The sequence below is a fragment of the Symphalangus syndactylus genome, chromosome 12 (assembly GCF_028878055.3).
Source record: "Symphalangus syndactylus isolate Jambi chromosome 12, NHGRI_mSymSyn1-v2.1_pri, whole genome shotgun sequence".
In the NCBI taxonomy this organism is placed as follows: Eukaryota; Metazoa; Chordata; class Mammalia; order Primates; family Hylobatidae; genus Symphalangus; species Symphalangus syndactylus.
This window is the reverse complement of record NC_072441.2, coordinates 46,742,200-47,030,557: the sequence shown is the minus strand read 5'-3', so window position 1 is coordinate 47,030,557 and position 288,358 is coordinate 46,742,200. Positions and strand designations below refer to the sequence as shown.

At 38.0% G+C, this 288,358-nt stretch overlaps 4 protein-coding genes, 1 long non-coding RNA gene and 2 pseudogenes across 45 annotated transcripts in view; 3 read left to right on the top strand and 4 right to left on the bottom strand.

Moving 5' to 3' along the window:
- The window catches only part of DR1 (down-regulator of transcription 1), a 16,684-nt gene extending 6,248 nt beyond the window's left edge, over positions 1-10,436 (bottom strand). The window contains exons 1-2 of the mRNA XM_063625534.1: positions 9,423-10,436; positions 2,218-2,381 (exon numbers count right to left, since the gene is read on the bottom strand). Coding sequence (XP_063481604.1) covers positions 2,218-2,381; positions 9,423-9,642 — 384 coding nt within the window. The 5' untranslated portion in view covers positions 9,643-10,436. The remainder of the gene's footprint in view (positions 1-2,217; positions 2,382-9,422) is intronic.
- On the bottom strand, positions 5,073-9,416 carry LOC134734109 (uncharacterized). Its single transcript, XR_010117482.1, has 2 exons — positions 6,902-9,416; positions 5,073-6,380 (listed from the first exon to the last, which is right to left on the bottom strand). It is a non-coding gene; the product is annotated as an uncharacterized lncRNA (long non-coding RNA).
- A 65,412-nt stretch (positions 10,437-75,848) lies between the features above and the next one.
- On the top strand, positions 75,849-76,281 carry LOC134734105 (large ribosomal subunit protein eL39-like; annotated as a pseudogene).
- Positions 76,000-185,024, bottom strand: CCDC18 (coiled-coil domain containing 18). 33 transcript variants are annotated; one of them, XM_063625394.1, is made up of 29 exons: positions 184,860-185,024; positions 182,137-182,272; positions 181,488-181,656; positions 179,161-179,319; positions 173,543-173,649; positions 171,902-172,030; positions 163,483-163,579; positions 159,893-160,014; positions 158,123-158,414; positions 154,566-154,690; positions 153,222-153,382; positions 150,437-150,660; positions 148,656-148,766; positions 147,532-147,663; positions 143,646-143,780; positions 143,120-143,197; positions 137,508-137,624; positions 131,366-131,533; positions 127,581-127,723; positions 124,193-124,356; positions 123,767-123,980; positions 117,132-117,231; positions 116,122-116,238; positions 101,911-102,054; positions 100,020-100,223; positions 97,748-97,885; positions 91,504-91,701; positions 82,937-83,404; positions 76,000-76,567 (listed from the first exon to the last, which is right to left on the bottom strand). In XM_063625394.1, the coding sequence occupies exons 2-29, from the start codon at positions 182,268-182,270 to the stop codon at positions 76,553-76,555; spliced, it is 4,365 nt and encodes a 1,454-aa protein (XP_063481464.1). In that variant the 5' UTR covers positions 182,271-182,272; positions 184,860-185,024; the 3' UTR covers positions 76,000-76,552. The 33 variants fall into 33 exon arrangements, with proteins under 33 accessions (XP_063481464.1, XP_063481471.1, XP_063481476.1 ...); XM_063625401.1 differs by having other exon boundaries at positions 150,437-150,657; XM_063625406.1 differs by having other exon boundaries at positions 154,566-154,642.
- Positions 174,114-174,910, top strand: LOC134734104 (large ribosomal subunit protein eL42-like; annotated as a pseudogene).
- A 129-nt stretch (positions 185,025-185,153) lies between the features above and the next one.
- Positions 185,154-213,259, top strand: TMED5 (transmembrane p24 trafficking protein 5). 4 transcript variants are annotated; one of them, XM_063625529.1, is made up of 5 exons: positions 185,154-185,657; positions 204,947-205,044; positions 208,673-208,856; positions 209,071-209,123; positions 210,231-213,259. In XM_063625529.1, coding segments are annotated over exons 1-5 (840 nt in total). In that variant the 3' UTR covers positions 210,232-213,259. The 4 variants fall into 4 exon arrangements, with proteins under 4 accessions (XP_063481599.1, XP_063481597.1, XP_063481598.1 ...); XM_063625527.1 differs by lacking the exon at positions 209,071-209,123; XM_063625528.1 differs by lacking the exons at positions 208,673-208,856; positions 209,071-209,123 and adding an exon at positions 206,282-206,351.
- A 12,201-nt stretch (positions 213,260-225,460) lies between these two features.
- MTF2 (metal response element binding transcription factor 2) lies at positions 225,461-285,415 on the bottom strand. 6 transcript variants are annotated; one of them, XM_063625500.1, is made up of 16 exons: positions 285,130-285,410; positions 254,406-254,422; positions 254,224-254,325; positions 254,026-254,107; positions 249,887-249,982; positions 249,584-249,684; positions 249,056-249,204; positions 245,888-245,983; positions 244,926-244,994; positions 243,666-243,789; positions 237,076-237,143; positions 234,912-235,082; positions 230,717-230,822; positions 230,545-230,597; positions 230,328-230,432; positions 225,461-227,874 (listed from the first exon to the last, which is right to left on the bottom strand). In XM_063625500.1, exons 5-16 carry the CDS (start codon positions 249,960-249,962, stop codon positions 227,517-227,519), a joined length of 1,476 nt encoding a protein of 491 aa, XP_063481570.1. In that variant the 5' UTR covers positions 249,963-249,982; positions 254,026-254,107; positions 254,224-254,325; positions 254,406-254,422; positions 285,130-285,410; the 3' UTR covers positions 225,461-227,516. The 6 variants fall into 6 exon arrangements, 5 of the variants coding, with proteins under 5 accessions (XP_063481570.1, XP_063481568.1, XP_063481571.1 ...); XM_063625498.1 differs by having other exon boundaries at positions 254,224-254,422; positions 285,130-285,415; XM_063625501.1 differs by lacking the exon at positions 254,406-254,422.
- Positions 285,416-288,358: the final 2,943 nt, after the last annotated feature.

Genomic DNA, 288,358 nt, shown 5'->3' with positions numbered 1-288,358 from the left:
TCCAGCCTGGGCAACAGGGTGAGATCCTGTCTCTTAAAAAAAAAAAAAAAAAAAAAAAAAAAAAGTTGATTGATAAAATTTGATTTGTATTCATTTCCACAAATTGAACATTTTTCAGTGATACTTACTCTAATATATTTTTTTCTCTCTTGCCCCCTACTCAATCCATCCCAAGTATTTTTCTTCTAAAATTGGCGTGTGAAAGACAGGTAAGCAGGCATATATTTCCTAATTCATTTTTCTTTAGGAGGTTTTCATTATGTTTTAAGACTCTCACTCCCACATATTAAAATGACTCATTTATAACTTAAAGTTAACTTTAATCTTGATGTATGAAAGGTTCCCTCCTTCCAAATATTTGCTGCTAGCGTCAAATGAGACTGTCGTGTTAATATTTAAAGTCTAAAAAATGAAGTGATAAAAAAGGTGTATTTACTTATCCATTCTTTCATATTTAGAACTTCAGTGCTCTAGGGAAGAAGTACTAGGCAACTGCTATAATTTTACCTCTCCGCTGGTCATCCTCACAATAGTAAAGAAATACTAGATCTTCATACATAAGCCAGGGTAAGAAACAAGGGAGATAAAAAAGAGGAGTAAAAAACAGATAATAGGGATAGAGAGGTGAAGACAGATACAGCAGGCAGTCAATTATTTCTTTATATTTTGCCCTGGCAAGGATAACACATATTCTATTTAAAAGCCCCATAATAAGTTTAAGCAGATAAAATGGAGGCTAGAGCATCAGCATGGTATTGTAGAAACAGTACAGGCTTTTGGGCCAAAATACCTAAGTTTAAATATAGACTCCAACACTTCCTAACTTTCTGAACTTACTGTTTTATTTAAGTCAATCTTTCCCACTCAATCCTCCCCAGTAGACTAAGCTCTATAATGACAGGAACCCTGTCTCCTTATTCACTCTTGTAAGCCTAGCACCTAGCACGATGCTTGGTAAATAGTAATGACTTCAGTAAGTAACTGTAGAACAAATGACAAATAATTTCAAGCAAGTTTTTCCACCTGAGTCTATTTCTTAATATGTAAATGAATACAATAAAATTTGTATTTCATAAAAACTCTGCCAAGTTTTTATGTATTTAAAGTATCCAGGAGAAAATCTTCTGTCACTAAATGTTTAATTTAGCATTCTCTAGATGGTCTGCAATAGCATAAATCAATAAATAGCCATCAATGTTTTTAAAACATCAACACCTCTTCTTTCGTACCTCATATTCATATGGATTATAACATTGCATGTACTCACGCCTGCTTCAAAGGCTTTTTCTCTTTAGTGCCTATGATAGGTTGTTGTGAGGATTAAATGAGATAAGGCAGGAAAATTACTTGGCAATGTGATTAACACGTGGTTAGAACTCAATAAATGTAAGTTTTTCTTTTTATCTTAAGTTTAAATGGTACTTGGTGTCTAGTGACTAACAATACTTAAAACTAAAATGCAGTTTGATGTAAACCAAACTGATTGTTATGGCTGCAGAGAGATCAGCTACAGGACTAACCTGGAAGAGTTTACCTAAAATGATACTTCGCAGTTCTAATGGTTACTACAGCTTCTCTTCTATTCAATCCAAAGCTGCCTTACAATTTCAAATGAGAGGCCAGAACTTAGAAGGGAAAAAATAGCCTTGCCACCAATTCCCCTCCCTTTTCTTTTTGAAACAGAGAATATTAGTATTTGGTTCTAATCCTTCAGAGTCTAGATATTAGAATTATTACAAGCAAGGAAGAAGAAATTTTCTCCCTTCGCTCTACTAGCTTTAAAATATTTTTTAAGATTAAAATGCTTCAAACGTGTATATTAAAGACCTAATTTAACTACACAGTTGATATTAATCAATTTTGCTTGTATGTCACGAATCATAAAATTTGATATAGTATTTTCTCATCAGCTCATCATTCTAAATCTTAAGAATATTTAGGTATACTTTTCATGCCTTAAAATGGTCATTCTGTCTGAAAAAATATCAAAGTGAAACTTCAATAGGTATTTGGAGTTGTTCTCTTTAGAAAACAGACTGCTGCAAATATTTACTTTCACATAAACCAGAGTCAAATTGGTCAGCTCTGAACACCAGATTCTATAATCAACTACCTAGAAAAAGGGAATCGTCTGGGTATGTCTGTCAATTTAGGAAACAATTTCAGTTAGCAAACAGGGTAAGATGCAGAGGAAAATAATTTAAATAAATTACTTACTTTTGCAAATAATTCTTGTTGCTGTCTCAATAACTCTTCTTCAGGAATGCCAAGGTTTTCCAAACGAGAACTGGCCTTTCTTCTTTTTAATGCTACTGTTTTACACTCTTGCAAGACTTCTTTTACTTCACTGATGTAAGAGCCAAATCCCAAACTTTCTAGTGCTAGAGAAATGAACATATTAAAATATGAAAGGGTGATAAAACAGCTTTCCCCCAACCTGTGGACCATGAAGTTTTTGTGGGCTTTTCTTTGGGGGAGGGGAATGTTTCGCTGTTTTCGAATAATTTCACCTATTTTATAGTTGTACAACAATTGTCTGGGCAGCCAAGACAAATATTTTATCAGATTTATCAATCTGCTAAATATTAGGTGGCAAATCAGTTAAAACTTGAAGAACCAAGGCACATGCCTTCACTTTTCATTCTGACTAATTTTTAAAAGACCAAAGCATTTCCTGTAAGCAGGAAGGAAAAAAAAGCCCATTATAAGAACATATGGTTTTAGTAAGAAAAAACATTTTGTGTCATTTGACTTAGAAAAAGTAGGCTGGTAACACATTCTCTACTAAGTTCCGGTAGGACAGAATAAAAGAACAGAAGTTTTTCTTTTGTCCAATATACCAACAGGAAGCTATTTTTAGCAGATACTCAAACTGCCAAGTTTAAAAAATACTGGTGGAAATAAAAGTCATGAAATTCAGCACTTATAGTCAGCCAACAGGTTTCTCTTGAAAATAAAACTTAACAGGAAAAATAAAAACATATTTAAATGATGTGGCAAAAAAAACTGAGCTGAAAGACTATAAGGATATAAGAAGCACTAATAAAGATTTTTCTCCTCTTTTCATATTTAGAAGGAAATTTTATAAGGAAAAAAAAATGGGCTAGGCATGGTAGCTCACGCCTGTAATTCCAGTACTTTGGGAGGCCAAGGTGGGAGGATCCCTTTAGTCCACGAGTTCAAGACCACCCTGGGCAACATGGCAAGACCTCGTCTCTACAAAAAGTAAAAAAATTAGTCGAGTGTGGTGGCTTGTGCCTATGGTTCCAGCTACTCAGGAGGCTGAGGTGAGACGATTGCTTGAGTCCAGGAGATTGAGGATGTCATGAGCCAGGACTGCGCATTACTGTACTCCAGCCTGGATGAGAGAGCAAGACCCTGTCTCAAAAAACAACAAAAAAATCACACACCCTAAATACCTTCTATAATCCAGAAAAGACAAGGCATAAAATTTCCTTTTGGCTCATGGTATTTAAAATTATATTTTATAGTTTTGGTATATTGACTAATGCCCCAAAGGCATATTTTGTATTGTGAACCATTGATGAAATATAGGTGGTGAAAAACACAGTAAATCAATTTAAGTCATCAGTTCTTAAAGTCTTTCAATCATTATGTTGAACTAGACTCCTTTTAGTATATATGTTCTCACTTCTAACTTCAGGGATTTGCTCTTCTGGGAGAATGCCAAAAACACCTTTACAAATCTACATGCCCATGCAGACTGTGGTTTTTAAGACATTTTGAATGATTTACAATTTTAATTACTTCAAATGTTAAACTGTTTTCATCAACCTTCTTCAGAAATAATCTGATGCCAAAAAGCATAGTACTGTCCTATTATTAAGTTAACTCACCTCCCCTGACCTTCCTAAAAACTTCAGAAAGGCATTATTCTAAGTTCTGTATATCAAATTCACCAACATGGCTGGGCATGGTGGCTCACGCGTATAATCCCAGCACTTTGGAAGGCCAAGGTGGGCAGATCATGAGGTCAGGAAATCGAGACCATCCTGGCTAACAGGGTGAAACCCCATCTCTACTAAAAATACAAAAAAATTAGCCAGCGTGGTGGCAGGCGCCTGTAGTCCCAGCTACTCGGGAGGCTGAGGCAGGAAGATCGCTTGTGCCCAGGAGTTTGAGGCCACACTGAACTATGACTATGGCACTGCACTCCAACCTGGGTGAGAGAGCAAGACCTTGCCTCTTAAAAATTAAAAATAAAGCAATAAATATCATATTGTTATTAGTTTTAGGGTTGTAGGAATCAACAGGTAATTAATATAAGGCATTTAACAGTGTCTAGCACATAAGAATCGCTTAAGCAACTCAGAATGTGTATTTCTCATCTTTATTTTTTATTTTAAATTTAAAAGAGTACCCTCATAAATGTACAGGACCTAAATGAACGGATAGCTATACAATATCATATTTAAATTCAAGCTGGACGAGCATATTTATAAAATATTAAATTTATAAAATTAAAAAATCAACACAATGGAGAGACAACCCTTCAAAATACCATAAATTACTATACTATACATTAAGGAAATCCAAGCCAGCCGGCCATGGTGGCTCATGCCTGTAATCCCAGCACTTTGGGAGGCCAAGGCGCGGGGATTACTTGAAGTCAGGAGTTAGAGACAAGCCTGGCCCACGTGGCAACACACTGTCTCTACAAAAAATACAAAAATTAGCCAGGCATGGTGGCACACGCCTGTAATCCCAGCTACTCAGGAGGCTAAGGCATGAGAATTGCTTGAACCTGGGAGGCAGAGCTTGTAGTGAGCCGAGATCACACCACTGCACTCCAGCCTGACAGCGTGACTCTGTCTCAAAAAAAAAAAAAGAAAATCCAATCTAAGGTATTTTTAACCATGGAAGGCTTGGATTAAAAAAAATTTTTAATATATAACTACCTTTAAAAACATTCAAGGCTGTGAATGAGAACACTGCTTTCAAGAAACTGGCAAGTAGGTCCGAGGTTAATATTTAATATTATTCAAAGAGTTGCCATATGTAAAAACTATACTCTCAATAAAATGGTTGAAAAGGAGCAGCCATAAATTTAATTTCAAAAATTTCATTGACTTTAATTTTAAACACATTTGGCTAACAGATATCAATAACTGGACATAATACCTTCTAAATAGAGAGATATTTTACATCATTTGCTATCATGTATTAGTTATCATTCCCATTTTACACAAAGAGAATATTAAAGGATAAAGGAAATGGCTCCCAAGCAGGGCCACCATTTACATACAGTTAGGTAGGCTGTTCAGTACACAACATACTAGAGGGCCATTCTTAATTGTAAATACCATAAATTCGTATGTTTACTGTGATACTTTTTCTGGCAGACAGTAGTAATACTTTTTAAGGAAGGAGTGCCTTTTTCTAATTTGTACAAAGAGACCTTATGCACTATTCATGGCCCTATTTCTAAGGATCTCATCTTTCTAAAACAGAAAATATTTTTTTAAACATTTGTGAGTAAAACTAACACACATCACTATCTGTCACCCTATGCCGTGTATCTCAAAACTACAACCAGAAAAGTCCATGGTGTACATTAGGAGAAAAAATACTTAGGACATTTTTCAGCTTAAAAGACAGATGCTAACAAGACAGCTATTCAAAAAACAAAAAAAAAGTAAAAATTTCTTCCAAGCAACAATAACCTTCATATAGGCTTATCTTATTTTACAAAGTGATGTATTCCTGAAAGGTTCTGTCATAACATGAATTTATGTGAATCACTTTATACTTCATATGCATAAAACATGTTTTTCATTTTTAAAATTATGTGATATACAGTACCTTTTAAATATATAAATCAGCATTCTCTAATTTCTCCATTTTCTTTTGTTTGTGGGAAGGAAGCAACTAATGTATTTCACATAAAATACATTAAGAGGATGTAGGCCAAAGTGATTTCTTGGCTCATTAGCCTGGCAAAGGTTTCTGAAGACCCTTAAGAACCATGTCCTCCATGGTGTCACTACTGGAAATCTTGGACAACAATGAGAGACTAATGGCAGAGAAGGAATTGAGTATCATTTACCTTAATATCCTTAGTAGTATCTAGCACGATGCCAAATACTTGGTAGTATTCAGTAAGTAATTGTGGGGTAGCAGAAGGAAAACGGAAACAAAAGATATATTAATTTTAAGAAAAGTATTAATAAAATCCTAACTTGAAAAGCATTTGATTATGTGATAAATTTTGCAGTGCAAATTAGATGTGTCCCTTCGGAAAAAATATCTGTATAAACGATTATTTACTACTTACGTCCACTTTCCAACAGAGACTGTGGTTTAGACTTTAGAGCAAAGGTTCTCAAACTGTGGTCCATGGACTTATGCCAGAACTGCTCCTAATGGTTAACATTAGTTAAGTATGGAAATTCAAAGCATTTTAGTACCTTCATTGCAATTTAACAAAATAATTTTATGTCTATTGAATCGAATAGTAAAAAATTGAGTGTTGGTCTTTTCCTCATCTTTTCCAGTGATCTATTTTCGTGTTATCTTACAAAGGTACCAGTGTGAGAAGGACAGGAATTTTTTAAAAACTCCTTCAACATAAGACAGCTTGGAGCAACTCAACGGCTGAAGATGCAAATTCTCAGATACTCTTTCAAACTTTTACTACTTTCAGTTACAATTCTCATAAATGTGAGGGGAGATATTTCATGTAAGGTTCTTAACCCCTGACTAATTCTCAAAAACTACAAGTAATACCTGAAATCAAATATTATTTGTACATAAATAAGAAAACCTTTGTTAAAAGATTTTCCTAAGGTTAAAGAATTCTCAGTGCAGAACTTACAGCTGACTCTCCCTGTCAATTCTTTCTATAAGGCAACAGAACATGTTAGAACTCATTCAAGGATACGTGTTCACAAAAAACTGCAACAAAACAGGAACACCTTTTATAGCTTAGAACTCCCTCTATTCATGTATCTATGGTCTTCAATACCAAGTCTACTTTCTTAAACTCAAAATAAGCAAAACAGAAAAAAAAATTTAGATAAGTTATTTCATAGATTTACTGATGATAACATTAGTTCAACTTTAACATGCATTTTACAGAACTATCTCAGAATGCTGAATTTGCTCAGACAAGATAAAGGTGGGAAATGAACAAGTGAAATGTCCTGAAGCAAAGTCTAATTCATTACACTTATCACTAAAAACCCAAACTTCAACATGTGAGAATCATACCACTTTAAAATGTACATTACTTATTCCATTTGGATATATTCTACATTCCTAATCAATGCTGACAGAAAAGTATAAAAATGTCCTATCTATTATGATTAGTGTATAGAAACACACTTCAAACACCTAAAACACATAAACCTTAAGAATTTCTTTAAAAATGTAATCTCTCAAAACAAAACTTCTTTGGAATAATTAAGCAATATGAGATTATAAATGTATAAAGTCTACGACCCCAATTAGGGAGAATTCTTGGGCGAAAATGTAGATTCTTATCCACTTTTAAGAACAGCATAATACAAGAAAAAAAGGTAAATTTTTAAATTTAAGGTAACACGTCAATATATGATTTTTAAAAACAAATAAATCATCTTCATTACACAATGGAAATGCTTTTTCACTATAGCTTTCTGACTCACACATTAAACTGAATTTAGCACATTCCATAGTTGAATTATTTAGCATACTGCTTGCTACAGCTGCACTTCTATTCCATCATGTCAATCAGAAATCTAAATATACCCTAGAAAAGAATCAACTCTCCCCAAGAAGACAGACTGTAATGTGTTATTAGGTTTTTGGAACGATCCCCACTTCTGTAGTGTAAACAAATGTTTAGGCAGACCCTGTTGAAATCTTTTGCAATTTTCATTAGAAAGGCAATGTTGATAAAAGGTACTTTTTCCTTTTCATGAGTTGTAAAAAGAAATTATAGCTATCTGTGCTGGATAATCTTGTGAAAGACTTATGACAGCAATCACACATACAAAGTAAAAATAAATACACAAGGGAAAAAATAGACAACTTGGCTTTCATTTTACTTGCTAGAGTATTCAGCACATCAAACAAGTAGAAAAAAAAAACTAGTACTAGTTTTAAGAATCAAATATGCTTTTTCCTAGGGATTTTTCTCCTTATGTACTGAAATGGCAGGATATATTTTAGAACTACTTTCAAGACGTCATAAAGAATTAAAAATGAATCATTTAATCCTTTTGTCAATATTGACAGTAAATTGGATATGGTCAATATAAGCAGATGTGTTCTCTACTTCAGTACAACAGGAAAGTCACATTTTAAAAAGTTAAATTATAAAAATTAAGTGACAGACAACCACCTGCCTATCAAAATGATTAAAATTAACCATTTTTTCCCTGATTTCACAAGCAATCAATAATTTTAATTAGATTATTACGAAAGGCAAGTTCTCACCTCAAACTGAGCACAACTTTTTCACAAGAGTACATGTAAAAATATCGCAAAAGGTACATTCCCGAAACATTATGACTAGTAAATATGTTTCTCCTCTCTGAAACCATCAGAATACAGTCCCCCAAATCCCTATTACGGGACCAAATCCTTTCCAGGATAAAAGAAACGGTTGAAGCTTTCAGAAGTGCTGTTCCATAAAAGCCTAAGTGTATACATTCAAATAGGAATGACAGCAGGAAAGGACGGGTAAATTTTCCGTTAAAAAAAAAACTTGCATAAACTTTCAATCAAAGATTTTAAAACTTACCTCCCCAGAATAGAACCAAGCAAACGACATAAAAGCAAACGAAAAGAAAAAAACGAAAATTTAAAGTTCACCCTTTTCTTACAGAATGGAACAGGAGCGCTTTGGTAACTCATTCATGAACGTACCATCAAACCATTTTTACAGCAGAAAACATACTCCTTTTATTCAACAACGATAAACTTGACAACGCTGAACACATTGTATGTTAAGAATTTTTTAACTCATGTGTTCAGAAAATAAATCTTTTCCTCTACATTGGTAAAAGGTCAGGTGGGGAAGGGGTGCTCTGTCTCCACCCATGCTTGAAGTTCCTCCGTCTGAATTTTAAATTTCCAAAGAACTTCTGCGTTCCTTAATTATCTAAGTTCAACTTCAGGCAAGCAATTCTTGTTGCTTCGGCTTACTTGGCTGTAAAGTGAGATCACTCTTCTTCCTTGTTTTGGGGACGTTGACCTAAATGTTTGCACTCCTTACCTGTATTCGCTGGATGAAAAGTACTGCAAAAATGCTACAAAGGGATTGTTTTTAAAGCACCGGCTGCCTACATGCCAGTCTGGCTTTTTCATTAAGTTACTTACCAGGGAAGAGGAATGAAGGCTTTAACACGAAAGGGTCACGCGATTAGCAGACTGCTACCCTAGAACCTCATTCAAACCAATTCCCACACATGACTTACCTTGTATGACATGCTCTGGTGAGATGGTCTTCTTTTCCGATTTGTTACAAATCTCATTGGCTTCAGAAGATATAAGGTGAATGAATTCAGTGCAGCAGTTCACCACCAGCTCTCGAGCATCGTTGGCCACCCGGACATTAGGAAGAGTCTCTTTGATCATTTTATTGATAGCAGCTCTGGGGATAGTGAGATCATCATCGTTGCCAGACGAGGAAGCCATAGTACCTTCCTGTTTCTCGCGCCCCGGCTTTTAAAAACTCCCCAGCTCTGGTCCACTACTTCACGGAGATTTCTCAAAAAGCCGCCCTCGGAGAGTGATCCCGGGGGGTGCTTTGCGAAGAGGGTGCAGAAAATGAACGGAGGAGCAGCTGGCTTGAGGGCTGGGAACACTCGCGTGTGAGAGATTTAGGATGAGTTTGGGAAGAAAGTGGGGGCCTGAGGATTCTAGAGAGAGCACAGCCCAGGCTGAGGAGGGGAAAGCGCGGTGGTCCGGAAATCTGAGCGGCTGGGAACCACCTTCGTGTCTCCTCAGAGGGGCGGGCGCTGTCGCCTAACCGGTCCCCAACGGCGTCGGAGCAGAGGCAAGATCCAGGGGCACTGGCCTCGCCGCGGTACCGGGCGGGTACCCAGCGGGCTCGGCTCTATAGAGCCCGAGGCCCCGCTGCCGCTGCCGCCGCCGCCAGCAGCCGTTGCCGCCGCCTCGGCCAAACCATCCTTCAGACACCCGCGCCGCCGCCTCACAACATGTCCGCCGCTGCCGCTGCCGCTGCCGGAACGGCGTTGGCCGCCTGGGAACTAATATGGACAGAGCCAGGCACAGTGGGAGTCGCAGTGGCTGCCGCCGTGGCCGCGTAGCCCGAACGCAGATCGTGGAAGCCGAAGCGGCGGCAACGGTGGTCCCTCCAGAGGCCAGGGAAGGTTTGCAGGAAGCCGCTCCCGACACCCTTTGCGCCACCGGAAGCCTCGTTCCCTCAGATTTCCCCCTCCCTCCCGGACCGACTTCCGGGTGTGGCTGCCGCCCTTCCCCCACCCACGCCGGCAGGAGCCGCCCGTTCGCGCTGCCAGCAGCTTCCGCCTGCTACGGTCCTGGCAAGCACCTCGGGATCCTATTCCTTCACAGGGGCTCTAGCCAGGCAAGCGCGCGCCTCACTGTACCGGAGAGCTCCAAGCACGCGCTTGGTCTGGGGCCCGGACGCTAGATCTGGGAAGGGGTGGGTGGCTGGGTAGATGGGCGAGGAAGGATCATCTCTACCCTCAAGTAGCTGAGGCCTCCGAACCCTTCCCTAGCTGGATTTGGGGACAGAGGAGCGCTGGTATTGATAAAATAACTCTCTTTGCTATTCCTTTAGGAGCCCAAATGAGGATTGAAAGTGAGAAGAATGGGACCTGGGCTTGGAAGTGAGAGGTGGGGAAAGCAGAACCCCGTGTGCCTGTTTCTACGTCGTCTGGAGAAAAAGCTTTTGAAGAAGTCTGATAGACCTTATTCGGGTCAAAGCGCTCTAAAGTCCTCCACCTTTTTTTTTTTTTTTTTTAAAAACTTCATGGAAAATCAAACATTCAGAGAAGTTACTTGCCTAGAGGCAACTAAGTCGCCTAATGGCTAAGTAGAAAAGTAGAAGTAAGTTCCAACGTAGTGGAAATGCATGGCATACAATGAGCTATATTAGAAGGTTCCCATTTAGACAGTTTTCATGGTGTATTCCATTGTTGGCTTCTACAGGGGAAAAAAGTGTTAGAGCATCTTAACTGTTTTTGCTTCTTTCCATAGTGACTAGTAATATCAACAGGTGTCAAGGTCTAAACAGAAATTGCATTAAAAAAAAAAAAGTGTCTCAGCCGGGCGCTGTGGCTCATCATACCTGTAAAACCAACCCTTTGGGAGGCTGAGGCAGGGGGATCACATGAGCCCAGGAGTTCAAGACCCGCCTGAGCAACATAGTGAGACCTGTCCCTACAAAAAATATATATATATATTATATATATATTCCAACATCCCACTGTTTATAGTATAGCCTCCTCTTCTATATGACAGTATGACACACTTACGGGTTTTTTTTTTTCACCAGGCTTGGTGGCAGGCACCCGTAGTCCCGGCTACTCTGGAGGGTGAGATGGGAGGATCGATTGAGCCCAGGGGGTCAAGGCTGCAGTGAGCTGCGATTGTGCCACTGCACTTCCAGCCTGGGTGACAGAGCAAGATTCTTTGTCTCAAAAAAGATTAAATAAAAAAAAGACAAAAAACTGAGTCTGTCATACTGTCATGTAGAAGAAGAGGCTATACTATAAATAGTGGGATGTTGGAATTTCTAAAAACTAAACAAGACACCGTTGAAATCCATTTTGTCACTTTGGTTCATCAGATTCATTACTCTTGATACATATGATGGCAACTGGCTTGTTGACAATGTTTTCTTAAAACGTTCTGTCTGAGCCCTATATGCTGCTCTCAAGAAGACATTACAGTTTATTACGCTGTTTTTTCATTTAGCATTTTCTCCAGGACAACTTACTGGTTCTTTAATTTCTGAAGTGTAGATACTTCTTTTTCAGTGCTACTAAATTTAGTCAAAACAAAATTTCTTTAATTAAAAACAGTATTTTAATTAAATTTTCTTCGGGCTGGGCATGGTGGCTTCATGCTTGTAATACCAGCACTTTTGAGAGGCCAAGGTGGGTGGATCACTTAAGCTCAGGAGTTCGAGACCAGCCTGGCCAACATGGTGAAACCTCACCTCTTCTAAAAATACAAAAATGAGCTGGGTGTGGTGGTGGGCACCTGTAATCCCAGTTACTTGGGAGGCTGAGGCAGGAGAATCGCTTGAACCCTGGAGGCAAAGGTTGTAGTGAGCCAAGATCACACCACTACACTCCAGCCTGGGAGACAGAGCAAGACTCTATCTCAAAAAAAAAAAAAAAAAAAAATGTTTATGAAGTGGTGGGTTTTTTTTTTTTTGTCAGTTTATTGTTTATTTAAAGATTTATTATGGTGCCTAAATTTATCTTGACCTTAACAAGTTTATCAATCTGAAAAAGCTGGCTGGCAAAAAATGTCCCAAATTGTCACAGTGTCACTGACCCATATCTTGTCTCTCCTGAAAAAACTATAATAACTTTGCTTTTTCATGTAACATTTATGTTCTGTATAGACTTATGCTAAATAGATGAGTAGAGCACACATTATTTCAGTAATAGTTTATTGCTACAGGCTTCTGTGGTAGCATAAGCAGAATTGAATATGTAGTAAAGAGTTGTAGGTTCCAGTCCCAGCTTTTTTTTTACTTAGACAAGTCACTCTCCAAGCCTCATTTTCTTCAGTTCAGATATAGAAATATTATGTAACACACAGGATTCAAAATCAAATGAGAGTTGTGTGAAAGTACTTTTTATAGTGTGAAGTGTTATATAATGTTAGTGTCTATTATCATCTTTATCAGGCTTGGTCAGTCTTCAACTAGTAATGAACCATGTAACTAGTTTATTACATATGTGGCTGAGAGAAATTTAATTGGATATAAATACCAGTGTGATATGTCATAAAATATGCTAATCTGTAGCCCATATTTAAATAGTTATTTATAGTACACTATATGTATCTGTATTATAAATAGGCTTTTAAGGACAAAGAGAACATCTCCTTATTAAGCTTTAAGAGTTTCAGAGAGAATGCATATATATGAAACATTTTTTTTTCATGTTGTCTAGGTGTGGTAGTGCACACCTGTGATCCTAGCTACTTGGGAGGCTGAGGTGGGAGGATCACTTGAGCCCAGGAGGTTGAGGCTGCAGTGAGCCATGATCACGCTGCTACGCTCCAGCCTAGGTGACAGAGTGAGACCCTGTCTCAAGAAAAGCAAAAAAAAAAGTTTAGCCTCAGACTAGGGGTAGGGGAGTGTCACTGTCAAAAACAGTGGAGTTGAAAGGGAGCTGTTTAGAGAAGACATGCTTGCTTTTGCACATGTTTGGGCAGGCATCTATAGAAGTGGTGTCCTGGCCGGGCGCGGTGGCTCACGCTTGTAATCCCAGCACTTTGGGAGGCCGAGGCGGGCGGATCACGAGGTCAGGAGATCGAGACCACGGTGAAACCCCGTCTCTACTAAAAATACAAAAAATTAGCCGGGCGTGGTGGCGGGCGCCTGTAGTCCCAGCTACTCGGAGAGGCTGAGGCAGGAGAATGGCGTGAACCCGGGAGGTGGAGCTTGCAGTGAGCGGAGATAGCGCCACTGCACTCCAGCCTGGGCGACAGAGCGAGACTCCGTCTCAAAAAAAAAAAAAAAAAAAAAAAAAGAAGTGGTGTCCTATAGAAAGTGTAAAGAGAAGACAGCATCTGGTTTCTACATTCATTCAATAACTGTCTAGTGTCCTGACTATGATGTGGGAGAAATAAAGATGAATATAACTCCCACCTTGTTCTTGAAGACCCTATAATCTGGTGGGAGAGGCAGAATATAAACCAGATTGAAATAAATACTGTGATAAAATATACAGTCTAAGAATGCATGGGAAGAAGTAATTAACACACTAGTTGTGAAGTACAAAGGGTTTTATGGAGGACTGAATATTTTAACTGCACCTTGAAGATTGAGTACAATTTTGATAGAGAAGGAAAGAGCATGTAGCTGAAGAAAAAACACAAAAGTACATTGTATGGCTTGGGGAAATAAAGTAGTCTAGAGTGGCTCTATTAATAGGGTTTGTAAAGAGGTGTAGTGGTATATGCTGCAGGAAAAGTAGGTTAGGGCAAAAAGAAAACAGATCGGTGCCTGATATGAATTATACACTGGGCCAAAAGTTTTCATATTTGCTATTTCATTTAATTTCCGTATAGCCATGCAAAATAGGTGTTTTGACATGGGGGGAAAACAGTCTCAGAGAGTTTACTAATTTGTTCAAAGTCTCACAAATAAGTAATGGAGCTGAAATTTCAAACCAGGTTGTTATTTAACTCCAAAGCTGAAGCTATTTGTAATTTGGTAACTATCTCTAAATTTAAAAAAAAAAAAAGGAAAAAAGGTTATATTCATTATAGGACTTTAAAAATATAAAGCACTTTCTCATGTATTTGGTCTTTATAACTAGTCATTAATCCCAACTGATAGATGGGAAAATTGAAGCCCAGTGTGATTATTCAAGGTCACAGAGTGAGTAAGTGGCAAATTGGAAATGCAACCCAAGCTTTCTGACTACAAAGTCTCAAGTCTTTCCACATCCTTTTAAGAAGTCTGGAGATCCTTTTGTAAGCATTGGAAAGAGTTTGTGAACATTTTTGAGAAGGGGGATGACGTAAACAATAATGTTTAAAAGGATTAGTTTGAGTTCGCATATGAGATGGTCTGGAATGGACAGAGACAAGAACATTAATTATTAAGCTATTGTAAAAACAGTAATGATGTAGACCTGAACAAAGAAAGTTTGGTGATAATAAGATAGAAACAAATTAGAGGCATTTGGAAACAGAATTTACAGGATTTCGCTTTCGCCTGCATCTGCCGTGAGATAGGAGGACCATGCCTAAATAATAATGGAGGTGGGGACAATGATAGCTAAGAAGAGGTAGATTTGGATGGAGAGAAAGAAATAGCCATCCAAATGGATGTATCCCGTGACAGTTGGACACCGGAGATGTGGGGTCATATAGTAGGGCTATGTAACAATTCCCTCTATAGCTGGGTTTGTTTAAGCTAGACTGTAAGTACCCAGAGCCCGTGAGGGTCTGGTTTATTTCTGCATCCCCAGGGCCAGGACAGTCCTTGGCACTCAGTAAATATTTGTTAACTTTGAAACTGGATAAAGACCTTTAAGGATGGTAGAATTTTTTGAAAAATGTTTAAAGACAGAAAGCAAAAAGAAGAAAATATTTGAGGAAAGATTTGATAGAAACCAAAAAGCATTATGTAAAGGAAGTCGTGGGGAGAGAGTTGCAAGAGTATGAGATGCCACAGAGAGGCATTGTTGGAAGGGGATCAAAGATAGTGTTACTGAAGTAAAAGTTCAGGAAGATTTGCATTTCTCTGATGGCCAATGATGATGAGCATTTTTTCATGTGTTTTTTGGCTGCATAAATGTCTTCTTTTGAGAAGTGTCTGTTCATGTCCTTCGCCCACTTTTTGATGGGGTTGTTTGTTTTTTTCTTGTAAATTTGTTTGAGTTCATTGTAGATTCTGGATATTAGCCCTTTGTCAGATGAGTAGGTTGCAAAAATTTTCTCCCATTCTGTAGGTTGCCTGTTCACTCTGATGGTAGTTTCTTATGCTGTGCAGAAGCTCTTTAGTTAATTAGATCCCATTTGTCAATTTTGGCTTTTGTTGCCATTGCTTTTGGTGTTTTAGAAATGCAAATCAAAACCACAATGAGATACCATCTCACACCAGTTAGAATGGCCATCATTAAAAAGTCAGGAAACAACAGGTGCTGGAGAGGATGTGGAGAAACAGGAACACTTTTACACTGTTGGTGGGACTGTAAACTAGTTCAAACATTGTGGAAGTCAGTGTGGTGATTCCTCAGGGATCTAGAACTAGAAATACCATTTGACCCAGCCATCCCATTACTGGGTATATACCCAAAGGACTATAAATCATGCTGCTACAAAGACACATGCACACGTATGTTTGTTGTGGCACTATTCACAATAGCAAAGACTTGGAACCAACCCAAATGTCCAACAATGATAGACTGGATTAAGAAAATGTGGCACATATACACCATGGAATACTATGCAGCCATAAAAAATGATGAGTTCATGTCCTTTGTAGGGACATGGGTGAAACTGGAAAACATCATTCTCAGTAAACTATCGCAAGGACAAAAAACCAAACACCGCATGTTCTCACTCATAGGTGGGAATTGAACAATGAGAACTCATGGACACAGGAAGGGGAACATCACACTCCGGGGACTGTTGTGGGGTTGGGGGGAGGGGGGAGGGACAGCATTAGGAGATATACCTAATGCTAAATGACGAGTTAATGGGTGCAGCAAAACAACATGGCACATGGATACATATGTAACAAACCTGCACATTGTGCACATGTACCCTAAAACCTAAAGTATAATTAAAAAAAAAAAAAGTTCAGGAAGAGAGATTGGAAGTCAACATGCAAAGAACTGAAGAGAAATGAGAGGGAGAACTGGAGCCAGGCAGCAGAGAGTACTCTTAAAAAGTTTGGTGGTAAAGGAAAAGGGAGCAATGAGAAAACACCTTAAGGAAGAAGGAGGGTCAAGGAGAAATTGCAAAGGCACATGTAGCTCAAGGGAAAGGAGCCAGAGAAGAGAAGTAGATTGAAAATACAAGCAAAATGAAGCTCAAGGAAGTGGAGGAGGATGATATTGAAAAGACACAGATGGAGTGATCAGGATTAGGTATACAGATCTGAGCATGTTTCACAGAAAGGACAAGTTGAAGCCAAATTATAGGTGAGTGATTATAGACAGTGATTGCAAAGGGAGAAGAGCAGAAGACTAAGGAAATATTTAGAGAATGACCACAGGCAAGACCAAAGGAGGGGTCAAAGAAACAGCATGAGAAGTTGTGTAAATTCACTGTCACAAAAACAGATACACAACCAACCAACTTTGAGAAAAAGAAACAAGTAGCCCAAAGTGTCAAGCGTGGTAAAGGAGGATGAGAACCGGGAATAAATGGTATGTATCCAGTATATTTGTACAAGCAGTTCATGAACAAAAACCTTAGAATTCTTTTTTTTTTTTTTTTGTTCTTTTCAGTTAAAGCTGATGCATTCCTGTGGGTCAACTATGCAACTAACTCAGATTTTGAGGTGAATAACAAATCTCTTTATCTATAGATGATAAGTTAAAATTGTGATGCAAATAAATTTTTCTTTCAAATGGTGTGAATGTTGGATCTAATTCAGTCCTGCTAATTTTGTTTAAAAAGCATTTGAAGCAGATGGAACTACAAAGCCTACTTCTGTAAATTCCATTTGCTCATTCATGCATTGCTTTCATTCAAGAAATGTTTATTAGTGTCTACCATATACTTTGCTAGTTACTGGGGTTATGAGGGGATATGGCAATAAACAAGAAAGACAATGTTTATTGCCTGAAGAAGTAATACCAAAAGAAGAAAAAACTATTTGCTATATTGTTGCTAATAGAAAAATATTAATTTAACTTTTAAAAACAATTGAAACTGATTAATTATAGTAAATCTATTTGAATAACTTATGTAGGCATGAAAATACTTATGAATATTATATATGAATATGGTAATTTTCCTCTAATATTAAAACAAAATACAACATTGTTATTAGAACAACGTGAAAATACATATGTACATGGAGAAAGGCTCGATAAAATGCAAACGTGTGTGCTAGAAAAAAGTTATTGGTGGTTTTACTTTTGATTATCCCTTAAATTTTTTTAAATTTTAAATTATTCTTTTTAAAAATGGCTTCTACTAATCTTAAAACTTTATTAAGTAGTGAGAAATATTATTTCAACTGATTTATAAATATATCCATTCTTCAAATTCACAGTGGGATTTGTAAAAGCAATCCTTGGATTTAAAACCTTTTTTTTTTTTTTTTTTTTTTTTTTTTTTTTAGCAAACAAAGCTCTCAAGTTGGTGATCCTCAAGTAAAATCTAACCCAGAGATATTGCACCAGCTATTTATTGCCACAAAAATGCTGCCTAAGAAGCCACCAAAAGGGCAGTGGGTTACAACAATAACTATACCTTTTTTCTTAGGAGTCTCTGCCTTAGTTGGACAGCTCTTCTGGAATTACCTTCTAAGTCAACTGTGGGTTGGGTAGGTGGCTCTGCTGATTTTTCGCTGGACTTCCACATTTGGGACCAGTTCCTGTCATCAGCTCTAGAAAGGGTGTGGCTGTTTTACATTGGCTGTTTTCCTCACATTCCTCAAGCAGGTAAGCTTAATCATGTTCTCATATTGAAGCAGAAACTGTTTACTCATTTATCTATTTACTTACTGGGTCCCCTGGGCACTAGGTACTGTAATAAAGAACTGGAGAAATAAAGTCAGATGGGAAGTAGCCCCTACTATCAAGGAGCTTGCCATCTAATGGGGGAGACAGGCAAGTAAACCAAAGACTACACAGTGCAGTATGGTAAGTGCCATGATTTTGATATGACAGGGCACAGTAGAAGACCTTCCAAATGAAAGCAAGTAAGTAGGGGTTGACAGTCGTTAAGTATCATAGTTGAAGTATCCTTGAACAAGGTTTCAGGAAGAAGAAGAAGGGAATTTCATGCAGGGAAACAGCCAAAGCTCAGTGAGTCAAAATATCACAGCTTTCTTGGTAAGCCCAATTTTTTTTCTATTTTGCTATTTTGGTGGAGAGAAAGGAACACAAAGGAATGACATGAGAGAAAGCTATTTGGGGAAGTGTAGTAGTTAAGGTTCTGGTTGCAAACAACAACTCCAGCTAGTTAAGTTGACTTTAGTGGAAGGATACTGGGGTATCTCATGGAATCTCGGGAACTGTTGAATAACCAGGGAAACTCTGGGAAACTCACTGGTCGGAATCCATAAACTGTCCTCCTGGTGGGCTGTAAACAACTCACCCTCTATGCATCTCACATCAAAATTCCATTTTCTTGGGAAAACAGACTTGGAAAACAAGTCTGTTTGCCCAATTTGGGTCATAATTCCACCTCCGTGTTACTCAGGCATGATTCATCTGCAAGTTATGTGTATAGATATTTTGCTACTGTTCCACCCTTATGCTGTGCTGGGGAGGGAGGTGTCACTGTGAGCTGTGTGGCTGCCTTAAGAGATATCTGTTGTGTCTTATTACTTGGTTGCCTTTCCCCACATGTACAATGACAAAAATGCCTTCAACCTATTTGATCCAGCCGTTCCAGTACAACTCCTATACTTGCCATCTTTCCAAGCCCAAAGTTACATCCAGCTGATGGAAGGAGCATCTTGGTGTTAATATTCTTTTAGTCATGATCTCTTAAAGTAAAATGTCTATTCTTCTAATTCTGGCACAATCTTATCTAGCTATAGTTCCTCATGGTCCTGCACTCCATGGACTAAATTGTAAGTATAATTACTACCAATGTACTCTATAAATAACTTTTGGGGCCAGGGTGGCAATAGTTGCTACAGAAAAAAAAAAGGAAGGAGAAGAAAACAGTGATAGTTCTTATTTTAAAAGGAAAAGAAGATGCGGGAGGCTCTCTTGAGGCCAGGAGTTTAAGACCAGCCTAGGCAGCATTTCAAGACCCTGTCTCTACTAAAAAGTAAAAAAAAATTTAGTCAGGCATAGTGGCATGCACCTGTAGTCATAGCTACTCAGGAGACTGAGGTGGGAGGATTGATTGAGCCCAGGAGTTCGAGGCTGCAGTGAGCAATCATCATGCCATTGCACTCCAGCCTGGGCATCAGAGCAAGACCTTGTATTTTAGGAAAAAAAGGCAGGGAGGAGGAATAGGTAATTTTTCAGTGTTCAGACATTCCAGCAATATGTGTGGACTACTCATTCTCACTACAGCTTATGAGGCCATAGCTAGTATGTATGATTACCCATTCAAGTTTCCCTGCTTACAGTTAATATTCCAACTGATTGGGGGGCTTTGCCTAATAGAGTGATTTAAGCCTTCATTTTTAGACATCTAAGCCCTTGGTGATCATCAGCATACAATGTGACAAATTAAACAAAAGCAAGACAGCAGATCAGAGAACAACTCTGAGGTGGAATGATTGGGAACCAATGAATAGTTGTTCAGTAAATGGTTTATATTTTACAGATGATGAAACTGAAACACAAAAAATTTAGATTAACTCTTAGGTGACAAAGCCAGGATTGAAGCTCATGCAGTCTGGCTCCAGAACAACTCTTCTTCATAGTTATGTTATACTGCCCCTGCATTGTTGGTATTGAAAGTAAGTGTAGGCCCTGGGCCTTCTATACCTGGGATTAAGTCACATATTCCTATTCCTTTTCAACTTTTCCTAGCCTTGTGAGCGAGAAAAAGCTACTGAATTTTTCTAAGCTCAGTCTTTTTCATTTATAAAATAGAGATATCCTTTGTGGGCCGGTTGCGGTGGCTCACGCCTGTAATCCCAGCACTTTGGGAGGCCGAGGTGGGCGGATCACGAGGTCAGGAGATCGAGATCATCCTGACTAACACAGTGAAACCCTGTCTCTACTAAAAATACAAAAAATTAGCCGGGTGTGGTGGCGGGCGCCTGTAGTCCCAGCTACTCGGGAGGCTGAGGCAGGAGAATGGCGTGAACCCGGGAGGCAGAGCTTGCAGTGAGCCAAGATCACACCACTACACTCCAGCCTGGGCGACAGCGAGACTCCGTCTCCAAAAAAAATTTAAAACAAGAAAAATAGAGATACCCTTTGTGGAGGCATGATGCTTATCATGTGATAAGCAGATTTCTAAAAATGGTGGTGGCTTTAAGCCTAGCACATAAAGTTGGGATTTTACAAGAAAAATGGAGAGAATTGATCAAGAGATTTTTGTGACAGAACAGGAAGTTAGAAGAAGGCGAAATGAGAAATGATCTGTGAGAGACTTGAGGAGATGAAGAGGTAGATATTCTCAATACACTGTAGAAAGCATGATTAAGGGGAAGGAAGTGAGAAACATTTTTTAAAAATCATCCTCAAGAGCTAATTTGGAGAACAGCCACACTTTGTAATATGAGCCAAGAGATAAAATCAAATTTGTCTCTCGGGAGGGGAAAATAAGCCTCTTTTCAAGCTAAATTCCCCTGCCACCTGGTTTGTTTTCTTCACTGTAAATGAGCACTGGGAAAAGAACAGGCTTTAGAGATTCTGCCCAAGCAATTCGCAGACCATTTTCTTGGTAATCACATTGTAGCTCTTTTTTCAGTCAGGCTCACACAGGATTTAATGCTGTTTTTTGACAGCAAGTGTTATTTTTGACATCTATCAAATGCACCAAAATATGCCTGAAATGTCTTATTGGAATGTATATATGGGAAGAAAAGTGAGTTACATATATCTTTGAAATGACCTAATATAAAATTCTGCAGATTCACCTTTATAAGCTTGGTTATGTAACTTGACCTAAGTCATTGTTTTGGTTAAAACCTATTTATTCCTAATGTTCCATTATTGGAACGCTAAGCTTGTGGGAGTTATTTATATCCTATGCTCAAGGTCATCGTCTGATTTTTCACACAAAAAAATTTGCAACCTCTGGCATACATGGGTTAAGGCCAACATTTACCACAATGAGCTAGTACATTGATTAAGTGACTAATTCTAGTATTTTCAGGAGCATATGATGGCAAGTGGCATGTGGTTAAATTACAGGCAAAGTGATTGAGAAAGTCACTGTTCCCAAATAAATACCAGTTTACCATGACGGCATTCACCATCAAACTTATCATCTTTATTAAAACTAAAATTAGGGTTACTGTTTATATTTAGAACAGAAATATGTATCTTTGTGATTTTCACGTATTTGGGAGAAAGGAACAACTTAAGCACAACTTAAACCTACACAGATGTTTTTCTATGTATTGGGAGCTTTAATTTAAAGGATAACAAAATCGATTTCTATTTCTTTGGTATAATTATATTGATTATATTGGAAAAACATGAACCAATACGTTTGGCTTTAAGATCTACCAGCTGGTCACATACAGGTACCCATGTATACAAAATGTGTTTTTTTTTTTTTTTTTTTTTTTTTTGAGTTGTTGTCTCGCTCTGTCACCCAGGCTGAAGTGCAGTGGTGCAATCTTGGCTCACTGCAACCTCCGCCTCCCGGGTTCAGGCAATTCTCCTGCCTCAGTCTCCTGAGTAGCTGGGATTACAGGCGCGCACCACCACGCCCGGCTAATTTTTGTATTTTTAGTAGAGATGGGTTTCACCATGTTAGTAAGGCTGATCTCAAACTCCTGATCTCGTGATCTGCCCGCTTTGGCCTCCCAAAGTGCTGGGATTACAGGTGTGAGCCACTGCACCCGGCCTTGATCATTTTAAATTCACAAATAATACTTAGCCCCTGAGTAATTATAATAAATATATAATTAATGCATATATCACCCATAGTTAATTAGGAATATTTTATTGGCTTAATGAGCAAAATATGACCATAAAATATAAGCCATCATAGCCCAGATGTATAGCAATAAAAAAGCTTAGATTATAATATCTGTTATAAAATATTTATAACACTTTCTGATTTAATTTTAAATAGAGATTCATTCAGTATCTTTTTGGCATTTGAAATGAAACCTTATTTTCCCTCCACGCAATAGCTGATTAAAAACAGCTCTTGAAGAGGTCCCAGGCAACACACACAGAGGGGAAATGGTTAAATACATGGGGCATCTTTATATTTTCACATTAAAAATTCAATGTTATTCAGACCCAAGTAGATAGATAATAAAAGTGGCATTCAAGCTGGGAATGGTACCACAAACCTGTAGTCTCAGCTACTCAGGAGGCTGAAATGGGAGGATCACTTGAACACAGGAGTTTGAGGTTTTAGTGCACTGTGATTGCACCTGTGAATAGCCACTGCACTTCAGCCTGAGTAACATAGCAAGACCCCATCTCTTTTTTAAAAATGTTACATTTATAATCAGTGAGGAAAATATAAACTATACAATAAATGAAGGGGTCATCGGCCAACTGTTTGGAGGGAAAAAATACACCATGTTCTAAAATAAATTTCTAGTGATTTATTGTGACTTTCATGCATTTGGATAATTTTAAAGATTTTATATAAAAATGAAACCATAGCCTTACTAGATGAAAATATAAAGAAAAACTTGTATAGTCTTGGGAGGGGGGATTATATTACATGAAACATTAAATATTTGTTTTTTAAATATTTAAAAACTGTGCTTTAGAAGTCACCAAAAAGTTAAAGGGCAGGCTGGGCATGGTGGATCACACCTGTAATCCCAGCTTTGGGAGGCTGAAATGGTAGAATCACTTGAGGCGGGAAAGTTCGAGACCAGCCTGTGCAATATAGCAAGACCCCTATCTCTCCAAAAAACAAAACAAAAACAAAACAAAACAAAAACAAAAAACAAACAAACAAACAAAAAACAGGCATAATGGCATGTGCCTATAGTCCTAGCTACTCTGGAGGCTTGAGCCTAGGAGTTTGAGGCTGCAGTAAGCTATGATTGCACTATTGCACTGTAGCCTGGGTAACAGAGTGAGAACAAGATCCTGTCTCAGAAAAAAGAAAAAAAGAAAAAGAAAAAGGGCAAGTGCCAAATGGAAAGAGAAAAAAAAGGGACTAACAATTAGGAAGTCTTACATATCGGTAAGGAAAAGATAAATAGCCAAACAGAAAAATGGGCAAAAGACTTCTACCAGTAAATCAGAAAAGAAGAAATGAAAAGGGTCAGCAAAGATTTTTTTTTTCATTTCCATCAACAATAAAAGATGCAAATCAAAGCAACATTAAAATACCACTTTGCCTATCTAATTGGTAAGAATTATTTTTAAAGATAATACTCAGTATTAGAGAAGGTACTACATCTGTTCTGGAGAGCTCTCTGACAAAATGTCTGAAAAGTACATACCTTTTAACTAGCAATTCCACTTCAAAATAAAGCTAAGGAAATATATGCTAAGGAAATAATTAATGATATGTGCCACAAGATGTTCCTTGCAGTGTCCTTCCTTCCTCCCTCCCTTCTTTCCTCCCTCCCTCTTTCCCTTCTTTGCTCTCTCTTTCTTTTTTCTTTATCTTTTTTTGGTATATGTTTGATACTGGTGAAAAATTGGAAAATGAAAATGACCAGCAAAAAGAGGACTGGTTAACTAAAGTATGGGAAATTCCTTCAACCAAACATCAACACTATTCAACCAGTAAAAATGACACTATAGTTAATATATTTGAAAAGATGTTCATAGTATATAAAGTTTTTGTTTTGTTTTGTTTTTTTAGACGGAGTCTCGCTCTGTCGCCAGGCTGGAGTGCAGTGACACGATCTCAGCTCACTGCAACCTCCACCTCCCAGGTTCAAGCGATTCTCCTGCCTTAGCCTCCCAAGTAGCTGGAACTACAGGCATGCACCACAACACCCAGCTAATTTTTGTATTTTCAGTAGAGACAGGGTTTCACCATGTTGGTCAGGATGGTCTCAATCTCTTGACCTCGTGATCTGCCTGCCTCGGCCTCCCAAAGTGCTGGGATTACAGACGTGAGCCACCGTGCCCGGCATATATGAAGTTTTAAAAAAATCAGAATACAGAACAAAATTTTTTGAGAGATGAGCTTCTTTCTTTCTCTCTTCAACACTATCGCCACATCACCTCCACATATGCACACACTGAAAAGATACTGAAAAGACATAATAACCATGGGAAATGGAGATTACTGGATTTTTTTTTTTTTTTTTTTTTGAGACAGAGTCTCACTCTGTCGCCCAGGCTGGAGTGCAGTGGCGCGATCTCGGCTCACTGCAAGCTCCGCTTCCCGGGTTCACGCCATTCTCCTGCCTCAGCCTCTCCGAGTAGCTGGGACTACAGGCGCCCGCCACCATGCCCGGCTAATTTTTTTTGTATTTTTAGTAGAGACGGGGTTTCACTGTGGTCTCGATCTCCTGACCTCGTGATCCGCCCGCCTCGGCCTCCCAAAGTGCTGGGATTACAAGCGTGAGCCACCGCGCCCGGCCGATTACTGGATTGTTAAATGTTCTTTTTGCCTGTCTTTATTCTCTAACTTTGCTATAATGAACAGAAATTATTTTTTGATAAGCAAAAAATATTTTAAATTTAAACATGTAAAGAAACTTAGTAGTTGCCTTTTCAAAATATGTAAGCATCATTAGTTCACTAGTTGGTTAAATATGTTTTTAATCCCAACATTTTGATAATTGTCACAAAATTGAGGGAACATTTTTTGAACTCTAAAATGCTATAGAATTGACAGATCATTTTTCAATTCATATGTTATTACTTATCAGTATTTTTTTATTGTTACTATGGCAATATTTTATACACAAGAATGGCTGAGGTTAGGAATTTGTGCCCTGAAAATCATATCAACATATCAAATATGAAGTAAATAACAATTTCTTGCTTTAAATATAACAAAGATGTGGGAAGAAGTGGTAGGCAAGAGGCTGTGTTACCATGGGAACGATTAAGTTTTCCATGGTGCAAACCAACCTCATTCCAGCTTCAGGGTCAATGACTCACTAGCTCAGAGGGAAATGTATAAATATTTAAGTACATACCTACTATCTGTACAGAGTGACTCTCATTACCCAGAGAACTGCTGTAAAATATTATTTATTCACAGATTACACAAAACCAGTCTAAATTAGTACTTTTATACATTCTATTTGGGGAGTACTTAAGGTGTATCAGCAAACAAATTGTTATCCAGGTCACTCCAGAACTGTTGTTTACAGATGAAGGATTGATGTTGGATACTAATTAAAATCATTAAAGCAAAATCAAAAAACACTTTGGCTAGCATTTCAATTATTTTTTAAACAGGATTTCTTAAAACAATCCCCAAAATAGTCTTGTAATTTGTTCATTTTAAGGATCTATGTTACTCTGAGGCCAATCAAGGGGGCTAACGGTCTAGTTGGGGAGCCAAGATAGCCATTCATCCATTCATTCATTCAATAAAATGTATTGAGAACCTACTATGTACCAGTCAATGTGCTGGGCACTAAGCATTAAAGAATACCTGAAACATGGCACCTGACCTCAAAAAGCTTAAAATTAGGAGACATAGTAAAGTAAATAACTGCTATAGGCAAATCTCAGCAACTGCCACACCTGCTTGCTCCTTCTAGCAGAAATTCTCTGATTGGCCATATTCTGCACATAGTGACCAACACACCTCTTTTCCCTATCTGCTTTCCTTGCTATAGCTGAGAAAACCGTGGCCCAAAAGTTTCTCCCCTGAGAGGGACAGAATCAGATTGTCTCTTCAAGAGTTCCCATGTGCAATACAGAGCTGAAGTTGAAGCTGAAATTATTCATAGAGAAAGACCAGTATAAATCTGCAATGTACCAAAATTATGAGAAAGGAGAAAGCTTGCAATGCATATATAGAGGAGGTGCTGAGGAGTTGGTTGTAGCAGCAGACAAGGGAGGAGAAATGGATAGAATCATGGTTACTGTCATGGTAGAGGATCCATGAACTGCAACTGAAGAGGACGAGTGACATGACCTAGTTCTTAGGGCTGTCTCTATTTCTGAATATTTACTTAATATAAGACAATTCTTATATAGCGTTAGGGTAAAAAAAAAAAAAAGGATTCGAAGTTTCCGAAAGACTTCTGTTTCAGCCATAACAGAATAGTGAATTTACCTTCCCCCAATAAATAGAACCAACTGTTTTCAGACATTGGACAATAGAAAGCACAGAACTCTATAATCCTTGAGAGAAGGGGAACAAAGAAGGTGTTAATCACAAAGCAATTTAATGTACATAACAAGCAAGGAATATATTAAACATCTATTTAGAAATCATTTGCATGAATGTTCAATATTCACTTTATTTCTAGAGTCATCCATATGTAATCTGGATTACATAGAGGCTGTCACATGTTAGCCAACATTAATGTATAATGAAAGCGCATCAGTGTAATATAAGCATCCACAAGTGACCATACAGGAGAAGCAGTTAACATTGAGCTTGCTGCAATATTAAGGGAGTTACTTTTATAAAAATTAGGCTATAAAAAAAATTAGGCTATAGTCTCCATAATGTATTATACAACTAATTTAACTCTCTGGAAATCTACCTATAATCCTACAAAATATTTGCAGATAATCAACTGCAAGTTCAGACTTGGAAATAAACAAAAGAACTACCCACTGTTTGCTTAAATCCACGTAGGTCAGTGATATACCTGAAATTCAGTAGCTTGCTGTCAGTTAAGATGCCGTGCATTAGCACTGAAGGAACTGTTGTGGAGAGGAAGCAGGGAATGATTAGCACTGAAACCACTGCACTTTTATAAGGAAGGAAAATTTTCTTTATGTGGGTATGAATAATACTAACAAATGAAATACTGAAACATGTAGGTGGAGGATACATCATTTTGGCTGTTACGGGTGATGTCAAGTCATACCTAACCTGCTGATTGTATAAAACTAATTAGTACTCCAAAGTGCCTTACTGTAACTAATAAAAGATGTATTGACCCCCCTGTGCTATTAAGATACAGACTGAGATTCTGTAGCAAAGAGACATCTCATGTCAGAGGTAAGAGGTCAGAGGTCAGTGCTTCAGGCTCCAGCGGGGTTCTGTTCCATGCAATCATTCAGGGTCCTAAGGTACTTCAGTCTTTGTTTTGCCATTCCCTAAGGTGTTGTCCTCATTTACATGGTCTGGGTTGGGTTTGAGTTCCAATATGTGGGAAGGGAGAAAGAGAGGCCCTGAAGGGCTGGCAATTTCCTTTTAAAAAGAAACATCACAGCTGGGCATGGTGGCTCATGCCTGTAATCCCGGCACTTTGGGAGGCTGAGGCTGGAAGATCTCTTGAGGCCAAGAGTTTGACACCAGCCTGGGCAACATAGCAAGTCCCTGTCACTATGAAAAATACAAAAATTAGCTGGGGTGTGATGGCATGTGCCTATAGTCCCAGCTACTCAGGAGGCTGAGGCAGGATGATTGCTTGAGCCCAGGAGGTGGAGGCTGCAGTGAGCTATGATCATGCTACTGTACTCCAGCCTGGATGACAGAGTGAGACCCTGTCTCAAAAAAAAAAATAAGTAAATAAACATCATTTAGTTTAAGTAAGTGATGTGCACATCTCATAATTCAATGGTAAGAACTTAAGTTTTGTGGTTACACTTAGTGGCAAGGGAAGCTGGGAAATGTCAGCCTGGGCAGCTATGTACCCATCTAAAACTCAGCTGTTACGGAAGAAAGGGAGAATGGATTTGCAGGACAACTGGCCATCTGCTACACTGATATGTTAGGCATACACTGCTTGTGGAGGTAACTAGGTTCAATGTTTTGGAAGGAATTTTATCAATAGGCATCAAAAGCCAGCACAATGTACCTGACCTTTGACTTGAGAGAAGTTTATCCTAAGAAAATAAAATATGTGGCTGGGTGTGGTGGCTCACGCCTGTAATCCCAGCACTTTGGGAGGCCAAGATGGGCGGATCATGTGAGGTCAGGAGTTCAAGACCAGCCTAGCCAAAATGGTGAAACCACATCTCTACAAAAATACAAAAAAAAAATAGCCAGGCGTGGTGGTTGGCCCTTGTAGTCCCAGCTACTCAGGAGGCTGAGGCAGGAGAATCACTTGAACCCAGGAGGCGGAGGTTGCAGTGAGCTGAGATTGTGCCACTGCACTCTGGCCTGGGCGACAGAGTGAGACTCGGCTCTAAAAAAAAAAAAAGTGTGCTTGAAGATTTAGTTACGAGGTTGTTCACTGCAGAATTATGTTAATAGCAGAAAAATTGAAAACTGTCTAAATATTTATCTCATTGCTGCCTGTGGAAGAGAGCCTTAAATGTGTCCATGGATACCAAGTGACAATATCATTACGGTTACTGCTCCAAGAACCATAATCTCTGAATGTTTGTTTATAGGTGACCATTCCATGCTGTATCTACAGCCATCAGATGTTGAGTGCCTACTATGTGCCTTACCCTGTTCTAGAATTTTGACATAAATTATTTCATTTAATCAATCCAGCAAGGCAGATGTGAATATATAAATAAGCAGAGGCTCAGCGAGCTTAAGGAACTAGTTTAAGGTCAAACAGCAAATAAGTAATATGGTTAGCTTTCAACTCAGTTGTGTCCAGTTCTTCCCACTCTGCTTCGTGCATCTTTTCTCATTTGTTTTGCCTAGCAGGACTGATGAGTGGAACACGTTGCTAAGGAGAAAGCAGTGTGCACATCACAGGGCGACTCTTGATAAACAACTACCTCACCAGAGAGATTGGTGGGAACAATGCCTAGCCCTCAGGATTCATCAGGGTGTTTGTTTATCAAGAGTAGAAACCAACTTTGAACTATTTTGGGTAGAAAAGGGGAAACATAAGAAAATAGAAGCATCTCACGAAGCTAAGGCAGGAATGCAAGCAGCCAGGCGTCAAAAGAGCTGACACTGAAATGGAAATATCAGCAGGAACTCAGAGATAGAGAGCTTACTTTGTTTCTCACTTCATTTTTTTCTGCAGCATCTGGCTTTCTCAGTTATTCAAGCCATATGGCAGCTGGCAGATGGCAGCCACAGCTTTCATATTTACTTTTTACAGTTCCAACCACATGGAAAGACACATTCTCTCTCTGCTCCCATCCCCACTTCCAGATTCCCTGGGAAGGGACTCTGCGCAGCTTGAGTCAGCAGCCAATTTCCAGTCCAGTCACTGGCCAGAGGGAGGATGGGGGACGTTGTACACAGCTCTGCCATAGCTGAGGGACCAGTTAATGGGTTCATTGTGAGCCATCGAGATATTCCAAAAAGTGCCTAGAAGACACTTCTCCATGTGACTCTGGACTGACCTAGTTCTCCCCCCCGACCACCATTTCTTGGTTGTAGTTCTCAAGAATAATTTTAAAATGTGCTGGGAATGCAATGCCATTAGAGAGGAATTGCCTGAAACAGCCTGGGCCTTGTGCTGGGGCAGTCAGGGATGTGATTTTCTGCAGTTACACAGATATACTTTCTTGATGCATCTCTTGACCTTGAAACTCAGACTAAAAGGGAATTGATAGAAGTATTGTTTTTTGTTTTTGTGACAATAGTTGCTACAAAAATAAGCAATTATCTTTCTCTACAAGTGACAGTGACCAAGTTTGTCCAAAAGAATTTATTTCACCCCCTTAACATATTGCTCAACTGATTTGATGGTAACAAATTTAAATGCTAATAAATGGACTAATTCAAATAATCTATCACTAAAAAATATAGATGTATATTCTGATATTTGTAGTACCGCTTATTGACAAGTAGCAAGGGTTTGTTTGTTTGTTTGTAGTTTTCCCCAGAAACATCTGGCCTTCTTGTAATGCACATTAGCCATAGATTGTACTGGAAGAAAGGCACAGAAGGATGGAAAAGACTCAGGCAGGGACAAAGCTGGGATAGCATTTCCAGTATATCAAAATAAGGCCAGTTCTTTTTATTAAATCTCAAAAGTACTCTATTTGGAGAATATACAAAAATAATTCATTTGGAAAATTATACCAACAATTAATAGCTTGTGTGGCCTAAATTGGTATGGCATAAAGTAATACAATCTTAAAACCTTGAGCTACTCTAATCTGGAAGGATACTTAATAATGTTACACATGAAGTTATGTGGCAACTATTTTCTGTCCAATGGGGAGAAGGAGTTTTCAGCTTAGATTCTACATATAGTCCCCGATTTAAGATGGTTTGATTGAGGAGTTTTTGAATTTATAATGTTGCAAAAGCAAAATGCAATCAGTAGAAGCCATATTTCTAGTAATCACACAATCATTTTGCTTTTCACTTTTAGTGCAAAATTAAATAAATTACATGAGATATTCAAAACTTTATTATAAAATAGGCTTTGTGTTAGATTATTTTGCCCAAATGTAGGCAATATAAGTGTTCCAAGCATGTTTAAGGTAGTCTAGGCTAAGCTATGATGTTTGGTAGGTTAGTTGTATTAGGTACACTTTCGACTTAAGGACATTTTCAACTTATGATGGGTTTATTGGGACTTAGCCCTATCATAAGTTGAGGAGCATCTGTAATTTGTAAATTATTCTTTTATATAAAAAGATTTAAAAGATCTTTCTCCTCTTCACATTATGGGAAGAACACTTTGGAGAGAGAGAGAGAGAGAGAGACAAAGGCCACACCCCGGTAATGAGCAGAAAGCATTTTGCAGAAATAATTAAATTCTAGTTAGAAATGCCATTGATAAGAACTTGGCACATAAGGTAAAATTTAGGTTTCAGTTTAAATGTCCTTTCCTCCAGGAACCGTTTTATTATCTTCTTGGACTAACTTTGAAGCTCCTGCTCTGAACTTTCATAGAGTTTCCAGATTGTATGGGACATATTTATAGTAATTAATAGATTATACATTATTTATCTGAAATTCAAATTTAACTGAGCATCCTATATTTTATCTAACAACCCTATCTATATTTCATCTTTTCTTTTTTAAGAACCTACCAAATTTTATTGTGATTGCTTATTTAAGAGAGTAAGCTCTGTAAGGTCAGGGACTATGTCTATCTGGCTTACATTTGTATTTCTTTTTTTTTTTTTTTTTTGAGATGGAGTCTCCCTCTGTCACCCAAGCTGGAGGGCAGTGGCGCCATCTCAGCTCACTGCAACCTCCGCCTCCCGGGTTCAAGCGATTCTCTTGCCTCAACCTCCTGAGTAGCTGGGACTACAGGCGTGTGCCACCACGCCTGGCTAATTTTTTTTTGTATTTTTAGTAGAGACGGGGTTTCACCATGTTAGCCAGGATGGTCTCTATCTCCTGACCTCGTGATCTGCCCGTGACTGGCTTGTAAGATTTTTAAAAATATATTTATACATCATGTAATTTCAAGTACTCAAACTTTGTTTATGCTCTTCTCTTTCCCTAAATAGAATTTCCTTTCATCTCTGGTAAAAGTCAACTCTCTAACTACTGCATCTCCCAGCTGAACAGGTAACCATGTTCACTGGACCTGCTTTAAATACATATCCCTTAATGCTGCCCATAGCCAGACTATGTTTCCTTAGTCCATTCGCTTTTCCACTACCTCTTGCCTTTTCTTTTCTCAAGCCTTCAATACCTCTTCCCTCATCCTCATTCTCAGCAGATGATCTTGTTTCCTATTTCACTGTAAAAGGAGAAGCCATGGGCTGGGCGCGTTGGCTCATTCCTGAAATCCCAGCACTTTGGGAGGCTGAGGTGGGCGGATCACCTGAGGCCGGGAGTTCGAGACCAGTCTGACCAACATGGAGAAACCCTGTCGCTACTAAAAATACAAAATTAGCTGGGCATGGTGGCAGGTGCCTGTAATCCCAGCTACTCAGGATGCTGAGGCAGGAGAATCGCTTAAACCCAGGAGGCAGAGGTTGCGGTGAGCCGAGATCGCACCATTGCACTCCAGCCTGGGCAACGAGAGCGAAACTCCGTCTCAAAAAAAAAAAGGAAAAAAAAAAGCTATAAGAAGGAAACTGGCACAAAAAGGATAGCCCATCATGTTCTTTTTGGGCCTAATTCTCTTCACCCATTTCCCCTGTTCCCCAACTCTTAATAGACCCCAGGCCATTTTGGTACTAATCTGTTGGGCCAAAGGAAAAAAGTAATGGAGAACTAATGAAAATAATAATGTGTTTGTTGTATTTGTAATGTATTTCAAATAACTGATATCGTGCTTCCAGAAGATTTTTCTAACTGTTTGCAGGCTATAAAATAGTGCTTTCACTTAGAAAAGGCTAGACATGGTGGTTCATGCCTGTAATCCCAGCACTTTGGGAGGCCGAGGTGAGTGAGTCACTTGAGGTCAGGAGTTTGAGACGAGGCTGGCCAACATGGCAAAACCCTGCCTCTACTAAAAATATAAAAATTAGCCAGGCATGCTGGCACATGCCTGTAATCCCAGCTACTTGGGAGGCTGAGGCAGGAGAATCGCTTGAACCTAGGAGGCAGAGGTTGCAGTGAGCTGAGATCCTGCCACTGCACTCCAGCCTGGCCAACTCCATCTCAAAAAAAAAAAAAAAAAAAAAGGCAGAATTACCATTCTCATCCACCTTAATCCGTAATAGCCTCAGAGCCCTGACTAAAAGGGCTATGAGGTCAACCCAAATCCTCTCCTAGGACTACCACATAGTCTTCTTTCTAAGATAAGATATTATATTAATGCTCATTTAGGCAGTGGCTTTCAGACTTTTGTTATTTCCCACAATAAGAAATATATTTTATATCTACATCAAGACAGTTCAAACACATCCAGTCACATTTATGACTGAAACGAAAGTTCACAAGACCATAATTATCTTTATGATATGCAACGATAAGTCAAAGCGTATAATTTAGAAAATACTACATTAAAGAATAATTAGAGGGAGCATAGGCTGGCGCAGTGGCTCATGCCTCTAATAGACAAAATCTTTAAGATTCCACAAATAGCTAGATGAACATTAGTTTGGAACCCACTCAACTATAACTCCCCACCCTCCACATACACACAAAAAGGAGTGTCCACATGCATGATTAAGCTGCTTGGCTATGAATAAATGACTCATATGACTATTTGTCTAAGCGGTAAAAAGCAAAGCTGATGTAGGAACAAGTAAGGTAAAATCAATTAGGGGAAGGGAACAGCTCCTCCCTATTGTTCTTTTTTTGTTCTGCACCAGCATAAACACTGCTATCCAAGTAGCCTCTGCATTACAGAGGGCTGAAAATTAAGCCCTGAATTGGAGGGAAAGGGACTAGATGGATTCGATGGTTTCTAAGTTACTTTTAAATCCTAAAACTTTATTTTCTCAATAAACATTTACTGATTGCTTAATACGTACCAGGCACCATGCCAGGAGATAAGGATCCAACAGTGAATAAGACAAACAGTGCTGATGCTTTTGGAAAGCTCATATTCAAGCTGGGGAGACAAACAACATACAAGTAAGTAAATACAATGAAATTAATGTTGTGAAGGAAGTAACAAAGTCCAATGATAGGGAATAATAGGGGTAACCTACTACTCTTCTTATCTATTATTATTATTAATTACTACCATTACTATTATGGTAGGAGTTTGACTCTATGCTGTGTCAAATGGGCAGCCATCAAAAGGATTTAAACAAGAAAGTGACATGACATAGTTTTAAAAGAACACTATATTGTGTGGAGAATGTGTTGGGAGGTGGAAAGAATAAAAGTAGGAAAATTATTTTAGGAGTCTCGCAAGACATGATAGGGGTTTGGATTATGGTGGTGACAAACTAAAATCCTGTTTTGTTTGCAATTAATAGACAATGAAAAAGTATTTCTGAATATTGATTTGAAAATCTTGCTTATTTTGCCTCCAAAGCATACAATTTTTTTCCGTCTTTGCTAAGTCATTTAAATCCAAGGGTTCCAAACTTTTTTTTTTTTTTTTGCACACAGTATGCTAGTGGTGGTTGCTTTTAATATCCCAGAGCTCTGTAGTCAAGATCTTGAGTGTAGGAGTTGGTTGGGGTGGAACGACTGGAATAAGTTGAGACTAGTGGAAAGAAGAAGCTGGTGCCAAGTTGCTGTGCAGAACAGGGCATAGGTGCATACTATAGCTCCTTGGGAATTCTATGAAGCTTGGGACAGTGTTAAAGATTCTGTATGGACAAGGCCCACCTTAGTCAAATAGGGGAGAAGAAAGATATATATCTACAAGTTCACTTTGGAAAGTCAGAGATATCAGAATAAGAGAGTATTATTTGCATGAGGGTCTCAAAGCTTCTTGGAAGAAATGATACAAGAATTTGGAGTGATGTTATTACCCTAGAATACCATGATTATATTTCCTAAACCAAATAAGAAGAGACTTTTTCCAGCTATTTTGGGGGAAAGTGAATGGGGCTGCCTGGGAGGGCAGGAAATTCATCTAAGGTAGCAGAAAACTAAGATTTGTGGCTAGTGTTAGGACAGCAGCTGTCTGCATGTGATGAATTATTTGTTATGATACAGATTAATGTTTCTCTGGCCTAGTCTGAGAAAACTTAAGTCTTTAACAAAGAACTGAAGAAAAGCTTAAAGAAAAAGACTGCCTCTTGGAGGATTAAATTGAGTTAGCCTAAGGGCCAGCTTTCAGCTAAGAGAGCTGTTATAAGCACCAGAAGGAAGGAGGTAGGAATCCGTCTCCCTACCCCACCCCTATCAACTTTGAGTACAGCCCCAGCCGGAGCAGGGGGAGAACTGGTGCAGAGCCCTGGCTGGCGCCTTGGCAGAAGGCTGAGAAAGCTCCCAGGGCTGGGAGGCCACTCGGGACCCATGAAAATGGGAGAAACCTCACACGTTGGTTGTCCTTATAAAGAAAGGACAGGGTGGGAACTTGTTATCCATGTACTCAAAATCCCCAAGTGTGGCCTCGGAAAATAAAGGTTCATTGGGTGGGTTGGTGTAACAATTGCTGTATCCCAAAACAAGCTGTAGAATCTTTGGAGATTCACAAGAATTAATTAAACCAATATTAGTCTAGAAATGGTTTACATCCAGATTCTGCTTGGATCCGAGAAAACGGTTTCCCTAAACTTGAAGCCCCCAGTTTGTGAGAGAACAGTCACGGACACACATTCGGAGTGATACTGTGTTCTTTCCTCCCACACATGTAGTTGAACAAATGCGGAAAACTCTAAAAATAAGTTCTCTAATCAATATTCCAGATCGGGAGCAGGCTAAAAGAGGTCTGAGCAATGTTTTCATTTCTTAATGCTCTTGGTGGGTTCTTGGTGAGAGGCTTATTCTTAAAAAGCCCATTTGTAGGCTAAGAGCAAAGATGCTACAGGAATTTACCTGGTTGCTGACCAGTTACCGATGCATGTCCATGTCCATTCTGGTTCTTAAGCCACATTGTAAAGAGCATATAGGCTTTCGTAAAAAGGCAAGTCAAAAGCTTTCATGAAGATATTGACATGCTATATCATGTATAAACATATTTGGCTCTTTGAAATGTCTCAGGAATGAATCATACATGTTGCTTTCCACTTTTGGAATATACTAAAACTGGTTCAGCATGTCCAGCAGGTTGGTCTGGCTTCCAAAAGTTGTTTGGCTATGTATTTGGCTAATGCAAAGGTAATTGCGGTTTTTGCCATTGCTTTCCATGCCATTACTTTTGCACCAACCTAATATATTTGTGCATTTCTTTAAGGAAAATAATTAACCATGCTATTACCTGTCAGAAGTAGTTCTTAGCTTAATTGCTATTTTCATCACCTTCATAAATTCACATCTAGTTCACAGCAACATTCTAGAGGAATGGTATATGTGAGCCAATAAAAATCACCTCATTAGAAAGTGTTAAAAAAGTCATTTTAAGAAACACCATTCAAAATTTGAGTAAGAAAATTAATTTTGCAGCACAGATATACCTTGAGTAGAACTTATTATTCAAATATAGAAAATGACCAATACATATAAGAAAAATATACTTATTTAATTCTTAAAAAATACATAGATTTTGCTGATAGGAAAAAGAGAAGCATGGATATAAAGGCTTAAATTGCATGCTTTCAAAACACACAGGCTCTGTTGATGAGAAAGAGAGATGTGTGGACATGGATGCATGAAAGGACTCACTAAGGCTATAATGAAGGGCCATGACGAAAGAAAGCATTGACATTTGTTCTTTCCTGGGCCTTGACCCTGTGTTATCAGGACCAGATATAGCAGATCTTATAAAGAGGGTGGAAAACAAAACCAGTGGATTGAGATAATTCAATTCCAGGCCAAGAATGTAAAAGACGTGAGATTGGTGTTTTTGAAAGCCAATGCTACCTAAAAGGGTAAAAATTCAAATTGTTTCTTCCATAAAATTATTTTTTAAGAAATGATAATTAGAATTGAAACAACAAAACTTTCAACTACTGGTTTTTTACAAATACAACTTTTGAAGGAAGAGTCTAGAATAATTCATTACCCTTCTGAAAACCCTGTCCCACCTGTTTCTCATTATCAGCCACTTTATGTCCCAAATCACAGAGAAAAGGGGGTCTTCCTTCTTTTTCCCACTCCCTTTTTTTTTTAGACAGAGTCTCGCTGTAATGCCCAGACTGGAGTGCAGTGGTGCGATCTCAGCTCACTGCAACCTCCGCCTCCCGGGTTCAAGTGATTCTCCTGCCTCAGCCTCCTGAGTAGCTGGGATTACAGGTGTGCACCACCACGCCTGGCTAATTTTTGTATTTTTAGTAGAGACGGAGTTTCACCATATTGGCCAGGCTGGTCTCGAACTCCTGACCTGAAGTGATCCTTCTGCCTTAGCCTCCCAAAGTGCTGGGATTACAGGCATGAGCCACCACACCCTGCCTTTCCCACCTTCCTTTAACCTCCTTCCAGAAGAAAGAAATAGCCAATTTAAATAAACATCTATTGTGTGTCGATTTTGTTGTCTATGATGTTCAAAGTACTGGAGAATGAGCTGTAAATAAGACACACAGCAATTGCACCCCCCAGGAGTTGACATTCTAATGAGGGATGACAGCCAATAAACATATAGAAAAAAGTGAATAAGAACTTCAGGTGCTGATCAACATTATGAAGCTATAATAGGGTATTGTGAGGAAAGTGACTCAGGGAGATGAGATACTACATTAGCTGTGATAGTCAGAAAAGGGCTGAGAAAGTGACATCTGAGTCACTTTGTATCACCTAAATCAGGGGTCCTTAACCCCCAGGCCACAGACCCATACAAGTCTGTGGCCTGTTAGGAACTGGGCTGCACAGCAGGAGGTGAGCAGCATGTGAACACGAAGTTTTATCTGTATTTACAGCCATTCCCCACCACTCACATTACTGCCTAAGCTCTGCCTCCTATCAGATCAGCAGTGGTGTTAGATTCTCATAGGAGGGCAAACCCTGTTGTGAAATGTGCATTCAAGGGATCTAGGTTGCACGATCCTTACGAGAATCTAATGCCTGATGATCTGTCACTGTCTACCATCACTCCCAGATGGGACTTTCTAGTTGCAACAGGTTCAGGGTTTCCACTGATTCTACATTATGGTGGGTTGTGTAATTATTTCATTATATATTACAATGTGATAATAATATACATAAAATGCACAATAAATGTAATGTGTTTGAATCATCCCAAAACCATCCCCCACAACCCTAGTCTATGGAAAAATTGTCTTCCATGAAGCTGTTCCCTCATGCCAAAAAGGTTGGGGACCACTGACCCAAGCGATAAAAAGAAGGAAGCACATGAGATCCAGGGGAGCTCTCCAAGCAGAATGAGCAATAGGTGGGATGGCCTGAAACATGAACAAACTTGGTGTGTTCATGGGACAGAGTATCAGAGTGGTTGGAGCTCAATGAACAAGGAGAAGAGTGGAGAGAGATGAGGTCAGAGACACAGATGGGGCAAGATTTGGAGAGCCTCATAGACTCTGATGAGAAGTTTGTTGATTATTCTGATGCAATGGGAAGTCTTTAGATAATCTGAAGCAGGGAAATTATATTCTTTGGTTTACGCTTTAGAAATATGACTCTGGCTGCTATGTGGATAGAGGAAGGGCAATGAGGAATCAAGAGTGCAACCACAGAGACCAGTGAGAAGTGATGATGGCATTGACCTATATTGGAAGAGTAGAGGTGGAAAGAGGTGGTTAGGTTCAGAATATATTTTGGAAGTTGGAGCTAATGGAACCTATTGATGAATTGGAAGTAGATACTGATGGATTGAATGTGCTGTGTGAGGAAAAGAGAAGAGACAAATAGGGCTCCTAGGTATTTGTCCTGAGCAACGGAGTATATACTTGTGTAATTTACTAGGACCGGAAAGGCTCAGGGGAAGCAGACTTGGGGTGTGATAGAAATCCAATAGCTTGGTTTTGGCCATGTTAAATTTGAGATGCTTTTTAGACATCCAAGTTATATGCTGAGTAGATAGTTGGATATATAAGTTCTGGAGCTCAGGCAAGAGCTTGGGTCTAGAGATGTACACTTGAAAGGTATCAGTATATAAAGTTCTTTGAAGCAATGGGTCTAGATGAGATCACCTAGGGAGACAATATAGAAGGAGTATCCAATCTTTTGGCTTCCCTGGGCCATGTTGGAAGAAGAAGAATTGTCTTGGGCCACACATAAAATATGCTAACACTAACAATAGCTGATGAGCTACACACACACACACACACACACACACACACACACACACAATATCTCATGTTTTAAGAAAGTTTACGAATTTATAAATGTATAGCATTCCCTACACTTGGATAGAACACACACACACACACACACACACACACAATATCTCATAATGTTTTAAGAAAGTTTACGAATTTGTAAATGCATAGCATTCCCTACACTTGGATAGAAAGAGAGGAGCTGAGGACCAGAGTTCTGCATACTCCAACATTTAGCAGTATTCTGTCTTCATGTTCAAGGCAAATCTTTTATTATATTCTCTGATCTTATCCAGTTCACCTCTTCTGTAGCAAATTAAAAATGACTGTAAATTCTTTGACACTCCTACCAAGAAGTGGGGTCTAATTCCCCTTCCCTTGAATCTGGGCTGAGTCAGTAAGGCCAGTCAGTGACTTGACCAACGGAATTAATCAGAAGTGACATTCTGGGATCCGAGAGATGAGGTAATAAGAAGACTTATACTAATAGTTTCTGCCCAGGATATTTGGAATATCCTCTCTGGAAGCCTGAACCATCATGTAAGAAGGCCAGTCACCCTAAGAGTACCCTGGAAAGACCATCTGTAGGTGCTCTTGTTGACATTCTTAGCTGAGCCCAACCTTCCAGTCACTCCTGCCAAGATATCAGACATGTGAATGAAGCAATCTTGGAATTTTGAGACTAACCCATCTACCAGCAAACCTGGCAAGTAACCACATAGGATATCGTGGGGCAGAGAAATTGCCCAGGTGAGCCCTGCCGAAATCTCTGGCCCCTCAAATCATGAGATATAATAAAATGGGTAAATTTGGGATAATTGGTTATATAGCAATAGAAACCTGAAAACACCTTCCCTCTTTCTCTGGGACCTTATTTTATGATCAATTCTCATCCCTTCTGGTTCATGCTACCTTCTCAACACACACATTATTTTATTACCAACTTTTCCTTCCTTCTTGGTTCTTTTTTCTCCACCTGCAAGCATGCTCAGTCTTTTCTACTTTGTTAAAAACTTTCTTTAACCTTCAGCTCCCATTCATTCTTAAACCTACTGCACAATCTTTTTCCTTTAACACACCCCTAAATTGATCTCACTGAGTTTACCAATATCTAATTGACAAAACCATCAGATATTTTTCTGTCCTTATATTTAACTGTATCCGGTTTCAGAAGTTCTCATCATGATACTTTAAGGATGGAGAGCTTATGTGGCTGGCCTGAAAAGTAAGGTAAGAACCAGAACTAATCTGCACAGTCAGGGATTTCAGTTTTTTTAGGCCTGAGTTTCTTTAGCTGAGACATGAGAAGCACCTCAAAATCAGAGTTCCTGAAGACAAGGTGGATACAGAGTGAATAAACCAAGTAGAACAGAGCTGGATAGGTGAGAAGAAAATAGCAACCATGAGAAATTCCTTGATCTAGAATTTTTGTCCAGCATTTGAGGAACAGCAGGATCAAACTTCTGAAAATAGAGTAGAGACTGTCAAAAAGAAGGGTAGGCTTAGATTAGTGTGGAGAAGAGTCAGGAGAAAGCCCTTAACCAGGTTCTTAAACTTTATTTTCCTTATGAATCAATTGGAAAAGTTTTGTTAAAGATACTGATTATCCTGCCTTGCCCAAGAAATTCTGGGGTTGGACTGACAATTTTTCTTTCAAATAAACACCCCAGGTCATTCTGATACAGTTGGTCTTCAGGCCAGACTTTGAGAAACATCATCCTAAAGAAAGAGGAAGGGTTTGGGTAGGGCATTCTGGAATGGGACCATTTGGTTATTTCTTCTTTACCTAATTGTTTAACTCATTAGTTTGCTCATGATTCCACAATCTAGGCTGGGCCCCGCTGGAACACTGGGAGGCTGAACTGAGTTTCCCTCTTTCTCCATGTAGTTTCAGGGCTTCTTCCTCTTTACATGGCCTCCATATGTAGCTCTTTCCATGTGGTCTCTGCAGCAGAGTAGCCAACTTCCTACACGTGGCTCAGAGCTTCAAATAGCACAAAAACGGAAGCTGCCAGGCTTCCTTAAAGTTGAGGCCTGGAATTGGCACCGTGTCACTTTTGCTACATGCCACTTGAAGCAAGTCAAGTGGCAGGCCTAGCCCATATTTAAAGGAAAGCACTATACAACTGTGGGAGCACTGTGAGATGTGGTTCACTAAGGGGCCATAATTTAACGGGTTAGCCGAGAAAATACCAGAAAAAAAAATAAGATAAAGCTGGGTTTGTTGAGAGTAGAGACGTGTAAGGTTAATATATATAATAAGCACAACCACAAGGCATGCTCAGTTTTTAAAGATGAACCACAAATTAAGCTCTGAGTTTCCTAGTAGCCAGGAAAATCAGTTAGGGTTAAATAAATTAATAAAGAATTAACAATTATTTATTATGGGTAGTTTGCAAATCTTTTTTCCCATTCTGTGGGCAATCACTTCACATTATTATTTGTCTCCTTTGTTGTGCAGAAGCTTTTTAGCTTGATGTAATCTCAGTTGACAACTTTGCTTTGGTTCCCTGTGCTTTTGAGGCCACAAAAATCTTCCCAGACCAGTATCTTGGAGCATTTCCCCAATGTTTTATTTTAGTAGTTTCATAGTTTCAGGTTTTACATTTAAGTATTTAATCCATTTTGATTTTATTTTTGTATATGGTAAGAGATAGGGGTCTAGTTTCATTCTTCTGCATATGGTTATCAAGTTTTCCCAGCACCATTTATTAGAGACTGTCCTCTCCCCATTGTATGTTCTTGATGCCTTTGTGGAAAAAGTTTGGCTGTAAATGTGTGGATTTATATTTTGGCTCTTTTTTTTTTTTTTTTTTTTTTTTGAGATGGAGTCTCGCTCTGTCTCCCAGGCTGGGATGCAGTGGTGCGATCTCGGCTCACTGCAACCTCCGCCTGCCGGGTTCCAGCAATTCTCCCACCTCAGCCTCTGAGTAGCTAGGATTACAAGTGCGGGCAACCATGCCCAGCTAATTTTTTGTATTTTTAGTAGAGACGGGGTTTCACCATGTTGGCCAGGCTGACCTCGAACTCCTGACCTCAAATGATCCACCAGCCTCAGCCTCCCAAATTGCTGGGATTACAGGTGTGAGCCACTGTGCCCAGCCCTTGGCTCTCTATTCTGTTCCACTGGTCTATGTGTCTGTTTTTGTGTTAGTACTATGCTGTTTTGGTCACTATAACTTTGTAGTATATTTTGTAGTCAGGTAGTGTGATGCCTCCAGTTTTGTTCTTTTTGCCCAGGATTGCTTTGGCTATTCAGGCTCTTTTGTGGTTCCATATGAATTTTAGGATTGTTTTTTCTATTTCTGTGAAGAATGTTATTGATATTTTGGTAGAGATTACATTGAATCTGTACATTGCTTTGGGTAGTATTGTCATTTTAACAACATTAACTCTTCCAATCAATGAGCAAGGAATATCTTTCCATTTTTGTGTCCTCTTTAATTTCTTTCATCAGTGTTTTATAAGTTTTCCTTGTATTGATCTTTCCCTTCTTTGGTTAAATTGTTTCCTAGATATTTTATGTTCTTTGTAGCTATTGTAAATGGGATTGCTTTCTTGATATCTTTTTCAGATTTTTTTGCTCCTGGCATATATAAATGCTACTGATTTTTGTATGTTGATTTTGTATCTTGCTACTTTACTGATTTTGTTGATCAGTTCTAAGAGTTTTTTTGGTGAAGTCTTTCTTTTTTTTTTTTTTTTTTTGAGACGGAGTCTCGCTCTGTCACTCAGGCTGGAGTGCAGTGTTGCGATCTCCGCTCGCTGCAAGCTCCGCCTCCTGGGCTCACGTCATTCTCCTGCCTCAGCCTCCGGAGTAGCTGGGACTACAGGCGCCCGCCACCACGCCCGGAGTATTTTTTGTATTTTTAGTAGAGACGGAGTTTCACCGTGTTAGCCAGGATGGTCTCGATCTCCTGACCTCGTGATCCACCCGCCTCGGCCTTCCAAAGTGCTGGGATTACAGGCGTGAGCCACCGCGCCCGGCCAGGTGAAGTCTTTCTTTAGGGTTTTCTAAGTATAAAATCATGTCATCTATGAACAAGGCTAATTTGACTTCTTCTTTTCCAATTTGAGTGTCTTTTCTTTCTCTTGTCTAATTGCTCTAGCCAGGACTTCCAGGATGATACCGAATGAAAATGGCAAAAGTGGGCATCCTTGTTTTTCCTCCAATTCTTAGAGGAAAGGCATTCAATTTTTGCTTGTTCAATACAATGTTAGCTGTGGGTTTGTCACATATGGCCTTAATTATTTTGAGGTAGGTTTTTTTTTTGAGATAGGGTCTTGCTCTAGGGAACCCAGGTTGGAGTGTAGTGGCGTGATCTCGGCTCACTGCAACCTCCGCCTCCCAGGTTCAAGAGATTCTCTTGCCTCAGCCTCCCAAGTAGTTGGGATTACAGATGCATACCACCATGCCTGGCTAATTTTTGTATTTTTAGTAGAGATGAGGTTTCACCATGTTGGCCAGGCTGGTCTCGAACTCCTGACCTCAGGTGATTCACCTACCTCAGCTTCCTGACGTATGGGTTTACAGGCATGAGCCACCGTTCCCGGCCGAGGTATGTTCTTTCTATACTCAAGTTATTGAGGGTTTTTAATCATGAAGCGATGTTGAATTTTATTGAATGCTTTTTTTGGCATCTATTGAAATGATCAGAGGTTGGGTGTGGTTGCTCACGCTTGTAATCCCGGCATTTTGAGAGGCTGAGGCAGGAGGATTGCTTGAGGCCAGGAGTTCGAGATCAGCCTGGGAAACATAGTGAGACTCCATCTCTACAAAAAATGTTTAAAATAGCTAGGGGTGGTGATTTACACCTGTAGTCCTAGCTATTCGGGAGGCTAAGGCAGGAGGATCACTTGAGCCCAAGAGTTTGAGGTTATAGTGAGCTATGATCACACCACTGCACTTCAGCCTGGGCAACAGAGTAAGACCCTGTCTCAACCACTCAATCAGTCGTATGGTTTTTGTTCTTGGTTCTTTTCATGTGATTTATCACGTTTATGAATTTGGATATGTTGAACCATCATTGCATCCCTGGAATAAATACGAGTTGATCATGATGAATTGTCTTCTTAATGTGTTGTTGAATTCAGTTTACTATAATACTATAATAGTTTGTTGAGGACTTTTGCATCAGTGTTGGTCAGGGATGTTGGCCTGTTGTTTCCTTTTTTTGTTATGTCTTTGTCTAGTTTTGGTATCAGTGTAATACTGGTCTTGTAGAATGAATTTGAAAGTATTTCCTCCTCTTTGGAGCTTGCAGTGAGCTGAGATTGCGCCACTGCACTCCAGCCTAAGCAACAGAGTGAGATTCCATCTAAAAAAAAAAAAAAAAGAAAGAAAAGAAAAGAAAAAAAAATATTTCCTCAGTTTTTACAAATACTTTGAGTAGAACTGGTATTTGTTCTTCTTTAACTGTTCGGTAGAATTCAGCAGTGAATCCCTCAGCTCTTGAGCTTTTCTTCGCTGGGAGACTATTACTGCTTTAATCTCATTACTTTTTATTGGTCTATTAAAGTTTTCTATTTCCTCATGGTACAATCCTGGTAGATTGTATCCAAGAATTTATCCTATTTTGTCTAAATTTTCCAATTTGTTAGCATATAGTTGTTCATAATAGTCTCTAATGAGTCTTTGTACTTCTGCGGTCTCAGTTCTTATGTCTCCTTTTTCATTTGTGAGTTTATGTATTTGAGTCTTTTCTCTTTTTTTGTTAGTCTAGCTAAAGGTTTGTCAATTTTATCCTTTTTTTTTTTTGAGACAGAGTCTCACACTGTTGCCCAGGCTGGAGTGCAATGGCGCGAGGCTCACCGCAACTTCCGCCTCCCGGGTTCACACGATTCTCCTGCCTCAGCTTCCTGAGTAGCTGGGATTACAGGTGCACACCACCACACCTGGCTAATTTTTTGTATTTTTAGTAGAGACGGGGTTTCACTATGTTGGCCAGACCGTTCTTGGACTCCTGACCTTGTGATCTGCCTGCCTCAGCCTCCCGAAGTGCTGGGATTACAGGCGTGAGCCACCGCGCCCGGCCCCCTTTAGATCTCTTAATGTTTGCTTTATATACTTGGGAGTGCCAATGGTAGGTGCATAGATATTTGTAACTGTTATATCCTCTTGCTGAATTGACCCCTTTGTCATTATATAGTGACTTTCTTTGTCTCTTTTTACAGTCTTTGATTTGTAGTCTATTTTATCTTTTAAGTATAGCTAATCCTGCTCTTTTTTGGTTTTCATTTACATGGAATATCTGTTTTCCACCTCTTCACTTTCAGTCTATGTTTGTCTTTATAGGTGAAGTTGTGTTTCTTTTAGGCAGTATATAGTTGGGGCTTGTTTCTTTATCCATTCAGCCACTCTGTGCCTTTTAATAGGAGAATTCAGTTCATTTACATTCAGTGTTATTATTGATAAAGACCTACTACTGCCAATTTATTACTTGTTTTGTAAACCCTCTCTTCCTTTCTTACGATTTTCCTTTGTGGGTAAATTATTTTCTCTGGTAACATGTTTTAATTTGTTGCCTTTTATTTCTCATGAATCTATTATAGGTTTTTGTCTCGTGGCTACCATGAGTCTTCTAAGAAAACATCTTACAGATACAACAAAAGTTATTTTAAAGGGATTATAATTTATCTTGTCACAGAAAATACTAATAGACAAAAAAAGAAAAACAAAATCTCAATAATTTAACTCCATGCCCGCTACATTTTAACTTTATGTGTTCTCTATTTACATATTTTTATATTTTCTATCTCTTAACAGGTTGCTGTAGCTACCTTCTGCATATGGATATCCAGTTTTCCCAGCACCACTTATTAAAGAGACTGTCTTTTCCGCAGTGTATATTCTTGGCACCGTTGTTGAAAATGAATTCATTGTAGGTGTGTGGGTTTGTTTCTAGGTTCTCTATTCTGTTCAACTTGTCTATGTGTCTGTTTTTATGCCAGTACCATGTCATTTTATTTACCAGAGCTCTGCAGTATAATTTGAAACCAGGTCATGTGATTCCTCCAGTTTTGTGGTATTAGGATAGGTTTGGCTATTCTGAGTCTTTTGTGGTTCCATATAAATTTTAGAATTTTTTTTTCTATTTCTGTGAAGAATGTCATTGGTATTTTGATAGGGATTGCATTGAATCTGTAGATTGCTTTGGGTAGTAAGGACATTTTAACAATATTCATTCTTCCAATCCATGAACATGGAATACCTTTCCATTCTTTGGTGTCCACTTCAATTTCTTTCATTCAGTCTTTTATAGTTTTCATTATAGAGATCTTTCACTTCTTGGATTAACTCCTATGTATTTAATTTTATTTGTAGCTATTGTAAATGGGATTACTTTTTTTTTTGGATGGAGTTTCATCCTTGGCATCCAGGCTAGTGTGCAATGGTGCAACCTCAGCTCACTGCAACCTCCACCTCCCAGGTTCAAGCAATTCTCCTGCGTCAGCCTCCTGAGTAGCTGGAATTACAGGTGCCCGCCACCATGCCTGGCTAATTTTTGTATTTTTAGTAGAGACAGGGTTTCACCACGTTGGTCAGGCTGGTCTTGAACTTCTGACCTCAGATGATCCGCCCACCTCGGCCTCCCAAAGTGCTGGGATTACAGGCACGAGCCACCACTTCCAGCAAGGGATTACTTTTTTAATCTCTTTTTCAGATTTTTCACTGTTGGCATATAGAAATCCTACTAATTTTTGTATGTTGATTTTGTATCCGGGAACTTTACTGAATCTGTTCATAATTTGTTTACTTGTTTATAATAGTTTTTTGGTGGACTCTTTCAGTTTTTCCAAATATAAGATCATATCATTGGCAAACAAGGACAGTTTGATTTCTTCTATTCCAATTTGGATGCCTTTATTTCTTTCTCTTGTCTGATTGCTCTAGTTAGGACTTCCAGTACTATGTTGAATAACAGTGATGAAAGTGGGCATCCTTGCCATGTTCCAGATCTTAGAGAAAAGGCTTTCAGTTTTTCATCATTCAGTTTGATACTAGCTGGGGCAGCTTCCATGAGAATCACACAGTTTGAAGAAGCATTTCACTGAAAAATGGGGATTGCTGTTCTGGAAAGACAAAACAATTGTCCACAATCCTAAAGAAGAAGTGAACATAATAATTAAATCCGTGTTATTCTGGGTCTAAAGCTTTTATTCTTAATTACTGTATTATCCCATCTTAAAATTTTAATTTGGAAATTACATATCTAAATATTATAATCAATAAAGTTGAACACACATGATGAAGTGTGAAAAGTAAAAAACAGATGTGTGAAATGATTCCATAATTACTAATGTGCTTATGTTTCAAAGAGTTTTCACAACACAACAAAACTTACCCTCTCTGGGGCTTTTCTAAAAACAAACAACAACAACAAAAAACTCATTCTCCGTTCTTCCGCCTGCTGTTATCTGCTCCACAAAACAAAAATGCATCTTACTCACCTTAGAATCCACAGGTACTTGGTAGAGGCTCAAAAAATGTTTATTTAGTAAAACCAAAATGTCTTCCAAAAAATAACAGTAGTTCTTTTCTTTTCTTTTTTCTTTTTTCTTTTTTTTTTTGATACAGAAACTCACTCTGTCACCCAGGTTGGAGTGCAATGGCACGATCTTGGCTCACTGCAACCTCTGCCTCCTGAGTTCAGGTGATTCTCCTGCCTCAGCCTCCCGAGTTGCTAGAATTACAGGTGCCCAGCACCACGCCCAGCTAATTTTTCTATTTTTAGTAGAGATGGGGTTCTGCCATGTTGACCTTGCTGGTCTCGAACTCTTGGCCTCAAGTGATCTGCCCACCTCAGCCTCCCAAATGCTGGGATTATAGGTGTGAGCCACCACGCCCGGCCAAGTAACAATATTTCTGGATATAATACCTCAAAACTTAGCACAGAAAGATATAAAGGGATAAAAAATTTATAATATAGTCATACAATGGAATAAAATGAAATATAAAGCAATAAAAATGAACGGACAACTGATATATGTAACAATATGGATGAATCTCAAAAGCAACATCAAAAGATCAAAAGGGTATATATTACATGATTCCATTCTGGAAAAGGCAAAACTATAGGGACAAAAAACAAGTAAGTGATAGACACGCAGTGGGCTGGGGGGGAAGTGATTTATTATAAAGAGGCATGAGGAAACTTTAGGATGACATAAATGTTCTATGTCTTTATGTGGTGGTGGGTACATGACTGTATACTTTTGACAGAGGTATATCTAAAAGGGGTGAGTTTTACTGTGTATAAATTATACCTCAATGAACCTGACTAAAAAAATAAAAGAAGATATAAAAATCTTAATGTAACACTCTTTGTTAATTTACGTAAAATACACCTATTAATTTTGAAGTAAATGTCGGAGAATTTCATAGAAGCTATAAAAGCAATTGTCCTGCCATTAGCACAGTCAAATAATCCTTTAACTATAGCATTTCAAAGATACAGTTAATTCTAACTATTTATTTGCTATTGTTTTTGTGAAGAACATTTTGTACACGAAAAGGAGGTGAGAAATGAGATATGGGCTTTAATTTGGGAGAAATACATGGAGCTAGGAAATGGAAAGGAATGAAAAACTGAGCTTTCTTCTATGAAAGGTACTTAAGGGCTGGGCGCAGTGGCTCATGCCTGTAATTCCAACAGTTTGGGAAGCTGAGGCGGGCAGATCGAATAAGCTCAGGAGTTTTAGACCAACATAGGCAAAATGGCAAAACTCCGTCTATACAAAAAGTACACCAAGTGTGGTGGTGTGTGCCTGTGGTCCCATTTACTTGGGAGGCTGAGGTGGGAGGACTACTTGAGCCCAGGAAGCGGAGGTTGTAGTGAGCCAAGATTGTGCCACTGCACTCCAGCCTGGGTGACAGAATGAGACCCTGTCTCAAAAAAAAAAAAAAGAAAGAAAAGAAAAGGTACTTAATATCTTCAAATATTCAAGATCTGAATGAGAAAAATGTAATTTTAGGTCAGATGTATATAAAAAGTATCCAGCAATTTCATAGCTACTTATCTTCATGGACCGTTTCCTTGGTTGGTTATCTCTGTCATGGTTCATATCACACTGAGGGTTGTTACCTGCTGGCTTTCACATCTTCCTGTTCTTTCACTCATTCACTAGACTTTTCACTCATTTAATCATTGTTTTCAAACATCTCTGTGTGCCAGACACTGGAGTAGAGATGCAAGGGTGAGTAAAACACATGAGATCCCTACCCTTTCATTACATTTAATGAGAAGAGAGACAAAAAAAAAGTGGATACTTTCAGATTATGTTAAGTGTTATGAAGAAATGAAACAGGGTAATGGGGCTCAGAATGACTTTTAGGTGAAGGATAAGTGGCTGGAATATTTTAGATAGAATGGTGAAGGGATCTGAGGAGACGGTTTGTACTGACAGCTCTGGGAAGTGAACAAAGAGAAGGAGCCAGCCATGGGAGGAGTTCCAGCCATAGGAAACAATAAGAGCAAAAGCCCGAGACAGAAATGCATTTGACATTAAATGAGAGGGCTGTAAAGCAGGCCTATGTGGCCAGGGTGCAGTGAACAAGGGGAGAGTCGTAGGAAAGCTATGCATGTCTTAGAGGCTTTGGAAAAGAGCTTCAGTTTTTTCTAAGAGCAATGGAAAATTATCATAGGGTGTTAAGTAGGGCAGAGATGTGGTTTTGTTTTTAGAAGGCTCTCTGGCTTCTCTAATAGTGGGCAAGAGGATAAACCTAGAAAATAATTAGATAGCCACTGCAGTCATCCAAGCAAGACATGATGACTTGGACTAGGGTGGTAGCTGTCACAGTGGTGAGAAGAGGTTTGATTCAGGTTCGTTTTTACATATGGGGCTGAAAAGACTTGCTGATGGATTGGTTTGGAGGTGGTGAGAAGAAGTACTAGGTGAATGGGGATGCTTTATTCAAGATGTACAGAACTGGAAAAGGAGAAAATTCTGGAAAGACCAATAATTTTTCTCAGTCTTGTTACGTTTGAGATGCCTTAAGAAATACAAGTGGAGATGTGAGAAGGCAATTACATATTCAAGGAGATCAGGGGGGTTGAGTAGAGGAAGAAGTAACCAAGAAGAAACACCAGTGAAATAGGAGGAAAATTGAGAGCATATGGTTACAGAAGCCAACTACAGAATGGATTTTAAATAGGAGGAAATGGTCACCTCTGCCAAATTTAGAGTGGTCAGATTAGAGAGGACTGAGAATTGACATAATCTTTGGGAAGGTCAAAGTCACTGGTGACAGATCTGGTAAACATTATTTCAGCAGATGCAATGAACATATAATTGGAGTGGGTTGAACAGAGAAAGAGAAGTTAGAAAGTCGAGAGAGCAAGTATAGGCAACTCTTGATAAGCTATACTGTGAAAGCATGCTGAGATAGAGGGCAGAAGCCAGCAAGGATGGAGAGTCTCGAGAGAGTTTAGTCAAGCAGGACAATACTAAGGCATGATGCAGAAAAGAGGACACATAATGGCAGGAGTGAAATCCTCAAATAGGCAGGAGGGCATGGGATCCAGAGCCCTGGAAAGGACAGCCTCGTTGTGAAAGGAGGGAGAACATGTATTCAGATTCAGGTAGGTTGGTAGATTCGATGGTGGGAAGATATAATTACTGCCTGAGGCTTCTGTTCTTTCAGTGAAGTGTAAATTGAGATCGTCAGTTGAGAGAGTGTAAATTGAGATCGTCAGTTGAGAGAGGAAAGATGAAGTGTTGGAGGTTTGAGGAGACAGGAGATGTGAAATAAATAACTTGGAGAGTCAGAGATACTGTCATATTCATATTTGTATCCCAGCATCCTACCACAGTGCCTGGCACATAGGAGGCACTGAAAAACAGTTTTAAAGAATGACTGAAAGTAAGAATCAGAAAAGAAAGAACAATGATACACACTTAAAACTTACATCTTAATACAAGAATGATATATTTATAGAATATCTTGGTTTATAAATGGTTTAGCATCTACTTGAATTTACTCAATAGATTCCAGAATACTAGAGGAAGGAGGCATACTTGCAAAAGGTAATTTAAGACAAGATGACCACTTTACACTTTACAAGACCACCTTTCTCTTTAGGCTGATTTTTTCAAGAGTGAGGAGATGCTGTCTTTTCATCTTAATATTCTCAGGACATGCATTAAACAGTGCCTGGCACAAAATTAAGTGCACAATAATGCTTTTTCGTTTTTTTGTTTGTTTTTGAAACAAGGTCTTGCTCTGTCACCCAGGCAGGAGTACAGTGGTGTGATCACAGTTTACTGCAGCTTCAACCTCCTGGGCTTAAGTGATCCACCCCAGCCTCTCAAGTAGCTGGGACTATAGGCGTGTGCTACCATACCCAGCTAATTTTATTTTTTGTAGGGACAGGGTCTCACTATGTTGCCCAGGCTGGTCTCAAACTCCTGGGCTCAAGCAATCCTCCTGTATCTCCCAATGTATTAGGATTACAGGTGTGAGCCACCACACAGGCCAATAATGCTTTTTTGAATAAATAAATGACTATAATCACATGGAGCTTCTAATCTCCAAAGGATTTATGGGCTGAAATAGAAGTCTCCAAAAGAATTTAAATACTTCAGCGATGAAAAGCCAAAGTGGATTGATTACAAAGACAAACAGATGCTTTAGTGACATTTTAAGGGAGTCACAATGTACAACCAAACATTTCCACAAAACTTTCTTTGTAACATTGTTTCAAGAATAAAAACCTAAATGATTTTGGGTCTCACTAGTGTGGCAAGTTTTATATTTGTTTGAGTTTATAGGCTGTTTGACCTTTTCTCTATAGTAGTAATAGATTTTTGTCCTTTTGCCTAACACTGTGCATTATAGTGAACTACATTCCCAGATACCTTAGAACCACCCATGCTTATCCCTTTCCTCCTCTAGGAGGGCTCTGAGAGATTTCATTTTTGTCCCGCTGATGAAGTCTACGTTCATTCCGGGTCTGCTGTGGAAGACCAGCCCCAAAGGTGTGTTATACTAAATAGGCAGATTCTACCTCCATCTAATTCCTAAGTTAGGCTTTTCTTACTCCTAGAGTTCTGTATAGCATGGCCTTCTTATTTCTTGTAACATTGCTTTTGGGAATAAAATGTGAAAAAAGGAATATAAAGAAGAAAAAATGCTGGGGAATATATAAGGGAAAAAGAACAAAGGTTGAAAAACAGAAACAGAGAAAGGGGGGAAAGATAAATCTGACCACTTTAAAGTCAGTCAGTATACCTACAGACATTCGGTTGAGCAATAAAAGAATGGGATAAACTATGCAACTGAGAAAAAAAATGACAGAGGGCCAAGAAAGACTGGTCATTTTGTCCTGTAATGAAGACCACAGAAGTCATTTTTACGTCGGGGTGAAATAATTGTGGCCATAGCTATCTCTGGCCTCATGTTTATACACCACTACAAATCACAAGTGAGAAATAATATAAACATGTTTACTAAGGCTTTACCAAGAACAGTTGGCTTTTCAGATTTAGAAATAGCTCCAAGGGGAAGGAGACATTACTCAGTCATTATGTGACTGCACCCTCTAGTGGGTATTTAGATTTCCTGCATGTGGATCCTAAATGCATTTTGAGGAAAAGACCTTTAGAACAAAAATCTCAATACTTAAGTTATATGTCCTGACATACGGCTTTTTCTCAGTGTGCTTTGGCAGCAAAGCTAAGTTAGAAGTGTAGAAATAAGGGAAGATAGATTATTTGTGTGTAACATAATTTAATTATTAAAAATGAGCTACATCGTTGACAAAATGAAATGGCAGTGAGAGAATAGCAAGAAGTCCATTCAAGGGAAGTTTTTTCTACCCATTTGCCATTGTCTTCATTCAACTCTACAGAATTTCCACATGGGAATTTAACTCTGCAAATGAATCTATATGATGCTGTTAATTGATATTTACATATTAACGAATGTACTTGGAAAAATATTATTTAACTAGAAGTCCTTTTCTTACAGTTTATACATAAAGACCATCCTTTTATTTATGCTAAGATAGCTCTTTGCAGAGCTTGATATTATTTTTTATGAATTTCCTACTTAATCCAGTGTTAAAAATGTTCACTTTTATTCTTTACCATTGTCGACCTAAAGGTAGATGCCAAGGCACAAAATATGATTTAAAGAGTTTACTTAAGCTGGGCACAGCTACTCAGGAGGCTGAGGCAGAGGATTGCTTAAACCCAGAAGTTCGAGACCAGCCTGGGCAACATAGCAAGACCTCTATCTCAGGACAAAAAAAAAAAGTTTACTTGAGCCAAGATGAGGACAGTTGTTCTAAAGACTCAGACCCAGTTACCTTGGATATGAGCTCCGTCAGCCTCAGTTACAAGCAAGCTTTCAAAGGAAAAAAAGATAATTAAAAATTATCAGGAGTGGGCTGATAGAAAGCTTTTTGACAGGCAGGTGTGCTGGCTCATGCCTGTAGTCCCAGCACTTTGGGAGGATGAGGTGGAGGACTTTGAGACCAGCCTGGAAAACATAGTGAGACCCTGTCTGTACAAAAAATAAAAAAATTAGCCAGGCATGGTGGTGGGCACCTATATTCCCAGCTACTCAGGAGGCTGAGGTGGGAGAATTGCTTGAACCCAGGAGGTCGAGGCTGCAGTGAGCTCAGATTGTGCCACTGCCCTCCAGCCTGGGTGACAGAGACCCAGTCTCAAAAAATAATAATTAAAAAAAAAGTTGTTTGACAGGAATTCTCATTGGTTTACAGGGATAACATTAAGTGTTTGACTGTACATTGTTGAACGATAGGATATGAGTTCTGGGGTCCAGCTGTAGCAGCTGGTGTCAGCCTCGGGCCCACATAGCAGGTGGCATCAAAAGACAATTATTTGGCCAAGTGCAGTGGCTCACACCTATAATCCCAGCACTTTGGGAGGCCAAGCAGATGGATCACTTGAGGCCAGGAGTTTGAGACTGGCCTGGCCAATATGGCAAAACTCTGCCTCTACTAAAAATATAAAAATTAGCCAGTTGTGGTGGCATGCACCTGTAGTCCCAGCTACTCGAGAGGGTGAGGCACGAGAATCTCTTGAACCCGGGAGGGGGAGGTTGCAGTGAGCTGAGATCACACCACTGTACTCCAGCCTGCGTGACAGAATGAGACTCTGTCTCAAAAAAAAAAAAGAAAAGATAAAAGAAAAAATAAAAGACAATTATTTAGCTCAAGGGGAAGTGAAGTGAAGTAACTGCTGTTTCATTCTAATGCCTGTTTGGGCCTGATAATTTAAAAGGGCTTATATTCCTAAGATAAAGTCTCTTTTCTTCTTTTTTTACATTGTATTTAGTGATCAGTAAAGAGTAGTATGTTTGATATAGCGACAATAATCCAAACTGATCATGAGATAACCAACCATGTTGTGAGTTGTTTGCTAGCCTAAGGCATTATTCATTAGCCAAAAGCAAGCTGTGGTATTGACAAGATTCTTTCACTGTTGCACTTCTGGTACTGTAAAGAATGGACTAGATCAGGGCAAGTAAAAAGTTAGCTGGCTGTTTTGTTAGTCCAAGGGAGAGAGGATGCAAACCTAACCTAGAGCATTGGCACATAGGATGGAAAAGATGGGTTAGACCAAAGATGTTTCTGAAAGAGAATTTCAAGATTAGTAACTGAATATGAAAGGAGTGAGAGGGGGAGGAATTAAGAATAACTCTGAGATTTCCGGCTTGGGAAAATGGGTGGATGATGACACCATTATCTAAGAACAGGAATATAAGATCATTTGTATTTGTACAAATACAAATTTAGAATTCAAGGTTGAGATTGGCTTTGAGAAACAGATTTGGGAATCAATAAAGGAAGCTATGAGAATAGACAAGGCCATCAAGGAAGTACACTGGAGAAAAAGGAAGAGGTCCAAGGAAAGAAGTGCAACATCTAGAGGCAGTGAGAAAGCCCAAAATAAGAATTATCAGAGGGGAAAATGGCATTTGAGAAGACCACAGAGGAGAGAGCATCAAGGCATGGTAGTCTACAGTGTTAAATGGGGCAGAAAAGTCAAGTAGACTGCAGAAAAAAAAGCCAGCCATTTTGCAATGAATTCAACAGGTTGAAATAACTACCACTTGTAGAGGAGGAAAAAAAGTTTTCCCTATCCTCTTAGGTTCAGTACCTGGGGCCCTACAAATTAAACTAGCAAAAGACAGATTAACAAAAGTGAAAAGTTTATTACATGAGCATATTGGAGCTTCATAGAAAAGTTGTGAAAACCCCCAATGGCCAGTAGACCCAGAGGCTTACATATCATTTTAACAAAGTATGGAGAAAGGGATTTTGAACTTGAGGTGAGGGATAGTTTGTGTGGGAAGGAGACTTACTCAGATTTAAGTCATCTCAGGTGATGAGAGTTGTCTCCAGAGTCGGTATCCTCTTTCTGGTACCAGAGAGGAGGATACCTTTATAAATAGAAATTGCCTTTACAAAAATAGAAATTTATACTCTGTTTTTAGAGCTTTTTCTGCATCTTTTGTTCCTCAATTGCCTTCAGCTCAAAGTAATCATTATGCCAAAGTGACATATTCTGGGGAGGCTTCCTGTGATCTCCCTCACATTTGAAAACAGGCAAAGTTTCTCTCAGAAAGCAATAAATATACTGATCAGGGTAATATAATATAGGCCAAAATGAATCCTAAAAGCTTGTCAAAATTCTTTTATTTTACTAAAGTTTAGATGTAACAAATATTGTTTGCCTGGCTCCTTTTATACACACACATACTCTCTGTCTCTCTCTTTTCTAGACCAGAATTTAATCTGTATTAAACAGAGTTTAAACTGCTTTTATTTCAACATGAGGAAGTGGCTTATTGAGCTATTTAAAGAAAAATGACTTGAACCAAAAGCCTCCTGTCTTCCTAACTACTCTCAACAAAGTGACTATTGTAAAATGTTGAGCCTATTAACTTCTCAAATGAATCACAATATATGAGGATATCCAAACACAATAAAGTGAATGGAATTATGGTCAGACTATGAAAATATTATTCAGAAATACATTTAAATAACTAAACCCTTAGCTGATTTGGTTATCAGGTTAAAATGCTTCTGTTGTTGTAGAACATTTCTCTTTAGTCCACTTAAAGATGAGAAAATTGGCATATTGTATAGGAGCCTATTGAAATGCCTGCATTGCAATAATACTATTGGCATCAAGAAAGATTTATCTCAAGTCTTAAATCTCAGTTGGGTAAATTTTGTTTTATAGGTTTTCATGCCCCACCCCAGACTTATTGAAATGAGGTTTTTGAAAAACTGTTAATCTATGGTTTGTCAGTACAGGTACATAAATATTAATAAATCCAGACAATATGCAGGGTTTATTAAAAAAACTAAACTGAACAGAATACTTTTGAAGAATTGGCTAAACCCGGATGAAATAATTAGAAAAGTATTTTAAAACAAATCCTACACAGAACCACAATTTTTTTTTTGAGACGGAGTTTTGCTCTTGTTGCCCAGGCTGGAGTGCAATGGCGTGATCTCGGCTCACCACAACCTCCGCCTCCTGGGTTCAAGTGATTCTCCTGCTTCAGCCTTCCGAGTAGCTGGAATTACAGGCATGTGCCACCATGCCCGGCTAATTTTGTATTTTTAGTAGAGTCGGGGTTTCTCCATGTTGATCAGGCTGGTCTTGAACTCCCGACCTCAGGTGATCTGCCCACCTCGGCCTCCCAAAGTGCTGGGATTACAGGCATGAGCCACCACGCCTGGCCTCACAGAACAACATTCTATACACATGCTTTTGTATTGATGGCACACAACTATATTATATTCTTTGAACTTGGTTGACTACATATTTTAAATCTTCAGCTACCAGCACAATGTCATCAAAATAGTAAGTCCTCAATTACTGAAACCTTTGTTGACATGAATAATAACTATGATAAGTAGAATTCTAAAGATGTCCTGCCAAGGCCAGGGCAGCAGCTCATGCCTGTAATCCCAGCACTTTGGGAGGTCAAGGTAGGAAGATCGCTTGAGCCCAGGAGTTCAAGACCAGCCTAGGTAACACAGTGAGACCCTGTCTCTACAAAAAATAAACAAAATTAGCCAGGCATAGTGGCGTATGCTTGTAGTCCCAGCTGTCCCAGAGGCTTGCCTGAGCCCAGGAGTTCAAGGCTACAGTGAGCCAACTTCAAGCCACTGCACTCCAGCCTGGGCAACAGAGCAAGATCCTGTCTCAGAAATAAATAAATAAATAAATAAAATAAAGATGTCCTGCCAAGATGCCTGTCCCTTGGTTATTCAATCAAACACTATTCTAACTATTGCCATAAAGGGACTTTTCATTTGCAATTAAGGTTACTAATTAGTTCATCTTAAGAAAGGGCCCGGCCAGGTGTGGTGGCACATGCCTGTAATCCCAGTACTTTGGGAGGCTGAGGAGGGAGAATTGCTTGAGCTCAGGAGTTTGAGACCAGCCTGGGCAACATGGCGAAACCCTGTCTCTACAAAAAATTAAAAAATTGGCCAGTTGTGGTGGTGCGCACCTGTAGTCCCAGCTACTCGGGGGGCTGAGGTGGGAGAAGGCTGCAGTGAGCCATGATCATGCTACTGCACTCCAGCCTGGGCAACAGAGTGAGACCCTGCCTAAGAAAAAGGGCAGGGGTGGAGCTAATCTAATCATATGAGGTCTTAAAAGTAGAGAATGTTCTGTAGATGCTGCAGAATAAAAGGCAAAAGATAAAGTCACTTTGAAGCATCAGGAAGACCTGACACTGTGTTGCTTGCTTGAAGATGGAGGCGAACACATAACAAGGAAACAGAAACCTCAGTCCTACTACCATAAGGAACTGAATTCTAACAACAACCCAAAGGAGCTTGGAAGTAAAATGAATGTCTCCTGAAGTACATGTGAAATAGTTTCTTAGGGTATATATCTAGCATTAGCTATAGAGTAGATGTATACTTACTGTACTAAGTAAGGCCAAATTATTTTCCAAAGTGGACATACATTTTCCTTTTAAAAAATTGATTTATAGTAGTTCATTGTTCTTGGTTTGTATTCTTTGGTGGTTATATCTTTTTCTTGTCTATGGCATTTGTTTTCCACTGGTATCTTATGTTGATCAGAGGTTCTTAATTTAAATGTTTGATCTTTTCCTTCATAGTTTATTCATTGTGTGTCTTGTTTAAAAATCCTTTCCTACCCTGAAATCTTAAGAATATTCTCTTATAAATATCTTCTAAAGGTTTTATAATTTTGCCATTCACATTTAGATTTTTAATCCACATGGAATTTGTTTAATTACCTTTTTAAAACTTTTACAAAAGAGCTCAATGTATTCATTTTAAAGTGGACTTAAATATCGTCTCATTTTTCATTTTATAAATGTGGAAACTCAGGCCTGAGTTAATCCCAGCACTTTGGAAGGCTGAAGCAGGTGGATCATGTGAGGTCAGGAGTGCGAGACCAGCCTGGCCAACATGGCGAAAACCCGTCTCTACTAAAAACACAAAAATTAGCTGGGCGTAGTGGCAGGTGCCTGTAATCCCAGCTACTTGGGAGGCTGAGGCAGGAGAATGGCTTGAGCCCGGGAGGCGGAGGTTGCAGTGAGCCGAGATCGCACCACTGCACTCCAGCCTGGGTGACAGAGTGAGACTCTGTCTCAAACACACACACACACACACACACAGAGACACACACACAAACTGAGATGTTTTGGTATTCTTGAGTTTTAAGAGTTCTTTATATATTAAGATTACAAGTCTTCTTCAAATATGTAATTTGTCAATATTCCAGTCTATGGCTTGTATTTTTAATTCTGTGTCTTAGGCTGGGTGCGGTGGCTCATGCCTGTGATCCCAGCACTTTGGGAGGCTGAGGCGGGCGGATCACAAGGTCAGGAGATCGAGACCATCCTGGCTAACACGATGAAACCCCGTCTCTACTAAAAATACAAAAAATTAGCTGGGCATGGTGGCAGGCGCCTATAGTCCCAGCTACTCAGGAGGCTGAGGCAGGAGAATGGCGTTAATCCGTGAGGCGGAGCTTGCAGTGAGCCGAGATTGCCCCACTGCAATCCAGCCTGGGCGACAGAGCGAGACTCCGTCTCAAAAAAAAAAAAAAAAAAAAAAAAAGTCTTTTGAACATAAGTTTTTAACTTTGATAAAGTCGAAATTACAAACTTTTTTCTTTTATGGATCATAATTTTGGTGTTACATCAAAGAAATCTTTGCCTAATCCAAAATCACAAAGATTTTTCTCCTTTGTTTTCTTCTAGAAGTTTTAAATTTTATATTTAAAACTTGAAAGCTTTAGATTTTACATTTAGATTTTACATTTAGATATAGGATCCATTTTTTAGTTAATGTTTATGATGTGAGGTACGGATTGAGTTTTCTTTCCCACATGGATATTGAATGGTACCAGCACAGTTTATTAAAAGATGTCTTTTTTTTCTACTGAATCACCTTTAGAACTTTCTTGAAAATCAACTGACCACATATGTGTGGGTCTATTTCTGGATACTCATCTTGAATTCAGATATTGAATCCTCCAATTCTGTTTTTGTTTTCAAAGCTGTTTTGGCTTTCTAGGTCTTTTAAAGTGTCAGCATGAATCTAAAATTCATTCACTTATGAATTTCTACAAAAAATCCTGCTGTGATTTTGATTGGGATTTTCATCTGCAAATAACAAGTATTATCACTTCTTTTCAAATCTGGAGGCCTTTTATCCTTTTTTTTTTTTTTTTTACCTTATTGCACTGGCTAACATCTCCATTAAATGTTGAAAAGAAATGGTGAGAGTGGACATCCTTACCTTGTTTCTAATCTTTGCATGAAACCATTCAGTTTTTCACCATTAAGTATGGTGTCAACTGTAGGTTCTTCATAGATGCCTTTTATCATATTAAGGGAATTAGTCTTCTATTTCTAGATTGTTGGTGTGTGTGTGTGTGTGTGTGTGTGTGTGTGTGTGTATGTGTCTGTGTCTGTTGAAGATATATACAACATAATGGGAGGAAGTGGAGCAAGATGGTTGAATAGAAGCCTCCACCAGTCAGCCTCTCTGCACACTAAATTTAACAATTATCCACATAAAAAGCACCATAAAAACCAAAAATCAGGTCAGCAGTCACAGTACCTGGTTTTAAATTCATATCACTGAAAGAGGCACTGAAGAGGGTAAGAAAAACAGTTTTGAATTGCAGATGCCACTGCTTCCATATCCCCCAGCAGTAGGTTATGTAGCGCAGAGAATCCGTGCATTTAGGGGAGTAAGAGCGCAGTGATTTTGGGACTTTGCACTGGAACTCAGTACTGCCCTATCACAGTGGAAAACAACACTGGGCAGAACTCAGCTGGCACCCATCAAGGGAGCATCTAGACCAGCCTTAGCCAGAGGGGAATCACCCATCCCAGTGGCTGGAACCTGAGTTTCAGCAAGCCTCACCAACACAAGCTAAAGTGCTCTGGGGTCCTAAATAAACTTGAAAGGCAGTCTAGGCCACAAGGACTGCAATTCCTGGGCAAGTCCTGGTGCTGTGCTGGGCTGGGAGCCAGTGGATGTGTGGGGCATGCGACCCAGTGAGACACCAGCTGGGGCAATCAAGGGAGTGTTTGTACCACCCCTCCCCCAACTCCAGTCAGCACAGCTCAAGCCCCAGGAAAGACTCCTTCCCTTCACTTGAGACAGGAAAGAGTCTTAAACAAATTTACATTCCCATCAGCAGTGTCCATTCCTTATTTTGTAACAGTTAAGTTTTATAGGTGTCTTGAGGTGATGATAAAAAGTAAAGCTAAATCAGTTTGTAAATATATATTTGGTATAAATGGATAGAAAAAATGCATCTTGAACATGGAATTGTTAAACCACCTCTGAGCAGTGTATATCAGAACTTGCTCATTAGCTTGGCAGCAAAAGGACAGAAGTTTAAAGGGAGATATGTATGTAGATATGTTTATATTTACATATTGATGATAGCCATTTATGTGTGTGCATCTCTTTTGGCTCTACTATAGTAACACACTCAGTAATTCAATGGAAACATGCTTTTTCACTAATATTCTTTTTTTTTTTTTGGTGAGACAGAGTCTTGCTCTGTCACCCAGGCTGGAGTGCAGTGGCGCAATCTTGGCTCACTGCAACCTCTGCCTCCCAGGTTCAAGCGATTCTCGTGCCTCAGCCTCCTGAGTAGCTGGGATTACAGGCGCCCGCCACCACGCCCGGCTAGTTTTTGTGGTTTTAGTAGAGACAGGATTTCACCATGTTGCCCAGGCTGGTCTCAAACTCCAGGGCTCAAGCAATCCACCCGCTTTGGCCTCCCAAAGTGCTGGGATTACAGGCATGAGCCACTGTGCCTGGCCTTTCACTAATATTCTAATAATATAGTTTTGATAATGAATTTTCTTAGAAACATACTAGTGTACTCTTGCTTTATGTCTCATTTTAAATAGAGCATTAAGGGAATGCAGTAATTTTTATTGTTAACTTTGCCAATACCTTTATCTAGACGCCTGTTGACATTTTGGGCTTCTGTGAAATTTTTGTCCCCAAGAAAGGCAGGATTATATATTTTTAAATATGGATTAAGTTGGTGTAGTATATTCTCAGTTATCAAAATACTGGAGATTTTGAATTGGTAAATATTCATAATGTGTGAAAAAGCATGATACATACTGCATGATCTCAACCACATAAAATTGGATGTTGTATATAGACAACACAGGACCTAGAAGGACACATCCAACTGTAAGACGCTTGTTATTGTGGATTATTTTGTTCTTTGATTCTTGTGTTGTTCAATTCCCTGTAATGCACATTTGAAATTTAAAAAAAAAAAACGTTATTTTTAAAACATATATGAAGTCCCCATTGCTCATAGAATAAAATTAGCATATTCCATAGGGAAAAAAAGAATTAAAATGTCATAATCTGAAATTTTCTTTGTGGAAAAGTTTTTAAACTTCAGTTAAATTTATTTAATAGATCTAGGGCTAATCATGTCATCAGTTTCTTCTTAAGGAAGCTTTGGTAGGTTGTGTCTTTGAAGAAATTTGTGCATTTGAAATTGCCAAATTTATTGGCATAACTGTTCATAACATTCTATATCCTTTTAATAAGTGCACAATCTGAAGTGATGTTACCTGTCTTATTTTTGATATTGGTACTATGTATCTTCTATTTTTATGAGTCTGGCTAAAAATTTATATATTTCATTAATCAACTCCAGCAACTAGTTTCTGGCTTCATTAACTTTCTCTGTTTTTTTAACTTTTAATTTTTAAGTTGTGTGGGGTACATAGTAGGTGTATATGTTTATGGTGTATATGAGACTTAATTTTTTTTGTTTGTTTTAGAGATGGGGGTCTCACTATGTTGCCCAAGCTGGTCTCAAATTACTGGGCTCAAATTATCCTCCCACCTCTTTCTACTCTCTATCTCCATGAGTTCAATTGTTTTAATTTTTAGTTCTCACAAATAAGTGAGAACATGTAAAGTCTGTCTTTCTGTGCCTGGCTCCTTTCACTTTAACATAATGACCTCCAGTTCATCTATGTTGTTGCAAATGACAAGATCTCATTCTTTTTCATGGCTGAAGAGTACTCCACTGTGTATAAATACTGCACATTTTCTTTACCCATTCAACTGGTCATGGACACTTAGGCAGTTTACAAATCCTGACTATTGTGAATAGTGCTGCAATGAACATAAGAGTGCAGATATTCCTTTAATATACTTATTTCCTTTCTTTTGGGTATACAACTAGCAATGGGATTGCTGGATCATATAGAAGTTCCATTTTTAGTTTTTTGAAGAACCTCCAAACTGTTCTTCATAGCGATTGTACTAATTTGCATGCCCATCAACAGTGCAAGGGTTCCCTTTTCTCCACATCCTTGCTAGCATTCATTATTGCCTGTATTTTGGATAAATCCCAATTTAACTGGGGTGAGATATCTTGTAGTTTTAATTTGTGTTTCTCTAATAATCAGTAATGTTGAATGCTTTTTCATATACCTGCTTCCATTTGCAATCATTCTTTTGAGAAATGTCTATGTAGATCTTTTGCCCACTTTAAAATCAGATTATTAGATTTTTTTCCTGTTGAGTTCTTTGAGCTCCTTATATATTCTGGTTGTTAATCTCTTGTTAGATGGATAGTTTGAAAATATTTTCTCCCATTCTATGGGTTAGCTCTTCACTTTGTTGATTATTTCCCTTGCTGTGCAGAAGCTTTTCAACTTGATGTGATCTCATTTGTCTATTTTTGCTTTGGTTGCCTGTGCTTGTGGGATATTATTCAAGAAATCTTTGCCCAGTCTCAGGTCCTGAGGAGTCTCCCCAATGTTTTCTTTTAGGAGTTTCATAGTTTGAAGTCTTAGATTTAAGTCTTTAATCCATTTTAATTTGATTTTTGTGTACAGTGAGAGACAGGGGTCTAGTTTCATCCTTCTGCATATTAATATTCAGTTTTCCCAGTACCATTTATTAAAGAGACTGTCTTTTCCCCAGTGTATGTTCTTGGGACCTTTGTCAGAAATGAGTTCACTGTAGGTGTGTGAATTTGTTTCTGCATTCTCTATTCTGTTCCATTGGTCTATGTGTGTCTTTTTATGCAAGTACCATGCCGTTTGGTTACTATAGCTCTGTAGTATAATTTTAGTTCAGGTAATGTGATTCTTCCAGTTTTGCTCTGTTTGCTTAGGATAACTTTGGTCTTTTGTGGTTCCACATACATTGTAGGATTGTTTTTTCTATTTCTGTGAAGAATGTCATTGGTATTTTTATAAGGACTGCAGTGAGTCTGCAGATTGCTTTGGGTTGTATGGACATTTTAATATTGATTCTTCCAATCCATTAACATGGAATATCTTTCCATTTCTTGAATCAATGTTTTGTAGTATTCATTATAGAGATCTTTCACTTCTTTGGTTAATTCCTAGGTATTTCTGTTTATTTGTGGCTAGTAATAATGTGATTACTTGCTTGATATCTTTTTCAGATTGTTCACTGTTGGCATATAGAACTGCTACTGATTTTTGTATGTTGACTTTGTATTCTGAAACTTTACTGAATTTATATGTTCTAATAGTTTTTTAGGGGAGTATTTAGGTTTTTCCAAATATAAAATCATATCATCTGCAAACAAGGACAATTTGACTTCTTCCTTTCTAATTTGAATGCCTTTTCTTTCTTCCTCTTGTCTGATTGCTCTAGCTAGTACTTCCAGTACTTTGTCAAATAACAGTGGTGAAAGTGGGCATCCCTGTCATTTTCCAGATCTTAGAGGAAAGGCTTTCAGATTTTCCCCATTCACTATGATACTAGCTGTGGCTCTGTCGTACATATTTTTATCGTGTTGAGGTATATTCCTTCTAAACACAGTTTTTTGAGGGGGTTCATTTTGAAAAGATGTTGAATTTTATCAAAATCTTTTTCAGCATCAATTGAAATTATGATGTGGTTTTTGTCCTTCTTTCTGTTGATATGATGTATCACATTGATTTGCATATGGTGAACCATCCTTGCATCTGGGAATAAATCCCAGTTGATCATGATGAATAATATTTTTAATGTGTTGTTAAATTCAGTTTGCTGGTATTTTGTTGAGGATTTCTGCATGAGTGTTTATCAGTGATAGTGGCATGTAGTTCTGTTGTTGTTGTTGCTGTTTGATGTGTCTTAGTCTGGTTTTGATATCAGGGTAATACTGGCCTTGTAAATGAATTTGGAAGTATTCTCTTCTCTATTTTTTGGTATACTATGGGTATGATGGGTAGAATCGTAGAATGTTTGGTAGAATTACTCAGCAGTGGGTAGAATGTTTGGTAGAATTACTCAGCAGTGACTGGGCATGGTGGCTTATGCCTGTAATCCCAGTACTTTGGAAGGCGAGGCAGGTGGATCACTTGAGGTCAGGAGTGCGAAACCAGCCTGGCCAACATGGCGAAAACCCATCTCTACAAAAAATACAAAAATTAGCTGGGAGTGGTGGCGGCCACCTGTAATCCTAGCTACTAAGGAGGCTGAGGTGGGAGAATTGCTTGAACCTGGGAGGTGAGGGTTGCTGTGAGCCAAGATCATGCCACTGCACTCCAGCCTGGGCAACAGAGTAAGAGACTCCATCTCTTAAAAAATATTCGGCAGTGAAACCATCAGGTCTCTGGCTTTTCTTTGCTGGGATACTTTTAAATATATCTTCAATCTCATTACTTCTCACTGTTCTGCTCAGGTTTTGCATTTCTTATGGTTCAATCTTTGCAGGTTGTATCTGTCTAGGAGCTATTTCTTCTTGGGTTTCCAATTTATTGGCATATAGTTGCTCACAGTAGCCACTAATGATCCAATACCATGGCCACTAATTTCCATGGTATTGACTGAAATGTCTTCTTTTTCATCTCTGGTTTTATTTATTTGAATCTTTTCTCTTTTATTCTTAGCTAGTCTGACTAAAGGTTTATCAACTTTATCTTTTCAAAAAGCCACTTTTTGTTTCATTGATCTTTTGTACTTCCTGCACTTCACCATGGAACTGGCAACACATTTTTCTCTGGGACCCTTCTGCACAGAGAGCGCTTCTCTTTCTTTCACCTATTAAGCTTGTGCTCTTAACCTCACTCTGGTGTGTCTGCATCCTAGTTTTCTGTGGTCATGGGACAACTAACCTCAGGTATTATCCCAGGTGAATGATGCTGCTTCATTGTGGGGGCCTGCTTGGGATCTGAGGTAGATTCATCAGAAGGGTGAGTATAGGATGAGACCCCAACTCTTTTCTTTCATTTCAAGGCCTTCTGCCCTCCATTTTAAAATCAAACTAAACATTAGGACCCTGTCAGCCATTTAAAAATGGTTAGCCTGGCTGCCAGTCTTACAAGACTCAGGGGACAGGTTTGCCAGGGGGAACTTAGCAAATCACCCAGTGTCCTCAGGGTGCTAGGAATGTTGACTTTGTTTTGAACTGGTTTCATTTCATGGAGAATCTAGCCATCACATGGGGCTAGAAGAGGTCCAGAGGCAACTGAGGGTTTCTGGCCAGGGCAACACCCTGGTGTTACCTGAAGGCTTCTGGACTAACTCCAGCCTCTGACAGCTCAGTGTGTGATAGCAAAGGATCTCCAAGCTTTTTCTATCGCAATTTTCCTTCATTTCTTATATCCATTCTCTGTATGCGATGCTGTGGGAATTTTTACAGTATAGGGAAGTGATCCCATTAGGCAAGATCAGGAAATGCTGTAGTAATTGGGAATATAGCTCAAGCTCAAGAGATTGCCGTTTTTGAGATTTTCTAGGAAGAGAGGGCCCCCCAACCCCCTGCAGCGAGCATCTCTCTCTTTATACTTGGTCTGGAGAGCACATGGTATTTCAAAGTCAACAGCACCACCTAGTAGAATAGGAATCCTCTCCATTAGGCACATTGTTGGCCCTTTGCCAAAACACTGTAACAGCTTCATTAAGCAGTTCCCCAATAGGGACTCTGTATGGGGGTTCTGACCCCACATTTCCCTTCCACATTACCCCAGCAGAGGTTCTCCATGAGGGCCTGGCCCCCTGCAGCAAACTTCTGCCTGGACATCCAGGCATTTCTAGACATCTTCTGAAATCTAGGCAGAGGTTCCCAAACCTCAATTCTTGACTTCTACGTACCTGCAGGCTCAACACCACATGGGAGTTGCCAAGGCTTGGGGCTTGCACCCTCTGAAGCCATGGCCTGAGCTGTACCTTAACCTCTTTTAGCCATGACTGGAGCAGCTGGGAGGCAGGACACCAAGTCCCTAGGCGGCACAGAGCAAGGGGCCACTGGGCTTAGCACACAAAACCATTTTTTCTTCCTAGGCCACTGGACCTGTGATGGGAAGGTCTCTGACATGCCCTGGAGACATTTTCCCCATTGTATTGTTGATTAACATTCAGCTCCTTGCTACTTATGCAAATTTCTGCAGCAGGCTTGAATCTCTCCCCAGAAAATGGGTTTTTCTTTTCTACCTCAAGGTCAGGCTGCAAATTTTCCAAACTTTTATGCTCTGCTTCCCCTTGAATGCTTTAACACTTAGAAATTTCTTCCACCAGATACCCTAAATCATCTCTCTCAAGTTTAAAGTTCCACAGATCTCTAGGGCAGGGGCAAAATGTCATCAGTCTCTTTGCTGAAGCATAGCAAGAGTGACCTTTGCTCCAGTTCCGAATAAGTTCCTTATCTCCATCTGAGGCCACCTCAGCCTGGACTTCGTTGTCCACATCATTATCAGCATTTTGGTCAAAACTATTCAACAAATCTCTATGAAGTTACAAACTTTTCCACATCTTCCTGTCTTCTGAGCCCTCCAAGTCTCTAGGAAGTTCCAAACTTCCTTACATTTTCCTGTCTTCTTCTGAGCCCTCCAAACTGTTTCAAACTCTGCCTGTTACCCAGTTCCAAAGTCACTTCCACATTTTCAGGTATCCTTATAGCCACGCCCCATTCTACTGGTACCAATTTACTGTATTAGTCTGTTCTCATGCTGCTAATAAAGACATGCCCAAGATTGGGTAATTTATAAAGGAAAGAAGTTTAATTGACTCACAGTTCAGCATGGCTGGGAAGGCCTCAGGAAACTTACAATCATGGTGGAAGGGGAAGGAAACACATCCTTCTTCACATGGTGGCAGGAAGGAGAAATGTCAAGCAAAGATGGAAAAGCCCCTTATAAAACCATCAGATCTCATAAGACCTCACTCACTATCACGAGGACAGCAGCATGGGGTAACCATACCGATTCAATTACTTCCCATGGGGTCCCTCCCATGACACATGGGGATTATGGGAACTACAATTCAAAATGAAATTTAGTTGGGGACACGGCCAAACCATATCACTCAGCTTCCAACTGCTGGGATGGGTGATTCCCATCTGGTTAGGGCTAAATACTCCCTTTGTGGGCATTGGCTGAATTCTGTCTGGTGCTGGCATCACTGAGTTCCAATGCAAAGCCCCAGAATCACTGCATTCTCCTTCTCTCCCCCAAGAGCACAGATTCTCCCTGTGCCATGTAGCCTCTGCCTGGGGATGGGAGAGGAGTTGCATCAGCAATACAAGACTGTCTTTCCCACCCTCTTCAGTGCCTCTTTCAGCAGTATGAAGTTAAAAACCAGGTATTGGGAGTGCTCACCTGCTTTTTGGTTTGTACGAAGATTTTTTCTTTTTTTTTGTAGACAGTCGTTATATTTGATGTTCCTGAAGGAAAGATGACTGGTGGAGGCTTTTATATGGCTATCTTGATGTGCCTTATTCTTTATTGTTTTTGTTTTCTATTTCATTAAAATTCACTATGATCTTTAACATTTCCTTTCTTGTGCTTCCTTTGGGAAGCAGTTTATTCTTTATTTTCTACTTTCCTAAGGTAGAAGCTGAAGTCATTGAGACCTTTCCTCTTCTCTGATATGAGGGGGTCTCCAATTATTATGAAAAATGGAATTATAAAATATAAAATCTAAAACTTTTAATTCTCAACATAAGTTCCATTAAATTCAAGACATTTTTGTACACAATGATCCCTGCCATTTAGTTTCTCCTTAAAGAACTGAGGGTCCTGAGAATTTAATCATGTCAATACAGTCTTCTACATTATTAACTGAAGAGAAATGGGTGCTCTTTATAGATTTTTTTAAAGATTAGGGAACGCAAAGAAGTCAGAAGGAGCCAAATCAGGACTGTAAGGTGGATGCATAATGATTTCCCATAGAAACTCACAAAATTGCTCTTGTTTGATGACAGGAGCAAGCAAGAGCATTGTCCTGGTGGAGAAGGATGCTCTGGTGAAGCTTTTTTGTGGATTTTTATACTAAAGTTCTTGTTAACTTTAGCGTCTTTTAGAGAAAAGGTATTGCTTTTTCATCCTGACTGGAATGCAGTGGCACAATCAAAACTCACTGCAGCCTCGAACTCCAGATTCAAGTGATCCTCCCACCTCAGCCTCCTAAGCCGCTGATGTGACAGGCACACACCACCATGCCTGGGTAAACTTTATTACTTTTGTAGAGATGGGGATCACACTGTGTTGCACAGGCTGGTCTCAAACTCCTGGCCTCAAGTGATCCTCCTGCCTTAGCCTCTGAAAGTGCTGAGATTACAGGCATGAGCCACTGCACCTGCCTAGATGTGTGTTACTTAATTTCCAAAAATTAAGGTTTTCCCAGATACCTCCTGCTCTATGTTTATAATTTAACTCAAAATTGTGTTCAGAGAACATACTTGGTATGTCTTAGATCCTTTTAAATTTACTCAGACTTGTTTTATGTCCTAGAACATGGTCTATCCTGGTAAATGTTTCCTGCATAGTTTAAAAATGTATCTTCTGCTGTTGTTGGGTGAGGTGTTCTAGAAATGTCAGATTCAATTGTTTTATGTTGTTGTTCCTGTCTTCTATATCTTATTATTTCTCAAGATACTTTTTCTATAAGTTATTGAGAAAGGGGTATTGAAATATCTAACTTTAATTCTGGATTTGTCTATTTTTCCTTGCAGTTCTATTAGCTTTTATATCATGTATTTTGAAGATCTGTTATTAGTTACTTACACACTTAGGATTGGTGTCTTCTGGATCACTTGACCTCTTTGCCCTTATGAAATTACCCTCTTTATCTCTGGTGATACTTGTCCTGGAAAAAACTTTGGTGTTAATATAGTCACTTCACCTTTATTTATTTATTTTATTTTTGGAGTTTTTGTTTCTGTTTTTGAGGTGGAGTCTTGCTCTGTCACCCAGGCTGGAGTGCAGTGGCATGATCTCAGCTCACTGCAACCTCCACTTCATGGGTTCAGCTGATTCTTCTGCCTCAGCCTCCTGAGTAGCTGGGATTACAGGCATACACCACCATGGCCAGCTAAGTTTTTGTATTTTTAGTAGAGATAGGGTTTCACCATGTTGGCCAGGCTGGTCTCGAACTCTTGACCTCAAGTGATCTGCCTGCCTCGACCTCCTAAGATGTTGGGACTACAGGTGTGAGCTACCATGCTCAGCCCCACCTTTATTTTGATCAGTGTTAGCATATCATATTTTTCAATCCTTTTAATCTATTTCTGTCTTGTACTTCTTGTAGGTAGTATTGTTTCTTGTAGGTGTCAGATAGCTGAGTCTTATTTTTTGATACAACCTGATGATCTCTTTTAATGAAGATGGTTATGCCATTTACATTTAATATGATTATTGATTTGGTTGTCTTTAATCTACCATTTGCTATTTGTTTTCTATTTGTCCCAGTTATTCCTTGCTCCCTTTTCCCTCTTTTTGTGTCTTCTTTTGGAAAAATTATTTTTTGTGATTCCATTTTATTTTCTTTTTGGGTTTATTCACTATAACTTTTTGTCGTGTTATTTTAATAGTTACTTTAGGGCTTATAATATAGAACATGAACTTATCACAGTCTACTTTCAGGTGATATTTCACTCCTATACCTGAGATAAGATGTAAGAGCCTTAAAATAGCCTTAAAATAGTATGCTTCTGGCGCATGGTGGCTCACGCCTGTAATCCCAGCACTTTGGGGGGCTGAGGCGGGTGGATCACAAGGTCAGGGGATTCAGACCATCCTGGCCAACATGGTGAAACCCCATCTCTACTAAAAATAACAAAATTAGCTGGGCATGGTGGCGCACATAGTCCTAGCTACTCGGGAGGCTGAGGGAGAGGAATCACTTGAACCCAGGAGGTGGAGATTGCAGTGAGCTGAGATTGCACCACTTTACTCCAGCCTGGCGACAGAGCGAGACTCCATCTCAAAACAAAACAAAAAACAAAAACAGTATACTTCCATTTCCCTCCTCACAGTCCCTATGCTATTATTGGAATAGATTTACTTTACATAGATTATAAACCCCACAACACACTATATACTATAGTTTCTAATACAGTATTCAAGAGGTTTGAAAACATTTTTTGAGAATTTTTGTTTCCCCTTGTCTCCCTCTCCTCTATCTTTTGTTTTGTAGGGACTTCAACTGGAAGTATATTATGTCACTTGAAGACTTCCTGCAGCTGGTTGATGCTCTGCTCACTTTTTTTTCTATAATTTTTTATTTGTTTCATTTTGATAGTTTCTAGTTTTGTATTCATGTTCATTAATCTTTCCTCTACGATATATAATCTCCTGTTCATCTCATCCAATTTATTTTTCATCACAAATATTGTTGTTTTAATCTCCCAAAGTTGTATTTCTTTTTTATGTTTTCCGTCTCTACTCAACATGTTCAGTGTTTCTTCTAGCTTCTTGAACATATGGAATACATTGTAATAATTTAGTGGCCTTGACTACTAATTTGATCATCTATGTCTTTTCTGGTTGGTTTAGATTGCTTTTTATCATTATTGGGTCATATTTTCCTGCTTCTTTCCATTCCTGGTAATTTTGTAAGAGATGGGGTCTTGCTATGTTGCCCAGGCTGGAGTGCAGTGCCTATTCATAGGTGTGATCATAGCACACTACGGCTTTGAACTCCTAGGCTCAAGTGATCCTCCTGCCTCAGCTTTCTGAAGAGCTGGGACTACAGCTGTGTACCACCATTCCCAGCCCTGATAACTTTTGATTAAACACATTCTGAATTTTACATTGTTAGATAAATAGTTTATTCCTATAAATATACTTGAGCTTTTGTTCTTGGGCATGGTTGTTTGGAAACAGTTTTATCCTTTCAGGTTTTGCTTTAAATGACTCTAAACTAGTACCCAAGAGGCATTTAGTCTAGGGTTTATCTCCCCATTATTGAGGCAACATTCTTGAGAATTCTACCTGATATCCTGAAAATGATGAGATTTTCTCACTCCTAGTCATGGAAACAAATCTATTCTCAGAGCTTTCTGAGCTCTGAGGATTGTTCCAGTTATTCAAGTGGTTCTTTCCCTTGCCTTGTGTAGTTTCCTCACATATAGTCACTGATGATTTTGCATCTGAATTTTTGAGGGAGATCCTTTAATTTCCAGAGTTCTCTGTGTAGCTCTCTCCTCTCTATTACTGTGCCCTGTGAATTCCAGCCTTCTTAGCCTCCCCAGATTCCTAGCTCTGTCTCTTCAACTCAAGGTCACAGCCTAGAAACTTACTCCAGGTAATAAGCTGGGGGAAATAAAGGGCTCACCCTTCTCTCAGAAATCACTGTCTTTTGTTGCTTCATGTCCAATATTTTAAAACTGTTGATTTGTAGCTTTTGTCAGGCTTTTTAATTTAGGCAGTCTGTATGCACTGATGACCCTCATATTTAATAGCAATCTGCTTTTTGTTGTTGTTGAGATGGGGTCTTGTTCTGTTGCCCAGCTTGAAGTGCAGTAGAGTGATCATGGTTCACTGCAGCCTTGAACTCTCAGGCTCAAGAGATTCTCCTATCTCAGCCTCCTGAGTAGCTGAGACCACAGCCACACATCACCATGTGCAGCTAATTTCTTAAATTTTTTGTAGAGATGGGGTCTCACTATGTTGTTCTTGCCAGTCTTGAACTGCTGGGCTCAAGCAATCCTCCTGCCTCAGCCTCCCAAAGTCTTGGGATTACAGGTGTGAGCCATCATTCCCAGCCTACAATACGTATTTTATTTATTTATATATATATATATAAATATAAATTTATGTATATATATATATATATATATACACACACGGTCTCACTCTGTTGCCCAGGCTGGAGTGCAGTGGTGTGATCTCTGCTCACTGCAACCTCTGCCTCCTGGGCTCAAGCATCAAGCAATCCTCCCACCTCGGCCTCCTGAATAGCTAGGACTATAGCACACACCACCATGCCTGGTTGATTTGTTTGTTTTGGTAGAGACAGAGTTTTGCCATGTTGCCCAGGTTAGTCTCAAACTTCTGGGCTCAAGCAGTCCTCCCACCTTGGCCTCCCAAATTGCTGGAATTACAGGCATGAGCCACCACGTGTGACTCTACAGTATTCTTTAAATGTCATGTCAAGTCAGTTTGATATTAGTCATAACTTCTATATCCTTGCTGATTTTTTTTGGTCTTATTGTTTTAATTACTGAAAACTGGAGGTTAAACTATCCCACTATGTGGATCTTTCTATTTGTCCCTTTAGTCCGGTTAGATTTCAATTCATTTGTCTGAAGTCTGTTATTTGGTGTATACACATTTAGGAGTATGTCTTCCTATTAAACGGATCCTTTTACCATTACGAAACATCTTCTTTTAATCTCTGGCAAAACTCATAGTCAGATATTAATATACGTTTTTTATGCTTGTTTCCCTGGTTATCTTTGTCCATACTTTTAACTTTCATTATATTGTTGATATGGTTTGCTTCTGTGTCCCACCCAAATCTCATATTGAATTGTGATCCCAAGTGTTGGAGGTGGAGCCTGGTGGAAGGTGATTGGATCATGGGGCTTGTAGCCCCTTTGTTTTTGGCCAATTTTTCCCTTTTGGAATGGCAGCATTTACACAATGTCTGTACCCCCATTGTATCTTTGAAGTAGCTAACTTGTTTTTTATTTTACAAGATCATAGGTGGAAGGAACTTGCCTTGTCTCAGATGAGGCTTTGGACTATGGATTTTTGAGTTAATGCTGAAATGAGTTAAGACTTAGGGGGCTGCTGAGAATGGATGATTGAACTTTTGTGTGAGAAGGACATGAGATGTGGGAGGGGACATGGTTGGAATATTGTTTGGCTTTGTGTCTCTACCCAAATCTCATGTTGAATTGTGAACCTGAGTATTGGAGGTGGGGCTTGGTGGAAGGTAATTGGATCATGGAAGTGGTTTTTAATGGTTTACTACTATCCCCCTAGTGCTGCCTCATGATAGAGTTCTCACAAGATCTGGTTAACAGTGTGTAGTCACTTCCCCCTTTGCTCTCTCTTCCTTCTTCTCCTGCCATGTAAGACATGTTGGCTTCCCATTCACCTTCCACCATGATTTTGTTTCCCAAGGCTTCCTGAGCCATGCCTCCTGTATAGCCTGTGGAACTGTGAGTCAATTAAACCTTTTTTCTTTATAAATTACCCAGTCTCACATAGTTCTTTATAGCAGTGTGAGAACACACTAATACAGTTGTCCTTTTAAAAGTGTGTCTCACTCTTTCTCATGGCAAATCTGCCTTCTTTTGGATCACTGTTCCCCTACATGAGGATTTTTCTCTCTCTGTTTTTAAGATATTTCTGTGTTTGGTTTACAGAATTTTCACTATTATATGACTAAGCAGGATTGTTTTTTTTTTTTTAATCCTGCTTAGGGCTTGCTGAGCTTAGAAAATCTATAGGTTATCATCTTTTCACCACATTTGTGATATTTTCAGCCATAACTATAAGAACCTTTTTTCCTGCCCCATTTTCCCTTTCTTCTCTTAATACTGTCTTACTGGTCTTAGATGCTCTTTTTATATTTATTCAATCATATTTCTCTTTGTTCTTCAGAGTGGAAATTTACTATTTATCTGCTTTCAAGTCAAGTGACTTTTCTGTCATCTCCAATCTGCTGTTAAGCCAATATTGAGAGGTTTAAATGTTCAGCTACTATACCTTTTGGTTCTAGAATTTCCATTTGGTTCTTTTACCTCTAAACATCCATTCTCAGTTTTCTTTTCTGCCTGCCTGTAAAATATTGGGACTCCCTAAGTTTCTACCTTGTACCACTCATTGATTTGTATTTGTCTAAGATTCCTCCTCATCTATTCACTAATTATGGCCATCTTTTCCTTTAAATCCTCAAAAATATGAATCATGAGGGTGGGTCTTTCCCATGCTGTTCTTGTGACAGTCAATAAGTCTAATGAGATCTGAGGTTTTATAAAGGGGCGTTCCCCCACATATGCTCTCTCTTACCTGCTGCCATGCAAAACTTGACTTTGCTCCTCCTTTGCCTTCTGCTATGATTGATTGTGAGGCCTCCCCAGCCATGTGGAACTGTGAGTCTATTAAACCTCTTTTCTGGCCAGGCGCAGTGGCTCAAGCCTGTAATTCTGACACTTTGGGAGGCTGAGGTGGGTGGATCACCTGAGGTCAGGAGTTCAAGACCAGCCAGGCCAACATGGCGAAACCCCGTCTCTACTAAAAAATACAAAATATTAGCCAGGCATGGTGGTGGGCACTTGTAATCCCAGCTAGTCAGGAGGCTGAGGCAGGAGAATCGCTTGAACCTGGAAGGCGGAGGTTGCAGTGAGCCAAGATGGTGCCACTGTACTCCAGTCTGGGTGACAAAAGCAAACTCCATCTCAAAACCAAAAAACCTCTTTTCTCTATAAATTACCCAGTCTGAGGTATGTCTTTTTTTTTTTTGAGTCTCGCTCTGTTGCCCAGACTAGAGTGCAGTGGCGCGATCTTGGCTCACTGCAAGCTCCGCCTCCTGGGTTCATGCGATTCTCCTCCCTCAGCCTCCCAAGTAGCTGGGACTACACGTGCCCGCCACCACACCCAGCTAATTTTTTTGTATTTTTAGTAGAGACAGGGTTTCATCATGTTAGCCAGGATGGTCTCGATCTCCTGACCTCATGATCTGCCTGCCTCGGCCTCCCAAAGTGCAGGGATTACAGGCATAAGCCACCATGCCCAGCCAGTCTGGGGTATGTCTTTATTGGCAGCATGAGAACAGACTAATACAACTGCCTAGAATAGTCACTGATAAACAGTAAACTGACTCAATGAAAGTCAGCCATTATTAGTATAATTATAAACCTATGGCAGAATGACTTACAAATTTATACTAATTTTAAAAATTAAGTAATACTAGAAAAATTAGCAAATAATAGTCTGATTAAGAACTGACATTCCTCGCCTCTTTTCCTTTCTCCACCATCATGGTGCGTGCTTGACTCTGCTTCTTGCCATGTCTTCTCACAAGACTTTCAGAATTAAGCGATTTCTGGCCAAGAAACAAAAGCAAAATTGTCCCATTCCCCAGTGGATTCAGATGAAAACTGGTAATAAAATCAGGATTTTATTAATACAATAAAACCAAAAGGAGACAATGGAGAAGAACCAAGCTGGGTCTATAAGGAATTGCACATGAGATGGCACACATATTTATGCTGTCTGAAGGTCAAAATCATGTTACCATATCAGGCTGAAAATGTCACCACTATCGGGAGAGTTTAACATGTTTTGTTGGGGATATATTTTTTCTCTCTGTGTCTGTTATGAACGCGTTGGTTGGCTGGGTTCAGTAATAAATATGTGAGGACTTTCATTAAAAAAAAAAAATTAACATTCCTCAATGTACTTATGCATTTTAACAATGATTTTTATATAAAAAGCAAAGGAAAGCTGCAAGTGTAAGCCAAAAAACAATAAAATAATAAATTTTCTTTAAAAATATAATTAAATTTTAGAAGGGCTTTCTTTTAAAATATTGAAATATAAAATTTATTCAAAAGCAAAATAACAGCTTCTATGAAGTATGAGCTACATATAATAAGTAAACAGCACAGTACCAAAAATTCCATTTTTTCAACACATCAGTATCTTCTTTTAATTACACATTTTCTCCCTAGAATAATGCAAAATAATAGATTAATATTTGAAATATTCCTAAACTGATTTAGCATTAAAAGTCTACCATAATAACAGGAGTATAATTTAAAGCGAGAGTGAGAAATATTTAGTCTACTGAAAAATATGAATCATAAAAAGTCAATAATGAACCACATGAATATAAAATGCAGGCTGGGCGCAGTGGCTCACTGCCTGTAATCCCAGCACTTTGGGAAGCTGAGGTGGGTGGATCACCTGAGGTCAGGAGTTCGAGCCCAGCCTGGCCAACATGGTGAAACCCTGTCTCTACTAAAACATACAAAAATTAGCTGGGTGTGGTGGCGAGCATCTGTAATCCCAGCTAGTCAGGAGGCTAAGGCAGGAGAATCACTTGAACCTTGGAGGGGGAGGTTGCAGTGAGCCGAGATCGCACCACTGCACTCCAGCCTGGGAGACAAGAGCGTACCTCCATCTCAAAAAAAATAAAATAAAATAAATAAAATAAAAAATAAAAGCAAATAATTCTGGCTTGATGAGGTGGGTGTGAATATGAGGTTAAACTAATTTTAAAACTCAAAAAAAAGGAACATAAAAATAACATATTTAGGCATCAGTGTCACATTATAGTTTGAGAGCACAATAAACAAGGATGAATAGCTACACGAAAAAAGTCAATGAAAAAGTAAGATTAAAAGAAGAAAAAAGAGCAGAAAAAGACAAAAGAGAATTATTTGCATATAAAAGCAGTTTAACATAAAGTAGAAAAACAGAGGAAAAAGGCCCAGGGGATTTAAAAAAATATGGGCCAAATTTTCTTGTCATACCTTCATCTTTACTGAGGGTGTGAATTTGAAAATATTATCATGTCTCTAGGTATTACCTGTACTCCTGGTTTAACATTTTTTTCATCTGTTTTCCCTATAGCTAATTTCCTAATTTCTTATTTTTCATCTTACTGCATGATATATGTACCATATCTTGAAAACGACTTACAAATAAGAGAAATAGAAGTTATTATTTATAATTAATTTATAACTTCTTATAAATTCCTAATAAACGGTGAATTAGCTAATTAATCAGTATTCACAACACTTCCACTGCTCTAATCCAAAACAGGATTAGAATAGGAGTTAATATGAAGTCTCTGAACTTGCTGATATTGTGTTCTAATTTGTGTACAGGTGTAATTTTTTGAGTTCTGAAGCTTTTGTTAGTCTGAAAGCAGAATACTGCTGTGTTAAGAGGCTTTACTCTCAATGGAAGTGCCAACGTACTTAACCATTAGGAAAATAGTATTTGGGCTGCAACACAAGAAAGGGAGCTAACACTTATTAAACACTTCTCATATATCGATTTCCACATTCTTTTCATTGTACCAGTGGACTTTAAAACCGCACTTTCTGAAGCAGAGCTGGATTTAGGCCAGCTGATAACCCTCTGCACAGCCCAACAATGGTGCCTCCTGGCCCTACCACTGCTTTAAAAAATTGCTTAAGAGCCCTTTAGACGAATCAGCTGGTGTGTCAAATGCTATCCAGACCCAGCTAGCTGGTTTTGAAACTCACACCATGGGTAAAGAAACAAATATGATACCTGATGACACTTTCAAATCAAACTTTTAAACTTTTGTCACTCATACCACAGAAAATGATTTTTTAACAGTGCAGATTAAATTTGAACATGGCAGATAAAGACAGTTACTAAAAATTCTACTAAAGTCAAGTGTGGCAGTGAACGAATTAAGAGGATGATAGCTAGGGCAAACAACTCTGTGGCATTCCCCTTAGTCCCCTATGCTCCTGTTTATTTTCCCTAATGATTAATCCAAGGCTGCTCTGGAGCTTTTGCATGAGCAGCCATGAGTAGATTTTAGTAACTGGGTAAAGGTTAGACATATCCTACCCCCAATCAGATAAACTACCTTTGAATCTATTTGACATACTAGATTTATTTTATTTAAATAATAATTTCTTTGGTTTAAAAGAGTTTTAAAATCCTGCTTTAAAATAGGAGACCAATGCAATGTCATACTTAAGTGGCAGGTGAAATAAGCTGAGGACCTGAACTAGACTACAGATCATGGCTCTACATCCCAATTTAAAATGTCTCTTTCAGGCCAGGTGCGGTGGCTCACGCCTGTCATCTCAGCACTTTGGGAGGCCAAGGTGGGTAGATCACTTGGGGCCAGGAGTTTGAGACCAGCTTGGCCAACATGGTGAAACCCCATCTCTACTAAAAAATGCAAAAATTACCCGGGCATGGTGACACACGCCTGTAATCCCAGCTACTTAGGTGGCTGAGGTATGAGAATTGCTTGAACCCAGGAAGCGGAGGTTGCAGTGAGCTGAGATCGTGCCACTACACTCCAGCCTGGGTGACAGTGCGAGACTCAAAAAAATAAAAATACATCTCTTTCATTAAATTTTACAGAGTATTATATATTTATTCATGCAACATACATGTAAATGACTATGAGGTGGTCACTACCACAGGTAATGCAACTGAGGCTCATGCGCTATAAGAGTTCCATGTGAGCTTAAAGTTATGAGTATTGACTGTGGTCAATGCATTTAAAACTCAGTAGAGTATCATTGACAATCAAGAAAACTATGTTTGTACAGAATATAACTTTGATAGCATTGTAAGAATCCAATCTTTTAAGTTTAACAATAGGCTACAACGTTTGTTTGTTTTGTTTAGAGATGGGTTCTTGCTCCGTTGCCTAGGCTACAGTGCATGATAATAGCTCACTGCAGCCTCGAACTGAGCTCAAGCAATCCTCCCACCTCAGCTTCCAAGTAGCTAGGACTACAGATGTGCGCCACCATGCCCAGCTAATTTTTCTGTAGAGATTGGGTCTTGCTATGTTGCCCAGGCTGGCCTTGAAATCCTAGTCTCAAGTAATCCTCCTGCTTGGCCTCCCAAAGTGTTGGGATTAAAGGTGTGAGGCACCTTGCCCGGCCAGTATTTTGAATATTTTAATCTGGCATTGATCTTCAGTGATAATTGAATAGGTGAAATGACTTGAAAAACTCAAATATATATTGCAAAAACCTACAGAGTAAGAAATTATTCTATCAGTTATGTAGTAACTTTTAACTCCTACTATTTATTTATTTATTTATTTAGAGATGGAGTCTCGCTCTGTCACCCAGGTTGGAGTGCAGTGGCACAATCTCAGCTCACTGCAACCTTTGCCTCCCAGGTTCAAGCAATTCTCTGCCTCAGCCTCCTGAGCAGCTGGGATTACAGGTGCGCACCACCACGCCCAGCTAATTTTTGTGTTTTTAGTAGAGATGGGGTTTTGCCCTCTTGGCCAGGCTGGTCTTGAACTCCTGACCTCGTGATCCACCCGCCTCAGCCTCCCAAAGTGCTGGGATTACAGGCGTGAGCCACTGCACCTGGCTAACTCCTACTCTTAATCCTTAATTGGCTAAGCAACTGCAAGACCAAACTATGTAATTAGACAGTACTGAAGAAAATACCAATACAATTATGCAAATATTATATATAGTGGTTAAGAGCAGGGACTCAGTTTCCTCATAAGGATAATAATAGTACCCACCACAGTAGAACTATTAGGTACTATTATTTGGTACTATTCAGATAATAGTACCTATCAGGGGGTTGTTATAAGGATTAAATGAGTTAATTTATGTAAAGGATTTGCTTGACGTACAGTAAAGGCTATGTATTGTTATGATCACAATCTGTCACTGTACTTATCAAATTTATCCTGCATAAATTAGGTGCTATTTTTACCAAAAAGAGAGTCCTGCATATCTATGACTGCAAGGGTCACTGGAGTAGAGCAGAGGTTCTTATAGGGTACAGTACCATCCTCTACAGAACATTCTAGAAATTTGTGATGGTACTTTTTGTTTGTCACTGTGATAGGGGAGACAGGGACATGCTGCTGCTGATATACAACAGGCAGGGACAAATGATGCCAGATATCCTGTATCTTGCACGGTTGTTCCACATGACAGAACTATCTGGCTGGCAATTCTACTAGACTTTGCTAGTCTGTTTATGCTTTCCTACTCTCCAAAGTAAGTAACCATTTCACATACCTTCCCTGTTCTTAAATATCCAATATCTTACTGTGTCTTAGCTAAAAACCCTGCTTCTTATTTCACTAAGAAAATAAAAGCAATCAACAAAGAAATTTCTCTCCCACTACCAAACCTTCCATTCCATGTGTTTCTGTGCTCCCATATTCTGCCTTCCTTCCTACTACAGTGGATGAACTGCCCCTTCTTTTATCCAAGACCAACTCCTCTACTCCATTTCCTAAGCCTACCTTAAGGATTTTACTCCTTCTACTCTCTGTCTTGAATTGCTGTTTCCCTGTCTACTGGATCATTCCTATCAATATCCAACAGCTGTTTTCTCTCTTATGTTAAAAAGCAAAACAAAAAACTCTCCCTTGACATCACATCTCCCTCATTTCTCTGCTTTACTCTTTATCCAAAGAGTTGTCTATTCTTGGTGTTTCTATTTCCTCTCTTTCTGTTCTATGCTAAACCCACTCTACATCAGGCTTTCATTCCCACTGTTACTCTAAAGCCAGTCTTATGAGGGTCATAAAAGCCTCAACATTACCAAATATGATAGTCAATTATCAATCTTCACTTTACTTAGCAACACTGGACACAATTGATCTCACCCTCCTTGAAATACATTGTGGAATATTATACTCTCCTAATTTCTCTTCTATTTCACTGATTACTTCTCAGTTACCTTTACTGAATCTTTAACTTCTTGGGTGCTAAAAGTAATAGGCTAAAAGTGAAATTTTGGCCAGCACAGCCTGATGAAATCTAGCATTTAAAACTACAGTTGTGTTTACTGTATATAATTTATTTAGCCACTTGATTCATTCATAAATATTCATTCAGCATCTACTATATACCAGGCACTAGAAATATAGAAATAAGCGAAATGACCATACCCTGTCCACACAGAGTTTACATTTTCAGTGGGGAGACAATCAATAAACAAGTAGACAGACATATACTTAAGCCAGCAAAAATAAGTATTATGAAGAAAAACTCACTCAACAATTTTTCTTTGTCTTGGATCTATTAAAAAAAAGTTTTTTTAACGGTTCAGGCCACCAAAGCTATCTTGATGTGTTTGAAAATGATGTTAGGCATTTTTTAAAAAGCTGACATTATCTAAAGGAGATTATTTCCATTTGCAAACTACAGATTAAATCCTATATTGTGGAACATAAGGAATACGAGGAGCAGAAAAGTGAGAAAGTAATTAGTTCAAAATAAGAAGAGGACCAGAAAAATATTAAATCATAAAAGTCATGAGAAGAGAAAAGATCAAAAGGGGGAATGGACAGTTAAATCTACAAAAGCTGAAGAAAAAGAGGATACTAAATTTGTTTATTATACAAGGAGTTTTTTTGTGACTTTCAAGAAAACAGTAAATTTAATATTCAAGAGACAAATACAGTAAAGTGGGAAGGGTAGTAAGGAGGTAGCAACAATGGAGAAATAGAATAAAAATTTTTTTTGAGATGAGGTCTCGCCATGTTGCCCATACTTGTCTCAAACTCCTGGGCTCAAATAATCCTCCTGCCTCAGCCTCCTGGGTAGCTGGGATTGCAGGCATGTGCCACTGCACCCAGCTTAGAGTGGGTATGAATTTAAGATGTCTGGAAATGAAAGGAAGAGGGAAATAAAGAAGCCTAAAGATACAGATTAAATCAGAAAGCAGAGAAGCAAAACAGGCAAGCATATTAAAGGCTTGAAAGTACATGTTCAAGAGGTTCTCTCTAAAAAAGAAGAGGGATATATCTTTCTTTTAAAGAGAAAAGGGACAAAAGAAGGAAAGATGAACATAAATATTTTAGGGTGAAAAATTATAAGGATGAGGGCAGTTGGCTTTATTCATGCTTTTAAATAATGGCTAATTAGTAAATCAACTTTCCAAAGATCAGTGATAGCCAGCAATAACTTATTTTTACATACAGAGCCCAAGTGAACAGTAAATTATGACGAAGTTATGAGAACATTCACCTCAGAACCTACTTTCTCTGGATTCCTCTCACTGCATATTTCTTCTTACCATTTTTCTTTTTTTCAGTTTTTTTATTTTTTTATTTTTAAGCACTTTCATGTCTATCCTCCTATTTTTCGTTCTACTTCCTGTTCGTCTCCCTCTGCCTCTCTCTTTCCCCCTGTTATCTCACACCATGACCTAGAGAAAATGTCTTTTGGTATTGATTTTACTTAATGCATAAAATGTAAAATCTTCCTTTTTCAAATATTAGCAGTTTTTCATTTAAATATATGAATTTTCTTCCAAGTAATAAAATGATATTCTTTGGAAACAAATTATTACAGCTTACAGTGTATAAAATACATACCTGATTTAAACCAGCATCTGTTTGCGTAGAAGGTTTTTCTAATAGTCTTACTTCTTTGTTTATGTATCTTAGCATCCCACTAAGCGTGCTAAAGTCATTATTCTCAGAACTATCATCTTCTAGGTTATACGTGAGAGGTTTAAATGAGTCTGGCTGGGTGTAAGTCAGATTCTTATGGCTTTCTTCTAATGTTGAAGGCTGTTCTAATTGCATTTTCTTTAAGTCCTGTAGTAATTCTTCAGAAAGATCTTCATCACCATGAGTTTTGAAAGTAAGATCACTGGCACTAATAGAGCAACGTAATTTTGTACACGTGGAAAAAGATGTGTGAAAACGTTTAGCAAATTTTGGATCTTGGACGTCAGGCATAATTTCTGTTGGAGATGTAAATGGGGCTGGCAGAAACTTGATGTCTTCTGCCTTTTCATGTCCAGAAATTTTGGCCTGTAATCTGGTTAATTCTGATTCCTGCAGAAAAATTGGTACATAGTAGGTGCTCAATACACTTTTGTTAAATGAATGAACTCCTTAGAAAATCATAGACTTTCAGAAAGTCAACCTTTGTCCCAGTATAGGAATTCTGTTTATAATTCTTGAGAGTTTTCCAAGCTCTGTTTAAAACCTTTACTTAAGATAGGTTCACTTTGGGAAAATTACACAAGTTCATTTGAAATACGCTTATTCTATGAAATTCCATTAAAACTAGATTTTCCTTATATATATGTATTTTTGGTGTTAATGATAATATCAATTTCTATTCAAGATTGAAATCTCACACCTAAAAATTTATCTGCAAAGGTGTAGAGGTACGCTATCTTTTGTTAATCTAACACATATAGACACAAAAAGACCCCTTTCAGAATTTCCAGTAGGGAATAAATAGATAAGCTATTCTGCTTTTTGTGTTCTCATTACAAGAAAGCTTTAGTATATTAGAAATTTTTCAAAAACTTAAAGAAGTGATAAATTTTTAATAAATCAATCTTTGTTAAATAAACTTTTCATTTCGATTTTTTTCATGTCCTTCATTTGGGTCCTCTGATTGAACTTTGGGATCCTAGGAATGAGACTACATACACTAAAAAACCAAAAAGCCTAAAAAAAGAGATGATATTTTAATTTCAAAAGCTTAATAATGTAAGTATAGTAGTCTCCTCTTCAAATACATTTGCCTTTTCTTAAAGGTATCCATAAGATATATATTTCTAAATCCTGTCAGTTTTAATCTGATAGTTTCTATTCTTAAAGTAGCTTTCAAAAATACTGTGTTCATAACTAAAACTGTCATAACCACAGAATGCATTACAAAATAAAAGTTTAACACGTATATTTCGGTTCTTTCCTTTTTTTTTTACTACTTCATCTAAAATTGATTTATATGATTTTTAAAAATACTTTAAGTTCTAGGGTACATGTGCTCAACGTGCAGGTTTGTTACATATGTATAAATGTGTCATGTTTGTGTGCTGCACCCATTAACTCGTCATTTACATTACGGATTTCTCTTAATGCTCTCGCTCCCCCCTTCCCCCACCCCACGACAGGCCCCGGTGTGTGATGTTCCCCACCCTGTGTCCAAGTGTTCTCATTGTTCAATTCCCACCTATGAGTGAGAACATGTGGTGTTTGGTTTTTTGTCCTTGCGATAGTTTGCTCAGAATGATGGTTTCCAGCTACATCCATGTCCCTACAAAGGACATAAACTCATCCTTTTTGATGGCTGCATAGTATTCCATGGTGTATATGTGCCACATTTTCTTAATCTAGTCTCTCATTGATGGACATTTGGGTTGGTTCCAAGTCTTTGCTATTGTGAATAGTGCCGTGATAAACATACGTGTGCATGTGTCTTTATAGCAGCATGATTTATAATCCTTTGGGTATATACCCAGTAATGGGATGGCTGGGTCAAATGGTATTTCTAGTTCTAGATCCTTGAGGAATCGCCACACTATCTTCCATAATGGTTGAACTAGTTTACACTCCCACCAACAGTGTAAAAGTGTTCCTATTTCTCCACATCCTCTCCAGCACCTGTTGTTGCCTGACTTTTTAATGATCGCCATTCTAACTGGTGTGAGATGGTATCTCATTGTGGTTTTGATTTGCATTTCTCTGATGACCAGTAATGATGAACATTTTTTCACATGTCTGTTGGCTGCATAAATGTCTTCTTTTTTTTTTTTGAGATGAAGCCTCTGTTGCCTAGGCTGGAGTGCAGTGGCGCAATCTCGGCTCACTGCAAGCTTTGCCTCCCGTGTTCACGCCATTCTCCTGCCTCAGCCTCTCCAAGTAGCTGGGACTACAGGCGCCCGCCACCACGCTCGGCTAATTTTTTTGTATTTTTAGTAGAGACGGGGTTTCACTGTGGTCTCGATCTCCTGACCTTGTGATCCGCCCGCCTCGGCCTCCCAAAGTGCTGGGATTACAAGTGTGAGCCACCGCACCCGGCCATAAATGTCTTCTTTTGAGAAGTGTCTGTTCATATCCTTCACCCACTTTTTGATGGGGTTGTTTTTTTCTTGTAAATTTGTTTAAGTTCTTTGTAGATTCTGGGTATTAGCCCTCTGTCAGATGAGTAGATTGCAAAAATTTTCTCCCATTCTGTAGGTTGCCTGCACTCTGATGGTAGTTTCTTTTGCTGTGCAGAAGCTCTTTAATTAGATCTCATTTGTCTGTTTTGGTTTTTGTTGCCACTGCTTTTGGTGTTTTAGTCATGAAGTCCTTGCCCATGCCTATGTCCTGAATGGTATTGCCTAGGTTTTCTTCTAGGGTTTTGATGGTTTTAGGTCTAACATTTAAGTCTTTAATCCATCTTGAATTAATTTTTGTATAAGGTGTAAGGAAGGGATCCAGTTTCAACTTTCTACATATGGCTAGCCAGTTTTTCCAGCACCATTTATTAAATAGGGAATCCTTTCCCCATTTCTTGTTTTTGTCAGGTTTGTCAAAGATCAGATGGTTGTAGATGTGTGGTGTTATTTCTGAGGGATCTGTTCTGTTCCATTGGTCTATATCTCTGTTTTGGTACCAGTACCATGCTGTTTTGGTTACTGTAGCCTTGTAGCATAGTTTGAAGTCAGGTAGCGTGATGCCTCCAGCTTTTTTCTTTTGGCTTAGGATTGTCTTGGCTGTGTGGGCTCTTTTTTGGTTCCATATGAACTTTAGGTAGTTTTTTCCAATTCTGTGAAGAATGTCATTGGCAGCTTGATGGAGATGGCATTGAATCTATAAATTACCTTGGACAGTATGGCCATTTTCATTATATTGATTCTTTCTATCCATGAGCATGGAATGTTCTTCCATTTGTTTGTGTCCTCTTTTATTTCATTGAGCAGTGGTTTGTAGTTCTCCCTGGAAATCCTTCACATCCCTTGTAAGTTGGATTCCTAGGTATTTAATTTTCTTGAAGCAATTGTGAATGGGAGTTCACTCATGATTTGGCTCTCTGTTGGTCGGTTATTGGTGTGTAGGAATGCTTGTGATTTTTGCACATTGATTTTGTATCCTGAGACTTTGCCGAAGTTATCAGCTTAAGGAGATTTGGGGCTGAGATGATGGGGTTTTCTAAATATATAATCATGTCATCTGCAAAGAGGGACAATTTGACTTCCTCTTTTCCTAATGGAATACCCTTTCTTTCTCCTGCCTGATTGCCCTGGCCAGAACTTCCAACACTATGTTGAATAGGAGTGGTGAGAGAGGGCACCCCTGTCTTGTGCCAGTTTTCAAAGGGAATGCTTCCAGTTTTTGCCCATTCAGTATGATATTGGCTGTGGGTTTGTCATAAATAGCTCTTATTATTTTTAGATACATCCCATCAATACCTAGTTTGAGAGTTTTTAGCATGAAGGGCTGTTGAATTTTGTTGAAAGCCTGTTCTACATCTATTGAGATAATCATGTGGTTTTTGTCTTTGGTTCGGTTTATGTGATGGATTACATTTATTGATTTGAGTATGTTGAACCAGCCATGCATCCCGGGGATGAAGCCAACTTAATTGTGGTGGATAAGCTTTTTGATGTGCTGCTGGATTCAGTTTGCCAGTATTTTATTGAGGATTTTCGCATCAACGTTCATCAGGGATATTGATCTAAAATTCTCTTTTTTTGTTGTATCTGCCAAGCTTTGGTATCAGGATGATGCTGGCCTCAGAAAATGAGTTAGGGAGGATTCCCTCTTTTTCTATTGATTGGAATAGTTTCAGAAGGAATGGTACCAGCTCCTCTTTGTACCTCTGGTAGAATTCAGCTATGAATCTGTCTGGTCCTGGACTTTTTTTGGTTGGTAGGCTATTAATTACTGCCTCAATTTCAGAACCTGTTATTGGTCTACTCAGGGATTCAACTTCTTCCTGGTTTAGTCTTGGGAGGGTGTGTGTGTCGAGGAATTTATCCATTTCTTCTAGGTTTTCTAGTTTATTTGTGTAGAGGTGTTTATAGCATTCTCTGATGGTAGTTTGTATTTCTATGGGATCAGTGGTGATATCCCCTTTAGCATTTTTTATTGCGTCTATTTGATTCTTCTCTCTTTTCTTCTTTATTAGTCTTGCTAGTGGTCTATCAATTTTGTTGATCTTTTCTAAAAACCAGCTCCTGGATTCATTGATTTTTTGAAGGGTTTTTTGTGTCTCTATCTCCTTTAGTTCTGCTCTGATCTTGCTTATTTCTTGCCTTCTGCGAGCTTTTGAATTTGTTTGCTCTTGCTTCTCTAGTTCTTTTAATTGTGATGTTAGGGTGTTGATTTTAGATCTTTCCTGCTTTCTCTTGTGGGCATTTAGTGCTATAAATTTCCCTCCACACACTGCTTTAAATGTGTCCCAGAGATTCTGGTATGTTGTGTCTTTGTTCTCATTGGTTTCAAAGAACATCTTCATTTCTGCCTTTATTTCGTTATGTACCCAGTAGTCATTCAGGAGCAGGTTGTTCAGTTTCCATGTAGGTGTGCGGTTTTGAGTGAGTTTCTTAATCCTGAGTTCTAATTTGATTTCGCTGTTGTCTGAGAGACAGTTTGTGGTGATTTCTATTCTTTTACGTTTGCTGAAGAGTGCTTTATTTCCAACTATGTGGTCAATTTTGGAATAAGTGCAATTTGTTGCTGAGAAGAATGTATATTCTGTTGATTTGGGGTGGAGAGTTCTGTTGATGTCTATTAGGTCTGCTTGGTGTAGAGCTGAGTTCAAGTCCTGGATATCCTTGTTAATTTTCTGTCTCATTGATCTGTCTAATGTTGACAGTGGGGTGTTAAAGTCTCCCATTATTATTGTGTGGGAGTCTAAGTCTCTTTGTAAGTCTCTAAGGACTTGACTTATGAATCTGGGTGCTCCTGTATTGGATGCATATATATTTAGGATAGTTAGCTCTTCGTGTTGAATTGATCCCTTTACCATTATGTAATGGCCTTCTTTGTCTCTTTTGATCTTTGTTGGTTTAAAGTCTGTTTTATCAGAGACTAGGATTGCAACCCTTGCTTTTTTTTTGTTTTCCATTTGCTTGGTAGATCTTCCTCCATCCCTTTATTTTGGGCCTATGTGTGTCTCTGCATGTGAGACGGGTCTCCTGAATACCGCACACTGATGGGTTTGGAATCTTTATCCAATTTGCCAGTCTGTGTCTTTTAATTGGGGCATTTAGCCCATTTCCATTTAAGGTTAATATTGTTATGTGTGAATTTGATCCTATCATTATGATGTTAGCTGGTTATTTTGCTCGTTAGTTGATGCACTTTCTTCCTAGCATTGATGTTCTTTACAATTTGGCATGTTTTTGCAGTGGCTGGTACCAGTTGTTCCTTTCCATGTTTAGTGCTTCCTTTAGAACTCCCTTCCTTTAGGAGTTCTTGTAAGACATGCCTAGTGGTGACAGAATCTCTCAGGATTTGCTTGTCTGCAAAGGATTTTATTTCTCCTTCACTTATGAAGCTTAGTTTGGCTGGATATGAAATTCTGAGTTGAAAATTCTTTTCTTTATGAATGTTGAATATTGGCCCCCACTCTCTTCTGGCTTGTAGAGTTTCTGCCAAGAGATCCGCTGTTAGTCTGATGGGCTTCCCTTTATGGGTAACCCAGCCTTTCTCTCTGGCTGCCCTTAACATTTTTTCCTTCATTTCAACATTGGTAAATCTGACAATTATGTGTCTTGGGGTTGCCCTTCTCGAGGAGTATCTTTGTGTTGTTCTCTGTATTTCCTGAATTTGAATGTTGGCCTGCCTTGCTAGCTTGGGGAAGTTCTCCTGGATAATATCCTGAAGAGTGTTTTCCAACTTGGTTCCATTCTCCCCATCACTTTCAGGTACACCAATCAGATGTAGATTTGGTCTTTTCACATAGACCCATATTTCTTGCAGGCTTTGTTTGTTTCTTTTTACTCTTTTTTCTCTAAACTTCTCTTCTCACCTTATTTCATTCATTTGATCTTCAATCACTGATACCCTTTCTTCCAGTTGATCAATTCAGCTACTGAAGCTTGTGCATGTGTCACACAGTTCTCATGCCATGGTTTTCAGCTCCATCAGGTCATTTAAGGTCTTCTCTACACTGTTTATTCTAGTTAGCCATTCATCTAATCTTTTTTCAAGGTTTTTAGATTCCTTGCAATGGGTTCAAACATCCTCCTTTAGCTTGGAGAAGTTTGTTATTACCGACCTTCTGAAGCCTATATCTGTCAATTCATCAAAGTCATTCCCTGTTCAGCTTTGTTCCATTGCTGGTGAGGGGCTGCAATCCTTTGGAGGAGAAGAGGCACTCTGGTTTTTAGAATTTCAGCTTTTCTTCTCTGGTTTCTCCCCATCTTTGTGGTTTTATCTAACTTCAGTTTTTGATGATGGTGACCTACAGATGGGGTTTTGGTGTGGATGTCCTTTCTGTTGATGTTGATACTATTCCTTTCTGTTTGTTAGTTTTCCTTCTAACAGTCAGGTCCCTCAGCTGCAGGTCTGTTGGAGTTTTCTGCAGGTCCACTCCAGACCCTGTTTGCCTGGGTATCACCAGCGGAGGTTGCAGAATAGCAAATATTGCTGCCTGATCCTTCTTCTGGAAGCTTCATCTCAGAGGGGCACCCAGCTGTATGAAGTGTCAGTCGGCCCCTACTAGCAGGGGTTTCCCAGTTAGGCTACACAGGGGTCAGGGACCCACTTGAAGAGGCAGTCTGTCCGTTCTCAGAGCTCAAACTCCATGCTGGGAGAACCACTGCTCTCTTCAGAGCTGTCAAGACAGGGATATTTAAGTCTGCAGAAGTTTCTGCTGCCTTTTGTTCAGCTATGCCCTGCCCCCAGAGGAGTCTAGAGAGGCAGGCAGGCCTCGTTGAGCTGCGGTGGGCTCCACCCAGTTCGAGCTTCCCAGCCGCTTTACCTACTCAAGCCTCAGCAATGGCAGATGCCCCTCCCCCAGCCCAGGCTGCCACCTTGCAGTTCGATCTCAGACTGATGCTCTAGCAGTGAGCAAGGCTCTGTGGGCGTGGGACCCAAGCCAGGCGCAGGATATAATCTCCTGATGTGCCACTTGTAAGATGGTTGGAAAAGCGCAGTATTAGGGCAGGAGTGTCCCGATTTTCCAGGTACCGTCTGTCACGGCTTCCCTTGGCTAGGAAAGGGAAATCCTCCAACCCCTTGTGCTTTCTGGGTGAGGTGATGCCCCGCCCTGCTTTGGCTCACCCTACGTGGGCTGCACCCACTGTCCAGCCAGTCCCAGTGAGATGAACCAGGTACCTCAGTTGGAAATGCAGAAATCACCCGTCTTCAGCGTTGACCACGCTGGGAGCTGCAGACTGGAGCTGTTCCTATTCGGCCATCTTGGAACCCATCCCCAATTTATATGATTTTTAAGTGGCTAGAGTGCCAATTTTTTGTTGTAAATCCTATATTCACATTCTTAAAATCATAATTAACAAAACAGTTGTAGAGTTGGCACAGAATAGGACTGTACACAGCTGCAGTCTTTTTCTTTTTCCTCTTCTGCATTATCTAGCCATAATTGATATGTGCTCTCATATAAATAGGATTTTATTTAACTTACAGTTAAACACATAACTTTTATAATTAAATATAGTACACTGAATACATTAAATTAACTCAACTTTTTCTTAAGACTCAAAGAAGGTCACTGTTGTGAACGTAATTGTAGTGAGCCATAATATAATAATGCCTTCATGGCTCTCAAAAAATTGTCTTTGCCCTTGTTGACCTGAAGTGATCTGCCCACCTCGGCCTCCTGAAGTGCTGGGAATACAGGAGTGAGCCACCACGCCCAGCCTACTTTAAGATTTTGAACAAACTTTGCTGATTTTGAAAAATGCTTCTACTTTTTTTTAGGTACATCAAGTATAAAACCCTCTAAACATTATGATTAGATGAGTTTATATTTGAGCATTTATAAATTATATCTTCTATGGTAATAAGATGTACATCATCTTAATAATTTCTTAAATTCAACATCTTCTAAATAAAATGCTTTTTATTCAAACAGGCCAATATTTGGTCATATAGTCCTCTATAAACTACAAAGACAAGTAAATAAGTCAGACATTTACATTTTCATAGATATGCTTTATTACTTTTAAATGTTTACTTACTTTAGTAGGTAATGCTTCATTTGCAGCTTCAATTACTTCATTCTTATGTTGGACTTGATGCAAATTGCTTACAGTATCCTGAGCTTCTTCTAATTCCAGTTTTGCCTTCTCTAACTGTTCATTTAGTTGCTGAACAGCAGTCTTTTGAGAGTCAGCAGAAATCTTCCACTTTGCATGGTTCTCTTGATGTGAAATCATCTATATAGCCCCAGAATTGGAAAAGAAAAAAAATAAAAAAATAGAATGAAACTGGATTCAACAACAGTCTAATCCTTTCTACTTTTATTTACTTTTTCTTTAAAAAAAGTAAATTCTGTTTATAGTTACAAACATCTGATTTCTCAACGAATACTAGAGGAAAAAGGGAGAAAAGGAATCCATAATCTTCAATTTACTTAAGAACTTAATTAACCAAATGCAATGGACTCTATTTGGGTACTGATTTGAACAAATAAACTATAAAGACATTTTTGAGACAATTGGGGAAATGTGAACAATTATTGGATATTTGATGATATTAAGGAGTCACTGTCAGTTTTTAGGTGTGATAATGGTATTGTGGTTCTGTTCCAAAAAATAGCCCTTATTTTTTAGAGCTATGTTATGGTTTGGTTCCATATCCCCACCCAGGCTTCATCTTGAATTGTAATTCCCATATGTTGAAGGAGCAACCTGGTGGGAGGTAATTGGGTCATGGGGATGGTTTCACCCATGCTGTTCTCATGATAGTGAGTTCTCATGAGAGCTGATCATTTAAAAGTGTGACACTTCCCCTCTTGCCCTCTGTCTCCCACCACCATGTAAGACATGACTTGCTTCCCCTTCTGCCATAATTGTAAGAATTGTAATTTTCCTGAGGCCTCCCCAGCCATGTGGAACTGTGAGTCAATTCAACCTCTTCTCTTTATAAATTACCCTGCAATTGTCACCGTTCTCCAGACCCCAGAATGGTAGATCCAGCGACAGCCCTTGCACCTTCACCTGGAAAAGCCTCAGGCACTCACACCAGCCCTAAGACTGTGTAATTTATAAGGAAAAGAGGTTTAATTGACTCAGTTTTTATAGCAGTGTGAAAATGGACTAATAACAGAAAACTGGTATCAGAATAGTGGGGTACTACTATAAAGATAACCTGAAAATGTGGAAGTGACTTTGGAACTGGGTCATGGGCAGAGGTTAGAACAGTTTGGAGGAATCAGAAGACAGGAAGATGTGAGAAAGTTTGGAACTTCCTACAGACTTGTCAAATGGTTTTGACCAAAATGCTGATAGTGATATGGACAATGAAATGCAAGCTCAGGTAGTCTCAGATGGAGATGAGAAACTTACTGGAAACTAGAGTATCTTGCTATGTTTTAGCAAAGAGACCAGTGGCATTTTGCCCCCACCCTAGAGATCTGTGGAACTTTGAAGCTCAGAGAGATGATTTAGGGTCTCTGAGAGAAGAAATTTTTAAGGATTCAAGAGGTGATCTGGCTTTTGTGAAAGTGTACAGTCATATGCATTCACAAAGAGATTATCTGAAATTGGAACTTATGTTTAAAAGGGAAGCAGAGCATAAAAGTTAAAAAAAATTTGCAGCTTCGCCATGTGCAGCTTCGCCATAAAACCCATTTTATGGGGAGAAATTCAAGCTGGCTGCAGAAATTTTCTTAAGTAATGAGGAGCTAAATATTGCCAAGACAATGGGGAAATTGACAGACAGCTTTGCCATAAAACCCATTTTATGGGGAGAAATTCAAGCTGGCTGCAGAAATTTTCTTAAGTAATGAGGAACTAAATATTGCCAAGACAATGGAGAAAATGTCTCCAGGCCATTTTCAAGGAAAGCCCCTCCAGATATTCAAGGAAGCCCCTCCTGATCTTCAAGGAAGCCCCTCCCATCACAGGCCTGGATATCTAGGAGGAAAAAATGGTTTTGTGGGCCAGGCTCAGAGCCCCACTGCTCTGTGCAGCCTCAAGACGGGGTGACCTGTATTGCAGTTGCTTCAGCTCCACCCATGGCTAAAAGGGGTCAAGGTACAGCTCAGACCATTGCTTCACAGGGTTCAAGCCCCACACCTTGCCTGGCAGCTTCCATGTGGTATTAAGTCTGCAGGTGCACAGAAGACAAGAGTTGAGCTTTGGGAGGCTCTGCCTAGATTTCAGAGGATGTGTGGAAATGCCTGGAAGTCCAAGCAGAAGTCTGCTGTGGAGGTGGAGCCCTTATGGAGAACCTCTACTAAGGCAGTACAGAGGAGAAATGTGAGGTTGGAGCCCCCACACAGAGTCCATTCTGGGGTCCGGATCTACCATTCTCCAGACCCCAGAATGGTAGATCCACCAACAGCTTGCACCATGCACCTGGAAAAGCCCCAGGCACTCAATGCCAGCCCATCAAAACAGCCACAGGGGCTGTACCCTGCAGAGCCACAGGGGTGGAGCTGCCCAAAACTTTGGGAGTCCACGCCTTGCATCAGCATACCTTGGATGTGAGACATGGACTCAAAGGAGATTATTTTGGAGCTTTAACATTTAATGACTGCTCCACTGGGTTTCAGATTTGCATGGGCCTTGCAGCCTCTTTGTTTTGGCCAATTTTTCCCATGTGGAAGGAGAGCATTTACCCAATGCCTGTACCCACATTGTATCTTGGAAGTAACTAACTTGTTTTTTATTTTATAGGCTCATAGATGGAAGGCTTGTCTCAGATAAGACTTTGGACTTGGACTTTTGGGTTAATGCTGGAATGAGTTAAGACTTTGGGGTTCTGTTGGGAAGGCATGATTGTGTTTTGAAATGTGAGAAGGACATGAGATCTGGGAGGGGCCAGGGTTGGAATGATATGGCTTGGCTCTGTGTCCCCACCCAAATCTCATCTCGAATTGCAATCCTCACGTGTGGAGGAAGGTACCTGGTGGGAGCTGATTGGATCATGGGGGTGGTTCCCCCAAGCTGTTCTCATGCTAGTAAATTCATTCTCATGAGATCTGATGGATTACAAGTGTGGCATTTCCACACACTCTCTCTCTCCTGCTGTCATGTAAGACATGCCTTGCTTTCCCTTAACCTTCTGCCATGATTGTAAGTTTCCCGAGGTGTCCCCAGCCATGTGAAACTGTGAGTTAATTAAACCTCTTTTCTTTATAAATTATCCAATCTCAGGTATTTCTTTATAGCAGTGTGAAAATGGACTAATGGAAAATGGACTAATACAAGATACTTATTGAATATAGAATAATTATGTCTACATAATTATTTACAGATGAAATAATTATGTCTACATAATTATTTACAGATGAAATAATTATGTCTACATAATTATTTACAGGTGAAATAATTATGTCTACATAATTATTTACAGATGAAATAATTATGTCTAAAATTTGCTTCAAATAATATGTGAATATGGGGGATGGATTGGGAATGGGTTTAACATTTATGTTAAACTCCATTCAAGGGAATTTGGTAACATTTTTGTGGGTGATTGGTGGGGCTTGTGGGGACCATGTCTTGCTTAGATTGGTGGGGCTTGTGGGGACCATGTCTTGCTTAAATACGTTTAGAATCATATCTCTTTGAAAGCATTGTGCTTTCAAAGGTTAAAGGTATGTTGACACACTTCCGAGAATGCTTAGGACTGTCTGGGTTTTATGCCTGGTACCCTCATGTAATTACTATAGCATTCCTTTTCATTCTCAAAAGTATTCTCTTTTAGATAAAGAAAATGGTCAATGTATTTATGGATGAAATAAATTGGCTATGCATTGATAATTATTAATGTTCAAAAATAAATATGAGAGGATGTATACTATTTATACTATTCTATTTTTAAATATATTTAAATTTTTCATAATTAAAGGTTAAAACAATCTCATTCTCCTCCAAAAAGTCAGGAGTTTTGCATAATTATTAAGTGATTTTCTGACAATTTGGAAACCTATATATTAAAAAATACTGTTGATCTTGAACTAGAAATACCATTTGACCCAGCCATCCCATTACTGGGTATATACCCAAAGGATTATAAATCATTCTACTATAAAGACACACACGTATGTTTATTGCGGCACTATTCACAATAACAAAGACTTGGAACCAACCCAAATGTCCATCAATAATAGACTGGATAAAGAAAATGTGGCACATATACACCATGGAATACTATGCAGCCATAAAAAAGGATGAGTTCATGTCCTTTGCAGGGACATGGATGAAGCTGGAAACCATCATTCTCAGCAAACTATCACAAGAACAGAAAACCAAACACTGCATGTTCTCACTCATAAGTGGGAGTTAAACAATGAGAACACATAGACCTAGGGAGGGGAACATCACACACCGGGGCCTGTTGGGTGGTGGGGGATTAGGAGAGGGATAATGTTAGGAGAAATACCTAATGTAGGTGACAGGTTGATGGGTACAGCAAACCACCATGGCATGTGTATACCTATGTAACAAAACTGCATGTTCTGCACGTGTACCCCAGAACTTGAAGTATAAAAAAAAAAGAAAGAAAAAATACTTTTAAAATATAATTTAAAAAACTGCTAAAAATTATTGATCGTATTTTCTAGCTCTCTATTACTTTAATACCATATCCTCTCATTTTTATATTCAAACAACATATATATTTTAAAAGTAAATTTGTCAACTTCCAAATAGGTAAAAATATATACTTCAATATTATAGACAAAATATTAGTATCAAATATTAAATAGTAATATTAAATATTAAAATGCAGTGGCATGTAATTAATTTTTTTTGAGATGCAGTTTCACTCTTGTCACGCAGACTTGACTGCAATGGTGCGATCTCGGCTCACTGCAACCTCTGCCTCCCAGGTTCAAGCAATTCTCCTGCCTTAGCCTCCTGAGTAGCTGGGATTACAGGCATGCGCCACCACGCCCATCTAATTTTTGTATTTTTAGTAGAGATGGGGTTTTGCCATGTTGGTCAGGCTGGTCTCGAACTCCTGACCTCAAGTGATCCACCTGCCTTGGCCTCCCAAAGCGCTGGGATTACAGGTGTGAGCCACTGCGCCTGGTCGGCATGTGCTTTTACTCCCAGCTACTTAGAGGCTGACAGGGGAGGGTTATCTGAGCTCTGGAATTTGAGGCCAGTCTGAGCAACACAGACCCCATCTCTTTTTAAAAAGATAGCAATACTGAACTAATTTTACAATTTATTTTATGTACAATCTATTTATAATTTCAGGTGGCTTATAAAACTAAAAGAAAAAATTGGATAATTATACTTAAAAACAGAACAGAGGCCATATAATGAAGTGTAATGAGTAGCTAAGGGCAAACACTTGAGAGCACCTAATTATTACTGATAGTTACTAAGTTGAGCTGTTAATAACAATTATATAATTATGCTGAGTCCAACAGCATTCATTCACGTTTGTCCCTAAAGATCAAAGGTTGCAAATTCTTAGCCTTAGGATTAGATTCAGCTTGTAAATATGTTTTGTTTGGCAGGCACAATGCTTTCAAAGAGATATGATTCTAAATGTATTTAAGCAAGACATGGTCCCCACAAGCCCTACCAATCACCCACAAAAATGTCACCAAACCCCCTTGAATGGAGTTTAACATAAATATTTGCAACCCTTGCCATATTAGAAAAAATGCTTTATTAGCACTAAACATAAGTAATTTATTTAAATCATATACAAAGATTTTGGGTAATATCTTTAAATGTAGTTTTTAAAAAGATGAAAAATGCTATTCTAGTTAATAATACTGCCCATTTCTATGAAGGCTCAAGACATGCTGATAGATAAAAAGGCTCTAGTATTATCTCTCTAGCTAAGTTATTATAAGAAGAAATGTTGAAAACTGCAAAGCATTATAGATTTACATCACATGAAATGGTTTATATCAGTTATTAAATATTTCCAGTTAATCTTTTACAAATGCTATTTTATAACTTATATATTAATTCATTTAATATTCACCACAGTTCTATGAGGAAGATACTATTATTATATCCATTTTAGACAGAGGTTAAGTAACTTACCCAAGGTAATACAGGTGGCCCCGTGGTGAGCTAGGGTTTAGAATCAGGTTGCCTGGCTCAGGAATTCAAGCTCTTAACCCCACAGTATATTAAAGTGAAAGCTGTATGTTTAGGCTACCAGAAATGAAGACCACAATGTATTACTCAATAATGAACACTTAAGAGCTGGACTCAAAATTTTGTCCAGATAGGTCAACCTACTTTAGTGGGCACTATCAAAACAAATTAAATTTTTCTTTACCGCCATACGATAAGCTTCTTTGAGAGATTCTACTTCTGCTGACAATTTCTTGATTTCTGCTTGCATTCTTGCTTCTACATGAGCTTCACGTACTTTAGAAGCCCCCAGTTCTTCAGCTAAATGGTTTCCATGAGCATCCTTAGAAATGACATATTGAGTAAAAGCTATAAAACTTGTTTATTTGGTTATTATAGCTAAACTAATCCAGTGCATTATTGGAAGCAGTTTAATTTTTTTATATTATATAAACACAGACACAAAGTTAACTTACTAAATAGTATGCTTTAAAATCTAGACATTTCAGAGACTATTAATGGGAGAGTATTAATATAATTGTTTGCTGTCATCATAAAATAGAGGTTCACTAACCAATGCTTTCTATAAAATGAACTATTAATAATAACCACAGGACACTGAACTCTGGCAGATAACAGTCTACTGCTAGGTATGCCTGTATATTTTTGCTCACTATATATATTGTCTATTTATCAACAGTCAGTTGTGTTTTTATTCAAACTTATTTATGCTAATTTAGCTAACTGTGCTTGTAATTTTAATTGTGTAATTTTATTATAGATTATGAACATGATGAAATAAGCAAATGCAAAGTTTTTATCCAAAAACTAAGTTATATGTTTTGAGCCAGCTCAATGAGTAAGTCATGAACATTTTGCTATCCAATTAGAAGCACTCACAATTGTTATAAAATATGGTAGGAGGTCCCATAAAAATATAACATGTTACAGTCTGATTCACTTACAAATGTCTTTTAATTAATTCTTCCTCCACTTTAAAGAAAGCAAAATTGGAAACTATAGATGATAGAATATAGTGTGGTGAAAGACCAGGTAGGATTCTAGTTATGTGAGAAAGACTAGGTAGAATTCTAATCAAATGACTCATACAAAAAGAACCAAGGTTTGGCCCTACATCAAAGGAAAAACATATCAATATATATTTAGTTTTGGGTTAAAATATAATATTTAAAACACTGTCAATTAAAAAACTCCTAACTTTAATTCACTTTTTAAAGTGAGCTTAGCTTATCAAATAAAAACCAATTGTACACTTTGACACTATTGATAAAGGCAGAAATGAGATAAAAGTAGATAGCTTTCCTTTTCCTAGAACCCCAAATGTATAATATATCTCTAATAAACATTCTCTATGTATGCTTTACTGGTCTAACCATCCAGAAATGTGAATAACAACATAGGTAGGCTTAACCAAAATTAAAGGTAAAAATATTTTAATTCAATTCCTATGGAATTGAATTAAACCATGGAAACCATGAATTAAACAATGGAAAGCAGATTTTTTTTTTTGCAACATCAATAAACACATTTTTCTTAAAGTCTAAATAATTAACCCAAGTATACCAATGTAAATATTTTTAAGCCAAGTAGTTAACTTCCTACCAAATACTGGAAAAATAAAATTTATATTAGTACTCTTGCTTTTTAAAAGCACTTTACCTCTAAGTTACTTTACCAACAAGGGTTTTGAACTACAGGTTTCCTAAAAGTTACAAATTTACATAGTTACAAATTTGGATAGTTTTCATGTTTTTTTTTTTTTTGAGATAGATGGAGTCTCACTCTGTCACCCAGGCTGGGGTGCAGTGGCACGACCTCAGCTCACTGCAACTTCTGCCTTCGGGGTTCAAGCGATTCCCCTGCCTCAGCCTCCCGAGTAGCTGGGACTACAGGTGCCCGCCATCATGCCTGGCTAATTTTTTTTTGTATTTTTAGTAGAGATGGTGTTCACCATATTGGCCAGGCTGGTCTCGAACTCCTGACCTTGTTATCCGCCTGCCTCGGCCTCCCAAAGTACTGGGATTACAGGTGTGAGCCACCGTGCCCAGCCAATAGTTTTCATTTTTAAGAGTCACTACAAATGTAAAAATTTTTACTCAAAAAAGATTAGCTTTATTTTTTCTTCAAGTAAGAGCTTGAACTCAGTTAAAAGTCTAAAAGTGCTTTATAACTCAATTTGAAAACTAGTTGAGCCAAAACTCAGTTCTGAAGGACTTCCGGGTTATATTACAATGTTATCTATATATAACACAGTTCATTATTTTCTAAAATTGTGGTAAAATATACACAAAATTGACCATTTTAACCATTTTTAAGTGTATAATTCGGTGGGATTAAGTACATTCACACTGTTGTGCAATACAGTTCATTTTTGCAAGAACTATATTCTACAGTTCAAAAAAATGCTAATATTTGTAAGATTTCAGATACATAAGATTATTTAAAATAGGGATTACTTTCTCTTTAGAGAGTTGCTTTATATCCTCCAGTTCACTAGAGAGCCTTTCTATTTCTCTCTGCGCTTGGACTTGCTGACGACGAGCCTCTGCCAATTCTGTGTGAGAGTTCTGCACCTGCTCCCGGGTTAGCCTCAATTCTTGCCCCAAATCTATGGCCTCCTTGTACTGAGTGGCAATGTACTGTTCCTGCTCTTTCATAACCTGAAAAGCATAAGGTATTTGTAGGTTTCAGAATGAAATATGTAGATAACCTATTTCTTATTCTGATTTTGCTTAATAAGTAAATTTCTCCCTTCCAACTAAATCCTTTAACATACAATGAGTATCACCCACTGTGAAACTGATATTCAAGAAAAAAAATCTAATAAGAAAATGACAAAAATACCATAATTGGGACTCTTATTGATATATATTACATGACTGTAACATACACAAGCCATATAATCTTTTATCATTTTGAACGTAATATTTATGACAGAAAACATAAAGAGAAAAGAGAAGTTAACATTTGATTATCTATGTCAAAGACAGAGAATATATTGGCATAGATTATTAAAATCCACCATTTAATCCACACAGCTGGGTTAAGGTCTTACTCTCTGTGAAAGTAAAACTTATCACTGGGGCTGCTACTCCCACTGAAATGGTTTTATATTACTCAATTAAATTTCTAATAAAGTATTCCTACCCCCCTCCCCACTCCCCCTCCCCCCCTCCTCCTTCTTCCTCTTCCTCCTCCTTCTTCCTCTTCTTTCTTTTCTTCTTCTTCGTTTGGTACAGGCTCCTGCTCTGTTGCCCAGATTGGAGGGCAGTGGCGTGATCACAAATCACTGCTGCCTTGACCTCCCAGGCTCAAGCAATCCTCCCACCTCAGCCTCCCAAGTAGCTGGGACCACAGGCATGCATCACCACACCTAGCTAGTTTTTTAATGTTTCTGTAGAGACAGGGGTCCCACTGCTACGATGCCCAGGCTGGTCTTGAATTTCTGGGCTCAAATGATCCTGCCAACTTGGCCTCCCAAAGTGCTGGGATTGTAAGTGTGAGTCATCATGCCTGATCCTAAATTCACTTTTTAAAAAAGCAAGTGGAGGAATGAATTCACCAGTCAACACACATGCATACTGATGATATGAAGTCATCAAACTTCATCTGGCAACTCAGTGCACTTGGTCTCAATGTACAATTATTTATTTATCCATTCTTTTGATGGAGTTCCTAATAGACAAAACACTGTATCTTATTAATAGCTGACTCTTCGGCCGGGCACGGTAGCTCACGCCTGTAATCCCAGCACTTTGGGAGGCCGAGGCAGGCGGATCACAAGGTCAGGAGTTCAAAACCAGCCTGGCCAATATGGTGAAACACCATCTCTACTAAAAATACAAAAATTAGCCAGGCGTGGTGGCAGGCGCCTGTAATCCCAGCTACTCGGGAGGCTGAGGCAGGAGAATCACTGGAACCCGGAAAGCAGAGGTTGCAATGAGCCAAGATTGTGCCACTGCACTCCAGCCTGGGCAACAGAGAGAGGCTCACTCTCAAAAAAAAAAAAAAAAAAAAAAAGCTGACTCCTCAATTCTATTACATAGCAGTTTCTCAATAAATATTTGTCAACCAAATAAGCATATATTGTAGATTTACTATATGAAAGATAGCCGGCAAAGGCCTGTATACACAGATAAATAAGACACTGTCTTTGCCTATACCTAGACCATCGGAAAAATATTTTAAAAGGTCAAAGAAACTAACAGGTTTCTGGCACAAAAAACTAGCCTAAAAACAGTTATGGCACAGTTTCTGTATATTAAAACCAACCAGTTTAAAACATAAAGATTCATTTCACTCAACAGAGACTACCACTTGTTCCTTAGGTGGAAATAATTTGCTTACACTCTCCATTTCTTTCATCCTTTGTTGTGTTCTTTCGATTTCTTTTTTCAGTTGACTTATCTCCTGTTCATTTTGTAGCATTACAAACTCTTTTTCTCGAAGCTGTTCTTTAGCATTTTGTAATTTGTCATTCAAACTTTCTATCTGAATTTTAAACAGATAAGCAGTATCAATAAAACTAATGAAATGTAATTTAATCAATGCTGTGTTCCAAGTAAGTCAAGCTTTAAACACTCATATCTAAAAGCAAAATATAAATAGGTTAAGGCAATCGTATCCTGGAAATAAGCACAAAAATTCTTATACTTGGACATTACCAGAAAGGCAGAATAGAGGGTAACCCACTCATATTCCCCCACAACAACAGGAATCCTGCACCCTCTCAGACTTCACCACTATAAAATGTATCTATGTAACCAAAACTACTTGTACCCCAAAAGCGACTGAAATTTAAAAACTAAAATACATAAAAGTAGAAGTTGTATTCTACCATTATATTAAATAGAGAAGAATTTTTGTTTTTGTTTTAGCTTATAGAAGTCTGTAAATTACAAAATGAAAATTATGTCTTCACCCCAGTCTCTCAACAATACCTAGAGGTAAATAAACACTGTTAATTTAAAATAAAATAAAATAAAAAAAGAATCCTGCACCTTTCCATAGTCAAAAGTCTCTTTGCAGGAGCCTCAGGATTCAGGTAGGAGTTTGTGAAATCCTGGTAGAGACGAAGACGTGGGAGGGTTATTTTGAGAGCACAGACAGAAACCCAGGTGGCTGATCTGCCAAGCTTGCTTCTGGGTTCAAGCCTGGAAACAGCCCACGTCCCCAAGGGACTTGGCTACAGCCCCATTTGGCCTTGAGCCTGCAAGCACAACCATCTGAAAAGGGGTCCATAAGGAATCATGCATACTAGTGCCTTAGTGGAAAGGCTCTCTCCCTGCTGACATCAGTATCAGCAGTGAACCGGAAAGGTGCCTGGTGACTCTGCTCCAACTCCCCTCAGCTGAGGTCCCAGCTCTGAGCTGCTCACACACAGACCCAAAGGGAGACCTGTCCTTATCCTGCCGCCTAGGAGTCTAAGCCTCCTTGAAAGGCTTGCCAACCTCTGTCCCAGAGCAGATCCCAAGGGGACCCAGTCTCAGCTCCTACTCTCCTGCTGCAATCAGGGAACTATCCCATCTGTGCAGGGACTTGCTGGGAGACATATACCCCTCTGAAATAATGAGATAGGCTCTCCAGCCTCTGTCCTACAGCAGATGCTAAAGGGGTTAAATCTCAGCTCCAGCACCTCCCACTGTAGACAGGCAACTATTCCATCTGAGCTGAGACCTGCTGGCCCTGTCTGGGCCAACAAGATAGGTTCTCCAGCCTCCATCTCACAGCAGATGCCGAGGGGGCCCAGTCTCAACTCTAGCTCCTCACACTGTCGTTGGGGAAATATCCTGTGAAGGAGCTTGCTGGGCTATGTGTGCCCCTCTAAGCTGAGACTGGGCTCTCCAGCCTCCATTCCACAATATATCCCAAGAGGGCCAGTCTCAACTCCAGCCCCTTTCATTGCAACTAGAGACTCATCCCACCCGTCAAAAGATTTGCTGGGAAACGTGCCCATCTGGGCCACCAGGACAGCCTTCTGGACCTGGGTCCCTGGCAAGCATTCCCACAGCCTTAGTACGCAACTTGAATCTTTCCTAGGTCCATGTGGGCCAGAAAGCCATGTCAACCTTGAAGCCCTCGTAAGACCTGCAGCAAGCCTGGATGTAGATCATTCTCTAGTGTTCAACAGCTACAGTGATCACAGCCTCAGGGAAAACAAAAGCCAGTTTGCTTAAATTCCTGGAAGGGCCTCCCAAAAAGGACAAGCACAAACTAAGCCAGACTGCAAAGACTAAAATAAATACCCAGTCCCTGAATATGCAGATGTCATTGCATATCTACAAGCATCAAGAACACTGAAAGAAATACGACCTTACCAAATGAACAAAATTAGGCACCAGAGAGTAACCTTGAAGTGATGGAGATGTGTGATCTCTCAAAGAACTGAAAATAGCTATTTTAAGGAAGTTCAACAAACTCTAAGAAGAGAATCAATTGAGAAATTTATCAAAAAAATTTAACAGAGAATAAAATAATTTTTAAAAAATCAAACAAAAATTTTGGAGCTAAAAAATACAATAAATGAAGTCAAAAATGAAATTAAGAGCATCAACAGCAGAATGGGTCAAATAGAATCAGTGAGCTTGAAGATGGACTATTTGAAAGTATATAATCAGAGCTGAGGATGGTGGCTCACACCTGTAATCCCAGACACTCAGTAGGCTGAGAGGATCACTTGAGCCCAGGAGTTTGAGACCAGACTGAGTCACATAGTGAAACTCCATCACTTAAAATAATTTTTTTTTTAATTAGCCAGGTGTGGCGGCATGCACCTGTAATCCCAGCTACTCACAATGTGGAAGTGGGAGGATTCTTTGAGCCCAGGTGGTCAAGGCTACATTGAGCTATGATTGTGCCACTGCACTCCACCTCCGGGTAACAGAGACCCCATGTTAGTTAGTTAGTTAGTTAGTTAGTTAGTTAGATAGATAGATAGATAAATAGACTACACAGTGAGAGGAGGAATAAAGGAATAAAAAGGAATAAACAAAGCTTATGGGATCTTTGGGACAACATCAAAAGAGCAAATATTTGAATCATTGGAGTTAAAAAGAGAACTGAGAAAGACGGGTAGAAAGCTTTTTTAAAGAAACAACAGAAAAATTTCCAAACCTGAGGAAAGAAATAAGTATGCAGGTATAAAGAGGTCAAAGATCACTAATCAGATTCAACCCAAATAATAACACCCTAAGACATATTATAATGAAACTCTCAAAGATCAAAGACAAACACAGGATCCTGAAAGCAGTGAGAGAAAAGCAGCAAATAATATGTAAGGAAGATCCAATATGCCTGGTAGCAGACACCTCAGCAGAAATTTACAGACCAGGAGGGAGTAAGATGACATACGCAGTGTTGAACAAAAAAAACCTGTCGATCATGAATACCGTGCCAAGCACAGTTATCCTTCAGAAATGAAGAAGAGATGCTTTCCCAAACATATCGCTACTAGACTACTGTCCTGCAAGAAATGCTAAAGGGAATACTTCAAACTTAAAAGGAAAACAGCCACTGATGTGACTGTTATACCAACATTGAAATCATGGTGTGTGAAGCACTTATATCTTTAGTAAGAAGACTAAAAGGCAAAATTATTAAAAATAATAATTACAACAATTTATTCAGTGATAGGCAATAAAACAATTTATTTGGAACACCAAAAATTCAAAATGTGGAAAGATAAGGAGATTAAAGTATACAAGTTTTTACTTTTTTTTTTGTTTTTGCTATCACAGTTAAGTTGATATCAGTTTTTGATAACTTCTTATAATAGGATGTTTTGTATAAGTCTCACCACAAAGCAAAAACCTATGAGAGATACACTAAAAATAAACAGCAACCAATTAATCATACTACCAGAAAAAATCATTTAACCACAATGAAAGATAGTAAGTAGGAAAGAAAGGGAGGAGTTACAAAACAACTAAGAAACAAGTAACAGAAAGGCACAGATCCTTACCTATTAATAATAATATTGAGGGGTGGAGCCAAGATGGCCGAATAGGAACAGCTCTGGTCTCCAGCTCCCAGCCCCAGCGACACAGAAGACGGCTGATTTCTGCATTTCTGCTTGAGGTACCGGTTTCATCTCACTAGGGAGTGCCTAACAGTGGGTGCAGGACAGTCGGTGAAGCGCACCGTGCGCGAGCCAAAGCAGGGCGAGGCATTGCCTCACTCGGGAAGCGCAAGGGGTCAGGGAGTTCCCTTTCCTAGTCAAAGAAAGGGGAAACAGACGGCACCTGGAATATCGGGTCAGTCCCATCCTAATACTGCGCTTTTCCAACGGGCCTGGAAAACGGCACACTAGGAGATTGTGTCCCGCACCTGGCTCGGAGGGTCCTATGCCCACGGAGTCTCGCTGATTGCTAGCACAGTCTGAGATCAAGCTGCAAGGCGGCAGCGAGGCTGGGGGAGGGGCACCCACCATTGCCCAGGCTTGCTTAGGTAAACAAAGCAGCCAGGAAGCTCGAACTGGGTGGACCCCACCACAGCTCAAGGAGGCCTGCCTGCCTCTGTAGGCTCCACCTCTGGGGGCAGGGCACAGACAAACAAAAACTCAGCAAGAACCTCCATAGACTTAAATGTCCCTGTCTGACAGACAGCTTTGAAGAGAGTAGTGGTTCTCCCAGCACGCAGCTGGAGATCTGAGAACGGACAGACTGCCTCCTAAAGTGGGTCCCTCACCCCTGAGCAGCCTAACTGGGAGGCACCCCCCCAGTAGGGACAGACTGACACCTCATTCAGCTGGGTACTCCTCTGAGACAAAACTTTCAGAGGAACTATCAGACAGCTGAATTTGTGGTCTCACGAAAATCCGCTGTTCTGCAGCCACCGCTGCTGATACCCAGCCAAACAGGGTCTGGAGTGGACCTCTAGTAAACTCCAGCAGACCTGCAGCTGAGGGTCCTGTCTGGTAGAAGGAAAACTAACAAACAGAAAGGACATCCACACCAAAAACCCATCTGTACATCACCATCATCAAAGACAAAAAGTAGATAAAACCACAAAGATGGGGAAAAAACAGAGCAAAAAAACTGGAAACTCTAAAAAACAGAGCACCTCTCCTCCTCCAAAGGAACGCAGTTCCTCACCAGCAACGGAACAAAGCTGGATGGAGGATGACTTTGACGAGTTGAGAGAAGGCTTCAGACGATCAAACTACTCTGAGCTACGAGAGGAAATTCAAAACAATAGCAAAGAAGTTAAAAACTTTGAAAAAAAATTAGAAGAATGGATAACTAGAATAACCAATGGAGAGAAGGGCTTAAAGGAGCTGATGGAGCTGAAAGCCAAGTTTCGAGAACTACGCAAAGATTGCAGAAGCCTCAGTAGCAGATGCGATCAACTGGAAGAAAGGGTATCGCTGATGGAAGATGAAATGAATGAAATGAAGAGAGAAGGGAAGTTTAGAGAAAAAAGAATAAAAAGAAATGAACAAAGCCTCCAAGAAATTTGGGACTATGTGAAAAGACCAAACCTACGTCTGATTGGTGTACCTGAAAATGATGGGGAGAATGGAACCAAGTTGGAAAACACTCTGCAAGATATTATCCAGGAGAACTTCCCCAATCTAGCAAGGCAGGCCAGCATTCAGATTCAGGAAATACAGAGAACGCCACAAAGATACTCCTCGAGAAGGGCAACTCCAAGACACATAATTGTCAGATTCACCAAAGTTGAAATGAAGGAAAAAATGTTAAGGGCAGCCAGAGAGAAAGGTCGGGTTACCCACAAAGGGAAGCCCATCAGACTAACAGCTGATCTCTCAGCAGAAACTCTACAAGCCAGAAGAGAGTGGGGGCCGATATTCAACATTCTTAAAGAAAAGAATTTTCAACCCAGAATTTCCTATCCCGCCAAACTAAGCTTCATAAGTGAAGGAGAAATAAAATACTTTACAGACAAGCAAACACTGAGTGATTTTGTCACCACCAGGCCTGCCCTAAAAGAGCTCCTGAAGGAAGCACTAAACATGGAAAGGAACAACCGGTACCAGCCACTGCAAAAACACGCCAAATTGTAAAGACCATCGAGGCTAGGAAGAAACTATAGCAACTAACGAGCAAAATAACCAACTAACATCATAATGACAGGATCAGATTCACACATAACAATATTAACGTTAAATGTAAATGGGCTAAATGCTCCAATCAAAAGACACAGACTGGCAAACTGGATAAGGAGTCAGGACCCATCAGTGTGCTGTATTCAGGAAACCCATCTCACGTGCAGAGACACACATAGACTCAAAATAAAGGGATGGAGGAAGATCTATCAAGCAACTGGAAAACAAAAAAAGGCAGGGGTTGCAATCCTAGTCTCTGATAAAATAGACTTTAAACCAACAAAGATCAAAAGAGACAAAGAAGGCCATTACATAATGGTAAAGGGATCAATTCAACAAGAAGAGCTAACTATCCTAAATATATATGCACCCAACACAGGAGCACCCAGATTCATAAAGCAAGTCCTCAGTGACCTACAAAGGGACTTAAACTCCCACACAATAATAATGGGAGATTTTAACACCCCACTGTCAACATTAGACAGATCAACGAGACAGAAAGTTAACAAGGATATCCAGGAATTGAACTCAGCTCTACATAAAGTGGACCTAATAGACATCTACAGAACTCTGCACCCCAAGTCAACAGAATATACATTTTTTTCAGCACCACACCACACCTATTCCAAAATTGACCACATAGTTGGAAGTAAAGCTCTCCTCAGCAAATGTAAAAGAACAGAAATTATAACAAACTGTCTCTCAGACCACAGTGCAATCAAACTAGAACTCAGGATTAAGAAACTCACTCAAAACCACTCAACTACATGGAAACTGAACAACCTGCTCCTGAATGACTATTAGGTACATAATGAAATGAAGGCAGAAATAAAGATGTTCTTTGAAACCAACGAGAACAAAGACACAACATACCAGAATCTCTGGGACACGTTCAAAGCAGTGTGTAGAGGGAAATTTATAGCACTAAATGCCCACAAGAGAAAGCAGGAAAGATCCAAAATTGACACCCTAACATCACAATTAAAAGAACTAGAAAAGCAAGAGCAAACACATTCAAAAGCTAGCAGAAGGCTAGAAATAACTAAAATCAGAGCAGAACTGAAGGAAATAGAGACACAAAAAACCCTTCAAAAAATTAATAATCCAGGAGCTGGTTTTTTGAAAAGATCAACAAAATTGATAGACCGCTAGCAAGACTAATAAAGAAGAAAAGAGAGAAGAATCAAATAGATGCAATAAAAAACGAAAAAGGGGATATCACCACCGATCCCACAGAAATACAATCTACCATCAGAGAATACTACAAACACCTCTATGCAAATAAACTAGAAAATCTAGAAGAATTGGATAAATTCCTCGACAAATACACCCTCCCAAGACTAAACCAGGAAGAAGTTGAATCTCTGAATAGACCAATAACAGGTTCTGAAATTGTGGCAATAATCAATAGCTTACCAACCAAAAAGAGTCCAGGACCTGATGGATTCACAGCTGAATTCTACCAGAGGTACAAGGAGGAACTGGTACCATTCCTTCTGAAACTATTCCAATCGATAGAAAAAGAGGGAATCCTCCCTAACACATTTTACGAAGCCAGCATCGTCCTGATACCAAAGCCTGGCAGAGACATAACCAAAAAAGAGAATTTCAGACCAATATCCTTGATGAACATTGATGCAAAAATCCTCAATAAAATACTGGCAAACCGAATCCAGCAGCACATCAAAAAGCTTATCCACCATAATCAAGTGGGCTTCATCCCTGGGATGCAAGGCTGGTTCAACATACGCAAATCAATAAATGTAATCCAGCATATAAACAGAACCAAAGACAAAAACCACATGATTATCTCAATAGATGCAGAAAAGGCCTTTGACAAAATTCAACAACCCTTCATGCTAAAAACTCTCAATAAATTAGGTATTGATGGGACGTATCTCAAAATAATAAGAGCTATCTACGACAAACCCACAGCCAATATCATACTGAATGGGCAAAAACTGGAAGCATTCCCTCTGAAAACTGGCACAAGACAGGGATGCCCTCTCTCACCGCTCCTATTCAACATAGTGCTGGAAGTTCTGGCCAGAGCAATCAGGCAGGAGAAGGAAATAAAGGGTATTCAATTAGGAAAAGAGGAAGTCAAATTGTCCCTGTTTGCAGATGACATGATTGTATATCTAGAAAACCCCATTGTCTCAGCCCAAAATCTCCTTAAGCTGATTAGCAACTTCAGCAAAGTCTCAGGATACAAAATTAATGTACAAAAATCACAAGCATTCTTGTACACCAATAACAGACAAACAGAGAGCCAAATCATGAGTGAACTCCCATTCACAATTGCTTCAAGGAGAATCAAATACCTAGGAATCCAACTTACAAGGGATGTGAAGGACCTCTTCAAGGAGAACTACAAACCACTGCTCAATGAAATAAAAGAGGATACAAACAAATGGAAGAAAATTCCATGCTCATGGGTTGGAAGAATCAATATCGTGAAAATGGCCATACTGCCCAAGGTAATTTATAGATTCAATGCCATCCCCATCAAGCTACCAATGACTTTCTTTACAGAATTGGAAAAAACTACTTTAAAGTTCATATGGAACCAAAAAAGAGCCCGCATCGCCAAGTCAATCCTAAGCCAAAAGAACAAAGCTGGAGGCATCACGCTACCTGACTTTAAACTATACTACAAGGCTACAGTAACCAAAACAGCATGGTACTGGTACCACAACAGAGACATAGATCAATGGAACAGAACAGAGCCCTCAGAAATGATGCCGCATATCTACAACTATCTGATCTTTGACAAACCTGACAAAAACAAGAAATGGGGAAAGGATTCCCTATTTAATAAATGGTGCTGGGAAAACTGGCTAGCCATATGTAGAAAGCTGCAACTGGATCCCTTCCTTACACCTTATACAAAAATTAATTCAAGATGGATTAAAGACTTATATGTTAGACCTAAAACCATTAAAATCCTACAAGAAAACCTAGGCAATACCATTCAGGACATAGGCGTGGGCAAGGACTTCATGTCTAAAACACCAAAAGCAATGGCAACAAAAGCCAAAATTGACAAATGGGATCTCATTAAACTAAAGAGCTTCTGCACAGCAAAAGAAACTACCATCAGAGTGAACAGGCAACCTACAGAATGGGAGAACATTTTTGCAACCTACTCATCTGACAAAGGGCTAATATCCAGAATCTACAATGAACTCAAACAAATTTACAAGAAAAAAACAAACAACCCCATCAAAAAGTGGGCAAAGGACATGAACAGACACTTCTCAAAAGAAGACATTTATGCAGCCAAAAAACACATGAAGAAATGCTCATCATCACTGGCCATCAGAGAAATGCAAATCAAAACCACAGTGAGATACCATCTCACACCAGTGAGAATGGCCATCATTAAAAAGTCAGGAAACAACAGGTGCTGGAGAGGATGTGGAGAAATAGGAACACTTTTACACTGTTGGTGGGACTGTAAACTAGTTCAACCATTGTGGAAGTCAGTGTGGCGATTCCTCAGGGATCTCGAACTAGAAATACCATTTGACCCAGCCATCCCATTACTGGGTATATACCCAAAGGACTATAAATCATGCTGCTATAAAGACACATGCACACGTATGTTTATTGCGGCACTATTCACAATAGCAAAGAGTTGGAACCAACCCAAATGTCCAACAACAATAGACTGGATTAAGAAAATGTGGCACATATACACCATGGAATACTATGCAGCCATAAAAAATGATGAGTTCGTGTCCTTTGTAGGGACGTGGATGAAACTGGAGAACATCATTCTCAGTAAACTATCGCAAGGATAAAAAACCAAACACCGCATGTTCTCACTCATAGGTGGGAATTGAACAATGAGAACTCATGGACACAGGAAGGGGAACATCACACTCCGGGGACTGTTGTGGGGTGGGGGGATGGGGGAGGGACAGCATTAGGAGATACACCTAATGCTAAATGACGAGTTGATGGGTGCAGGAAATCAACATGGCACATGGATACATATGTAACAAACCTGCACATTGTGCACATGTACCCTAAAACCCTAAAGTATAATTAAAAAAAAAATAATAATAATAATAATATTGAATGTAACTGGACTAAATTTTCCATTTAAAACACATAGAGTGGGTGAATGGATTAAAAAACAAATCCAACTATATGCTTCCTAAAAGAAATTCACTTCATAAAGACACACATAGACTGAAAGTAAAAGAATGCAAAAAGATATTCCATTCAAATGGAAATCAAAAGAGCAGAAATGGCTATACTTAGACAAAACAGACTACAGATCAAAGACAGTAAAAAGAGACAAAGAAGGCCAGTATATAATAATAAATGTGTCATGCTAGCAAGAGGATATAAAAATTATAAATATCTATGCACCCAGGCATATAAAGCTCCTGAGTACATAAAGCAAACATTAATAGATATCAAGGGACAAATAGGTGGTTGCAGTAAAACAATAGACAGGGAATTCAATACCCCACTCTCAGTAATAGACAGGTTGTCCAGATTAAAAAAACCAACAAAGAAACATCAGAGTTCAACTAAAAACTAGGCCAAGGAGGCATTTTGTAACTGACATTTACAGAACATTTCATCCACTGTTGCTGAATACATATTCTTTTTTTTCCCTCTTTTCTTTTTTTTTTTTTGACAGGGTCTCACTCTGATGCCCAGGCTGGAGTGCAGTGGCACAATCATAGCTCACTGCAGCATCGACCTCCTGGGTTCAAGTGATCCTCCCGCCTCAGCCTCCCAAGTAGCTGGGACTACAAGTGCTCATCATCACACCTGGCTAATTTTTTTTCACTTTTTGTAGAGACAGGGTCCCACTATGTTGCCCAGGCTCACCTTCTCATCTGCACATGTAATATTATCCAGAATACATAAATATGTTAGGCCACAAAATAAGTCTCATCAAATTTTAAAAGGCAGAAATCCTATCAAATATATTATCTAACCACTATGGAATAAAAATAGAAATCAATAATAAGAGGAACTTTAGAAATTATATAAATACATAAAATGTAAACAACATGCACCTGAATGAACAAAGGGTGAGTGAAGAAATTTTTTTTAAAAAAATTTTAATGTCTTGAAACAAATAAAAATGGATATACAACATAACAAAATCTACGGGCTACTGTGAATGCAGTACCAAGAGGAAAGTTTATAGCAATAACTGCTTACGTCAAAAAAATATAAAAATTTCAAACAAACAGTGCACCTAAGGGTGCATGTTAAAATTAAAAGCATTATTGAAAATATTATTGGACATATTACTGAAAATGATGCTTTTAGAATTGCACTGAGAATATATTTGATAGGATTTCTACCTTTAAAAATTTGATGAGACTTATTTTGTGGCCTAACATATTATATATTCTGGATAATACATAATACATTTATGTATTCTGGATAATTCCATGTGCTGATAAGAATGTGAGCCTGAGCAACATAGTGGGACCCTGTCTCTACAAAAGGTAAGTTCAACAACGATAGACTGGATTAAGAAAATGTGGCACATATACACCATGGAATACTATGCAGCCATAAAAAATGATGAGTTCGTGTCCTTTGTAGGGACATGGATGAAACTGGAAAACATCATTCTCAGTAAACTATCGCAAGGACAAAAAACCAAACACCGCATGTTCTCACTCATAGGTGGGAATTGAACAATGAGAACTCATGGACACAGGAAGGGGAACATCACACTCCGGGGACTGTTGTGGGGTGGGGGGAGGGGGGAGGGACAGCATTAGGAGATACACCTAATGCTAAATGACGAGTTAATGGGTGCAGGAAATCAACATGGCACATGGATACATATGTAACAAACCTGCACATTGTGCACATGTACCCTAAAACCCTGAAGTATAATAAAAAAAAAAAAAAAAAAAAAAAAAAAAGGTAAGTTCAAGTTGGTCTTGAACTGCCTTTCCCACACTGGAATAGCAACAGCCAAACCCAATATTATTAGAAGGAAAGCGGTAATAAAGATCAGAGCAAAAATAAATGAAATTGAGACTATAAAACAATACAGAGGATAAATGAAACAAAGAGTTGATTTCTTGAAAAGATAAAATTAACAAATACCTTTAGATGACTACGAAGAGAATCCAAATAAATAAAATGAGATGAAAAAGGAAACATTACAACTCATACTACAGAAATACAAAGGATCACTACAGACTACTATGAACAACTACATACCAACAAATTGGAAAAACCAGAAGAAATGGATAAATTCCTGGACCCACACAACCTACTGAGACTGAACCATGAAGAAACAGAAAACTTGAATAGAACAATAACAAGTAATGAGATAAAAGCAGTAATAAAAAGTTGCCCATCAAAGAAAAGCCCAGGATCTGATAGATTCACTGCTGAATTCTACCATTTAAAGAAAAACTAATACCAATTCTACTCAAACTATTACAAAAAATTGAAGAGGAGGGAACACTTTTTTTTTTTTTTTTGAGACAGGGTTTCACTCTGTCACCCAGGCTGGGGTGCAGTTGTGCACTCATGGCTTAATGCAGCCTCTACTTCCCAGGCTCAAGCAATCCTTCCACCTCAGCCTCCTTAGTAGCTGGGACTACAGGCACATGCCACTACACCTGGCTAATTTTTCTATTTTCTATGGAGATGGGGTTTCACCAGGTTGTCTAGGTTGGTCTTGAACTGAGCTCAGGCAATCTGCCCACCTCGACCTCCCAAAGTGCTGGGATTACAGGCACACACCACCATGCCTGGCCCACTTCTAAACTCATTCTACAAGGCCAGCATTACCCTGATACCAAAACCAGACAAGGACATAACAGAAACAGAAAACAACAGGCCAATATCCCTGATGAACACAGAGGCAGAATCCACAACAAAATACCATCAAACTGAATTCAAAAACATTTTTAAAAGAGCATTCACCATAACCAAGTGGAATTCATCCCAGGGATGCCAAGATGGTTCAACACACACAAATCATTAAACATGATACATTACATCAACAGAATCAAGGACAAAAACCATATAATAATTTCATGTTAAAATTAAAAGCATTATTGAAAAGCATCAGATAAAATTCAACATCTTTTCACTGTAAAAGCTCTCAACAAATTGGGTATAGAAGGAAAATAACAGGCTGGGCGCAGTGGCTCACGCCTGTAATCCCAGCACTTTGGAAGGCCGAGGTGTGTGAAATCATGAGGTCAGGAGTTCAAGACCAGCCTGGCCAAGATGGTGAAACCCAGTCTCTACTAAAAATACAAAAATTAGCCGAGCGTGGTGGTGGGCACCTGTAATCCCAGCTACTGGGGAGGCTGAGGCAGAGAACTGCTTGAATGTGGGAGGCGGAGGTTGCAGTGAGCTGAGATCGAGCCACTGCACTCTCGCCTGGGTGACAGAGCAAGACTCCGTCTCAAAAAAAAAAAAAAAAAAGAAGGAAAATAACGCAGTAAAGATCATTTACAACAAACCCATAGTTAATGTCATAGGAATAGGTAAAAACTGAAAGTCTTTCCACTAAGATATAGAACAAGACAAGTATGCCCACTTTCACCACTATTATTCAGTATAATACTGGGAGTCCTGACTAGAGCAACTAGACAAGAGAAAGAAAGGGCATCCAAATTGGAAAGAGAGAAGTTAAATTATCCTTGTTTGCAGAGGATATAATCTTATATTTGGAAAAATCTGAAAACTCCACCAAAAAACTATTAGAACTGATAAACAGGGCTGGTGTGGTGTCTCATGCCTGTAATCCCAGCACTTTGGGAAGCTGAGGGGGGCAGATCGCTTGAGCCCAGGAGTTTGAGACCTACCTAGGCAACATGGCAAAACCCCATCTCTACAAAAAATTAAAAAATTAGCCAACCATGGTGGTGCACGCCTGTAGTCCCAGCTACTTCAGAGACTGCGGTGGAGGGATCACCTGAGCTTGGGATGTTGAGGCAGCAGTGAGCTATGATCACGACACTGCACTCCAGCCCAGATGACAGGGTGAGATCTTGTCTCAAAACACAAACAACACAAAAACAAAACAAGAACTGATAAATTCAGTCAAGTTGCAAGATACAAAATTAACATACAAAAATCAGTAGCATTTCTATACACTAAAAGCAATCAATCTGAAAAAGAAATCAAGAAGGCAATCCTATTTAAAGCAGCCACAAAAAAATAAAGTATCTAGGAAGAAATTTAATCAAAGAAGTGAAAGATCCACAGAGTGTGGTAGCTCACGCCTGTAATCCCAAAACTTTGGGGAGACCGAGGCAGGTGGCTTGCTTGAGCCCAGGAACTCAAGGCTGCAGTGAGGTATGATCACGTGCCACTGCTCTCCAGCCTGGGCGACAGAGAGCAACTCTGTCCCCCAAAAAACAAACAAAACAACAATAACAAAAAACACCCACTATGTGAAGGGGTGTTTTTAGTTACAGTTTGAATTTTTTAAAAAATAATTAAAAATATGTAATTTTAAAATAATTTACCTGTTTGTTATATTCTTTAAGTTCCAATTCTGATTTCTCCAGAGTACCTTCTAATTTAATTATTTTTTGTTCCATTTCTCCTCTGTGCTCACGAATAGTCATATCCAAATGTGTAACCTAAAAAATAACCTTAAACTGTTGTTCAATTTTATTCTGATATAAAAACTTGTATGCTTAGAATAGGCTTTGTAATTGTTTTTTTTTTTTTTTTGAGACGGAGTCTTGCTCTATCACCCAGGCTGGAGTGCAGTGGCCCGATCTCGGCTCACTGCAAGCTCCGCCTCCCGGGTTCACGCCATTCTCCTGCCTCAGCCTCTCCGAGTAGCTGGGACTACAGGCGCCCGCCACCACGCCCGGCTAATTTTTTTGTATTTTTAGTAGAGACGGGGTTTCACTGTGGTCTCGATCTCCTGACCTCGTGATCCGCCCGCCTCGGCCTCCCAAAGTGCTGGGATTACAAGCGTGAGCCACCGCGCCCGGCCTGGCTTTGTAATTGTTTATAGCGAGTATAACAAGTATAAACTCATTTCAAATTATTTTTTAAATGGGAAAAATAATCATTGTTTACTAATACTGGTTCATGAGCCCCCTATACATTTTTTTAACAATACATAGTGACATTCAATCCCATATACATTATAGAAATAAAATATAGTTGTGTTCATAAATGACAAATAAATAATTCAGACTTCATTTTATGCTGGATAAAAAGTGCTAAATAATGCCTTCCAAATATTTTTGTTCCTCCAACACTTAGCTTCTTCTGATAAGGGGTAATATAAGGGATCAAAAGGCTCAGATACTAAGCTAATCCTCATTTTCAAAATCTACTTGCTAGAAAAATATCAAGATAAAGAGAGATGACATATCTCTAATTTAATAAACCCTATGTGCAGAGAAAAGATATGCTATAAAAATGCCCATTTTACAAAAAATTGCTGACCTCTCAAATCCTGTGTGACTGTGTCATAACAGAAAACTTCATTAAAATATAATCAAGAAAAATCAACCTGAGCTGCTCTTTGCTTTAGTTCCCAATTTCTCTCTTTAAGTGCCTGATCCATTTCAAGGAGCTCCTGCTTTTTGTCTTCAATCTCCATCTTGCATTCTCTACAATTTATCAAAGGAAAAAGATCAAAGCAGATAGTAGGAATAGTATAATTTTAAAAAGTTAGGTCAACCAGGTTACCTCTTCTATAAATTAAAAGCAAAATAATATATGCAATCAAGTCAGACTGAAAGGGTCAAATTTAAGGAATAATAGATAAAAAGATTGACATCAAGACAATTAATTTAATAAAGGGTATTCTAAAAGGGTAAAAGTTAACTCACACTGTGGTATTACAGATAATTTAAGCTAATTGTTAAAACACTCCCAGGACTCCAAGATTGAATGATTGTAAGAATTTTTAAAAATACATATCCACATTTTTTCATACACAGATCAAAGGAGTATTTCAAAGTCTTTTACATATAACAGCTGTGACTTCATTACAATTGAATGAGGCATTTAACCATAGTATTTCTCATGAGGATGTTACTCAAAATGATGCCTTACATATAAAAAAGCACTTAAATCTAATATAAAAATATTACAAATTCTAAGCCCTCTTAAACCCTAATTTATGTATAACCTTATATTATAAAATGCTTAATACTGACACAATTTTAAGGCTTTTACCAAAGTGAAGCCTGTGATCAGAGAATAATTTGAAACTCTAAGTTCTGATATGACAAAGGCTGAAAATGTTGATCTTGAAAATCTTCATATGATTTTCCAGTCTGAAATATGAAATAGTACTGATAAGGGTACTAATTTTTAAAAGAAGATTTTGAACTTCTTTAATGACTTGTTTTTAATATTCTTCTAAAAGTCTCAAGAGGTATAACACAAGGCTAAAACTAATATTCTAAAAATAGTATGAAATTAAAGAAAACTCTAACTTCTATCTATGCAAATAGTGGCGCTTCCATGATTCATCTGTTAGCTAGAACTTAAGATTTCACTGTTTACATCTTTCATGTTTTCATTCACTTACTTATTTTGCAAATATTTACTGGATGTTTCCTATGTGCCAGGGTTCTAAGTGCTGTGGATTTAATAGTAAAAAAGATAAATGTCTCTGATCTGAGTTTACATTCTAATAGCTCCAGGAGAAAAGACAGACACCTAAGTAAGAAAAATATAATATTAAGTGCTATGTTAGAGCATTAATTGCGTGATGAGGTAGTGACTGGGTGGCTACTTTAGAGTAGGTAGTCAGAGAAGGCTTCTCTCTGAAGTAATGTGAAGGACAAGAAGAAGCTGACCATATAACTGTTATTCCAGTAAAAAAGAAACAGCTATGGCCAAGGTTGCATGGTAGAAGCAAACTTGGTAAGTGTAAAGTATAAGAAAAATGTCAGGAACAAGGAGAGCTGTATGAAATGAGGCCAGAGAAGTAGACAGGAACCAGACCACATAGGGCTTTGTATTCCAAGATAAGGAACTTGGATTTTTTTTACTGTGGTAAAATTCATATAAAATTTACCATTTTAACCATTTTAAAGTGTACTATTCAGAAGCATTAAATATATTCGTAATGTTGTGTAACCATCACCACTATCTATGTCCAGTATTTTTCCATCGGTCCCCCACAAAGAACTTCATACTCATTAGCACTTATTTTCCATTTTCCCTTCCCCTAGTACCTGGCAACCACTAATCTTTCTTTCTCTATGAATTTGCCAATTCTGAATATTCCATATAAATGGAATTATGCATCATGTGTCTGGTTCCTTTCACTTAGCATAATGTTTTCAAAGTTCATGCACTTTGTACCATGTATCAGTAGTTTATTCGTTTTTATGACTGAATAATATTCTTTGTATGGATACACTATATGATATGGTTTGGCTGTGTTCCCACCCAAATCTGATCTTGAATTCCACATGTTTAGGAGAGACCCAGTGGGAGGTAATCGAATCATGGGGGCAGGTCTTTCCTTGGCTATTCTCGTGACAGTGAATAAGTCTCATGAGATCTGATGGTTTTAAAAATGGGAGGCTCCCTGCGCAAGTTCTCTTGTCTGCTACCATGTGAGATGTGCCTTTCACCTTCCACCATGATTGTGAGGCCTCCCTAGCCATGTGGAACTGTGAGTCCATTAAACCTCTTTCTTTTGTAAATTGCCCAGTCTCAGGTATGTCTTTATCAACAGTGTGAAAAGTCACTAATACAGTAAATTGGTACCAGTAAAGTGGGGCACTACTGTAGATACCCAAAAATGTGGAAGCGACTTTGGAACTGGGTAACAGGTAAGGGCTGGAACAGTTTGGAGGGCTCAGAAGAATACAGGAAAACGTGGGAAAGTTTGGAACTTCCTAGAGACTTGTTCAATGGCTTTGACCAAAATACTGATAGCGATATGGACAATAAAGTCCAGAATGAGGTGGTCTTGGAGAGAAATGAGGAACTTGTTGGGAACTGGAGCAAAAGTGACTCTTAAGTTTTAGTGAAGAGAGTGGTGGCATTTTGCCCCTGCCCTAGAGATTTGTGGAATTTTGAACTTCGGAGAGATAATTTAGGGTATCTGGCGGAAGAAATTTCTAAGTAACAAAGCACTCCAGAGGTGACTTGAGTGTGATAGAAAAGAAAATCCCATTTTCTAGGAGAAATTCAAGCTGGCTGCAGAAATTTGCGTAAGTAATGAGGAGCCAAATGTTAATTCCCAAGACAATGGGGAAAATGTCTCCAGGGCATGTCAGAGGTCTCTGCAGCAGCCTGTCCCATCACAGGCCTGGAGGCCTAGGAGGAAAAAATGGTTTCATTGGTGGGATCCAGGGTCACCATGCTGTGTGCAGCCTAGGGACTTGGTGCCCCGCATCCCAGCCACTCTAGCTGTGGCTGAAAAAGGCCAACATAGAGCATGGGCCATGGCTTCAGAGGGTGCAAGCCCCATGCCTTAGCAGCTTCTACCCAATGTTGAATCTGTGAGTACACAGAAGTCATGAATTGAGGTTTGGGAACCTCCACCTAGATTTCAGAGGATGTTTGGAAAGGCCTGGTTCTCCAGGCAGAAGTTTGCTGCTGAGGCAGGGCCTTCATGGAGAACCTCTCCTAGGAAAGTGCGGAAGGGAAATGTGGGGTGGACACCCCCATTCAGAGTCCCCACTGGGGCACTGCCTGGTGGAGCTGTGAGAAGAGGGAGGGCCACCATCCTCCAGAACCTCAGAATAACAGATGCACTGACAGCTTGCACCATGTGCCTGGAAAAGCCACAGACACTCAATGCCAGCCCGTGAAAGCAGCCAGGAGAAAGGCTGTAGCCTACAAAGCCACAGGGGTGGAGCTGCCAAGACCATGGGAACCCACCTCTTGCATCAGTGTGACCTGGATGTGAGACATGGAGTCAAAATAGATCATTTTGGAGCTTTAAGATTTAACTGCCCTGCTGAATTTCGGACTTGCATGGGGCCTGTAGCCCCTTTGTTTTGGCCAATTTCTACCATTTGGAATGGGTGTATTTACCCAATGTCTGTACCCCCACTATCTAGGAAGTAACTAACTTGCTTTTGATTTTACACGCTGACAGGCAGAAGGGATTTGCCTTGTCTCAGATGAGACTTTGGACTGTGGACTTCTGAGTTACTGCTCAAATGAATTAAGACTTTGAGAGACTGTTGGGAAGGCATGATTTGTTTTGAAATGTGAGGACATGAGATTTGGGAGGGGCTGGGGCAGAATGATATAGTTTGGCTGTGTCACCACACAAATCTCATCTTGCATTCCCACGTGTTGTGGGAGAGACCCAGTGGGAGTAATTGAATCATGGGGCCAGGTCTTTCCCATGCTGTTCTCATGAGACTGAATAAGTCTCATGAGATCTGATGGTTTTATAAAGGGGGGTTTCCCTGCACAAGCTCTCTTCTCTCGTCTGCCACCATATGAGATATGTCTTTCACCTTCCACCATGATTGTGAGGCCTCTCCAGCCACGTGGAACTATGAGTCCATTAAACTTCTTTCTTTGGTAAACTGCCCAGTCTCAGGTATGTCTTTATCAGCAGCATGAAAACGGACTAAGACACTATATTTTGTTTATCCATTCATCTGATGATGAACATTTGGGGTGTTTTCATGGCTTACTTTGTAAACATTTGTATACAATTTTTGCTTAGATACCTGTTTTCAACCCTTTTGAGTAAAAAAACTAGGAATGGAATTACTGGGTCATATGGTAATTCTACATTCAACTTATTGAGGAAGGCTAAAGTGTTTTCTACAGTGGCTGCACCATTTTAGATTCCCTCCAGCAGTGAATGAGGGTTCCATTTCTTTTCTACACTTGCTAACACTTGTTCTTTTCCATTTTTTGTTTTTTAAAAATGACCATCCTTAGTGGGTATGAAGTGATATTATCAATGTAGTTTTTATTTTCATTTGTGAAGGAGTTTGGATTTTATTCTGAAGGTTTTAGAAAGCCATTAGAAGGTTTAAGTAGGTAAGCAATATGATCTTTTTTTTTTTTTTTTTTTTGAGATGGAGTCTCACTCTGTCACCCAGGCTGGAATGGATCATGGCTCAATCTTGGCTCACTGCAACCTCCACCTCCCAGGTTCAAGCAACTCTCCTGCCTCAGCCTCCTGAGTAGCTAAGACTACACATGCCTGCCATCACACCTGGCTAATTTTTGTATTTTTAGTAGAGATGGGGTTTCACCATATTGGCCAGGCTGGTTTCAAACTCCTGACCTTGTGATCTGCTTGTCTCAGCCTCCCAAAGTGCTGGGATTACAGGCGTGAGCCACTGCACCTGGCCTAATTTATGTTTTAGATAATAAACTTAAATCTATTTTTGGAAAATGGATTGTTGGGAGGGGGTCAAGATTGTAAGCAGAGAGCCCAGCTAGGAAGCCACAGCAACACACCAGGTAAGAGATGATGCTTTGTGCTAAGGATAACAGAAAAGAGGCCACAAAATCAATGGATTGAAGAATATGTTTTGGGGCTGGGTGCAGTGGCTCATGCTTGTAATCCCAGCACCTTGGGAGGCCCAGGTGGATGGATCACCTGAGGTCAGGAGTTTAAGACCAGTCTGGCCAACATGGTGAAACCCCGCCTCTATTAACAATACAAAAATTAGCCGGGCGTGGTGGCAGGTGCCTGTAATCCCAGTTACTTAGTGGCTGAGGCAGGAGAATTGCTTGAACAGGAGGAGGAGGCTGCAGCGAGCTGAGATCATGCCACTGCACTCCAACCTGGGCAAGAATCTGTCTGAAAAAATATATATATATTTTGGAAGTAAAGTTGACATGGCTTGCTAATACACTGGATGAAAAAAGGGATGGAAAGAGAGAACAAGAAAAACCTTATATATTTGTGGTTTGAGCAACTGCATGATACTGAGTTAGGGGAAGGGTAGGGTTATGAGGAAATATATGAGTCCTATTTTGGCCAAGTCTGAGATGCCTCTTAAAAATATCCAAATGGGCTGGGCGTGGTGGCTCACGCCAGCACTTTGGGAGGCTGAGGCAGGCAGATCATGAGGTCAGGAGATCGAGACCATCCTGGCTAACACGGTGAAACCCCGTCTCTACTAAAAACACAAAAAATTAGCTGGGCGTGGTGGCAGGCGCCTGTAGTCCCAGCTACTTGGGAGGCTGAGGCAGGAGAATGGCGTGAACCCGGGAGGCGGAGCTTGCAGTGAACTGAGATCGCACCACTGCACTCCGGCCTGGGCGACAGAGCGAGACCCTGTCTCAAAAAAAAAAAAAAAAATATCCGAATGGAGGTAACAACTAAGTAGATGGATACTGAATCTGGAGTTACAGGAAAAGGTCAATACTGGAGAAATGGGTTTGGAAGTGTCTGACACACAGTATTTAAAGCTACATGAAATTTACTAAGGATAAGTTTGTGGATACAGAAGAGAAGGAGGCCCTACACTGAATTCTGTGGTACAATATCTAAGTTTCTGGGTTATCTTGCTGCTCTTTATCCTGTTCTTTTATTTCACATTTTACATCCTAATTTATAATTCTATTTTCCTTTTCTGAATCTATTTCCCATACTTTGGCTCTAATCTGGCTGTCCACCTCCACTCACTATACATGTGTGTCGGCATAGCAGTTTATGTTATACTGCTAATCTAAGATCCCAGACTTTAGAGTTGGACAGACTTGTAATTAACTCCCTTCTCTAGACTCTACTACCTGTATGACTTGGGGCATTTTATTTTTCTCAAGGCCTCAGGTTTCTCAACTATTAAAAAGGTGACATATGTTTCTAATAGGTGTGTTGTAAGGAAATGAGTGAGATCATATGTGAAGTCCCTGGCGTAGTCCTAGCATAAAATAAGGACTTAATACAAAGAACAATATTATCGTTATTAATATCCTCCTGCTGTTAGCCACTGCTGTATGTGTGCCCAATGATTTTTTACCATTAGGGCCAGTATAAAATGGTCTAAAGACTGAGGATGAAAGTTTTGGCAGCCAACAACGACAGCTGAATTAGTTAGATAAGGCATGGGATAGGCTGGCTGGGATGAGCCAAAGTGAGCCAAAGGCAGTTGAGAAATTTAGACATCCAGAATACAACGACACATTCTATTGTATTATCCAAGGACTTACAACTGTGATATCATTTCTTATTATTTAACTCACCTAAGTTCAGCTGTGAGATCCTTTACAGTAGTGTATTTTTCCTCTAATGATAACTGAGCCTTCTGTAGTACATCTCTCAATTCCTGGAGTTGTCTTAAAGTACTTTTTAATTCTCCATGAGCATTTTGTAGTTCAGTCTCAAGTACTTCCCGTTTTTGCAAGGCTTCTGTTAGTTCAGTTTCAGTACTGTGCTGTAACTTTTCTAACTCTTTTACTATTAAGAGGAGAGAATAATTTTATAACTATATGTAAACCATTTCTTATTATAAACTTTGTATATATTAAGAATATTCAATTTTATTCATCTACAAGAGGCAAAATACCACTAATTGTCCCTTCCAGCCCCACCATCTCAAATTCTCACATTATTTCACTTCGTTAAGTACAAATACATAGGCAGCTATACTCATCTAACCACTTGCTTACCAGCATTTGTTTTCTTTTCCAGCTCTGTCTTTGTCTGATCTAAGACCATATCTAATTGACAGAGGTGCATTGCTTTATCTTCTCCATCTCGTTTTAGGTGCATTATTTCCTTTTCCATTTTAGACAGCTCTTCTTTGTACTGATCCATCTCAAGCTTTACTTGCCTAATTAAAAACAAATAATAAAACAGGTAATTTAGAAACTTAACCAACTAACTTGTCTCTAACTAAAAAAAGCCTGCAAGTTATATAAGGACAAATATCAGCAAAATATCTAGTCTAAATTTTAAATCACCTATTTTTAAAAATTCTCCAACTAAAAACTATTCCTTTACACATTACATACCACTAAATACAACTTTACTACTACCTGGTAATATTTAACAAGCCTAGCATTCTTTTCGCTCTAACCACATTTAACTTTAGCTTTGCATGTATTGAAAATATCCAAGGACCTCATTCATCTAGGAATTTTTGTTATTAGCAACAAAGAAAATAAATAAGCCAAACAATCAAATTATTCATCATAAAAACCATATTACTCACTGGAGAGCCAAGTCAGTTGTTTTTACTCAGTTTTATTATTGGTTCTATCCTTTTTTTTAGCTTTAAAAGGAACTAGAGATTCCTAGACCAGTGCAACTTCCCTGCTTTACAGAGGAGGAAACTGAAGACTAGGTGAGTTGTCTGAGATAATACAACTAGCTGTTAATAGTGATAGGGCCAGGTTTACTAACTTTGTCAGTCCTGAGCTTATTCTAATATGGCAGCTCCTCTACAGACAAATCAACATACTAAGAGCCAGTTTTAAGTCCCTTTGTTGGTAATTCTAAAGTGATATTCACTAATTAAACAATTGTTAATGTTACCCTCAATGGTAGGAAGGGTTCATGTTCCTTTGTGTCAACACTTTCTGTTGTTTGATCTATGAAATTTCTAAATTGAGTTTGCAAGCAGGAGCATTTCTTTTCTAAATAAAACTTCAACAAATTTGGATTTGTTCAAGAGTTTTTTAATCGGAAGTCCATGAGTAAACTTAAGGAAAACTATAAAACCCCTGAAACAGTATGCAAAATTATACATGTATAATGTACATGTGTACATCTATGTATAGAAGACAAGCTAAAGCTTTTTACCAGATCCTCAAATATGTCCATAGACCAATTAAGTACTAGATTAGATGAGTGCTAATGACACTTTTACATTTCTAAAATCCCAAGTAAATAATTTTTAGCTTGACCAATTAGCTCTAATATTAAAGTAGATATAAAACAGAAAATTAGAAAAGAATAATCAAAAGAGATTGGCATACAGCCATGAGCAGATGGCTTGTCAGCAAAGGAGTTAGGGGAAAATTATAGGAAATATACAAGGACTCAAAAAGCATTAGCAGCCTACAGACATTTTATAAAAAATAGAACTGTATATGCCTCAAAGTTTCATTAGGATATCACTACATTTTAGCATGATGTATATAATGATAACCCTGAGATACCCAGAGAAAGTAAAAACCCCAAGAAAATATACATTTTAGAAAATTTCTACCAAAAAATGTTATTTGGTTTTGATTTAAATTTTCAGCACATGATAAATTCCATGGGAGTAAGTGGCTGAGGTATGTTAAAGATCAGGATCATTGGAGTACAGAAATTGTTAAAAATGAGAAGCCAAGGTGTCAGAAGGATCAGCTTCAGAGGTGTACTGAAATCCCCAAGAATAATGACAGAAGTGATGCTGGATAGGGCAACAGTAAGTCAGGCCATCTAAAGAAATCAGTACCAGTAAGGGTTCTGATGGCATGAGGTTCACAGAGTATCGTATATACTTCACACCTTGCCTGAACCCTGTGGTACAAGAGCTATGGGGAAAAGTTTTTTACTTCAGAAGGCTACGGGGGAAGAAGCAATGTCCTTAGGGGAGGGTCAGGTTTCTATTACAGCAAGAGAAAAGAAAAAGTCGTGAATACAGAGAATGGATTATGAAGTTCAAAAGGCACAGTAGAAGTCTTTCAGAAGTTGGGATGGGGTTGGAGAAAGAAACAGAATGTGTGGAGAGCTTTTTGGGAATTATTGTGAGATAGGAGAGCTGACCTGGAAATCTAGGGCTTCTTGTGGTATCTGGCATAAACAAGGATAAAGTGATAATGTAATCAGTCTTCACAGACTCAAGGTGGACACTAGTGGTGAGGCCATGTTAGTGAGTAGAACATCTGTCAATGGAAGAAAGAAGGTGTGAAAAACTTTGGTCTTGGCCGGGCGCGGTGGCTCACGCTTGTAATCCCAGCACTTTGGGAGGCCGAGGCGGGCGGATCACGAGGTCAGGAGATCGAGACCAAGGTGAAACCCCGTCTCTACTAAAAATACAAAAAATTAGCCGGGCGTGGTGGCGGACGCCTGTAGTCCCAGCTACTCGGAGAGGCTGAGGCAGGAGAATGGCGTGAACCCGGGAGGCAGAGCTTGCAGTGAGCGGAGATTGCACCACTGTACTCCAGCCTGGGTGAAAGAGCGAGACTCCGTCTCAAAAAAAAAAAAAAAAAAAAAAAACTTTGGTCTTAGCCTTAAACATGGGAAGCCCTCAACCCTGCTAAGAGGGTGACGGACATCTGAGGAAGCAAGTTGCTCCTCTGAGCACAAAGGACCCCTGTCAATGGAGGAGAGGGAACCTGGGGACATGTGGTTTTACTGCCGGTGCATAAGTTCACTCTTGACTCCTGTTGGTAGAAGGGTGGGCTGATTATGTTATAAATTATGTCAATTCTTCCCAACAAAGTAGAAGAGATCTGAAGAGGCTGGGTACTGCTTTCAGCTCATGGGTTCCTTTCTTGACCAATTAAGAATCGATGCCTAGGACCAGCCTAGCCAAATTAAATCAGAATATTTAGGTTTTATTTAATCTAAAAGTGGGACCCAGTCATCAGTATGTTTTTTTACAAGCTCTTGAGGTGATTTTAATATTCACTCAAGGCTGAGAACCACTTTTATATTGTCACTCTTCCCCTATATAATTGGATCACCTGAAAGTTTCCTCTATGTGAGTAAATTTACATTTTCGCCTACAACTTTTAATGTTATTCACAATTAACAGTTGCTGAGTGCCTAAGAGGTATAAGAAACTGTGCCAGTTGTTGGGTAAGACCCTAAAATAAACCAGATATGATCCTTGCCTTAAGAAACTTATAACATAGTACGAAGGTTAAAAGCATTAAACTGTAATACAGAAAAAAGCATAATGAGAGATATGAAGGAAATACAAACAAAATGCAATAGGAACACAGACTATGGAGACATTAATTCCTCAAGCAAATTCTCCACTGAACATTATCTGATTTCAAAACTCAGATACCACTGATATTGAAGTGGGAAGGTAAATAAAACATATTCACATTTTACCTGGCAGTGCCAGTAAGCTCAATCACTTTTTGCCTTTTCAAATCTGCTTCATGTGCAGCTGATTCACACTTCTCCTCCATTTTTTTCAACTTTTCAGCTGAACTTTCCCTTTGTTTTTGAAGCTCTTGTTCCAGTTTTGACACCTTGTAAAGCAGTTTTCAGTAAACATTTTAAATTCAGAAGAAAAATACTTTTATAAACATGTAACCTAGCTTATCAGTTTCAAGATGTATCATAAAAATCAACATATAGACCAAGAAGTAATGTTTGGAAAATATAAAAAGCAAGGCTTACTTTCTAATAATAAAGATACTTTACATACATATTACTATTTAGGGAAGTGGCCACATCATAACATTAAAGTGTTAAAATAATTGAACAAAATGATAGTAAATGTTCCCCTTTTCATTATCCCCATTTGAAATGCCCTTTCTTCTCTTACCATACTGCTCCTTTCTTTTCGTCACGAATTGGCTCACTCAATAGATTCCTAGATTTCCACATGACCTCAAATGCTAATTTGCATTTGCTCCCATCTTAACTTGAATTTGTTCCTATTCATTCTTCCTCTATTCTACTACAATAAAGGAGGTATTTTTCCTCCTTTATATAAGTCAAACTGCTTCATAGGTGTTGTGGATTCAATTCCTATTCATTTTTTCAGGAACTTCATACTACTCTCTCCTCTTTCCAATATCTTCAGTCTCTCTACTGTTTTTTTAATATTAGCATTTAAACATGTTAAAAGACTTTCCCAATGTAAAAAGCTTTTCTTCAGACCTTGACCTCCCTTTACCTACTACCCTTTATTTCCTCCCATGTATAGCCCAACTTCTCTAAGTTTTCTATGCATGTTGTATCACTGTCTTACTTCTCATTCTTCAACCCATAGCCAGAGGCCATTCCACAGAAATAGGGATTACAACACCAGTGACTACCAAGTTGCTAATTCCAATGGACATTTCCCAACCTTCACTTTACTTGACATTGATTCCAGTAGCCCATGACAGCAACATTCATTCCTTCCTTAATGAAATACTTACTTTGGCTTCCATGTATCACATCCCTCAGGGATCTGTCCAAGTCAATCTTCTTGCTTCTCATTCCATATTCTCGCCCTAGGTAATTTCAGTCACTCCATGTCTTTGTGAATATTTATACTACTGTGGTCTCAAAGTTAACCTCTCAATTCTGACCTGCATATCCCCCCTGTTCTTCTAAAATCCCTCACTGAAGAACTAAATATAGATCATAAACCATTAATATCTTGCCAGGTGCGGTGGTTCACACCTATAATCCCAGCACTTTGGGAGGCCAAGGAGGGCGGATTACTTAAGCCCAAGAGTTCGAGACCAGCCTGGACAACATGGTGAAACTCTGTCTCTACCAAAAAAAAGAAAAAAAGAAAAGCCACACACACACACACACACACACACACACACACACACACACACACACACACAAAATTAGCTGGGCATGGTGGTACGCACTCGGAAGGCAGAAGTGGGAAAATCACCTGAGCCCAAGGAAGTTGAGGCTGCACTGAGCCGTGATCATGTCACTGCACTCCAGCCTGGGTGACAAAGTAAGACCCTGTCTCAAAACAAAACAAAACAAAACAAAACAAGAAAACCCCATTAATATCCACCCCTCCACCTCAAGTTTCAAGAAGAAAATTAAAACAGTACCCAAGTAAAAAGGGAAAGGAACCAAGGAAAATCCATCTACTCAATTCTTAATTAAATAAAGAAATCTAAAGATGCAAAATGGAACCTATGCACAGTGTAATATGAAGGAAAGGCAGAAAAGGACCACTGAGTCAAAAATTTACTCCAAATACTGAAGAAATTTTTAGATATAAACTTCTGTAGACCTCAATGAAGCTAATGAGAACACAAAATTTTTAAAAATAAGATCACAAAGAAAATCACCGAATAAAAAATACAAATGAGGCCAGGCGCAGTGGCTCACGCCTGTAATCCCAGCACTTTGGGAGGCTGAGGCGGGCGAATCACGAGATCAAGAGATCAAGACCATCCTGGCCAACATGGTGAAACCCTGCCTCTACTAAAAAAACAAAAATTAGCCGGGCGTGGTGGTGCACGCCTGTAGTCCCAGCTACTCGGGAGGCTGAGGCAGGAGAATCACTTGAACCTGGGAGGCAGAGGTTGCAGTGGGCCAAGATCGCACCGCTGCACTCCAGCCTGGCGACACAGCGAGATGACGTCTCAAAATGAGAAAAAAAAGAAAAAAAAAAATGAAGTGGTTAAAAAAAAACAAAAAAAAACAAAAACAACAGAGAAAACCATACAACCATTATAGAAGTGAGTTAGGAACAAGAAGAACCAGAGTCAATGACAAAGGATGTAGATAGTGGGAATCAAACATAGATGAGAAGAAGAAATGCTTCAGGATGAAGCTGTATAGTAGCCATAGCAAGCAGTAGGTCTAAATTTGAACAAAAGGGATGGAGAGTCACAGGAAGATGTCTCTTAAAAAAAAATACAGAGGCCAGGAGCGGTGGCTCATACCTGTAATCCCAGCACTCTGGGAGGCCCAAGCGGGTGGATCACCTGAGAAGGGAGTTTGAGACGAGCCTGACCAACATGGAGAAACCCCGGGGCGTGGTGGCACATGCCTGTAATCCCAGCTACTCAGGTCGCTGAGGTGGGAGAATCACTTGAACCCATGAGGCGGAGGTTGCAGTGAGCCGAGATCATGCCATTGCACTCCAGCCTGGGTGGCAAGAGTGAAACTCCGTCTCAAAAAAAAAATACAGAATACCTGCCTGATGTGTTTAAATGTAGTGAGAGGAAGATTCTTTAGTTTCACTGGACAGGCTGAGGAGGACTTCAGAAAAGTAGATGAAAGACCAAAAAAATGACAAAAAAGGAAAATACAGTAAGATTACAGGGGACGATCATTTTCTAATTTACACATTACTGTAAATTTGATTTCTTTTCAAAGAAAAAACAAAATAAAAATGTAAAATATCTAAAGAATTCAGATAAATTCAGTAACGAATTAAAGGAAAAAGATTAGATTCTAGTATAAAATTCTCTAGAATTCTTACATTCAAGTAAGTAATAATTTTTAATTTTAGAACTTTCAGGGGTATTTTCCCTTGGGATTTTTCTTTTAGTGCACTGCTTTGCCATTTCTTTAAGGAATATCACATACCATGTCCTGATCCAAAAAGGAAAAATTATAGGTATTCAGATTAGGTACAAGAAGACAGATTGAATAAAGAAACATGAATTATAAATTGTATGGAACGGCAAACATATAATCATGGTATAAGAGATGGAGGTCGGATTACATAGGAATAGAACTTTATTTTACAATATCAGTACAGAGTATTTCTTATAATGCAAAATCCTTGAGGTTGAACAGCAATTTTTTTTTTTTGATGTGGAGTCTCACTCTGTCGCCCAGGCTGGAGTGCAGGGGCACGATCATAGCTCACTGCAACCTCCACCTCTTGGGTTCAAGCAGTTCTTGTGTCTCAGCCTCCTCAGTAGCTGGGGTTACAGGCATGTGCCACAATGCCTGGCTAAGTTTTGTATTTTTAGTAGAGACGAGGTTTGGCCACGTTGGCCAGGCTCATCTCGAACTCCTGACCTCAGGTGATCCGCCTGCCTCAGCCTCCCAAAGTGCTGGAATTATGGGCATGAGCCACAGCATCTGGCCAAACAGCAATTTAAAAAACTAACCAAAACTCTATTCATGATTTTAAAAATTTCTATTTCATACAAATAAAACAATCTTGGGCTAATAATATATACCTGTTTTTCAAGTTTAGTTTGAGTATCTTCTAGCTCTCCATTTCTAATTGTCTCTTGTTGTAACATTTGCTGCTGTTGCTGAAGAGTATGCTGTAGAATAATGTTTTGCTCAGAAGTCTCTTGAAGACTGTGATTTTTTATCTTTAGCTCTTTCTGTAAACAATATACCTGGCAAATATATATATATCTCTCTCAATACAACACAATGTTTCAAATAAATGGCAGTAAAATGTCAAAGCTGTCCTCCTTATTAGATAACCATCCACTTGTCATGTGGGACAATTACATTCATGTCTATAGTTTGTCACTGGAAGGGCAGTATTCATTTTTCTAATGGGGAGATGTACTGGAAGGGTTTGCTTATAGGATTGCTCTTGGTTGGCGTCTGGAAATGTGGCTTTAAAAATGTTCCTAAGTGATGAGGTTGTTTTGCCTGACTGGGGCACTGAAACATGCCTTCCTTTAGAATTCTGGAATTTTTGATACTTGCAGGCTGGTCATTGTTCCTGTGTGACAAGCCCCCAATAAAAACCATGAACTTTGAGTCATAAATAGGCTTCCCTAGGCAGAAACAGATGTTGCCACATTTCACTGCTATAAAAAGGAGCATGTTCTGTTTGACCTCTCCCAGAAGGAGCGAATAGCATAGGCAGCACATGGTTTTATCTGCGCTTCACCTGATTCTTTCACCTTTTCTAATAATAAACTAGAGCCATAAAAGCACTATATGATTTTTATCTATATATTTAGCTATTTATTGTTATTGTTGTTATTATTGCTGTTGTTTATACAATAATATCCCAGCAAAGCACTGCTGAATATTTATGCTACAAAAAAACACATAAAGGAATGACAATAACAACTAAGAAATTTCACTAATTACTCTATATATTTAGGACTTGAATATGATGGTCTCCAAAATTGCTTTAAGATACTTTTATCCAAGAGCACCTATTAAGAAGAAAAATAAATGCCCTTTGTCCTAGTAATCCAAATTCTAAAAATATGCCAGCAGAAATTATTTTTAAAATACTATCAACAATGAAACATAATTTAAAATATATTTTATAATATTCTTCATTTCCTACCAAGGTGAATGGAAGATTTAATAAGTGATGATTGTCAATGTGATTAAAAATGACGTAACCATTTAAAATAATTAAAAAGACAGCTAACATAAAAATTTATAAAGTTAAAAAATCACATTTCATTAATATAATTTTGAAAAATATACATGCAAATAGAAAAATGAAAACTGAAGTATTAGAGAATGGGCTGTAGGTAAATGTTCTTTAAAAGTTTTCTTGTTGGTGCTTATGTAATAAATTTTTTAAATGAAGGAAAATAAAGCCATTCCTTTAAAGCAAAGAATCTTTCCAGTAAATATCATTCCAAAAGGAATTTTAAACTCCTTATAGTAAATAGTGGAAGAGAATCATGACTTGCTTCTTTTTTCTAACTATCCAGCAGGTGAACATTAAGGCCTTCAGGGCCAAATATTCTTTGCTCATTATGAGAAGCTCCGAGATTTCAGATTTCTTCATTATATGATGATGTTGTATACTCGAAGTAACCCTGGATATCACAGGCAACTAACTGATCTCTAATCCTGAATTATAATCCCTTTTCATGCAAATCTGTTTTGTTTAATTCTGTCTGCATGAAAATAATTTAGTGTAAATATGTGTCAGTATCACCTGTTTTGTTTTCTCTCTTAGCTCCTGACCAAACCTGCAGATCACCCTTCTGCATTGGTTTATTTCAGATAGAACTGACTTGCCTACAAGACAGGTTTAAATACTGTTTTTTTCTTTATTGGAACATCCTGTCTCATACTTACCTATTCAGAGAAAAAAATGGACAAAATATTAAAATAAGACAAAACAGAAGAAAAAAATAAGATCTAACCAAAACACAAAGCCTTACCACATAATAACAACAAAATTTTATTTCGGTAATCTAGTCACTGACATTTCAATTACATATATTGAAATATCTAATATTAGTTATCACAAATATTTACAAAATATAACCTATATCTATCAAACTTATACTGACATTTCATTGTACTGACCTTTAACTCCAGTTGGCTTTAGTTTTTTTTTTTGTTTTTTTTTTTTTTGAGATGGAGTCTTGCTTTGCGGCCCAGGCTGGAGTGCAATGGTGCAATCTTGGCTCACGGCAAGCTCCGCCTCCTGGGTTCACGCCATTCTCCTGCCTCAGCCTCCCAAATAGCTGGGACTACAGGCGCCCACCACCACGCCCGGCTAACTTTTTTTTTTGTATTTTTAATAGACGGGGTTTCACAGTATTAGATCTCCTGACCTCGTGATCTACCTGCCTCGGCCTCCCAAAGTGTTGGGATTAAAGGTGTGAGCCACTGCACCTGGCCAGTTGGCTTTAGTTTAAAAGTAAATATAGAACAAATTGTTTTTACATTATATTTTCTACTAATGTATTATTATATTCCCAGAGTACTTAATATTTTATAATTGAAGTAAATAAGAAAGTAGAATTTAGATGATAAAATCTACCTTACACTTAACTTTATCTAGTATCACTATGTACCCAAAGCAGAAAGTCTCATAATTGTTGCTTAAAAATAAAATATAATGCAGAAATATATGATGCCAGCTTCTCAAAATCTAAGTCCATCCATTTAAATGAAGATATTTATCAATGAAACGACTGATTTTATTGAATAAAATCTTTATGCAGAAAACATTTAGGCTTATTCGCATCTACTTTGTATTTAGTTTCTTTTATCATGTTGACAATGTAATTTTGCATGAACACATAACTTTATTATTTTAAAAGCATTGTTAAAAACATTTTAATATGAAATTAAATATCTTCCAAAAATTCAGAACCCCAAAGTATTATTTTCATCATAAATATATTTATTTCAACATCCGGAAAAGAATATGTGGCTGAGGCAAAAGCTCAGAGAAATATATATTAGCTTTTTGCAACAGGTAATCAACATGTAGTTTTTACAACTGGCTAAATTTCTACCAATATGCCCTAGGGCCACTTAATTATTCAGCGAGTTATATGATTGGGGTATATTCCCTGATTTAAAAGATAAGAACATCTTTATAATATCACCTAATATTAACAGAATGGATGCACTATTACTCAGATCAGATTTTCTAAAATGTAGCTATATATGATGAAAACTTCACAACTCTGCTGTTACAAGGTGTTAATTATATTAACCAACATTAGAAAGAATTTTCTCTGTAAGACATAATTTGCTGTAAAGGCAAATAAGTCAACAGTTAGTACTTGGATTCTTCTCCATGTTTTTTATCAATACACATGAACACGTGACAGATGACCTTTTAAGTAAGCAAGCCAATGCATGTGCAGTTGAGCTAACAATTGAGCGGCAATAAATGAGCTTGCAAATCTTTCTAATTTACTTACTCCCTAGTCTGGTCAAATATATCTGATTACCACTTCTGGTTTCTAATTCAGTTTGAGCCTAGGTATGTATTTCCAGTTGTTCTAAAAATCATTCTAAATGAGCCAGGTGTGGTGGCACATGCCTGTAATCCCAGCTGCTGGGAAGGCTGAGGCAGGAGAATTGCTTGAACCTGGGAGGCAGAGGTTGCAGTGAGCCGAGATTGCACCACTGCACTCCAGCCTGGGTGACAAAGCAAGACCCTGTCTCAAAAAAAGAAAAAAAAATCGTTCTGTTTATTTTGTGTGTAAATATCTGTTATCTACCCTAGTCTCTGATGTTGTTTCTACGAATGCAAAGTCTAAAGCTCAACAGATTCTCCTATTACAAATGCTGCCTACCTCCAGGTAGATTCCATCTCTGCCAAGTCTATTTATTATGAAGTGGAGTGTGGGTATGGGCAGTATAATAAATGCCAAAATAATGTATTTTGTATACTACTTTAAAGAAGATCATAGTTAAAAAAAAAAAAAGGACATTCCTACTTTTAAAAATCCAAGTACATACAGTTTAGATGATTTAGTTTCTATGTATTGGAGTAGAAAAATATATGCCTGTCAAAGATGCTATAAAAACCTTCATAAGGGAAGGTAGAGAGAGGAAGACATGACCGTATAAAATCTGAAGTTTTTTTTTTTTTTTAAACTTCTAAGGCTATATAATTACTTGATGCACCTAAGTCTGGAGTGCTGGTCAACTACATTATTTACTCTTAGATCTACCTATGCCTTTCCCCCGCTCTGCTCTGTGTATTGCAGGAAACTGCATTTCTTGGCCTCCTTTGCCCTCTAGATTACAAATAGGTTTGGCCAATGGGAATGGCCAGTAGCTGCAGTGCTCCTCCTCTATTGCCCCAGTTCCTATTGGACAGACCCTTTTTCTTTGGCCCCAGCTCCAGATAGGCAGCCCTGCTTCTAGACTATGATCACACCATCTTTTCCTGATGTTCCTCTAACCTTAACAATGGTAGCAGGTACCTGCTTATAATAATCTCTGAGTCCCTGTGGTATACTGTTTGGCTTATCTACCCTTTCATCACCCGTGTATCTAATTCTCTGTATAAATTTGCTCTATTTAAAAGATATAAAGGCTTCTGTTTTTCTCATTGGACCTTTCTGATATATTCAAGTCAATCTTGATTAATATGTAAATATAAATATATATATATATATATTGAGATAGGGTCTCGCTGTGCTGCCCAGGCTGGAGTGCAGTGGTGTGATCATGGCTCACTGCAGCCTCGACCTCCTAGACTCAAGTGATCCTCCCATCTCAGCTTCCTGAGTAGCTGGGACCATGGGTATGCACCACCACACCTGGCTAATGTTTTTAATTTTTCTGTAGAGATGGGGTTTTGCCCCATGTTGCCCAGGCTGGTCTTGAACTCCTGGCCTCAAGTGATCCACCCACTTTGGCCTCCCAAAGTGCTGGGCTTACAGGCGTGAGCAACAATGAGTGGCCAAAAGTCAACCTTGATTAAGATTCATTGGAAACAATTTCTAAAAATAAATTTTAACCTTAAAATACATACATTATAAATTCTAATGAATAATTCTTCATTACGATTATCCATTTGAGCAAAGTTTAGTGAGTGCCTAACCAAAGTAAAGTGCTACAAATTGAGCATACAGAGATGAGTAAGATGTTCAAGAAAAGTTTCCAAGGCTAGGTGCGGTGGCTCACACCTGTAATCCCAGCACTTTGGGAGGCCAAGGCGGGCGGATTGCCTGAGTTCAGGAGTTCGGGAGCAGCCTGGGCAACATGGTGAAACCCCGTCTCTACTAAAAAAAAAAAAATACAAAAAATTAGCTGGGCGTGGCAGCATGCGCCTATAGTCCCAGCTACTCAGGAGGCTGAGGCAAGAAAATTGCTTGAACCCAGGAGGTGGAGGTTGCAGTGAGCCAAGCCTGGGCGACAGAGCAAGACTCCATCTCAAAAAAAAAAAAAAAAAAAAAAAAAAGTTTCCAATCCAGTATCTGAGAAACTTATCTCAAAAAAGTTTAAATTCTAACGTTAACTCTTAATCCTACAGATAACAAAAAAGAACAAAAACAAAATGAAAAATTCTTGAAGAATTTTAAACCTCTAAATTTAAAACAATGTTCAAGGTGTCACGTAATTTTATATTAGAATGACTGTAATATTAATAATTTATTCTTCTGATTCCCTAAAAATAAATGAAAGAATTAGAATTTTAAGGTATATTTTATTTTGCATTGAAATGTTTACTCCTTAAAGAAAATAAAATTGGAATTTACATTTTATTGGAAATACTTTTTTATGTCAGATACATAAAAGATATTATTTTGGCCAGGCACAGTAGCTCACACCTGTAATCCCAGCACTTTGGGAGGCTGAGGTGGGTGGATCACTTGAGGCCAGGAGTTCAAGGCCAGCCTGGCCAACATGGTGAAATCCCGTCTTTACTAAAAATACGAAAATTAGCCAGGCATGGTAGCGCACTGTAATCCTAGCTACCCAGGAGGCTGAGGCACAAGAATTGCTTGAACCCAGGAGGCAGAGGTTCAAGTGAGCCAAGATTGCAACACTGTACTCCAGCCTGGGCAACACAGGGAGACGCTATCTCAAAAGAAATATATATATATATTTTGTCCTACGTCTCATGCTTCTTAAAAAAAACACTTGAAATATATGCTAAAGTAAATGTTAATTTACCTCTTCAGATTTCTTCTTTAACTGTTTTTCAAACTTTTCCTTATTTCCTTCCAATTGATTCAAATGCAAGACAAGTTCTTCCTTACAAATTTCCAATGCTGAATCTAGTTGCCTAACCTAAGCAGGAAAAAAAGCAAAACAACAAAAAAAACAAACTAATTCTTCATTGCAAATGAGGAAACCAAAGAGAAAACCAAGGGATGGAATCCTGAAGAATAAACAAGAGTTGGACAAGTTTAGAAGGGCATTCCAGGAAAAGGGAGTATGCTCAGAAGCAAGGCCCTGCGAAAGCGAGTGGTGAAAAAGTTGGCAAGAGCCTAGGGTAGTAAGAAGATGAATTTGTAAGAAATGGTTATTTCGGAGCCACAATTGACAAGATAAACTGGGGCAAACTGTCAAGAACCTGTAGGCCAAATACCCTAAAAACTTTTCTTTAAAAGGTAAGTGGTATTTAAACCTACTTCTTAAGCCTCCTTGAATAAGAAAAATAGGACAGTGAGTACAAACTAGCATACTGTTAACGATGCTTAAGTGAGTTTTTTTTTTTTTTTTTTTTGAGACAAAGTCTTGCTGTGTAGCCCAGGCTGGAGTGCAGTGGTGCAATCTTGGCTCACTGCAACCTCCACCTCCCAGGTTCAAGCGATTCTCCTGCCTCAGCCTCCTGAGTAGCTGGGATTACAGGTATGCACTACCATGTCTTGCTGATTTTTATATTTTTAGTAGAGAGCGGGTTTTGCCATGTTGGCCAGACTGGTCTTAAACTCCTGACCTCAGGTGATCCACCCGCCTTGGCCTCCCAAAGTGCTGGGATTACAGGTGTGAGCTACCTTGCCTGGCCTTAAGTGAGAATATTTTGAAATGCTGAAGTTACTAAGAAAATAATTTGTCAGCTGGAAAAAAAGAAGTGAAACCTTCTTTGCTTTGAAACAGTGAAAATATTTTCAGAAAGGCAGCAATTTAACTTGGTCCAAATGTTCATATGGTTGCCACTGCTTTACTACCTTAATACCAAAGAGCACCTCAAATTTGGTACTTTTCGTTCTAGGCCCACATATTGCATACATGCTCCACATCTCATCTATTAATAAGATTCTTGTCTTGCTCCTTGTTTTCTTTATTGTAAATTTGAGCTTCTCAATGGTGTTCTTCCTCTTAATGCTAATAATGTTCTAGTAAGCAGTCTTGAAAAAGTGAAAGAAATCTTAGATTTCTTAGCAGATGAAAAAACGAGAAAAACATTCCCTCTTGCAGATTCTATTCTACATCATGAAATTATCTTTGCCACTCTTATTTCTAAAGAGGGAATCTTATAAGATACAGTTTTTGAACACCACCCTTATAGTCTGTGTATGAAACCATGAACAGCTAAAAAATCTGTAATTCTGAATGACTATCTTTGTTAATAAACTGTTGCCTTAGTAATAATTTTTTTTTTTTTTTTTTTTTTTTGAGACGGAGTCTTGCTCTTTCGCCCAGGCTGGAGTGCAGTGGCGCAATCTCGGCTCACTGCAAGCTCCGCGTCCCGGGTTCACGCCATTCTCCTGCCTCAGCCTCTCCGAGTAGCTGGGACTACAGGCGCCCGCCACCACGCCCGGCTAATTTTTTGTATTTTTTAGTAGAGACGGGGTTTCACCGTGGTCTCGATCTCCTGACCTTGTGATCCGCCCGCCTCGGCCTCCCAAAGTGCTGGGATTACAAGCGTGAGCCACCGCGCCCGGCGTAATAATTTTTAATTAACATTTGTTTTATGAAAATTATAAATACAAATTTTCTTTTTTATGAAAGAGAATGGGCATTGGGACTTGTATCATCCTTCACACAGAGAAAATAAACAAAATCTATGATTCTGTCAGAATATCACTACCTAATAGTTAACAGTGTAATAACTCATTTGGGCAAGATTCATCATTAGATATGAAAGCCATTGATTATAAGGTTATTGAGGAACAGGACATTCACATGGCCTCAAAGACTCACCCCAAAGTTAGTTTGCTAATTATCAATGAAAATGTATGCCCTTAAAATAATGAGATCTGGCAGTCATCAAATTAAATAAGGTATATAATCCTGAGAGTGTCTCCTTAAATTTTGTGTCATCACACTTGATTCTCTGGGGTGAATCAGGTCTGGGGCATGGCTAGATACTCTTCAAAGCTTCCAGGTGATGCTGATGCTGCTAGTTCACAGACCATGCTTTGAGTAGCAAGGCTATAAAGGACAATTTTAAGTAATTGGTGTGAGATGGTATCTCACTGTGGTTTTGATTTGCATTTCTCTGATGGCCAGTGATGAGGAGCATTTCTTCATGTGTTTTTTGGCTGCATAAATGTCTTCTTTTGAGAAGTGTCTGTTCATGTCCTCTGCCCACTTTTTGATGGGGTTGTTTGTTTTTTTCTTGTAAATTTGTTAGAATGGCCATCATTAAAAAATCAGGAAACAACAGGTGCTGGAGAGAATGTGGAGAAATAGGAACACTTTTACACTGTTGGTGGGACTGTAAACTAGTTCAACCATTGTGGAAGTCAGTGTGGCGATTCCTCAGGGATCTAGAACTAGAAATATCATTTGACCCAGCCATCCCATTACTGGGTATATACCCAAAGGACTATAAATCATGCTGCTATAAAGACACATGCACACGTATGTTTATTGCGGCACTATTCACAATAGCAAAGAGTTGGAACCAACCCAAATGTCCAACAACGATAGACTGGATTAAGAAAATGTGGCACATATACACCATGGAATACTATGCAGCCATAAAAAATGATGAGTTCGTGTCCTTTGTAGGGACATGGATGAAACTGGAAAACATCATTCTCAGTAAACTATCGCAAGGACAAAAAACCAAACACCGCATGTTCTCACTCATAGGTGGGAATTGAACAATGAGAACTCATGGACACAAGAAGGGGAACATCACACTCCGGGGACTGTTGTGGGGTGGGGGGAGGGGGGAGGGACAGCATTAGGAGATACACCTAATGCTAAATGATGAGTTAATGGGTGCAGGAAATCAACATGGCACATGGATACATATGTAACAAACCTGCACATTGTGCACATGTACCCTAAAACCCTAAAGTATAATAGAAAAAAAAAAAAAAAAAGTAATTGGGGAAATCTTAGTATGGACAATGTTGAATGATATTACTGACTTAATGTTGACTTTCTCTGTAATGTAGTGGTGGTGTGGCCATACAGGAGAAATTCTCTGTTCACAGGAGATGCATGTTAAGTATTAAAGGGATAAAGTATTATGACATCCGTAACCTTCTCTCAGGCGGTTTGGCAAAAGGGAGGGGGGTTGGTAGGGACACACACAAGCATGCATGCATGTGTATGTGTAGAGAGAGATAAAGTGAGTGTACCTAGAGTTTAACAGAGTTTAACAGAGAGTGAATCTAGGTGAGGAGTACACTATTTTTTCAATTTTTTGTGGGCTTGAAATTTTAAAAAATAAATTAGAAATAAATCAATTATAGCTGATAAACAACTAATAAAAACCCAAAACATCCACTCCTCTATTGAATTTCTTATTTGAACAGAGTTTGAAAGTCTGAATCTCATACAGATAAACATCTTGCACTGTATACAAACCACTTGCAAATGTGTGTGTATGTGTGTGTGTGTGTGTGTGTATAAATAAATGAAATCAAAACAAAAACAAACACCACTCTGCTGAACCAAAGAAGCTCCTCAGGTGCACAGTCTGGAGACAACCAGATAGGGCTCTAGGCTATGCATCTTCAAAAAAAGAAGGTAAGCTCTTCTTTTATGTTTAAGACCTTTTTGTGGGGGTTTTGGGGAATCCAAAGTAGAAAATAAAAGGAAAACAAAAGAAATAAAATCTGTAAGTCTAATAAGCACCTTTTCAATTTTCTATTTAACAGCAGGTAACAACTGGTTTAATTTACTGATTTCTTGTTACCAGTTCAGAATTTTATCATCAACCTTTTAGCTTAAGTGATACAACTTTAAACTGATCCTTATAACTTTCCTATAGATAAAAAAATTCATATTTCTTTTTTGCAGAGAACAAGTTGAGGCATGTTGAGAGACATGAACAAAAGTCATGAAAGGAAGGTAGTAATGACATAATCAGGAGGAGAGAAGTAGACTTCAGGCTTCTATTTTGCTGCTATAAATAACTTATGTGTAGAATCAGTCAATATAGCTTAAATCATAGGAATTTGGCTTCTATGTTTCTTACTCATTTTGATTTTTCCCCAAACAGCAAACCTGCTAAAGATGTTAAAGGAATAAAATCCAACATCATAATTCATTCTTTTGCTGATTTCTTTTCCATCTCGTATCTAGCTATTAACACACGGAAATACCTTACCAGATGACTGCCCAGTTATGTTAGGTAGTTTAATGAAAACCAGGAGTTTAGTGGCTACATGAGTTTTATCTAATAAAAGTATTTCATGCCTACAATCTCTGTACAGTAATCATTTTTTAATATTAATGAAATTTGGGGCTATTCTTACACAGGGAAATGAACTGGCATTGCATTAAATGTTAAGAGTTTTGGTGAAAACTACAGGAATAGTTATGAATAAACATATGTCTACACGGGCATACACAGTCACAAAATGAATTAAAAACAGAATAGGCAAAAAATAACATCGTATCTTTAAAACAGATCTTTTATATTTAGGCTACATATGACAGAATAAACGTCATAGCATATTTGGACCTATGTTTAACATTAAAAATGCAAAAGAGAAAATACTAAATATATAGCAGTCAGTTACAAAACTTTGGGCAACTCAGTATGTGCTAAGCACTTTATATACCCTGTTTCATTTAATTCTCACACTAATGCTCTTCTAGGGTATTGTCATTCCTATTTTGCGGATGAAGAAATTAAAGTTCAAAGAGTTAAATAACCTGGCTAAGGTTACAGCGAGTGGGTAAGCACTTGAAGCCACACTGAAACCCAATTTAACAACAAAGCCCATGTTTTTAACCATGAAGATATACTAGCCAGAAAGCCATATTTTAGCTAGAAATTCTGGTTTATCTCAATTAATCTTACAAGCCAACTGATAAAAATAAGCAAAATTGAATCACTTTTGGTTTTCTCTTCCTCCACTTCCTCTGGTAATTTTTTTTTTTTTTTTTTTGGTAACGCTAATAAGTAGCAATTATAGCTAAAATTTAAAACAATTTTTAGGGTTATAAAAACTGTTTTAAGATAAAAAGAGGCTAGATAACCTACAAACTAGATGATTAACTATCAAATAATTAAGATCATAATTCGCACTAAAGAAAATACATTTAAAGGAACTAAGTTCATTGAGTCAGGTCAAATCGTCAGCTCTGAATTGCCTTTTATCTATACAATGTTTACAATTTATAGAGAAAAGTAAACAAGCCACAAGAATGTCTCTAAATAGAAAAAAATAATTAGCCAGGCATGTTGGAGCACGCTTGTCCTAGCTACTCAGGAGGCTGATGTGGGAGGATTACTTGAGCTCAGGGGTTCAAGGTTGCAGTGAGTTACCATCATGCCACTGCACTCCAGCCTAGGCAAATGAGAGAGATTCTGTCTGTTAAAAAAAAAGGAAAGAAAGAAAAATAAATTAAAGTATTAGCATACTAGCCTTGATTGTTTCTTCAGATACTTGGTTCTGTAATGCTTTTAAAGCTTCATCTTTCTTCATATTTTCCTTTTCCATTTCCTAAAAACAGTAAGAAAAGTATAAGTATGCAAATAAACATTTTAGCATTAGTAACAGGCTGTTAACTGATTTGATTAGATTTAAAGGCAAGTCATAGAGACATAAAATATTAGTCGGCCGGGCACGGTGGCTCACGCCTGTAATCCCAGCACTTTGGGAGGCCGAGGCGGGCGGATCACGAGGTCAGGAGACTGAGACCAAGGTGAAACTCCATCTCTCCTAAAAATACAAAAAAATTAGCCGGGCGTGGTGGCGGGCGCCTGTAGTCCCAGCTACTTGGAGAGGCTGAGGCAGGAGTATGGCGTGAACCCGGGAGGCGGAGCTTGCAGTGAGCCGAGATTGCGCCACTGCACTCCAGCCTGGGCGACAGGGCGAGACTCCGTCTCAAAAAAAAAAAAAAAAAAAATTAGTCAACTTCTAAATAGCACTTTTATAAGGATGATTTTACCCCTTTGCTTTCCGTTAAGAGTCTATCTAGTGATTCAAGATGATGTTGTTTGCATATTATATCTTGTTGCAACATGGACATAGTCTTTTCTTGTTCTTTAAATTGTTGGTCCTTTTTCTCTAGTTGAGCTTCAAGCTAAACATGAAAACAGAATTTTCATATTAAATATTTTAAAATTTTGAAACATTTTAAATATTAAATACATGTGAAACTATAATTGAAATTAGATAGATTTTTGTATTTTGCCAAATTGTCTTCAGCTTCTCTCTTTTTAAGGAAGAAATGAAATCACTTGCATGAACAGACACTTCTCAAAAGAAGACATACATGTAGACAACAAACATACAAAAAAAAAAGCTCAACATTGCTGATCGCTCAAGAAATGCAAATCGAAACCACAATGAGATACCATCTCACGCCAGTCAGAATGGCGATTATTAAAAAGTCAAAAAACAAACAGATGCTGGAGAGGATGTGGAGAAAAGGAACACTTTTACATTGCTGATGGGAGTGTAAATTAGTTCAACCATTGTGGAAGGCAGTGTGGCATTTCCTCAAAGACCTGGAGGCAGAAATACAATTTGACCCAGCAATCCCATTACTGGGTATATACTCAAAGGAATGTAAATCATTCTATTATAAAAATACATGCATGTGTATGTTCATTGCAGCACTATTCACAATAGAAAAGACATGGAATCAGCCTAAATGCCCATCAGTGATAGACTGGATAAAGAAAATGTGGTACATACATACTATGGAATACTATGCAGCCATAAAAAGGAACGAGATCATTTCCTTTACAGGGACACGGATGGAGTTGCAAGCCATTATCCTCAGCAAACTAACACAGGAACAGAAAACCAAATACTGCATGTTCTCACTTACAAGTGGGAGCTGAATGATGAGAACACACGAACACATGGGGAGGAACAACACATACTGAGGCCTACAGGGGAGTGGGATGGGAGAGAGGGAGCATCAGGAAGAATAGCTAATGGATGCTGGGCTCAATACCTAAGTGATGGGATGATCTGTGCAGCAAACAACCATGGCACACGTTTACCTATGTAACAAACCTGCACCTCCTGTACGTGTACCCCTGAACTTAACGGCTGAAGAAAAAAAGGCAAAATGTAGAAACTAAGAATATAGGCCCCTTCACCCCTCCCCGTTTACACTGTAGTTGTCACATGTATTATATCAACACACCTCATCAGTAAATATTGTAATTTCTTTCAACTGCCATAGATATTATAAAAATCCTATATTTACCAAATATTTACTGTTTTTGTTGTTCTTCCTTTATTCCTGAGGTCCCAAGTTTCTCTCAGGTATTTTTTTTCCATAAAGAACTTTCTTTAGCATCTCTTTTAGAACAAGTCTGCTGGTGACAAATTCTCTATGCTGTCCTTCATCTAAGAATGTCTTTATTTTACCTTCATTCCTAGAGAGTATTTTTGTTGGATATAAAATAGACTGACAGTTTTTTTCTCTTTCAGCATTTAAAAAATGTTGTTCCATCTTCTTATGTCCATAGTTTTTGATGAGAAATCTGCAGTAATTTTAACATTTGTTCCCTTATATGCAGTGTCATTTATCTCTGGGTGCTTTCGAAGTTTTTTGTTTTAGTTTTTGGCAAGGATTTTGATGTGTCTAGAAGTAGTTCTCTTTGATTTTTTTAAATTTGTAAATTTATTTACTTCATCAAATTTGTGAAGTTTTCAGACATTATTCCTTCAAATATTTTCCTGCACTAATCTCATTCTCTCCTTTGACTCTGAAGACAAGAATATCAGATATTCCGATAGGTCCTTCCCCATATATCCCTGAGGCTTTGTTCAATATTTTTATAAATCTTTCTTTCCTTGGAAAAAAAATTTTTTCTCTGTTGCTCAGACTGAATAATATCTATTAATCTACATTCAAGTTCACTGTCTTTTTCCTCTTGTCTGCTCCATACTTCTGTTAAGCTCATCGAAATTACAGCAGCCCCGTGGTATTCGTGGTTTCACTTTCCACAGTTCAGTTACCTGCAGTCAACCCTGGTCTGAAAATACTAAATGGAAAATTCCACGAATAAACAATTCATACGTTTTGAATTGCAGTTCTGAGTAGTGTGATGAAATCTCACGACGTCCCACTATGTCCAGCTCTGGACAAGAATGATCCATTTTCCATGCTGTATAAGCTACCTGGTCGTTAGTCACTTAGTAGCCATCTTGATTATCAGATCAACTGCCATGGTATCATAGTGCTTGTGTTCAAGGAACTCTTATTTTACTTAATTATGGCCCCAAAGCAAAAGAGTAGTGATACTATCTGGATGCAGATCCAATTTGGATATGTCAAAGAGAAGACATAGCATGCTTCCTTTTAAGTGAAAAGGTGAAGGTTCTTGACTTAATAAGGAAAGAAAAAAATTGCATGCTGAGGTTGCTAAGATCTACAATAAAGAACAAATCTATCCATGAAATTGTGAAGAAAAACAAATTCATGTAAGTATGGCAGTTGTACCTCAAACTACAAAAGTTACACCCACAATGCATAAATGCTTAGTTAAAATAGAAAAGGCATTAAATTGGTAGGTGGAAGGCATTAACAGAAAACATGTTCCAACTGAGTGCAATGTGTTGCACCAGAAAATATTGAGTATATATTAAGACTTCAGCAAGGATCCCCTGAAACAAGTGACACCAAGTCATTTACTGCAAATAAGGGATGATTACACAGATTCAAGAATAGGTTTAGACTGAAAAATATTAAAATTACTGGAGAAGCTGTGTCTGCTGATGAAGCAGCTGCTGTCACATTTCCAGCAGAGATGAAGAAGCTGACTAAGGAGAAAAGATACCATCCAAAGCAAGTCTTCAATTGCAGCGAAACTAGGCTGTTCTCAAAGAAGATGCCTCACAGAACCTACATTCATAAAAGTGCAAAGGAGGCTGGGTGCAGTGGCTCATGCCTGTAGTCCTAGCACACTGGGAGGCTGAGCCAGGCGGATCGCGAGGTCAGGAGTTTGACATCAGCCTGACCAACATGGTGAAACCCCGTCTCTACTAAAAATACAAAAATTTGCCAGGCTTGGTGGCGCGCACCTGTAATCCCAGCTACTCAAGAGGCTGAGCAGCAGAATCACTTGAACCCAGGAGGCGGAGACTGAAGTGAGCTGAGATCACGCCATTGCAGTCCAGCCTGGCCGACAGAGCAAGACTCTTGTCTCAAAAAAAAAAAAAAAAAGTGCAAAGGAGGCACTAGGGCATAAGAGAGAGTACACACTTTTATGAGAACAAGTTTTCACATAACTTTTATGACAGTATTTTGTTATAATTGTTCGATTTTATTAGAATTGTTGCTAATCTCTTACTGTGTCTAATTTAAAATATACATACATTTATAATAGGTATGTATGTATAGGAAAAATATATAAGGTTCAGTACTATCTGTGGTTTCAGGCATCCACTGAAGGTCTTGGAATGTCTCTCCCATGGATAAGCAGGGACTACTGTATCTATTTTTTTTACTGTGTCTTGCATTTTTGGTCTCACATTTTCTTTTCTACTTTAACCCAAGGTCAAGAGTGCTTCTATTATTCTGCTTTTTCCTCTCAATCAGTCTTCAAGCAACTGATATTTTTAGGGAAATGGAGTCTACAGAATTACTCTTACTTTAATAATGTCAAAAATAATGATTACAGCTGAAACAGAAGGCATACTATATTCTGTTAAAGCACTGAAAAATTATTCAGAAAGATTGGGATTCTAATTACAGCTCTTGCCACCAACTTTTGTGTATCTTTGTGTCCTCATCTACAAAATAAAAAATGCTGGGGCTAGTAATGTTTAAGTTTCTTTTCAGCACCATATTCTAAATATGTATTACTTACTCTTTCAATCTGCTTTTCCATTTCTTTATGCTGTTCCAAGTGAATTTTCTTTGCTTTTTCAAAGGCTAAACAAATTTTCTCATGCTCTGTATTAATATTGGTTTCTAGACTCCTTATCTTTTCATTCTTTTCCTAGAAACACAAAACACTTTAAAGGAATATAATTGATTTGGGAGGCCAAGGCAGGCAGATCGCTTGAATCCAGGAGTTCAAGACCAGCCTGGGAAACACGGCAAGACCCTGTCTCTATGAAAAATACAAAAAATTAGCTAAGTAGGTGTGGTGGCATGCGCCTGTGGTCACAGCTTCTGGGGACGCTCAGGGGGAAGCCTGGGAGGCCACGGCTGTAGTGAGCCATGATTGTGCCACTGCACTGCAGCCTGAACCACAGAGTGAGACTTTGTCTCAAAAAAAAAGTATAATTGAAAAGCAGTTTTACATAAAAGTACATTAGTCAACCATTAAATATGTCATACTCCATTCTTTAAAGAATCACAGTAGTTTATACTTCAAACTTTAACAAAATGGTTAAAAATACTTTATCAAGATGAGAAGATTAAACTATTTTAAATATCAAGAAGCATATCAAAGAACTACCATTATCTTCAATCCTATTAGGATAAAAATGAGAAAACAGCCGGCGCGGTGGCTCACGCCTGTAATCCCAACACTTTGGAAGGCTGAGGCGGGCGGATCACCAGGTCAGGAGATCGAGACCATCCTGGCTAACACGTTGAAACCCGTCTCTACTAAAAATACAAAAAAAATTAGTCGGGCGTGGTGGCGGGCGCCTATAGTCCCAGCTACTCAGGAGGCTGAGGCAAGAGAATGGCGTGAACCCAGGAGGCAGAGCTTGCAGTGAGCCGAGATCGCGCCACTGCACTCCAGCCTGGGCGACAGAGACTCTGTCTCAAAAAAAAAAAAAAAAAAAAAAAGAGAAAACTTGGATAACTTGCCATATAAGCCTATTAACTTAAAAATATAAACAAGAAATGATCAGAAGAGTTTTGTAGAATTTATACTTTCCTATATATTTTATAATAATGATGCTAAAACAAATGTGCTGTCACAAATTAAGTGCCTAAAAATCACAGTAAATTTGTAGCAACAAAGATAAGTTTTACCATAAGCTCCTGTTCTAGTTCTGCATTTTTTGCAGCAATAGAGGAATAAGCAACTATCTTTTCTTCCAGCTGTTTCTCAAGAGTTAAAAGTTGAGAACATTTCTTTGTCATCTGAAAACACATTGAAATAAATGTAAAATTATTTTTTAAAGGTAATGATTTTGCATTTTAAGATCAAACACTTGCTCCTCTTTTCAAAGTTCAAATACATTGTGTCTAGGTAAATTGGGCAAACTTACAGTTATAAACATTTAGGATGCAAAGTGAATAACTTTTTAACCCACATAATTATAAGTATTTTAAAAAATAAGTGACAATTTAGAAGAAAAACAAATAGTGAAAACAAAGGATCACTTCTTCTATCTATGTAAAACATAAGTCATTTAATTCAGACCCTATATCCAAAAAGGACAATACCCTCATCTATTTTTAAGTAGCTGTTAAAGACTGAAATAAGTACATAAAATGTTATCAGCAGTTATTTCTAGTGGTAGAATTATCAGTGGTTCATTTTCTTCTTTTTCCCCTTTTATACTAACAAGACTGTGCTATTTTTGTAATTTAAAAAACATATTAATCCCAGTATTTGGCAATTTCCTAAGTAAACTGGTAGCTATAATTATAAACTGTCTAAATCTCCATCTTCATTATTAACATAAGTTCCTACCTTATAGTTCTTTTCCTCAGCCTTGGCTATCGACTTTAAGCTGAGAAAGCAGATATTTAAAAAGTGTACCTATAGATGACTGCAGCCTCTGGTTTGAAGATTGAGTATAAGATACACACATGTGGTCCTGGTCCACAATTACCTAATGAGGCACCCTTATCCTGTCCTCAGTGAAAATGAAGACAAGATATTCACAAAACACTCATTATCCCCTTTTCAGAATGTAATTCCTTGCATAGTTGTTTCAGGTTTACATGCAGTTGTTTAAAAATACAGACTCTTTAAACAGCAGAAATACACAAAAAATAAAAATACAGATTCCAGCTAGGTGTGGTGGCTCACACCTGTAATCCCAGCATTTTGGGATACTGAGGTGAGGATCACCTGAGACCAGGAGTTCGAGACCAGCCTGGGCAACACAGCGACTGTCTCTACAAATAAAAAATAAAAAAAATTAGCTGGACATAGTGACACATGCCTGCAGTCTCAAATACTTGGAAGACTGAGGCAGGAGAATGGCTTGAGCCTAGAAGTTCAAAGTTACAGTGAGCTATGATCACACCACTGCACTCCAGACTGGGCAACAGAGCAAGACCCTGTCTCTAAGGAAAAAAAAAAAAAAGAAAAAGAAAAGAAAAAAGCAGACTCTTGTGCCCGTATATACTGAATCAGAAATTGCTGGAACAGGACCCAGAAATATGCATACTAAACAGGCTTCCTAGGTGGTTTGGGGTTTGCTAAAATTGGAAATCCTTTATTATCACTCCTTTTCTTCCAACAGCGTAATCCAAAGTCTTTACTTATAAATGTATATTAACCATATTAACTTATACTATGGAAGAAATAATAGGCTGCAATGCAATATTATTTCCACCAAATTTGAGACCTTTTACCCACTACAGAGTTTTTCCTACTTTTAATAACTTTAACTTTTAATAAGTTAAAATACAAAGGTTTCCAAATATAATTTTAAAACAATTGATAACTTATGTGGTACCATTTTTTAAACATTTTAAATCTGGATGTAAACATACAATTTTTATAAAACCCTAAAATAATACCTTTTGTTCTAGTTCAAAAATTAACATATATACCAAGCTAATTCCAAGCTTACTTCACTTTCCAGTTTGCTGGAGTTTGAAGCTTTCTCTAGCAGCTCCTCTTGAATCAGCTGAAACTGACTAGTTCTGTGAGCCATGTTAACCCTCAAATCAGAATTTTCAGCTTCTATTTGTATCAGCTTAGTACGTAGTTCTTCTATTCCAGTAACAAGTCTTTGCTTCTCTTCTTCATATTGCTTGTTCATAGTAAGTTGATTTTGATCTTTTACGCTTTCTGCTAATAAACATAAAAGGAAAATTATTCTGAATAGGACTTCAAGAATAAAAACCTACTTAAATAGTTGAAAGATTTAGTCATAAACAAAGTTTAGCTTCTGATCTAAAGAGTACTAAAAGGGACAGAGAATGAGACATTCATTAAGGAAATCAAGGAATAAGTAATGTGCTCTCTAAATTAAATACGTAACAAAGAGGAAAAAAGTTCTGAATCACTTATATTTCTAGGTAGCTAAGACTATTCTTTTGTACCAGAAATGTAAGAATCCTTCTCCACCTTTTAAATTCCATTTTTTAATAGAAATCCTTGTAAAAAAATTTTTTTAAGTTGCCCTGTTTCCTTAAACTGAAGGTAATCATAAAATTTATTTGGACAATTTGAGATCATTAAGAACATTTTTATGTACTGCACATAGAAGCAGGTTCAAAAGCTCCAAAGAGTGAATCCTTCCTGACCCCATCGTCTTTCTCTCCAAACTAGCTAATGAGAATTCAGTGATGCTTTAAAAAAATATTACTGAGGGTAGCCAGGCACAGTGGCACCTGTTATCTGAGCATTCAACAGGCTGAGGTGTGAGGATCACTTGAGCCCAGGAATTCAACACCATCCTGGGCAACATGGCAAGATCCTGTCTCAAAAAAATTACTGACGGTTGTCAGAGGTAGTTACTTGACCATGCCCCTTCTCCACTATAAACATACACATCTCCCACTCCAAGGTAAGTAAGCCTTCAGGAGTGCTTTTAAAACGCATAATGTAGATGATTACATGAGAACACACATAGATGTGGAAACAAGAAAAGATACACTTTGCCTTCAAGATTTGCATAAGTAGCCATTTCTCATAAATTCTCTACATCCATAATATTTCACTTTCTGGGCTATCTACCTTTTATTGGCTCTGTTCTTGATGTAAGAGAATCTATAACATATTATATTTATTACCACCTCTAATTACTAGTATTCCCAACTTGGAACATTCACCAAGATAGATCATATGCTGGCCAGTAAACCAAATCTCAAAACACTCTTAAAAATGAAGTCCTATAGAGTATGTTCTCTGATCATCATGAATGACACAAAAATATCTGGAAAAACTTCCAAATATTTGGAAATAAAACACACACAGCCTATGGGTCAAAGAGGAAATCACAAGAGATAACTATTTTGAACTGTATGAAAATGAAAATACAACACATTAAAAAAAGTAGTGGAATACGCCCAAAGCACCACTTAAAGGGAAATTTCTATCCTTAAATACTTAGATGAGAAAAGAAAAGAGGTCTAAAATCAATAATCTAAATTTTAAGAAAAGTTCTGTGGGTTTTTTTGTAAAAAAAAAAAAAAAAAAAGAGAGAGAGAGAAAATTAAGCCTAAAAGTTAACTGGGAAAAAGTACAAAGGATCCTGGTGGAGATGTCATATGTCTTGACTGTGGTGATGGTAACAAGAGTTAAACATTAAAACACAAACGCCTGATAAAACGTATCAAACTGTATATTAAAATGGATGCATCTTAATTGCAGGGGTCCCCAACCCCTGGGCCACAGACTGGTACCAGTCCATGGCCCATTAGGAACCGGGCCACGTAGTAGGAGGTGAGTGGCAGGCGAATGAGCAAAGCTTCATCTGTAGTTACACCCACTCCCAATCGCTCGCATTATTGCTGGAGCTCTACCTCCTGTCAGATTAGCTGCAGCATTAGATTCCCATATCAACACAAATCCTATTATGAACTGCACATGCGCAGGATCTAAACTGCTCACTCCTTATGAGAATCTAATGCCTGATGATCTGTCACTGTCTCCCATAACCCCCAGATGGAACCTTCTAGTTGCAGGAAAACAAGGTCAGGGCTCCCACTGATTCTACATTACAATGAGTTGTATAATTATTCCATCATCAATGTAATAATAATATAAATAAAGTGCACAATAAATGTCATGCGTTTGAATCATCCTGAAACCAACCCTGAACCCGCCCCTGGTCCATGGAAAAAATGTCTTCCACAAAACCAGTCTCTGGTACCAAAAAGGTTGGGGACCACTGTCTTATTGGATATCAATTTTACTTCATTAAAGAATGATACAAAGTCTAATAATTCTGAAATAACTTTTGCTGTCTTATCACACCACAGCTAGTAACAGATTATCAAGTATGTTTGATAATAGAAACAAAACAGTTGATAAATTTGTTCTTTAAAAACTATCATCTGAGAACACATGGAAACATAGAGGGGAAAATCGCTTCTCGGCCTTTTGGCTAAGATCAAGTGTGGAAACATAGAGGGGAACAACACACACTGGGGTCTATTGGGGGTGGAGGGTGGAAGGAGGGAGTGGATCAGGAAAAATAATTAAAGCATACTAGGCTTACTACCTGAGTGATGAAATAATCTGTAAAACAAACCTCCATGACACAAGCTTACCTATGTAACAAATCTGCACATGTATCCCTGAACTTAAGTTAAATTAAAAAAAAAAATTAAATAAAAGTTTTTAAAAAAAAAAGCTATCATCCAAAACTCTGAATAAAATTTATTAAAATAACTCAATATACTTACCTACTTGATGACCACCTAGCTTTACAGGTTCTGTTTCTAAACTACTTAATTTGCTACTTTCTTGGCTGTCATTACAAGTAATAAGACTCTGAGATAACTGATTTGCAGTCAGGTTTGCATGAAGCTTTTGAATTTCTGCCTCTTTTATTGCAAGCTTAATTCTGGCACGAAAGAAAAGAAGTGAAAAATTATTAGAAAGATTCTATTAAAAAAATCTCATACTGTACTATTTTTCACCTTTCAAGTTGATTTAAAAAATTAGAATTCTAATATTAGTCAACTCTTTAGGCAGGATATGAAAACTCCTATATACCACTGTAGGATTATAAATTGGTTCAGCCACTTTACAAACTTGATGGTATTTAGTAAAATTGAAAATGTACACACTCTATGACCCAGCAATTTCACTTTTAGGAATATATACTACAGAAACTCTCATATATATGTATAAGAAAACATGTATAAGGATGTCCTTTGTAGTACTGTTTGTAATAGAAAATAGAAACAAGACACCTATAAAGGAACAAATAAATTATGACATTGTTATAGGAAAGAATCCTATACAGCTATTAAAAGTAACTACACAAATCCATTTGTTAATCTACTCCATCTCAATATGAATGAATTTTTTAAATATTGCTGAGTGAAAAAGCAAAATTGCACACAGTATACAGTACATTTATATTTGTGCACGTGTGTAAACATACAAAAATGAATAGAAAAATATATATCCAATTCATGATGGTGGATACTTAGGGGAAAAATGGGACTAGTCATAAGGATCAAAGGGCATTATTCATCCTGTAATGTTTTATTTTTATTTAGAAAAACAGATTTAAAACAAATACCACAAATTTTAAGGAGAATCAATCCTGGTTAAGAAGATTCAGTTCTTAGTTGTGGAATCACAGATACCTGTTATAATATTCTCTGAGCTTTTCTGTATATATTTTAAATTCCTCAATTAAGGGTCTTTTTTTTTTTTTTTTTTTTTTTTTTAATGGAGTCTCTGTTGCTCAGGCTGGAGTGCAGTGGCACTATCTCGGCTCACTGCAACCTCCACCTCCCGGGTTCAAGTGATTCTCCTGCCTCAGCCTCCCAAGTAGCGGGGATTACAGGCGCATGCCACCACCATGCGTGGCTAATTTTTGTATTTTTAGTAGAGACGAGGTCTCACCATGTTGGTCAGGCTGGTCTCGAACTCCTGACCTCGTGATCCGCCTGCCTCGGCCTCCCAAAGTGTTGGGATTACAGGCATGAGCCAGCATGCCCAGCCAATTAAGAGTCTTAATTACCAATAAAAAACATTCTATTTGCTATAACTGCAGAATCTGAAAATTGTACCTCAATTCCGAAATCACCAATTTATTTGCCTCACAGAAGCCAATGCAACGGTCTTCCTTGTTTGAGAAGCTACTCATCTGGTATTTAGAAAGATATGATTTAAAGCCAAATAATTCTCTTTTTAACTGCAAGTTTAAAAACAAACATATGTAAACTTATGTAAATGGGATGCAGTTGCTTTTTTATTCAGAACTTCATATTTAAAAAACTATGAATTTAATGGAAACAACTTAATGTCCATCAATAGGAGAATATATAAATACATTAAGAAATATTAAGATAATTGGAAAACTATAGTAGTTAAAAGAAATAAACCTGAGTCACATAAATCAGTATGGATATATCTCATAACAATATTGAGTGAAAAACAAATTATAGTGGCAAACAGTATTTTCATAAAAACACTAAGCAACATATATATATTTCTAGATGCATCTATATGTGACAATATTTAAAACATGGATGAGAAGGATACACATGAATTTCAGAATAATTGCCATTTCTGAGGAGAGAGGAAGATAATTGGGATCTGACAAGGTACACAAAGAAGTTCACCTGTAAAATTTTATTCTAAAAAAACATAGAGTTGATAAGACAATACGTGTCCCAAATTTTACAAATATGGTGCTAAACTAGCATATGCATCTTTCTGTATGTTTGGATAATACAGAATTTTAAAAGACAGTTATAAAAAAGAGCAAGGTAAGCAGTTAATGACTTCTACCTTCAAACTATAACCAAATCACACCTCCTAGAAGTAGAAAAAAAATCACATTTTCTAATCGTATCATTCTTAGCACTACGAGAAACAAACGATCAAGCATACATTACCACATTCGGAATCATATCTCAAATGATTCTTTTTTTAGAGACAGGGTCTCACTCTGTCACCCACACTGGAGCTTATGATCATAGATCTCACCACAGCCTCGAACTCTTGCACTCAAGCAATCCTCCTACCTCAGCTTCTCGAGTAGCTAGGACCACAGGCATGCGCCACCATGCCCAGCTAATTTTTGTATTTTTGTAGAGACAGGGTCTCACTGTATTGCCCAGGCTGGTCCTGAACTCTTGCTTCAAGAGTTCCTCTCGCCTTGGCCTGCCAAAATGCTGGGATTACAAGCATGAGCCACTGTGCCTGACCATATATGAAATAATTCTTGATACACAAATGAGAATGCCAATTTAAAATTGTTATCTGTATATGATTACTTTCTAATTTCAAAAGCAAACAGTATATTAAAAATCCAAGCAAATAAACAGCATCCTGGGAAAGCAGATATCAGAGGAGCTAAGATCTTATGTTCCAGTTTAAATTCTACTACTTCCAGTTGGGCAAGTTATTTACTTTCTTAGGTCTAGGTTTCTTTACCAATAAAATAATACTGAATCAGATGATTTCTGAGATTTTTTTGGTTCATAATTCCACAGTTCATAATAGTTTAACATTGGTAAGTCTACCATCTAGTCTACCATACATTCATATGTGAAACCAACCATAATATATTTACCTAAAATTTCCCCTGATCTTTCCTTCATTTTACACCTATTGATTACAAATTCCTGAATAGGTTTATTTACCTTATTTTTAATCTCATTTATATATATGGTCACAAATATAACTCAAAGAGAAAAGGTGGTAGACCATTATTATAAAAACATTTTAGGCCAGGTGTGGTAGCTCACGCCTGTAATCCCAGCACTTTGGGAGGCCAAGGCAGGCAGATCACCTGAGATTGGGAGTTCGAGACCAGCCTGACAAACGTGGAGAAACCCTGTCTCTACTAAAAATACAAAATTAGCTGGGCATGGTGGCACATGCCTGTAATCCCAGCTACTTGGGAGGCTGAGGCAGGAGAATCGCTTGAACCCGGGAAGCTGAGGTTGTGGTGAGCCAAGATCTCGCCATTGCATTCCAGCCTGGGCAACAAGAGTGAAACCTCGTTTCAAAAAAAAAAAAAAAAAAGGCTGGGCATGGTGGCTCACGCCCGTAATCCCAGCACTTTGGGAGGCCAAGGCAGGGGGATCACGAGGTCAAAAGATCGAGACCATCCTGGCCAACATGGTGTAACCCCGTCTCTACTAAAAATACAAAAATTAGCTGGGCATGGTGGTGCGCGCTATAGTTTGAGCTACTCGGGAGGATGAGACAGGAGAATCACTTGAATCCAGGAGGCAGAGGTTGCAATGTGCCAAGATTGCACCACTGCACTCCAGCCTGGCGACACAGCGAGACTCCATCACAAAAAAAAAAAAAAAAAAAAAAAAAAAAAAATTAAGTTCTATGCCATTCTAATAAGTACATGAAAAGTTGCTCATCATGAGCCATTAAAAAAAATGTGAATTAGGGCCAGGCATGGTGGCTCACGTCCATAATCCCAGCACTTTGGGAGGCCGAGGTGGGTGGATCATGAGGTCAGGAGTTCGAGACCAGTTTGACCAATGTGGTGAAACCCCATCCCTTGTGCCTGTAGTCCCAGCTACTCGGGAGGCTGAGGCAGGAGAATTGCTTGAACCTGGCAGCTGGAGGTTGCAGTGAGCTGAGATCATGCCGCTGTACTCCAGCCTGGGCAACAGAGTGAGACTCCATCAAAAAAAAAAAAAAGAAAGAGAAAAAAAAGAAAAACCAGAATGTGATACCACTTCACACCCACTAAGATGGTTATAATAAAAAAGACAGACAAGAACAAGTGTTGGCAAGGAAACAGAGAAACAGGAACCCTCATACATTGCTGGTGAGAATGTAAAATAGTGTAGACATTTTGGAAAATAGTTTGGAATAAATTCACCATATGACCCAACAATTCTACTCCTAGGTATCTACCCAAGAGAAATGAAAACATGTCCAAAGACTTGTATGCAAACGTTCATAGCAGCATTATTCATAATATCCCGAAGTGGAAACAATCCAAATGTCCATCAGCCAGTGAATGGATAAATAAAATATAACATATCTATATAATGAAATACTATTTAGCAATAAAAAGAAATGAAATACTGATATCACAACATGAATGACTCTCAAAAACATTAAGAATGCAAAAGACCAGATGCAAAAGAGCACATATTATACAAGTTCATTTATGTGAAATGTCCAGAAAAGACAAATCTATAGATGCAAAAACTATTAGTGTCTTCCTAGGGGTAGAAGTGAGTACAGGGACTAATTATAAATGGGTCCAAAATACCTTTTGGGGATGATAGACATGTTTCAAAGCTGGATTGTGGTGATTGTTACAAAACTTGTAAATTTACTAAAAATCATAGATTAGTACACTTACAACAGGCAACTTTTATGGTATGTAAATGATACTTCAATAAAGCTGTTTAAAAAAAATTCTGTGCTATTCTTATATATGGCATCTGAGAAACTGGGAAAAAGTGTAGAATGATAAGTGCAGGAAAAAAAATAGAGATTAGACAAAAGAGAAATTCATGACTAGAAGTATAGAGGAAAAAAAAAATTAGAAGCTAATAAAGCAACCACAAAATGATAGTCTTTTCTAAAACACTTTAGTAAAATTCTTCTTTTCCATTACGTAATCACACATACTTACTGGCAACTGGGATATAATCTTTTCCAAACTTCTTAGTTCTACCCTTGAACTTTCAATTTCTTGTTGACATAAATCTAGTCGCTCATTCTGTGCTGCAACACGGAACTTTAATTCTCGGTTTTCATTCATTAAAGAAAATTTGTCTCTAAGTATTTCATCTTTGTTCTCTAACTCACTCTCTAGCTTCAAAATACTTTGTCTAGATTCAGTTAGTTGTGCCATGACTTCTGAATTTTTAACTGCCATGATCCTTAACTTTTCTTTTCCGTTGTTATTTTCTTCTTTTAACTGCCTATGAAGAAAAGAGAATAAAAATGAAAATGAAATATATATGCATTCATTTTAATCATATTTATTTAATCTCACTTTTAAAATTTTTTGAAGCTTAATTCTAAAATAGTACCTGCTCACATTTACTAAATACCTACTTTCTGCATGCCAGGCACTCACAACTTTATGTGGTTGGCACTATTATTACTTCTTATTTACAGATGTGGTAACTGAGGCACAAAAAGGTTATATAACTTTCCAAGTATCTCACAGTAAATGGTAGGGAAGGACAGCCCTATTGTCTTAAAAGCATTTCTGCTCCCTGTTCAATTATATAAGACAGGAAATCTAACTCCAAAATCCCTGACATAGCATTTCACATTATCAACAAAGTTTTGGATTCCTAAAACAGGAGAAAAAGTAAACTAGCTCTACATAATTGCAGAATCAGCTTAAGAGCCCAGCATCAATGACTTTCTGTTCTTACAAGGATTCTTTTAAGAAATATTGCATCAGCAACTCTTAATGGCACACTGGGAGATACTGTGAGGAAAAACTTAGACATTTTAGAGGGTTAGACTCCAAATGTGAAGTTTTAAAAATATCTTAACCAATTTATTTCACTTATATTTGAGATATGAAAATAACATTTTTTTGAAAAATATGAAAATAACATGACAAGAAATCATATCTAATTACATATACAAGAATTCTTTCATGAAGTATAAAAATTTTAAGTGATAAAGGATTGCATCATAGTGTAATTGGCAGCATCTTTCTTTCTTAAAAGTATATCTTGCAATCGATAACCGATTCTAGAAAATACTCTAGTAAAAAGTATCTTTACTCCCTCCTCCTTGGCAAAAATACTGAACAGACTACCTTAAGGAAAGTATGGCAAAATTAGACAAACCAGTCATTGATTGCTTCCTGCTCTCCCTTTTTTTTTTAAATTAACAGTTTGAAGTGATAAAGACTGATTAATATTAACCTCTGAAAGTTGATGGGTGTTGGTTTTGAGAGGACAACATGATATACTAAAAGAGAGTATTGGAGTCAGAAGACTTTGATCTTTCAGACCTTCAGTAAATTCTGGCTACTCTTGGGGCTTCTGTTTACTTACAAAATGAGAAGTTTGGACTAGGTAATTTTTTATGATCTGAAAAACACTTTTTTTAGAACACTGGATATTATACACATTTTACTAGTGAGTTAATGTGGCTATACATCAAGGACATTATATCTATTAATTTTCTCTAAATACATGCAAAGCAAATATGTTGATCAGTATGTCTCCGTATTTACAAGTATATCAGCATTAACACATTTTACTTCATTTCTAATTCTAACTCTACAGCTAGAAAACAGGTTCAGTCATGAAGCCTATCCTTCTATATAATGTAAGCCCATAATTACAACATATAAAATATTGTGTTTTAAAATGTTTCAGTTTTTTCCATGTCCACACAAAAATCCTTTTTCTACAACAGAATACTGTACCTTAATTTCTCTTTCAGAATTTCAAGTTCACTTTTATATAGACCACACTTTTCTTGTAGCCTTTTATTTTCTTTCTCACAGTTAATCAGATTTCTCTCTAATATTTCTTCTTCAGCTTGAACCTAAAACAATAATTTAAGTGGACATACTAATGTGGTTGTAAGTTTTAGGTGTTTCAAGCTAAAAATGTAAGTAGTGATTTCAGAAATAAGCAGGAGCGTAGACTAAGAATTTCATACATTTAAGTCCCCAGCCTTGTAGTGAAAAGAAGCAAGGTAAAGTTCCTGGGCAGCAGCAAAGGACAGAGAAAAAGATGCTACTACCTGTCCAGAAAACCTGTTAACAGATAGGCAATTGCATCAAAATTCATCTACAGCTGTTGCATCCGAGTTACTAAAGGTTAATTTCAGTGCAAATGTTCTAGAGAAGTTATTTTTGAAATTTTAACCACAAAATTTACCAACGAAACCACAGCCCAAAATGTAGAACAGATAAAAGCACCCAAGATACAGTGTTGAGAGGAGAAGATTGGGTAGATCTGCCCCAATTCCTTTGTTACCCTGTTACATCCACCTAACTATAGGGCTTTGCTGAGCATTGTTTGCAACTGATAATCCTAAGTGTAAAAAAACAAAACCTGTCTCTTACATTCTTCTCTCTTTCTCCATAAAGTCCTTCTTCTCCCCAAGAATATTCCTTCTACTAGGTCTTCTACCTCCCCTTACTGATCACCTTATTAAAAATCCCTTCTAAGATGTTTCATTCCCACAAGGACCCACTCCAAGGCTCTCAAAACAGCGTTCTGATTAACTAATTCACACTTAAGGTTTCAGTACCTGTGAGACCTTAATATTTTACACTGCCAAGTGATACTCAAAGTTTTACTGCAAAGGAACGACCACTTTGTAATCAATTGCAGACTTTCTCCTTGATCTCAGTATTTAATATTGTTGGTAACTTCTCTAAAATATTTTATCATGTAGCTGTCATGACAATATTACACTTGACTCTGGCCACTCTTGTTTTCTTTGCTTCCTTTTATTAGCTCATCATTCCTAACTGCTCTTTTCTTTCTATATATTCTCTCAAAAGTTTAGCGAATTTCTTGGCTTTCCTTATTGCAAATATATTATGAGAAACACTCACCCCAAGTTTCCAAAATCCCTCCTATCCTCCTTACGCTATGAAAATTACTTAAGCAACATCTTAACTTATGAGACCAAAGACATTTAATTCAAAATCATTCAATTTCCTTCCACCTAAAACTTTTTTCTGTTTTTATCCACTTTTTTCCCATGAAGAAAAGAAATGTCCTATTTCATTAAAAAAAAGAATCTCACTTCTGCTCTTGGACTATCATCTTGCATATCGTTCAGACCCTTGTGCCATCTTTTACTCCTTATAATTCTAGCATCTTCAATCTCCCCCTACTAATATGTTCAGGGTACCCTTAGGCGCTTTACCACAGCTTCTTCACCTTAACTTAGCTTCTTTCTACCCTTCCATTCACTGCCTCTCCCAACCCGTCACACACACTTATTTCCTCTTCACCTACCATATGTAAAGAATTGTCTGTTAGCTACCTCCACTCCCTCCCTTTCCATTTCTCCCATTTCAGAGGTTGTGCCTTCTACTTTAATAAGTTGCTCTCTACAAAGTATCCAATGACTCCCTGATTATAAAAACCAATAGCCCTGTCTCGTTCCTCATCTTTCTAAATTTTTTTTCTGATTTTTCACAGACAGGGTCTTGCTCTTTCACTTAGGCCTGAGTGCAGTGGCATTATCATGGCTTAATGCAGCCTCTAACTCCTGAGTTCAAGCTCCTGAGTTCAACCTCAGCCTCCTGAGTAGCTGGAATTACAGGCATAAGCCACCACACCTGGTTCAGTCCTCATTCTTCTTGACCAATTTGCAGCATCTGGCACTGAAGATCACCACCTTCTTTTTAAAATGTTCTATCGCCTTGGCTTTTCTTATTATACTTTCCTGATTCTCTAATTTTTTTAAATCAATTCTCGGTATCTTTCAAAAGCTAATCTACCTATTCTTTATCTCCCAGGGTATCTTTCATCTTGTTCTCATTCTATATGAACTCTGTCAATGTCCAAGGCTTCTACCACTTTAATTCAGTACTGTCAATTCTCAAAACTACAGCCCTAGTACAGATTTATATGTCTAAATCCAGACCTATAGATACAAAAGCCTACTAGAAACCTGTAACTGGATATTCTACAGACATTTCCAAAATAGAACTCATTAACTTTTTTTCCTAAATTGTCTATTTTGATTCACGATGCAATCATCCAGCAGTCACTCAAACCAGCAACCTAAAAATATCCTATATTCTTCTTTCTCATACTGCCCACTTCTAATGCATTCAAGTGGTCACTAGATCCCACTGATTCCCCAACTTTAACATCCCCATAACTACCTACTCAGCTCCTTCATCTTCAATATCTCTTGCCTTGTCTTTTAAAGTCTCCTTGACTTGTCTCTCACCTCTCAAATGCGTCTTCACATGACATCAGCATGAGCTTCCTAGAACATAGATTTTGATCATTTTCCCTGCTTAACACTGTTCAATGATATATCACAATCTTTGAGATAGCCTAGCAGCTCAAGCATTGCCTACTCTGTGAAGCCTTCTTTGGGCCCACCAGAGTTTATTAACCACCGCCACCTTCATCCCACCCTACCACACCTACCTCTTATTTCTATATTATACTTCTTATTCCAAAATACTGAAATTATTTGTTAACATACTTGTCAATATTATTAGACAGTGAGCTCTTTAGGATAGGTATCATGTGTTATGTATCACCGAATCTCCCAGAGACTAGCACAGTACCTGGCATGTAAAAGCAATTTCATGATTGTTTAATAAATGAACACCCATCTTCTTACTCTACCCTTCTACCTAAACATTCCTTCCTCTGCCTTTCTACCTTTCTTGGATCAGAATCATAAACTTCCTCTGCTTTCATTGTTATCTCAAGATGGAAGTCTCCCATATTAGTATCTCTTTACCAGACCTCTCTTTTGAGCTCAATATCTGAATATACAACTGTGGTGTTCCTCCATACACATTTCATTACCACGTGATATTACTTAAAGATACTAAATGAATATAATAAATGAATGTAATAAACTCACTATTATTTCTATATCAAATCCGTTCAAAGAACCTTCCGAGAGGCAGAGGCAAGCCCCTCTCAGAGTAGCAGACTGACGGAGACCAGTTGAAAGCTACATAATCTATCTTCATTTTCATTGAAGTGATAAAAATGAATTTCTTTCTTCTACTTCTTTAGCTCCAATCTCTGTTAACACATTCCATCCTTCTCTATATTTTGTTCCTTCTCCTCTCTCTACTCTTTTCCCTCTTTGGATAAAAAAGTTTCTCCTGATAATAAAAGGGTTGGTGAACATCATCCTTAACTAACATTTACAAATTGTTTACTTAAATGATTTTATAAGATCATAAAAATTACTCTGTCTCAACCATAAACATATTTTAATTATTCCTACCTTTATTGTTGGAATATAGACAGTAATACCAAACACTGAATTTGCACAATTGCCTTTTACCTTTTCCAGTTTTTCAGCCACTTTTTTTTTATATTGTTGGAAAGCTTTACTCAGCTCTTCGGCATTATATAGTGCTTCATTCCTTTGTTGCTCAGCTCTAAAATTTAAAAAGAGATAATGAATAAAAACGAAGAATGCTCTGCATTTGAACAGTTAAGTTGCAAAGTAATCTTTAATTATAAGGAATCATTGGAGAGAAACAAATTTCTCTGTACTAAAAAGGAGTATTAGGCTTAAAGTACAAAATGAAGAGTGTAGATCATACTACAAAAATTTTCTCACTCTATCAATATGAAAAATGAAATATAACACAAAACAATTATAAACATAAATGTTGAAATATATATAAATTCCTATGTGTTGGCAATTTTTTTTTCCCTATCTGGAAAAGACAGATTAGGGAAATAGCCTGAGGCTGGATGATAAATTTTCAAAGGTTAGGTATTATAGAATCAGTCTATTGTCTAGAATATTAAATATACTCAGTAAATTCTGTGACCTTTGCAAAGGTCAAATAAATTTCAAACAGTTATTTCAAGAAATGGTAACTTCTATTGATACCAGACATAAAAATCTACATAACAAAAAACACAACCACCACCAACCACTGTTTGAGCCCAACCTTGTTGCCTCATCTCTTAGTTCCTTATGCTTCTTGCAATGAAATGAAAATTTGGGGCACAATACATTGAGAATATTTGGTCAATATCACTCTCACACCTAAAAATATTTTAATATTTAAACCTATTCCCATCATATTCTTTCTAATGTAAGTGAGGTTAGTGACTCTCCTCTTATCCAGGGTGAATTACTCTATTTATAGTCTAGATCTTAACTCTTAACCCTTCAGAAATACACTCTAGCTTCTGTACTTTCATTCTCTCTGTTGGTTATTTTGCCACAAGTATAAACAAGTTCAAGTAAAAGTACTCCTAACTTTCTGAGTCTATGCGGCTAAGTATGTCTATTTGACTCCAAAGTTTCAGATAAAGTAAAGTAAGGACAACAAAGGATTTCTCTGAAAATCTGTAGGAATATAATCAATGCCTGAGTGTGCACAGGTACTGTTCACAGCAAAGGATACCTGTACTTCTCACTTAAACAAACAAAAACCTTCCCACATATTGTGCTTTCCTCTATCATCCTTCAAGCCAGACTTATCCAGTTTACACTTATCTACTCTTCCTCACTTCCAATTTGTAAAAAGTAATGACATATTTCAGCCACACCAAAAAGTGTGGATAAATATTACCATGTACTCCCAATCACGTTTTAATGAATCTTCACTCTTTGTCTGAAAAGGCTACAGAAGACAAACAAAATATTACAAATAAAGTTGAGGTCCTTATGTGTCCCTTCCAAATCCCATTCCCCTGACTTCTTCCAATAGAGGTAACCCTATCCTGATTTTGGTGTTTTTTATTTTGTACATTCATGTTAACCTACATCCACAAATCGCATACATCACAGTTCATCTATTCTGAGAGACACATCGTTTACACTTTTTGTTGCGTGTGTGGGGTCTTGCTATTTTGCCCGGGCTGGTCTTGAATTCCTGGCCTCAAGTAATACTCCCACTTTGGCCTCCCCAAGTGGTTGGATTACTGGAGGGAGTCACTGTGTCCAGCCTGTTCTTGCTTTTTTTTTTTTTATAATCTCCTATAGTCTTACCATGTTTTCACATTTTTAACATCTCTAAAATTGTTATGTGCTGGGTGTGGTGGTTCACGCCTGTATTCCAAACACTTTAGAAGGCTGAGCCAGGAGGATTGCTTGAAGCCAGATGTTAGAGACCAGCCTGGGAAACATAGTGAGATCGTCTCTACAAAAAGTTAACTGGGCATGGGGTGCACACCTGTAGTCCCAGCCACACCAGAGGCTGAGGCAGAAGGATCCCTTGAGTGCAGGGGTTTGAGGCTACAGTGAGCCATGATCGCAACACTGCATTCTAGCCTGGGTGACAGAGCAAGACCCTATCTCTAAAAACAAATAAAATAAGACAGTTCCAGGTGGGGGTCTGTAAAGTGCAGCAGCCACGGCCAGCTACCTCATGCTCAACAACAGCACCTAGATGCTCATCCTGGGGCTGGGCACCTGCAAGTCCCCCTTGGGCCAGGTAACTGAAGCTGTGGAGGTGGCAACTGACATCGGGTACTGCTGCATTGACTGTGTCCACATGTACCAGAACGCAAATGAGGTGGGGGTAGCCATTCAGAGGAGCTACCCACTGTGGGTCTCCTCTGAGCTGTTCTGTCGCTCAACAGATCTTCTCTTGCTCACCCTCCACTTGTTTGCGTACCTCATTCTTCCTGGATGCAAGACAAGAACTCAGGACCCACTGAATGGTGGGGCTTAAAATGCTGTAACACAAATGGCTGAAACACGCCCCTTGCTCACTACGTTGCAGGCAACAAGAAGAAAAGACAAGAGAAGGAGAGAAGAGCCACAGCCCTTCGGGGGAGCCCAGACCTATGAGCTTCCCAAGCCAGGGCTGGGACACCCTCTTTAGGGCTCTGTGGTTCCTGGTGTCTCCAAGCTTCCAGCACCACCACGTTCCCTGGTGTCAGCCACAGAAGCTGCTTATGCTATGCCTGGTCCAGCCACAGCCTCGCAGGGAGCTGGCGCTCGTGCTGGTGCCTGGAGCTGCTCACACCACCACAGCCGGCATGCCTGGCTATGCATAGTGGCCGGACTCTACGGTCGTTCACACACCCCTTGCCATTCTGCACCTAGCTCACCCTTGGCAGGTGTGGAATCCAGGGTGGTAGCACGAGCCAAGCACAGCCTGCCAGGCTGAATGGGCGGAATGAGCCCAGTGGGCCAGAGTAAAACTCGGGCAAAGGTACCACTGGCCACAGAGGTTTCTGGCTGGTGAAGTAACACCCCAAGGATCCCAAAACAGCATATTGTGCCCCTCCTACTTCTAGAAATCTGTAAGTATAAAAATTTCTTCCTTCATGTCAGTCATGTGTCTGTATCTTACCATACCTGATTAAAACAAACCCCAAATACATTTTAAAACACGCATTAAAGCCAGGCACAGTGGCTCATGCCTACAATACTTGCACTTTAGGAGGCCAAGGCAAGAGGACCACTTGAACCCAGGAGTTCAAGACCAGCCTGGGCAACACAGCAAGACACCATGTGTAAAAAAAATTTAAAAATTAGTCGGGTGTGGTGGGGCAAGCCTGTAGTCCTAACTATCTGGGAGGCTGAGGTGGGAGGATCACTTGAGCCCAGGAGTTGGGAGCTACTGTGAGCCATGATCACAGCATTGCACTCCAGCCTGGGTAACAAAGCAATACTCTATCTCTTTAAAAAAAAATTAAGACTATACATATCTTCTGTAGATTTTTTCTTATAGTTTTTCTTATTTGATTTTAATTTTTTATTGAGTAAAGTACAGAAATCCTAAATGAGAGAATTTTTTAATAATGTGTATACTTACTTAACTACTAACCCAATCAAATAGAGAACACTTCCAGCACCCCTGCGTACCTTCCCAGTGAATATTCTTTACCCCAAAAAGGTAAGTACCATTTGGACTTTTAACAACATATGTTAATTTTGCCTATCCTTGATTTGCTATGGAATTATACAGTATTCTACTGTGTCTGGCTTCTGCTGAGCATTATATGTGTGATAATAACCCATGTTGTTACATAGTTGTAGTTGCTCTTTTTTACTGATGTGTATAATTATGTGAACATACCACCGTTTATAGATTACACTGTTGATGAACATTTAGCAATTACGAATAAAATTACTTTAACATTCTTGTACATGTCTTTTAATACAGGGACTAAGTTTTGTTGAAATGAATGCTGGATCATAAGGCAGGCTTATGTTTACCTTTAGCAGCTACTGACAAACAGTTTTCCAAAGTGGTTCTACCAATTTACACTTCCATTAGAAATGCAGAAGAGTGGGCCGGGCGCGGTGGCTCACGCCTGTAATCCCAGCACTCTGGGAGGCCGTGGCGGGCAGATCACGAGGTCAGGAGATTGAGACCATCCTGGCTAACACAGAGAAACCCCATCTCTACTAAAAATACAAAAAATTAGCCAGGCCTGGTGGCAGGCGCCTGTAGTACCAGCTTCTAGGGAGGCTGGGGCAGGAGAATGGTGTGAACCTGGGAGGCAGAGCTTGCAGTGAGCTGAGATCGCGCCACTGCACTCCAGCCTGGGCAACAGAGCGAGACTCCGTCTCAAAAAAAAAAAAAAAAAAAAAAGAAATGCAGGAGAGTTTCAATTCCATATCCTTGCCATAACTTGTTTTTGAGAGTCTTTTCCATTTTAGTCATCATGGGCTGTAGTGGGCCTGATGTTTCCTTTCCTTTTGTCACCATTGGTTTGACTAGTTTAGTTATTTGTGGGCAGATTTTTAATTACTGATTTGATATCCCTAATAGCTATATATACACACACACATATATATGTACACACACACACACACACACATATATATACATTATATATATATTCAGGTTTTCCATTTATTTTTAAGTTAGTTTTGTTAAATTATATTTTGCTGAGAATTTTATTTAGTCTAAGTTTTCAATGTATCATCTTTAAAATGATTCAGTTATTGGCCTTATTTCTTATATATTTCTTATTGCTTACCGATTTATAGCTAAATCTGTAATTTGGGAGTCCCTTGTCAATCCCAACACTTGTGCCTTTTCTCCTTTATTAATCTTGTCTGATGCCCATTTTCTTGTTCATTGTGAAAATAACCATATTTAGGTTTTGGTAATCCTTTATATTGTTTCATTGTTTTGTATTCATCCATTTCATCCTTATCTTTATTATTTCCTTACTTCTATTTTCTTTTGATGTTCATTCTTTCTTCTGATGTCCTCCTTTTCCTGACCACACAATTGGCTATTTCAGTTAATTTTCAGTCATGATATAATACATGTATATAAGGTTAAATTTTTTCCTCTAAGAGTGTCTTTAGTCAGGAGATCGAGACCAAGGTGAAACCCCGTCTCTACTAAAAATACAAAAAATTAGCTGGGCGTGGTGGCGGACGCCTGTAGTCCCAGCTACTCGGAGAGGCTGACGCAGGAGAATGGCATGAACCCGGGAGGCAGAGCTTGCAGTGAGCGGAGATCGCGCCACTGCACTCCAGCCTGGGTGAAAGAGCGAGACTCCGTCTCAAAAAAAAAAAAGAGTGTCTTTAGGTACAGCCTACAAGCAGTGTTGTGCAATTTTTTTTATATCACTCAGTTCTAAAGGTTTTCTAATTTATTCAATGGTCAATGAACACCAGTAGGTCAATGAACACCAGTAAGCCTGGTTTTACATTTCCAAACATACAGGATTTCAAGGAGTTATATTCTAACTTAACTGAACTGTGGTTGGAGAAGATAATACATACGACATCAATCTTTTGGAATTTGTTCAAATTCATGCTTTCTGGCATAGTGAGGTAACAGATTACATCTGCCTGAAAGAATGTCAATTTCAAACTGTTGACTACAGGGTTCCATATACACATCCATTAGATCAAGAATATTAATTGTCTTATTCAACACTTCAAGCCTTTATTTTTTGTTACTTAATTTAACAATTCCTGATAAACGTATAAAGAATTTTCCCCATATGACTACAGATTTGTTCTTTTCTCCTTGAAATTGTGTTATTTTTCTTATGTATTTTGGGACTAAATTATTAGATACAGATAAGTTTAGAGTCTTTATATCTTGCTGGTTTAGAGTATTTATATCTTCTTGGTTAAGTGCTACTTAAACATTATATGAGTCATTTTAATGTTGGTAATGCTTGTTGCACTGAAGTCTATTCTGTGTGATCCTAATATAGTAATATCAACTTTGCTTTGGTGAGTATTTATCTGAAACACTTCTTTCCATTCTTTTTTTTTCATTTTTGAGACAGAGTCTTACTCTGTCACTCAGGCTGGAGTGCAGTGGCACAATCTAGGCTCACTGTAATCTCTGCCTCCTAGGCTCAAGCAATCCCTTTCACCTTAACCTCCCAAGTAGCTGGGACTCCAGGCATGTGCCACCACACCTGGCTAATTTTTATATTTTTTGTAGAGATGGGGTTTCGCCATGTTGCCCGGGCTGGTCCTGAACTCATGAGCTCAAGTGATCCACCTATCTCAGCCCCACAAAGTGCTAGGATTACAGGTGTTAGCCACCGCACCCAGTCTGCTTTCAATTTTTCTGTGTCCTTATGTTTTAGGTGATCTCTTACAAACAGCATAAAGCTAAACAATCTCTCCCTTTCTTTACACTGGCTTTTTAATCCATTATGATTAATCTTCTCCACCCAAAAAATAGTCCTTGCAAAAGTTCTGATCTTTCAATCTCAGAATGTGTCTTAGTCTATTTGTGCTGCTAGAACAAATATCATAGTCTGGGTAGTTTACAAAAAACAGGAATGTATTTCTCACATTTCTGGAGGCTGGGAAGTCCAAGATCAAGGCACTGGCAGTTTGGTAGGGCCTAATCTCTCTGCTTCCAAGATGATGCCTTAAATGCTACATCCTCCAAGGAGGAGGAATACTATCTTCTGACATGACAGAAAGGAAAAAAGGGACAAACTCCCTCTGTCAAGCCCTCTTATAATGGCATTAACCTAAGTACCTCCTAAATGCCCCAACTCCCAACAGTGTTGCGTTGGGATTAAGTTTCCAATACAAAAAATTGGGGGGACACATTCAAACCATAGCAGAAAGTCAATATTCATTTTAGTTCTTCAAAAAGCTCCAAGAGTCTTCATGTCATACCTCTACCTAAAAATCTCAATTGGCTATTTATGCTCTCCAGGTTAAAATACAAATCCTTTGGTATAACACACAAAGCCATTTACAGTCTGGATCCAGCCTGTCTTTCTTGTCTCATCTCCCACTACACCTATTTACTTATAAGAACATAAAATTACTTAAGAGTTCTTCAGCAATGATACCCTTTAATACTTCTATACCTTTGCACATGCTGCCCAGAATGTGTCTGTCCCCTACTTACTCACTCTGTGAAGCCAAAGTCAATACTTAGCCAGGCGCAGTGGCCCATGCCTGTAATTCCAGCACTTTGGGAGGCCGAGGAGGGTGGATCACTTGAGGTCAGGAGTTTGAGACCAGCCTGACCAACATGGTGAAACCCAGTCTCTACTAAAAATAGAATAATTAGCTGGGCATGGTAGTGCATGCCTGTAATCCCAGCTACTCGGGAAGTTGAGAAAGGAGAATTGCTTGAACCCAGGGGGCGGAGGCTGCAGTGAGCCAAGATCACACCATTGTACTCCAGCCTGCGAGACAGAGTAAGACTCCATCTCAAACAACAACAACAACAACAGCAAAGTCAATACTCTAACCTAAAAGTCACCTCTTATCTAAGTTCTATAGAGGAAACTAGTAGCTCTTCCTCTTTATTTTTTCTTGGCAGCTATATTGTGAATGTGGTCTTCATGTATTATTATAAATAACCATGTGCAAAGCTTATCTGAGTAAGTGAAGTGTGAATTCTAGAGTATTTAACCACAAAGTTTATAAAATAGCTACAAATTGTTAGTATTTATTAAGAGGTACCTTACATTTCCTTTTTAAATTTACTCTTCATATCTATCCATATCAAGATAATATCATCTTTATTTAACAGATGAAAAAAACCTGAGATTTCAAACGGTTATATCATTTGGCCAAGGTAACAAAGCCAATGAGAGGCAAAATCTAAAAATTTTCTAACTCCAAAACCTAAGCATTTTCTATTTGCAATATTGCTTAGTACACATTGTGACTTTATACTGTATAAAAACTGCTATAATCCTATTTTATTATAAAATCTTATTAGTTTAAACTCAAAAAATTTAAATCTTTATCAGTTTAAAAGTGAACTGGCATTCAGAGTTAATGGTTCCTTAGACAGAGCTACTTAAAAGACTTGATCTCAAGATATAATTTATACAAAATAGGTATTTTTGTACTACTTATATATTTCTAAAGGAAGATCCAACCACACATTCACATGCACTGAGTTTCTTTCTCTATCTATGAGGCAAAATTTTCTTTTAAAGAGTTCATTCAACATTTTATTTAGTTTTATTAGAGGTAATATTAATTTACAGGCTTTTTCCCTGTTAGTATTTTAAACTCAGTGTACTGGTTTCAAATAGGCCATAGAACTTAATTTCAGAAATAAGTATCATTAAACTGATAATCATTATCAGTTTTGTAGAAATTAAGCCCAATCCAGAATGCTAATAACATAAATTCCACATATAAACATTTTAATGGAAAATTTTAAAAAATTAATAGATAAAAAAGAACATTAAGTTATTTTATTGCCAAATCTCTGAAATTTTTTCACTTCAAAAATTAACTAGAATTTTAAATAGGTAATATATCTTTTTATTCCCCTTCAAAAAAATGTATTTGCTTTAAAAACACATACCTTTTTCCTTGTTTGGTTTGTTCAAGTAAGCCCATCTTTAATTTTATACATTCCTCTTTGGACTCCTGCAAACTCTGTTCCTTTTCAATTACCATTTTCTGGCTCTGTTCCAGCTTATTTTCTGCCTCTCTATAAAATAAAGGATACTTTGTTTAAGACTACTAAAGAGATTATCCCAGGTATGCAAGAATAATTTAATATTAGGAATTATATTTGTTTAAATCAATGAGTTAAGAGAAACAATATACAAAAAGAGATAGAGAAAAAGGCATATTCATCACTTGTTAATTAAGAGTTTTTAAAGAATAAAAGAATACTTCCACCAGATGATAAATATATCTGAAGTAATAACTCACATCATATTTTATAGTCAGATACCAGAAGCATTCCTGCATAGTTCAGAAACTAAATAAGGATGACTGTTATCACCCCCACATCCAACAACTTTTCTGACAGTTCTACCCACTGCAAAAAGCAAATATGAAAAGGTAATAAGAAGTATAAATGCTGAAAAGGAAAGACAACATTTCTTTTCTTTCTTTCTTTTTCCTACTCTTTGACTCAGAAACAAAATTTTTTTTATTTGCTGATAATACCATTAGCTACCAATTACAAAATAATTATATTATACAAAAGTCGGTAACCTTCCCATACACTAGCAATGAACAAAGTAGGAAAAATTCACAATTGCCAAAAATATAAAATACCTACAAATAAATTTAAAATAATATATGTATTACAAAGAAAATTACAAAACTCTGATGGACATAAAAGACAACTTTAGTGTGCAGCATAATCATTTGCAGAACTTGTGGAACACCTCCCAACTTGGTTCAGTATGCCAGAGATAAGACCTGAGAATCTGCACTTCTAACAAGTTCCCAGGTGATGCTACTACTGCTGGTCCTTTAACTATACTTTCAGAATCACTCAGAGTAATATGTTATTTAATATGCATATATTTCCCATTTTATTCAAAGCAGAAGAGAATAAATTATAAACTGCCTGATGGCAAGGCATGGCAGCTCATGCCTGTAATCCCAACACTTTGGGAGGCCGAGGCAGGATGACTGCTTGAGGCCAGCAGTTTGAGACCAGCCTGACCAACATAGTGAGACCCTGTCTCTACAAAAATAAAAATAAAAAGCTTAGCTGGGCACAGTGCTGCGTGCCTGCAGTCCCACCTACTTGGGAGGCTGAGGCAGAAAGATCACTTGAGCCCAGGAGGCTGAGGCTGCAGTGAGCCATACTGTACCACTGCACTCCAGCCTAGGTGACACAGTGAGACCCTGTCTGTAAAAATAATAAAAGTGTCTGACTCCTTTACATTTTATTTCTTGAACTCCCTTTGAAACACTGAGTATATACTGCTATGTAGGTGAAGAAATGAACTAATTCATATTTGAGAAAAGCATGTAAATAGGCATCTCACCTTAGTCTTTTTTAGCCCCTATATACTGCATGCAACCTATAGCCAGGAGGAGTTATGATTGACTAAAAATAGATTCAACAAGTTCTAAGACAGCTGAACACCATTAGGTTACTGTAAATTTATTGAGTGCGGGGAACAAGATTTAACAAGATATAACAAAATGTAAAAGTAGAAAATAAAACTTTGAGAGCTATAAAAAGTATATTTACCTCAAAACTTTATCTTGAGCTGAAACCTCTGCTTCCAAATTTATAATCTGTTCTTCTAAGATTGGGACACTGGCTGCCTGCTGTTGAGCAGGCTCAAGCATAGCAACCTAAAACATAAAAACAACTTTTATAGTACTTTCAGAAAATAAATTAACCTACTTGGTCCTTATTTTTTTTCCTGTCAGATGAGGGTGTTCAATAGGGCTCCCAAATCATTGGTCAGATGTAAAGCTTCCCATCTATTCCTTTGATCAACATTTACATGGGCATATCATCATTATAAGCCAGCCTTGGCATGTAAGCTCCTGGCATTACCTTCAACTTATAACTGAAGAGTTATTTAGGGGAGAAAATAGAATCTCTATTGATAAGCATCTAGCAAGATTAATTTTACATAAATTAGAAAATTAAATATAAAATATCAAACTATAAACAATTAGAAAATATTTATTGAATTTTTATGATTTAAAAACCTAATTATAGAATACATGCTTACTAGGAAGAATCTAAATACAGAAAAGCATAATAACCCTACAATCTGTATTATAAAGAGCACAACTACTATAGCAGGGTGGGAACCCACAGTCTAAATGGTATAGAAGAGAGTATCAATAAGATAACTATCACTGAAAAAGAAGTTTAGAACATGAAGGCACAAGGTACTGTAGAGAGCAGAAGTGAGGACTCAATGAAAAACCAGGGATACAGTTCAAAGTATCTGCAAGTAACAGTCATCCTCTTTTTCCCACTCCCAGAACACCAATAGCAAGGTGCTGGCATACTAGGAAAGAGGCAGAAAGTTTATTATCAGAAGAAACTGAACAGAAGAAGCTTGAGACTGTGGGACACTAAGAGTAATGAGCAGGAATGAAGTACAGCTTAACAAGGGAATTAATATAAACCGGTTAGCCCCACCTTACTACCCAATTTCATTTTGGGTTATCCCACAGGTGAGAAACTAAAGGATTCTTTGCTGGAGAAACTCAATTGCTCCAAAAAAAAAAAAAAAAAAAAATTTCTTTCCATGCTGATAGCGCTCCCGCAAACATGGTGAACATTCCTAAAACCTGAGGGATTTTCTGTAAGAAGTGTGGCAAGCACCAACCCCAGAAAGTGACACAGTACAAGAAGGGCAAGGATTCTCTGTATGCCCAGAGAAAGTGTCGATATGACAGGAAGCAGAGTGGTTATGGTGGGCAGACTAAGTAGATTTTCCTGAAAAAGGCTGAAACTACAAAGAAGATTGTGCTAAGGCTTGAGTGCAGTGAGCCCAACTGCAGATCTAAGAGAATGCTGAGTATTAAAAGATGCAAGCATTCTCAACTGGGAGGAGATAAGAGCAGAAAGAGCCAAGTGACCCAGTTCTAAGTGTTATCTTTTGTTTTATTATGAAGACAATAAAATCTTGAGTTTATGTTAAAAAAAAAAAAAAGGAAAAGAAAAACATCTCATACTGATACTGTTTGGGGGCTGGCAGGTGTTTCCCTACAAAAGAACCACCTCCCTAACTATCACCCAGAAACAAAGTCCACTGGACAACAAACCACCAATCTGCATTTAAATGCCTTTCTCTTAAATATGAATAACTAAAATACTAACATCTGAAAAAATCTTCTTTTTTTTTGAGATGGAGTCTCACTCTGTCACCAGGCTGGAGTGCAGTGGTGCGATCTCGGCTCACTGCAACCTCCGCCTCCGGGTTCAAGCAATTCTCCTGCCTCAGCCTACCGAGTAGCTGGGACTACAGGCACACACCACCACACCCAGCTAATTTTTGTATTTTTAGTAGAGACGGGGTTTCACCATGTTGGCCAGGATGGTCTCGATCTCTTAACCTTGTGATCTGCCCACCTCAGATTCCCAAAGTTCTGGAATTACAGGCGTGAGCCACCGTGCCCAGCCCAAAAGCTTCTAACATAAAAGTCAGAGGCCTAAACAAAAGAAAAAGGAAAGTAAAGCAAACCTGAAAAAAAAAAATCATTAAATCTTCAGAGTGCTAAGAGAGAATACGACATTAGTATGTTATGAAATACAAAACAATCGGAACAAAAAAAACTTTAGAAACCAAAAAAAGTATGACAGCCAAAATAAAAGATTCAATAGAAGTGCAAAAAATAATGTTGAGAATACCTCCTAAATAAAAATCACAGGGCCAGGCGCGGTGGCTCAGTCCTGTCATCCCAGCACTTTGGGAGGTAGGTGGATCGCTTGAGTCCAGGAGTTCAAAATCAGCCTGGGCAACGTCGCAAAACTCCATCTCTACAAAAAGACAATACAAAAACTAGCCAGGCATGGTGGCATGTGCCTGTAGTCCCAGCTACTTGGGAGGTTAAGGTGGGAGGATCACTTGTGCCCAGGAGGTCAAGGTTGCACTGAGCTGTGATTGCACCATTGCACTTCAGCCTGGGCAACAGAGCAAGACCTTGTCTCAAAAAAAAAAAAAAAAAAAAAAAAAAACAAGGCTTACATTCAAAAGACACGTAATAACAAATGTTTGCATGAATGTGGAGAAAAGGGAATCTCCATACACTGTTGGTGGGAATGGAAATTAGTACAACCATTATGGAGAACAGTTTGGAGGTTCCTCAAAAAACTAAAAATACAGCTACCATATGATCCAGAAATTCCACTGCTGGGCATATACCCAAAAGAAAGGAAATCAGTATATTGAACAGGTATCTGCACTTCCATGTTTATTGCAGCACTGTTCAATAGCCAAGATTTAGAAGCAACCTAAGTGTTCATCACAGATGAATGGATAATGAAAATGTAGTACTTACACAATGGAGTACTATTCATCCATAAAGAAGAATGAGAATCAGTCATTTGCAACAACATGGATGGAACTACAGATCATTATGTTAAGTAAAATAAGTCAGGCACAGAAAGACAAATATCATATGTTCTTACTTATTTGTGGGATCTAAAAATCAAAACAATTGAACTCATGGACACAGAGAGTAAAAGGATGGTTACCAGAGGCCGGGAAGGGCAGTTGTCGGGGTGGGGAGAGGTGGGGATGGTTAATGGGTACAAGAAATAGAAAGAATGAATAAGAACTACTATTTTATAGCACAACAGGGTGACTATAGTCAATAATAATAACTTAATTGTACATTTAAAAATAACTAAAAGAGTATAACTGGATTGTTTATAACACAAAGGATAAATGCCTGAGGGGATGGATATCCATTCTCCATGATGTGATTATTATGCTGCATGATTGTATCAAAAAATCTAATGTGCTCCAAAAATATATACGCCTACTATGTACCCACAAAAATTAAAAATAAAAATTAAGAAACAGAAAAATTTCCAGAACCAAAGGATACAAGTTTCCAGCCTGAAAGGGCTCTCAAATACCCAATATGAGTAATAAAGGCCTATTCAAAGACATCTTGTTGTGCAGTTTTAAAACACCAGAATGGGAAGATCCTAAAAACTACCATCTAGCATAAAGTGAAAAACAAACAAATGGGGGGAAAAAAGAGATTACATGCTAAAAAGTAATACACAATGGCAACAGACTTTTCAAAGTGGCACTGGAAGATAGAAGGGAGTAATGCCCTAAAAATTCTGACATTAAATAATTTTCAAACTGGAATTTAATCATGAGTGAAGAAGAAATTAAGACATTTTCAGGCAGGCAAGGAAGTAACTGGAAGATATGCTCCAAATACAGGAAGAATAAACTAGGAAATAACAAAAAATGGAATTCAGGAAACAGTAGATCTAACCTAGAAGAACACCAAGAGAAGTCCCAGGGTAGCAGTTGGACAGCAGGTGTAAAGGGCAAAAAGCTCAGAAAGAGCAGGATGCCAGGCTCCAGAAGAGTAAGTACAATCATTGCTAGAGGTAAGTTATGAATATATTGATTGATTTCTGCAAAAGAGTCTCAATAGTGGGCATATATGTAACATCAAAAGCTCATACGTGGCCTGAAATAGGTGGCTTCCCTAAAAAATATTTCAACAACTTTGAAAATGCTGAGCTGAGAAATACAATACTAGTATCTTACTTCCTCGCATAACCACTGGTATGTTTATATCCTAAAAAGAAAGGTTCAAAAGGCTATTAGTTCATAGTTATTAAATTATCTTTATGTCTCTTTTCTTACTTTAAATCACCAAGCAATCATGACTTTAAAAAGAGAGATTATCTATAGTTGAAGAAAAATTTTAAAAATAAGCAGAAAAAACGAACAGACAAATCACAAAGAAATCTAAATGGCAAACAAATATACTGAAAAGGTACATTTTGTAAGAAATCAAGAAAAACAGCATTTTTCCCTCAAAGTGACCAAGAAAAGATGAGGAACCAAATGTAAATGCTTGAAAAACATTATTTCCCTAAAATTTGGTCATTCTGCCTCTGGAAATCTACCCTAGAAATAATCTCAAACACCAAAGAAGTTTTATGTTCATTGCTGCATTTTGTTTTTCCTGTGCTGAAATAATCCCTAATAGCATTTTGTTTTGTTTGAAAAAACAGAAAAGAAAAATAAAATCTTCCCATAACTCCTCTACTTAAAACTACGTATAATGTATGTATACAATGCTTATAAAAGTAAATAGTGAAAGCCTCACTCCAACCTTCCAATCTCTCTCGTAATTATCAACAGTATGAAGCATAGTTTCTAACCTTAATATATCACATGTATATATATTTACATATAAACACACACACACACAGACACATGTACACTTCTTATAAAGAGGAAAACTAAGATTATTATACGTGTGTACTGCTCTGTAATGTTTTTCTGCCACTAAATATATTAGGTAATTGTTTTTGAGTGCTGACTACACATAGACACTGTTTTAAGTGACTACATATATTATATCATTTAAACCTTATAATGCTCCATACAAGCCAAACAACTTTGCATCTTAGTACTAGTATATTTGCCTCATTTTTTAAAAAAAGTTTTTGTTGCAATCTATCTTATGGGTATACCATAATTTACTACGTCTCCATTATTAGACATTTTGGTTTCTTCTAATTTTTTGTGTAATACCAATCATTTAGTAAAAAAATAGGAAAACACTGAAATACGGGAATTACTAACTAAATTATGATATAATCACATGAAATATAATGCTACCATAAAAAATGTTCAATGGAAAAGCTATGTAAATGCATCAGAAAATGCACAGACTATATATAAAGTGAAAAACAGAAAACACCAAAACTACTTAAAACAGTCTGGATTCAACTACATATTAAACTGGTAAAGTGGTTTCTAGGTGGACACTCTGGGTGATCTTTCTTCCTCTTTTTGCTACTTTTAAAATTTTCAACAATGACAATGTGTTATTTTAAAAGGGAAGATAAGTTATACTTCCTTTATATAAAAAATAAAACCACACAAATTGGTAATCTTAACACCTTAAGAAGCTGACTTATCTAAATGTAAAAACTGTAAAGTTCCCTTCAATCATTTTCAGATATAATTCATACAATATTGATTTTGTAACATGTTGATACGATAGTATTATAATGAAAATTACTTCCCATAACACATTAAGGCAATGTGGCAATACAAGGAATATTTTTCCAATTATAAATCTTAAAATAACAACTATTTTCTGTGAGCAAACTTATTTCAAGATACATACTTTTGCTCTTGACTGTGTTAATTCAAAGTGAATGGATTCAAATTTAGTCATTAAGGAATGATTCTGTGTGACCAAACAAGCATTCTGTTGCCTAAGTTTATTTAGTTTCTCTTGCAGGCTTTTAATCTCCTGATCCACAGGGGAAGAAGATGAAAACATCTGAAAGAACGAAAAAGAACAAATATATTTTCAATTATTTCAATTAAGGGTTACATGTAATTAATGGAAAATTATGAGCAATTATTAATAAAATGACTAAGCAGCTCAGAAAATGAGTTAAAATACTTAGTGAGTATTGACAAGGATATGCGGAACAATCAATACTCTCTCCTCCACTGCTGGTGGAAGTACATACAAGTATAACCTGGAAAACAGTGGTGCACTTTGGGAAACTGGCTGGTATTATCCAGCAAAGTTGAATATGCTAAGAACCAATAATATCATCCCTAGACATAAACCTGATAAAAACTTTTGTACTTTTGCATGTGCAGATATAAAACTATTCATAGCTACATTGTCCACAAGAGATAGTAAACAGGAAGAACCCAAATGTCCACCAACAATAAAATGGATAATAGGTAAAATATTATTTTATCTGTATACATATTTTTATTATATTCTTTTTATACATATTTTACAATACATTTAATTTTCATGAGGATTGTGATTTTCAAAACATTTCTTTTAATTAACTTTATTTTGAGTGATTTATTTATGCAATTCAAAATTCAAAACTATATAAAAGAAAAAGTATACACAGAAGTCTCTTCCCATCTTTAATAGGTGGGTAACCACTTTTATAAGTTTCTTGTTTAGTCTTCTAGTGATTCCACATGCATACATAAGCAATACAAATTATCCACTTCCCTCCTCTCCTTATGCAAAAACTAGCACATTAAATATAACATTCTGCACCTTGCATTTTTTTTTACTTGAACAATATATACTGGCAATCTCTCCATAATAAATACATTGACAAACTCCTTTTTTCTTCTCAACTGCATAGTTTCCATTGTATGAATAAATCACTAGTTTATTCAACTAACCCTCTATTACTGGATACTTGAACTATTTCTAATCTTTTGATATGATAAACAATGCCTAATTTCATATCCTGCAGGTGTGTCTATAGTATCGTTTTCCAGAAATGGGAGTTCTAAGGTAAATAGATTTGTAATTTTGGTAAATATTGCCAAATGCATCTCAGTTGGGGTTATATCACTGTGCATTCCCACTAGGCAATGTACCCGTACCCAATATCACCAATAAAATAACATCTCAAACATCTGAATGTTTAATAATTCTATAGGTAAGAACTAGGTAAGGTACTTGGGTATAGTTTCATTTTGAATTTATCTTATTATGAGTGAAACTGGACACCTTTTCATTAGTTTGGATATCACTTTTATTTCTTTTTCCATTCATGTCTTTTGCCTATTGGGTTACTGATCTTTTTGTTCTCAATTTCTAGGAGATCTTTACACACTAGATTAGCCTTTTGTCTTTGATAGGCATTACCATTATTGTTTTCCCAATTAAGGCACATATACAATAAGAATGATCAGCAATTTGAATGAGGATAGAGATCAAATTTCTTAGAATTACATACCATGTAAACATGGAATTTGAATTTGTTTCTAGAAAGTAGATTCAGACAGCTTCATTAAGCAGATTCCTTATAAAAAGGAAAGCTCTTAATGGTTGGCTTTCTGAAGTGGAAAGAGCAAATACATATCCAAAAAGATTATGTGCAACCATATCTGTGTATATACATGTAGGGAGTCGGGGAAACAAAGAATAGGAAGAGAGTGTAAAAGGAGATAAAAGCGTCGAGTGAGGAAGAGGGATAAATGCAGGAAGATAAATATATGATAGAATAAGAAAAAGGAACAGAGTTTCAGACCAAGCAAAGATCTCTAACATCATTGACAAAATAGATAATGAAAAGAGAATAGTGCCATACTATCCAAAGTACCTGATCCAGGCTTTAAATGGTGGGTATACTTTAACTACTTAATAAACGATTGATTACCAATTGTGTATAAGATGTAGTGTTAAAATCAAGGGCATTATAATTTACTTAAGAAGACATTTAACTGCAAAAAGGTAATAAATATGTAAGTTTAAAAGTAGAGTAATACACCAAGATAACTACTTTCTTGTTAGAACATAAAAAGAACAATTATATTTAAATTCTTGAGTACCATAGTAAAAGATTATGGAAACCATGAATAAGGTATTTAAAGAAAAACTGAAAAAAAATTTATTTAAGTAGACAGGCCTAAAACCAAAACTTCCTTTAACTAGATAGGTCTAAAAACAATAACCTTATCTCTTGGCTTTTTTTGAAAATCAGTGCTGCTACCAGATATTTTACAGATGTTTTCATTAGGTGAATAATTCAAAAGTCCAGGGTGGCTAGGCTGAACATCCAAAATTAGCTTTTCAGACCTTGAAGGATTACGGGCATAATCAGAATTTTCACCTGGACTAACACTAGAGAAAAAAGAAAAAACATATTTCAGTTCTTGGATAGTTTATTCACTACAAATTGCTATACATTAAATAAGAAAATAGAAAACCTGAAATGCTGCTAAGTAGATTCACAGTTATGAACATAAGGCAATGTTTCCACTAAATTTTAAATAAATCATAATTACTTTTAAACTAGCAAACTGTATTTCTAGAGCCTCTACGCTAAGATTACTTAAGATTCAAAAAAATCATAAAAAATTAGTAAAGCCCAAATATATATTTTATACTGAGTTCTAATACACTGAAAGTATTTTTAATATGCAAAGAGGCTTCTCTAATATTCCTATTTTTCCCTAAACTGAAAGTTATATTAAAAAGTATAAGAAAATTATTGCTCATTCCAGAGTCACGTTAGAAACAATACATCATAATGAAATCCACACATTTTATATTGATATATTTAAGGCACAGTGAATTCTATATGTGATTTTACTTACTTACCTGGATAACTCTTCCCCTAAACTCTGCAAACTCCATTCTGTTATCCTCAGTTCATGTCTTAAGGAAGCAATATTTGCAAGCAAACTTTCCTCTTCATCGTCTTTATTATAGCAATCTGATGAACTAGATTCCATTTCTTAAAAAAAAATGAATTTCTTGTACCTTGTCTGAAAGATTCTGTAGTTTCAGTCAAAATACTCACATGAATAGAATTCAACTCATTAGTTTTCTATTTCAAATGCTGTGAAATTTTTCATGGCGGTTTAAAACAAAACAAAAAATCAATAATAATGAATTTATCTGTACTGTAAAGCCATAAAGGAGTTCAATACAATTTCAATGAATGAATTTTTCATTTTAGCCAGGGTCTAGTTATTATAGTTCCCCTTTTCTAAGCATACCTGATCTTCCTAACAATTGTTAAGCATTTTCATTCCACGTTAAGGAAACTAAGAATCAGACATTAAATAACTTGCTCAAAGTCATACAAACTGTAAATGGTGAAATCAAGATTTGAATCCAAGTCATTAGGATGCAAAGACCATTAAATTATGTCGCATTGTAGCTTTATTACTTATTACATATCAGTTTCAATATGAGGTGTTTGAACTTTCATAATCACATTACAAGTACTGGACATCTGATTAAATGGTATCATTACAGTCATTCATATTTTGCTAGAAGGGAATTTATTACCAGATAAAAGTTGTCTCCTCCTCCTATGCCCAATAGTTATAAAATTTAAAAAACACACATTTACAAGTCACAACCACAGGGATCAAAATAACATTTGGCAGGTCAACTCATAGAAATAAATGAAGAAAAGCTTTTGTTTCTTCAGTGGATGAGTATCTCTAGGGTTGTGAAACTACCGAATTTCTTTGCATATAAAAAAATCACAATAAAGCATCACATTTTATTATTGTAATTAATACAATAAAAAACTAAAGCTTTATAATCTCCACTACTCCTATAGAGCCTTCTGCGCAATCTTAAAATTACATTCCTCTTTCAGATCCCATTTACCTTTTTCATTGTAGCACCTCCTTCAACGCCCTTCTTAGCATTCTGATCCCATCCCAAGTTCCAAAAGGTTAAAAGTCCTGTGCATTACGTTCAGGACTGCAACGTACTTAGAGAAGCTCAATATTTTGAATGAATTAACGAATACTAAACTGTCCTTCCTCCCCTCATCCAGTTAGAATGGTATGCTACATTTATTCCCCACTCAAAAATTCTCAGATGTAGGAAGGTTAAAAAGAAAACTCCCACCTTATGGAAAGAAAGTGGCAGGAAATTAAATGAGATACTATGTAATCTTAACAAACTGGTTCTATCCTCTTTCCCTTTTTTGTTTCCACAAATTTGCTTCTGCTTAAGTGACAAGACTCTCGCAGACAAGTCAATAAATCAGGTCCCCATCCTGCTTTATCTATTCAACATCTCTAGCTCTCTGTAGGATGGTGAAGGAGAAAAGGGTAGAGAAAATTGGGCAAATTCGATAATGCCATTTGGTACTACAAATTTCATCTTAAATCAGGTTTTAGTTCAACATCTGTGTATTTCCATGCAAGAAATAACTCCCAGTCCGGGCGCGGTGGCTCACGCCGGTAATCCCAGCACTTTGGGAGGTCGAGGCGGGTGGATCACGAGGTCAGGAGCTAAAGACTAACCTGGCCAAGATGGTGAAATCTCGTATCTACTAAAAATACAAAAAAATTAGCTGGGCGTGATGGCAAGCGCCTGTAGTCTCAGCTACTCGGGAGGCTGAGGCAGAGAATTGTTTGAACCTGGGAGGCGGAGGTTGCAGTGAGCCGAGATAGCGCCACTGCACCCCAGCCTGGGCGACAGAGTGAGACTCGGTCTGAAAGAAAGAAAGAAAGAAAGGAAGAAAGAAAGAAAGAAAGAAAGAAAGAAAGAAAAAGGAAGGAAGGAAGGAAGGAAGGAAGGAAGGAAGGAACTCCCTAACTCTTCTGCAGTAGCAATGAATATATTTGATACTAAAATGTTTTCATTTTCCTAGTGGGCCATTTACTGTCAAATGAATGTCCTTAACTTCAATTTACAGTAGTTACTCAAAAAAGGCTATCTTCACTGACTATGCATACCTAGAAAAGCACATCATCCTACTCACCGACCTTAACAACATCATCTTTCGGCCTTAATTAACAATGTGTTTGTAGGTTTGCACACGAACACCCATCAAACGAAGGACAAGTGTTGTTTTATACCCTATGTATGTGATACAATGGGCTGCAGTCGAAAAAGATTCCTCATTTTGGAAACAGGTCATAACTTTATGCAGTAGTCTCCTGTCTCAAGATCGCTTGACACAGCTAATCCTACATCCGTCTGAAAGAAGCGGGGGCGGGGGGAACGGAAGTGACAGCTTCCTTTTTTTTTTTTTTTTTTTTTAAATTTTATAGAGACAGTGGCTCGCCATATTGCCAAGGCTGGCCTCGAACCCCTGGGCTCAAGCAATACTCCCGCCTCGGCATCCCAAAGTGCTGAGATAACAGGCGTGAGCCACTGCGCCCGGCCTCCTATTTTTCATCAAATAAAATACAACCGTTCAGAGCAGCATGCTCAGCAACCACGAGGACCAGTCCCAGCGCATCCAAGGTGCCGGGAGGGAAAGGAACAAAACTCCCCCAGGTAAGCCGGTTTCCCCACGCCAAGGCGCAGTCGCTCACCACCCAAGTCGTAGCTGGGGAGAGACCCACCCGGCGACTGCGCACTTCGCACTCGAGTCTGCGTTAGAAAGCCTCTGACCCTCTCCCGGGCCCCTGCACGTGGACGCCTCGGACACTACTCTGAAAACCAGCGAACACCTGCAGCACGGAATTCGAACTGCCGCGGTAGCCGTTGGGACTCGCCTACCCGGCCGCTGCCCCTCCCCGGCGCAGACTGCGGAGGCGCCGCCGGAGGCGCGGGGCTTGCCGGGGATCGTGGTCCGCGAGCGCGCCCGAGCCCACTAGCGAAGCCCGCCCGGGACTACATTTCCCACAATTACCGCCATGATGCCCATTGGTGCGGGAAGCCATGGGAACCGGAGGCCGCCATTGGGAGAGGCGGGCGGCGCTCAAGCCTGGCCTGAGGGGGCCGAGACTGAGGCAGTTGCGGAACGAGACTGCTGGCCCCGCCCTGAGTCCCTACCCTTTGGAGAACTGCGCTTCTCCTTCGGAGGGAGTGTTCACCGCCGCCGCGGCCGCCACCTGGAGTTTCTTCAGACTCCAAATTTCCCTGTCAACCACGAGGAGTCCAGAGAGGAAACGCGGAGCGGAGACAACAGTACCTCACGCCTCTTTCAGCCCGGGATCGCCCCAGCAGGGATGGGCGACAAGATCTGGCTGCCCTTCCCTGTGCTCCTTCTTGTCGCTCTGCCTCCGGTGCTGCTGCCTGGGGCGGCCGGCTTCACACCTTCCCTCGATAGCGACTTCACCTTTACCCTTCCCGCCGGCCAGAAGGAGTGCTTCTACCAGCCCATGCCCCTGAAGGCCTCGCTGGAGATCGAGTACCAAGTAAGTGCGGAGGATAAACCAGCCTCCTTCCTTTAACCCAGCTGCGCTGCGTTGTCGCCTCTCACCCGTTTAGAAACTTCTGGTGGACGGCCCTGGTGGTGAAGAGGCGAGGGCCGTCCAGGAAGCCGGCCCGCTCCGCGCAGGCGCGCGAGGCGAGGCGAGGCGAGGCGAGGCGAGGCGAGGCTAGGCTCTCGCTGGGGCCGGGGACCCAGAACTTAGGCTGGACCTAGAATTGATGACTACCCGCCTTCTCCCCTTTCCTCCGGTGGGAAGGAGGCCAGAACTGGTGATGTCGCTGGCTTTTCTCTTTGTTTCCTAATTCGCCCATTGCTTTTCTTAGCCACTACACGCTCCGATACTGAGAATTTCACAGTGCAGAACTGATACACGTTCTCCTTCATCATTGGACGAGGTGATGACACTTGTTTGAATCACCCCCACCCCTTTCACACAATTCAGATGTTACAAATCTTCACTGTCTTTGCTTCAGTTAAGGGTTTTTGGATTATGATCGTGTAATGTCATTAAGCCCGATTTTGAAATTTTTTGGAAGAGGCTGTTACTATATTTAATGATACATTTCCGTTTAAGTTATATATCCATTTTCAAAAGATCAAATCGTATATTAAAGCTTTATAACCTTTCTTTTCATTGAGCATTGTAAGCATTTCCCTCGTGTCATTGTTTTCTTTCTTTTTTTTTTTTTTTGAGAGGGAGTCTCGCTTTGTCGCTCAGGCTGGAGTTGGAGTGCAGTGGCGCGATCTCGGCTCATTGCAACCTCCGCCTCCCGGGTTCAAGCGATTCTCCTGCCTCAGCCGGTCCCGAGTAGCTGAGATTACAGACGTGTGTCACCACGCCCAGCTAATTTTTGTATTTTTAGTAGAGACGGGGTTTCACCATGTTGACCAGGCTGGCCTCGAACTCCCGACCTCAGGCGATCCACCCGCCTCGGCCTCCCAAAGTGCTGGGATTACAGGCGTGAGCCACCATGCCCAGCATGTTTTCTTTTTAGTATCTGCATAATATTCTTGCTGGGAATTACCTTATTTTATGTAGTCATGGTGGTAGGGGGTAATTTCTTAGAAGAAATCTTGTTCGTTCCACAGCAAATTCCGATGTTTTCAGGTACCAGTACAGGAGAAAAAAAAGGCATTGATGAGTTTCATCTTTCAGTTTTTTAGAAGTTAATTATAATCATCAAATGTTAATTTATTAAGTTGATGTAGAGAATTGTTTTTAAATACCAGGTACTGTCACATACAGAGCAAAATAAAAAGTTGTAGAATTTTTTATACGATGGAACTTTAGGATTAAGTTGTATATAGATACACACGATAAGCACAGAGAATAAAATATCTAAAATCACATAGTGAGCAAAACTGAGGCTAAAACTCAGTGTTTCTTGATTTCCAGTAAAGTTCAAAAGTTCAACATTTACTGAACAGTTAACACTTGCCGGGAATTGTGCATGGAGGGGCGGGAGACGGAGGGGGACCCGGGTTGTGGAGGATATAGGTAAAAGAGAAAGAAAGAGGCCGGGCGCGGTGGCTCATGCCTGTAATCCCAGCAGTTTTGGAGGCCAAGGCGGGCGGATCACGAGGTCAGGAGATCGAGACCACGGTGAAACCCCGTCTCTACTAAAAATACAAAAAATTAGCCGGGCGTGGTGGCGGGTGCCTGTAGTCCCAGCTACTCGGGAGGCTGAGGCAGGAGAATGGCGTGAACCCGGGAGGGGGAGCTTGCAGTGAGCCGAGATCGCGCCACTGCACTCCAGCCTGGGCGACGAAGGGAGACTCCGTCTCAAAAAAAAAAAAAAAAAGAAAGAATCCCTCTTCTCAAAGAGCTTAATAAAGGTTACTAGCTCATAAACAGGTAATTTCAATAAAGGATGGCTAAGTACCAGTAGAGGAGGGTCACTTCTAAGGGTTTCAGAAGAGGATTCCTGGAGAAAATAAAATTTAATCCAGAAAGATGCTTGAGACGAAAATGCAAGGAACAAGCGGCATTTCAGAAAAGGGAACAAAAAGATCCATAGTTCTTAAAATACATAGGGTAAGTGGGGATGGTTAGTGTGTAGTGGACAATATAAGTACTGAGTTTGTATTAGACTTTAAGACATATAAAGTCTAGGGTGGGAGTAGCAGAAAAGAACATCGGAGAGGCCAGAAGGCTGGCGTCATGAAGCATGAATCATAGCCTTGTTTGCCATGCTGAATAGATTTTCCTTAATTTTGTACAAGTCCATTTAAGATTTAAGCAGATCACTGGATGCAGTGTGGAAAATGGATTTAAGGAGAGCAAAATTAGAGTCAAGGAAACCAACTAGAGGGCCAGTGAAATAGTCTAGATAAGAAAACAATCTGTATTAATAAAAAAATCTTCAGTATTTACACACATAGTAGGGAAGATATCTATTTTAACTACTGTCCTCTTATAGTTAAGAGCACCAGCTCTTAACCTTAGCCTGGGTTCAAATCTTGACTCTGCCTACTTAAAACTTATGTGATCTTCTCACTTGTAAAATAGATAATAATTGTAACTACATCATAGAGTTGATTTGAAAAAGCATGAGTTAATAAATGCTCATATTCAGTGTAAAGTGGTCTATTAAAAAATGCTCATAGATCATCCCTGACACATAGTAAATAGTCAATGAATGTTAATTTTACATTTATACCTCTATAGTTATGTCGCTGGCTTGGTTTAGCTTTATTCTTTACATCTTTAGTCACTCTTAAAGGGACTGTTCCTTTTTTTTGAGACAGAGTCTCCCTCTGTCACTCCGTTACCCAGGCTGGAGTGCAGTGGCGTGACCTTGGCCCACTGCAACCTTCATCTCCCGAGTTCAAGTGATTCTCCTGTCTCAGCTTCCCGAGTAGCTGGATTACAGGCATGTGCCACCATACCCAGCTAATTTTTGTATTTTTAGTAGAGACGGGGTTTCACCGTGTTGGCCAGACTGGTCTCAAACTCCTGATCTCAAGTGATCCGCCAGCCTCGGCCTCCAAAGTGCTGAGATTATAGGTGTGAGCCACCGTGCCCGGCTGGGACTATTCCTTTAAAACATTCTCCCTAAACAATTTGTTTTGATTAAGGAAAGAGGTAAAATAATTTAATGTCTGTAATCCTAGACAGTGTTGGTGAGGTGTGTAGGGTAAATATCATCTTCCACCCTGTTTGCATTTCCCAACTTGTTTAATTTCCCAGTAACTACATCCTACTAATTTTTGTCTTAAAGTTAGTTTTTAAAATATTATGGAACAGACAATCTAATTTTGTCCTTGGTTACTGTGTCATATTGCAAATTTTACTAATTTCTTACTTTTTAGGTTTTAGGAGAATACTTTTTGGATAATTGACTAGCCTCACATTATATTGATAGGGGTTCTTGAAAACTTTAATGCCAATTCATGTATCTTATGACTAAAATAGATAATCCATTTAGAAATTTAAGTCATTCTTGAGTGCTTGATATGTGTCAGCACTATCCAAGGTGCTAGGGATACAATGGTGAGTGAAAATATCAGCTAGGTGCAGTGGCTCACACCTATAATCCCAACACTTTGGGAGGCCAAGGTGGGAGGATCACTCAAGCACAGGTGTTTCAGACCAGCCTGGACAACATAGCAAGACCCCATCTCTACCAAAAATAAAGTTAGCCAGGCATGGTAGCACACACTTGTGGTTCCAGCTAGTTGACAAGAGACTGAGGTGGGAGGATCACTTGAGCCCAGGAGGTTGAGGTTGTGGTGAGCTGTGATCACGCCACTGCACTCCAGCCTCAGTGACAAGAGCGAGACCCTGCCTCAAAAAAATATATATGTGTGTGTGTGTGTGTGTGTGTGTGTGTATAGTCTATGCCCTCATACAATCAAGTATGGGGACAGACATTAATCAAATTATTACACAAATACATGTCAAAATATTTAATAGGGGTAATGAAGGTAAGTTCATAAGACTATGAGTGGGCTCAGTAGGAGGACTTCATTTTATCTGGAAATTGAAAGACATCCAGAAGTAGAGTTAAGATCTACAGAATTATCAGGCTTTCACTAGGCATAAGGGAATGAGTGGAACAAGACAATGGGTAAAAAAGAACAACAACGTGCCAAGATACTAAGGAAGAAGAGAGAAAGATACCTTTGAGGTCCTGAAAGACAGGATACAGAGAGAGAAAAGTGGTACAAGTCTACTCTAGAGAAGTCAGTAGCAACAGCAACCAAATCATTGTGGGCTTTTAGGTCCTTGTTAAGGATATGGGTCTTTTGCAGAGACCAGTAAGAAGCCACTGAATAGTTATAAGCAGGTTAACTTGATCTGTGTTTTTTAAAAGATCGTTTTGGCCACAAGGTATTGAGCCTCTCTGTACCAGTTTCTATACTTTAACAGTAATCACCTGCTCCTTACTATATATTATTGTGAAGAATAAATATGCTAATACATGTAAAAGGAATGGTATCTAGCACCAAATAAGCACTCAAAAAATGTTAGCTAGAAAATAAACCCTGAGCCTAGAACAACAATACCTTTTTAAGGGCATAATAGGCACTAAAAAGTATCTATTGAATGAGTGAACCAGACGTTTACCAAACGTGTAACAATCTGGGTGGGTTTTTGGGAGAATATAGCTATATCAATTTTTTAAAATTTTTATTAGTCTTTCATTTTTGTATAGAGCCAAATTTCAATATTTTCTAGTAAACTGGCCATTTCATCTAATTTTTAAAATTTACTTGTATAATATACCTGATGCCATTTGGAATATCTCCTATTTCCATTTTATCTACAGGTATACCTGCCTAATATTATATGTATAAAGTAGATAGGACTACTTTATTGATCTTTGGGAAAAAATGGCTTTTGAGTATTTATTATTTTTTGTTTTATATATATACACACACATATCTATTATATATACACACATTTTATACATATACAAAATGTATATGTATATATAAATATGTATATAAAAAACAAACTCAAAAGCCATATGTGTATATATATATAAAGCCATATATGTATATGTATATATGTGTGTGTGTGTGTATATATATATATAGGCATAAGGGAGTAAGTGGAACAAGACAATGGATTAGAAAGAACAACATGTGCCAAGATACTAAGGAAGAAGAGTGAAAGATACCTTTGCGGTCCATTTATATATATATATATAAATGGCTTTTAAGTATTATATAAGTATATATATGTATATATAAATGGGTGGGTTTTGGGAGAATAATATATTTAATAATTTAATGTATATATTTGGGTTTTATGTGTGTCTGTGTGTATATATACTTCTTTTTTTTTTTTAAGAGATAGGGTCTCCAGCAATCCCATTACTGGGTATACACCCAGAGGAATACAAATCATTTTACCATAAAGATGCATACATGCATGCAAATGTTCAGTGCAACACTATTCACAATAGCAAAGACATGGAATCAACTAAATGCCCAGCAATGACAGTTTGGATAAAGAAAATGTGGTACATATACACCATGGAATACTATGCAGCCATAAAAAAGAATGAGATCATGTCTTTTGTGGGAATATGGGTTGAGCTGGAGGCTATTATCCTTAGCAAACTAACGCAGAAACAGAAAACTAAATATCACGTGTTCTCACTTAGAAGTGAGAGCTAAATGGTAAGAACTTATGAACACAAAGACAGAAACAACAGACACTGGGATTTACTTGAGGGAGGGTGGAAGGACAGAGAGGCACAGAAAAGGTAACTATTGGGTACTGGGCTTTATATCTGGGTGATGAAATATTAGGTTGGTGCAAAAATAATTGTGGTTTTTAACACGTTTACCTATGTAGCCTTCACATGTATCCCCAAACCTAAAATAAAAGTTAAAAAAAGAGAGATATGGGGTCTCACTATGTTGCCTAGGCTGAATTTGAACTTGGGCTCAAGTGATACTCCCACTTCAACTAGCCTTCTGAGTAGCTGGGACTACAGGCACATGCCACCACACCTGTCTCCTTTATGAATTTTTTTACTTCCTATTATAAAAGTAATATACAACCTCCTTAGAGTAAGTCAAACAATACAAAGATGTAAAAGCAAAAAAAGCCGGGTGCGGTGGCACATGCCTGTAATCCCAGCATTTTGGGAGGCCAAAGTGGGTGGATCATGAGCTCAGGAGTTGGAGACCAACCTGACCAACATGGTGAAACACCTTCTCTTAAAAAAAAAAAAAAAAAAAAAAAATAGCTAGGCACAGTGGTGCACGCCTGTAGTCCCAGCTACTTGGGAGGCTGAGGCAGGAGAATCACTTGAACCCGGAAAGCAGAGGTTGCAGTGAGCCAAGATCACGCCGCTGCACTCCAGTCTGGGCGACAGAGTGAGACTCCGTCTCAAAAAAAAACTATTTGTAACTCTATTGAATGCCTGTTGTCATTCTCCTAGATATGAACTCTTCCACACCTTTTCCCATACTCATAAAAACATATAGGGTTTGATGGGGTGAAACATATATGATTATTTAATTAAAATGTCATGGTCCTTAAAGTCCTTACAAAGTTTTTACCAACAGGTAAACAAATCAGTTTTTAATGAGGAAGTCTATTGGTTCATATAACTGGAAGTCTGAATAGGACAGATTTCAGGCTTAATTTGTTTTCCTCTGGTTCTCACGGCTCTGCTCTCTTGACTTTTCTTAAAGAATTGAATTACTTAAAGAATTCTTCACTGACAGATATTTTTCCTAAATGCATCAAAACTAGTATTTTATTGTCTTCTGACTTCGATTATAGCTGTTGAAGCTTCCTGTCAATTTGTTATATATTTGTAGTTCATCTCTATTTTCTCTTGTAGCTTTTTAAATTTTCTGCTTCTGCATTTTCACTGCAGTTTAAGTGGATCATCCACGCTTCTTAATCTGTCATAGTTTCTCTCTTTGTCTCACTCTCCTATTTTATGGATAATTTCTTCAGCTCTATCTTCTACTTCATTAGCTTTAAAAATTTATTATCAATATTATTTTTGATTGGCAAATTATAATTGTATACATTTATGGGGCACAGTGTGGTGTTTTGATACATATGTACAATATGTAATGATTAAATCAGGCTAATTAACATTGCCTTGCCTATAATTTTTTATGATGAGCTATTTGAAATTCAGTCTCAGTTATTTTGAAATATACATTATTATTGACTATAGTCACCTTCCTGTGCAATAGACCTCAAAACCTATTCCCTCTGTCTATCTGAAACTTTGTACTCTGTGATCAACAACTCCCTATTCCCTCTCTCCCCAAGCCCCCCACCCCCAGCTTCTGGTAACCATCATTCTACTTTCCACTTCTAGGAATTCAACTGTATTAGATTCCACATATGAGATAATGCAGTATTTGTCTTTCTGTCCCTGGCTTATTTCACTTAGTGTAATGTCCTCCAGTATTCCATTGTGTATCTATACCACATTTTCTTTATTCATTCATTAATGGACACTTAGGTTGTTTCTATGTCTTGACTATTGTGAATAATGCTTCAATGAATATGGGAGTGCAGATATCTCTTTCACATACTGATTTCAGTTCCTTTGGATGTATACCAGAAGTGAGATTACTAGATGATATGGTAGTTGTATTTGTGGTTTTTTGAGGAACCACCATATTGTTTTCCATAGGGCTGTACTAATTTACATTCCCACGAACAATGTACTAATTTGTTTTCTCTTTTTTGAGATGAGGTCTTGCTGTGTAACTCCGCTGGTCTCAAACTCCTGGGCTTAGGATCCTCCTATCTCAGCCTACTGAGTAGCTGGGATTACTGGGATTATAGATCTTGTACATATTTTGGTAGATTTCTACCTAATTCTTTTTTTCTTTTTTTTTCTTTTAGTGCTAATGTAAATGGTATTGTATTTTTTATTCCTAACTCCAGTTGCTTGTTGCTGGTGTATAGGAAAGCAGTTGACTATTGTATGTTAATATTGTATACTGAGACTTGGCTATAATCACTTATTAGTTCCAGAAGGAGTTTTTTTTTGGCAGTTCTTTAGGATTTCTACATGGACTATCACATCATCTGTGAACAAGGACAGTTTTATTTCTTTTTTTCCAATAGGTATGTCTTTTCTTTCCCTTTCTTGTTGTATTACATTAGCTCAAGCTTTCAGTATGGTGTTGAGTAGGAGTAATGAGGGAGTAGCATCTTTGTCTTGTTTCTGATTTTAGTGAGAAAGCTTCTACTTTCTCACCATTAAGTGTGATCTTAGCTGTAGGATTGTTGTAAATGTTCTTCCTTAAGTTGAGGAAGTTCCCCTCTATTCCTGGTTTGCTAAGATTTTTTTAATATTAAATATCATGGATTGATATTGGATTTTATCAAATATGTTTTCCATATCCATTGCTGTGATCATCTGAGTTTTCTTCCTTAGCCTGTTGATGTGATGAATTACACAAAATAATTCTTGAATGTTGAGCCAGCCTTATATACTTGTAACAAATCCATCTGGTCATGGTTGTAATTATTTGTTTACATTGTTGAATTAGCTTTGCTAATATTTTGTTGAAGATTTTTGCATCTGTGTTCCTGAGAGATACTGGTATGTAGCTTCCATTTCTTGTAATGTCTTTTCTGGTTTTAGTATTAAGGTAATGTTGGCCTCACAGAATGAGTAAAGAATTGTTTCCTCAGCCTTTATTGTCTATAAGAGATTTGAGAGAATTGGTATCATTTTGTCCATAAATGTTTGGTAGGATTCACCATTGAAACTGTCTGGTCCTGGTCCTTTCTTTTGGGGGAGGTTATTATCAATATAATTTCTGTAACAGATACACGCCTATTCAGGTTATCTATTTCTCCTTGTATGAGTTTTGGTACTTTGTATCTTTCAAGGAATTGGCCTGTTTCATCTAAGTTTTCAAATTTGTGGGTATAGATTTATTAATAATGTTCCACTGTGTCCGGAATTGGTGGGTTCTTGGTCTCACTGACTTCAAGAATGAAGCTGCGGACCCTCGTGATGAGTGTTACAGTTCTTAAAGGCAGCGTGTCCAGAGTTTGTTCCTTCTGATGTTCCGATGTGTTCGGAGTTTCTTCCTTCTGGTGGGTTCGTGGTCTCGCTGGCTCAGGAGTGAAGCTGCAGACCTTCACGGTGAGTGTTACAGCCTTAAGGCGGCATGTCTGGAGTTGTTTGTTCCTCCCAGTGGGTTCGTGGTCTCGCTGGCTTCAGGAGTGAAGCTGCAGACCTTCGCGGTGAGTGTTATAGCTCATAAAGGCAGTGTGGACCCAAAGAGTGAGCAGCAGCAAGATTTATTGCAAAGAGTGAAAGAACAAAGCTTCCACAGTGTGGAGGGGGGACCTGAGCAGGTTGCCACTGCTGGCTCCAGCAGCCTGCTTTTATTCTCTTATCTGGCCCCACCCACACCTTGCTGATTGGTCCATTTTACAGAGAGCCGATTGGTCTGTTTTACAGGGTACTGATTGATGCGTTTACAATCCCTGAGCTAGACACAAAAGTTCTCCATGTCCTCACTAGATTAGCTAGATACAGAGTGTCGATTGGTGTATTTACAAACCCTGAGCTAGACACAGAGTGCTGATTGGTCTGCACTACCAAGGCCTACAGTCATGCACCACCATGCCTGCCTAATTTTGTGTGTGTGTGTGTGTGTGTGTGTGTGTGTGTGTGTGTGTGTGTACGTGTACAGACAGGGTCTCACTTTGCTGCCTAGGCTAGTCTCAAACTCCTGGCTTCAAGTGATCCTCCCATCTCAGCCTCCCAAAGTGCTGAGATTACAGGCATTGGCCACCACACTTGGCCATTATTATCTTTTTAATATCCATAGATAATTAATGATGACCCAGCTTTTATTTCTGATATTAGTGTTCAGTGTCTTTTCTCTTTTTTTTCTTGGTTTGCCTGACTAGAGGTTTATTAGTTTTATTAATCTTTTAAAAGAACCAGTTTTTTGCTTCATTGATTTTTTTTTTTTTTTCTGGGTTGATTTCTTGTTATCAATTTTCTTGATTTCTGCTCTAATGTTTTTCCTCTGGTTGTTTTAGGTTTGTATTACTGTTCTTTCTCTAGCTTCCTAAGGTGGATGTCTAGATTATTGATTTTAGATCTTCTTTTCTAATAAGTTCATCCAATGTTATAAATTTCCCTCTAGGCACCGATTTCTCTGTATCCCACAAATTTTTGTTAGGTTGTATTTTCATTTCATTGGAGTTAAAAAAAATTTATCTTGAGACTTCTTTGTCCCATGAGTTCTTTATAAATGTGTGGTTTAATCTCCAAATAGTTGGGAATTTTACAGCTATTTTTGTGTTACTGATTTCTACCTTAAATCCACTGTGGTCTGACAGCACAAATCAAGGTGTGTTTTATGGCCCAGAATGTGGTCTGTGTTGGTGAATATTCCATGTGAGCTTGAGAAGAATGTTATTCTGCCGTCATTGGATTGATTAGTTCTCAAGATTCAATTAGACACAGTTGATTGATGGTGCTGTTCAGTTCAATTATATCTTTACTGATTTTTTGCCTCTTGGATCTGTCAATTACTGATAGAGAGATGTAACAGTCTCCAACTATAGTAATGATTTTCTGTTTCTTCTTGTGGCTCTTTGAGTTTTTGCCTCACATATTTTGATACATTGTTGTTAGGTGTATACACATAAGGATTGGTATGTCTTCCTGGAAAGTTGACCCATTCATTATAGGTAATGCCCCCACCCCCTTTTTTTTTTTTTGAGACAGAGTCTTGCTCGCTCTGTCACCCAGGCTGGAGTGCAATGGTGCCATCTCGGCTCACTGCAACCTCCACCTCCCGGATTCAAGAGATTCTCCTGCCTCAGCCTCCCAAGTAGCTGGGACTACAGGCACGTGCCACCATGCCCAGCTCATTTTTTGTATTTTTAGCAGAGATGGGGTTTCACTGTGTTAGCCAGGATGGTCTCGATCTCCTGACCTCGTGATCTGCCTGCCTCAGCCTCCCAAAGTGCTGGGATTACAGGCGTGAGCCACCATCCCTGGCCAGTAATGCCGCTCTTTATCCCTGAATATTTTCCTTATTCTGAAGTCGTCTTTCTCTGACATTAATATAGCTACTTCAGATTTCTTTTGATTAGTGTTAACATGGTATATCTTTCTCCATCCATTTACTTTAAATCTATCTGTGTCTTTATATTTAAAGTTGGTTTCTGATGGACAGCATATAGTTAATCTTGTATTGTCATCCACTCTGGCAGTTCTTTTAATTGGCATATTTAGACCATTCACAATGTACTTATTGATATTCTTGGATTAATATTGCCATGTTTATAACTCCTTTCTATTCATTGTACTTGTTCTTTTTTTACATCTTCCCCCCCTTTTCTGCCTTCTCTGGTTTTTACTGAACATTTTATATAATTCTACTTTCTCTCTTCTCAATATATCAATTATACTTATTTTTAAAAATTTTTGTGGTTGAAATGGAATTTGTCCCTGGGATGCAGGGATGGTTCAGCATTCTCAAATCAATCAGTAGAATATGATACATCATATCAACAGAATGAAGGACAAAAACCATATGATCATTTCGATTGAAACTGAAAAAATATTTGATAAAATTCAACATCGCTTCACAATAAAAACCCTCAAAAAACTGGGTATAGAAAAACATACCTCAACATAATAAAACCCATAGACAACAGACCTACAGTATCTTTTGAATGGGGAAAAACTGATAGCCATTCCTCTGAGATCTGGAACACAACAAAGATGCACACTTTCACCACTGTTATTCAACATAGTACTGGAAGTCCTAGCTAGAGCAGTCAGATAAGAGAAACAAATAAAGGGCATCCAATTTGGAAAAGGAAGAAGTCAAATTATCCTTCTTTGCAAATGATATATCTTATATTTGTAAAAGTCTAAAGACGCCATAAAAAAAGCTATTAGAACTGATAAACAAATATAGTGAAGTTGCAGGATATAAAATCAACATACAAAAATCAATAGCATTTCTATATACCAACAGTGAACAATCTGAAAAAGACATTTAAAAAGTAATCCCATTTACAGTAGCCACAAGTAAAATTAAATACCTAAGAATTAGCCAAAAAAATGAAAGATCTCTACAGTGAAAACTATAAAACATTGATGAAAGAAATTGAAAAGGACACCAAAAATGGAAAGATATTCCATGTTCATGGATTGGAAAAATCAATATTGTTAAAATGTCCATACTACCCAAAGCAATCTACAGATTCAGTGCAATTCCTATCAGAATACCTTTGGCATTCTTCCCAGAAATAGAAAAAACAATTTAAAAATGTATATGGAACCATAAAAGACCCAGAATAGCCCAGAAATATCCTAAGCAAAACAAAACAAAACTGGAGGAATCACATGACCTAACTTCAAATTATACTACAGAGATATAGTAACCAAAATGGCATGGTGCTTGCAAAAAAAAAACAGACACATAGACCAATGTAACAGAATAGAGAACCTAGAAACAAACCTATACACTTACAGTGAACTCATTTTTGACATAGGTACCAAGAACATACACTGAGGAAAAGACAGTCTCTTCAATAAATGGTCCTGGGAAAACTGGATATCCACATGCAGGAGAATGAAACTAGACCTCTACCTCTCACTATATACAAAAATCAAATTAAAATGGATTAAAGACTTAAATCTAAGACCTCAAACTATGAAACTACTACCAGAAAACATCAGGAGAACTCTCCAGGACATTGGTCTGGGCAAAGATTTCTTGAGTAATACCTCACAAGCACAGGCAACAAAAGCAAAAATGGACCAATGAGATCACATCAAGCTAAAAAGCTTCTGCTCAGCAAAGGAAACAGTTAACAACGGGAAGAGCCAACCCAAGAATGGGAGAAAATATTTGCAAACTACCCATCTGACAAGGGATAAATAACCAGAATATATAAGGAACTCGAACAACTATACAAGAAAAAAAATCTAATCTAATTTAAAGGGCAAAAGATTTGAATAGACATTTCTCAAAAGAAGACATACAAATAGCATACAGGCATATGAAAATGTGCTCAACATCATTGATCATCAGAGAAATACAAATCAAAGCTATAATGAGATCATCTCACCCCAGTTAAAATGGGTTATATCCAAAAGACAGGTAATAACAAATGCTGGCAAGAATGTGGAGAAAAGGGAACCCTCATACACTGTTGGTGGGAATGTAGATTAGTACAACCACTATGGAGAACAGTTTGGAGTTTCCTCAAAAAACTAAAAATACAGCTACCATATAGTCCAGCAATCCCACTGCTGGGTATATACCCAAAAGAAAGAAAATCAGTATGTCAAAGAGATACGTGCACTCCCGTGTTTGTTGAAGCACTGTTCACAATAGCCAAAATTTGGAAGCAACCTGAAGTGTCCATCAACAGATGAATGGATAAAGAAAATGTGGTGCTTATACACAATGGAGTACTATTCAGCCATAAAGAAGAATGAGATCTTGTCATTTGCTGCAACATGGATGGAACTGGAGGTCATTATGCTAAGTGAAATAAGCCAGGCACAGAAAGACAAATATCACGTTCTCACTTATTTGTGGGAGCTAAAAATGAAAGCAATTGAACTTATGGAGTAGAAGGATGTGGGAGCTAAAAATGAAAGCAATTGAACTTAGAGAGTAGAAGGATGTTTTACCAAAGGCTGGGAAGAGTAGTGGGAGGCTGCAGGGGTGGAGGGGAAGGTGTGGAGATGGTTATTGGGTACAAAAAGAACAAAAATGAATAAGACCTTTTTGATAACACAACAGTTGACTATAGTCAATCATAACTTAATTGTCCTTTTTAAAATATTTTTGCTTTGTAAGGCACTTTTGTTGTAGCATAAATGTACATTTTAAAATAACTAAAAGAGTATAACTGGATTATTTGTAACACAAAGGATAAATGCTTGAGGGGATGGATACCCAATTTTACATGATGTGGTTAATATTCATTGCATGCCTATATCAAAACATCTCATGTACCCCATACATATGTACACCTATTTACCCACACAAATTAAAATTTTAAAAAAATTTGCCCTAGATTTGCAATATACACTTACAACTAATCCAAGTCCACTTTCATGGGTAGTACAGGTACATTATAACTGAGTATTCCCAGTTCCTCTCTGCCATCCTTTATGGTTGTCATTCATTTCACTTATCCACATGTTGTAATCACTGAATACATTGTTGCTATTATTACTTTGAACAATAATCTATTTATTAGATTAAGAAAAATAAGATTGTTTTCATTTATTCTTTTCCTGATGCTCTCCTTTCTTATGTAGATCCATTAGTTATCTATTGATAAAAAAACTAATCAACCACAAAATTTACTGGCTTAAAACACTTACTAGCTTTAGTTTCTGCCGGTCAGGAAAATCTGGTCACTGCTTAACTGGGTCTTCTACTCTGGATCTCTCACAGGGCTGCAGTCATCTTAGGCTCAATTGGGAAGGATCCAAACTCACTCACGGTTGTTGACAGGATTCAATTCCTTACAGTTGTTGGACTTAGGCTTCAGTTCCCTACAAGCTGTTGGCCAGAGGCCTTATTTCTTGCCACGTGAGCCTCTCTGTAACGCATCTTACAACATGGAAGCTTTGCTTCATAAGAGCGAGTAAGAGGGCAAGAGAAAGTGCCAGCAAGAGAGGACAAGCTAGCAAGATGAAAGTTACAATCTTTAGTAACCTGATTATGAAAGGGACATCCCATCACTTTTGCCATGTTGTATTTATTACACCAAGTGTATGAATACAGAAAGGCAGGGATCATTGAGAGCCATGTCAGAAGCTACCCATCAAACCTATGCCCAATGGGGCTATATCCTGTGTAAATCGTGTGTGCCCTAGGTTGAGAATATGACCCTCCAGAAAGGTTTTGCATTTCCTCCTCCCAGGCATTCCACGATAGAGGACTACGTTTTATATTGTTCTCTGCTTGAGTCTCTGAACACATGGGTAGTGAAACTGTGAACTACAAATTTGCTTGATGTGTACGTAAGCTTATAGATGAATTACCTGGTGAGCTTATATTGTTTTTCCACATATGACTTGAGGCCAAGACGGACAAGCTTTCTTGTGATCTCTATGTACTGGTGGACTTTATAAAAAATTTAACCGTTTTACTGATGGTATGACCGTTCAAAGATCCTAGCTTTATGCATAGTTCTTGGTTTCTGCTCCTTACATAATTCAGCCCCAAAGCTTCATGACCTGTCCTCATGGGGATATTAAATCTCAAGCTGCCAGGCTGTGACAAGTTAACCCCCTTCACAAACTTCCATTTACCACTTTAGTTTTCATGTCTTTTTTTTCTTTGCCCTTGCTATGTAGTTGCAAAGATTGTTTTCAAAATATAATCCAGCATTTCCAGGGGGTTTTATACTGGGAGGGCTTTTTGGTTATTTGTATATTGCCAAATTGGATGACCCTCTATTTAATGTTTAAGCATCCATTTGTCAGCATCAAAATTAATGTGTATGTTTCCTTTTAACTGAACTTTTAACAGTTTTATCCCCATCATGTTCCATTGAAATCAGCTGGAATTTTTGTTTCAGATTATGGCTTTTTTTGTTTGTTTTTTTGTTTTTTTGTTTTTTTTTTTTTTTGAGATGGAGTCTCGCTCTGTGGCACAGGCTGGAGTGCAGTGGCATGATCTCAGCTCACTGCAACCTCCGCCTCCCGGGCTTAAGCGATTCTCCTGCCTCAACCTCCCAGGTACCTGAGATTACAGGCGCACATCACCATGTCCAGCTAATTTTTGTATTTTTTTTTTTTTTTTTTTTTTTTTAGTAGAGACAGGGTTTCACCATGTTGCCCAGGCTGGTCTTGAACCCCTCACCTTAAGTGATCTGCCCACCTCAGCCTCCCAAAGTGCTGGGACTACGGGAGTAAGCCACCATGCCTGGCCCAGATTGTGGCATTTTTAGCATTTATTTTGTATTTTTAAAGTGTATTTTATGGCCAGGCACAGTGGCTCACACCTGTAATCCCAGCACTTTGGAAGGCTGAGACGGGTGGATCACTTGAGGTCAGGAGTTCCGAGACCAGCCTGGCCAACATGGTGAAACCCCATCTCTACAAAATACACTGTAATCCCAACTACTCAGGACACTGAGGCAGGAGAATCATTTGAACCTGAGAGCCAGAGGTTACAGTGAGCCGAGATCGCGCCACTACACTCCAGCCTGGGTAACAAAGTGAGACTCTGTCTCAAAAAAAAAAAAAAAAAAGTATATTCTATGATTTTTTAATTAACCTTCCATAGTCTTAAAAATCATTTTTAACAATTTCATTAAGCCTGACAGCCACTACCAATAACTGCTTTTTAACTTTGTTTTACTGAAATATTTTCTTAGCTTTGTTACATTGCTTGTTTTCTGATTTAATATATATATTTTTTGTTTTTGGAGAGTATCCTTGAGTAATTCTTTGAGAATGTTTTGAGTCCTTGGATATCTGAAAATAACTTTATTTATTTATTTTAAAATTTTATTTTAGAGATGGGGTTTCACTGTATTGCCCAGGCTGGAGTGCAGTGACTTTTCATCGCACACTACAGGCTTTAACTCCTAGCCTCAAGTGAATCCTCCCACCTCAGTCTCCCAAGTAGCTGGGACTACCGCTGCATGCTACCACACCTGGCAAATGGCTTTATTTTTGCTTTCATGTCAGTAAATATCTTTTTACTTGGAAACATTGACTACATGGCTCCATTACTTTTTTCCATCTAATGTTATGTGTAAGAATTCTAATGCTAATCCCAGTTCTTGTATTTTGCAGTTCTCTACTACTTCTGCTACTTCTCTTTGATAGAAGATTGTACTTTTTAAATCCTTTGGAAAACTCCATATTTTATAGTCTTTTTTCATTTATCCTGCTTTACATTTATTAGATCCTTTCTGTCTAAAGATTTCCACCTTTTGAAACAGGAATTTTTCTTTGTAGGTTTTTCTTGTTTGACGTGGAGTCTCACTCATTCTTTTGCCTAGGCATAATCTCTGCTCACTGCAACCTCCGCCTCCTGGGTTCAAGCAGTTCTCCTGCCTCGGCTTCCCAAGTAGCTGGGATTACAGGCGTGTGCCACTATACCTGGCTCATTTTTTTATTTTTAGTAGAGATGGGGTTTTGCCATGTTGGCCAGGCTGGTCTCAAACTCCTGACCTCAAGTGAACCACCCGCCTCAGCCTCCCAAAGTGCTGGGATTACAGGCATGAGCCACTGCACCCAGCCTATAGATTTTAATTGTTACATGTCTTCTTCATTTCATTGGGATTTAAAGAAGAAAATTATGTATATTTAGCCAGCCATTTGAAACCAGTTCTGTTGAACAATAAAAGCACAGGAGTAGGTAATTTTTTATATCATCACATTAAAGCTACCAAGAAAAATAAAATGGAGTGTTAAGAAAATGAGTAGCCATTGAGTTAGGTTTTTTGTTTTTGTTTTTGTTTTCAGTTAAAAGGCTGTACTATATAGTGTTCCAAATAGATTCTTTTTAAAATTTTAGCAAACACTATAAATACAGAAGAGAAAACGCACGGAAAGAGGAAGACAGGAAGAGAAGTTTGCAGACAGATCTATAGGGAAAACACTGAGACACTTTAATTTGTATAGGATGATAAAAAGATGTATTTATTAAATATTTGCATCTGTGACAAAAAATCAAAATATGGATACTAACATTGTTAGGACCAGTACCCTTGGAGTTATAAAAATAGTGAACAAAATTTTCATCCATCTTATCATCTATGTTGGATATGCCACATAGGTGTCCATAAAGGTACCTACAAGTTTATGCTAAGTGAATCCTACAAAAAGATGCTTAGATTCCAGAGAATGTCTCGTAAGTGCCCAATAAAGAGGATAGGTGTGCAATCTGTAGTAATACGAGAGAGAGTGTGAGAGAACTGGACAGGAGGATTCAGAGGACATTTCAAAGGACTTGACCCATTTATGCAGGAGGTTGCAATTTTTTGAATTGCAAAATGAGACCTTGGCGATGACCTTGAGCAGTAGGATAGAAATAACTAATGGAACACAAGGCATAAATGGGTTAAACTGGCTCTTAAAGAATGAATACAATTGGATGAGTACCTGTTCAGGAGAATGGAACAGAAATACAGGCAACACAGCATAGTTATTAAAAATTATTCTAGAGGCAGATTGCTGAGTTCAAATTTGGCCATGTCACTTACTTGCTGTATCACTTTGGTTTATTTTTTACTTATTTTTTTTTTAATGTGGCCTAGATGAATTAATACTGTGTCACTTTGGCAAAATGACTTCTCTGTGCCTCAGTTTTTGTTGTTTACTAAAATGAGAATAATAAGACCTACCTTTTAGAGTTATTATAAGGAATAAATTAATCCACATAAAGCATTTAAGACAATTTATGGCATCAACTATAATTGTTAGTTGCCATGATTATCATCATCATCTTCATAGAAGGACATTTTGGAATTATAAATGGACAGATTGTATTCATTGGCTAGTAAATGAACCGGCCTGCTTCGAAAACACAATTCATACTGGGAAGTGTTAGAAGAATGTGTTGAAGTCAGTTGGAGTCCACACCATGGTGGTCTTGAATTCCAGGCTAAGAAACAGTTAATTATTATTCTTTTATTGAAGAGGAAACAAAAAAGTTATATACAATGTCTGAAATTGCCTAAGTCTTTTTTTTTTGTGGGGGGGCGGTGGTTACCGAGTCTCACTGTCACCCAGGCTGGAGTGCAGTGGCATGATCTCGGCTCACTGCAACCTCCACCTCCTGGGTTCAAGCGATTCTCCCGCCTCAGCCTCCTGAGTAGCTGGGATTTTTGTATTTCTAGTAGAGACAGGGTTACACCATGTTGGTCGAACTCCTGACCTCATGATATGCCTGCCTTGGCCTCCCAAAATGCTAGGATTACAGGCGTGAGCCACCACACCCTGCCAGTGGCCTAAGTTTTAACTAAAAGGCCCAGCATTTGAACTGCCCTTCGTGTTTCTGTCCATTCTACAGGGATTCTGAATGAAACCATTATTTTAGGAAGATTTATTTCAGTAATATCCATAAGGCCTAAATTTAGGTGATGGTGAGAGAAATGGGTAAGGAAGGGACAAGTTCCAAAAATGAATGGAATTGAACTAGATGATCTTTTGGTTCTTTTCTAGCTCAGACATCACTGATGACTTTCTTACCTCTCTAGCTTAGAAAATCTTTACATCATATGATGTACTGTATAATTTTTTATTTCTAGAATTTATAATATATGTTTTTCTCATGTATGCTTTTCTACAGGTTTTAGATGGAGCAGGATTAGATATTGATTTCCATCTTGCCTCTCCAGAAGGTAAAACCTTAGTTTTTGAACAAAGAAAATCAGATGGAGTTCACACGTAAGTAATCTCTTTTAGTTGAGTTTCATTGCTGAATAATACCAGTGGGTTATCTGCAGGGCATGGAAAGTTAGCATATTTGATACTACATATCAATATTAGGTAATTCCATATGATTTAAAACAGTTCATGATAATGGGCCATCTGATAAACAAAAACATCTTCCATTAACCTTTCTATTTTTGTTTAAGCGTTTTCTTTTGATCCAGGCTAAATTTTTTCTGTGCTTTGGTTAGTAAATTAGTATTCCATTCCATCTATCTATCGTGGCATTTTAAACCTGCCTTCTGGCCAGCACAAGCTTTCTATTTTAACTTAAAGCTACTGTTCCAGGTATGTGTCTTAAAGTTTCTTGAGCTGCTGGCTATATACCATTTTTGTCCATAGTTTTCTTTCTTAAAACAACAGTACATCTTTGTGTGTGTATGTAAATTTTTTTTTTGACTCAGACCTCATTCATTTTAGTTAATTAGAAGGCCTGAAAGTAAAAGATCTGATCATAGGGAACCATATAAAAATCAAATACTTGTTATAACTCTTTGAGTTCAGAGTTCAGCAAAAGATCATATATTCTTCTTCTGACACCTCACTTTCCTCTTTTTTTCATATCTCACTGGTATGTTTCCCAGTTCCATTCTATTATCTTACTATAACATTTTCTTAAGTCAGTTTTGTTATATGTTTAAACTGTGAGTCTGTAGGAAGAAGAGCAAATATGGAGTATCTAGTATTTGCTCTAAACAAGGGTTGGCATGTTATATGCTTCTAAATTAATCTTTCCATCCCACTATGAGATAGAGTCTTTGACTCAAGATTCCCATTTTGTAGACAAGGAGGCTCAGAGAAGTCAAATAAGTCTCCAGGTATACACATGCAGGGTGGAGACAAGATGGACCAAAACTCTTGCTTTCTACCATATGCTTAGAACATCCCTGGCATATAACACTATTGTAAGAACTAGCTATTATTAAAATTATTGGTCTTTGTTAACCAAAGTGCCTGATACATAATCGATACTCAGTAAACACTGAATACATGTATGAATGGATGAGAGGAAAAAAATGTCTCAACAATAGTTTTTTAAGATACTCATTTAAAATGCATTTTAAATGGCATTTTACCTATGCAGAGCTCAGAAAAATATTTGCATAAGCTATTACTAAATAAGATAGAAATAGTAATTTTAAAAATCAGTTTATATTGATATACTTGGAATTAACTGTTTTCTCTTTGATAGGTGTATAAGAACTAAAAATGGGCCAGGCGTGGTGGTTCACGCCTATAATCCCAGCACTTTGGAGGCCGAGGTAGGTGGATCACGAAGTCAAGAGATTGAGACCATCCTGGCCAACATGGTGAAACCCTGTATCTACTAAAAATACAAAACTTAGCTGGTCATGGTGGCGTGTGCCTGTAGTCCTAGCTACTTGGGAGGCTGAGGCAGAATTGCTTGAACCCCGGAGGCGGAGAATGCAGTGAGCCAATACCACGCCACTGTACTCCAGCCTGGCGACAGAGACTCCATCTCAAAAAAAAAAAAACTAAAAATGTAGTTCATCTTTAAGTTTCAGAATTTTAAAAATGTTCAAAATTGATGTCAATCTTTATTTCTCCCCAATTATTTGCTCCCTTTTTGAGATAATAAAATTCACTGTTAGAAAATAAGTATCTTACTGCTTCCTTGTGTAGAATTACCTCTCATTAAATAATTGGGAGAAAAGAGTTTATAATAGTTCACATTTATTGCATTCTTTTGATGTGCCAGGCCAGTGTTCTCAGCACTTTTCATGTACTAATTTTTTTATTCTTAACCACAATCCTATGAGGTAAATATTATTTTACCAATGGGGAAACTGAGGCATAGAACAATTAAGTTGCTGAAGGTTACACAGCTAGTGAACGGCAAAGCCAGGATATACATTCAGGCAGTCCAACTCCCTCTTAATCACTATACCAGATTTACAAATCTGGTTTTTTTTTACGAAGTCTTGCTCTGTCGCCCAGGCTGGAGTGCAGTGGCGCGATCTCGGCTCACTGCAAGCTCCGCCTCCCGGGTTCACGCCATTCTCCTGCCTCAGCCTCTCCGAGTAGCTGGGACTACAGGCGCCCGCCACCACACCCGGCTAATTTTTTTGTATTTTTAGTAGAGACGGGGTTTCACCGTGGTCTCGATCTCCTGACCTCGTGATCCGCCCGCCTCGGCCTCCCAAAGTGCTGGGATTACAAGCGTGAGCCACCGCGCCCGGCCTTACAAATCTGTTTTTTAAACATTAAACAAAGCTTTTATCTTTAGCTATACTAATTTTGTAAGAACAGCAAAAATCTGAGTATGTCACTGGTTTTTCTTAAGTAGGCTTTTTCTTTTTCTTTTAAATGTAATTTCTTTTTTTAAAGACAAAGTCTCACTGTGTTGCCCAGGCCAGAGTGCAATGGTGTGACCATAGCTTATTGCAGCCTAAAGTACTGGGCTCAACCAAGCCTCCCGAGTAGCTAGGACTACAGGTGTGTACTCGGCTAATTTTTTAATTTTTGTAGAGACAAGGTCTCACTTTTGCCCAAGCTAATCTCGAACCCCTGGCCTACAGTAATCCTTCTGCCTCAGACTCCCAAAGTGCTGTGATTATAGGTATGAGCCACTGCACCTGGCCCTGCTTTTAACTTTTGCTAATATGGGAAACTAATTTTAACTAGGGTACTGATAATTCAGATATTATTCATTTTTTTCTTCAGCACTTGGCATAATTAATGATGGGCTGAATTACCCTTATAGAATTAAATAATAAAATATAAACTAGTTTTATTTCTCAAAAAAAGCATTTAGGATCAAACATCTGTAAGGGAGCCAGTGGCAGTCAATAGGCAAAATCAGTACGAGGCCTGGAAGATATTTAGGACAATCCATCACTGCTTTTGAAAACAAAACTCAGTTTAGATTAATCTCAATTGTAGGGTAGGTTGGCAGTCATATCTACATATGAATTGAACTCATGATAAAATGCTTTTAATAATGTATAAATATTAAAGTTTATTATGAGTTATGTATACAGGTTTTTAATCCTATCCTTTTCCAAAAATGAGGTCACTAACCATAATTTACTGAGTAAATGCCAAACATGTCTAAGTTGTACTTGAACATATGTATTTTCAGGTTGCTTCTTTCTCAAGAAATTATAAATTATCTTTCAATACTAAGGAAATTTATGGGTAAGCTGTCCAATTATTATAAACTATGTTATTTGTTTTGTTGGTTTCTTTTTTTTTGAGACAGGATCTTGCTCTGTTGCCCAGGCTGGAGTGCAGTGGCATGATCATGCCTCACTGCATCTTCAACCTTCCGGGCTCAAGCAATCCTCCCCACTTAGCCTCCCAAGTAGCTGGGACACAGGTGCCAGCCACCATGCTCTGCTAATTTTTGTTATTTTTTTGTAGAGACAGGATTTTGCCATGTTACCCAGGCTGGTCTCAAACTCCTGAGCTAAAGTGATCTACCAGCCTTGACCTCCCAAAATGCTGGGATTACAGGCATGAGGCACCACACTCAGCCTGTTACTTCTTATTTTTACCTTTAGTTGCTTTTCATCACAAATAGAAGTACAGGTAACTTAAAACATGTACTTTTTTTATACAGTGTAGAGACTGAAGTTGGTGATTACATGTTCTGCTTTGACAATACATTCAGCACTATTTCTGAGAAGGTGATTTTCTTTGAATTAATCCTGGATAATATGGGAGAACAGGCACAAGAACAAGAAGATTGGAAGAAATATATTACTGGCACAGATATGTTGGATATGAAACTGGAAGACATCCTGGTCAGTATGGTCTTCTAATAAAATAAAAATTATTAACAGCCAGAGGCCTTACTATGGTAATAGTTACTGAACTAAGCATTTTATCTGCATTATCCAGGAAAATCTGTTTCTAATATTTTATTTTTGCTATAAATACTTTGACCTCAAGTATCAGCTTAATTTTACTTTATATTCATATAGCCCTTTTATAGTTTTCAAATAACTTATCTTCCAGGACCCTATTATAAAAATAGCTTTTTTCAGATGTGCAAATAAGACTGCATCTTAGTAAGTTTGTTTTATAAATGTGCAGTTAGAATTTTTTAAATTATAAATAGATTATGCTTCTGATTATACAGTAGGCACATGAAAAGTAAAATATTTTCTAATTTCACAACTATTTTGTGGTATTAAAACATTGGGTGTTTTACTGAATACTAAATTGGTCAGATACAAAGAAGGAAATATTATAAACACGTGCATTATGTAATAGGCAAATACCTAAAGTTATATCAGTTGGGTTTTTAAAAATGAAATCATTTTCCAGGCATGGTAGCAGGTACCTGTAATCCCAGCTACTCAGAAGGTTAGGGGGAGGATCATTTGAGCCCAGTTCGAGGCTGCAGTGAACCATGGTCACACGTGTAAATAGCTACTACACTCCAATATAGCAAGACCCCATCTCTAAAATCTCAGGCACAGTCTCAGGTTGCAGTGAGCCAAGATTGTGCCTGGGCAAACTCCATCCCCCCAACAAAAAAAAAAAAAAAAAAAAAAAAAAACAAACCTTAGTCATTTCCTTTGGTTGTGTGAGGGCTAAGAAAGAGATAATGTACGTAAAACTCCTGATGCTGTGCCACTCAAAATATATTTCATGTTACCTATTTTCATGACTTACAAACAATATAAATATGTCAGGAGAACTATTACATAACCTTACTGAGAATCTCTATTGTAATATAAATAGTACCTGCCCTTTAATTGAATTGTGCAGCCATCTATCTTAAAATTGTGTTTGGATAAAAAACATAAAAGCATATTTTGAAAAAAAAATTTTTTGAGACAGGGTCTCACTCACTCTGTTGCCCAGGCTGGAGTGCAGTGTCACCATTATGGCTCATTGCAATCTCAACCTCCTGGACTCAAGTGATCCCCCCACCTCAGCCTCCCAAGTAGCTGGGACCACACTTGGTGCTACCATACCCATCTTTTTGTAGAGGCAGAGTCTCTCTGTGTTGTCCAGCCCAGTCTTGAACTCCCGGGCTCAAGGGGTCCTCCTGCCCTAGTCTCCCAAAGTTCCAGATTTCAAGGCATGAGTCACTGCACTCAGCCTCATTTTTTAATTAAGTTAAAATTTCTGAGCATTCTTTAATAATAAAATTATTTTATCTCCAGGAATCCATCAACAGCATCAAGTCCAGACTAAGCAAAAGTGGGCACATACAAACTCTGCTTAGAGCATTTGAAGCTCGTGATCGAAACATACAAGAAAGCAACTTTGATAGAGTCAATTTCTGGTCTATGGTTAATTTAGTGGTCATGGTGTTGGTGTCAGCCATTCAAGTTTATATGCTGAAGAGTCTATTTGAAGATAAGAGGAAAAGTAGAACTTAAAACTCCAAACTAGAGTACTTAACATTGAAAAAAGAGGCATAAAAATGCAATAAACTGTTACAGTCAAGATCATTATGGTCTTCTCTAAAATATTTTGAGAGATAAGTATGAAACAGGTATAATTTTAATGTGAAAATTAAGTCTTCACTTTCTGTGCAAGTAATCCTGCTGATCCAGTTGTACTTAAGTGTGTAACAGGAATATTTTGCAGAATATAGGTTTAACTGAATGAAGCCATATTAATAACTGCATTTTCCTAACTTTGAAAAATTTTGCAAATGTCTTAGGTGATTTAAATAAATGAGTATTGGGCCTAATTGCAACACCAGTCTGTTTTTAACAGGTTCCCTTACCCAGAACTTTTTTGTAAATGCGGCAGTTACAAATTAACTGTGGAAGTTTTCAGTTTTAAGTTATAAATCACCTGAGAATTACCTAATGATGGATTGAATAAATCTTTAGACTACAAAAGCCCAACTTTTCTCTATTTACATATGCATCTCTCCTATAATGTAAATAGAATAATAGCTTTGAAATACAATTAGGTTTTGGAGATTTTTATAACCAAATATATTTCAGTGTAACATATTAGCAGAAAGCATTAGTCTTTGTACTTTGCTTACGTTCCCAAAAGCTGACATTTTCACAATTCTTAAAAACACAAAGTTACACTTATTAAAATTAGGACATGTTTTCTCTTTGAAATGAAGAATATAGTTTAAAAGCTTCCTCCTCCATAGGGACACATTTTCTCTAACCCTTAACTAAAGTGTAGGATTTTAAAATTAAATGTCAGGTAAAATAAGTTTATTTGTAATATTATCTGTCAAGTTAATATCTGTCAACAGTTAATAATCATGTTATGTTAATTTTAACATGATTGCTGACTTGGATAATTCATTATTACCAGCAGTGGTGAAGGAAATATTGCTAAAATGATCTGGGCCTACCATAAATATCTCCTTTTCTGAGTTCTAAGAATTATCAGAAACAAGAAAGAATTTAGAAAAACTTGAGAAAACCTAATCCAAAATAAAATTCACTTAAGTAGAACTATAAATAAGTATCTAGAATCTGGTTGGCTCATCATGACATCCTACTCATAACATAAGTCAAAGGAGATTAATTTCCAGTTAACTGGAAGAAACTTTGGCTGTAGGTTTTTATTTTCTACAAGAATTCTGGTTTGAATTATTTTTGTAAGCAAGTACATTTTATAAAATGTAAGCCCTACTGTAAGGTTTAGCACTGGGTGTACATATTTATTAAAAATTTTTATTATAACTTTTATAAAATGGCCTTTCTGAACACTTTATTTATTGACGTTGAAGTAAGGATTGGAAACATAGACTTCCAAGTTTTAAACACCTAAATGTGAATAACCCATATATACAACAAAGTCTCTGCCATCTAGCTTTTTGAAGTCTATGGGGGTCTTACTCAAGTACTAGTAATTTAACTTCATCATGAATGAACCATAATTTTTAAGTTATGCCCACTTATAACATCGTTTATGACTACATTGTGAGTTAGAAACAATCAAACTTAAAATTTGGGGTATAGAACCCCTCAACAGGTTAGTAATGCTGGAATTCTTGATAAGCAATAATGATAACCAGAGAGTGATTTCATTTACACTCAGTAGTATAAAAGGAGATACATTTCCCTCCTTAGGCCCCTGGGAGAAGAGCAGCTTAGATTTCCCTACTTGCAAGCTTTTTAAAAATGAGGTAAATGCCGTATATGATCAATTACCTTAATTGGCCAAGAAAATGCTTCAAGTGTCTAGGGGTATCCTCTGCAACACTTGCAGAACAAAGGTCAATAAGATCCTTGCCTATGAATAGCCGTCCCTTTTGCGCTTTCTGTTAAATTTGTAATGAGAAGCAAATTTACAGTACCATAACTAATAAAGCAGGGTACAGATATAAACTACTGCATCTTTTCTATAAAACTGTGATTAAGAATTCTACCTCTCCTGTATGGCTGTTACTGTACTGTACTCTCTGACTCCTTACCTAACAATGAATTTGTTACATAATCTTCTACATATATGATTTGTGCCACTGATCTTAAACCTATGATTCAGTAACTTCTTACCATATAAAAACGATAATTGCTTTATTTGGAAAAGAATTTAGGAATACTAAGGACAATTATTTTTATAGACAAAGTAAAAAGACAGATATTTAAGAGGCATAACCAAAAAAGCAAAATTTGTAAACAGAATAAAAATCTTTAATATTTCCAAAGACATACTGTTTATCTGCTTCATATGCTTTTTTTAATTTCACTATTCCATTTCTAAAGTTGTGCTAAATTGAGTAAGCTGTTTGTTTATCACTTAACAGCTCATTTTGTCTTTTTCAATATACAAATTTTTAAAATACTACAATATTTAACTAAGGCCCAACCAATTTCCATAATGTAGCAGTTACTGTGTTCACCTCACACTAAGGCCTAGAGTTTGCTCTGATATGCATTTGGATGATTAATGTTGTGCTGTTCTTTCATGTGAATGTCAAGACATGGAGGGTGTTTGTAATTTTATGGTAAAATTAATCCTTAAACATAACGGTGTCTTAAAATTGACAAAAACTGAGCACTTACAATTGTATGTCTCCTCAAATGAAAATTCTTTATCTGAAATTTTAAAAGACATTGATTCAGCATGTAAGGATTTTTCATCTGAAGTACAGTAATGCACAATCAGTGTTGCTCAAACTGCTTTATACTTGTAAACGGCCATCTTAAATAAGCAATGTATTGTGAGTACTGATCTGTATATAATAAAAATTAATCAAAGAAAATTACCTACCAGTCATTTGTAAATGCTGTCTACTCCCAAAAGCCTTCCTTCATCTCAATCTTAGTTAATAATGTGCTCTCTTCTCCTGTTTCGAAACCCCATAGCTCTCTACACCTCTTATTGTACATCACTCTACTTTGCATTGGAGTTCTGTTTCTATATGTACTTATTCACCTGTTGCCTAAACATGCACTGTTCCTAAAAGGTACAGTTTTTGCTCAAAATATATGAAAGGAAAGATAATCAGTTCTTAAAGTTTGGTATGCTAAATAAGCACCCAGGGAACTTACCTGCTCCTCTACCTCACCCCAGAAATTGATTATTTAGGTCGGGAATCTGGCTCAGGATTCTTAATTTTCAACCAACACAATATAGAATCCTGTCAGTTATCCTTGGATCATTTGCTAAGTGATCTTGCGAAATCAAAACTTCTTTGAGACTATTTCATTTTCAGAAATATTTTAAGTAACATCTTAAAACTTGTTAGCATATAGGAAAGTACAATGCTTGGTGTAGGTAGGTTATTATTTGGTCATTTCCCTCAAACCATCCAGACAAGCCACTTTTCTACCACAAGCTGGTAGAAATCCTTAGGCACCTTTCTGCTTCTGCACTGCTATCACTTTCTGGTGTCAAAGGCTTCTGGAAGGCTGTTGTCATAACCTGGAGCCATACACCTAATGTACGTCTGGGGAAAGGACACCAATTAAAGAATCTAGAGCTAGGATGCTGTTACATAAGACAGGGCACATGGAGATGGACTCTGGATCCCTGCATCTGAAAGAAAAAGGCAAGAAAATGCAGGGCAGGGAAAATCTTGGAGGTCTTCACTGACCATGAATTAAAATCCTAATTGACAGTTTTACAAACAATAACCCTTGTTTTAGTACTTGTGTTGTTTTTGTTTCCGTTTTAACAAGCTTAGATTTATTATTGTGCCTTTTATGGAATATGAGGAAGAAATAGGAAAGCAGTAAAATGAACAATGAGAATCTGTTATCCAAACTGATATAAACTCCCTCAGAAAGAAAGATACTACTCCCCAATCCTGGAAGTGTTAAGTGGCAATAATGATCAAATGTTGTAAAGGGGATTGTGACTACGGCTAATATCAAATGGGAGGCTGGACTAAATCTAATCTTTCTACCCTTGATTTCAACTCTAAAAGGACACATAATACCATTGCAGAAAGAAAAGATAGTTCCAAATGATAAATTTTAGAGTTGTTTTGCTAGGATACAAGAGAAACTGGGTAAGTGGACCACTCATATGTTGCTGGTGAGATATGAAATAGCAGAGCCACTGTGGAAAATATTCTTGGCAGTTTCTTATAAAACATGCATTTAACATATAACCTGGCATTTGTGCTACTTGACAGTTACCCCTGAGAAGTTAAAACTTAACATTCACAAATGTTACATAGCACCTTCATAACAGCCAAAACCCGGAAACAACCTGGATGTCCTTCAAAAAGAGAGTGAATGGTTTAGTATGTCCACACCATGGAATACTAAATAGTAATATGTAGGAACAAACTACTGATACATGTAACAAATTGCATGGACCTCAAGGGAATTATGCTTGGGTGGTTTAGGGGGGCAATCCTAAAGTTTTACACACTATGATTCTGTTTTTGTAACATTCTTAAATAATAAAGCAATAGAGATGGGAAACAAGATTCGTGGTTACCAGGTCTTGGGACTGAAGGGAAGGAAAATGTGCTATAAAGGGAGCCTTGTGGTGAAAAAGTTCTGTAGTTTGATTGTGGTGATTACATAAATATACATGTGAAATGTTAGAAGTATTTATAGCTGAAACATATTAGTATGTTGGTATATACATATTTCTGAATGACTAATTAATTTCGCCATGTTGCCCAGGCTGGTCTTGAACTCCTAAGCTCAAGTGATGTGCCTGCCTCAACTTCCCAAGTGCTGGGATTACAGGCGTGAGCCACCATGTCCGGCCTGTTTTTTGCTATGCATAATTATGATCAAGTTTAATTTGTAATCAGGCACATTAAGAGATTAACAATAGCTAACAAAATGGAACAACAACATATGGTAATAAGTTATGCAAATGTGGTTTCTCTCTCTCAAAATATCTTGTACTCACCCTTGTGAGGCTGTGAGATGTCATACAATGCCTACATGAAGAGATGAAATAAGGTGACTGATGTAGGTATAAGTGATGTAGTTAGGCTACATTATCATCAAAATAACTTCGGGTAATCCTGGATCACTGAGCCAAGGTAATGTTGATGGTTAAGGAGCAGACAATGTTGATGGTTGGGGATCCTCAATAGGTGAAGGATTTCTATTTTGGGGTCTTTTTGCTGAAAAATTTTGGAAGAACATTGTAACCAGAAGTTGTTGACTCTTCAACTCATCGAAGTGTTGCGGCAGAGATTGTAATCCTTTGGTGATCATATTGGTAACTTTAATGCTGTGTTCCATCTGAGGATCATATTCTATAATTCTGTTCTTTAATGTCTGTGCAATTCAAAACACTTTGGCAAGTTTAATTAATGTCTATGTTGGCTATTCTGCTTCAGTTTTTTTAATCTTCCTCTCCCTCTGTAGATGACTCAACAAGTTCTTCCAATTCCTCATTAGTTAACATTTCTTGATGGCCTTTGATATGCTCTTCTTCATCAAGCATGTCAGCAAATCCTTCTTCACAAGTTCTGTGAGGATTGTCTTGTCTTGCTACATGATTTAAACTTGCCATGGGTCCCTAGGAAGCCTTTAAATCATATATATCATTCCACATTCTTCCAGCAGGTATTTACCTGTTTCTGGTTTTAATTCATCCACTGCAGCTTTGATGAATGTTATCGCATGAGCAATAGTGAATGATATCCAGCACTGCATTATATATGTATTAGGGTCTGCAGCAATTGCTGATCAAATGTGTTCAAGTATCAGGCAGTTGTATGTGGCCTTGACAAACCGAATGATGCCCTGGTCAGGGACTGAAGCAGTGAGGTTTTATCTGGAGGTAAAAATACCACCTCAACATCTTCATTTTCATAGCAGACAGATTCATGTATTGTCCATTATTAATACTTTAAATTCTAACCCTTTCAAGTATTTTTGCACTTCTGGGATGAAGCACTGGTGGAACCATTCCATAAAAATGGCTGTCATCCGCACTGATTATGTTGACAGGACACATAATTTTTTGTTTTGTTTTCGAGATCACGTAGGTTCTTCACTCTATACACTACACCTCGCTTTATCATATGCCCTGCAGCAATGCCATATAGTACCGGAGTTAATCTGTTCTTCTATGTTGTATGCCCTGATGCCACCGCATTTGCACTTTTATGAATTTAAGTTCTATTGAGCATCTTCTTCCAGAAAAGCCTGATGTCACTGCAATTGAAGACTTGCTTTGAATGGTATCCTTGCTCCTTAATCAATTTCAACTCTGCCGGAAATGAGGCAGCAGCTTCTTCAACAACAGACACAGCCTCTTCAGTAATTCTTAAATACTTCAGTCCAAACCCATTCCTGAATCTGTGTAACCATCCCTTATTTGCAGCAAATGGCTTGGTATCACTCATTTCAGGGGATCCCTTGCTGAATGTTTGTATAGGCTCAGTGCTTTCGCAGCAACACCCTGACATCAGCTGGAACACATTTCTGTTCGTGTCTTCCACCCACAAATTTAACCCATTTATGCCGGAGGTTGCAAAATCTGTGAAAAATCAGAACTTGGCAATGACCTTGAGCAGCAGGATATAAATAACTCCCACAAGCTTAGCATTCCAATAATAAAACACTAGGCATAAATGGGTTAATGCCTTTTTCATCTTAAAACTAGCACAAATGTTTTTTCTTCACAATTTCATGAAGATCTGTTTTTACCTTAAATCTTACCAATCTCTGCATATAATTTTCTTCTCAAGTACTTTCACCTTTTCAGTTTATGACTTACTCCCACAAGCTCAGCGTTCCAATAATAAAACACTAGGCATAAATGGGTTAATGCCTTTTTCATCTTAAAACTAGCACAAATGTTTTTTCTTCACAATTTCATGAAGATCTGTTCTTACCTTAGATCTTACCAATCTCTGCATATAATTTTCTTCTCAAGTACTTTCACCTTTTCAGTTTATGACTTATCTTTGGCATATCCAATTGCCATCATCTCTACACTTATACCTTGGGGCCACTATAAAGTAAAATAAGGGTTACCTGAACACAAGCACTACAATACTGCAATAGTTGATAGGATAACCAAGATGATTAAGTGTTTAATGGTGGGTAGCATATACAGCATGGATAGGCTGAACAAGGGGATGACTCTTGTCCAGGGTGGGACGAGTGTGAGATTTCATTACACTACTCAGAATGGCATGCAACTTAACACTTGAATCCACAGACAAGAGGTGACTACTGAAATGTCTTTGAAAATGCTAGGCCCTCAAATATTGAGTGACATGCTCATTCTTGACACGAGGCCTTATTCTGCTCCTTCATGTTGAAACTAGATTTTCTCTCACGTAGCCTCTATTCAAGCTAACCCATCCTTCAAGGTAAAACCTAACAAATATTGCAGTCCAGATCAATCTCATTTCTCCAGCAATACAGCACATATTTTGATACCTGTAGTCATCTACTGTTTTCAAATGTTACTTAGCAATTACGCTTATGTCCTAACTCTCCAAGACTGTATGTACTATTATACTATAAACAATACTTTCACCACCGCCCCCAAATTCCACCTCCTTGATTTTATGCTATGTCTTACACTATCCTATTTTTGCCAGTTAAGATCCTATCATCCTTCAAAGCCTAATTCAAATAGAATTCCCTTTCAATAAGTCTTTCCCTTGGTAATCTTTCTTAGGCTTACTCTAGATTTCAATGGAACTTTGTACCGATATTCCATAGTAATTATCAATTTCAACTCAAATTTAGTTTATTTATGTCTGTGTCTTCCATAATTTAAGAACTCAGAGGCAGGCTCCTAATCTTTCCTCTATCTCTTCACAGTAACTCATAGGCATTCAAAACATGATTGCTGAATTTGAATAAACACTTAATACAACCACACAGAATTTTACATCTCAACCAAGCATACAAAAAAAAAAATCCTGTAATACTATAGTGAGTTGACTTGTGTCCCCCCAAAAAAGATATATCCAAGTCCTAACTCCCAGTATCTGTCATTATAACCTTATTTGGAAACAGGGTCTTTGCACATGTAATTAAATAATCTCCAGATAAGATCACCCTGCATTTAGAGTGGGCCCCAAATCCAGTGACTGTTGCCCTATAAGAAAAGGAAAGGAAGATTGGAAATAGGGGAATGCCTCATAAAGATGGAGGCAGGAATTGGACTTATATGTCCAAGAATTACTAGCTGCAACCACAAACAGTAACAGGCATGGAAGGGATTCTCCCTCAGAGTATCCAGAAGGAACCAACCTTGACACAAACTCAGTTTTAGACTTCTAGCCTCTAGAACTCTGACGAACTGCTGCTATTTTATGCTGCCAAGTTTTTGGTAACTTGTAGCAGCTCTAGGAAATTAATATAAAGGCCTCAATAGCAGAGCCCCAGAAAAAATTTTTTAGAAATAATAGCAATAATGAAGTTAAGAAATAAACAGATTCGAGTTTTATTTAATGAAATACATACTTTGCCAGTACTTATGATGAATGGGATTTTGATTATAAAGCAGTGGCTCATTTTATATTAAGTTCAGCACAACCTCTTAAAATGTCTTGTGTTAAAAATATATTTTTAAAATGTTAAACCAAAGCTTTTACCACACTGACTATTCTCTCCCTTGCTGTGTGTACGTACACACACACGCACACACACACACACACATTTTTTTTTGAGACAGAGTCTCATTCTGTCATCCAGGCTGGAGTGCAGTGGCGTGGCCTCTGCACACTACAGCCTCAATCTCCCAGGCTCAAGTGATCCTCCCACTACATCCTCCCAAGTAGCTGGGACTACAGGCGTGTGCCACCATCCCCAGCTGATTTTTGCATTTTTTGTAGAGATGGGTTTTCCATGTTGCCTGAGGCTGGTCTCAAACTCCTGGGCTCAAGTGATCCACCCACCTTGGCCTCCCAAACTGCTGGGACTACACGCATGAGCCACCGAGTCCGGCCTAGACAATAATTTTTAAAATTCATGCAATTTCTAAAGAGAATGATCCTAATTAAGTTCTATGTTATGATGGTTATTTTCAAAACAATCTACGTCTTTATTTTTTTTGAGATGGAGTCTTGCTCCGTGGCCCAGGCTGGAGTGCACTGGCACGATCGCGGCTCGCTGCAAGCTCCGCCTCCCAGATTCATGCCATTCTCCTGCCTCAGCCTCCCGAGTAGCTGGGACTACAGGCACCTGCCACCATGCCCGGCTAATTTTTTTGTCTTTTTAGTAGAGACGGGATTTCACCGTGTTAGCCAGGATGTCTTGATCTCCTAACCTCGTGATCTGCCTGCCTCGGCCTCCCAAAGTGCTGGGATTACAGGCGTGAGCCAGTGCACCCGGCCCAATCTATGTCTTAATGTCCTTAATGGTGAAGTTACACATTTTGGACATAATACTAGATACGGCCTTATATTTTGCTTATTCTCTACAAAGAATTTTAGGCCAGGCGCGGTGTCTCACGCCTGTAATCCCAGCACTTTGGGAGGCTGAGGCAGGCAGATCACGAGGTCAGGAGATTGAGACCATCCTAGCTAACACGGTGAAACCCCGTCACTACTAAAACTACAAAAACAAATTACCAGGTGTGGTGGCATGCGCCTGTAGTCCCAGCTACTGGGGAGGCTGAGGCAGGAGAATCGCTCGGACCTGGAAGGCTGGGGTTGCAGTGAGCCAAGGTTGTGCCACTGTACTCCAGCCTGGGCAACAAAGCAAGACTCCATCTCAAAAAATACATATATATATTAGCTGGGCATAGTGGTGCACGCCTGTAATCCCAGTTACTCAGGAGGCTGAGGCACAAGAATTGCTCAAACCCAGGAGACAAAGGTTGTAGTCAGCCAAGCTCGTGCCACTGCACTCCAGCCTGAGCAACAGAGCAAGACACTCTCAAAAAAAAAAAAAAAAAAAGAAAGAAGGAAAAAGAAAAAGGAAAATCCAATCCAAGCTACTTTTAACCAGAGGGCTTGAATTAGAAAATTAAATATACATATAACTACCTTTAAAAACACTGAAGGCTGAGAATACTGCTTTCAAGAAACTGCTAAGTAGGTCCAAGGTGAATATTTAATATTATTCAAAGAGTTGCCACATGTAAAAACTGAGATCGCACCACTGCACTCCGGCCTGGGTGACAGAGCAAGACCATCTCTAAATAAATAAATAAATAAATAAGTACACTTAAGTCTTAAGTACTTTTTAAGTCCTTAGTTTTAAAATATTTTCAAATTTTTGAAAATTATTTCAAAAATATCGACAGTGACCCTACTAAAACCAATTAAATTCTACCTTCCATATAAAAGCAAACCAGTACAGGTAACTTAATTTTACATATTTAGTTATACTTATTTACCCAAGATCATGAAACAAATCAAATTCAATAAATACTACTTGAATTTGGTAAAACAATTATCTTAGAAATTAATTATAATTCTTTGAAGCTTGACATTTTTAGTTGTAGATACACAATTTCAGCACTTAAAGGACTAAAAAGTTAAGCAAATTACTAATATCAATTATTGTATCCATTTAACCTATAAAGTAGTAGGAATTAATATTGAATTGCTACTCTAATAACATCTCCATTCTATTCCTTTGGGCCTCTTTTATGCCTATTAAATATGTACATGAAACAAAACCATGTCATGGCAATTTGCTGTTCTCTAAAATGGTACTATTCTTATACGGCAAGTCCCTACTAGGCAACACTGTTTTTTCTTTCTCATAACACACAGCATACATGAGCCAACACTAGCAGTAGTCTTACACTATCTCTCAGTTAACAGAAAACCACCGTGCTGTTTGGCCAGGCAGTTTGTGTCTGGACATGTGTTAAGGAAATGTGAAGACCAATTAGAGAGCTACAAAATAATCAACTTACTCTAGCCTACATTATAGTCATACCTTAATTTTCCAGCAGCCACATTTCTAAATATCTCAACCACTTATATTTCATAAAGTAGAAAGCAAGAATAACAAACTGAAAAAAAAATCTTTCCAGTGGTGAACAATATTTTTAAGCCATTTACGTTTTTTCAGAAGTAAATCACTCTCAAACCCTCATAGTCTAAAAAATCAGAACTGTGGTTTGTAAAAGGTTTGAACTTTATTCATGTGATTATTTGTCCCAGAAAGCCTTAATTCTTCCAGCCTATAACAAATTAATTAATAATGTTTAGAAGCTATGTGGGAGAGTAGAAAGCTGCTCAGTGCACTATGAATAAATAAACATGGATTATTAACATAGGAATTCCAACAGATATGTGAAAAGCAGAAAAATATAAAAGCACCACCTAGCCTAAGTCATTAAGTGTAAGGATAAGATTCCCCCGCCTACATCCAGATTCCTGTGAGTAGCACAACATGTTATAGCAATGAACAATAATAAATCTTCATAATCTCTCAGTAGAAAGGTAGGAAAGGTGAATATGTTATAAAAATGGTGTTTTTAAAAGCATGAAATATTTAATACCTTCTAGAAAATGCTTCAATGAAAAGGTATTTTCAATGTTTCTGGTCTTCAGATGGTTTAAAAGTTGCTTACAGAACAAACTATAGTTTATAAAGAATGGGTTTCTAATGACACAATTCTTCATTGGAAAATTCATATCAAGTTAAAATAACACAAAATATCTAAGATATAAGGTTATGCAAAATTACAATAAACCTTTTAAAAATCAACTGACCTGTTACAGAATATGCTCTTGGATTCTGGCAGGAACTTGGTGACAAAGGGATACAGAAACCAAAACCATGCTTCCACAAGTCTTTGATGAACCCATAGGCTTTCCCTTCCAAAACTCTTTCCAACAAGCTTCATTTCCTTAAGCTTCCATGTCTCCTCAAGGAAAAAAGCTAATATTCAAGGATACCTCTCACAAAATCTCTTATCTGCTTATTGTCATCCCAAATTCTGTATACAAAAAAAACCCCTTACATTTTACAATATCAATGACAACATATTCAAGTGTCACTTATTGATTGAAACACTAACTATAATCTGTCACTAAGGATACATTACTAATCCAGGATGCTGCTATTAACTTATTTGACTTACATTTATAACATTTTATAATGTATCAAATTACACATGTAAATTAGCAACTCATGTAAATTCAGAAAAGCAATGCAACCAATTTTTAAAAAATCATTCAAAAATCCTATTTTCTAGCAAAAGTAAAACGTTTGAAAAAAATTAATTTCTTATTTTTTTTAATTTTTTTCAGAGACACAGTCTCACTCTGTCACCCAGGCTGGAATGCAATAGCATGATCATAGCTTGCTGCACCCTTGAACTCCTGGGCTCAAGCAATCCTCCTGCCTTAGCTTCCCACATAGCTAGGACTACAGGCATGCACCACCATGCCTGGCTAATTTTAAAATTGTTTTGTAGAAACAGGGTCTCACTATGTTGTCCAGGATGGTCTTGAACTCTTGGTTCCAAGTGATCCTCCCACTTTGGCCTCCCAAAGTGCTGGGATTACAAATATGAGCCACTGTACCCGGCCAATTAATTTCTTAAACTATTATTGGTAAGCTTACTTTTAACTTCTGCTTGATATGAAAAAATTACTTTTAACTAGCTGCTAGAGATTCATTCAGATATTGTCAACATTTTTTTCTTTTTAGCATTTGACATTTAATGATGGGGTAAATAACCTTGGTTAGAATTAAAATAAAAAAATATAAACTAATTTTATTTAATTATTCAAGCCCAGGCCATACATAAAAGCACTGAGGATCAAACATAAATATCCACAAGGGCGCCAGTGACACCCAACAGGCATGTGCAAACCACCTCTCACAATACGTTTTCAAGATCAAGCAGTCTTTCAAAGCACAGTTATCCATTTGTCATGGTTTTGTAGCACTGATATTATACATATTTTATATATAGTTCCATTAACTCACTGTCAAAGCTGCCTGTGTGACACCTAAGAAAATTCAGTGACAGCAATACTAAGACATAAAGATTTTTGTTGGATGGGTTGGACTTTGGAGGGCCACAAACCATTATCTAAGTTTTTTTGTCCCCTCCCTAGACAAATTTTTGCCCATTTATGGATGTGATCACCCACACTGGGAATACATGTCATAGGATCAGGAGAAAAAATGGATTAGCTACCTTTTAGTAAATACAAAGAATAGAAAATAGACTGATTTTCAAGCAGGATATATTTTTACACAAAAATATATTTTATCGTCTGTGAAGGTTAAAATGGTTTGTTTCCTTGCCTAAATCTAGGGAAAGGTATCTTGAATGACACATCACATTTTCTGAAGATGCCGGACAAATAAAAAGTTAACTAATAATACAGTTTATACACTTATCTCCAACAAAGAGAAAATGCCAGAGGAGCTGGCAAAGAGGGATTTTGTTGAGCAGAAATGAGAGGAGGGAAGAGGAAAAAAAGCATAATATTTCAATCTAGCTATTACTCTAAGACATTTTTATAAAAGTTACAAATATTGTACCTGGAACCCATCTACTTGTTTTACAGAGAACCTATTAGTTTGCTTTCATAGCTTCTTCCATATCCAAATTTATATCAGACAGACATCTGGTTTTCTAACTGCTACCAATTAGAAAAGAATCCATAATCAGATAAAGTTCTTACCTTACATTTCACTGTCCAGTTTTTATTTTTCTGAACATGACTGATCAACTGCCACAGAAAAAAAAACCAAAAGGGACTGTGATGTGTGCATTCATTGAGGTACTCAAATATAACTAAGAAAAATCTTCCCACAAAAACAGGGCTTAAAAAAACAAAAAAACAAAACTGTTTCCCAACGCTGCATGAGCATCTTCTTTGTCATCACATCCTCATTCAAACAACTCTAGAACCACAATGTAAAACAGTCTGGTAGAATTGCCTAAGTCAGATCATATTCCAACCAGAATTTAATAGTACCTAGTAGAAACTCAATAAAGTAGCCCAAAACAGTTAGTTCTACCCCCAACACAGATAATAGAGATATACTCAACATACACATTATAGAAAACAACCATGCATACTTGGACATATCTTGCAAAAAAAAAAAAGCGTGGGGCACCCTCAACTCTAACACATCAGTGAACATTCAATTCTGTTAAATATTTAGTAAAAAATATACGTTGCAAGAGCTGGCTTCATCACCCCTATATTAGAATTTATAGAGTATCTGTAATAGCTTATATTCTGGCTCTAGTTTGGTGGTCTAAGGGTCTAGGAATACACATTTATCACTTAGTAGCAGAATATTTATAAAAATGCATTTGTTTTGAATAAAAATGGAATTACAATGAGTAAGGTATATTGTTTCCACATCTTTTATTTGCCTAGGGGCAAAACTTATTTTAAAAGTGCAGGAAATTCTTTTTTTTTTTTTTTTTTTTTTTTGAGACGGAGTCTCGCTCTGTTGCCCAGGCTGGAGTGCAGTGGCGCCATCTTGGCTCACTGCTTCACTGCAAGCTCCGCCTCCAGGGTTCACGCCATTCTCTGGGCTCAGCCTCTCGAGTGGCTGGGACTACAAGCGCCTGCCACCACACCAGGCTAATTTTTTTGCATTTTTAGTAGAGACAGGGTTTCACCATGTTAGCCAGGATGGTCTCAATCTCCTGATCTTGTGATCCACCCGCCTCGGCCTCCCTAAGTGCTGGGATACAGGCATGAGCCACCACACCTGGCCCAGGAAATCCTTTTATATGAACCCTAACACCTTCTATGTAAGAAGAAAACATAGTTGGAAAATTAAGTCTGAATTTTTTAAAGTTTGGGGACACAATAGAGATATATTGTCTTTCAAATATAAAGTGTACATGCTCACTAAACGTACTTTAAGACCACTTAAGATGAACATGTGATAGTTATTAATATTATAGGCGGGATGAGGAAAATGAAAGCAAAGTTTTATAAAGATTAATTCAAGTGAACATACTAGCAGTGGAATTAGAAAATCCTTACCACCCTAGCTAAATAAAAGCAGTCAACTACTGCACTAGTGTGTATTTTCAAGCAAATACAGAAGCAAAACTCATTAGCTCTTTAAAAAATACACACATTTAATGTTGGTCTGTTTTAATCTCTAAGTAAAGCAATTCCAAAAATACAAACTGAACATCAGAGCCATGTGAACCACCATGAGAAAATAAAACAGACATTCACAATAATTATGTCTAAAGACAGTTCAGCTGGATAAATCATCTTCCAAGTATGTTAAAGAAAAAGTTTCTAAAAATACTGCTGGTGTTCAGTTAGAATTAAAGGACTTTGGGGAAAATGAAATAATATGATACAGGTGGAGTGAATAAGGATACACGGGATTTACATTTTTCATTACCCCTAGATATAAACAAACATTCAAAAATCAACACAAACTCTGTGTGTTATTCAAAATATTGCAGCTGCAGGAAAGGCAACCTTAAATTAATAGCTAGGGGAAAATCAAGTTTTGGTGGAGGTAAACAGAAGTAACAGTTTTTAATTTGCACTTTTGTAAAGCTCATTTATACCTGGCCAACCAGGAACCAAATGCAGACAATGAAGTTCTCTGCTTCTTTTGGCTATAATGTGACAAGAAAGGATCATCTTTTGAAGATGTTTAAAGAAATAAAGCAACTTTCTTTATAAACAGTCAAATAATCAATTAATGGAATAAATAAGTACTAACCCACATTTTAACCACTCTGTAATCACTACACTTTACATATTTTTTATTTTGGTGGCAAATTTCCCCATAATTAGTCTAAAATCCACCAATCACTTTTAAAAGTAAAATGAATAGCCACCAAAATAAGAAAATCTTCTGTTCACTCTTTGGCTAAAAAGGAAAACAAATAAAACAAAACAAAAAGAAACAGAAGACAACTCTAACACTGGTGATAAAAGAAACTTTTTTTTTTACAAGTAAAATAAAGTTATCAATTTAAATCTTGGTACATTTTATAAAAACAAGAGGTAATGTTGTAATAAAACAGCAGTAGCCTCAGCCGGCAACATACTGTTTGTTAACCCTGTGCAATAAAATACTTTGTTCATACTACACTTATTCCAACATGACTAACAGTTACTACAGACATTTCAGGAATCTTCACGGGACTCCTATAGACTTACTGTTAAAAATGAGAGACATTTACAATCATAATGTGCCATGAAAACTTGAAAACGTTACTTCTAGTAGGAGATAATGTTCATATTATTTGAATTTGTTTTAGGTACTGAACAGCTTAGTTACAAGGACTAAAAGTGAAAAGCATTCTAAAAGCCCATGAACACTGTTGTTCACACCCTTCTTCAGAACACACTAAACTTGTCTGACACATTTCTCTTCATACATAGCAAGCAACAGCACCCAATAAAAGCCTGAGAAGAAATGCTGCTGTGTAAATACTGCAACTATTCCTGAAAAAAGAATTATGGGATATATACTCCAAAGCTGCCCATTCCCATAATTTGTATTGCATAGGTCACATAATCACACACATATATATACACGTGTGTATATATATGCACATGCAAGAATATATTAAGACGACAATGAAGTCTAGTCACAGAGCAATTTACAGGCTCAATATATTTACACTTTGCTTGAAAGAAAATTTCAATATTTTACAGTCTTTCAGTAGGCATTATATACACTGCACTTTATGAAATCTAAAAGGTATTGAAATAAATTTTTCCAACATTTTGGTAACAAAACAAACAATGTTTCTCCAAATACTTGTGCTATCTACATGATGTTTGCTCTGATAATCACTAATCACAAAAAACTGACTCAATGGAATAATTAGAAAAATTGTCTAACACCATGCATGGGTTTCAATCATTTTTAATATCCTATCCTAGAAACATTCTACAAATCTTAAGATTTAAAAAATTAAGTCTCTGTTCTGATTTTTAAAAGATACCTTTTTATGACAATATCCATAACATTGACAGGTACATGTTAAGGCTAGTATCATCCCCTTTTTTGAATTTTTTTGACTTTTTTTTTTTTTTTTTTTTTTTAAGAAAGATAGTAAAAGCCAGACTCCTTTAGGGCTTTGAACTGTACCTACAGAAAATCAGAGTGCAGTGAACATAATGTTCAGTCCTACAGTCAGGATGCAGTTGCTCCTTCCCATTCCACAAGATACTGCACCTTTCCATCAAGTGTCACCCGACGTGCCAAAACTCGGTATTTTTCGCCACATGCTATTCTACCTGCAGCACCAAAATAACTGGTAATGGAGTTCTTTAGATGATTGAGTTGTAACTCCTGATCTGCTAAGTTATTCAGAATCTCTGTGTTGAGTTCATCAAACTGATAATCTTCTTTGCCTTCATCATCTTTTACAATTTCTGAGTTCTGAGTCTGGAGTGCTCTTCTTGGAAGACGACCTCTTCTTCTCCGCAAATGTGGTATTGCAGCAGGCCAAGATCTTCCTGTACGTGTTCTTTTTCTGGAGTCAGATAATCTATGTAACAGAGAAGACCAGAATTGTCTACTAAGCTTTTTTAGCATCCTATGCCCATACAATATGTTCTCTTTTTTGGATTACTCTACTATACCATATATCCTTGACGATATAAAAATGAGCCAAACCCAAACAATAAATGCTATATAAATGGACTATCACTTGCGCTCATTACTTTAGATTTTGTCACCTTCTTGGGGCTGAACTTTGTAGAGCTTTTCTTCCTTAACTACTAGTAAGTTTAGGGTAATTTTTTTACTTCGGAGGCCAACAAGGAAAATTCTTACGAAGAGGCCCTACTCATAAATCAGGTATTGCCAATAATCTCATCATTTAAAAGAGCTCATTCACTTGTTCAAATAATTAATGAGCAGAAACTACATCTACGACACTGTTCCATGTCCTTAAAGAGTGGAACTAGAACAGAGGTTCTCTTATTACCAGTTCTAGGCCTAGTGAAGTAATACACCAGAATCAGAATAAGCACAGACTAGCAGTCAGAGTATGCTGGGTCTATCCCTAACTCTATTACTTGGCCAAATTCAAATCTTAATCTCTATGTTCACTTAATAAGTGAAGGGATTAGACTGGATAATGTGTGAGGTCCTTTTCAGCACAGAAATTCAATTATATGATGATTTTATAATAAAAGGTGAATACAGTACAACAACTAAATTGAAAGACCTACAGTCATACTGTATAAGTTAACAACCCAGCTCTGTTATACTTGTTAAACATGCAATGTTGGGCTTGTTACTTAAAATCCCCTAAGTCTCACTTTCCTCATCTGTAAAATGAGAACAACAGGACTTACACAACTCAAAAAATTGTTCTCTTTTGTTTGTTTGAGACAAGGTCTCACTCTGTTGCCCAGGCTGCAGTGCAGTGGCACAATCATGGCTCACAGCAGCCTTGACCTCTTGGGCTCAAGTAATCCTCCACCTCAGCTTCCTGACTATCTAGGACTACAGACACCAATACCAAGCCCAGATAATTTTTTTCTTTTGTAGGGATGGGGTCTCATCTCAAACTCTTGCCTCAAGCAATCTTCCCACCTTGGCCCCCCAAAGTGCTGGGATTATAGGCATAAGCCACCACACCCAGCCAAAAAATTGTTTTAAGAATTAAATAAGACAATATATGTAAAAAGCTTAGCAGAGTATCTAGTAAGAGGCCCCAAAAAAGTCAATTATTCAGAATTCATTAATAAATGGGTTACACTTTAAGCATTTAATGTAGAATTTTGCATAATTTACAACAGCAGTTTTTGAATTATGAACAAAATTTAAACAGAATGAAGTATAAAACTTGAAAATAGTAGCTCTGACCCCAAATAGATTAACCTTTTCATACCTGACATGATGTGCTTTAGAGAAAAGTTGTCCTGGCCAGGCAAAGTGGCTCACGCCTGTAATCCCAGCACTTTGGGAGGCCGAGGCAGGTGGATCACTTGAGATTAGGAGTTCAAGACCTGCCTGGCCAACATGGTGAAACCCCATCTCTATTAAAAATACAAAAAGTTAGCTGGGCATGGTGGCACACACCTGTAATCCCAGCTACATGAGAGGCCGAGGTGCCAGAATTGCTTGAATCCAGGAGGCGGAGGTTGCAGTGAGTTGATATCATGCCACTGCACTCCAGCCTGGGTGACAGAGCGAGACTCCATCTCAAAAAAAAATAAACAATAAACAAAAACGTTGTCCTTCTGAAGGGCTGGATTAAATAAGATATCAGAGGGGAGTCTGCTATTGATAAATATCTTAAGTTTAAAATCATTTTAAGGACAAAAGGATTTAGGTGTCTGATTTTTTTTTTTTTTCAATCAAATCTTGGCCAGCTGTAGTGGCTCAGGCGTGTAATCCCAGCAGTTGAGAAGGCCAACACAGGAAGATCACTTGAGGCCGGGAGTTCAAGACCAGCCTGGGCAACTTAGCAAAACTATCTCTACAAAAAATAAAAAAGCATTAGTTAGGTGTGGTGGCACAATCTGTAGTCCCAGCCACTAGAGAGGCTGACATGGGAGGATTTTTTGAAGCCAGGAGTTTGAGGCTGCAATGAGCCATGATTGCGCCACCGCACTCTAGCCTGTGCAACAGAGTGAGAATCTGTCTCTTAAAAAGAAAAAAAAAAAAAAAATCAAATCTTCCTAAAACAAAGAACACTTGTGTAGCAGAGGCATTAAAAAGCCTAACGAGCACAGCTTCTAAACAATGGTATACTTTTTCTCTGTGTACACTGCAAATTTCCATTCAAACATGAAAAATATGTTTAGAAAGCAAAAATATTCAAATGAATATTAACTATTGGGATCTACATATGGATTACCTCTCAAAAAGCTGATAGACACAACTTTCATCACTTTCAATTGCTAAAAAATTATTCAATCAACACTTTACAAAGAAAAGAAATCTAGAATAAAAAAAGTAAAAAAAATAAGAATGTAAAATGTCTACCCATAATGCCTGGAAATGCTAGACGAGGTAGTTTCTTTTGCACTGGAAGCACCCGTGAAATCCACATCTGAGGTATTAGATGAATGTGCAGTTCCCTCAGTTCTCCTGAGACAAAAGAATTTAAATTGTGTAACGACTATATTATATAACAAACAGAAATATTAACATCCACTCAAAAGACAAAACCTAGAAAGGGAGAAAATAACTTTCTATTTACCCTATAGAACAAGGTAAATCCAAAGTAGGATTCTCTGAAATTGATTCCTTATCCTGGAAAATAAAAATATATACTTAAAGCATGTCTCTAAAGTAAGCTGAAAAAAATACTAGCTTCTCAGTTATTTCATGCATCCTTCTTCTTGAGAACATATACCAACATATCCTCTTACCAAAAGTGGCTCAGCAGTTTTTTGAATCATTTTTCTTGTATATGGGCCAGGTGGACGACCTACAGATTTTTTCTTTCCTTTTTTTTCTATGCCATTGCTTACTTCCCTGAAATGGAAAACCATTATGCATTTAATCTCTGCATAAAGAAAACAAAGACATTGACTCTATGTATGTAACTAAACACATATACATATATTATTTTATATTAATGGTTATATAAAAAGTAAATATTAGTTGAATCCACAAGTTTAGTCAAGTGCACAGATAATATATTCTAATATAAGTATTTCTTGACTTTAAAGATATTTACATTACAAAAGGCTTAAAAAAAGTCCTCTTTAATATAATTCTGAACAATATATACCACTTAAGATTTAAAAACAACAACAAAAACCAGACAATTATACTGGATGGAAGATTTCAAAACTCCTAAAAGCTCAATTATATAGTTTAATTTTAGGTTGTTACAACTTGGAGGATGTTTCAAGGATTTACTACTAAAAATGACTATGAATTTAGCAGTTAACTTCATGGAGTCAGGAAATATCTATGTTAAAATTGTAGTAGTCATAAAGGCTGCCTTTAGATATATATGTAGATTCTTGAATGACACTATGAGAAAGAGAATGAAGCCCAGAGTGGCAGAACGTAAAGGAGAAAGGAGTAAGAAATCCTTCACATTCTCAGGGAGTCATTCAAAAGGAAAAATCAGAAAGACCTAGAAAACCATTTTTTAAACATAAAGCCAAATACCAAGCAACAGGAAGGAAAAAAGTGCAATAGGCAAAGACACTCTAATTAATAGAAAAAAAGAAAAAATATATATAGAAAGAATATTTCATTTACTCAACAATAGCTACCATATAAAGATGATATTAGATAATATGGATACAAAGGTGTTCCCTGTGCTAAAGAGTTCACAATATAGTTAGAAAGTGACAAATGTGTATACAAGCAAGCTAATAAAATGGAGTGAGGCCTATGAGGAAATTGTCCAGGAGACTTCAATTAAGGAGAGGAAAAAAGAACACTATACAATAGCCTAGAAAGAGATGAATGGAGAAAGTAGGAGAAAAACTTATCCCTCCAGATGCCAAAAAAGGTCAGGGAATAAAGGTGGAAGTATGAGGAAGGAGAAAGTAGGGGAACTAGAAGGACAAAGCAGAACCAGACGCTATAATCAAAAGTCTCAGGAATAAGATGGATGGGATATCCATTTCTTTTGTAAAATGATCAACATAATATTTATAAAGGACTCCTGGACTAAAGAAAGTAATCTCAAACTAAAAGGAACAACTTATACACAAGGTCCAGAAGGAACTGAGGATGCCTTTAAAGAAAGCAGCTGAATCCTTATCTGGTGGCATCAGATGACCTGATAGCTACCACAAAGGGAACATCCTATCACATTATGATAGAAATGAAAAAGCTTGTGGAATTTTTTTTTCTGATTGATAATATGGGCAACTGCTAGCAAAGGATTTGAGTGACAAAATCTGAAAGTGATAGGAATAATAAGCATTCTTTCCTTCATTCAAAGAAAACTTAATAGCTAATTTCTTACAAACTTCATATAACTGGACTCATTGTCAAGGCTTTGTAATTACATTTTCCTTATCTCCAAGATGACTATTCCATACCTTTAATTGACCCTTAAATTCCCCTCTCTGTACAAGCCTCTCAGCTATCTTTACCTTATATTTCATCGAGAAAATGGAGGCTACCAGACAAGAACTTCAATTTCCAACTGCTCAATCTACAACAGAACTAGCATCTGTACCCATCTTCTCTTTCACCCCATTTCAACAGAAGGATGTTTCTCCTTCTAGAAAAGGCCAGTCCCACATTTACGTTCTACATCCCTTCTCTTTTGGCTTGTATTCTCCTATATCAATTTCCTCTTCTCCACTGGATCATTCCTACTTACACCCAAAAACAGGTTCCAACTATCTCCCATCTATTTTAAAAAACCATCATTTGACTAGTCCTATCCCCCTCTTCAGCTGCCATTCCATTTGTCAGCCTCCCTACATAGGAAAACTTCTAGGTGTTGATGACATATACCCTTTCCATTTTCTCCCCTCTCATTCAGAATCCTTAAAGATAGTTTCCTATTTTCCTCCTTTCCTTTACTACTGTTATTATTTTGAATCTGCCTGTGTCCCTGATATGCAGGAGAAGCCCGGTTTGACATGTAAATTTGGCAATGCTAGGTTCAGTCATACTTCCACCCAGTCCTATCTGGTTTCTATCTGTACCACTTCAAAGAAATTCCTTTTGTCAAGGTCACTAATAACAAAATGTTACCTTATGCAATAAATATTTTTCTTTCATTTTAATCTACTTCTCACTAGCATTCAATACACTTCAATACACCTATCTTTCTTGAAACACTATCTTTCTTTTGGTTGTCAAGACATCAAACTTCCTGGTTTCCTCCCATCTCACTGATCATTCTTTTTTAGTCTCCTTGCTTATTTCACCTCTTCCAAATTTATAAATGATGTCAGGACATGATCCCAGATCACCTTCTCTTCTCTCTCTACTTGCTCCCTTGGTAATTTCACTCATTCTCATGGCTTTATCAATCAGATTCCCAATTTGTATCACCTCCCTAGACCTCTCCTATGAGCTCCTGAATTAAAAATCCAATTGCCTGTATTTCACATCATCCTGTGTGTATGAGGGTGTGTGTGTGTGTGTGTGTGTGTGTGTGTGTGTGTCCCTCATAAGAATCTCCAATTCAATGAATATGAAACAGAAGAATGCTTCATTCACCATACCAAAATCTGTTCTTCCAGATCTTGATTAACCACCCACCAGTTGCTCAGGCCAGAAATCTGGGCATTATTTAATTGATTCCTTATTTTCAGAAATTTAATTCATTAGCAAATCCAATTAATTCTACCTCCAATAAAGACCTCATATCTGTTTTCTCTCCATTTGAGTGTTACCACCTACCTCTGCACAAGCCCTCATATCATCTATCTCTCATCTAGACAATTGGGTGTTAATTTTCTCCTGCTTTTATTCTTACCTCTATACTATCCATTCTCAAAAGAGCATCCAAAACAGTATTTTTTTTTTTTTTTTTTTTTGAGGCAGAGTCTCGCTCTGTTGCCCAGGCTGGAGTGCAGTGGCGCGATCTCAGCTCACTGCAACCTCCGCCTCCCGGATTCAAGCGATTCTCCTGCCTCAGCCTCCCAAGTAGCTGGGACTACAGGCGAACGTCACCATGCCTGGCTAATTTTTGTAATTTTAGTAGAGATGGGGTTTCACCATATTGGTAAGGCTGGTCTCAAACTCCCGACCACAGGTGATCCACCTGCCTTGGCCTCCCAAAGTGCTGGGATTACAGGTGTGAGCCACTGCACCTGGCCGAGTATTTCTAAAAGATAATTAAATCCCTTACATGCCTCCCCATTATTCTTAGAAAACCCAAATTCCTTGTAAGACCTACAAGACCCTACACAAGATCAAGTCCCACCTAATCTTTCCACTACCCGATGCTACTCTCTCATCCTCATTTATACCACACCAGTCTTCTGTGAGTTCCTAGAATATGTTTCAAAGCCTTTGCACTCGTTATTTCTGCTAGCTGGAGTACTTTTTCCCTTTGTTTTTCACATTGTTATATCATTCTCATTCTTTAAGTCTTAATTTAAATATTATCTTAAACAGTCCTTCCTTAAGCCTCATCATTAAAGTACAAAGGCCCCATCTCTATCCATAGTAAAGTCTAAAAGAGTATGCTATCCTAAATGGCACTAGCATAATCTGTAACTATTTTACTTATCATCTTTGTAAACCCCATCAGGGCAGAAGAAAAATCTATCTGTTTGTCATTGTACTTCCTAGCACTTAGATAATAAGGCACTTGAAAACTGTGCTGAATGAATGAATGAATGAATGAATGAATGAAAAGTGAACAAACAGGCTAGTACTCTTAAGCTGTTTGCTAACAAAATCAATAGAATCTATTTCTGGAAGGCCAAAGTCCTAAAATAAATAAACAAGCATCTGGCATCAACTCTTCATACCTTGTCTAAGCAAGATATTATAGACCAAAAAAAAAAAAAAAAAATCAGAGTAACTGCCACTTGTACTTTCAAATATACTAAGGAGACTAAATAACATACATTTTTAGTTACAAATAAGCTAAAGAGAAAAACTAAGCCACAGATCAACTTTTACCTTGAATCAGATATAGGTTTGGATGCCTTTCTGCCTTTAATTTTAAATTCATGAGATGTTCCTTCAGGTTCTTTCTCTGCTTTGAAAGCCACATTTGGTGGCACAGGAGGAACACGAATTCGCAACCCAAACAAATGCTTCTTCTTCTTTATTTCTTTCCCAGACATAAACCTAAATTTTTAAAAAAATTAACTAAAATTTTAAAGACTGAACACATATACATAGTAGACCCTAACTTAACTTTCATATATAAGGCCCTTATAATTGAAAGCCCACCCAATACTACAAAAATTCACTTCCCCTTGCTTTCCTTGATTCTTATCTGCCCCAGAGCCAGTCTACAGTAGGATATGATGGGGAGGAAGGGATAGGACCAGAAAGGAGAAGAGCACATGTCCACTTTTCTTTTTAAACATGGCAACTAACTTTTTAAAGGAAGAAAGAAGAACAAAGAATGGTGTATTTTTGGTCCCAATATGCCTTCCCATATTTAGTGTCATCTGTTAGAAATATTTCAAGAGGGATTTAGGAAAAAAAGAATTCCATCTCAGAGTGGATTTATAAGGAGAAAAACCTTAGTCAGAAATAATAGGTGACAGCATTGAAAAAGAAAGTAGGAGATAAATCCTAGAGGCCCAGAAAATAAAAGGAGTATCTAGAGTGCCAGATCTGGAAACGGAAATAACCTAGGGCAAAGAAGGGTTATTTCAGTGCATTATGGACTTGGGCCTCTGAAAAATATGCTCCTTAGACCTTTCTTTTAGTCTCTATGGTCCTTATTCCCAAGCACCTCCATCTCCCTCAGCTCTACTGAAACTTGCCTGGCCACAAGAACCTCCATCAGTTGTTTAGAATGTTCTCCCCACCCCCTTTTTAATTTTTTTTTTTTTTTTTTTTTTTTTTTGAGACAGAGTCTTGCTCTGTCACCCGGGCTAGAGTGCAGTGGCTCAATTCGGCTCACTGCAACTTCCACCTCCCGGGTTCAAGCGATTCTCCTGCTTCAGCCTCCTAAGTAGCTGGGAATACAGGTGTGCACCAACACGCCTGGCTATTTTTGTATTTTTAGTAGAGACGGGGTTTCACCATGTTGGCCAGGCTGGTCTCGAACTCCTGACCCCAGGTGATCCGCCCACCTTGGCTTCCCAAAGTGCTGGGATTACAGGTGTGAGCCACCACGCCCAACCAAAATGTTCTACTTTTTTGCAGGTTTAAGAAAGGGGATCCCTCATTACTACCATAACAGGAACAGATATATTTCTGGTACCCTAAGTTGAAACTCAGAATTCACTGTCCCATGAAATATTTTTACCGGCACAATAATTGCTCAGGTACCTCATGACTTTTTTACAGTCTTTTTTCCTTTTTATTACACTTCAAGGTCATATTAGGTACCTCATGACTTTTTGAGCTGGTCTAAAGATCCAGCCACTGGTAATTACATTATTTAATGAAGAAATACTATCAATTTCAAAACACCAACTTATTGCAAACAAAAATTTTATAATATAATACTTTACTGGAGCCAACACACACATTTATAAAATTTGTTGCATTTAAAACTGTTTCTAAGAAATGTAGATATATTGTTTTAAAAAGAAGGGAATCCTTGTTAGTACAGTGGTGAGTAAAAAAAAAAAAAGTAAAAATAAGGTGGGAGGAAGATCTGTAGATCTGTATGAGAATATATCAAATAATATCATTTAATTATCTTAAACCACTCAGCTAGAAATATTACTTTTCTGTAACTAATGGTGTTAACTATTATAACCATAGATCTCAATCTTTTTAAAAACCCATATTCCCTACAATACTCTCTCCTATCTTTTGAATATTCCCACCAGCTAACAAGACTTTATTTTACTTTCAGTACATTATATTATAGAAGGAAGTTATTACTGAATATGCTTTTTCAATGGAACAGGCTAAATTCTCCCAGAGATACCGATATGTCTCCCACCCACCATTCCCAGGAGAAGGATTACTCCTCCCTCCTCCAATCCTTGAGAATCACTGCTTTAATCTAACTAAAATAAAATAGGACATTATAAAGTTTAAAATGGTATGGACTTCTACACACCAATCCCACAATTCTTAAACAATGCCATTATTCCTTATACTTACTAAATGTCTCCCTCATAGGGATACATAAAATAAATCAACTTACATGGTCTTGTAATCATTTAATGCCTCCAGAACATGCTCATATCTTTCAGATTTTGGTGTGTCTGCCAGCTGTGAAGTATCAAGAAACAATTTAACGCACTACAATTTCATCAATTAGTAATATACAGGTGTTAGATAGAGGCAATGTGATGCAGAGGAAAAGTGTACTGATTGGTAGTCAGAAGATCTAAGTTCTAATTCCAAGTCCTCACTGACTAATTATGTGACCTAGGGCCATTTAACCTCTCAAGGCTTATTTTCTCACTTATAAAAAAGGAAGTATAAATCCTACACTAATTACTTGTTCATTGTATTAATCCAATGATATGTTTACGAAGGACCTACAAACTGTAAAACATCACAAAAATGGGACTCTATTATTAGTTATTAAATTTTTCAAAAATTCTTTAACCTAGGGAAATAATACATTAGAATTATTTTAATATTTACTATAAAAGTTCCTAACAGATATCAATAGGAAGGAGTACAAAAAGTAGGAAGAAACATACCATTTTCCAGTACCTCTAACATTAAGCATAAACCGATAATCCCTGTAATTTTTTAGAATACTGTAAAATTGAGAGATCTTCTCATAACAATTATAGACTTTAGCCAGCTCTAAATGGCTCAGTAATTTTTCATCATAACAAACCGTTTTAAAATCTAAATATTTAATTCTAGAAAAAAACCCTATTTTGTTCCAATAGGGCTTTTTCTCAGAGACCTTTCTGCTTCTTCTTGACTAGGGCATATTAGCAAAAATATCTTAAATTACAAAAGGACCGTCCTGAATTAATGCTACAAAGACCTTAAAAAAAAAAAAAAAGCTGCTTCCAAAATATCACAGTTGACTTTCAAAATTACAGCCAGTATGTTCTTTACCAGTTGAAACTCCCAAGCCTCAGAACTGCTTTAAGTGAGAGAGAAAACAAATCTGCCAAATAGAATGCTGGAGCTAGAAAAAACTTGTAAGTCATCTACTCCAACTCTATTTTACACAAGTTAACAAATATAAAGGTTAAAACTGCTCAAATTCACCTGTCTAGTTGGTGAGAGAGCTAGAACCTGAACTCAAGTGATAAGTCCATTCATTCTACACTCACTGAGAGTCCACTCTGTGCCAATATGCTGAGGGCTAAAAAAAAAAAACGTGAAATAGGAGTTAGGTACTCATTCCTCTATATCAAACCACCAACTCCTACTGTAATTTCTGAAGTGTCTAATGAAAGAGAATTTCAATTTTAAAGGAGGAATAATAGAATCAGACTTTATAAAGCTTGAATGAGACCCTAGATCCAATTCAGCCTTCCACCAATATTGCAGTCTCTTTTACAGTACAGATATTTATTCAACCTTGGCTTAATTACTGCCACTGATAAAAGCTGATAAGGCACCAACTAAAAAACCCCATTCCATAAGTAGGCAAAATCTTCCTCCCCAGAGCTCTTTCATTCCCTCTATTACAAGACAGCTCTTCAAATATCTGAATGCAACTATCATGTCTAACTATAAGATTAGGTTAAAATGTTGAATAGCTATATCACATGGTTACTTAATATTAAGCTTCTAACTCTGTCTTCTTCCTGGTCCCCTCTCCCCACCCCAACTGTGAAATCTTATTAGATGAACTGCTATCAAATTGAGTATCCCCTATCATGCCCGTGTACTGTTTGTGTTTATGGCTAAAGCAGAATTTTTTAACTGCTGTTAATTGATCTTGTTTTCATCTCAATGTTCCAGATCTTTTCTCTTGATTCTGTCATCCTTCTAGAATTGAAGGTAGAGACAAAGACAGAACCCCTATGGCCCTCCATTAGAGTCTCCCTCAAGAATGTTTCCAAAGCACCAACTTTGTTACTGTTTTTCCATTAGTTACAAATCCATTTAATTTTCACTTTAACCAGTTCACATTTTAATATCTCATCTGAAATCAAGTTATACTATGTCTATATCATGCCCAAACCAGTGTTTGCTAACCATAAGAAAAACACCGACAAACCAGTGTTGCTAATCATATTAAAAAAGAAACCAAGGGTATACATGACTTATTCTAATAAGAGATTTTCCTTATTGCCTTTTAAATCTTCACAAACCATATATCTGAAAAATCTGAAAATTTGCTGAGTCAACAGCAAAACTAACTTCCTAATTTCTAAAATCCACTTTTTTACTTTTTGACGATCACAATGAACTCTACTTTCTTTTGGTATTTACTCCCTACCATTTCTCAGAAATTTTATCTAGTAAGTTCCTTCAGCACTCCATGACTACTTTGCATAGAACTGCATATTTTAGCCACCATAAAAGTGCCAAAGACTTCCCCCTTTCAGTGTTTTGCAAACTAAAAGTACAACCATTATAGTGTAAATCAGATAATCTACATTAGAAGAGCATCACATTCTACACCTTCCATCTGACCATGAAGTTTACTATATAAATCTCCAAAAGAACAATTTTTTTTTTGCTCCCCACTCTCCAGATACTAATCTCACACTAATACTTATAACTCTTCCTTTCAACTACCATTATTAAGTTCCAAGACACCTGGGCTTAAGTATCCCAACAACTTAGGTAATTTGTTGCTAACCACCATACTATATGCTAATTATAACACTCTAAGCCCCAAGGTATTTTTGTTCAGATTTCTTATCACTTCCACTTATAAATATCATTCCACCTCTATTGTATATTTTCCTCTAGTATCATTTCTACCACAGTATTTCTTGAGTTTCATCTTTGCTTTTCTCCCTACCTCCCTCAAAAGTGAAGTAGCACTCCATAAATTATTCTGCTATCAACCTCAGGGTTTCTAAAATTTAAGACCACAGAAAAGCAGTTATTACAGAACTAGAATTTCAAATAACTTTAAGAATCAAAGACAAATGACAATAAGCAATTACAAAAAGTACTAATATCTCATTTTAAACTCCCCAAAACAATGTGATACAACAGATGAGACCATTTTACATAAAAACCTTAAGAAAGTTTATTATGGTTTCAAATGTTAAGTATTTTTACTATCTCAAAGAAAATAATCCAAAACATAGTAGTTCCTCAAACAGCTACACTCAATCTTTATGATAATCAATAGGAACCAAGCCAAAAGAAGTACAAAAACTACATAAGGAAACAGTGTAATACTACCATTATCTTCTAAAATGATTCAAAAGTTTTATCTTCTCTTCATAACAATCCTATACGTATTCAACTAAGAAAAAAATATGATACATGAATGTTACATTTTGCCTTTTCAGTATGACAGGATATTATCTCCAAAAGTGTAATATTTTTGAAACTTCTTTTTATTACTAAAAGAAGTCACAGCTTTGGATAATAATGACATATTGATGTAGCTTCATCAATTATAACTAATCTACCACTATGGTGGAGGGATGCTGATAATGGGGGAGGCAGTGCATGTGTGGCAGAAGGGGACAACCTAAATCTGCTCTAAAAAAAAAAAAAAAAACAGTCTTTAAAATAAAAACAGTCACAGTGCTTCCTTTATAAAAAAAGGGGGGGGGGGACACAATACTCAAAACAGAATACAACTGATTCAATGTAAGATTACAGCAAGTAATTACAACTGTAAATATGTATTTACTAGGTTTCTAAAATAAAAAATACCATTAAAGTTTAGCCAGACTCATCATATGTAAAATTAATTATAATTCAAAGTTCAGGAATAATAAATGTGGATAACTGCCTAGTTGTGCAATATATATTCCTACGCAAAATGCCATAAAAAATCTCAATCAATTTATATCATTACAAAATTTTTTTTCTTTGATCTGGTGGCAAGAGGAAGGGAACTCCACATTTTAGATAAACTAAAATCACAATCTTTGTTCTATTTTGTTTCATTTTTGAAGACAAATTTCTAGAGCAGGTGCTTTATTCTATACTATGTATAACAAGAATTGCTGAGGCAGGAAGATAACTTGACCTCAGGAGTTCAAGGCTTCAATGAGCTATGTATGACTGCACCATTGCACTCCAGCCTGAGCAAGGGTCTCCTAAAAAAAAAAAAAAAAGAGAGAGAGAGAGAGAGACTCTCCGGCCCTGTCTCTTAAAAGAAAAAAAAAAGAGCTGATGTTCAAAATGACTAAAGTACTCCAAGGTACTCAATTATAAAATATAAACATTATATTTAGCATACACTACTTCCCATGTTTTCAAAATAATTAATGGCATTTTATAAGATTTGGAACAAGAATATAAACAAAAGGAAATTTTTGTTAACCTAAGTTTGGATTAGTGACAAAATTCAATTTGTAATTCATTTTTAGTTTACCAAAATTTCCTATTCAAATAATTTGGAATGACCCATTATTTGTTATCTTTTTATTGATCACTACAAACATTTGAAAGTAAACTAAATGAAAAACACTGAATAAACATGATAAACTAGCATAAATTTTATCATCTCTTTATTATTAAAAACTCACCCTAAAATCCAGTTACAATTACAGTATAAAAATACAATACAGAAAATTAAAAACCTGAACTTCAATCTGTCAGTTACCAAAGTCTGTGAATGAGATGTCTCATCTAAGTCTGAATATTTTCTTATTTTAATTCAGAGAAAGAACAATAAGAAATTTTTAGTCTCGTGTTCTAGTAATAAATTTGATGGCTCAAAAAGTGGAAATAATTCACAAAATTTTTTCTTTTTTTCTAAGACATTACCTCATAGGCTACAGAAATAAAAACATGTATTATTGCTGAAGCAAATTTTTTCTAGTATGTTTCAGAAGTTCAGCTGGAGCTGGGACACCTGAAATTCATAAACTGAACTCTTTTCTTGAAAAATACACTAAATGTGATTTTCATTTATATTTCCAGCCTCTCAAATAAAATCTAAACACTAAAATTTAAATTTTAATTAAAAATGACAGCATTTGAAATAAACCAACTCGAGTTTTTATATTATATATACCCAATATTTACATCAAGTTACTACTGCAGAATTTCATCATGTAATGCTAACAGGTATACATATGTATCTGCATACGAAGTGCTAAAAGAATAATGGCTAGAAAGAATTTTTAAACAAATGTATTATAGCATTAAATATTAAGATAATTATAAAAACCACTATAGCCACTTCTAATGCCTTACCCCTTACTTTCTGATTACTAATCAGTTTATTAAAATTTATCAAATGTGGCCGTGCCCAGTGGCTCATGCCTGTAATCTCAGCACTTTGGGAGGCCAAGGTGGGCAGATCACTTAAGGTCAGGAGTTCAAGACCAGCCTGGCCAACATGGCAAAACTCCATCTCTACTAAAAATACAAAAATTAGCCGGGCGTGGTGGCAGGTGCCTGTAATCCCAGCTACTCGGGAGGCTAAGGCAGGAGAATGGCTTGAGCCTGGGAGGCAGAAGTTGCAGTGAGCTGAGATCGCGCCACTGCACTCCAGCCTGGGCAACAGAGCAAGACGCCGTCTCAAAAAAAAAAAAAAAAAAAAATTCAACGTACACATCACTCACTTTCTCTCAAACTTCATCTAAAAAAAAGTATTTAACAGAAAACTTGCCAAAAATTTCTATGATAATTCAATATCTAACATTCAAAACTCAAATGAATTCAAAAATTCATCAATTGAATTTCAGTAATATCCTAGATTTTAAAACTACAAACTAAATCATGCATTATGTTCTCCCTGATATCCCATAAACCCCCCAAAAGCCCTCTGATATCCTATTTGATATGAAATAGGATGTCCTTCGTGTCTCAAAGCTACAAATCAAGAAATTCTTCCTAAACTTCAAATCAGTTTGCAAAATTTACCTAAAAAAAAAAAAGCATGACTAAGATACACATATCAAATTCCATATATTATAAAACAAATTTTTTAGTTTTAACCAAAAGTAGTTAATATATGTACTTTAGTAATTCTAAATAAAAGCTAAAAATAAGGTCCCTAACTATTAAACTTATTCTAGTTACTTTTCTCTTTCTGCTATTCATTAGTTTCAAAATTTTCTTCAATGAACACACATTACTTTTAAATTCATTTAAAAAAAGACTGTAAACCAGCATAGGTAGTTACACTTCAAAAATGAGAAGCAAAATGAGATGTCAGAATGAGAGGGGATAATTTTCTATTCAGGCAGCTTCACTCTACAACTCATTTTTCTAACAATATTATTAGATCCCACCATTCCTACAAGTCAGAAATATATAAAGGAGTACCAACAAGAGAGGAAGGAAGAATGTTGGTTATATCTCTAAGTTTATAGAAAACTTAGAAGAAAAGGAGGTCGAACTATGAGTAAGATACCCAATACTAAAGATTTCTCCCTCCCTTCTATCTTTAACTACAATGATTTTCACTTCAGAAAATGAAAGAATCAAATAATATACCTCCTCCTTCTACAAATTTCCAGAGTCAACAGGCAACAAACACACAGGAGGATGAGAAGGCTGGTCCTGATATCCATACCAAACTTATTTGTCCCCAGAACTAAAAATAAAATTCTATTTTAGTTGTCTGACTTATACATGTGTCTTAGTTGTTTTTTGAAAAACAAAATAAAACAAAAAAGACATCAAGTAGCTACTGAAGTTAGTTCTCAGACCACCTACCTCTCCAGGGTGCAATCTATCCCAGTTTTCGTTAATGTATGTCATAAGCTCAAGTTCAGAATCAAAGTATTTCTTCTTATGAATAACACTTAGGTTGTAAAGGCATAGGTGTGCTATATCTACCCTGAAATCCGAAAATAATCAAATACACAAAACAGTGCTTTTGGTTACTGTTAAGAAATCATGGTTTCTTTATACAACAGTAATTAAAATGCAAAGAGAAATATTTAGGTGGATAGTCATATTCACAATACAATAAATCACTACATATAAAAATAACTAGAAAATAGTGACTAAACATTCACTTATCCTGAATAGCAACTATAAACTAGAAGATATATGAATTACTTTTTTTTTTTTTTTTTTGAGACAGAGTTTCGCTGATTGCCCAGGCTGGAGTACAATGGCGCAACCTCAGCTCACTGCAACTTCCGCCCCGTGGGTTCAAGCAATTCTCCTGCCTCAGCCTCCCTCAGCCTCCCGAGTAGCTGGGATTACAGGTGCCCACCACCACGCTAGGCTAATTTTTTTGTATTTTTAGTAGAGACGTGGTTTCACCATGTTGGCCAGGCTGGTCTTAAACTCCAGACCTCAGGAGATCCACCCACCTCAGCCTCCCAAAGTGCTGGGATTACAGGCGAGAGCCACCGCGCCTGGCCACAAATTACTTCATTCAAAGAGGATCTGGCTTTAAAAATATATAACTTACAATCAAGATTTTTGTGTTTTCACTTCTGGATATAAGCTACAGAATATACCATACTTAACCAAACTATCTGATTCATGGGTTAAACCCTATCTGTTGATAAAATATGTAAAATACAACAAAGATTTGTAAGTACTTACTGTAAGCATTTTATTAGTAAACCTCTAAAATTCATCACACTTCCAACACACAAGAATTACTACATTGAAGCAGAAATTAGCATATTTGTTATACCTATCTCTCTTCTACTGTATGCTATTCTGAAGGTTCAAAAGAACTAGAAATATGAGTAAGAATTTAGGTCTAAAGGATATCTGAAAGTTTCATTTATAACATTCAACACTGAACAGCCTTATTAATTTAGCAATACAAGTAGATGCTACTTAGTGAAGATGACATCAGGCATGAGGATAAATAAAAGAAATAAAGCCAAGCATAAATAACCTATTTTTACTTAAGCCAAGTAAATGTATATAGAAAGTTTCAACTTGTAGGTTTAAGAAAATGGCTTTTTTTCTTTTTTTTTTTTTTTTAACAGAAAGGTCCACACTTACCACTGTAATGGTAGACGTTTGAGGTATTCTGGTCCAGAACTGCAGACAGAGCATATAAACGTATAAAATCTAAGAAAAAAAAAGAATAGAAAAAGTTTTATACTGAATAATCAGAGATAAACTAACAATTACAGCTAATATTCACCAAGTGAATAACTTACAGCTGATATAAAGAGTGATACTCAACAAAATATAATTTAAATTATAATGCTTTCTGTGATTGAGGGAAGTTCTTTTCCAACAACAAATAATGAAATAGTTCATATGTGAAGAGAAAGGATCTTTTTTTTTTAACCATTGAAGACCTTCAAAGTTCACACATGGACTCACACATACTTATAGTTTACTAATCAATCGCTTGTGTGTGCCAGGAATTATGATGGCTGCCCCCATATACATCGTTTAATTCAATGCTCAAAATATCATAAGCCCCAAAGAGACAAGTGAACTTCCCTAAGGTCAGAAAGAAAATTAAGTGGCATAAGCCAAGATTTTTAAAACCAGGTTTTCAGATGTCAAACTTAGTGGTCTAGCTTTTTGTTCCTGAAGCTCACTGTGCTACTCTGCATTCTTCTAATATAGAAGGTACATTAAGTCTGCTTTTACAAATTTTTTATATCTAAAGTATAGTTGTGTCTTTAACAAGGCCCTGTGGTCTTTTCCAATTCTAATTACGATCCCTTTGAGGTTCTTTAAAGGAAGGTACCAATGAGAATACTTTAGAGTACTATGGGTCAATAGGAGCAAATGCAATCACTGACAATACTTAAGAGCTTTCTGGAATAAAATCCAAAAGCACAAAAATTATGTATACTTTAAGTACATTATTTAATATTTTCCCTCTGAGACAACCCCTTTCCAAATCACTGTTGAAACTATCTTTAGGAAATCTGAAATCGCAAATATAACCACAATTAAAAAGTGACAAAAATCAGCCAGTAAAGTTCAAATGCCCTTCTCACCTGTCTCCAAATAGCATTGGCTTTTGAAGGCATTGCACACAAGCCTCATGAAACCACTGCTTACATTTGCAGCACTGTAGCATCTTTAAATACCAGCTATTAAAAAAAACAAAAAAGTTAACATTAAAATTCCTGTTTTAAGGGAAAGGTTCATTTCTATAAAAAAAAGAAAAAGTGGCATAATCCACAATACTGTTCTAATTAAAGTATCACATTTCTACTATACTTAACTGTAAATATTTCCTTTCCCAAAAAGGCTTATAGTATCAGCTATTTCATCCCTCTTCTCTCTTTTATTCACGAAATTTTAATAAGCTCTTGAAAGATACACCTACTACTTCTAGTCAAAAATGCCTGGCTCCTACACTAGTTAAATAAGCTCTGTTAAAACACAATCCTAGGCTATTTTTTTTAAGAGTCAAGTATTGCTATGTTGTCCAGGCTGGAGTGCAACAGCATGACCATGGCTCATGCAGCCTCAACCTCCCAGGTTCAAGTGACCCTCCCACCTCAGCCTCCCAAGTAGCTAGGGCCACAGGCATGCACCACCAAGCTAGGCAAATTTTTTTTTTAAAGTAAAACTGAGGTCTCCCTATGTTGCCCACACTGGTCTCCAATTCCTGGGCCCAGGCGATCCTCTGTCCTCGGCCTCCCAAAATGCTGGGATCACATGCGAGAGCCACCATGCCAGGCCTCTGGGCTTTTTTTCACATCAACTCTCTAAATCCCAGGAGAGGTCAGATTCAGAAGTACTGTTGTTTGTCTCAAATATCAAATGGCCTTAGGCAGCTTTCAGATTATAAACATTCCACTTTATATCTTTACTGTGTTTCTATTATTCTTGTCAGCTATAATAAAAAGAATATAACGATTTAATAAACCTAAACATTATCATAAATCTAAGACTAAGTCAAAGGCTTTTTGACAGGTTTAGCTGTATTTCAATGTATGGTCTATAAATCTGTTTGAGAAAGCTAAAGATGCTAAAATTGAATCTTCATCTGAGAAATATATCTTCTCTTTTCAGTTAGCACATGGATTTTGGGTTTGTTTTAAGAGACAGGGCTACATTGCTACATTGACCAAGCTGGACTTCAGGGTTCAAAGGATCCTCCCACCTCAGCCTCCCAAGTATCTGGCAGTACAGGTACACACCACCACACCCAGCTAGTATGTGGTTTTGATATGGTTATCTTTATTTGAAAATAATAAAAGGCACCATTTCCAAACTTTGATACGGTTATCTTTATTTGAAAATAATAAAAGGCACCATTTCCAAACAGAGTATGTATACCTTGATTCAGTCTATTAGCACTATTTTTCTAGGTTCTTGTGCTCACCTTATGTCTCTGCATCACATTTTGGAAATTCCCATAATATTTCAAACTTTTTCATTATTATTAATATTGTATATTTCATGGTGATCAGTGGTCTTTGATGTTACTACTATAACTATTTTGGGCCACCAAAAACCGTGCCCACATAAGATGGCAAACTTAATCACTAAATGTTGTATGTGTTCTGACTATCACCAACCAGCCAGTCCCCATCCCTCTCCCTCTCCTCAAGCTTCCTATTCCCTGAGACACAACAATATTGAAATTAGGCTAATTAATAATCCTACAGTGCGGCCAGGTGCGGTGGCTCACGCTTGTAATCCCAGCACTTTGGGAGGCCGAGGCAGGCGGATCACGAGGTCAGGAGATCGAGACCACGGTGAAACCCCGTCTCTAATAAAAATATAAAAAATTAGCCGGGCGTGGTGGCGGGTGCCTGTAGTCCCAGCTACTCGGAGAGGCTGAGGCAGGAGAATGGCGTGAACCCGGGAGGTGGAGATTGCAGTGAGCCGAGATTGCGCCACTGCACTCCAGCCTGGGCGACAGAGCAAGACTCCATCTCAAATAATAAAAATAAAAATAAAAATAAAAATCTTACAGTGGGGGCCAGGCGTGGTGATCAAGCTTGTAATTCCAGCCCTTTGGGAGGCCAAAGCAGGAGAATTACTTGAGGCCAGGAGTTGGAGACCAATATGGACAAATAGCAAGACTCCATTTCCACAAAAAAATTTAAAAACTAGCAGGGTGTGGTGGCACATGTCTGTGGTCCTATCTACTCAGGAAGCTGAGATGGGAGGATTGCTTGAGCCTAGTTCAATGCTGGAGTGAGCTATAACCATGCCACTGCACTCCAGCCGACGTAACAGAGCAAGAACCTGTCTCAAAAAAAAAAAAAAATCTTACAATGGCCTCTAAGTGTTCAAATGAAAGGAAGAGTCACAAGTCTCTAAATTTAAATCAAATGTTAGAAAGGTATGTCAAAAGCCAAGATAGGCCAAAAGCTAGGCCTCTTGCACCAAACAGCTGGCCAAGCTGTATATGCAAAGAAAAAGTTCCGGAAGAAAATAAAAATGCTACTCCAGGCCAAGGTGGCTCAGGCCTGTAATCCCAGCCAGCTTTGGGAGGCCAAGGTAGGAGGATTGCTTGACACCAGGAGTTCAAGAACAGCCTGGGCAACATAGCAAGAACCTGTCTTTACAAAAAAAAAATACTTTTTAAAATTAGACAGGTGTAGTGACACGTGTCTGGTCCTAGCTACTTCGGAGGCTGAGGCAGGAGGATGACTTGAGCCCAGAAGTTCAGTGCTGCAGTGAGCTATGATCATGTCACTGCACTACAATCTGTGCCCTATCGCTTTAAGAAAGAAATGAAAATACGTAGAAGCAAGCAGTAATCTGTCCGTGAAAAAGTTCCATGTTGATTTTATGTCTAAAAAAACTTGTCTTTTACTCTCCCATTTAAATTATAATATTAAATATATCAGTTTCTAAATGGTCAATCACATTAAATATGACATCCAATGAAACTACTGATACTGGGCCCCTGCAGTAAATGTTTTCCCTCAATAGTTAACTTTATGACAATATTTACAATTCACTTTAAATTTCCAGAATATAAGACCTATACAAATATTTTTTTAATGTGTGGATATGATCAAACACTAGACAAAAATTATTTTTTTATGAAAATAATAGATTTTCCCCCGGTTTTCTTCACTGATGTGTTCATGCAGTTGCAATTCACCATCACTCACACACCATAATCAAGAAAAATAGATAAGGCAAGCAAATAAAAATTACTTAAAGGGAATTACGTAACTGTATTTACTTACTCTCCAGGGCCTCCACAATAGCAGTAACACTGCTGGACATTGGTTTTATGACCTGCATCCCATTCAAGGTCTGCCACACTATAGGGTAATGTCTGCTTCATGACTTGCAATGCTTTGGCATTTGGTCCTTTCTTAAGTGCACCACCCCTCTACATTAGAGGGAAAAAAATGTGAAAGAGTGAAGGCTAAAATTTTAAACACAATTCTATACTTTAAAAATGACTGACACTTCTGGAGAAATTTCCTTTCCAAACTTTTACCACATCACAAACTGTCTGATTAATAATAATCTCTATTTTTCTTTTCTTCTTTCAAATTACTGCACCAATTCCCATATCACTATCATCAAATAAAGTGAAAGCATCATTAAAAAGTCACTTAAGCATCATTAGTCAAATAAAAGCACCTCTTTCTACCCAGCATTCATTGCTCATTTCATTCAAATAAACTTTCAGTGTACACAATCACTATGTTGATAATGTCTCACAAATTCCATCAGGGCCTTGGCCCAAAACACTTAAAATATACCTTTGTTGTTGTTGCAAAAACACACTGCCGACAGAGCCATTTTTCATCTGAATCAATCACACTGGAATCAATATGAGGTGTGTGACACAACTGATGATATCCTTAATATCAAAAAAAAGCATAAAGCAAATTGTTTCATTAATACTTTCAACACGATTTCAAGAATGCCTTTTAGCATTATTTCCTACATTAATATAATTAATAAACAGGATAATTTCAAATTATCAATGTAAAGTGTTTTTAGTCATTAATCTTCAACACAGGCATTCAGTATGCAACAAGATTAAAAGAAATCAATGTTACCTTGGCCACACTTGTCACATATAACCATTTCATTGGGAGCTTCTGAATACTCTTCTTGACATATTGTACAGACCATTTCCCCACTTCCAGTGGCTCCTAAAATATTTAAAACACATTAAAAAAGAGAGTCATAAAAAATTCCATAAAACAAAACCACTTTTATGACTCAGTGGGCAGTACATATGCACAATGTTTGCTAAGTACATCATAATGCTTCACAAGACAAAGTACACAAAATGGTATCTCTCTGCTCTCTGTGTTCTTTCTACCTTTAACTTAACATGCCTGTCTACTTTCATAATTTAATCTGCTTTTTGGCAGAAGGCATAATTTAAATTGCTCTTAAGCATCTTCCCTTATTACTTATTTCTCATATTCCCACTCTTAAAGGTGAAGGTGGAGATGAGGGATGGGCGACAGCAGGTAGAGGAGGTTTGTGAACACTAGAGCTACTTTATAGAATACTTATCTATTCATGTACATACATTCACTTATCCTACACCACTAATATCATGAAATTAAAGAAAAAAAGCAAGGAAGATAAGTAAACTACCTTCTTCTCTTTGAATTCAGAGCATTTCCTTTTACTTACTAATTTATTAAACAGGTTGAACACCAATTATTTAATCTCCAGCTTCTGAAATCTAAAAATATGGTATCCAATAATGTACCCTAACAAAAACCATTTCAACAAAGTTTGGGGGTCCTACAATTATTAATTTTTTTTAGCAGAACAAGTGAAACATTTCTTCCTTAGACACTTTTATTCTTAAAAAAAAAACACACAAAATTTATAATACAATTTACCACCCTAACACATTATCATTTCCAGTATTCTCATCTTGTCTGTCTCAACAGAGTCAAATTCACAATACACACACTTTATGTACATAACAATAAAAACTTACAGTTTTGTGCTATGGGCCAAGCACTGTGTAGGATCTTAATATATTTTGTTTAATTCTACAACTAACTTATAAATATACTATTCATAGAGAAGAACTGAGGCTCAGACAAAGTAACTAACCCAAAGACTCGGAGAAAACATCAAGACTAGGATTCAAACCCAGATGTGCCAAAATCCATGTTCTCTCCACTACGAGATGGTTCACCAATACTATGTAATATTTCTTCTATCAAAAGCATTTTTCACACAGCTAGTTTTCAAAATTGTAACTTCTAATAGCTGCATAGTATTACATCTAGTGGAAATAACCCAATTTACTTCATTATTACTCTACTCTCGGACATACAGGTTGCCAACTGTTTTTCTTTTTTTGGAGGGGGGGGAATCTGTCTTTTGTATTTCTGCTATTTATTTGTTTGTTCTGGTCTCTCATCCACTCTCTTCTGCTTTGTTTGCTTCCTTTTATTTTTCCCCTCAGATAGGGTCTTGCTGTGTCATCCAGGCTGGAGTGCAGTGGCACAGCCACAGCTTACTGCAGCCTTGACTTCCCAAGCCCAAGCAATGCTCCCACCTCAGCCTCCCAAGTAACTGGAACCACAGGCGAGTCTTCCAATGCCTAATTTTTTTTTTTTTTTTTTTTGTAGCGACAGGATCTCCCTGTGTTGCCCAAGCTGGTCTCAAATTCCTGGGCTCAAGCAATCCTCCTGCCTGAGCCTCCCAAAGCACTGGGATTACAGATATAAGGCACTGCGCCCAGCTGTTTGCTTCTTGGTACACTTCATTGAAGGTGGTCTTCCATAGCTTCTGGGTTTATGATTCCGATCAGGACAGTAACCAGATTAAGCCTGGGAACTCTCTGTGAAAATTTACCAATTCCCTGGAAATGGAACGACAGCTCCCCTAGAGTAGGTGCCTGACCTGACTCTCACTGTAACTACCTGGACTAATGACAGGGAAGGCAATTCCTCAGAAAAGGGGGTAGTGACCCAAGAAACAATCCTGAGAAAGCTGGGAATTAACTTTTACTAGTGAAATCAAACATACATATATATTTTCTACCATCAAGTTTACAAGAACCTTCCTATATAGCTTAGTAATCTTCTATAGACTCCCTTACTCTAAATCCAATTGACTAGAAAGCCTTGGCCATTTCATCTTAGAAATACCAAATTTTTTGTTGTTGTTAAAATAAACTTCAGGAAACATTTTTCACCTAGTATTTTTTGAATTATTTCTTATGAATAAACTGCTAGAGATGAGTCTATTAGATAATTATAAACTTTTGCATTTAATGCAAATGCAAAACCACCGAAATAGAAATTTACACTGCCACCAGCAATGCAAGAGTATATCATTTCATAGAAACCAAAACAGCATTAGATGCTAAGATTTATAACCCTCTTACATTTATGTAATAGTTGTAACATGATATATTTCACCCTGTTGACTACTAATATTTTGCTTTACGTAAAATTTTTAAAAGAAACTCGTTAGACAAATATAATTTATTAAGTTTTGATATACATTATTGGCAGGTTTCTTAGAAAACTACTAAACCCACTCCTCACTGAAATATGCTATAATGCAGGTTTCAGATTCATTTATTCATTTTTATAGCAACTATAAGTTTCATAGGTGCTACTATCGGGGTGCTAAGAAGAGTTAAATGACCAGGAGCAATCCTTTGTAATTCCAGGAACAGCAAAAGGAACCAGTGAAGACAGAACAACCACAGAACATTAAACTGACATACTGAGTGCAGCACTTATAGAACAGGAAAGGACCTCTCACACAACAACTTTCTATCTCTATGTAACATTGGTTTCTTCTTTTCTACCACTTTTAAAAGCAAAGAAGGAGAAGTAGAAAGGAGGAAGTGGACAAAAGGACAGACAGACCTATTATATTAAATCCACAGGAAACTCCAGAAGATCTTTAAAAGCTGAAAGAAACACATAGCTAATGGAAGGGGAGTAAAAAGCAGCATAACATGTTTCACTGCTATTACAGAGAGACCTATGTTTACAAAATAAGGAAAAAAGAATAATTTTGTGTGCAGGGTAGTAAGATCTGCTCAATATTAGTAGTGTTGGAAATCTCCTATCCCTTTAAATCTTATGAGTCACACTTTTCTCTGGCTCCTCAATTTCAGATTCAAAACATAATTTTAGTCCTTTAAACTTATCAGTCCAGGAACCATAAAAAGTTTCTCTAGAAAAACATTTTACCAGAGTAAAAGCTACTTGGTTCCCCACCTAAGCCCTGAGTACCAACTATACAGATGGTAATTAGAACATTCCAACTCCTTTACCAAAACTTTTTTTATTCTTAAGAAACATTAAGAGTAAAGTCAAGAACTAAAACATGGCAGAAACCTACCATAAAATTGAACTTGGTATTCAAATATAAAACCCAATCGTTAAATACTTTGGCAAGGTGTCTACCCTTTAGGGAGAAAATTTATCTCTTTTCTATGAGAATACACAAAACACAGGTCTTAGTGTAGGCCTATTAACCCAGCAAAAGGAAAACCAAAAGTAGGCCTTTAAAGACAGCTAAAATACTCAGGTTTTTAGTAAAGACTGGTAATTTTTAAAAGTACTTTGCATGAAAGAGGTACCTGGTGAAATATCTATATTTAGCAGATGCTAAAAGCATGAAACAATCATAGTTTCTAATAATAGAAATCATCACAAGAAGCATACCTATAGCCAAACCAAGACATACTTTTATTTATTTTTATTGGCACACAAATATAGCCTCATTTTCCCATTTCAACATAAAAACCCATAACTAAGTGGTAATTTTAAACCATTCTTATTAACAAATATTTCTATTATTCTAAATCAGTTTTATATGTCCTAACTTCCCAAATCATCTGACAAATAGTATGCTCCCAATAAACACTTGCTTTCTACAAATATAAGCAAGTAACAGCTGAATTGAATCCCAAACCGTTACTGAGATTAGTTACCAAAGATTTTTCTTCAAAGTTCTTAGAAAGGTCTTAATATAGCTTACGGGTATAAATTAGCGATGCATCTGTCCTCTAGAGTATTCTTCTTCTTCTTATGGTCTATAATAAAGACTATGCTGATTTTTTAACCTCTCCTTGGAAGTAATACTGAGTTATCTAAATACATTATATTCAACAGACAACATCATAATATGACAAGTTGAAGAAAATCAAATTTTAATTTAAATCATGTTCAAGACAAATAGTAGCACCTGCCTGTTTGAATGTCCTTCCAGAGAACCCAGGATTTAGAACTGTCTTCAAATATGATGAAGCAGCTCTGTTTCAATATGTTTATCTGCAATACAGAGAAATACTTAACGGTGATCTCTTAAAATTAAAAACATGAAGTTAAATTTAAGATTATTAAATGCTTACTGCAAAAACAGCAAAAGATACATTAAAGTAACTTGCCTTTTTGATAGTGCCAAGATAAAACAAGCCATCTGACCATCTAGCTAGGACATCCTGACCCTCTTCAAATTTACATGCTGGCTTTTTGGCTTTATGTCCATCCTGTAAAGACAGCTTGGTCAAGGATGTTGGGGTCTTTTGGTTTCGACGTAAAGGAGACCGCTTGTGGACCAGTGAATTACCTGCCCCTGTAGAGTCTCTGTTTAGAGAACAAAAGACCATACGTAAGACGACTTACTTGTAGAGCTTATTTTATACCAGTGGGATATTTTATATGTTAATCAAAGTTTTTAATTTGTTAAAAACCTTAAGGCAAAAATATAAAAAGTACCTCAAATCATAAATACTCTCCAAACAAAGCAGTTTAAAACAAAATGGTAACAATTCTCAATATCCATTCACTGCCTACTCTAACTGAGGCTAAGACTCAGCAAACACTCCAAGATAACACATTCAAGGCAGCTGTCATCAAAATAACAGCTTTATGTTGAGGTACGCAGGCCATGGTCATGAGCAAATAATGTCTTGAATCTCATGACTGGGTTTAGGTAAAGAATAAAAGTGAATTACATTTTAATCTCTTGATTATGCCACATGCAGTTAAAACACATTAACCAGTGACTTCAAGGGACAGCTGGTGTTATTCATACTCTTAACACTCAAAGGAAGGGCAGTCATGACCTTCTCCTTACAGGGAATCACTACTGAATTGAGCAAATATGCAGATTGAGAGTTTAAAAAAAAAAAATTGAGAACCAGCAATTTCATTAAATTATAGACAAATAGTACACTATAAGGCCGGGTGCGGTGGCTCATGCCTGTAATCCCAGCACTTTGGGAGGCCGAGGCAGGTGGATCACCTGAGGCCAGGAGTTCAAGACCAGCCTGGCCAACATGGTGAAACCCTGTGTCTACTACAAAATACAAAAATTAGCCGGGCATGGTGGTATACACCTGTGATCCCAGCTACTGGGGAGGCTGAGGCAGGAGAATCATTTGAACCCAGGAGGCGGAGGTTGCAGTGAGTTGAGATCATGCCACTGCACTCCAGCCTGGGCAACAGAGCAAGACTCTGTCTCAAAAAAACAAAAAAAAAAAACAAAAAAAAGAAAAAAGGAAAGTACACTATAAGAGTACTTAAAGGAAAAAAATATATATTAAATACTGTAAAATTACATTATAACTTATGTATTAGACATTCCATAAACAGCAAAGCATACCACCATCAGCTTTCTTAAAGGTAACAAAGCAGTGTTTGGTTTCACTTTTCCAAATTAGATTTTTCACTAATTAAACATACAGTGACATGTAAAACTAGATAGACAATAATTCTAAAAATAGCATAAAAGTTTAGTAAAAATAAAATGAGCACGGAAATTAAAGAAAAAAGTTTCAAAAAGTTCCTAAGTATTAGGAATATCTAATTTCAATACCTAAAAATACAGAAATTCTGGGAAACCCTGTCACATGCTAAAACACGCATGAACCTTGAAGATATTATGCTAAGTGAAATAAGCCAGACAAAATGGATAACTATTCCACTTATATGAGGTACCTAGACGCTCAAAGTCATAGAGATGGAAAACAGAATGGTGGCCAATGGCTAGGAAGAATGGGGAGTAGGGAGTTACTGTTTAATGGGTACAGTTTGAAAGAAATACATTTTAAAGATATCCAAAGAAATAACTGGTACCTTCCCAAATTTGCTGAAAAACATTATCTACACATCGAAGCAGCTCAACAAATTCCAAGTAGGATAAATGCAAAGAGATCTACACCCAGCCACATCATAGTAAAAATGCTGAAAGGCAAAAAAAAAAAAAAAAAAAATCTTGAAAGCAACAAGACAAACACAATATATCATGTACAAGGAAACCCCAATAAGATTAACAGTTGACTTCTCATCAGAAACAATAAAAGCCAGAAGGCAGTGAGATGACATATTCAAAGTAAGCAGGCTGCAGGGAATGGGTGCTGTCACCAGGGAATCTTATATCCAGCAAAACTGTCTTTCAAAAATGAAGGTGAAATACAAACTCCCAGATAAACAAAAACTGAATTTGTTATTAGCAGAGACATCTTACAATGAATACTACTATGATTGAAAGCAAGTAAACCCAGAAGGAAATTCAAATACATGTACATACACACACACACACACACACACACACACAAAGAACACCAACAAATTATAAAAGACAGCATAAATGCATATTCCCTCCAAAGCAAGTATACAAAACAATATGTACATAATTGTATTGTTAGACCCATAATATATAGAAATGTAATATATTTGGCAATAATAGCACAAAGGAAGTATATAGGAGCAAAACTGTTACAACTGTTTCAAAGAAATGACACAGGCCAGGTGCAGCATGGCTCATGCCTGTAATCCCAGCACTTTGGGAGGCTGAGGCAGGAGGACCCTGAGTTCAAGAGCAGCCTGGGCAACAAAGGGAGAATGTCTCTAAAAAAATTAAAAAATAAAAATTAGCTGGGCATTGTGGCATGTGCCTGTGGTCTCAGCTACTCAGGAGTCTGGGGTGGGAGGACTATATGAGGCCAGGAGGTTGAGACTGCAGTGAGCTGTGATGGTGCCACTGCACTCCAGCCTGAGCAACAGAGAGAAAACCTGTCAAAAGAAAAGAAGAAAAGAAAAGAGAAAAATGGAAGGAAGGATGGACACAAGTCGCTAACTTGAATTCACAGGAACAAACAAAAAAAACCCAAAATATGGTAATTAAGGTAAATATAAAACGTAGATTGTCACTTCAAGAAAATATCTGCCTTATACAGAACTCAGTGGCTGTTTCAAGTACAAATGGTGTTCCATGAAAAAGCTGCTAGTTCAGCTGGCAACTCAAACAATGGCACAAGTGCCTTATGCCATTTCTATTTTATCACACATATTAAAAACCTGGCCAGCACGGTGGCTCACGCCTATAATTCCAGCCTTTTGGAAGGCCGAGGCAGGTGGATCATTTGAGGCCAGGAGTTCAAGACAAGCCTGGCCAACATAGCAAAACCCCCCATCCCTACTAAAAATACAAAATTAGCCAGGCATGGTGGCGCGTGCCTGTAATCCCAGCTACTCGGGAGGCTGAGGCAGGAGAACCGCTTGAACCTGGGAGGCAGACATTGCAGTAAGCCAAGATCACACCACTGCACTCCAGCCTAGGCAACAGAGCAAGACATCTCAAAAACAAACAAACAAACAAAAAACATTCTTAAGTGAAATAAGGTTTGGGGGTACGTGTGTGTGTGTGTTTATATTTTTTACCGTTAGTACACAATGAAGAATACAAGTACAGTTTGATGCCGCTGCCTTGATTCATGCTAAGACACAAAGCAATTTTATCTAACATTGTTTTCCTGTGCCATAGTCAGCTGTGAGGAGAAGGCACTTTTGGTAGTATAACTAGAGGGGTTAAAAAGTTTAAATGTTTGACAAGATCAGTGCAAGAGAACAGAAGTAAAAATGCAGGAAGAATCACAATGAATTATCATCAGGGATGCTCAAGGAGAGGGTAAGAATCCTCTTTCTCCAGACTTTGAAACAATTTAATGGCTTCACAGTATCGGAATAACTCTGTTAGCAATCAACTTTGAAAAAAGCTTTAAGGGACAGGGTGCAGTGGCTCACACCTGTAATCCCAACACTTTGGGAGGCCGAGGTGGGCAGACCACCTGAGGTCGGGAGTTAGAGACCAGCCTGACCAACATGGAGAAATCCCATCTCTACTAAAACTACAAAATTAGCCTGGTGTGGTGGCTCATGCCTGTAATCCCAGCTACCTGGCAGGCTGAGGCAGGAAAATGTCTTGAACCCAGGAGGTGGAGGTTGCAGTGAGCTGAGATCGCACCATTGCACTCCAGCCTGAGCAACAAAAGTAAAACTGTCTCAAAAAAAAAAAAAAAGGCTTTAAGTTCAGTGTTCACTTGAGGGATTTTGTATCCCTTCAGTTAAAAAAAAAAAATAGCCAAAGCCTGAACAATAATTAATCATGGGTGAAAAATGACCTCAGTAGAATGCCATGGCAGGTCTGTGTTAAGACCTAGAATTCCAAAGTAGAAACTGTACAAAAATAAAAATTGCAAACATTCCCAGTTTCATATGCTTTGCTATTATTTCAATAAATTATCCCCTTCTTTCAGGATGGCAAGGTCTCTCTCTGTCTTACTCTCCACTGTACTACTCCTGCTGCATAGCACATCCTTAGGTCATAAGGTATCAAACTTTTTTTATTTTTCCATCTCCTAGTGTTTATGCCCTGCTTCTAATATTTCTGGTGTGCTGTGTCTCACATGAGACCTAACCTAATTATAGTTACCCTTGATTCCTTATGCCCCCTTCCCACCACCTTCTCATTTTTACCCTTCCATTCACAGCCAAACCTCCAGGAAAAAATTACTGAGATTACCAAGTGCCTAATCCTACATTAAACATTCAACATATTCATGGCCGGGCATGGTGGCTTATGCCTGTAATTCCAGCACTTTGGGAGGCCGGGGCGGGCAGATCACGAGGTCAGGAGTTTGAGACCAGCCTGGTCAACATGGCAAAACCACGTCTCTACTAAAAATACAAAAATTAGCCAGACGTGGTGGCCGGCACCTGTAATCCCAGCTACTCAGGAGGCTGAGGCAGGAGAATTGCTTGAACCCAGGAGGCGGAGGTTGCAGTGAGCCGAGACCGCACCATTGCACTCTAGCCTGGGCGAAAAGAGCAAGACTCTGGCCTCAAAAAAAAAAAAAAAAAAACACACACACAACATTCAACATATTCGGTCACAAATCATTTTTGGGTCCCTATTATGAGCCACATACTGTGCCAGGCAGTAGATATATAGAGGTAATTTAATACTCAGAGCACTGCTTTAGAGATATTTTTGCAGATGAGATTTTACAGATCCCTTTTTACATGAGGAAACTGCAACTGCAAGACAGATTATAACTTGATGAAGTTTATTATAGGATACCAACCAGAGCCAGCATTCAATAAATCTCTCTGAGCACCCTCCAATTAGCACTCAACTATGCTTAAAAACTTGCAAGGATCTTAGGGGTGGAAGGTAGAATAACTAAATTCTCTTGATTCTTTGTGCTCCCTTCCCACCACTTCCTACTCTTTCCTCCCATTCGCAAGCAAACCTCCGGGGTAAAGTTATACACACTTAATGTCTCCACTCCTATAGTCTCCTCTCCTTTTCAGTGTTCGGCCCACTTCAATATAACCCACTAACTTACCCCCAAACAGGGAATGTCTGTCTCTTATTCACACTTGTATCCTCAATCTCTGCATAGGGCATAATACATAAACGGCAGAAAGATTATGCAGAATTTATAAAGTCAAGAAACGTCTATATTTAAGGAGTTAAATTTTTTATCTAACCAATATTTAAGGAGTTTAACTTTTCATCTTTATCTACTTTTTTTTTTTTTTTTGAGATGGAGTCTCGCTCTGTCGCCAGGCTGGAGTGCAGTGGCATGATCCCAGCTCACTGCAACTTCCGCCTCCTGGGTTCAAGCGATTCTTGTGCCTCAGCCTCCCGGGTAGCTGGGATTACAGGTGCATGCCACCATGCCCAGCTAATTTTTGTATTTTTAGTAGAGACAGGGTTTCACCATGTTGGCCAGAATGGTCTCGATCTCCTGACCTTGTGATCCACCTGCCTCGGCCTCCCAAAGTGCTGGGATTACAGGCCTGAGCCACAGCGCCCGGGGTACATTTTTAATCTAATGTCTCTAAGCATAAATCATCTGTTTTGCTTTAAGTAAAAAATAGACTCTATAGACTCTACTTTCATTCACATTTAAGACAAATACACATCAACCTTTTACCCACATAAACATAAATCCTGTATCAAACTGCATTAATAGAGAGATCATTTGTGCCAGGCATGGTGGCTCACACCTGTAATCCTAGCACTTTGGGAGGCTGAGGCAGGAGGATCACTTGAGCCTAGGAATTTGAGACCAGCCTGGGCAACACAGTGAGACCTTGTCTCTACAAAAAAAAAAAAAAAAATTAACTGGGTGTAGTGGCATACGCCTGTGGTCCCAGCTACTCAGGAGGCTGAGGTGGGAGGATCACTTGAGCCCAGGAGGTAGAGGCTTCAGTGAGCCATAATTTCACCACTGCACTCCAGCCTAGACAACCTGTAACAAAAACCAAAAAATACATACATAAATAACTTGTAAAAGCAGTATCTTCTTTTAAAATTTCTCTGCCCAAAAAAATCTTACAGAAAACAAAGCAAGAAAAGAGTAAATTACCCATAAAGTCACAACTCAAACATAAGTAGGATAAACATCATTGCACATTTTCCTCCCCTAAGAGTTTTCATCTATGCAGTTTCCCCCACCCCATTATTGTCACTGATTACTTCCCTCTTTGCTAGAATGTGACCTTTATTAGAAGCCAAATTAGTTTTTCTAATTTTAGAATTTACTATTTCCTTTCTGATTACAAAGGTAAACATGCTGATGTTAGAATAAATATAGAAACATATAGTTAAACGTGAAAATTCTCCACGCAATCTCCTCCCACAAAAGAAAGTTAATCTCCTGATTTTTCTTATTTGTACTACACATTTATAATTCATATAAATGTTTTTAATAAAATATAGGACATTATATATATTGTTCTATATATTTTCTCACATAACAATGTATCTTGAACAATGTAATTTCCATCTGTTATGTAAATATAAAATAAAAGCACATAAAATAATCTTTTCATCAGCTGCTAAACTGCTTTCCATCCATTACCCAATGGAGGAAGATTTAGGATGTTTCCAATGTTTTAACATAAGCAGTAACATAAACCTCATTCTTCTACATTCCCAACTACTACATAGGATAAATAATAAAGAGAATTACTATATATATAATAATATACTACGTATATTTTGCCTTTTTATAATAGAAAATTACAAACGTAGACAAAACAAGTATAATGAACCATCAAGTGACACCCAGTTTCAGTTAAAATTTCTTTTTTTTGAGACAGTCTCACTGTGTCGCCCAGGCTGAAGTGCAGTGGTGTGATCGCGGCTCACTGCAACCTCTGCCTCCTGGGTTCAAGCAATTCTCTTGCCTCAGCCTCCCAAGTAGCTGAGACTACAGGCGCCCACCACCATGCCTGGCTAATTTTTTTTGTATTTTTGCAAAGATAGGGTTTCACTATGTTGGCCAGGCTGGTCTTGAACTCCTGACCTCGTGATTTGCCCGCCTCAGCCTCCCAAAGTGCTGGGATTACAGGCGTGAGCCACTGCACCTGGCCCATAAAATTTCATGGCTAAAATTATTTCATTTATATACCCATATCCCCCCCATCCTCATATGTGTATTTTTAAATATCATAGGTATTATCAAATTATTCTCCCAAAAAGTACCAACTCACACTCTCACCACACCTTCACCAACAGGAAGAATTATCAGTCTTTTGCTCTTTGACAACACACACTTTATTTCTATCTACAACTCTATTAGTAGTAGTAAAAAAAGCATGTTTCTCATAGGTTTGTTAACAACTTTTTTTTTTTGAGACAGAGTCTCTGTCATCCAGGCTGAAGTGCAGTGGTGCAGTCATGGGTCACTGCAGCCTCAGTCTCCCGGGCTCAAGGGATCCTCCCACTCCAGCCTCCCAAGCAGCTGGGACTACAGGCACACACCATGCCACCATGCCCACCTGATTTTTTTTTTTAATAATTTTTAGTAGGAATGGGAGCAGGTCTCAAACTCCTGAGCTCAAGTAATCCCTCCACTTTGGCCTCCCAAAGTGCTGGGATTATAAGCATAAGCCACCACGCCCGGCCTATTAACAATTTCTAAGTCTTCTGGAAACTGCAGTTGATGTTCTTTGCCCATTTTTAAATGAAATGTTAATCATTGTCATAATAATTTTCAAGAGCATCTTATATGTTATAACCCTTTCTTATACATATTGCAAACATTTTTCTGAGTTCATATACTAAAGTGCCATGAGAAACAGACTTTTTGGTTGGGGGATCAGTGCTTCTTTTGGGTACTCAGTTGACTCTGGTCAGTAGCTACAAAGCTATATCCCTCATCTCACCTCATCTCAGATTCAAACTGCCTCTCCTGTTTAAGCAGCCAGGGATTGAGGGGAGGGAGAAAGAGGTAGTTATTATATAACAGGCATATAGTTTCAGTTTAATAAGGTAAAAAGTGTTATGGAGATGGCTCAATGTATTTAATATCACTGAACTGTACACTAAAAATTGGTTAAGATGGGCCAGGCATTGTGGCTCACACCTGTAACTTCAGCTCTTTGGGAGGCCAAGGCGGGAGGACTGCTTAAGGCCAGGAGTTCAAGACCAGCCTAAGCAACACAAGATCCAGGCTCTACAAAAAATTTCTTTGAAATCAGCCAGACGTAGTGGGATGTGCCTATAGTCCCAGCTACTTAGGAAGCTGAGATGGGAGAATTGCGTGAGCCTGAGAAGTCGAGGCTACAGTGAGCCGTGACTGCACCACAGCATTCCAGCCTGAGTAACAGAGAGACCCTGTCTCCAAAAAAAAAAACAAAAAAACAAACAAACAAACAAACAAACAAAAAAAAAAAAAAAAAACCAGCCTGAGCAACATGGCAAGACCACATTCCTACAGAAAATTTTTTAAAAATTTGCCAGGCGTGATGGCACATAGCTGCAGGATCACTTGAGCTCAGGAGTTCAAGACTGCAGTGAGCTGGAATCACACCACTGTGCTCCAGCCTGGGAAATAGAGTGAGACCTTATCTCCTTAAAAAAAAAAGGTTAAGATAGTAAATTTTGTTACATGTATTTTAACTCAATAAAAAGATTGGGAGAGAGGGCTCATAGTCACTACCACTGTATCACTGCTAGTGATATACATCTTGAAAGAGATTGCCTGGACAAATAAGTTTCTTCCCTTGAGACCAAGTGTTCAAGCCAGTAACTCTTTCTTGGTTTACTACCCCAGAATAAATAAGACCCTGATTCAAGAACTTGAAAACTGGATGTTTAATTCAGAAGTAGTGTGGCTTAGGGAAAATGGATTAATTCTTCCCAATCCATTCCTCAATTTGTTCTCCTAGTGAACTAAATAAAGAACTATCTCAATTCTTAGTTGCCATCTTTCCCATGCCCACAATTTCTTCCCTTCCCTGGGAAAAGTAGCAAATATGTGGTTAATCGCATGTGAAGGATATAATATAACCTAAGAAAAATGCTATTTTTGGTGAAAACTTTCATACAGATAAAGTCAAATTCATGAGGCCAAACAGGGCCAAAGTAAGGCCCAGGTATAAAGGAAGCAACAGGTAATCTGCTTAAGCTTGGCACTGCATTAAAGCTATGAAGAAGGAATTCTCTTTTATCTCTTGAGACAGGTATGTAAAATGAAGCCGGAGATTCATTGCCTTCTTTCTGGTTGAGGTTTCCCTGAAAGTAGAAAGTCAAAGAGAACCAGGGTTGAACCTAAAGGACAGAAAGCATAAAGCAAGCAGCTTAAAGGCCAGCTCTACTCTACTTCTTAGTTTTAGAAACAATACAAAGCTGAGGGCGGTGGCTCACGACTGTAATCCCAGCAATCTGGCAGGCCGAGGCGGGCAGATCACGAGGTCAGGAGATCGAGACCATCTTGGCTAACACACAGTGAAACCCCGTCTCTACTAAAAATACAAAAAAATTAGCCAGGCGTGGTGGCAGGCGCCTGTAGTCCCAGCTACTCAGAAGGCTGAGGCAGGAGAATGGCGTGAACCTGGAAGGCGGAGCTTGCAGTGAGCCTCCCATGCCACTGCACTCCAGCCTGGGCGACAGAGCCAGACTCTGTCTCAGAAAAAAAAACAAAAAAACAAAAAAAACCAGAATGCCACATATGTGGTTTTTTAGAAAAATAGTTTAGAAAAAAATTAAGGTGAAAATCAATAGTTCCTCACTCCACCACTTCTAATATTCCAGTCTTACTCTCAGAGGCAAGTGGGTTTTTTTTTTTTTTAACTCTTTCAGCTATGCCTTCTGAAGGTACCCTCATATTTACAAATAATGTGTTTATACTTCTCTTTTTAAATTGATCAACTTCAAATCTGACTTCTTGCTATTGAAGTTGATAATTCACATCTTATGCCAACTCCTATTTGCTACCTCCCATCCTCTACAAATCTTATTGAACTATTTTCACTAAATCAGTAAGTTTTACTTATTGTACAACGTGTAAATATTGGTCATGCAAAGATAAGTGGTATGCCCTTATTAAATATCCTTTCTTATTCACTTTCCATTTTTCCCAAAATTGCTTAATATATCCCTTTGTTGCCTCCTGTTTCAAACTGTCAATGATAATTTCAAATCTTTTTTCCACATGTAACTCCTGCTTCTAAAGCTTTCCATGTTCCTGTGCCAATCTAGAATGACTATCCTCTAAGCCTTGCTCTGGTCATCTTGGAAGTTCCCCTTATCACTCTGCTTTCTAGATCCCATATTATTTTGCTGGAGCAGTGGCTTACAACAGAAGACTGTATAAACCTTGTATACCTATTTCAATCCCACCCTCACAATTGACCAATACTTTCCCAGATACAGAATTTAATGTTGAAAATATTGAATGTTGAAAACTTCCCTCGGAAGTTTGATAATATTCCTCCACTACACTCAGCATTCATAATGAAAAATCCGATGCCACTCTGACTTTTAATCCTTTATAGGTTACCATTTTTTCCTCAGAAAGTTTCTAGGATCTTCATTTATCCTTAATGTCTTAAAATTTCATAATGATGTGTCTAGGCATAAGGTCTTCTTTCAATCATACTGTCCAGCCCTTGGTAAATCCTTTCATTTGTTTTTCTGTTTATCTTAGACTCTCCTTTGATGCAGCAGGCTTTCCTCAACTATTCAGTGGCCCTTAGTTGTCCAGTGACAGTTAAGATTGAGGTTATATAAATCTACATGGGATCTCTTCACATATGATGCAGGATTTGTAGAGAGGTGAGCTTTGCCTTAGTGTGATCAGGTAGGGAGGCAACACTTAAGACTGATAAACTCTGCCAAAATATGGAGGTCTTTCTTCAGGACCTTATCAATGTAAAAACCCTCTCTACATTCTTTACCTGAGGGGCTAGACAACCGGGTATAGGTGGGTAGTGTCCATCTGTTTACGATATAGACAAACATCCCCCTCTTACCATCTGTAAATGTCATCCTCTCATCCCTCACCTTGCTGGAACCCATGGTCAGGGGTTGCTACTAGTGGCTCAGAATCAGCAGATACCCTAGTTTTACAACTGGGCAACACTGAGAAGAAACACATTCATTAGAGAACAAAGTTAAAATTTTGAAACCATTACAGTAGGTATTAAGTATCATAAATACTGCATATAAATTATATTACAAATTACAGACCAACTGACTTGGAATCCCAATTCCTATTTGTAATGGTTCATATGCAAAAATGCAGCCTTCTTATAAACAACCAACATATATAATTTGTCTCCTAACCTACTGACAACTTATATTTGAAAACTGGTATCTCAGAGTATACTTTAATTAAACAGAACATTTTAACCAACCAAAACATCCATACCCCAAATCATTTTATAATAAGAGTCCAATGAGAGTTAAGGAAAACATGATTATTGTATTTAAACTCAATGGCTCTGGTCATTCAACAAATATACAATGCCTGCTATATGCCAGGTACCATGCCAGGTGTTAAGAGAGACAAATGTGGAAAGATACAGTACATACCACCAAGGAACATAGCCTTTGTAGAGAAACACATGTGCACACCAAAAAAACTATATGCAGTGTAATTCCTATAATGAATAAACACAAGAAGAAAAATATCTGATCTATCCAGAAGCAAAAGACAGGGACAAACAAAACTTCATCAAGACTTAGCTTTTAACTATAGACTTAAAGGATGAGTAGTAGTTTCAGAGATGAACCTTAGAGAGGACTTCATAAGCCTAGGGAACATATGTAAAGGCACAAAGTCATGAGACAACACACACTTTTCTAGGAACAAAACTGCAGTATAACTGTAGCTCAAATTAGAGAGAAAGGGGCATAGATAACATGAACAAACGAAAAAAGACCAAGCTATAAGAGTAGAGACATTGCCTCTTTGTCTTATTTACTGTTATATATCCCCTGTACCTGGCACACATCGATTCTCAATACTGGCTGAATAAACAAACACTATGCAAAAGAGAGAAAAAGATGGGAACCCAAATAAATCTGCAATAATCTATTAATAAGAAAAGGGCCAGGCGTGGTGGCTCATGCCTGTAATCCCAGCACTGTGGGAGGCTGAGGCGGGCAGATCATTTAAGGTCAGGAGCTCGAGACCAGCCTGGCCAACAAGGTGAAACCCCGTCTCTACTAAAAATACAAAAAGTAACTAGGCATGGTGGCATGCACCTGTAATCCCAGCTACTCAGGAGGCTGAGGCACGAGAACTGCTTGAACCCAGGAGGCAGAGGTTGCAGTGAGCTGAGATCGCACCACTACACTCCTGCCTGGGCGACAGATAGACTCCATCTCAAAAAAAAAGAAAGGAAAAACCTGAAATCAGGCCAAGAAGAAATTGGAATTTTTAAAAATCCCTGGATAGTAGGGTTTTAAGTAACCTAATTTTCATACTTTATATTTTCCAAGTTTTTAAAAATAATCATGGCATCACTCTTATAACAATAAATAATTTAAAAGTAAAACAGACAGTCATTAAGAATTAACTTTATGTGGTATTGAGAGCAAAGGAGAAATTCAGAACAACTCCCAAGTTTTTAACTTGGGAAACTGGGAAGATGGTATGGGGGAAATTAGGAGGAAAGTAGTAGCAAGTTTAAATCATCTCTTTCATCCAAGAAAGGATGTCTGCTAGGCAAAATATTTACAAAAACTGACCATATACTGATCTATAAAGCAAGTCTCAACAAATTTTAAGCTATAAAATCATACAGCATGTATTTCATGACTACAATGCCGTAAGACTCCAACATCAATAAAAAGATAACTTAAAAGTTTGGAAATCAAGACATACACTTTTAGGCTGGGTGCAGTGGCTCAGGCCTGTAATCCCAGCACCTTGGGAGGCCAAGGTTGGCAGATCATTTGAGCTCAGGAGTTCGAGACCAGCCTAGGCAACATGGTAAAACCGCATCTCTACAAAAAATTAAAAATTAGCCAGGGATGGTGCTGCATGTCTGCAGGCCCGGCTACTCAGGAGGCTGAGGTAAGAGGATCAATTGAGCCCAGGAAATGAAGGCTGCAGTGAGCCATGATCATGCCACTGCACTCCAGCCTGGGAAGCTGAACGAGACCCTGTCTCCAAAAAAATAAATAAATAAATAAATAAAAAATAAAATATACACTTTTAAATAATCCATGGGCCAAAGAAGAAATCATAACGGAAATTAGCAAGTATTCGAAGTTGAACAACAAAAAGCACGTATTAAAAACTTGTGGGATGCAGCTAAAGCAGTAGTTGGAGAGATAAGTCTCAAAATACATATAATAGAAAAGAAAAAAAGTTAATGAATTGAGTAGCTATCTCATGTTGAAGGAAGAAAAAAGAAAATAAGCCCCCAAAAAGTAGAAAAATAAAAGAACAGAGATTAACGCAGGAGAAAAGAAAAAAGCATATGACAGAACAAATGGCACCAAAAGCTGGTCCTCTGAAAAAACTAATAAAATTGGAAAACATTTGGGAAAGATTATTCATGAAGTCTAGGAAGCAGCTGGCTATTAAGATCCACAGCTCAGAAAATCTGGTTTGGAAGTGAAGATTTAGAAGTTGTAACATATTAATAATACGTATTTGGGGCCCTGGATAGAAATGAGAAGTGAAAATGAGATGAGTAGGACTTTGCTGTATTAAGATAGGAGAGTAAAGATTTATTTGCTCCTTTTCATGACAAAACAAAGAGAAAAGAAAAAATTAAAATACACTCCATCTTCAACCATACATGATGTTCCACATTCATGTTACATGTGAAATTCTAAATCACAATATATGAAGATGGAAGGCAGATGGAAGAATGAATGCTTGGAAAATAAGGAAGAAAATTAAACATAAGTGTCAGCTGAAAAGAACAATGAGGAATGAGAAGCAAATCCACTGCTCTACAGAACCTCAAAAGACTAAAGAATTGTTGACACAAGACTCAAAAGACAGAGGTCAAGTGGGAGCATTAAGAATGGAGAAATAGACCGGGTGCAGGGGCTCACGCCTGCAATCCCAGCACTTTGGGAGGCTAAGGTGGGCAGATCACAAGGTCAGGAGTTTGAGACCAGCCTGGCCAATATGGTGAAACCCCATCTCTACTAAAAATACAAGAATTAGCTGAGCATGTTGGCATGCACCTGTAGTCCCACCTACTCGGGAGGCTGAGGCAGAAGAATCGCTTGAACCCGGGAGGTGGAGGTTGCACTGAGCTGAGATCACACCACTGCACTCCAGCCTGGGTGACAGAGTGAGACTCCATCTCAAAAAAAAAAAAAAAAATTAAAAAAAAAAAAAAAAAAAAAAGAATGAAGAAATAGCCAGGCAGGGTGGCTCACACCTGTAATCCCAGTCAGTACTTTGGGAGGCCAATGTGGGCGGATCACTGAGGTCAGGAGTTCAAGACCATCCTGGCCAACATGGTGAAATCCCGTCTCTACTAAAAATACAAAAATCAGCTGGATGTAGTGGCGGACTCCTGTAATCTCAGCTACCTGGGAAGCTGAGGCAGGAGAATCGCTTGAACCCAGGAGGCGGAGGTTGCAGTGAGCCAAGATTGCACCATTGCACTCCAGCCTCGGCGACAAGAGCTAAACTCCATCTCAAAAATAAAATAAAATAAAAAGAATGAAGAAATATGTAGAAGTTGGTATAAAAGGACACTTGTAAGCCAGGTGAGGATCACTTGAGGCAAGAAGTTCACAACCAGCCTGGTCAATATAAGGAGACCCCACCACTACAAAAAATTTTTTTAAATTACTCAGGCATGGTGGCATGTGCCTGTAGTCCCAGCTTCCCAGCTACTCAGAACACTTAAGTGGGAGGATCACTTGAGCCCAGGAGTTTGAGGCGGCAGTGAGCTATATAATCCAGCCACTGTATTCCAGCCTGGGTAACAGAGCAAGACCATGTCTGAAAAAAAAGACACTTGGAACCCCCAAGTCACATCTCCTACCCTGTCCATCCCATCAGAATATGGAATGTTTATTCTTTCAAGGAACTGAATCAAGGGAAATACAAGGCACAGAGAGGGGAACAGGTAAGGTGCCAGCTGAAAATAGAAGTAAACTTTCTCTATAAATATATTCAAGCCAATAAATGAAAAAGAAAATGTTTTAAATCACCATTTTGCAACACCTAATGAATAAATAGATCTATGCACTGAGCATCAGTAGCTGCTAAGAGCACAGCAAGAGAAACATTACATGCTTCCTGATGGGAGAACACACAGCACATGTGAAATAGTCTTGCCCACCTCACCCCCTCAAAAGGCAAACCTGAACCTGGTAAGCCTCTAGATCTAGACATCAATTTATAATAAATGCAGAGAAATGTGTTCAAATGTGTTCAACTACACAGTGGGGATGCAACAGCAAAATACAGGTTAGGAAATGTACATGACAAATGACCTGGTTTCTCCCACAAATAAACTGCACAGAAAAAAAGAGGCAAGATCTAAGATAGAACCTGTAACTGAAAAAAATCTTAAAACATGTATTTTAAAACTAGCAAATTAAACTACAATCCTCAAAATGCATATCTGAATAATAAGACTACAAAGAAAAAATAATCACCATAGAAGTCACGATGGAGATTATCTGGGGGATGAAAGGGTTGCAATATGGGTTTCTGGGTTAGCTGGCAATGTTCTATTTTTGACCCTGGTGTGATCACAAAAGTTTTCACCTTATATAACAAAGATAGAAAATAAGAGAAAACAGATTAAGAAAATTAGAGGACCAATCAGAAATATCCAACATGTGGAAACAGAAAAAAAGTGGAAAAAAAATTATCAAAGTAGAAGAAAACATCCCAGTACTGAAAGAAGTAACCAGATTGAAAAGGCCACAAGTGTCCAGCAAACTGAATAAAAAAGACCTCTTCTAAGAAAATCAAGGACAAAGATACTACGTTTACAAAGAGATAAAAGGGCAACTAAAAAGGTACTGAGAATAATAATCATTACAGCAATATTACAAGTCAGAAGACAGTGGAACTATTCACTTAAAAATCTGAATGAAAAATAAATTCTGGGTGAAAATTAACTTTATAACCAGTCAAATTATCAATCAAGGGACTAAAAAGAGTAAGTAAAGCTGGGCTACGGTGGCACATTCCTGTAGTCCCAGCTACTCCAGAGGCTGAGGCAGGAGGATCGCCTGAGCCTAGTTCAGGGCTGTAGTGTACTATGATCATGCCTGTGAATAGCCACTACACTCCACCCTGGGCAACACAGAGAGACCCTATCTCTAAAATGTAATTTTAGAAAAAGAGAGTGTATGTGTGAGTGTGAAAATTAGAACACTTTCAGCCATATAAAGTATTTAAAGATTTATCCCCCAAGCACACTTTATTTGAGCTTAATAAAACTAAACAGACGGAGTAAACCAAATAAAAGGCAGGCACGGAATGCAAGGTATGTCACACAGAAGGGAAGAGAAAGGAATTCCCAGGATGATGGTAAAGGAAAGCCCCAAGACAATTTCCATGCAGCAGGTCTAGAGAACCAGTCCAAATTAGAGCGGAACTCCAGAAGAACTCCAGGAGGATATCTCTAAGAAAAATAAATGGCACTGATAAATTATATGACAGATTGACATTGTGGAAAAGTGCACTGTGAGACATTCTGTGGAACAGCTGAAGATGTATGACGATTTTAATGTTCAAAGAAAACTAGGCAAATTTTGTTTTTTAATGAGGCAATTTTTAGACACAGTTGTATAAGAAAAAAATGTAAATCTAGAAATAACAGCTAACAAGTGTTTGACACTATTCTAATTTTTTTTTTTTTTTTTTTTTTTGAGACAGAGTCTCACTCTGTCGCCCAGACTGGAGTGCAGTGGCGTGATCTCGGCTCACTGCAACCTCTGCCTCCCGGGTTCAAGCGATTCTCCTGCCTCAGCCTCCCGAGTAGCTGGGATTACAGGCGTGTGCCACCATGCCCGGCTAATTTTTTGTATTTTTAGTAGAGACAGGGTTTCACCATGCAAGCCAAAATGATCTCGATCTTCTGACCTCGTGATTTGCCTGCCTTGGCCTCCCAAAGTGCTGGGGTTACAGGTGTGACCCACCGCACCCGGCCTCTAAATTCTTTACAAGCATTAACTAACCCTCACCACTACTTAGTGGTACCATATTCTACATGGTTCTTCATATGTAAACAATTTTTATATACTCACAAATGAAAATAGTTTAAAATGTTTTATATAACTATATTGAAAGAATGAGGAGAGGAGCAATGAATTTCTTTCTCATCTAACATGTTTATAGAGAAAGCTTTCTCTATAACATTATGTTTCATCTAACATTATGTTATAGAGAATATATTTATAGAGAAAGCTTACCCCCTTATTCCTCTCCTCATTCCTTCTCATCTAACATTATAAAAAATATATAAAATTGATGAATCTAAATGCAGTGCTATTTTATTTACAGATATAAAGAATTAGCTAAGGGTTAAAAGTTATTGCCTCTAAGGAGTGGGAAGCAGTGGAGGAAACAGACAAGAAACTCCATTGTTTTGGTAAAAAGCCTTTTAATTTCAAAATTATCTGATGTTTTAAACTTTTAGCAAGTAGCATGCCATTAAATATTCCAAATTTACTTTTTAAAAGATAGAAAATGATAAAAGCAGTGAAGACAAACCCTTGGTAACATCAACATCCATGGTAGTGTTTCAAAAGGATATTCTCTGAAATACTAGTTCCAAAGAATGTTAATAGTTGGTATGTGAAAAAACTGTTTCAATAACCAATTAATATCCTCAGAGATCTGAGAAAATATTACATCCATTAAATAATAAGGGGCTCTAAGAAATAAAATTATAGCCAAAATAAAAATTTCAAGAGAAGAAAAACCAAACATAGATAATAAGAGAAAACAGATTAAGACAACCAAAGGCTCAATCTAAGACATCCAGCATATGAAAACAGAAAAAAGGTGGGGGAAAAATTATCAAAGAAAAAGTAGAAGAAGACATCCCAGTAACCAGGTAAACTGTGGGGCTTTTTCACAAAAGGACTTCTTGGAGATTTTAATATGTTAAGAAATACTTTATAGTTTTCTCTGACATGAGACAACAGAAACTCCACACTCCCTTTCCTTAAAACAGCTCAAGAAACAATTGTTTTAAGGCAGTGGTTCTCAACTCAAGTCCATAAACCAGTACCGATCTACAGCAAACTAAGAAAAGCAAGAACAATGTATTCACTATTTAATTTAGTTAACTTAAACGACCACTCTGTATTTTGAGGGCATATCCTTCCTATATTCTTAAATGTAAGTATCTTTTATGCAATGATGGTGGTCACAGTTTAAAACATTCTTACTTTCTAAAATGAAACGTTGGCAATCTTGTCAGTACACTATCTCCACCCCACCAGTTAACGGTTCATGAAAGGTAAGTATAGGAATCTCTGGAAAACTCTTATTTGAATGATGGACAAACAACTCCAGAGGGGCTAAGTACAGTGGCTGTCGCCTATAATCCCAGCACTTTGGGAGGCTGAAGTGGGAGGATTGCTTCAGGCCAGAAGTTTGAGAACTAGTCTGGGCAACATGGCAAGATCTTGTATTGCCATGTTTTAAATACAAAATTTAAAATGCTTTTTTATAAAAGTATCCTGAGGGAAAGTCGTCACCAGAGAAATACAAAGATAACCCAGAGAGTAAAATATTACCAAAAAAATGAGAAAATACAACTAAGTAGTAGTATACCAGATGTACCACACGGGTTAAGTAAAATGAGTAATAAAAACTGTTTATTGAATATAACAATTCAAACGTCACATACTAGCACTGACTTCAAATGCCAGACTGCATGGGGTTTGGAAGTGAGGACTAACAGGCTGAGTTTAGCTTATTCTAAAAGTTTAGCTCCTCAAAAAGGTCAAAAAAGTTTTAGGGGCAAAAAAATGTTTGAACATTCATACAAGCTACTGGTTACAAAAATGGAGAAATTGTTAAAACTAGGAAAAATAGGCCGGGCGTGGTGGCTCACGCCTGTAATCCCAGCACTTTGGGAGGCCGAGGCAGGCGGATCATGAGATCAGGAGATGGAGACCATCCTGGCAAACACGATGAAACCCTGTCTCTACTAAAAATACAAAAATTAGCCGGGCATGGTGGCGGGCGCCTGTAGTCCCAGCTACTGGGGAGACTGGGGCAGGAGAATGGCATGAACCCGGGAGGCAGAGCTTGCAGTGAGCCGAGATCATGCCACTGCATTCCAGCCTGGGTGATAGAGTGAGACTCTGTCTCAAAGAACAAAACAAAACAAAACAAAAACTAGGAAAAATAACATTACCAAGAATATTCATATTCTAACAATCCTACTCTCTTACTTTCATACATTGATGATTAAACCTGAATCTTCTGTGTAAAAGATATATTAATAGTACAATCAGTCAGGCACGGTGGCTCATGCCTGTAATCCCAGCACTTTGGGAGGCCAAGGCAGGCAGATCACCTGAGGTCAGGAGTTCCAGACCCTCCTGGCCAGCATGGAGAAACCCCCATCTCTACTAAAAATATAAAAACTGGCCAGGCGCGGTGGCTCACACCTGTAATCCCAACACTTTGGGAGGCCAAGGAGGGCAGATCACCTGAGGTCAGGAGTTCGAGACCCGCCTGGCCAGCATGGAGAAACCCCCATCTCTACTAAAAATACAAAAATTGGTCAGGCATGGTGGCTCACACCTGTAATCCCAGCACTTTGGGAGGCTGAGGCGGGCAGATCACGAGGTCAGGAGATGGAGACCATCCTGTCTAACATGGTGAAACCCCATCTCTACTAAAAATATAAAAAATTAGCCAGGCGTGATGGCGGGCGCCTGTAGTCCCAGCTACTCCGGAGGCTGAGGCAGGAGAATGACGTGAACCTGGGAGGCGGAGCTTGCAGTGAGCCGAGATCGCGCCACCGCACTCCAGCCTGGGGGACAGAGCGAGACTCCATCTCAAAAAAAAAAATTAGCCACGCGTGGTGGTGCACACCTGAGATCCCAGCTACTCTGGAGGCTGAAGTTGCAGTGAGCCAAGATTGCGCCACTGCACTCCAGCCTGAGTGACACAGTGAGACTCCATCTCAAAAAAAAAAGTACAATCAAGCTATTAATACTTGGGAGGCTGAGATAGGAACATCACTTGAGGCTAGGAGTTCAAGACCAGCCTGGGCAACATAACGAGATCCCCATACACACACAATCTCTAAAACAATGAAAATATTAAGCCAGGCATAGCGGTGAGAGCATGTAGTCCCAACTACCTGGGAGGCTGAAGTGTGAAGATAGCCTGGGCCCAGGAGTTCAAACGCTACAGTGATACAGTGAAGTATGAGGGCTGTGATTGTACCACTGCACTCTTGAGAGGCTCCATCTCTCTCATTTTTTTAAGGCAGAATCAAACAATTTTCTAGAAATTTACAATCTAATAACTCCATGTAAACAACTGGAATTTGCATTTTGAATTACAATTGAAAGTAAACATTTTGCTCATCACTGGAATTCTAAAACTTTTCAAGGTATGGCATAAAGTAGGGAATTAAAAATCTCTCTTGAATAAACCAATCAAAGTCTGTATTTATCAATACACACAATAGTAAGTAAATCCTCCATTTATCAAGCAAATATCACTACCCTATAAAAGCACATATTCTATTACAGAGACCCAAATTTATTTATGTATTTACCTAGAATTAAAAAGCCAAAAAAGCTCTTACAAATTTTACTTACTTTCACCTCACTTGAAAATTGCAATTAAAAGCAGAGGCAAATTCTCCTCCCCAACCTCAAGTTCAGCCTGAGCCCCCTAGAATTAAAAATAGCTTAACCACCTAACAGATCAATGAACAGAGGTGTTTACAATGTGAGTGTGGCTTTAGTACTCTTCATGAAATTCAGAAAATATTTTTTAAATATCTTAAAATGTACGATAAAAAGTCAGTTTTATAGAACATCTTTGTATGTTTACGTGTTTCTACCAAAAACATGTATTTTTGTGATCACAAAAAAACTTTTATAAACTATAAAAAATACAGATCTTAAGTTTTTTTTAAAAATTGTAAATGAGGTTGGGCATGGTGGCTCATGCCTGTAATCCCAGCACTCCAGTCTGGTAGGCCGAGGCAGGCAGATCACTTGAGGTCAGGAGTTCCATACCAGCCTGGCCCACGTGGTGAAACCCCATCTCTACTAAAAAACACAAAAATTAGCCAGGCACGTTGGCACACAGCTGTAATACCAGCTACTTGGGTGGCTGAAGCATGAGAATTGCTTGAACCCAGGAGGCAGACGTTGCAGTGAGCCGAGATCGCACCACTGCATTCCCGCCTGGGCAAGAAAGTGAGATTCTGTCTCAAAAAGAAAATTGTAAATGACATTGTTAAATATAACATATCAAGTATTTTCAAAATGGTAAATACCAAACATTCAGAAACAGTAATAGATTTCAAAAATATATCTGAGTTTTTTAAAAGCCAATATGACAACTGGCAAAATCTTTACATCACAATATCCACAGCCATCTAAATTATTTGTGCCAAAGGAATCCTTGATATTATCTCACATATACAATGAGTAACAAAGAAAGGTTAACTACAGACTTAAAACACCAAAACCAACAAGGCCAATAATATACATAAAAACCACAGATAAATGTGAATTAAGTACGGGTATATACATTCATGTTCAAGTCCAGAATTTATAAAGTTGATTACACTACATAAAATGAGCCTCCACTAACAATTCAGGCAAGGACGAACTGGAAAGTTCAGCATTTTCATTATAATCCTGCAGACTCTGGTCCTAAGACCAAGGAGAAAGAAACAGGAGAACTGAGAGGCTCTTGCTGCAAGCCACTAACTATACCCTAGAGTTTTAAAAGTTCCAACCACTACAAAGAAAAGTATGAACTGGATCTTTAGTAGGTAGTAGAGCATATGGATCATAAGGGCTTGAAAATATCTTCATCTTGCTATACTGTTTAACTTTCTCAAAAGCATTCACATCTCATTTTCTCCTCCTAATAATGCCATAAAATAGGAAGGGAAGACTACTGTTTAACAAATGAAAAATCTGGAACTCAGAAGTAAAATTACTTCCTTAAAGTTGTAAAGAAAGATAGGTAATACTTGGCTCTACTATGGTAAACCCCAGTTAAGTGATACTATTTCTGAGACAAAGTTATTCTAGATATTTGTCACTTTTGGATCCCAATTATGAACCGAGGTTACATACAGTAGGGAAGGCCAAGAATATTTTCAGATTTAGCAAATGGTGAATGAAATCAGGTCATTCACTGCCAGTATCCACAGTATCCAGCCTCTTGTCCACAGTATATTTTGCCATTAAGGCTTTTTTTTTTTTTTTTTTGATATGGAGTCTCGCTCTGTTGCCCAGGCTGCCATGCAATGGCGCCATCTCCATTCACTGCAACCTCCGCCTCCTGGGTTCAAGCGATTCTCCTGCCTCAGCCTCCTGAGTAGCTGGGATTACAGGTGCGTGCCACCACGCCTGGCTAATTTTTGCATTTTTAGTAGAGATGGGGTTTCACTGTGTTGGTCACGCTGGTTTCGAACTCCCAATCTCAGGTGATCCGCCCACCTTGGCCTCCCAAAGTGCTGAGATTACAGGTGTGAGCCACCACACCCAGCCTTAAGGCCTTTTTTACAGGTCTAACTGAAGTCATCTACCAGTGATGAAATGATGCATTTCTACAGATGGTTCAACTTGGTTGTTAAGTGTCCTCAGATACTAATACAAGTTGAGCACCCCTAACCTAAAAGTCCAAAATCTGAAATGCTTCAAAATCTGAAACTTTCTAAGCATTGACCACACGTGAAAAATTCCACATCTGACCTCATGACAGGTTGTAGTCAAAACGTAGGTGGTACAACACAGTTTATTCAGTGTCCCAAAGGAAAAAATAAGCTTTAGACTAAGCATACAACGTGTATATGAAACTTAAATGAATTTTGTGTTTAAACTTGGGTCTCATCCCCAAGACATCTCATTTGTATATGCAAATAAGTCTAAAATCCAAAACCCTTCTGGTTTCAAGCATTTCAAATAAGGGATATTCAACCTGTAGCTGTCTGCCCAATTTTGACACAAGAAAAAGTTCAAAGACAGCTGCCTGTAGTATACATTTTCAAAGCCCTGTATTTAAGAGTCTCATATAGATGAATACAAAAGGACTTTATAAATAGTTCTTCAAACACCAACAAAACTGGGAAACTAACATAATTACAAGGCTGATAAAGCTACAAGTCAAATATGATATATTAGTTTTCTTCTCCCATAGGAATATGTCTTTGCATCTCAAGATTCACCCGCGGCGGGCCGGACGCGGTGGCTCACGCTTGTAATCCCAGCACTCTGGGGGGCCGAGGCAGGCGGATCACGAGGTCAGGAGATCGAGACCACGGTGAAACCCCGTCTCTACTAAAAATACAAAAAAATTAGCCGGGCGTGGTGGCGGGCGCCTGTAGTCCCAGCTACTCGGAGAGGCTGAGGCAGGAGAATGGCGTGAACAAGGGAGGCGGAGCTTGCAGTGAGCTGAGATCGTGCTACTGCACTCCAGCCTGGGTGACAGAGCAAGACTCCGTCTCAAAAAAAAAAAAAAAAAAGATTCACCCGGGGCTGCCTATCAATTATTCACAAACCAAGATCTTTTCCACCCAAGGCATTCATACATATTGTACCTACTACCAAAATTGCCCTTCTTCCTCATCTTTTTTTTTTTTTTTGAGACAGAGTCTTGCTCTGTCACCCAGGATGGAGTGCAGTGGTGCAATCTCAGCTCACTGCAGCCCCCACCTCCTGGGTTCAAGTGAACCTCAGCCTCCTGAGTAGCTGAGATTACAGACATGTGCCACCACACCTGGCTAATTTTTTTGTATTTTTAGTAGAGACAGGGTTTCACCATGTTGGCCCGGCTGGTCTCGAACTCCTGGCCTCAAGCAATCCGCCCTCCTCAGCCTCTCAAAGTACTAGGATTACAGGCATGAGCCAATGCGCCTGGCCTCCTCCATTATTTACATAGTTGATCCTTCCTTCTAAGCATAGTCATGTGCTACACAGTAACACTTTGGTCAACGACAGATTTACATATACAACAGTGGTCCCATAAGATTATAATGGAGCTGAAAAATTCAAATTACCCAGTGACTTTGTAACCACTGTAATGCAATGCTTTACAATGTGTTTGCAGTGCTCTTGGTATAAAACAAACCTACTGCACTGCCAGTAGCATAAAGTCTTACACATATACTCATTATGTACAATACATAATACTGATAACAAACGACTGTGTTACTGGTTTATGTATATGCTATTTAGTTGTCCCTTGGTATCCACAAGGCACTGGTCACAGAACCTCCTGAGGATACAAAATCCACAGATACTCAAGTTCTGCAGTATGACCCATAGAACCTATGGATGCTAAAAGCTGGCCCTGGGTGGGCCCAGTGGCATGCCTGTAATCCCAGCACCTAATGAGGCCAAAGCAGGAGGATTGTTTGAGGCCAGGAGTTCAAGACTAGCATGGGCAACATACCAAGACCCCGTTTCTACAGAGTATTTTAAAAATTAGCCAGGTGTGGTGGCATGCACTCGTAGTCCTAGCTACTCAGGAGGCTGAGGTGGAAGGATCACTTGAGCCTGGGAGTTTGAGGGTACAGTGAGCTATGATCACGCCACTGCACTCCAGCCTGGGCAACAAAGAGACCCTGTCTCTTTTAATGGAAAAAAAAAAAAAGGCCAGGTGCAGTGGCTCACGCCTGTAATCCCAGCACTTTGGGAGGCCACGACAGGTGGATCATGAGGTCAGGAGATCGAGACCATCCTGGCCAACATGGTGAAACCCCGTCTCTACTAAAAAATACAAAAAAATTAGCCAGGCATAGTGGTGGGCACCTGTAGTCCCAGCTGTTCGTGAGGCTGAGGCAGGAGAATGGCATGAACCTGGGAGGCGGAGCTTGCACTGAGCCGAGATGGTGCCACTGCACTCCAGCCTGGACTCTATTTCAAAAAAAAAAAGAAAAAAGGTAATGTAATTAGGATCCATAACTATACTATAATGACAATGCTTTGAAATTTTAAAAGTATTTTTAATACTAGATAAGTGCTTCACAAACTACCCTTCTATCTCCCTGATTATGGGGGAATTCTTTAACTACTATCAAAAAATCCTCAGAACTGAGAATCAACAGTGGGGTTCAAGTACTGATAAGAACTTTAAATTAAATGAGGATAGGAGAAAGTGATGCTTTATCTTATCAAGGAAAATGGTTTACTTTGTTTCTATATGTTCAAAGTATTTCTTTTAATACTTACATTTTTAGAGACAGGGCCTTGCTCTGTCACCCAGGCTGGAGTGCAGTGGCACATCATAGCTCTCATAGTTCACTGAAGTCTCAAACTCCTAAGCTCAAGCAATCCTCCTACCCCAATCCTCCTGCCTCAGCCTCCTGAGTAGCTAGGACTACCGTGCCTGGCTCAGAAATAAATTTAACAGACAAAGTTCAAGAATTGTACAATGAAAACTAAATAATGTCAGAGAAAGAAATTAAATAAGATCTATATAACTGGAAAGGCATCCCATGTTCATAGATGTTAATAATATTAAAATGGCAAGTCTTCCCAAATCAATCTATAGATTCAATATAATACCTACCAAAATCCCAGCTGAGTTTTTTGCACAGACTCACAGATTGATCCTAAAATTTACATGGAAAAGTGAAAGGAACCCAGAATAGCCACACTGTTTTTTAAAAGAAAAAAACTTGAGGACTCACTCGTCCCAATTTCAAAACTTACTATGAAGTAATGGTAATTAAAATGTTATGGTACAGTCCTAAGTACAGACACATAAATCAATGGAATAAAACTGGGATCCAAGAACAAACTTTTACATGTATGGTTAATTTATTTTTGACAAGATTGTCAAACACAAGTCAGTGAGGAAAGAATTGGTTTTTTTAACAAATGGTACTAGAAAACTGGTATCCACATGCAAAACACTGAAGCTGGACCCCTACCTCACACCATATATAAAAAATTAACTCAAAATAGATGACAGACCTAAATGTAGAGGCTAAAACTATAAAGCTCTTAGATATGGCATCAAAAGCATAAGCAAAAAAAAAAGGAATAAATTGAACTTTATCAAAATTAAGAATATTTGTGCTTAAAAGGACACCATCAGGAAAGTGAAAAGACAATGCATAGGATGGGGGAAAAAAAAGCCTGCAAATCATATCTGATAAAAGGCTTGTATCCAAAACATATGAAAAACTCTTATAACTCAAGAATAAAAAGACAGCCCCATTTTTTAAATGAGCAAAAGACTTAAATAGACAGTTCTCCAAAGAAGGTATACAAATGGCCAAGAAGTATGTGGAAATATCCTCAATATAATTAGCCATAAGTGAAATGCAAATCAAAACCACAATGAAATACCAATTCAAACCCTAGGATGGTTATAATCAAAAGATAGACAATAACAAGTATCAGTGAGGATGTGGATAAACTGGTGAGATAATCACTCACAAGATAATCACTAGTGAGCTTGTAGAATGGCGCAGTCTCTTTGAAAAACAGTTTGGCAGTTCCTCAAAACACTAATCCGAGTTATCATCTGACCCAGTAATTTCACTCCTAGATATGTGTACCCAAGAGAAACGAAAACATGTTCACCCAAACCCTATACATGAATGATCAGTGCAGCATTACTTACAATAGCCAAAATGTGGGAACAACCCAAACATCCATCAACTGATGAGTAGACAAACAAAAAAAGGTATATTCATATAATGAAATATTATTTGACCCTAAAAAGATATGAAGTGACTATAAATGCTACAACATGGCTGTACCTTGAAAACATTAACGATATAGTTCGGATTTTGTGTTCCCACCCAAATCTCCTGTCAAATTGTAACCCCCAACATTGGAGGAGGGCCCTGGTGGGAAATGACTGGATCATGCAGGCAGATATCCCCCCCTGCTGTTCTCATGATACTGAGTTCTCTGGTTGTTTAAAAGCGTGTAGCACCGGCCCCATCTCTAATCCTCCTGCTCTGGCCACTTCAAGGGGGCCACTTCAACAGGAAGTTTCCTGAGGCCTCCCCAGCTATGCTTCCTGTATGGCTTATGGAACCATAAGCCAATCAAAATTATTTTCTTTATAAATTACCCAGTCTCAGTTATTTCTTCATAACAGTGCAAGAATGGACTAATACAGGCATGCTAAGTGAAGGAAACCAGACATAAAAGGCCACATATTGTACTACTCCATTTATATGAAATGTCCAGAACAGGCAAATTTATAGACACAGAAGGTAGATTAGTGGTTGCCAGAGGATAGCGGACGGGTGAAGGGGAGTGACTGTTAATGGATTAAGATTTTCTTTTTGGGATGATGAAAATATTCTGAAATTAAGTAATGGTAATGGCTGCACAACTTTGTGAGTATGCTAAAAAAATCACTGAACTGTACACCTTCAAAGAACGCATGTGAATTATGTACATATAACTACAGTATATAAATTATATCTCAATAAAACTTATTAAAAACTGTACAGCTAAGATTTGTGCATTTCAATATATGTAAACTTTACCTAAAAATAAACCTTTAAAAAATAATAAAAACAATGGGCTGGGCACAGTGGCTCAATCCCAACACTTTAGGAGGCCACAGCAGGAGGACTGCTTGAGGCCAGAAGTTCATGACCAGCCTGGACAACACAGTAAGATCCCGTCTCTACAAAAAAAATTAAAAATTTAAAAATTAGCCAGGTGTAGTGGTGTGCACCTGTAGTCCTAACTACTCGGCAGGCTAAGGCAGGAGGATCACTTCCGCCCAGGAGTTTGAGGCAGCAGCAAGTTATGACAGCACCACTTCACTCCAGCTTGGGTGACAGAGCAAGACCCTGTCTCTTTTTACAGAGAAAAAAAAAAAAGAATGGATACATAAAAGTTCACTATTCTATTCTGCTCACTTTGTATTATGTTTGAAATATTCCTTAAGTTTTTTTTACCGAAGTGTAAAAACAAAGTAATTTTTTTAAACAACAAAACGTTCCTAATATCCATTTTTTGTTGTTTTTTGACACAGGAAGCAGAATCTTATATTTTAAAAAAACCAGAGAGGGCACTATCTTTCATTATTCGATTGCAATGTTATATGAAAACAGAAATATGACAGAAGACACGTATGTGGTAAAAATGAATACTTCATCTTAAATGTACAAAAAGAATCTGAACTTCCTCAGTTCTAAGGCATTTCCTCATCCTTGGATTCCTGTGGTTTCCATGGTTAATGACTGTAACAATTCCTCAAATACATGGATGCAATAACCCCTAACACTGTGCTGTCCAATACAGTAGCACTGCTACATATGGCCATTTAAATTTTAGTTTTAATGAATTAAATTATAAATTCAGTTCTTAGTCTCACTAGTTACATTTCTAGTGTTCAATACCCACATGCAGCTAGTGGCTACTGTACTGCATACAGCAGATACAGAACACTGCCATCACTGGAGAAATTTCTACTAGATAGCACTACTCTAATATATAAGAAATATCCACAAGGAAGCTTTTACATTCCAATTTAGGATGGTTATACTGGATTTCACAGCAATAAACAAATTTTCCTGAAGAACAGGGAAAACAAAGTACAAAAATATTAACCATCAAAGATCGTTCATGGAAGTGTCGACTAACTAAAACAGCAGTTAAGTTTTACTTTCAGAACCATCAAGCTACAGATGTTGGTCATGGCAACTCCTCAGAGGCAAATTTCTCTGTTAAAATATAGATTAACAATATACTGCCAGTTTCCTCAAGTCAGATGTAAAGATCATGCTGAAAAATGATTAAAGCAAATTATCCTTCAAAGATCCCACAAAAAGGAATATTTATAATCCATGAAATCAAAGAGTTAATGACCCACAGTAAAATACACAGAATGTCTTTCCTAACAGAGCTTTGAGGCAACGAGGATAATTTAAAGAACTATTAAATATAATTGTGTCATCTAGAAAAAAGGCTTAACGAGATGATTTCTGTACCACTAGTTCTAAAACTGTGTATGCATTTCATCCTGATAGTTACACATTTCCCTTAATACCTACTAACATTATAAATGTAGTATCAGGAAGCAGGTGCATTCTTAATTCAAATATTTAGAACATTTTTAGCACTTTAAAAAACTGCAGGTGAACTAATTTTAAAATGTGAATTCAAATACATTTTTATATTTAGGAATCTGAAAAAACAACAGTCATTTTGTATTCCCTCTCAAGTTATAACTAAACTATCGGGCACTTAAACCGTCAGTCAAAACAGCTCCCTTTAAAGCATTTTCAAATCTTAAAAAGGTTATTAATGAATTTAATTACATTTTATCCACATTAACTACTTCTACATGCAACTATCTTTGAAATTTGCTGACAAAAAAAAAAAAAGGAATTCCCAAGAGAGAATGAAACCACGGAAATTGAAACCAGCTTGTAGGCTAGGTATACAGGAGGGTCACATGGAATCGATCTGAAGGAGAAAGTAACTACTATTACCACCGGAGGTTCTGGAGTCAAATTAAATCAGGTACTATTTACATATTTCTAGCTCTGTACTGACCTCACATGGTGCTTTCCTATGTATTACACACAGGCCTAGCTAGGTTTTCACATTTAAGTTAGTGTTACACGGTTTCTATCTTCAACCAAAGTTAAATGTTTTAAAGAATAGAGTAACATTCCATAAGCCTTTTCCCATTGTTCACAAACCTTGCTGTTAGTCAGATCACCCCGATAAATCCATCTGTTCCCTCTAATTGCTTCCAAAGAAAAATTCTAGCAACCAAGGACACTAGATTGTAAAACACGGAGTTAGAGTTCTGGCACTACCGAAACATGTTAAGAAATCTTGGCAAATTAGTTAAAACTCCTTAAGCCGCAATTATCTCAGTTGTAAAAATGAATACAATACAAATCTACATCCTAGATGTAGATTATGAGTTAGGTTTAATTAAACAGAAGAAAGGCCTCAGATTTTTGGTGAGCTCCAAATATAAGGTACCTAGCTTTCCCCCATCTCACTTTCCCTCCCACCGCTTCCCTTTAAGCTTTCAGGTTGTGCTTCCAACCTCCACTTCAGTGTGTTCCCCTTATCCTTACCAGCACTTACACTCGACCCCCTTTACTCCAATTCCATACAATTCCACCCTCGATTCCAAGCTGCTACTTCCCTTTGCGCACTGTTAAGGTCCCAGGCAGCCCTCCACTCTACTCCCCACGTTTCCCTCAGCCCCCATTTCCCAACGGCTCCTCCTCTCGGCTCCCCACCCCCTCGTCACCAGGTTCATCCTGCCCCTCCAACCGTCTCCCGCCCCCAGGTTCCTTCCTGCCCTCCAAACACAGCTTCCCCGTCTCAACGTTTCATCTTGTTCCTCCAACAGACTCCCCCAACGACCTACTCGCTCCTTTAGTCCCTATTTTCTCCAACGCTCAACTGACTACTCCTCTTCATCTATTCTTTTCAATATACACATAAATGCAAAGGCACCCACATACAGGAGCCCCCACCCCCACCTTGGTCCTCCATCTTTCCCTTTTATACTTGCTTCCTTTCTTTCTCCTTTCCCCCCACCCCCATCTCCTCCGGAAGAGTCGGTTCCCAGGCCAAGGTCTCTCACCTCATTCGGTCACTTCAGTGGTGCCAACCGCTTCATACAGGAAAAAACAACCAATCCGTCCCCGTGGGCGCTTCCCCTGCGAGTCCGAGCACTTACTGGGCACCCGCCCCACCGGGTACCCGGCACATATGCACGCACAAACCGAAGTCCTTGGAGACAAGGGTTGGGGGTAGAATGAGCGTTCTTACACCGGCCTCAAACACAGCCCACTTCAATACAGCCCCTCGCCATTTTGGTTTCCCGCGGACTGCCGGTGCATTCTGGGAGCGCGGAGCGACTCCGGTGCCGAATGGCAGCTCTCCAAAGCCGCGGGGGGGCAGAGACTGCGCGGCGAGCGCGGAGGAACACCGCGCCCTGCGTCTCCGGCTGGGGCTGAACAAAGAAGGACTCTTTAACGTTGCAGTGAGGCTCAGTCCTTCCGCCGCCGGGGCTAACACAATAGTGAACACTGAGCTCCTGATCGTCAGCAGGCTGGCTCTGTTATACGGGAAAGGGTCGTGTGCGACCTTCGGTGTGAGTGGTCCTGACGGTGCTCTGTGCATCTTGCTGGGCCGATTTCTTTTCCCTGGAGAAAACCTTAACTGAAGCACGTTTCCTCTACCTTCATCCTAAGGCCTGCTGTCAGAATTTCCTTCAGCGGGGAGAAGACCCAGGATGTCGAGATTAAATTTTATTCAGCGATTCACTGTCCAGTCCCAAACTCCTTATCAGGAGCTGCTTTTATGAAAGACTTTCAGACGATTTTTTTCCTAACGATGAAAGGTTGTTTTCTGTTTACCCGCTTTGCAGTCCTTCCTAGTTGTAATGAAATCTGAGAATAGTCCCCTGCCAAATGGTTTAAGAAAACAGAATTGTTTATTAGTGCAGACCCTTAGCCTGCCCAGATTCTGCTGCCTACAGGGGTCCCAACTGACAAGCTGTGAGATTGTATGCTTGTCTCTTTAACTTACACCTAGATACAACCCAGCTCCTCTTAGTAGCCACGTGTGGAATCTTTCTTTATAATTTCGTCAAAATATTTTAAAAACCATTTTATATTTTTGTCCCATATTAACGTCACAGGGATAGTGAACTCCATATTTTTTCTCTCTGAAAAAGTACCTCTTGTGGTCTAGGCTCATTTGGCTCATACTTCAAAAGGGGTTCCCTCAGCCTGTGATCTCAGAATTTGGCAAATAAGCATATTCGTTTTATCCAATACCATTCAATACTTTAAATATTGTGGTCGTACCCTTCCACTCCTCTGCTTCTCCTGAATAATAGTCCTAATCTTTTAAATCTGTCTTCTTGCTATACCCTCACTGTATCTACTTACCTACTACCTTTCAGGTTTCACTTTATTTCAATTCTGATCATCGTCTCTCATAAATTCGTCTTAAGTGACCTTCATACGTTGGCTGAGGAGAATTTTGACTTAAAAAAAGTGGATGCAGCCGGGCGCTGTGGCTCACGCCTGTAATCCCAGCACTTTGGGAGGCCGAGACGGGCAGATCACCTGAGGTCGGGAATTCGAGACCAACCTGATCAACTTGGAGAAACCCGTCTCTACTAAAAATACAAAAATTAGCCAGGTGTGGTGGCACATGCCTGTAATCCCAGCTATGCGGGAGGCTGAGACAGGAGAATCGCTTGAACCCAGGAGGCAGAGGTTGTGGTGAGCCAAGATCGTGCCATTGCACTCCAGCCTAGGCAACAAGAGCAAAAGTCCATCTCAAAACAACAAAAAAAGTAGATGCATTCCCATTCAGGAACGTGGCATTAAGGTAAATAAATAAATAAAATATTAAAAAGTAGATGCAGTCCAAAAATTAATAAAGATATTGCACAAACAGATATATTTGCTGTGCAGCTAAGGCTAATCATAGAACATCTGTTTTGGAGAACATTTGGTCTAAGTTTTTCTCAACATTTCTGTAAAGTGGTCACTAAGCCTCAACTTCAAAATTTTCAGTGATTCAATACTTCAGACGCATTCATTTCCACCTCAGAAACTCTAATAATTTAGGTTCTTTGGCTACACAAAAGTATTCTAATCTCTTATACATTAGAGAAGTAAATTATGCCTCTATCAAAAAAAAGTGTTATTTTTCTGTGCAAATGTGTGAGTGCAAAGGTGTAAGCAAACATTTAAGGAAACCAGTGTTCAGAGATTTAAGGACACTCAGGGAGTGGAGTCACAGTCAAATATAAAGAATACCTGTCAGCCAGCCCCCAGCAACTCACTCCTGTAATCCCAGTACTTTGAAAGGCCAAGGTAGAAGGATCACTCGAGCTGGGGAGTTCAAGACCAGTATGCAGTCTGGGCAACATAGTGAGACCCTGTCTCTACAAAAAATTTAAAAATTAGCTGGGCCCCTGCCTGTAGTCCCAGCTATTCAGGAGGCTGAGGTGGTAGGCTCACTTGAGCCATAGTGAGACTGCCTAAAAAAAAAAAAAAAACCTGCTGTAGTTGTGGTTCCTCAGAAATATAAAGCAGAGTGAATTCTGATCAGAGTAAACTGTACCCTTTATTGTTGTATGTATTTCTGTGATCATCCTTAGGGTCGTTCACAAGTATTCTGGTTCCCCTCTCTTCCAGACATGTAGTGAAATTGCACTCTCTGGCCGGGCGCGGTGGCCACGCCTGTAATCCCAGCACTTTGGGAGGCAAAGGCGGGCAGATCACTTGAGGCCAGGAATTCCAGACTAACGTGGCCAACATGGCAAAACTCCATCTCTACTAAAAATACAAAAATTAGCCGGGCGTGGTGGTGCATGCCTGTAATCCCAGCTATTTGGGAGGCTGAGGCAGAGAATCACTTGAACCCAGGAGGCCGAGGTTGCAGTGAGCCAAGATTGCACCACTGCACTCCAGCCTAGGCGACAGAGGGAGACTCTGTCTCAAAGAAAAAAGAAAAAAAAAATTTGCACTCTCTTGCACCCCTGAAGTTAATTGCTTTGACCAATAAAATGGGTGACATGTATCACTTCTCGGGAGAATTTTTAAGAAGCAGAGACACATCTCCCTCCCCCATGCTATGGTAATCGTGGAAGCTTGGGTTGAGATAGAATGTCTGTCGCTTTCAGTTCCTAAATGTCTACAATAAGCAGTGACTAGAATTGTGCAATCATCACCACAATCCGCTTTTAAAACATTTCCGTCACCCCCAAAAAATTCATTATGTGCATTTGCAGTCAACCCTCCTTCCAAGCCCTAGGCAATCTGCTATCTGCTTTCTGACAATTTCAT

Bases quoted from the DNA above. Each gene is read 5' to 3' on its own strand.
- MTF2 (XM_063625498.1), bottom strand. The intron at 237,144-243,665 runs GTAGGTGGTCTG...GATACTTCACAG, and splicing joins ATAGATTGCACCCTGGAGAG to CTGGCAGACACACCAAAATC. The intron at 230,598-230,716 runs GTAAGAGGATAT...TTTATTTTCCAG, and splicing joins AAACTGCTGAGCCACTTTTG to GATAAGGAATCAATTTCAGA.
- CCDC18 (XM_063625394.1), bottom strand. From the start codon at position 182,270: ATGGAATCTAGTTCATCAGATTGCTATAATAAAGACGATGAAGAGGAA. The intron at 154,691-158,122 runs GTAAGTATGTGT...TTAAACTTGCAG, and splicing joins AGATTATATCCCAGTTGCCA to TTAAAAAGAGAATTATTTGG. The intron at 150,661-153,221 runs GTAAGTATATTG...TATGTTTATTAG, and splicing joins GCTAGGTGGTCATCAAGTAG to CAGAAAGCGTAAAAGATCAA.
- TMED5 (XM_063625527.1), top strand. From the start codon at position 185,154: ATGATGCCCATTGGTGCGGGAAGCCATGGGAACCGGAGGCCGCCATTG. The intron at 205,045-208,672 runs GTAAGTAATCTC...TTTTTTATACAG, and splicing joins AAATCAGATGGAGTTCACAC to TGTAGAGACTGAAGTTGGTG. The intron at 208,857-210,230 runs GTCAGTATGGTC...TTTTATCTCCAG, and splicing joins TGAAACTGGAAGACATCCTG to GAATCCATCAACAGCATCAA.